This window comes from Schistocerca serialis, chromosome 4, assembly GCF_023864345.2.
Source record: "Schistocerca serialis cubense isolate TAMUIC-IGC-003099 chromosome 4, iqSchSeri2.2, whole genome shotgun sequence".
Lineage (NCBI taxonomy): Eukaryota > Metazoa > Arthropoda > Insecta > Orthoptera > Acrididae > Schistocerca > Schistocerca serialis.
The window spans coordinates 88,520,567-88,808,924 of NC_064641.1; the positions used below are offsets into that span (position 1 = coordinate 88,520,567).

The 288,358-nt window shown below is 43.0% G+C and overlaps 1 protein-coding gene across 1 annotated transcript; it reads left to right on the top strand.

Annotated features, from left to right (window-relative positions):
* Nucleotides 1-60,237: 60,237 nt before the first annotated feature.
* On the top strand, nt 60,238-183,793 carry LOC126474264 (mucin-17-like). The gene is made up of 9 exons (XM_050101729.1): nt 60,238-60,249; nt 63,564-65,666; nt 70,750-71,154; nt 92,525-93,338; nt 94,062-94,261; nt 148,994-151,099; nt 156,434-156,844; nt 179,044-180,957; nt 183,374-183,793. Exons 1-9 carry the CDS (start codon nt 60,238-60,240, stop codon nt 183,791-183,793), a joined length of 8,385 nt encoding a protein of 2,794 aa, XP_049957686.1.
* Nucleotides 183,794-288,358: the final 104,565 nt, after the last annotated feature.

The window sequence follows — 288,358 nt, forward strand, 5'->3', positions numbered from 1 at the left end:
ACATTTAATATGAAATCTGGGAAAACTGATGAAGGTATAACTGAAAGTAATAGAAACGAAGAGCAGCAGTAGTCATCCCAGTTTAATTAAGTTCTTGAGACATACCCTGAGACAGAAATAAAGCAGTTGCCGTATCAACTGGAAAAGTTATAGTCAACATATAAGACAATGTAAGGCAGACTATTGACGGCACTGAGTGAGATATGCATACAGATACGGAGAGATTTGCAGAAGACAAAAGTGAAGAAGGCATTAGAAAAAAAGTAGGAGCTCCAAGAAGGAAGGAAGTGAAATTGAGAATTCATAGAGAAAAAAATCTAGATTTTCCTTTAGGGAGAAGTGTACCCAATCGTCAAGTTACAAGTATGAAACTTCCTGGCAGATTAAAACTGTGTGCCCGACCGAGACTCGAACTCGGGACCTTTGCCTTTCGCGGGCAAGTGCTCTACCATCTGAGCTACCGAAGCACGACTCACGCCCGGTACTCACAGCTTTACTTCTGCCAGTATCCGTCTCCTACCTTCCAAACTTTACAGAAGCTCTCCTGCGAACCTTGCAGAACTAGCACTCCTGAAAGAAAGGATACTGCGGAGACATGGCTTAGCCACAGCCTGGGGGATGTTTCCAGAATGAGATTTTCACTCTGCAGCGGAGTGTGCGCTGATATGAAACTTCCTGGCAGATTAAAACTGTGTGCCCGACCGAGACTCGAACTCGGGACCTTTGCCTTTCGCGGGCAAGTGCTCTACCATCTGAGCTACCGAAGCACGACTCACGCCCGGTACTCACAGCTTTACTTCTGCCAGTATCCGTCTCCTACCTTCCAAACTTTACAGAAGCTCTCCTGCGAACCTTGCAGAACTAGCACTCCTGAAAGAAAGGATACTGCGGAGACATGGCTTAGCCACAGCCTGGGGGATGTTTCCAGAATGAGATTTTCACTCTGCAGCGGAGTGTGCGCTGATATGAAACTTCCTGGCAGATTAAAACTGTGTGCCCGACCGAGACTCGAACTCGGGACCTTTGCCTTTCGCGGGCAAGTGCTCTACCATCTGAGCTACCGAAGCACGACTCACGCCCGGTACTCACAGCTTTACTTCTGCCAGTATCCGTCTCCTACCTTCCAAACTTTACAGAAGCTCTCCTGCGAACCTTGCAGAACTAGCACTCCTGAAAGAAAGGATACTGCGGAGACATGGCTTAGCCACAGCCTGGGGGATGTTTCCAGAATGAGATTTTCACTCTGCAGCGGAGTGTGCGCTGATATGAAACTTCCTGGCAGATTAAAACTGTGTGCCCGACCGAGACTCGAACTCGGGACCTTTGCCTTTCGCGGGCAAGTGCTCTACCATCTGAGCTACCGAAGCACGACTCACGCCCGGTACTCACAGCTTTACTTCTGCCAGTATCCGTCTCCTACCTTCCAAACTTTACAGAAGCTCTCCTGCGAACCTTGCAGAACTAGCACTCCTGAAAGAAAGGATACTGCGGAGACATGGCTTAGCCACAGCCTGGGGGATGTTTCCAGAATGAGATTTTCACTCTGCAGCGGAGTGTGCGCTGATATGAAACTTCCTGGCAGATTAAAACTGTGTGCCCGACCGAGACTCGAACTCGGGACCTTTGCCTTTCGCGGGCAAGTGCTCTACCATCTGAGCTACCGAAGCACGACTCACGCCCGGTACTCACAGCTTTACTTCTGCCAGTATCCGTCTCCTACCTTCCAAACTTTACAGAAGCTCTCCTGCGAACCTTGCAGAACTAGCACTCCTGAAAGAAAGGATACTGCGGAGACATGGCTTAGCCACAGCCTGGGGGATGTTTCCAGAATGAGATTTTCACTCTGCAGCGGAGTGTGCGCTGATATGAAACTTCCTGGCAGATTAAAACTGTGTGCCCGACCGAGACTCGAACTCGGGACCTTTGCCTTTCGCGGGCAAGTGCTCTACCATCTGAGCTACCGAAGCACGACTCACGCCCGGTACTCACAGCTTTACTTCTGCCAGTATCCGTCTCCTACCTTCCAAACTTTACAGAAGCTCTCCTGCGAACCTTGCAGAACTAGCACTCCTGAAAGAAAGGATACTGCGGAGACATGGCTTAGCCACAGCCTGGGGGATGTTTCCAGAATGAGATTTTCACTCTGCAGCGGAGTGTGCGCTGATATGAAACTTCCTGGCAGATTAAAACTGTGTGCCCGACCGAGACTCGAACTCGGGACCTTTGCCTTTCGCGGGCAAGTGCTCTACCATCTGAGCTACCGAAGCACGACTCACGCCCGGTACTCACAGCTTTACTTCTGCCAGTATCCGTCTCCTACCTTCCAAACTTTACAGAAGCTCTCCTGCGAACCTTGCAGAACTAGCACTCCTGAAAGAAAGGATACTGCGGAGACATGGCTTAGCCACAGCCTGGGGGATGTTTCCAGAATGAGATTTTCACTCTGCAGCGGAGTGTGCGCTGATATGAAACTTCCTGGCAGATTAAAACTGTGTGCCCGACCGAGACTCGAACTCGGGACCTTTGCCTTTCGCGGGCAAGTGCTCTACCATCTGAGCTACCGAAGCACGACTCACGCCCGGTACTCACAGCTTTACTTCTGCCAGTATCCGTCTCCTACCTTCCAAACTTTACAGAAGCTCTCCTGCGAACCTTGCAGAACTAGCACTCCTGAAAGAAAGGATACTGCGGAGACATGGCTTAGCCACAGCCTGGGGGATGTTTCCAGAATGAGATTTTCACTCTGCAGCGGAGTGTGCGCTGATATGAAACTTCCTGGCAGATTAAAACTGTGTGCCCGACCGAGACTCGAACTCGGGACCTTTGCCTTTCGCGGGCAAGTGCTCTACCATCTGAGCTACCGAAGCACGACTCACGCCCGGTACTCACAGCTTTACTTCTGCCAGTATCCGTCTCCTACCTTCCAAACTTTACAGAAGCTCTCCTGCGAACCTTGCAGAACTAGCACTCCTGAAAGAAAGGATACTGCGGAGACATGGCTTAGCCACAGCCTGGGGGATGTTTCCAGAATGAGATTTTCACTCTGCAGCGGAGTGTGCGCTGATATGAAACTTCCTGGCAGATTAAAACTGTGTGCCCGACCGAGACTCGAACTCGGGACCTTTGCCTTTCGCGGGCAAGTGCTCTACCATCTGAGCTACCGAAGCACGACTCACGCCCGGTACTCACAGCTTTACTTCTGCCAGTATCCGTCTCCTACCTTCCAAACTTTACAGAAGCTCTCCTGCGAACCTTGCAGAACTAGCACTCCTGAAAGAAAGGATACTGCGGAGACATGGCTTAGCCACAGCCTGGGGGATGTTTCCAGAATGAGATTTTCACTCTGCAGCGGAGTGTGCGCTGATATGAAACTTCCTGGCAGATTAAAACTGTGTGCCCGACCGAGACTCGAACTCGGGACCTTTGCCTTTCGCGGGCAAGTGCTCTACCATCTGAGCTACCGAAGCACGACTCACGCCCGGTACTCACAGCTTTACTTCTGCCAGTATCCGTCTCCTACCTTCCAAACTTTACAGAAGCTCTCCTGCGAACCTTGCAGAACTAGCACTCCTGAAAGAAAGGATACTGCGGAGACATGGCTTAGCCACAGCCTGGGGGATGTTTCCAGAATGAGATTTTCACTCTGCAGCGGAGTGTGCGCTGATATGAAACTTCCTGGCAGATTAAAACTGTGTGCCCGACCGAGACTCGAACTCGGGACCTTTGCCTTTCGCGGGCAAGTGCTCTACCATCTGAGCTACCGAAGCACGACTCACGCCCGGTACTCACAGCTTTACTTCTGCCAGTATCCGTCTCCTACCTTCCAAACTTTACAGAAGCTCTCCTGCGAACCTTGCAGAACTAGCACTCCTGAAAGAAAGGATACTGCGGAGACATGGCTTAGCCACAGCCTGGGGGATGTTTCCAGAATGAGATTTTCACTCTGCAGCGGAGTGTGCGCTGATATGAAACTTCCTGGCAGCTGTGAGTACCGGGCGTGAGTCGTGCTTCGGTAGCTCAGATGGTAGAGCACTTGCCCGCGAAAGGCAAAGGTCCCGAGTTCGAGTCTCGGTCGGGCACACAGTTTTAATCTGCCAGGAAGTTTCATATCAGCGCACACTCCGCTGCAGAGTGAAAATCTCATTCTGGAAACATCCCCCAGGCTGTGGCTAAGCCATGTCTCCGCAGTATCCTTTCTTTCAGGAGTGCTAGTTCTGCAAGGTTCGCAGGAGAGCTTCTGTAAAGTTTGGAAGGTAGGAGACGGATACTGGCAGAAGTAAAGCTGTGAGTACCGGGCGTGAGTCGTGCTTCGGTAGCTCAGATGGTAGAGCACTTGCCCGCGAAAGGCAAAGGTCCCGAGTTCGAGTCTCGGTCGGGCACACAGTTTTAATCTGCCAGGAAGTTTCATATCAGCGCACACTCCGCTGCAGAGTGAAAATCTCATTCTGGAAACATCCCCCAGGCTGTGGCTAAGCCATGTCTCCGCAGTATCCTTTCTTTCAGGAGTGCTAGTTCTGCAAGGTTCGCAGGAGAGCTTCTGTAAAGTTTGGAAGGTAGGAGACGGATACTGGCAGAAGTAAAGCTGTGAGTACCGGGCGTGAGTCGTGCTTCGGTAGCTCAGATGGTAGAGCACTTGCCCGCGAAAGGCAAAGGTCCCGAGTTCGAGTCTCGGTCGGGCACACAGTTTTAATCTGCCAGGAAGTTTCATATCAGCGCACACTCCGCTGCAGAGTGAAAATCTCATTCTGGAAACATCCCCCAGGCTGTGGCTAAGCCATGTCTCCGCAGTATCCTTTCTTTCAGGAGTGCTAGTTCTGCAAGGTTCGCAGGAGAGCTTCTGTAAAGTTTGGAAGGTAGGAGACGGATACTGGCAGAAGTAAAGCTGTGAGTACCGGGCGTGAGTCGTGCTTCGGTAGCTCAGATGGTAGAGCACTTGCCCGCGAAAGGCAAAGGTCCCGAGTTCGAGTCTCGGTCGGGCACACAGTTTTAATCTGCCAGGAAGTTTCATATCAGCGCACACTCCGCTGCAGAGTGAAAATCTCATTCTGGAAACATCCCCCAGGCTGTGGCTAAGCCATGTCTCCGCAGTATCCTTTCTTTCAGGAGTGCTAGTTCTGCAAGGTTCGCAGGAGAGCTTCTGTAAAGTTTGGAAGGTAGGAGACGGATACTGGCAGAAGTAAAGCTGTGAGTACCGGGCGTGAGTCGTGCTTCGGTAGCTCAGATGGTAGAGCACTTGCCCGCGAAAGGCAAAGGTCCCGAGTTCGAGTCTCGGTCGGGCACACAGTTTTAATCTGCCAGGAAGTTTCATATCAGCGCACACTCCGCTGCAGAGTGAAAATCTCATTCTGGAAACATCCCCCAGGCTGTGGCTAAGCCATGTCTCCGCAGTATCCTTTCTTTCAGGAGTGCTAGTTCTGCAAGGTTCGCAGGAGAGCTTCTGTAAAGTTTGGAAGGTAGGAGACGGATACTGGCAGAAGTAAAGCTGTGAGTACCGGGCGTGAGTCGTGCTTCGGTAGCTCAGATGGTAGAGCACTTGCCCGCGAAAGGCAAAGGTCCCGAGTTCGAGTCTCGGTCGGGCACACAGTTTTAATCTGCCAGGAAGTTTCATATCAGCGCACACTCCGCTGCAGAGTGAAAATCTCATTCTGGAAACATCCCCCAGGCTGTGGCTAAGCCATGTCTCCGCAGTATCCTTTCTTTCAGGAGTGCTAGTTCTGCAAGGTTCGCAGGAGAGCTTCTGTAAAGTTTGGAAGGTAGGAGACGGATACTGGCAGAAGTAAAGCTGTGAGTACCGGGCGTGAGTCGTGCTTCGGTAGCTCAGATGGTAGAGCACTTGCCCGCGAAAGGCAAAGGTCCCGAGTTCGAGTCTCGGTCGGGCACACAGTTTTAATCTGCCAGGAAGTTTCATATCAGCGCACACTCCGCTGCAGAGTGAAAATCTCATTCTGGAAACATCCCCCAGGCTGTGGCTAAGCCATGTCTCCGCAGTATCCTTTCTTTCAGGAGTGCTAGTTCTGCAAGGTTCGCAGGAGAGCTTCTGTAAAGTTTGGAAGGTAGGAGACGGATACTGGCAGAAGTAAAGCTGTGAGTACCGGGCGTGAGTCGTGCTTCGGTAGCTCAGATGGTAGAGCACTTGCCCGCGAAAGGCAAAGGTCCCGAGTTCGAGTCTCGGTCGGGCACACAGTTTTAATCTGCCAGGAAGTTTCATATCAGCGCACACTCCGCTGCAGAGTGAAAATCTCATTCTGGAAACATCCCCCAGGCTGTGGCTAAGCCATGTCTCCGCAGTATCCTTTCTTTCAGGAGTGCTAGTTCTGCAAGGTTCGCAGGAGAGCTTCTGTAAAGTTTGGAAGGTAGGAGACGGATACTGGCAGAAGTAAAGCTGTGAGTACCGGGCGTGAGTCGTGCTTCGGTAGCTCAGATGGTAGAGCACTTGCCCGCGAAAGGCAAAGGTCCCGAGTTCGAGTCTCGGTCGGGCACACAGTTTTAATCTGCCAGGAAGTTTCATATCAGCGCACACTCCGCTGCAGAGTGAAAATCTCATTCTGGAAACATCCCCCAGGCTGTGGCTAAGCCATGTCTCCGCAGTATCCTTTCTTTCAGGAGTGCTAGTTCTGCAAGGTTCGCAGGAGAGCTTCTGTAAAGTTTGGAAGGTAGGAGACGGATACTGGCAGAAGTAAAGCTGTGAGTACCGGGCGTGAGTCGTGCTTCGGTAGCTCAGATGGTAGAGCACTTGCCCGCGAAAGGCAAAGGTCCCGAGTTCGAGTCTCGGTCGGGCACACAGTTTTAATCTGCCAGGAAGTTTCATATCAGCGCACACTCCGCTGCAGAGTGAAAATCTCATTCTGGAAACATCCCCCAGGCTGTGGCTAAGCCATGTCTCCGCAGTATCCTTTCTTTCAGGAGTGCTAGTTCTGCAAGGTTCGCAGGAGAGCTTCTGTAAAGTTTGGAAGGTAGGAGACGGATACTGGCAGAAGTAAAGCTGTGAGTACCGGGCGTGAGTCGTGCTTCGGTAGCTCAGATGGTAGAGCACTTGCCCGCGAAAGGCAAAGGTCCCGAGTTCGAGTCTCGGTCGGGCACACAGTTTTAATCTGCCAGGACGTTTCATATCAGCGCACACTCCGCTGCAGAGTGAAAATCTCATTCTGGAAACATCCCCCAGGCTGTGGCTAAGCCATGTCTCCGCAGTATCCTTTCTTTCAGGAGTGCTAGTTCTGCAAGGTTCGCAGGAGAGCTTCTGTAAAGTTTGGAAGGTAGGAGACGGATACTGGCAGAAGTAAAGCTGTGAGTACCGGGCGTGAGTCGTGCTTCGGTAGCTCAGATGGTAGAGCACTTGCCCGCGAAAGGCAAAGGTCCCGAGTTCGAGTCTCGGTCGGGCACACAGTTTTAATCTGCCAGGAAGTTTCATATCAGCGCACACTCCGCTGCAGAGTGAAAATCTCATTCTGGAAACATCCCCCAGGCTGTGGCTAAGCCATGTCTCCGCAGTATCCTTTCTTTCAGGAGTGCTAGTTCTGCAAGGTTCGCAGGAGAGCTTCTGTAAAGTTTGGAAGGTAGGAGACGGATACTGGCAGAAGTAAAGCTGTGAGTACCGGGCGTGAGTCGTGCTTCGGTAGCTCAGATGGTAGAGCACTTGCCCGCGAAAGGCAAAGGTCCCGAGTTCGAGTCTCGGTCGGGCACACAGTTTTAATCTGCCAGGAAGTTTCATATCAGCGCACACTCCGCTGCAGAGTGAAAATCTCATTCTGGAAACATCCCCCAGGCTGTGGCTAAGCCATGTCTCCGCAGTATCCTTTCTTTCAGGAGTGCTAGTTCTGCAAGGTTCGCAGGAGAGCTTCTGTAAAGTTTGGAAGGTAGGAGACGGATACTGGCAGAAGTAAAGCTGTGAGTACCGGGCGTGAGTCGTGCTTCGGTAGCTCAGATGGTAGAGCACTTGCCCGCGAAAGGCAAAGGTCCCGAGTTCGAGTCTCGGTCGGGCACACAGTTTTAATCTGCCAGGAAGTTTCATATCAGCGCACACTCCGCTGCAGAGTGAAAATCTCATTCTGGAAACATCCCCCAGGCTGTGGCTAAGCCATGTCTCCGCAGTATCCTTTCTTTCAGGAGTGCTAGTTCTGCAAGGTTCGCAGGAGAGCTTCTGTAAAGTTTGGAAGGTAGGAGACGGATACTGGCAGAAGTAAAGCTGTGAGTACCGGGCGTGAGTCGTGCTTCGGTAGCTCAGATGGTAGAGCACTTGCCCGCGAAAGGCAAAGGTCTCGAGTTCGAGTCTCGGTCGGGCACACAGTTTTAATCTGCCAGGAAGTTTCATATCAGCGCACACTCCGCTGCAGAGTGAAAATCTCATTCTGGAAACATCCCCCAGGCTGTGGCTAAGCCATGTCTCCGCAGTATCCTTTCTTTCAGGAGTGCTAGTTCTGCAAGGTTCGCAGGAGAGCTTCTGTAAAGTTTGGAAGGTAGGAGACGGATACTGGCAGAAGTAAAGCTGTGAGTACCGGGCGTGAGTCGTGCTTCGGTAGCTCAGATGGTAGAGCACTTGCCCGCGAAAGGCAAAGGTCCCGAGTTCGAGTCTCGGTCGGGCACACAGTTTTAATCTGCCAGGAAGTTTCATATCAGCGCACACTCCGCTGCAGAGTGAAAATCTCATTCTGGAAACATCCCCCAGGCTGTGGCTAAGCCATGTCTCCGCAGTATCCTTTCTTTCAGGAGTGTTAGTTCTGCAAGGTTCGCAGGAGAGCTTCTGTAAAGTTTGGAAGGTAGGAGACGGATACTGGCAGAAGTAAAGCTGTGAGTACCGGGCGTGAGTCGTGCTTCGGTAGCTCAGATGGTAGAGCACTTGCCCGCGAAAGGCAAAGGTCCCGAGTTCGAGTCTCGGTCGGGCACACAGTTTTAATCTGCCAGGAAGTTTCATATCAGCGCACACTCCGCTGCAGAGTGAAAATCTCATTCTGGAAACATCCCCCAGGCTGTGGCTAAGCCATGTCTCCGCAGTATCCTTTCTTTCAGGAGTGCTAGTTCTGCAAGGTTCGCAGGAGAGCTTCTGTAAAGTTTGGAAGGTAGGAGACGGATACTGGCAGAAGTAAAGCTGTGAGTACCGGGCGTGAGTCGTGCTTCGGTAGCTCAGATGGTAGAGCACTTGCCCGCGAAAGGCAAAGGTCCCGAGTTCGAGTCTCGGTCGGGCACACAGTTTTAATCTGCCAGGAAGTTTCATATCAGCGCACACTCCGCTGCAGAGTGAAAATCTCATTCTGGAAACATCCCCCAGGCTGTGGCTAAGCCATGTCTCCGCAGTATCCTTTCTTTCAGGAGTGCTAGTTCTGCAAGGTTCGCAGGAGAGCTTCTGTAAAGTTTGGAAGGTAGGAGACGGATACTGGCAGAAGTAAAGCTGTGAGTACCGGGCGTGAGTCGTGCTTCGGTAGCTCAGATGGTAGAGCACTTGCCCGCGAAAGGCAAAGGTCCCGAGTTCGAGTCTCGGTCGGGCACACAGTTTTGATCTGCCAGGAAGTTTCATATCAGCGCACACTCCGCTGCAGAGTGAAAATCTCATTCTGGAAACATCCCCCAGGCTGTGGCTAAGCCATGTCTCCGCAGTATCCTTTCTTTCAGGAGTGCTAGTTCTGCAAGGTTCGCAGGAGAGCTTCTGTAAAGTTTGGAAGGTAGGAGACGGATACTGGCAGAAGTAAAGCTGTGAGTACCGGGCGTGAGTCGTGCTTCGGTAGCTCAGATGGTAGAGCACTTGCCCGCGAAAGGCAAAGGTCCCGAGTTCGAGTCTCGGTCGGGCACACAGTTTTAATCTGCCAGGAAGTTTCATATCAGCGCACACTCCGCTGCAGAGTGAAAATCTCATTCTGGAAACATCCCCCAGGCTGTGGCTAAGCCATGTCTCCGCAGTATCCTTTCTTTCAGGAGTGCTAGTTCTGCAAGGTTCGCAGGAGAGCTTCTGTAAAGTTTGGAAGGTAGGAGACGGATACTGGCAGAAGTAAAGCTGTGAGTACCGGGCGTGAGTCGTGCTTCGGTAGCTCAGATGGTAGAGCACTTGCCCGCGAAAGGCAAAGGTCCCGAGTTCGAGTCTCGGTCGGGCACACAGTTTTAATCTGCCAGGAAGTTTCATATCAGCGCACACTCCGCTGCAGAGTGAAAATCTCATTCTGGAAGTTACAAGTAGCTTATACACGAACTTCTGCATGCAAAAGGAATGTTGGAAAAAATTGTAAAATGAACTTTAGATATGCATTAAATTAGTCTAGGTGTATGTAGAGAAAAATTGAACGTGTTAGGTATAGCCGGCGTTAGTTGATTCGAAAATTATACCTGAAGGAGACTTTATAATGAATTACATTTATTTAAAAGGGGGACATTTTCGAGTTATCGCGTGTAGGTGACTTCACTGCCGAAGGCTGTGAAAATCTGCAGACGTAACACTTAACGAAACATCAATGAAGGAAAAGTCTACCTCGATGTTCCGAAGACTTGGCCGAGCTTAGCAAATCGAGATGACGCGATAGCCTGTAAAAAGATAACAGCTATTGCAAATCATGTTAATGAAAACATAGCGATGGAGTTCTCTATCACCAAATTATGTGCGAAAATTCTGGATCAATGTCCAAATCTCTTCGCAGTGTGTTACTAAGTGAAGGGATAGTCCAATATGACCTTGACGTTACGTCAAATGAGTGCATTAACTTTGTCGTCCCAATTGGATCTTTCTTGAGAGAAAAGAGTAATATGATCGTATCGAGTCGCACCGTTTTCACCCTCCAACCACAAATCTCCACTACACCCACAATAACATATTATATTTGTTTCCATTGCAAACTCATACTGTAGACAGTCAAAATTGAAATACACATTCAAACTTCGCAAGGTAGGGAATTAATGCGGGAAAATTTTGGAAACTATTCCAGTTAAACTGCACGACGTCAATGTACTTTTTTGCGTTACGTGTTTTCAGAATCTATAATGTTAAAAACAAAGAATTTTTTTACTACATCTACACTACTATAAACTTAATATTTTACACAAAACATTTCCAGATACTGTGAGCATTTAGCCTTCCGTGAGTTCATATTGCAAAGAATGCACGATTCACCTATCACATGCACACAAACATTAATAATGACAGAAGAACGTCAAGTACAAACTATCTTAACTTCCAGGAGTTCTCTGCTTAGTCAAGAGAACACGTTTCTTGACCTATTAACCAAATGTCTGAGGTACGTCCCAGTTCATTCAATGTTTTAAGCCATTGCAGTGAAGGGCACCTATACTTGTAATAGACAGTAGACCTCCAGAGACTGTTGAATGGATTCTGTCACGAGTGTTTGAAAACTGCCGCGGTTTTAACAAAGACTGTTCGTGCCCAGGAGCGAAACATAGTGTCCAGGGCGACATACCACAGGTCACTAACGTAAATATCCGTTTCCGGCTGTCGACCTGCAGTGTAGCGGTCCAACGCCTTTTCTCTCATCCAGATGACAGCATGTCCTCCGTATCATTTTCAATTTGCTTTGTGATTGGGCGTAATATACTCCTTCACCATTCAGTGACGTTGTGTTGGAGTACGCCGCTACTTCGAGAAGTAGTATAGAGCCGTATTTATCTTTTAAATATAGAGAGCGACTTGTACTAACAATGTTGTACTAGTTAAACTGGAATACCGTTCTCCTATTTCGGCTACGCAGCAACATTTCCCCCACTTCGAGTAATCAACGGAACGAAATCATCATGTGTCTTGCTTCGTATAATAGTTTGGAAATATTTAATTGTTGGCTAGTGTTCACCAAGATGAGGAAGTTTCCACGTAACACTAATTGGTTATATATGATGAAATAGACTACATATCATAGATATACATTAAGTAGTTTCAACAACTCGTTGTTTATAAACATGTACCGTAACTGTTTTTGAACTTTTGTACTGATGTGGTGAAGGTCCTCCACATAGCATGGTTTCTCAGTTACTTCCAGCAGCCTTCGCGCCACGTCTCACATTAACCTCTCGTCAGAATTGGGCTTAGCGTTTGTATCGATACATTTACTCCAGTCTACCCTTTTGTAACTGTAATTAGAAAGATGTTATAAGCATTGTCTGAACCAGAACGTTAATTTCGATCCGATCATTTCAAAAATACAGATTTAACTGTTCCTAAGATGATTTCCCTTATTCTTACCGGTGCGACAAGTAAAGATTATAATAATTTTTGCCATGCTGTCTGTGAAGCAGTTCATGGTCATAGCAACAATATATTGACATGTATACAAGGCTAATTATTTAATCAGATGACGGATATTTTGCATACCAACCGTCATCAGTAACAAATATATGCTTGCCTAAGTCATTAAGAACTACCTTAAAGTCCATTAATTTTTATATGTCAGCTATCATGACCCAAATAGAAAGTGATGTTATTTTATTCATAATGTCCAGACAAGACTTAAGAGAAAGTCTGTGTAAAAAACTCTGACTTTCATATTTAAAATAAATAGCCCTTTAAGACTATATACTTGGAAATTGATTGAACTTGACTGTTTTCTGAAAGCGGTATTTCATTACAAGTGTCTGAGTCCCAACTTCGTAACAAACTTTTCATTTATAGCAACTGATCATACATGATTTATGGAACTTGTAATTATTGTCTTTTATCTCCTTTTTAAGAAGTCTCGTGGCTGCTACAAAATGAGAAGCACATGGTGCATCAAAACTATCGTCAAGATACTTTTTCTCAGAAAACGTCTGTTTGCACTTTTTCAGTTAAAATGCGTTTTAGGCCAACTGAAAAGGGCGAATAGATTGGTGAACCTTACCGTAGCTGGAAGCTGTTGGAAAATGCAGGAAACATACTCCAGAAGTACAAATGGAAACAAGAGGAAAGTAACAGTACAGTCGACACGGCCTCTCAGAACTGAAGGTATTTTTGTTTCCAAAATATCTCAGCACTTTGTACCGTTACAGTGACATGGAAAATTTCTTCATGAAGCTAAATGATGTGAAGTATACTAAAGGAAAGAGAGGGAAACTTTGTAGGACAATGGACGTAATTTTTAAATGTTTATTTTACACTACAATAGTGAAGCCATAGTCGCAGCACATAAAATTTTTCTTTAAAAAAAAAAGTGGTTACGTTGAAACGTCCCCTTAGAAAAATTGTACACGACTGTGCTTAAACTGACACACAATATTTTTAGTGCAACGCAATCTGACTTTCAATAATCCCTACAAAAGAATGGCCCTGACTAACAATAACCTATACCTTTCACAAATCACTTACCTCACAAAAATCTTCGTTACTCGAACTACTGCAATACAGCGAGTGCCACTACTGCTAGCTAAGTAAAAGATTCAAACTACGGAAGGCACTAACTACTGATAGGCATAGTTAGCAAATGAAAGATTTTAATAGAGAACAAACAATGTATTTACCTTAATAGTGTTGAAAAATCATAATATATATAGCAGTTCATGACATCCAGTCTTACAAATTTCAAAACTCCGCCATCTCTCTCCCCACATCCACCACTGCTCCCGGCTCACCTCCAACTGCACAACGCTACGCGCTGTTAACAGCCAACTGCCCAACACTACAATGGCAGACAACAATGCAAACTAGCCACAGACTGCACACAGCACAGCCAGTGATTCTCATACAGAGCGCTACGTGGCGTTGCCAATAAGAAAACATAAACAGCCTACTTACAACGTTACCGGTTTCAACGAACTGCGTTGTGATTTTCAAATGAAAAACATCAGTTGAACATATAATATCCAACTGATGTTTTACATTTGAAAATGATGACGTAGTTCGTTGAAACCGGTGATGTAACCCCCTTTTTTTTTTAAAGAAAAATTTTATGTAGGTCTAATGTGACTTATGAGTTCACTATAGTAGTGTCAAATAAACATTTAACCTATATTATGGTCACACTCCTATTACAATTATGTCGGCATATAGGGATGTAATTTTTAATGATGCAGTGAGGATTTCTCAGACGTTAAACTTTGGATAAGCTCTTTTAGCAGTTGCAACGCTTACAACAAGTTATTAGAAAATATAACATTTTCGTGTTTCGAAAACTAAAATAACAGTTGGGTGCTATTGTTCCGTACACAACTGAGTATTTGAGTCTTACATTTATTTATCGGACTTGTCACAAGAGATTCTGTGCGCTTCAACGAATTCTAAATTTTTTTAAAAAAAGGCGAAGCCAGTTTACTGCTTCACCGAATCCTAAAACTGAACTGTCAAGCATATTTATTTGAAAACATCGATTTCCAAAATTATTCACATCTAAGTTCATCTCAAGGATATTATTCCAAGCCAACAACAGAGCTGAATCAATTATATTTTGCCACTTTGAGCCACAAAGATGATTTCTGTCACGTTTTTAGCTATTGTCAGCATTTATTTCATATACTAGGCCACTTTGAGCGACAAAGATGATTTGTATCACGGTTTTAGCTATTAAGGTCAGCATTTATTACATGTACTAGGCCACTTTGAGCGACAAAAAAGATTTCTGTCACATTTTAACTATTAAGATAAATATTTATTTATGTACTAGGCCACATGGAGCCTCAATCATTTCATAGCTATTAAGATGAGCATTTATGTATGTAGGGAGGCCACTTTGAGCCTCTGATCGAAATTTTCTATTCAGTTGGTTTAGATATTAAGATGTGCATGTATTCCATGTACAAGGCCACCTGGAGCCATTCAATTCTTGATTTTACTGTTAGGTTTTCTTGAGTAATTATGTCACAATATTGCATATAAAAGGCCACTGAGAGCCACAGTATAATATTACGAATCACTGATCTTATCTGTCATGTTAGGTTATTCAACATCTAATTGGTAGCCTATTGATCTTGTCTTATTCAGAGTTCACTTTCAGTTTTGACTATTCACTCTGATATAAAGCACTGTTGAGTCATCCAGTCTGTAATTTCATTAAAATACTGAACTTTTTCTGATCAGATAGATTATGACCCTCTCGTGCTAATCCCTCGAGGTACACCAACACTTCTTCTTCTAGTTCCTCTTCCCTGTATCCTACTGTGGGTTCCTCTTCATAACACAAACTTATCCTTTTAAATTCTTCCTCTTCTTTTATTGCACTACCCTCAGCAAACTTTAACCTCTTCTCTTCTCCCTTTCTTCCTTTGATCTTGATAGTACCTTCATCAACACTCACTGTCACTTCAACTTCATTCAACCAATCTATTCCTAAAATAATTGATGTGTTCAGTCCAGCCAACACCAAAAATGTTGCTTCGTGTTCTTCTCCCTCTATCTCGAAGGTAATCAACACTTGTTCTTTAATAGGTTTACTCCTTACATCCAATGCATTCACAATTCTCACTCCACTCACCGAGAAACTAGGCAAGCTAATGTTTGCTTTCAGTACCTGTTCATATAGCCTCTTGGATATTGCACATGCTTCACTTCCTGTGTCAACTAATGCCTCAATATTCAGTCCACATAGCTTGATCCCTATCATGGGCAGTATGGGTTCTTTGGGAATCCTACTTCTTTCCTCCAGTAGATCTCCTCTTAGATCTCCACCATTGTCATGTCTTAGTAGGTTTATTTAGGTCCTTGTAGCTCTCACTCCAGACCGGACCTCATCTGGAGTGTCATTCAGTTTTCCGGTCTCTCTGCCTCTTCTATATGCACTGTGTCATTCATTCGCCTATCCCTTCCTATCTCATGATCTCTCGGTTCTTCACTCCTTCTCCAATCATTCCTCCATTACCGTTCACCACTATGGTTCCTACACCTATGGCCACCACCTCTTCCTCTATGATTAGACGAATTATTAAAATGATTCCTTTGGTCACTACTTCCCTCTCGGTTTTGATCGTTAGCTTGGTTGTGTTCATGTGATCGAACACATTCCAACTGTTCCAGTGTCTCCATCAAGGCCTCCCTATCTTTAATTATGCTCCCAGATACAGTTTCTTGCATTCTCCGGCTCAATCTTCTTTTTATCGCTGATATCATTATGTCATCACTCAGGGGTTGTTCCAAGGTCTCGTTTAATTCCCACAAATGTTCGGTAAACACTCTCAACGTTCCTCTCCATGTATTAAGTGACATGCGGTGTAGTAGGTCCTCAAGTGCTGCACACTGATGGCTTTTGGACCAGTATTTCTTCAAGAATTCCCCTTCTAACTGATCGTAATTAGTAATCCCTTCCTTCTTCCTGACTCCCCAAGTTAAGGCCTCACCTTCCATCCTATCTATTGCAAATTGAATCTTGCCTGCGTCTTTGAAATGTGCTGGGATAACTCCTTTTAACCATTTCATAAATATAATTGAGTGCAACCCTCCTTTTGGTTTATACTTCTGCCCTGTATTGTTTTGGACGTACCGACTATCACCACTCATGAAGGTAAGGACTCTACCTTCCCCAATGGTTAAAGTTGCATTGCTAATTCGTTTATCAATTTCTTCTGTCTTGCTCTCCAATTGTTGCACTCCATGTCGTAATTGCCTGACCTCCATTGCGACCCTCTTGTTATCCTCTTCTCATTGCACAGCTATAGCATTTTTCAAATTAACAGCCAGTTGGTTTTGCCTATCTCCTATCCCCTTAACCACATCATTGCATTGTTTCTGCATATGTGTCACCTCGGCAATTTGATGATTGAAATTTGTTTCCACTTCAGTGATCCTTTCTTCCAATTCGGCTTTAGTTTCTTTAATATCGTCTTCTATTTTTTTTGTTAACTTTCCTTCCATCTTCTCCACGTCTCCCTGGACTTGGTCTATGCTCTTCTGTAGCTTACTCTCTCTCTCTCTCTCCTTGATGTCCATCTTCAGTCGTTCTTGTAACTCCTGCATTTCCTTCTTCAGATTATATTCTATCTTCCTTTGTGATGTTTTGATCTGTTGTGCTAGAGCTTCCTTAAATGATTTTTCTAAGCTTTCTTTGGTTTCTTGTAAATCTTCCTTTAATGATTTGAGGAACATTTCTTCCCTTTCTTTAGTTTCTTGTAAACCTTCCTTTAATGATTTGAGGAACATTTCTTCCCTTTCTTTTGTTGTCTTGCTTTCCTTTAACAAGTCTGCTAACATCGACCATATATCCTCACCCTCTGAAACTGGCTTATCTCTCGTCGTTTGTCCCAGTGTCTCAGGGTAACTAGTTGAATGTGCTAATGGGCTTTGTAATGACAATCCATAATCACTGATTCCTGAATCATCTCTGTCTTCCTGTCCTATCCCTTTCCTTTCAGCTACTGCCTCACAAACCTCCTGCTTATCTTCGGTAAACATGTTTGGTTTATTTTTAATGCACAGGCAAGTAATATAAAATAACCTCTTGTAACCCAAAAACTCCTAATTACCGCTAAACTAATCAAACAGTAACTGCTATATCTTCAGTTAATCCCAAAACTGATACAATACGTATAAGTACTGAACATAACGACTCTCAAAACTTAATAAACTGAAATATCAGTTTTCACATACCCAGTTTATGGAAAATGTTTTAAATAAGACAAATAACACCATTCATTAAATCTATAAATGTAAAATCTCCAAAAACAATGAGGATATCTGTATAATCACCATTTAGACAGCGCAGTATGCATAAATAAGCATGCTATATTTCAGAGTATGTTTCGTAAAATTCTCTGAAATTACTGTAATTGGGCACTTGTTCTAAGGCAAAACAGTTTGAAACTGTTTATTTATTGTGAAGATAGTATACTGCAATTTAATGTAATGCTAACCAGTCGTCTTCACTCACCAACTGACGTTACCACGAGTCGCGATGTTTTGACGTTTGAAGTGGGCGTGGCGCTTTTGTGATGCGCCGCTGTACTGCCGCTGGCGCCGTGTCACATCGCACTGAAGATCTGTGGTGAGTCGTTGTAGTTCTCAGTCGGCCGCTCCGTGGCGCTGCAGGCGGGCGTAATTTGTAGTTCGGCCGGTTAGATGCCAGGTTGGCGCTCGGTGTCTCGAAGTCACGCTGGTCGCTGTCCAGTGTAGTGCGTCTGCGTCTGACCTATTCCTTGCACAGGTAGTTGGGATGATGTGTGAATTCACCTCGCGGATCGAAGCTCTTTGGCGCAGCTGCTGCACGGGTCTGCGTGAAATCATTCAACAATTGCGTCGCCACATAAGTTGTCGCCTGCATAACAGTTTATGGGTCCACATGACGTTGCTCGATTTTCATCATTCAAAAAGCAATTTCGGTCATAACATTACTATTAAAGACTTCTTTAAAAGCCTTCGTGACGAATTCTTGGCTCGTTTCGTTGTGGTAATGTTCACACGTGTCTTTCTTTGGTGTTCACTTTTCACAGTTTTCGCGCGGATTTACGCATTTGCACATTATAACACAGTTTGTCAACACTACTACTCTTATCTACTATGGCGAAAAAACAGTTTATTAACAATCGTAACATGCTATTACTTCGTATTGTTCAAGATGCAGTTTTTCTCGTCGCGATTTTTAATTTTGCAAAATGTGGTGTAGACATTGTCCACCGTCCAACATTCGTTATGGTTCCGCAATTTTAGCTACGGTAACCATTTGTAAGGTCCTACACATCGAAACATTGTTATAAAGTTTCAATTTTGCATTTACCTAAGCATATGTAACCGAATGAATTTATATACTGTCTCCATCCGAAATTGGAAAATATTTTCTTGCGTTAAGCAAGATAAAATTAGACATTGTAGACATTGTCCACCGTCCCACGTTCGTTATGGTTCAGCAATTTTAGCTACGGTAACCATTTGTAAGGTCCTACACATCGAAACACTGTTATAAAGTTTCAATTTTGCATTTACCTATGCATATGTAACCGAATGAATTTATATACTGTCTTCATTCGAAATTGGAAAATATTTCCTCGCGTAAAGCAAGATAAAACTAGACATTGTAGACATTGTCCACCGCCCAACATTCGTTATGGTTCAGCAATTTTAGCTACGGTAACCATTTGTAAGGTCCTACACATCGAAACATTGTTATAAAGTTTCAATTTTGCATTTACCTATGCATATGTAACCGAATGAATTTATATACTGTCTTCATCCGAAATTGGAAAATATTTTCTTGCGTTAAGCAAGATAAAATTAGACATTGTAGACATTGTCCACCGTCCCACGTTCGTTATGGTTCAGCAATTTTAGCTACGGTAACCATTTGTAAGGTCCTACACATCGAAACACTGTTATAAAGTTTCAATTTTGCATTTACCTATGCATATGTAACCGAATGAATTTATATACTGTCTTCATCCGAAATTGGAAAATATTTTCTCGCGTTAAGCAAGATAAAATTAGACATTGTAGACATTGTCCACCGCCCAACATTCGTTATGGTTCAGCAATTTTAGCTACGGTAACCATTTGTAAGGTCCTACACATCGAAACATTGTTATAAAGTTTCAATTTTGCATTTACCTAAGCATATGTAACCGAATGAATTTATATACTGTCTTCATCCGAAATTGGAAAATATTTTCTTGCGTTAAGCAAGATAAAATTAGACATTGTAGACATTGTCCACCGCCCAACATTCGTTATGGTTCAGCAATTTTAGCTACGGTAACCATTTGTAAGGTCCTACACATCGAAACACTGCTATAAAGTTTCAATTTTGCATTTACCTAAGCATATGTAACCGAATGAATTTATATACTGTCTTCATCCGAAATTGGAAAATATTTTCTTGCGTTAAGCAAGATAAAATTAGACATTGTAGACATTGTCCACCGCCCAACATTCGTTATGGTTCAGCAATTTTAGCTACGGTAACCATTTGTAAGGTCCTACACATCGAAACACTGTTATAAAGTTTCAATTTTGCATTTACCTATGCATATGTAACCGAATGAATTAATATACTGTCTTCATCCGAAATTGGAAAATATTTTCTCGCGTTAAGCAAGATAAAATTAGACATTGTAGACATTGTCCACCGCCCAACATTCGTTATGGTTCAGCAATTTTAGCTACGGTAACCATTTGTAAGGTCCTACACATCGAAACATTGTTATAAAGTTTCAATTTTGCATTTACCTAAGCATATGTAACCGAATGAATTTATATACTGTCTTCATCCGAAATTGGAAAATATTTTCTCGTGTTAAGCAAGATAAAATTAGACATTGTAGACATTGTCCACCGCCCAACATTCGTTATGGTTCAGCAATTTTAGCTACGGTAACCATTTGTAAGGTCCTACACATCGAAACACTGTTATAAAGTTTCAATTTTGCATTTACCTATGCATATGTAACCGAATGAATTTATATACTGTCTTCATCCGAAATTGGAAAATATTTTCTCGCGTTAAGCAAGATAAAATTAGACATTGTAGACATTGTCCACCGCCCAACATTCGTTATGGTTCAGCAATTTTAGCTACGGCAACCATTTGTAAGGTCCTACACATCGAAACACTGTTATAAAGTTTCAATTTTGCATTTACCTATGCATATGTAACCGAATGAATTTATATACTGTCTTCATCCGAAATTGGAAAATATTTTCTTGCGTTAAGCAAGATAAAATTAGACATTGTAGACATTGTCCACCGCCCAACATTCGTTATGGTTCAGCAATTTTACCTACGGTAACCATTTGTAAGGTCCTACACATCGAAACATTGTTATAAAGTTTCAATTTTGCATTTACCTATGCATATGTAACCGAATGAATTTATATACTGTCTTCATCCGAAATTGGAAAATATTTTCTTGCGTTAAGCAAGATAAAATTAGACATTGTAGACATTGTCCACCGCCCAACATTCGTTATGGTTCAGCAATTTTAGCTACGGTAACCATTTGTAAGGTCCTACACATCGAAACACTGTTATAAAGTTCCAATTTTGCATTTACCTAAGCATATGTAACCGAATGAATTTATATACTGTCTTCATCCGAAATTGGAAAATATTTTCTTGCGTTAAGCAAGATAAAATTAGACATTGTAGACAGTGTCCACCGCCCAACATTCGTTATGGTTCAGCAATTTTAGCTACGGTAACCATTTGTAAGGTCCTACACATCGAAACACTGTTATAAAGTTTCAATTTTGCATTTACCTATGCATATGTAACCGAATGAATTTATATACTGTCTTCATCCGAAATTGGAAAATATTTTCTTGCGTTAAGCAAGATAAAATTAGACATTGTAGACATTGTCCACCGCCCAACATTCGTTATGGTTCAGCAATTTTAGCTACGGTAACCATTTGTAAGGTCCTACACATCGAAACACTGTTATAAAGTTTCAATTTTGCATTTACCTATGCATATGTAACCGAATGAATTTATATACTGTCTTCATCCGAAACTGGAAAATATTTTCTCGCGTTAAGCAAGATAAAATTAGACATTGTAGACATTGTCCACCGCCCAACATTCGTTATGGTTCAGCAATTTTGGCTACGGTAACCATTTGTAAGGTCCTACACATCGAAACACTGTTATAAAGTTTCAATTTTGCATTTACCTATGCATATGTAACCGAATGAATTTATATACTGTCTTCATCCGAAATTGGAAAATATTTTCTTGCGTTAAGCAAGATAAAATTAGACATTGTAGACATTGTCCACCGTCCCACGTTCGTTATGGTTCAGCAATTTTAGCTACGGTAACCATTTGTAAGGTCCTACACATCGAAACACTGTTATAAAGTTTCAATTTTGCATTTACCTATGCATATGTAACCGAATGAATTTATATACTGTCTTCATCCGAAATTGGAAAATATTTTCTCGCATTAAGCAAGATAAAATTAGACATTGTAGACATTGTCCACCGCCCAACATTCGTTATGGTTCAGCAATTTTAGCTACGGTAACCATTTGTAAGGTCCTACACATCGAAACATTGTTATAAAGTTTCAATTTTGCATTTACCTAAGCATATGTAACCGAATGAATTTATATACTGTCTTCATCCGAAATTGGAAAATATTTTCTCGCGTTAAGCAAGATAAAATTAGACATTGTAGTCATTGTCCACCGCACAACATTCGTTATGGTTCAGCAATTTTAGCTACGGTAACCATTTGTAAGGTCCTACACATCGAAACACTGTTATAAAGTTTCAATTTTGCATTTACCTATGCATATGTAACCGAATGAATTTATATACTGTCTTCATCCGAAATTGGAAAATATTTTCTCGCGTTAAGCAAGATAAAATTAGACATTGTAGACATTGTCCACCGCCCAACATTCGTTATGGTTCAGCAATTTTACCTACGGTAACCATTTGTAAGGTCCTACACATCGAAACACTGTTATAAAGTTTCAATTTTGCATTTACCTATGCATATGTAACCGAATGAATTTATATACTGTCTTCATCCGAAATTGGAAAATATTTTCTTGCGTTAAGCAAGATAAAATTAGACATTGTAGACATTGTCCACCGCCCCACGTTCGTTATGGTTCAGCAATTTTAGCTACGGTAACCATTTGTAAGGTCCTACACATCGAAACACTGTTATAAAGTTTCAATTTTGCATTTACCTATGCATATGTAACCGAATGAATTTATATACTGTCTTCATCCGAAATTGGAAAATATTTTCTCGCGTTAAGCAAGATAAAATTAGACATTGTAGACATTGTCCACCGCCCAACATTCGTTATGGTTCAGCAATTTTAGCTACGGTAACCATTTGTAAGGTCCTACACATCGAAACATTGTTATAAAGTTTCAATTTTGCATTTACCTAAGCATATGTAACCGACTGAATTTATATACTGTCTTCATCCGAAATTGGAAAATATTTTCTCGCGTTAAGCAATATAAAATTAGACATAGTAGACATTGTCTACCGCCCAACATTCGTTATGGTTCCGCAATTTTAGCTACGGTAACCATTTGTAATGTCCTACACATCGAAACATTGTTATAAAGTTTCAATTTTGCATTTACCTAAGCATATGTAACCGAATGAATTTATATACTGTCTTCATCCGAAATTGGAAAATATTTTCTTGCGTTAAGCAAGATAAAATTAGACATTGTAGACATTGTCCACCGCCCAACATTCGTTATGGTTCAGCAATTTTAGCTACGGTAACCATTTGTAAGGTCCTACTCATCGAAACACTGTTATAAAGTTTCAATTTTGCATTTACCTATGCATATGTAACCGAATGAATTTATATACTGTCTTCATCCGAAATTGGAAAATATTTTCTCGCGTTAAGCAAGATAAAATTAGACATTGTAGACATTGTCCACCGCCCAACATTCGTTATGGTTCCGCAATTTTAGCTACGGTAACCATTTGTAAGGTCCTACACATCGAAACATTGTTATAAAGTTTCAATTTTGCATTTACCTAAGCATATGTAACCGAATGAATTTATATACTGTCTTCATCCGAAATTGGAAAATATTTTCTTGCGTTAAGCAAGATAAAATTAGACATTGTAGACATTGTCCACCGCCCAACATTCGTTATGGTTCAGCAATTTTAGCTACGGTAACCATTTGTAAGGTCCTACACATCGAAACACTGTTATAAAGTTTCAATTTTGCATTTACCTATGCATATGTAACCGAATGAATTTATATACTGTCTTCATCCGAAATTGGAAAATATTTTCTCGCGTTAAGCAAGATAAAATTAGACATTGTAGACATTGTCCACCGCCCAACATTCGTCATGGTTCCGCAATTTTAGCTACGGTAACCATTTGTAAGGTCCTACACATCGAAACACTGTTATAAAGTTTCAATTTTGCATTTACCTAAGCATATGTAACCGAATGAATTTATATACTGTCTTCATCCGAAATTGGAAAATATTTTCTTGCGTTAAGCAAGATAAAATTAGACATTGTAGACATTGTCCACCGCCCAACATTCGTTATGGTTCAGCAATTTTAGCTACGGTAACCATTTGTAAGGTCCTACACATCGAAACACTGTTATAAAGTTTCAATTTTGCATTTACCTATGCATATGTAACCGAATGAATTTATATACTGTCTTCATCCGAAATTGGAAAATATTTTCTCGCGTTAAGCAAGATAAAATTAGACATTGTAGACATTGTCCACCGCCCAACATTCGTCATGGTTCCGCAATTTTAGCTACGGTAACCATTTGTAAGGTCCTACACATCGAAACATTGTTATAAAGTTTCAATTTTGCATTTACCTAAGCATATGTAACCGAATGAATTTATATACTGTCTTCATCCGAAATTGGAAAATATTTTCTCGCGTTAAGCAAGATAAAATTACCTAAATTCTTTACTATTCGTCCGAAGATTGCACTTGTCCTATCACGGTAGCCAAGGTGTAACACCTCCGTTTCATTATCCCGGCCTGATCTGATCGAATAGCAGCCCAATATTTATTATTAACATGACCGTGAACCTAATGGGGGTGGTAATCGGAATTGACTGCTATGGAAGTTGTTACTTTCCAGTTCGTTCTGTTCAATACTGTAATACTGAATGTCTGGTAATAAGGAACACCAACACAGTTTTACTAATTACGATCTTATATTCTTCTCAAAACACAAAAAAGGATATAGCTACTTCCTTCGTCATACATATCTAATTACGGCTAATCTCAGCACAGGCTTTCTTCATTGTCCATTATCGTCACACGCTATTCCATCACTGCATCCAACACTACAATCCAAGGTTAGGCTGGCGCGGTAGACGCGAAACTAAATATCGGCACTGGTAACGTCACTGATCACTTTCATAATGACACTTCTTCACTTTCCCGGTATTAATCTATTACATAGGGATCTAACCACGGCGATGGCGACACCCTTCTCGGTTAAACGAACCTGTATTTCAACAATGGCCTTCACACACACATATACCCGCCAACCACATTGGCGCATCTCAACACTCGCTCTCGCAACACGTCACAATCGACTGTTCGCCCTATCGACCTGTGCCACGTGCAAAGTTATAGTAAGGGCCTACGGACCCCTTACAAACTGAAGAACAATATTTAAAGAGAGTAAAGAAAGAAAGGTCGTTGAAGGCTGTAATCGTAGCCTTCTTTTATAAAAGACTAGCTGAACACTCAGCGTGTTCTGAGTAAGTATTTATTCTAATATCCTATTACTCCATCTCCTCAACCTCTGTCTGTCCATCCCCTCTGCCCGCACTTAGCACCGCTTCTCTCTGTCCTTCTCCTCCATCCCCCACTCGCTGTTCATATCCTCCTGCCCCTCTCTCTGTCCATTCCCCCTTTCCTTATCTGCTCTACCTCATACTCAATTTGCTTCTTCCGTCTCTAAACAACTCCTCCTCTCCCCTCTAGTTCCACCCCCTCTTTCCCCATTCTTCATCAGTCTCTTCCTCTATGTCTATCTCTTCGTCATTCTCTTTCCAGCCATCTCCGCCTCTTTCCTTTTCCTGTCCATATCCTTTCCTCTCAGCACCTGTATCCCAGTCGCCTGTCTCTTGCCTCTACAATCCCCCTGCCCCCTGCCCCTCTCTCTGTCCATCAACTACTACTCCCTTCTCTTTCAACGTCATTACACCCCTCCCATCAGAATTGTAGGATAGTGGGTCTTACCCATACAGTATTTCTTTCCATACTGTAATTAGTATGTGTACCAAGTGTGATTGATACTGTTCCAGGCCTAAGGATGAGCCTTTTATCCAGGGCCTTGCTCTTGCACGGACGTGTCAAGTATATTCTGCATATATTTAGCACATTTCACAGGTACTTGTACACATATTTTACGTGTACGTCTAGCGAAGCTGGCCCTGTAGTTTTATTTTCACACAGCTCAATGTTTATGATGAAGTGTCTCCTGAATTATGTGATGTACATTGACACAATTTCTCAGGTACATCCAGTGTTATATGTATTGTGAGTAGAGTTAGTAGTAAAAAAAGTAATGAATTGCGTGGTCATGCATTATATGATAGTTTTTCTCTCATATGTGTGTTTATGACGTCATATATCCTTAATTATGTGATGTACAATGGTACATTCCTCTAGGCACATTCAGTGCCATATGTGGATACTGTCTGCGAAATGAATTGCAGACAGAGTTAGTAGCAACGAAATAATAAATATCAACGCCTTACATGATACAGGAGTTTTTCACGCAGCTCTGTGTTGATGATGTCATACTTCCTGAAGTAAGTGTCTTACAGTGATGTTATTTTTCTGGTACTTTCGTTTGTATACGTGATTGCCTGCAAAATGTGTCACAAGTGCAGTTGGCAGTAAAGGCATAATAAATTAAAATGTCATGCTTCATACGGCTGTTTTACTGGATAAACAACGAGCGTCATCAGCGAGAAAAAGTTGCTTAAAGGTTTGAAATTATTTGCGAAGTTTGTTGCAAGTCTCAAGTTGCTCCAATTATCACATGCTGGAGGACTAAAATATAGGATTCCGGGCGTCGTGGACTGCACTCCTTTTTCACTCCTGCCCTTGCCCGTTTTATATGCAGGTGGTTCTTACCCCCATAGTGATTCTTGTCAGACGGTAAGTGATATGCGTATCTAGTTTGGTTGAAATCGGTATATTTGTTTGGGAGGAGGTGTGGAACATGTTGTTGTTGTTGTTGTGGTCTTCAGTCGAGAGACTGGTTTGATGCAGCTCTCCATGTTACTCTATCCTGTGCAAGCTTCTTCATCTCCGAGTGACTGCAGCTACTTACATCCTTCTGAATCTGCTAAGTCGATTCATTTCTTGACCCCCCTCTACAATTTTTACCCTCCACGCCTCCCTCCAATACTAAATTGGTGATTCCTTGATGCCTCAGAACGTCTCCTGCCAACCAATCCCTTCTTTTAGTCATCTTGTGCCACAGATTCCTCTTATCCCCAATTCTGTTCAGTACCTCGTCATTAGTTACTTACTCTATCCACCTAATCTTCAGCATTCTTTTGTAGCATTTCGAAAGATTCAATTCTCTTCTTGTCTAAACTATTTACCGACCATATTTCACTTCCATACTTGGCTACATTCCATACAAATACTTCCAGAAGAGGCTTGCTGACACTTAAGTCTCTACTCGACGTTAGCAAATTTCTCTTCTTCAGAAACGCTTTCCTTGCCAGAGCCGGTGTACATTTTATATCCTCTCTGCTTCGACCATCATCAGTTATTTTTCTCCCGAAGTAGCAGAACTCATCTACTACTTTAAGTGTCTCATTTCGCAATCTAATTCCCTCAGTATCACCTGATTTAATTCGACTACATTCCAATATACTCGTTCTGCTTTTGTTGATGTTCATCTTATATCCTCCTTTCAAGACACTGTCCATTCCGTTCAACAGCTCTTCCACGTCCTATGCTATTTCAGACACATTTACGATGTCATTGGCAAATCTCAATGTTCTTCTTTCTTCTCCGTGGATTTTAATTCCAATTCCAGATTTTCCTTTTGCTTCCTTTTCTGCTTGTTCAATATACAGATTGAATAACATCGGAGATAGGCTACAACTCTGTCTCACTCCCTTCTCAACCGCTGCTACGTTTTCATCTCACTTGACTAGTATAACTGCCATCTGGTTTCTGTAAAAAATTGTAAGTATCCTTTCGCTCCCTGTGTTTTACCCTTGCCACCTTCAGAATCTGAAAGAGAGTATTCTAGTCCACATTGTCGAAAGCTTTCTCTACGTCTGCAAATGCTAGAAACGTAGGTTTGCCTTTCCTTAAGGGGAGGTTTACTATCTTTGGCCCGACAAAAAACATGTTCTTTAAGAATTTTTTTCTCTAGATGTGTTATAGGTATCAATGTCAAATTTTGTCAAAATGTTTATTGGCATTTCCTCCACAAACTGGAATATTTTCGACCGGAAATGTCGGAGAGCAAAGGCGGAAATGCCGTCGGAACGAAACAAGATTTCGATGTAGCGCGGTATGTCACAGGTCAGCCGGCTCATCTGAAATCAAAATTGAGTTGACGTTAGCGAAGTATATAAGATTCTTTAGGAGTTGTACCTCGCTTAAGTTATTTGCACCATAGGAAACAAAATGGCGGCCATTTGAAAAAATAGGGTATTTTGATCGATTTTTCAACTTCGTCGGCCAAGCAAAAATATTTATAGTTGATTGATCAGAATAAAAGTTGTACAGCTCCTAGACAATTTAGTTAGCCTCGTCGGAAACAAAGAATCATGCCAAATGGTTCAGTAGATATGAAGTTAACATACCGCGAGATAAAAAAAAGTCATTTCGGGAAAAACGATTTTGAAGTTTTGACTACATATAAATACAATATTATGCAACTTGCGTCCAATCTGCTATTCCGGGTCCATAAACTAGTCCTTCCTCTTCCTCACAGAGGGCGTTCTGCTCGATCTGTGCCATCCTGCGCTGCTCCAGAGCCGCTCGTACGGCCGGTGACAAGCGGTTTCCGGCCGCTTGAATCCGCTGGTCGTCCGAATGCTTGGCGAACTGCGTCGAATAGAGTCCCAGGGTGACGTCCATCGTTGTCATGCTCATCAGAATTGCTACATACCCTTCGTTGAAGCTGCTCACTGCCAGGAAAGTCGCAATCTCAACAGTCTTCGCAACAGAATGCAAATGCTTGGGGGCTCACTTCCAAACACACGAGTTCAAACTTTTATTTGAATTTTGTGTGTTTCCTCCCAAGCACCGGTACAATAACTCTTCCTCCGAAAGAAACACACTGGTGCGTGAAAAAGGCCCATTTCAGATAGGTGAATTTTTTTGTTCAACCGCGAATAACAAACATTTCCGTTCCGTATTCGGAAAAACCGTTTCATCGGGGGATTCTAAACACTTTTATGGATCCAAAAATGCAATTAAAAAAATCGATTTTTTGAACCAAAAGATAGTAAACCTCCCCTTAATCTATCTTCGAAGATAAACTGTAGGGTCATTAATGCCTCACGTGTTCCAACATTTCTACGGAGTCCAAACGGATCTTCCCCGTGGTCGGCTTCTACCAGTTTTTCCATTCGTCTGTAAGGAATTCGTGTTAGTATTTTGCAGCCGTGAGTTATTATACCGATAGTTCGGTAATTTTTCACACCTGTCGACACCTGCTTTCTTTGGGATAGCTGAGTGGTCAGCGTGACGGATTGCCGTCCTAAGGGCCTGGGTTCGATTCTTGGCTGGGTCGGAGATTTTCTCCGCTCAGGGACTGGGTGCTGTGTTGCCTTCATCATCATTTCGTCCGCATCCGGCCCGCAGGTCGCCCAGTGTGGCGTCGAATGTAATAAGACCTGCACCAAGGCGGCTGGACCTGTCCCGTAAGGGGCCTTCCGGCTATAACGGCTATTCGTCTTGATGATTTGGTTTGATTTGTACTTGGCCTCGGCTAAAACTCGGCGACAGTCGGTAGAGGGTTGAGATCGTTATCAAGTTACGAAGACGACGTTACACAAAATAACAGTGCTGAACCGAAATGTCGACATGCGTCAGATATTTACTTCACCAAGAATCGTAATTAATCGTTCGTAATCGATGTTTAACTGATTAATGATAAAACCGATACAGTCACATCCACAACAAATTCCGTACAAGCTGGTCGTAATTTCAAGTATCTAAGAAATGGTAACAGTGGGCTTGTTTTTTGGGTCAAAGATTCTACACAAGCGCCGAGCACTACAGTCAAATAATATCGCTGGGTGTAATTATTACTCGGCAGTTTCATGTCAATAATTTGATAGAATTTTAAATCAACAAATGCACGACTTGGCACGAGAGGGTGTTTTATTGCACAATATCAGTCACTTCCTAACCGAGCCTTGAGAAGAAAGCTTTCCCAGGTGTTGGGGGGATTTAAATTATATGCTTCGGACCTATCACTGAAGTTCCATAAATCACTGGCTATTATGAATTAAAAATTGTCTAGCAGTGTTCGTAGCCTAAATCACTGTCTAAGTAATGTTTAGTTCAATTATCTAGTTAAAAGTTCACTTTATTCTAGTAGGTAAAAGTCCTCCGTTCGAATTCTTATGCCGTGATATTTGAAGTCAAAAGAACGTATTACTGCGTCATAATAGATCGCAATTATTCAACCTCAAAAACAATCTAAGCGCGCCTACATGTACGAGCATTCAAATATATGACCTGCTCCGGCTAACTCTCCTAACTTAGTGACAATGCATTGAATTATACTTAGTCATTACTCACGATTCCCAAAGAGTACTCACACGGAGTATTCTTTGGGATCGTTGGTTCTACTTTGCGAATGTTAATTTTGCAATTTATTATGATTTTGATTTTAATTTTACTAAAATTTAATCATTCTTTCGTAGACTGCTAAATTTTGATTTTAATTTTACTAAAATTTAATCTTTCTTTCGTAGACTGCTAAATTTTGATTTTAATTTTACTAAAATTTAATCTTCCTTTCGTAGACTGCTAAATTGTCACGTCTTAGATTCCTGATTTAATTACTTGTTATCGTCCTAATATTAGTGATAAATGGAACTTCGTTCACTTATTCACTTTTCGGGGAATTTGGGACTTGGGGGGAAATCTTTGGGGTATTGGGAGCTAATTTTTTGATTTTTATTTCTCGTCCGAGAAAGTGGCATTACACGGCCAATGACGCCAAACGCTCAGTTCCATATTTGGTTTTGAAACATATATACATAAATACATACACTTTTATAATTTGTATGGATTTAGGGACTGTGGGTGCTCACAGTAACAATATTTTACTAATTTGTGTAATCGTTTTTTACTGACTCGAGAGCACAACTTTGTCAGTTCTGGCAGCGAAATCTACCCTTACACTGCCAAGAAGTAAAATATTGTGAGGGTCATAGCTGTCCGTCCGGCGAGTTTCCTTTTGTAAGAGTTGTTCCTCGCTGGCACGCTGCAGCGCTTTGCGCAACCGCTCGTCTCGGCCCGCCACATGATGCGTGGCCAAGGAGTTCTGCCCGGCCGGCCCCGCCTCGGAAATCACGCGATTAACCGAGCGCCTCACGTAGGCTCAGCGACTCCCAAATGGCCCTCCACGGTCAGCCGTCCGGAGGTCGCTCTTGATTGACGTTAACGGCGTCGTATTGCTACCTCGAGACACCGTAAGCACCCCAGAGCCCATAATAATGACAATTATCTGCCTTTCTTGTTAGCCTCACAGCTACTGTGGTAAAATTGCTTTGACATTTGCTTAGTACAAAGGCATAGTAGCACAGAAATGAAAAATTCTGGAAGTAAAGCTCACAGCGATTATTATGACTACCGCATACTCGATCATTTACTCTCTATTGTGCAAATTGTTGGAAACGGTAACAATTATAATTACCGTAAACCAGGGTTACTTGGACGCTGTTTACCAATTTTTCTGATACAAGTTCTCGTGAAATCATATTTATAAAAAACTGGTACTAGTAACCATATTGTTCTCAGTCTACAACTTCTATACGTTCCCAACCCTGGTGAAGATATGGGGTTGTTGTTGTTGTTGTGGTCTTCAGTCCTGAGACTGGTTTGATGCAGCTCTCCATGCTACTCTATCCTGTGCAAGCTTCTTCATCTCCCAGTACCTACTGCAACCTACATCCTTCTGAATCTGCTTAGTGTATCGATCTCTTGGTCTCCCTCTACGATTTTTACCCTCCACGCTGCCCTCCAATGCTAAATTTGTGATTCCTTGCTGCCTCAAAACATGTCCTACCAACCGATCCCTTCTTCTAGTCAAGTTGTGCCACAAACTTCTCTTCTCCCCATTCCTGTTCAATACCTCCTCATTAGTTACGTGATCTACCAAGAGACTCATGGATTCATCAGTAGAGGGTAAGAGGAGTCGGGGCAGACCGAGGAGATGGTACCTGGATTCGGTTAAGAATGATTCTGAAGTAATAGGTTTAACATCAGAAGAGGCACCAATGTTAGCACTGAATAGGGGATCATGGAGGAACTGTATAAGGGGGCTATGCTCCAGACTGAACGCTGAAAGGCATAATCAGTCCTAAATGATGATGATGATGATGATCTACCCACCTTATCTTCAGCATTCTTCTGTAGCACCACATTTCGAAAGCTTCTATTCTCTTCTTGTCCAAACTAGTTACCGTCCATGTTTCACTTCCATACATGGCTACACTCCATACAAATACTTTCAGAAACGACTTCCTGACACTTAAATCTATACTCGATGTTAACAAATTTCTCTTCTTCAGAAACGATTTCCTTGACATTGCCAGTCTGCATTTTATATCCTCTCTACTTCGACCATCATCAGTTATTTTACTCCCTAAATAGCAAAACTCCTTTACTACTTTAAGTGTCTCATTTCCTAATCTAATCCCCTCAGCATCACCCGATTTAATTTCACTACATTCCATTATCCTCATTTTGCTTTTGTTGATGTTCATCTTATATCCTCCTTTCAGGACACTGTCCATTCCGTTCAACTGCTCTTCCAAGTCCTTTGCTGTCTCTGACAGAATTACAATGTCATCGACGAACCTCAAAGTTTTTATTTCTTCTCCATGGATTTTAATACCTACTCCGAATTTTTCTTTTGTTTCCTTTACTGCTTGCTCAATATACAGATTGAATAACATCGGGGAGAGGCTACAACCCTATCTCACTCCTTTCCCAACCACTGCTTCCCTTTCATGCCCCTCGACTCTTATAACTGCCATCTGGTTTCTGTACAAATTGTAAATAGCCTTTCGCTCCCTGTATTTTACCCTTGCCACCTTCAGAATTTGAAAGAGAGTATTCCAGTTAACGTTGTCAAAAGCTTTCTCTAAGTCTACAAATGCTAGAAACGTAGGTTTGCCTTTTCTTAATCTTTCTTCTAAGATAAGTCGTAAGGTTAGTATTGCCTCACGTGTTCCAACATTTCTACGGAATCCAAACTGATCTTCCCCGAGGTCCGCTTCTACCAGTTTTTCCATTCGTCTGTAAAGAATTTGCGTTAGTATTTTGCAGCTGTGACTTATTAAACTGACAGTTCGGTAATTTTCACATCTGTCAACACCTACTTTCTTTGGGATTGGAATTATTATATTCTTCTTGAAGTCTGTGGGTATTTCGCCTGTCTCATACATCTTGCTCACCAGATGGTAGAGTTTTGTCATGACTGGCTCTCCCAAGGCCATCAGTAGTTCTAATGGAATGTTGTCTACTCCCGGGGCCTTGTTTCGACTCAGGTCTTTCAGTGCTCTGTCAAACTCTTCACGCAGTATCTTATCTCCCATTTCATCTTCATCTACATCGTCTTCCATTTCCATAATATTGTCCTCAAGTACATCGCCCTTGTATAAACCCTCTATATACTCCTTCCACCTTTCTGCCTTCCCTTCTTTACTTAGAACTGGGTTGCCATCTGAGCTCTTGATATTCGTACAAGTGGTTCTCTTCTCTCCAAAGGTTGTAACCCCCCCCTCCCTTATCGACCTTAATGACAGTGAAAAATGAAACCGCGTGTACCTAATGGGAGTTTTGGAAAAGCAATCGTCACCGAAGTTAACCTGTCGGTAAGGAGGGAGGAAAGGGTTACATCTAAATGAAAGGAAAAATGCAAATGAAACTGGTGGAAATTAATTTTGAAAAGGGGTAAAGTTAATAAAGAAAGTAAATGTGCGGCCGTTACGTTAACAATTAACTAGCGGTAATTAGATATTTGAGATTTGGGGGAAATCACGGTCGCCAGTCCTAAGGACAATTACTATAGTAACTGAAAAAGAAAGGTTATTACACATATAATTATCACTAGAAGCGTGGCAACTGAAGGTTGACACGTGTAGTGTGAAAACTGAAAGTTTGTCAGAAGTAATAAATTTCGCTACACTCTGACTTAATTTAGCAAAAGAATTAATAAAACCGGAAAATCGAAAGTTAATTTAGTGACTGAAGTTAATAGTGAGCTTTCTTTCTGAAGCACATCGAAATCCAGTAAAATACGGTTAGTCTTGGACTACCTCAACATTCATTTCAAAAGCAACTTGACTCTACGCAATTTAGAAACGAGAGATTTAACTTTGATCTTGAATTAAATGATTCTGAACAATTAACAATAGTAAAATGTAGTACGTACCAAGCTGAGCTGCAGTCACAGGTAAGCTAAAATACGGTAACAAAGCTCGCACTCTTAATTCGTGCTTGTGTAATCTGAATATTGTAGCCAGCTCTGAGACTTTAACTGAACTTTGAAATTAAAGCAGTGAAATGGAATTATGCTGGCGTTTGAATTTCAACGACACTCGGGTTCATTTCGGAAAAGGAAGGGACCCTGCTTGGCAATGAAATTGGGACAATGAGCAACAAAGGTTCATGCTAAGTTGCTGTAATTTTGCGAGACAAATGGAACAATTTGAAAAGCTGAGGTCTGCCATACAGTTCTGAAACTTTACGTGCTTTTAGTCTTCCTTGTTGGTTGATTGAAGGTTTGAAGCCGTCGATCGAGGAGGTGGCGACAGTCACTCATTGTCGGCCGTCGCTGTTGCAGAAGCTGGATGTTGGCGCGCCTTCTTCTTGACACGGTCACCAGGCGAAAACGGGCTCTTGATGTGCGCCAGCTAATGCTTCCCGTCCGCGACACCATGTCAGAAACTATCATCGCGAGTCGAGCGCAATTACATGCTGCCAAACCCCGAAAGCGCGGCAACTCGCGGGAGCGTCACACAACACCTGCTCCACTCGCTACTCCCGCCAGACTCCCACTGTTCTGTCCGCGCTCCACGCGGCAGAGTTAACACTACCAAAGATCCTACACACTTTGATTCGTCACACGACCTATCGACGTAATCGTTCGATAGCAGTTTTTCCTAGGCAAGACCCAGCGCAAAAATACAAATAATATTTACGAAACAAACCAATTATACATCGACATGAGTGCATAAATATATATATACAAACAGTAAAACAATTACAATATATAAAGAGACAGAAATGTCATATCTTGAGGTAACAAAACAAGGAAAAAAAATAATAGTACAATAGATGGAAATAGGAGTATATGCATTTCCGGCGTTACACGTGCCCCACATTGTCTGAGGATGTTCGTGTAACGTAAACAGACTCAGAAAATGTCCCAAAAAAGAAACAGCGGAAATGCATATGCTCAAAACATCAACAAAATTTAGCATTCGTCTAATTAATCATAAATCAATTTTAGACCATAATAATTGAGTGGAGACACTCCTAATCTTATTCCACTCTGTCATCTTGCACAAAATAAAACAGGTTTACAACATATTAAAATTCATAGAAAACATAGAAAATGGTTTAGCTATTCTAAAATTGTCAAAATTCCCAACAGTATCAAGAAATGGAATACTATTTACAAAATTAATCAGAGTACATGGTCATAAAAACAGGTAGATCAAAATACGCAAATTAATAATTAATTACATAGAATACACATTTTTACATAACCCTTTCATAATTAATATTCTCGTCATGGGAGTCCATTAAACGCTAAACAAGAAAATAACACACATCAGATCGAAAAAAAACATAAATATTGACAGTAGAATTCTTTCAGCTGTCCAGGAAGAAAAACAATTCCGCCTTCCGTACTCGCAAGTACAAAGAATGCCGACAGCGGCACAAGAGCCGACAGCGGCACAAGAGCCGACAGCGGTTCCGCCCCGCCAGTATTGTTGCGCCCGCCTGTGCGGCAGGCTTGATCTCTCTCGCCCTTGTAATGGCATTTCCATAACGTCCGTTTCACTGAATTCTTTAGGAAAAACTCACTCCCGAGTAATCTCAAGGAGTCCCTTAATACTATCACAGTGGTTAACTCAACACTGTCCATCATCACACGCATGTACTAGCCTGAAACTTAAAACACCGTCTAAGTACATCGGCAATGACTAGTAAAACACATATTCGTGAAATCTTACAGTTAGTTACAAAATCATATTTACATTGCTTAATCTACTGTGACTCAGCTGAAAACTTAAACTAGCAGCTTGGATTTTTCAATTGATAAATAATCACTTTCTCTTAAATCATTTAGTCAAAATTAATTACTTGTTAATTACAACTTCTTTAATGTCCTCTTGGTCAGGCAAAAGCATGGCAATCTAGCAAACCTTAAATCTTACACTCTATATTTACATATTGTACCAATTACGCATTGTGTGGTATTAATCGATCCTAGGTTGGTACAATTTCAGGTCTACTCTAAGCAATAAGCATTTGTGTGAGGTATACCAATGACTTTATATAGTCCATTATAAACAAACTTAAATTTAGAGATTTCATTGTCTATCTCGCTCGATTTCTCATGAGCTTTTACAAGTACTACGTCTCCGATTGCAAACTTAGCAAAACGCGCTTTAGCGTCATGACGACATATGCGAGAATCAGTTTTAAGCTTCGTTACTTCTCGCAAACGATCTTTTTTCACACCAATACTAATGTCAATCCGTGGAGGGAATTTGATTATCTCTTCCACTAAACTTTTACTTCTGTCATCCAACAGGATTTCCTCTGGAGAAAATCCCGTCGATTCATGTCTCAAGGTGTTCATAATTCTCTTAAATTCTGCTTCATATTTGCCCCATACCCTGTGGTTGTGATGGCAGTAGGTACGGGAAAGCCGGCCTCGTCTTTGTTCGTGTGTTACGTTTGACACACCTTCTACAATACTTTCCAATTCACTTTCTACATTATTGTCAATGCCGAGATTCTTCACATTACAGTAGTTCAGATTCATACCTACGTCAATACCATTCGGCCAGTTAACAATGTGTATAGGCTGGTATTGCCTATGCACACCGTCTCCTGCCTCGTCAAAACTAACTACTATTGTTTTATCTTGGGACGTACATGTCAACGTTTTGCTTTCGCAGTTAATCACTGCACGGTACTTTAACAGCCAATCTAACCCGATAATTACTTCCGTAGTTAAGTCTGGCACGACGACAAACTCTTGTTCAAATCGTGCCCCACATATCTCGAAGTTGACAAAAATCTGTTTTGTGACCGGTTTACTGGCCTTCCCAGTAGCACCGATAATTTTCACTCCTGTTACTGGCATAACTACGATGCCAGGTCTGTCTTTCAGTAACTCAAATATTTTCCCAGATACAGCACTCAATTCTGCACCGGTGTCAATCAACACGTTTAGTTGTAGGTCGTGCGTATTAACGGACACTACTATCTGTCTACACTTGTCCTCGACTGTTCCTTTATTTTCCCACAGTAAATCCTCGTCTATATCCAGGTCATTCCAGAAAAAACCATCCGGCTTTGATCCTAAATCCGGTTTATCTGGCGGCTTTTTCAGCCTCTGTTCACATACAGTTTTAATTTCAACACGTTTGTCCTGAGGCTTAGTCTGTAGCGTCGCCTCCAATACCGAAACCTTTTCCTGTAACTCGTCAACTAGTGAGTGTTGCTTTGCTATCAATTCACTAATTGTCACCTTCGTTGATTCCTCTTTAATCAGACTGATCTTATCTGCCAATCTACCTGGAGACATGTGCCCAGTAGTATCTGCAATTACTTCCTCTAGATCTGCGCAACCCACACTGTTATCTTCTGACCGTATAATGTCAGCTCTAACCTCATACACGCTGTAATCTACGTGCTTTTCTACCAATCGTGTTCGGCTATCACTAAAATTTTCGTAATCTTTTTCCTTAATACTCTCGCAATGTTTAAACTGGATGTTCGCGTCGGATGGGTCGGCTACTTCTACCATTACAGCTTTCGGTAAAGTCTGCCGGTTAGGGCCAGAACTTTCCGTTACTACTTCAACATTCAACTCCTGCGGGACGAAACACGACGCATCTTGCTCGTGCTCCCCATTAACATCAACTATTTCTAGTAAAGTCTGCCGGTTAGGGCCAGAACTTTCTATCACTTCACAATCACTATCTTCCTGCGGGACGAGACGCGGCAAATCCTGCCCGCGATCCCCATTAACACTTCTCCCGTACAGGCCCCTATAATCTCTTAGTTCGTCGTATAAGCGACCGAACTGCCTTAACCAGACCTCATCCCTCTCTGCATCTCCTCGCTCGATGACGGACGTTTTATCCGACATCTGATCTTCTTTCAACACTTGCGAATCATTCTTAAACTCAATCTCCAGTTCCGCTGTGGGTATTACAGCTGCCACTTTATAATCGATTTCCGGAACACTACTTAAATTGTTCTCACTGACAGTGAATGTATTTTCTACTGCCGTGTCTACAGCTGATCTACTACTTGTGGGCGCGCTCCTTTCTCCTAACACTGGCACGCTCTCCCGCCGTTGATTATTCCATACGGAATTTTCATAACGACGACACCTGGGTTTTCTCCTGTTATTGGGCCGCCAAAATTTCTCCACGCCCGGTCGGCCCCTCACCGGCGCGGCTAATGGTTTCCCTGTCTCGTCCCAGCAGATACGCTCCCCGTATACTGCTGAGGCGGCTGGTCACACCCTCTGGCGTTATTACTATTCTGCGCAGCCCGTATCACGCTAGTATGATACTGGTTTCCGTCATTCCGGTTATTATTTGCATTGTACCGATTGTTATTACGGTCCGAACCATTATTGTTATTGCTGCCATGGTTGCGGTATGCATTATTCCCATGGTTATCGTTGGTGTGGTTGCTGTGGTACCCGTTGTTGTTACCACGGCCTCTACCACTGTCGCGATTATTGCGCCAATTGTCCTCGTCCTCCACTCTTTCCAGGAAATCATTTATTGTCCTGTAATTGCTTCCTACGTAGCGTTTTGTATCATCTGGAAGCTTTTTGTAGAGTTCCCAGACTATTTCGGATTCCGTGCGGCGATCACGCAAATATTCCAACTTGCGGATCCAGCCCTCACAAAACTCCTTCATCGAGCAGCGCGAATTCGCATCGAAAGGGCTCGATACGACAAATTCGCGCCAGACACTTTGCTGTTTTTGCTCTGACCAGTATTCAGCCAGAAACAAATTTTTAAACTCGTCAAAAGTCAGGTTCGTAATGTTGAGGTTTAGGCCCCAACGCTTGGCATCACCAGCCAACACATCAATAACCGCATTAATTTTTCTCTCATTAGTCCATGATCTGGGTAAAACTCTTTCACAATTTTTAATGAAACCCGTCGGGTGTATACCGCCTTTTTTCAAGGGGTCGAACCGCTCCTCTTTCGTCAACAACTCCGAACTATGAGCACAGATTGGCACATAGCTCTGTTTTTCGTCAAGTTTCCTTTCTATTTCCGACACCCTCGTAATCACTTGGCAAGTGGTTGTCGCAAGCGTTTCCACTTCCCTCTTTTTCTCTTCGCAGGTGTTAGCCTGCTTCGTCACTTTGGTATCTACTTCGGATACTAAAGCCTTTAAAGTTTCCACCTTCTGTTGATCCTCTTTTCTCACTAATTGAATTTGTTCCGTCACCTTATTCTCGATGATCGGAGCAACTGCGTCTCCTACACTTTTCTCGATTCTGCTAATTTCGGAATCAAAACGAGTATTTATGCTCGCAATTTCCGCCTGAACGCCTATCATTTCCTGTTTAAGGTTGCCGATTTCGGTATTAATCACGACAATATCGTCTTTGATTTTATCAACTTTTGTGTTAACAACTTCAACATTGTAGTTAACAACATTAATAGCTTTGTTCTGATTGTCTAGCATTCGTTCAATTTTTTCAGACTGAGCTACTTGCTTGGCAGCCTGAGCTGCTTGCTCGGCAGCCTGAGCTTCTTGCTTGGCAGCCTGATCTTTAATTTCTGCCGATTGACTCTTGATTTCGTTAATCAAAACATTCAATAAATCAGTTAAATTCCCGGAAACCACCGGTTTTACTTCCGTAGCGGCTTCCTCTTTCATTGTCCCCCCGTATACGTCATCAAGGGATTCAGATTTGATTTTCACTTCCGATTCCGAAACATTTTCTAAAGTCTGGAATTCCATTTCTGCTCTTTGTTGCGTTTCGGCGGTCGCATCTTTCATGCTAGCCGCCTGCCCCGGAACAATGGGTACCGCTGTGCGCGTTTCCCACTGTTCGACCGATTGTTCCGTATCCAAGTCTACCAAATTTTGGTAATTGTTGCCTTCACTCATTTTAATAATTTTCAATTTAAATGCAAAATCTCAACTCTAATTAGGATTCCGCACACGAATATTCTCGCTGACGTATCGACCATTTCGTAACCAGTACTTTGTTACGAGATTTGCACAATGCAAAATTCGTGTCCAGAACAACCTCAAATTTGAAGATTGTCCTGTCACCAGGTCGCCACGTGTAACCTCCCCCCTCCCTTATCGACCTTAATGACAGTGAAAAATGAAACCGCGTGTACCTAATGGGAGTTTTGGAAAAGCAATCGTCACCGAAGTTAACCTGTCGGTAAGGAGGGAGGAAAGGGTTACATCTAAATGAAAGGAAAAATGCAAATGAAACTGGTGGAAATTAATTTTGAAAAGGGGTAAAGTTAATAAAGAAAGTAAATGTGCGGCCGTTACGTTAACAATTAACTAGCGGTAATTAGATATTTGAGATTTGGGGGAAATCACGGTCGCCAGTCCTAAGGACAATTACTATAGTAACTGAAAAAGAAAGGTTATTACACATATAATTAACACTAGAAGCGTGGCAACTGAAGGTTGACACGTGTAGTGTGAAAACTGAAAGTTTGTCAGAAGTAATAAATTTCGCTACACTCTGACTTAATTTAGCAAAAGAATTAATAAAACCGGAAAATCGAAAGTTAATTTAGTGACTGAAGTTAATAGTGAGCTTTCTTTCTGAAGCACATCGAAATCCAGTAAAATACGGTTAGTCTTGGACTACCTCAACATTCATTTCAAAAGCAACTTGACTCTACGCAATTTAGAAACGAGAGATTTAACTTTGATCTTGAATTAAATGATTCTGAACAATTAACAATAGTAAAATGTAGTACGTACCAAGCTGAGCTGCAGTCACAGGTAAGCTAAAATACGGTAACAAAGCTCGCACTCTTAATTCGTGCTTGTGTAATCTGAATATTGTAGCCAGCTCTGAGACTTTAACTGAACTTTGAAATTAAAGCAGTGAAATGGAATTATGCTGGCGTTTGAATTTCAACGACACTCGGGTTCATTTCGGAAAAGGAAGGGACCCTGCTTGGCAATGAAATTGGGACAATGAGCAACAAAGGTTCATGCTAAGTTGCTGTAATTTTGCGAGACAAATGGAACAATTTGAAAAGCTGAGGTCTGCCATACAGTTCTGAAACTTTACGTGCTTTTAGTCTTCCTTGTTGGTTGATTGAAGGTTTGAAGCCGTCGATCGAGGAGGTGGCGACAGTCACTCATTGTCGGCCGTCGCTGTTGCAGAAGCTGGATGTTGGCGCGCCTTCTTCTTGACACGGTTACCAGGCGAAAACGGGCTCTTGATGTGCGCCAGCTAATGCTTCCCGTCCGCGACACCATGTCAGAAACTATCATCGCGAGTCGAGCGCAATTACATGCTGCCAAACCCCGAAAGCGCGGCAACTCGCGGGAGCGTCACACAACACCTGCTCCACTCGCTACTCCCGCCAGACTCCCACTGTTCTGTCCGCGCTCCACGCGGCAGAGTTAACACTACCAAAGATCCTACACACTTTGATTCGTCACACGACCTATCGACATAATCGTTCGATAGCAGTTTTCCCTAGGCAAGACCCAGCGTAAAAATACAAATAATATTTACGAAACAAACCAATTATACATCGACATGAGTGCATAAATATATATATACAAACAGTAAAACAATTACAATATATAAAGAGACAGAAATGTCATATCTTGAGGTAGCAAAACAAGGAAAAAAAATAATAGTACAATAGATGGAAATAGGAGTATATGCATTTCCGGCGTTACAAGGTCTCTTTAATTTTCCTGTAGGCAGTATCTATCTTACCCCTAATGAGACAAGCCTCTACATCCATACATTTGTCCTCTAGCCATCCCTGCTTAGCCATTTTGCACTTCCTGTCGATCTCATTTTTGAGACGTTTGTATTCCTTTTTGCCTACTTCATTTACTGCATTTTTATATTTCCTCCTCTCATCAATTAAATTCAATATTTCTTCTGTTACCGAAGGATTTCTATTAGCCCTCGTCTTTTTACCTACTTGATCCTCTGCTGCCTTCACTACTTCATCCCTCAGAGCTACCCATTCTTCTTCTACTGTATTTCCTTCCCCCATTCCTGTCAATTGTGCCCTTATGCTCTCCCTGAAACTCTGTACAACCTCTGGTTCTTTCAGTTTATCCAGGTCCCATCTCCTTAAATTCCCGCCATTTTGCAGTTTCTTCAGTTTCAATCTGCAGTTCATAACCAATGAATCATGATATGGGGTAATGGCCACGAAAAAGAAAAAAGAAGGAGTAGAGAGGCTATCTCCCTGTGTTACACCGGTCTTCATTTCAAAGGTTCTTCAAAGTGTTCCTCTGAACTCTGCTTCTGATGCACGATTTTTAAAATCCGCAGGACAAGATTATGGGTCTAGACCTAGTTGCTGCAGGCTCTTGATGCAGTCTGGAACCTCGCGACCGTTACGGTCGCAGGTTCGAATCCTGCCTCGGGCATGGATGTGTGTGATGTCGTTAGGTTAGTTAGGTTTAAGTAGTTCTAGGTTCTAGGGGACTGATGAGCACAGATGTTAAGTCCCACAGTGCTCAGAGCCATTTGAACCAAAGCTCCCGCCAATTGCAGACTCCTGCTCGCGAAGCGCAAGTGGTGTGACTTATGCGTAACTGTTTAGGGTAAAAATATGTAGTATGGTTGCACACAGCCCGTAAGTGACTTCGGAGAAGAAGTGGAGAAGAGACTATGGCGTATAGATTACGATCGCCAGACTATACGTAATAGCCATTTTGCAATGTCTGTACTTTTACAGTGTCTGTGTAGTGCTATACAATATCCTTCAGACTCACATGCGTTTACTATATGGACCTGTAACGGAACGTGCTGCGCTTCTTTCGATCTTCTCTATTTCCTCTATTTATTCTATGGGATAGGATCCCAGATTGACAAAAGATATTCTAATACTGGTCGAATGAGTGTTTTGCAAGCCACTTCCTTTGTTGACGGTCTGCGTTTCATAAGGATTATTTCAGTGAATCTCAGTTTGCCATCACCCTTACACAAGATTAATTTTATGTCGTAGCTGCACTTCAAACATCTTCCTATGCGTGCTCCTCGATATTTTATTTGAAGTACCTGTACCGCGCGATTTTTATCCAATCGTGTAGTAACGCAATAAATGATCTTTCTGTTTATTTACCCTCTAAGCATTATGTTTGCTTATGCTGGTGATCGGTTTCCATTCCCTCCACCAATAGTAGATCCTCTGGTGGTTTTCCATCATTTTGCTACTGTTATGTAGTGTTGATACTCCTTTGTATACATCTCTGTATACATCCACGGAGAATTACATGGAACTTCCGACGTTATATACTAGGTCATCTGCACTTTACGATAAACAGACAAGTCGATGTTTACCGTTGTTGACTAAAGTCTCGCAAGGTTCTTGACCGATTTCATTCCTATTTCCCAATGATATGTATATAATCTATATAAAACATTGTTAGCAAAAATCTCGACAAGATCTAGAGCGTTTTACTTGTAATTTTTACACAATACTCTAATAAACTTTACGACGGACATAGGCCATTTATTTTATTAATCTGTACAATATATTGCTATCTATGTAATACACAAAGAAACAACGTTGTTACCAAAAATCTCGAAAAGTTGTTGACTGATTCATATTTTTACATGATATTCTTGATGATGTTTAGGCTGATTGCGACAGTGAAAATTCTATGCTGTGTTGTGTAAGTGAGCGGTTTCTCCAATACACTCGTATTCTCTTTCTGCTTATGTACATTTTCAAATAAAAAATGTATGGACAGCAACACCTGTTTTGAAACTTCCTGACAGATCGAAACTGTGTGCCGGACCGAGACTGGAACTCGGGACTTTTGCTTTTAGCGGGCAAGTGCTCTACCATATGAGCTACCCAAGCTGGGAACACCTTTTTTGTTTTCTTCCTCGCTGTCGGGTTTACAGAAAGGTTGTGTTTATGGGTTATTAGCTTAAGATTAGAATTGTGCCACGGAATCTGAAATATCAGAAACTTTGTAATCCTTCCCATTCACAGAAGAGAAGTACGTGAAATACTGTCAGTGGAGCTATTATCCTCCTTATCCAGCAGCTATAGAAGCCTCTCTGATAGACGATACACGAATGATTCCAATCTATTTATCCATTCATTTTAAGCTACTTCAGTATCCAAGGGAAGTTTCGTTTGTAATAACAATAAATAAGGCTCCCGCTCAGAGAGAGGGCAAAAAGACAGGGAGGATACGGGGATCGAATGGTCAATGAGAGGGGGGGGGGGGGGAAGAAGAGATAGGCAGAGTATGAGGCAGTGATGCGCACGGGGAGGGGGAGAGGAGAGGGAAGTGGTGGACAAGGAGAGCGGAAAGGAGTTTAGGACGTATGTGCAATTCCATACATATTGAGGAATGGCAAAGCATTGCCGGGTTCGATAGCAATATATACACTGACAGTTGGACAGACATAAACCATGTACTGCTTTATACGTAAGATAATTAAACGCTTATACGTTGCAAAAGTCTCAAAAATTTGGTGACAGACATAAACCATGTACTGCTTTATACGTAAGATAATTAAGCGCTTATATGTTGCAAAAATCTCAAATATTTGGTGATCGACTAGTTCTCTCTGTTACAGCAATTTCTGTGAACAATGATGTATAGGTTTGCGGTTAAAACCGACTGCGAGAAAGGAAATAATATGTTCCATTTTGCTGTCATAATATGTGGTTTCGTTTTCTCTCTTGCAGCCAGTTTGAACCATTATAGCAGGACCTTCAAGCTATTAGACAAATTGTTTCTCCCAGTTACATTCTTTTTCCATAAGTATGAGTGAAAAGAATTATTTACACAACTATGTGCTGTCTTGTTTCTTTCTCTCAGTTGGTTATAACAGACAAGAGGAACGTTGCATTTATAGCTTATTGGCCTATGATTAGAATATCACTACGGAATCTGAAGTGTCCATTTTGTAATGCTATCCGTTACAGATTAAGACTATGTGCAACACTGTCATTGCATCCTCACATGTCCAGCAGCATGAGAGGTCTCTCACATCCTGTGTGCCAAGTATTCCAACAAATTTATTCATTCATTTTCAGCGACTTCAATTTCCAGTCAAGGTTGACTATGTCGCTGAATTACGCTCAAGATCGGAGACAGGGGGAAGAGGAGATGGACAGAGAAAAAATGAAGAAGGGCTTTCAGTTTTTTTACAGAATGGTGGCCCTGTGCTGCAGAAGCTGAGCAAACAAAACGTTTTTATTTAATTTTCTTACCGAATTAGGTAATGAAACGAAAAAAAATTACCGAATCAGGTCATCCAAAATGAATTTTCACTTTGCAGGAGAGCTTGCGCTGATGTGAAACCTCGTGGCAGATCAAAAAACTGTGTGCCGGCCACTGTGTGGAGGACAGAGACTCGGGGACTTGGGTTTTCGCCGGGAAAGTGCTCCACCGACTGAATTACCCGTCCTCAAATCTTTTTTTCCTCAAGTCGTGCCAAGGTTGCTCAGTTCGGCTGGAGCACTTTTGCGAAAGGTAAAGGTCCAGAGCGCGAGATTCGTTCCGGCACACAGTTTTAACGTGGCAGGAAGTTTCAGATTAGTGTACACACAGCTGAAGAGTGAAAATTTCGCTTTGGAGACTTGTTTGAAGTTTGGAAGCTAGGCGATGTGGAACTGGCGGAAGTAAATTCGTGAGGGCGGATTGTTGAGGTTTGGCTTTCACCCGTCTTATAAGATAAATCGTTGGATTAGTGTCGTAGGGTCTCGACTATTTCTACATTTTTGCGGAACCCAAAATAATATTCCGCAAACACATCTACTACGTTTTTCCATTCTTCTGTCAATAATTCGTGTCAGAAATTTGCTGCCACAGCTTATTATACCAATGGTTCGCAATTATTAGATTGTTCCTTATGTCTGAGGGTAATTCACCTGTCTTACATATCTTGTATACAACGTGGAAAATTTTTGTCATGGCTAGCTCTCCCAAGGAGCCTAATACTTCTGAACGAATGTCGTTTACTCCAGGGGATTTCTTTCGAAGTACTTCTTTCAGAACTCTGACAGTCTCTTCTCGCAGTACTATATCTCCCATCTCATATTGGTCTATTCATTCCTTTCTACGTTATTGCCTTCAAACTAAATATTCCTTCCACCTTTTAGCCTCCGCTACCTTGCTTAGTAAAGGGTTGCACTGTAAGATCTTAATAATCACACAGGTGCATTGCGTTCCTCCAAAAGTCTCTTTCAGTTTCCCTGCTTTAACTTGTCATTCGCGCTCCTACAGCCTTGTGTTTCTGTCCAGCTATTCCCGGTTTGCTTTTTTCCAACGCCCTCCTCAGGTAGAGTGGTACGTAGGTAAATTAATTTTTTCTAGGTGATCATAAAACTTTATTACAATCGAACGATTCTGAAATCTTCTGAGTCGTTCCTCCGCGTCGTATTCCTCTTAAAATTTCTTGCTTGATGTTTCGATACCTCTTCGTTCTCGTCCACAACTGCACATATGTTCCGGATAGCTCAATACTGTCGAAAGGCAGTGTCGCGTTTCACTTACGAAAGGATATTTTCCATTGCTTTTTCGGGAAATTAGAGTTACTGGGTAAAAATCTTCAGGCAGCTTTTGATGCACTGTCGTTAGTGGGTAAAACCTCAAAGGAAATACTGAAAAAGAGTAATAATCCAAAAGATTGTTGTGTGGTTTCCTGGTAACTGTTTACGTTTGTTGTTCGCTTGACTGTATGTTTACTTCTGTGATGATAGCCGCCAAGACGGAAACTTGTGCCCGTCATTGAAATTATACTCATTCTTCGATCTATCGACTGCTTCACAGACTCACCTCTTGTAGTTATTACCTTCTATACTTAACACGTTTATGCTCTTAAAATCAATAACTTGCTCGGATTCTTCTCGGTTCTCTGCTATTGCTCATTTTATATTTTGTCTTCATCGGGCGTTTGTGCTCATTAACACGTTCTGTCACGGTTCTTCCACTTTTATTGATACATTCCTCGCCAGAACCACTCGGCACTTCTTGTGCTCCCGCAGTGTGGAGGCAGTCAGGCATGTCCATTGTAAGTTGGAAGAAGTATTTTATCTTGTGGTGATTGAAGAATCTAGTCCTTACACTGTGCTTCCGAAGGATCATGCCTACGCGGTCGGTTACTCTTGTCACAAACTATAGCCCCTCAGTATGTATGGGAGTTTCCTCGTTCTTCTTTATTGCATTGTTACTATTATTATCGCTTTTCTTGGAAGCCCTCCTTATGAAAAGTTTACCATAACTGTCAATTTTTAAATGTTTTCTTAAGGAAATGTAGTCCGATTGCAACCTGATGTGGAGTACACATCAAGAAGCCGACCTGACCCTCGTCCTTCAAAGGCTCAAATGGCTCTAAGCACTATGGGACTTAATATCTGAGGTCATCAGTTCCCTAGACTTAGAACTACTTAAAGTTAACTAACCTAAGAACATCATACACATCCATGCCCGAGGCAGGACTCGAACCTGAGACCGCAGCAGCAGCGCAGATCCTGACCGAAGCGCCTAGAACCGCTTGGCCACAGCGGCCGGCTTCAGTTGATTATGGACAGAAAGTAGAGAAATCTACACAGCTGTCTAGTTTGTTCACGCAACAAACGTATCATGCACATAGCGGACCAAACAGCATGGTAAGACTGTTACAGTTCCACGTTGTTTAATGTGTATTGTTAAAACTGATCATCATCTAACATCTCCTCAGTTTTGTTTTCCATTCTTCTATAAATTATTCTTGTCAGCAGCTTGGCTGCGTGAGGTGTTAAGCTGGTGGCGCGATGGTTCTCGCACTAGTCAGCTCATACAGACTTCGGAATTGAGTGAATGATATTTTTCAGAAAGTCAGATGGAATGTCGCCAGACTCGCTGTACACACCAACGTGAACAGTTGTTTTGCTGTTACTTCGCACAATGATTTTAGAAATTCTGATGGGATGTTATTCACACCTTCTGCCTTATTTGATGTTAGGTCCGCCAAAGCTCTTTTAAATTCTTGTACTGAAACTGGACAACCTATCTCTTCTAATATGAAGCTGGTATCTGTACAGGTATCATTGGTAACCTTGATCGGAAGCCCTATATTTCATTACAACTTCATATCTCTTCTAAGTCGACTACTGTTTCTTCTTTTATCACGTCAGACAGATCTTCCCTCTTATAGACGCATTCGGTGTACTCTTTCCACCTATCCGCTCTCTCCTCTGCATTTAACAGTGGCATTCAAGCTGTACTCTTACGTTACCTTTGCGTATTGGCCCTTCCTGTCTAAATTTTAAACTTCAGCCTACTCTTCATCACTACTACATTGCGAACTGAGTCAATATCAGCTCCTGAGTACGACTTACAACCCAGTACCTGATTTCGGAATTTCTGCCAGACCATTTAGTAATCTCACTGAAATCTTCTCATATCCTCCGGCCTTTTCCAAGTGTACCTCCTCCTCTCGTGATTCTTGAACAGAGTATTTACTACTACAAGCTAAAATTTATTACAGAACTGAATTAGTCTTTCTCATCTCTTATTCCTTGTCCTAAGCCCATATTCTCCGGCAACAGTTTCTTCTACTCTTTCCCCTATTACTGCATTCCCGTCTCCCATGATTATTAGATTTTCATCTCCCTTCATGTACTGCGTTACCCTTTCAGTATCCCCATATACTTTCTCTATCTCTTCATCTTCTGTTTGCGACGTCGGCATGTACACCTGAACTATCGTGGGCGGTGATGATTTGCTGTCGATTCTGATAAGAGCAACCGTATCGCTGGACTATTCATAGTAACACACTCTCTGCCTTGCCTTTCTATCCATAACTAATCCCACTCCCGTTATACCATTTCCTGCTGCTGTTGATATTATCCTACACTCAAGTGACGAGAAATACTTGTGTTCTTTGCACTTTACTTCTCTGACCCCTACTATATCTAGGTTGAGCCTTTGCTCTTCCATTTTCAGATTTTCTAGCTTTCCTAACCATGTTAGTGACATTCGACGGCCAGACACATAGAACGTTATACTTTCGTTGATTATTCAACCTTTTCCTCAAGGCCAACTTCCCCTTGGGAGACCCCTCCCGGAGATCCGAATGGGGGACTATACCGGAATCTTTTGCCAATGGAGACATCATCACGACAACCCACGCGTGCTTTGGATATACGTTATGTGCCTTAAATGCAGTGGTTTCCATTGCCTTCTGCATCCCCATGCCGTTGATCATTGCTAATTCTTCCGCCTTTAGGGGCAGTTTTCCACCCAGGGACTAGATAGTTAGCTGAACCTTTGTCCGCTCCTTTGCCCTGTTTGACAAGCCCGTTGGCAGAATGAGGGTAGCTTCTCACGGTGGAAGTCTTCGGCCGCCAGTGTTGATTATTAGTCAGAATTTAAGCGTTGGCGGGTTTCGAGCCCAGGACCAGGGACGTGCCTATTACAATCAGAGACGCTAGCACTGGACCGAGCAGTCCTCGGAGCGATGTTCTAAACGGTTCTTGCACGTTGAACACCCCAAGACTCTAAGAATAACACAGATATTTCTGCCTCAGTGGGAAAGAAAAGCTCTTTCAAATATCTTTTTACCTGGTGAGGCGTCTGTTTACCACATTTAGACGCTATCACATGGAAATCGGGGGCTTCAAAAAGACTCACCGTTAGTTTTCTTTAAAACTATGAGAAGGCCGGTGGTCACTGTAAGAAAAAAGCGTTTTGAGAGTCGCAGCTGAGCCCAAGAAAGATCTGGTGAACCCAAAGCGTTCAATGGCACAGGTACAGCTGTGGAACGCATACGGCTTTCGATGCTGGAAGAACTTTGTGAGAAGATTTTTAACTCCAGTTTTTTTCTTTGAATGATTATGTTATCAGTCCCCACTTGAGAAGCAATGAAATCAAGCTGCGGCCACCAAGCGAGGTGGCGCAGTTGTTAGCACACTGGACTCGCATTCGGGAGGACGACGGTTCAATTCCGCGTCCGGCCATTCTGATTTAGGTTTTCCGTGATTTCTCTAAATCGCTCCAGGGAAATGCCGGGATGGTTCGTTTAAAAGGGCACGGCCGACTTCCTTCCCCATCCTTCCCTAATCCGATGAGACCGATGACTTCGCAGTTAGGTCTCTTCCCCCAAACAACCCAACCCAAGCTGCAGTTACTAGTACATAATCAATTCACTTCGCAAGGCTTACCAATGTACTGAAATATGCCTGATACAAATTTGAAATCCTACTGAAAACTGTTTTATATTGTCTTACCCGTTGTGTATACTACGTGAAGAAATTTCATGTGCATGGTGTTGAAAATCTTTATATTTTAATCATTTCCTTATAGACTGTCATTGTCATAATTATTTTCTGTCGTAATAACGAGTTACTTATTATTTCAATTAACATGAGACAACAAACCAAAAGATAACAAAAACCCCATGAATATAAAATATATAATAACATAATATTCAAGCAGTGGGCGAACAAGTGTACTGCAACCTACTTCCTTTGTTTTCGGATTGCATCTCCTTAGGATTCTTCCAATGAATCTCAGTCTGGCATCTGCTTTACCGACGATCAAATTTATATGATCATTCCATTTTATATCACTCCTAATGCGTACTCCCAGATAATTTACGGAATTAACTGCTTCCAGTTGCTGACCTGCTATACTGTAGCTAAATGATAAGGGATCTTTCTTTCTATGTATTCGCAGCACGTTACACCTGTCTACATTGAGATTCAGTTGCCATTCCCTGCACCATGCGTCAATTCGCTGCAGGTCCTCCTGCATTTCAGTACAATTTTTCATTGTTACGAACTCCCGATACACCACAGTATCATTCGAAAAAAGCCTCAGTGAACTTCTGATGTCATCCACAAGGTCATTTATGTATATTGCGAATAGCAACGCCCCTACAACACTCCCCTGCGGCACACCTGGAATCACTCTTACTTCGGAAGACTTCTCTCCATTGACAATGACATGCTGTGTTCTGTTATCTAGAAACTCTTCAATCCAATCACACAATTGGTCTGATAGTCCATACGCTCTTACTTTGTTCATTAAACGACAGTGGGGAACTGTATCGATCGCCTTGCGGTAGTCAATAAACACGGCATCTACCTGGGAACCCGTGTCTATGGCCCCCTGAGTCTCGTGGACGAAAAGCGCGAGCTGGGTTTCACACGACCGTCTTTTTCGAGACCCATGCTGATTCCTACAGAGTAGATTTCTAGTCTCCAGAAAAGTCATTATACTCGAACATAATACGTGTTCCAAAATTCTACAACTGATAGACGTTAGAGATATAGGTCTATAGCTCCGCACATCTGTTCGACGCCCCTTCTTGAAAACGGGGATGACCTGTGCCCTTTTCCAATCTTTGGAACGCTATGCTCTTCTAGAGACCTACAGTACAGCGCTGCAAGAAGGGGGGCAAGTTCCTTCGCGTACTCTGTGTAAAATTAATACAGTTATGTATGCATTTTTTTGAGTAATTATTATGTAATTTCCAATGATGACATTTGGAATCATTATTTTATTTATTAACCAATAGCTTCAAAAGAACTTCTGCAATGGATATGGCATATGTGCAACATATACAGTAAATATTGATCACAAAAAATTATCCCCTTTCCTTTTTTTCTAAATGTGACGCACAAAGGGTTAATGTGAAATGGCAATTGACTTTTCAGATTGTGTTTTACCCCTTAAAAGTGTAATTGGGCTAAAAAAATTAATTTAATTAAAAAATTCGTATTGCATTATTTTGCCCCCTTTACAGACCCGCCAAGTTCAGATCGTTCATTGATGCTTGGGAATGCTCCCTTGTTAGTCGACAGCAGTTGGCAGCGCCAGAGCCTGAAAGAGGACGGCGCGCACTGTTGTGTTTCGGCTCTCGCGTCGCGTCTGCTGTATCAGCGCGAGGGCCGGTGCCGAGATAGGCGCCTAGGCGGGCGCAGGAGCTGCAGGAATCTCAAGGTCATGCGTGGCGTGCTGCGGGATGCGGCGTGGCGGGGCCGCTACGCAGGCAGTGCGTGTGGCGTGGCCTGGTCTCCTATCCGATGCTGCGCCAGCGTCCCCCACTAGCCGCGTGCTAAGAGCCCAGCCCAGTCCGACGTAGCTGCGCCGCTGCCTCGTCCGGCAGGCGTTGCCCGCTACAGCCGACCTACGCTCGACGACCTCGGCCCCTGACCTCCGCCTCCCAGCTGTACGTCGCTCTTCCGACAACTCTGGTGCTGGCAAAGCCAGAAGAAGTAACGCTAATACACACCCTCCGGAACTGCACTATGACTAGGAAAACGGAAACAATATCTATCACTATAGCTGATACTTTCTTTCAAAAAAAAAAAAAAAAAAAAAAGTTTCAAATGGCTCTGAACACTATGGGACTTAATATCTGAGGTCATCAGTCCTCTAGAACTTAGAACTACTTAAACCTAACTAACCTAAGGACATCACACACATACATGCCAGAGTCAGGATTCGAACCTGCGACCGTAGCGGTCGCACGGTTCCAGACTGAAGCGCCTAGAACCGGTCGGTCACGCCGGTCAGCGACGCATTCGTCTTGACAGACTTAAACAACTGTGTTGATATGATGTTTACAATTCTTCTGGGTATTGTACTGCGCCATTGCCTAAAATATTTTAGTTAAAAACTTTAAACTAACGCTTTGATCGTATTACAGTGGCCTTCCTCAGGGAAAGAATGGGTTTGCGGGATGACTGACAGCCTAAAAAAACTGATCCAGGAGAACCGTTAATGAATTTCCGCGCAATTCAGGACAAAAAATGCGCCCACAAGATTTGCAGGCTGTCGCGAATCACATATTTACTCGTTAATGAAATTTCTCATTAAAAATATATCACTTTTTCAGACCAACAGCTCAGTTCATGGAATCAGTACTAGAAATAAGAACAATCTTCACAAGGATGTAATGTCACTCTTGTACAAAAAGGTGTGCATTTTAAATAACTTCCCAGCAGCCATAAAAAGCTTAACGACCAATGAAATTCAGTTCATGAGAAGCCTAAAAGATTTATTGGTAGCCAACTCTTACTCCATTGCGAGTTTCTCAGCACAACCAGCTGATATATATTAAAGAATGACGAACGTTGCAATTGGGACCTGTGGAAGGTACATTGCCTTATATTTTAGTTGTAAATACTTCGCATCTGTTATTGTTTCTCTGACATTTTCTATATCCTGGAGGATCTCCTCACTACGGATCAATTGGAATGAAATTAAATCCAATCTAATGTAATCTAAAATGACAATACGGATAGCCCACCAATAGCTTCCTTCCTGCCCTCACCTTCCTCCATGACTAACCTATTATATCCTAGGGCCAATAAAGTTTAGTAAATATCAAACAGTGACACCGATCGTCTGCAATAAATAGAACCACCTTTTCTTCACCATAGTCAGTCTCGCCCTGAGGAACTAACAGGAAGGAAAATGATTGGCAATGCACATTTTCCTTCCTGTTAGTTAAACTGTGCACACAAATAAGGGTTTAGAATATTATTATTCGCTTGTAACACAATTTTAGTACTGTTTCATGCCTATATTATCTCTAAGAGTAACGGTTTGCACCTATATATATATATATATATATATATATATATATATATATATATATATATATATACCCCCATTTTATTCAAGTGTCTGATATTGATCTGTGAGGCGGAACAGGTTTATAGTATTTCGTGACTTTAATTACTTATAAATGATATTTCCGGTAGATCAAAAAAATAAAATACCAGTTACCTACTGGCAGTGTAACAATTCGTTTGATCTCGAAAATGATTATCCCGGCCAATATTTGTCACTCCGCTAAACAAATCTCCACTTGACGTTGTGTAGAAATGTCTGTAAAGTCGTGTGAGTGGGACTAAATTGCATATCATTTATCAGATTTTACACAACGGTTACTTAAGATGGAAGCCCCTTTCTCTACCAAAAGGAACATTTAGTCACAAAATACTACCCGCGCACAACACTGACGTATGTCTCCTATTAAAATATTTCATGTAAATCGTCCGAAACAATTATTCTTCATACATCAGGATATAAGAAATTGATATTACATAGCGTGCTGTGAACTCTATTTTTAAAGATTCAATCTGAGTTGAATTCTGTCCTTTAAAGTAGATTCGCGACGACCATTGCACATTTAGTTCCATTCATTTATATCTAACAACATTTATGTTTGTTAAAATTCTCGATTCAAAACTGGCGCCGAGAGTTTTGCTAAGATGGCGGCAGACCGACGGTAGTCAATTTGACTATTGTTATTGTCGATTTCTTTTGTATCTAGTTAATATATTTAGATAAAATTCTTTAAGTCTTTGCTTTCTATTCTTTACCATTCAAAATTATTCAGTAATAATTTGATACCTTTTAAAATTATTCACTAATAAATTTAAATGAAATTACTTCATATTTTTTTATACCAGCTACTAGTAAACTAGTTATTAGCGCTAATGGCTGCGCTCCTAATTGCGGAGCTGAAAATTAACGCTTAAAAACATTAATTAGATTGGATTACAATTGTAATAAATACAAATACAAGTCTAGACAATAGCGACTTTATTTTTCAAATAATAATTAACAATATAGTTACAAGTTCTCTCTTTACACACCTCACACGTCTCACGTCCGAACACTTCATCCGTTAGCGCAGGAAGAAAAACTGAAACACAATTATCACAGATAAAAAAAAAAGATTGTAATTGTCGTTGCCTATGAATGCTATTTTCTGATAATGGTTTTAATTCACACAGAATTTAAATTATTACAGAAATAATGAAATAATTATCGTCATTTTTACACGATACTCTCTTTTTATACGTAGTATCGATAATATTTGTTGAAGTTTCTACGCTTAGTTCGTTTTACATCTTGTGGCTAGAACATAGTGTCGTGGATATTTCATCTGTAGTGGAAATAACCGGGTATTCATAACCTCATTTGCACTTTTTTGTACCATATTAATTGCTAATGTCGAGGCAAATTGCATCTTACTGAAAATGAACGTAATGTAACTTTAAATATAGTGGTTACTTTATGCAATAGTTCGCAGTCTACTGATATCTCACATTGTTTGATTTATGTATGGTGTGTTATATAGGGCCTGAAGATGGCGTTCACGCAACGTCGAAACTAGTGTCCAAATAAATATGAAATCATAAGTACAGCTGGAGGAGTTTCATTTTTAATAGGAATTATACGTTAAGCCTCGAGCTAACTAGGTACACGGCCAGCCGCCACGGGCGGGCGAAGGGGGAGGCAAATACACAACAGCACAAGCGGGACACAACCCTGGAGCCCGCACAGGCTACCAGGACAGACAGCAGAAGATCCGATAAAACGAAATCAACATGCAAAGTAACTAGCGTGCAGGCTAACGGCATATCGAGTCCCGCCCCCCCCCCCCCCCCCCCCCCCGCTCTCACGACGCAAAACACCAAGCGACTAACGGCAAATAGCCACACTTAAATTTGTGGTTAAATCAGAATTAATTACAATATCCACATACTGTCATTGAAGGTATTCTTGTCCTTCCATTAATAGAATCAGTTTCGAACTATTTAAACACACAGTAACAAATGGCCTCTCAGTAACTCGTAAGAATCCATGTGATCTGCCACGACAAGCTCGAATAGCCGGAAAAGAACTCTTACAGATTTTGGAGTTATGAGCTATTTTTTGAGATCGGTTTGCAGCGTTCTACCAAAAACGGGCACATTTTGTACTACTTTCTACAAAATTCATCACCAAGTGGGAAAAATGTAAATGTGTGTGTGTGTGTGTGTGTTTCCCTTCTCGTTCATTGAAATAACTTTCTAATATCCGGCTGAATACGCGGCTGAAATTTTGTGTACTGATAGATACATTTCAAAAACGAAGATGGAAAAATTGCAGCCGATGGAGAATATATAATCTTTCGTACGATACTAAATATGAATGGGCTGCATTCGATACCGTATCCCTAGTCACAAGCCCTACCCCAGTTAGTGTCATGTAACGTCAAATACACGAATAACACTACATATAAGGATATCATCACCTACGACTGCAACATACGGTGTGAGGCACATTAGACTTACCTCTGTCATTTCTCACATTTCGAGTAGCACTCGTGAGTGGGGTCTCCGTACTGCTTTCAGCTTCACTCTGTTTCCCGCTAGGGTCGTTTAGTTAAACATATAGCTGCTAAACTGAATGCATAGTTCTGAAATGAATACCAAAACGCAGAGATGAATTCGAGAGGTAGAACATAGCCAGCAGCTCATGCCAAATTACTGCTGCTGCTCAGCACGATGATATTGACAATCATGTGTAACAAGTGATATTGTGCTCGAATCTTCTTGATGCCTACGCTGTCGGATTGTAACACAAAATCTCTCCGAGATGCAAGGCGCCTATCTTACAGCATCAAGCATTCCCGTTTCTCCCAAGCTGGGAGAAATTATCCCCTGAGAGGTGAAATGAAATTTTCTAAGGGGTAAAAACTTAAACCATTCTATTCTGTTTCAGTCAATAAATTAAATTATTTTCAAAAGATCATTACTATTATCACAGTTTTCTAAGACTCTAATATTGACCATATAAGTTATCAATAAGTAGCATTAACGTGAGGGAGGTAACACGTTCCTCACATAGTCCACACACTACACATATATGTTGTGCTTTGTCCCGTACATCGCTGCTGATGAAAGTCATACATATATGTAACAAATACTAAATATCTCAAAAAAATGTATCCTCCAAATTATAGATAGTACCCGCAGTAGTGCAGAAATCGCTTCATTACTCTCTTCGAAATATATAAATAAATTAATTGACAGCACCACACAGCTGTAACTACATGATGGTTACTATAGTGCTGTACACAGTATTATTATTGTTATTATTACTATTACTATTAGTGGCTGTACTCAGACACAAAACGTTAACAGCGCGAAGGCTTCCAATTTCTGCTACTTCAGAAGTAAGGAGTGCAGGAATCAACTAATTTACGAGCAGTAAGTACAGTGGACACATTTTAACTTGGTTGATTTTTAAATGGTGTTTGCCGTGTGGAGGTGAAGCAAGTGCCGCAATGGAGAGGTAATGCAGGGAATGTACGTCTTGGAAGGAGTATAGTCAGCTTTCTTATCTGAGAAGAAGTTGTGAGTAGCACTTGCTGCACCACCAATCCTCCGATATTCATTGTAAAGTAACACACACACACACACACACACACACACACACACACACACATACATACACACAAGAACACGCACAAAAACTAAATATCATTCGTCTTTCATCATTTTAACAATAAAAGTGTTCCAAGAAAAGTCTTTTATTCTACAATTTAGTTAGGCACTAAGGTTGGTGATAATGTGGGGGAAGGGGAGGGCAGCGGTGGGGGTAGGGGAGGGCAGCGGTGGGGGAAGGGTGGGGGGGGGGGGAGTAGGGCGGAGATACTACCTAATGACTAATTGCACTTTGGGGTAATTGTTCAAGAAAGGTTATGTTGGGATCCACTGTCCTTAACATCCACCCGCTAAGCAAATGAATCCCAGACTTGTGTATCTTCTGCACTCCTTTATTAATCCTGCCTGATAGTGGCCCCCGATTGGCGAGCAGTTCTGAAGAAGGGGGATAACAAACGTTTTGTGTACGGCAATTTTTGTAGGAGAATTACATTTCCTTAGAATTCTCCCAATGAATCTCTGTCTCGTTTGTCTTTTAGTACGCCTAGTTCCTTTTTTTTCTTTTTTTGGTCCCCCATTTGATGTCTACAGAAGCATACTCTTCGTTATTTTACAGTTGTTACACTTTTCAGTGATTTGTACCCCATCATCTAATTCAACAGTAACCAGCCTTTCCAGCCATTTATGAGTAAAACAATACACAGGCTGCTCAGAAACGACCTGAAAAGAGTTCAATGGAGTTGCAGGGTGGATTGTGCTTAGAAATAGTTGTTAAAAAAATTAATACGTTGCGCCATTTTCGAATTAATTTGTATTGGAGTTAGCCATTCAGGACGTCCTATGCAAATTCAAACGGCAATGACTGTCAATTGTTGCCATAGCGTAGCTGATAACGCACAACACCGCTCGGCCATTTGTTCGGGTTATCCTTATTACCGTCACATGTTCAATTTTTGTATCGGCCTCGTGTTCGGTTTTGGGAAACAAGACATTTGGCGACGCCATCTTTGGCGGGCCGATTAAGCGAACACGTACGGCACTGATGCACTCTGTTGGCCGTTTACCTGCCACGTGACACTCTGACATCCGACAATGTCTTCCGGTGCTCCAGTTTTTTCGTCATGCATTTCCAGATTTTGTGGGACATACTGTGGCAGCATCTATGATTATAACTATACTCAGTGTGTTCAACCAGGGCCGTGCGGTTCTAGGCGCTTCAGTCTGGAACCGCGTGACCGCTACGGTCGCAAGTTCGAATCCTTTCTCGGACTTGGGTGTGTGTGATGTCCTTATGTTAGTTAGGTTCAAATAGTTCTACGTTCTAGGGGACTGATGACCACAGATGTTAAGTCCCATAGTGCTCAGAGCCATTTGAACCATATTTTTTGTTCAACCAGTCTAGTAAAGAGTAATACCTAGTTAACGTGGGACAATTGGTTCTAGCTATAAATTCTTCATTTTACGATAGTGTATAACCTGATCATTTCGACGTCAATTTGCAAAATGTAGTTCATGTCGTTCTGAAAGTATAACGCTACGATTCTAGCGTCCTACAACTGTTTAGATTTATTGTGTTCACTTCCAGCACAAGGTCTTATTACTGCACTCTTTTGATCCACAATTATATTTATTCAAGAGTTTGTCAGTGTCTCTTCCATGAAAACACCTGAATGAAGGGGTAGTTAAGCTGGGACATTTTTCCTCTGTTTCCTGTACAAGTTGCCTCAAAGAGTGCAGCACACACTGGAGACGGGAATTATTCACATAGAGTCGACAACTTTGATCTACATAGTATCAAGTTACTTTATCGGTATCAGGACTTAAGTTTTTCGAGCTATGATAGCAATTACATAATTCAGTTTCAGTTAATTACATCACGAATTTGAATGTGTTTCTTCGCTGCTCGTCCTTTCTGAGATGATAACTTCAAAAATTATTTTGCAGAAACCTTTTCTCTTAGTTGAATGTAACGAGATTTGCCCCTACTAACCAGCTGCATGACTTTATTTATAAATGCTGTTAGGAAGACGACCTTGCGTCAAGTAAAACACTGTGCCCGATTTAGCTACTCTATATATGGTTCACAAGTGTAATTCACGCAGCGCGAGTAATTTATATTCATCGGACAGCAAAATAAGTTATTTCGTCTGGTATACGTCACGTAACGAAGATTAAAATGCAAATATGACGTTGTATGCTGCCAACCTACATGAATATTCTTACGTTATTCTTAAATGTTGATCTTCAGATCACCGGGTACACACTTACGGACTGCGGTTTTTGTCCTTGAAACTTTCCCTTGTGCGTAAACAAGGACGCCTTCTTATACATGTTTCAAAGTTTTACAATTGCAGAAACTTGAAGATTCAATCTGTCAGGCGAGTGCTTGCTACGGCAACTGGTATGTAGTAATCCTTTTTTGAAATAGTTTCATTAACTTTTCTCTAGAAGGCAATACTCTGTACCTTAATGTACCGTATCCTAGTGGACGTAAATATTTTCTTATCCAGTATGGGTTAAGAAACAGGACAGTGGCTGATATTTTTAGAACTGCTATGCGTAATCCCTTTTGATGCTGAAGGAACGGAAACAGAGAGGTAACTACCTGTTATTTCGAATGTTATTGTCACCAGTGGCTCCTACCAATTTTTTCATTGACACCAATAGGCAGGATGATGAACGGAAGCTAAAACAATTAAAAATACGTGGCTGAAGCGTTTGTTAGATAATAAGAGTAACAAAGAAGAAAGGACTACCCTCCCGAACATCGAGAAAGCCAGTCAATCCCTTACATACTCTTTATAAAAGAGTGGGTGTTTGAGAGAACTGACGGGAGACGCTTATCGAATTACGTCTAGATTCTTAGCGATTCGATACGAGAGTAGGATAACGTTGCTTATCAACTGATGTTTGACATTCCTGCACTCCACGTCGCAGAGCACGCTTGAGGCGTTGGAAATAATAAAACGAGAAGTGATATGGTGCTGGCTGGCGCTATTTAAGTCCCTTGAACGGGCTGAGACAGCACAGCGTCGGCATTACATGTCAGCAGACATGAAGACTCTGGTGAGTACCCGACACATTCACGCAACAAGCAGTATTTGGTTAATTTCACTGTATCCTTATGGTACAGTGTTTCTAGGTCACAGTTCTCTTTTGTCTTAAAGGGAACTTATATTTTACAAGGAATAGAAATTTAAGCAATTTTTGAAGGAGTTATATCTCTAATTCATGCATTAATGCTACATAACACATAAAAATGTCCAACCAGAAAAGCACTAAGACACTTTCATTTATTACCCATTTCATGATATATGATAGCTCAGAACTGCCTATCATCTTTACACGAACTGAGAACGTGCTGACTAGAAAAAGTTGTGCTATAGTATCGGAAACGTGATAGTTGGCAGCTGTGATGTCCTCTACAGATGTTTCCTGCCCTTGTACATTAGACAGCTTGTTTCGCACTGTTAACGATGGAAATATACGTGTAAAATTGATTGATATCATAATGTAAAAAGATACTTGATACTGTAGCTAATGAAGGACCTTGTCACATTAGAATATACTCGGAGAGCAAATATATGAGGTATCTCGAATAGAATTACCTCCGTGCTAACCAGTATAGATTACAAAAATACTGATCACGTGAAGCTGAACTGGTGCTTTTGTTGTGTGACATTCTGAGAGCCATAGGTCAAAGGGACAAGTAGATGCAGCATTTCTTGTCTTCCGAAAAACACTTGACTTCTAGTACACATTCGCTTGTTTCCGAAATTACGAACGTATGTCAAATCAAACGATGTTCGTGACTGAATTGAGGATTTCTTGTATGAATGATAAAGCATGTTATCTTGGATAAAGAATCATCGAGAGGGCAGTAATTTCAGATGTATCTCGGTAAAGTGTATTAGTACACTTGCTTTTTCCTGTTGAGTATCATTAAAAAATGGTTCAAACGGCTCTGAGCACTATGGGACTTAACATCTGAGGTCATCAGTGCCGTAGAACTTAGAACTACTTAAACCTAACCAACCTAGGAACATCACACACATCTATGCCCAGGGCAGGATTCGAACCTGCGACCGTAGCGGTCGCGCGGTTCCAGACTGACGCGTCTACAACCGCTCGGCCACACCGGCCGGCTTGAGTATTAATAACCAGAAAATATTGTTGGTAACCTCAGACATTACGCAGAGTTATATTAACGAAGTAATGTGTAGGAAGTGCCGAAGAAATATTCACTCGATCTTCTACGATTCGAAAATGGTGCTAATATTGCTTTAAATGGTCAGATATGTAAACTTCTTCTCGTAAAAAAGAAGAAGAAAAAGAAAGAAAAACACCCAATTGTCTCTGAACACTACAATATTAGGTCACACTTAGAATCAGTGAGCTCATACAGACATCTGGATCCAACCGCTTGTAGGCTTACGAAATGGTGCCTTCATATACACTCAGCCGTATGTGGAAGATTACTCATCATTGGTAGAATACTTGGAAAGTGCCATCGACGTAATTACTTACAAAACACTCGTGCGACCAAGCTCAGAACACTGCAGCAGTTCGAATCACAACTTTTGTTTTTGTTTCGGCCGTTCGGTTTGGAAGAATGTGGCCTAGTGTTATTTTGCTGCAGGAAGACACCTTTCCGCATTTTTCCGCGAAATTTGGATCTGCCCGCAGGTTTCAATTTAGTTCGCGTCCCGCCACAATAGTTCTCATTGTTCAGAGTTTCGCCTCTTAGGGTGAAGTGAATGGCTAACACGCCTTCCACGTCCCAGAATAGCGTTATCGTAATTTTACCAGGTGATCGAGGACGTTTAATTTTTTAACTCGTGGTGATGATGGGTATTTCCAAACCATGCTCGCAGCCTTACTTTCCGCTTCGTGATGATACACCCACGTTTTGTCTATAGTAATGATTTTGGTCCGCAGCTCGTGGTCGTGCGGTAGCGTTCTCGCTTCCCGCGCCCGCGTTCCCGGGTTCGATTCCCGGCGGGGTCAGGGATTTTCTCTGCCTCGTGATGACTGGGTGTTGTGTGCTGTCCTTAGGTTAGTTAGGTTTAAGTAGTTCTAAGTTCTAGGGGACTGATGACCATAGATGTTAAGTCCCATAGCGCTCAGAGCCATTTGAACCATTTAAGTAACGATTTTCTGTAAGAATCCATCTCCCTCGCCATTATAACGGGCCAAATGTTTACGAGAGACATACTTCCTTTGTGCCTTATGCTGCACTGACAATTATTTCCGTACCGACATTACACATACTTCCCGAAAATTTTGCCAGCCGTGTAAGACCGAATACGCTGAACCATGACTGATAAGTAAAGTATTAGCGCTTTCATCCACTGTGATTCGTCTGTTTTCCATCACAATACTCTCGACAACTTCCAAATTGTCACCAGTTGTTGACGTCGATGGCCTGCCCGACCTATCCTTGTCACATAGAGAAGTTCTTCCCGTTTGAAGCGCTCCATCCGCTTCGTGATAATCAGGTGTCACAATAGGTCGCTTGTGTTCAACGAATAATTTCCGCAGATTTAACACCTTCCGGAAACAAGAAACACTGCTCTCATTTGCATTTTGGTGCAGATCGACAATGGAGCTGCCATGTTTCACGAACTGCCAGAATAGAACAACTAACGCGAGTGACAGAAAGTGACACGGTGAACAGAATTGTTGGAGACGACAATATTTCAGTTCTGGTTACTAGCAGTTTTACCAAGCCCTACGTCGAGAAATCGGGGAAGTTCCTTTATTTTTGACTTTCCCTCGTACATATGACAAGTACTGCCACTCGTATTCCTTCTTCAGAAAAACATCAATGGCAGCTTAAGTCACAGCAGATCATGCTCTTCAAGAAACTACTTAAAAATATCCACTTATAAAGAAAGGGTTATCGTTTTTGGTGTTTGACAATTGCAGTAAAAAAGCCACAGGATTATTTATTTGAGACATCATTGAAGTGATAGAGAAGGTGTTTCCTATGCAAGGAAAATTAAAAACAGAAATCAGACTTCCATGCGGTTTAGAAACCGCTTGCAAGGTAAAGAAATGTTTCATTGCCTTAATACAAACCACTAAGTTCACAATAACTGTATATTTGTACCACTATACAAACAAACAATGTCTTCAGATTTTCAGATTGGTGTGTGTGTCAGTGTGTGTGTCTGTGTGTGTGTGTGTGTGTGTGTGTGTGTGTGTGTGTGTTGGATTCGTACACGCATTAGGTGTGTCCGTGGGTTGTATTTCGTATCATTACTCACGTAATAAATGGTTTGTCATATACGGATAGCTTCTGTTCATAACGGAAGTATCACAGTCTCATTTCGCTAACCAACTGTGTGAAACACCACTGTGACTCGTTTTTGTTACAGGTTCTTCTAGGTGCAGTGCTTGCAGCTGCCTTCGCCAGGCCTGGTGGCATGGCTAAAGATGCACGCTCACCATGTTCACCAAAACGAGGGACATCCGGCGCTGTCATCCTAAAAGACAGAATTGGAGCTGTCGTACAAAAAGTAGATGCCGCATTAGTTAATACTGAATCGGTCCGATCTGAAACGGCCGGCACCGAAATGTCAAATTTGTCTCCTTATCATGAAAAACTTGACAGTTCCTCAGAGAGTAAACTGAACGCCAACCATAAGACAGGTTTCGCTTCTGGAGGCAGAGTGCCCTCACCTAGATTCCCTGCAACGCCGTCAGCACTTAAGGATGCTGCTAGTCTCGAGGAAACTTACAGCTCCGAAACTTCCAACCCGTCTCTTCACCCTGAAAAACCTGACAGTTCCTCAGAGACCACACTGAACGCCAACCGTAAGATAGGCGTCGCTTCTGGTGGCAGGTTACCCTCAGCTAGCTCCAACAGTCCGTCTCTAATGTCGTCAACTCCTAAGACCGCCGCTAGTCTCGAAGGTACTGATAGTTCCGAAACGTCCAACACGTCTCCTTCCGCCGAAAAATCTGATAGTTCCTCAGAGAGCTCGTTAAATGCCAACCGAAAGGTATATCTCGCTTCTGGTGAGAAATTGCCCTCAGCAAGCTCCAGAGCCCCGTCTGAAACGTCATCAACTCCTAAGACTGCTGCTAGTGTCGAGGATATTGACAGCTCCAAAAAGGCCAACTCGTCTCCTTCCACCGGAAAGCCTGACAGTTCCTCAGAGAGCAAGCTGAGCCCCAGCCACAAAATTGATCTCGCTACAGGTGGTAAATTGCCTTCAGCTGGCTACAATAGCCCGTCTGAAATGTCGTCAACTTCTAAGAATGCTGCTAGCCTCCGGAATACTGATAGTTCCGAAACGTCCGATCTGTCTCCTTACCCTGAAAAACCTGACGGTTCCTCAGAGAGCAATCTGAACACCAGTCATAAGACAGGTCTCGCTGTTGGTGGCAAATTACCCTCAGCTAGATCCAACAGTCCCTCTGTAATGTCGTCAACACCTAAGACCGCCGCTAGTCTCGAAGTTACTGATAGTTCCGAAACGTCCAACTCGTCTCCTTCTGATGAAAAATCTGGTAGTTCCTCAGAGAGCACGTTGAATGCCAACCGAAAGGTAGACCTCGCTTCTGGTGACAAATTGCCCTCAGCAAGCTCCAGAACCCCGTCTGAAACGTCGTCAACCCCTAAGACTGCTGCTAGTCTTCAGGATGCTGATAGCTCCGAAACTTCTAACTCGGCTCCTTCCTTCGAAAGACCTTGCAGCCCCTCTGAGAGCATGGTGGACGACAACAGTTCATCGGATCTCTCTTCTGGTGGTAAACTGCCCTTACCTGGCGCTGTGTGTCCCCCTCCAAAATCGCCATCTGTTTCGAATACAAATAATCTCTCGAAATTTCAAGCCTCCGATGTTTCTCAGTCCGACTACAAGGCCAAAGATGACTTACCTGCCAGCAATGACTTTCAGAATTATCCTTTAAGTAACTTGCTAGCTACTTCTTCGGTTAAGACTCAAGAAAGCGTTTTCAAAAGTCTGGATAATATTGCCAGTATAGAGAGCTCTACTGCATCACTCAACAATCCCAGAGCCGATTCGCCTGACAGCACCTCCTTTGGGGATCTCCCTGTCGGCAACGTTCCACAAAGTCCATCTGCTCACCCGCACGCAGATTCTTCTCCTGCTGTCTCCCCTCGCTATCCCACCAGTCATTTTGTTCCTGCTGCACCTGCCACTACTGTTCTCAACCTGAAGGATGCCTACAATTTCTGGCCTTACAGCAGGCTTCTCTACAACCATCCAGCCAACACGTTCATCGTCAGCGTACCTCTGACAGCGATGTGCTCACTTCCCAGCTCTAACAGCGCCATGTCTGGTCTTCCCATAAGCAGTCCGTTTGCTGATCTTCCAGGCCATAGATTCTCACCTGACGTTACTGCTGTCTCCAGCAATATTATGGACGCGGTACAGGGTGCGGTTCTGGCAAACTGGCCGTCCAACAATGCTGTGATTCCACAACAGCTGTCACTAGATGGATTTAGTAAGGTGAGAAATTAGCCTTAAGATTAAACATATAGATTTGTTCTCCTGTGTAAGGAACTTTTACAGCACTCGTTCCTATGAAGAGCTCAACGTTTAAATGCTTACAAAATTTTTTCTGTGCCACAGCCAAGTGGACTGCACATTAGCATGCTTGTGTTTGAAGTACATCTTGAAGTATTACTTACATTGCCATAAAGCAAATCAGAAAAAAATATCCTACTTTATTTGGCTGTGATTAGACAGTTCTACAGTAACTATTATCAATATAATATTAATGTTTACAGCTTAGAGTTAGGTAAGCCTACTTTACATAAACAAATCGAAAAGTAAGGTCCGAACGGGTGCAAAATGGAAACCACAGTAAAAATACTGTTCAAACTCTGCACATACGTGTGGGCAGTGTCTCCACTACGCATGCCGATCACGTCACGTCGCTCTTTTCGGATCTGAGCGCTCAGTGAGCACGTAGAGATGCCTGAATAAAAAGTATGACGGCCCAGTGAGAGATTTCGCCTGACTTCATGCAGCCCACGTAACATAACTGTCATGCATTTCCTTCTTCATGAAAATTCACGTCCACGCTCTGCAGGGTCAATAAAGATGCTCCTGCAGCGTTTCTGATGGGATGTCTTAGATCACTCATAATAAAGCGCGTAATTCGCTCCTTCTGAGTTTCATCTCTGCTGACATGAACCGCTGGCTATGAAGAGAACATTTTGGCACAGACAACGAGCTCTATACCAGCGTAGAGAATTGGCGGAAAGCGCAGGCGGCTGCCTTCTATGACGAGGGTATTGGAAAGTTGTACAACATTACGACAGATGTCTACATCGGAGTGGCAACTACATAGAAAAGTAGGTACAAGGTGTAGCTAACTATTACAAATGAAACATTTTTGATTTTCACAGTGGTTTCCATTTCGGAAACGATCAGACCTTTCTGAAGAGCTCTTTTAGTTATAACAATATTCACAGCATTAGCTTCAGGAAGCAGTCTTGTCTTACATTACATTCTAATCATCTGCCCTCCGAAAGACGTTGATGCATCCAAAACCAACCAAGAAACGCTTTTCTCTGAGTATCATCACCAACGCATTTGGTATACACATTACCTTTGATATACACTACTAATAACTTCTCTAGATTTATTTAAGCATTCCAGTGTTAGCTTGTGGTTGTTGTACGATTCAGACGAAACTGCATAAAACCTAGTCAAACTGTCGACTTTATGTTCTCCTCGATGCTGGTATCCAGTGTTTGTCAAATGACAATCTCACATACACTAAGTCACCAAAATCTCTTTAAAGAAATGGATTGATAGGATAAAACAATATCGCTCCCTTGCTGGCGATAATCGTTTCAGTGGATGTGCAGAAATCCTAGCTTTGGCATACTGATGCTGATTATTTAATAAATCATTTACAGTTGTTTGTGCATTTATTGTAACAATAACAGAAATATAGTCGTTCTCGGCACCAAGAGCTGCATAACTGTTTGTCACATGTTATTTTGAGTATCTGTATCATTTGTTATTGATTTCATAAGAAATTTTTAATTAATATGTCAATAATAATTTTATACACATAGCAATAATTTTAGTGAGTCCGCTTAGGTATCAAGAAATCTACACTGAATGAAGATATTTTGTGGCAAGTCTAGAGGCAGTTTTCATGATTTCAGTGAATCTGTTAAGTTTTACTTTTAATATAGTTCCTGGACCCTCTTGCCTTGCTTTATTAAGCACACGGCAGCACACTCGTCCACTTACCATATCGTAATTTACAAATCGCTGAGCCGCCATAATTTTCCTAGCTACCCCCACGTCCGCTTAAAGATCACTGCAGTAGCCTTGTGCTGTGCCTCTGACTCATCTGGTGCTGCCATATAACAGTAACAGGTCAACCACACACCACTCAACCAAAGATTCTACATTCAAATACAATTGTTAGTTGACATTTCCCTCGTAATATGACAAAGTACTCTCCTCGACCTAGTGAGGAGATAGTAGGCTCTAATTAACGCATCAAAGGAAAACTACTACAAAAATATATCTAGGCTAAAAGCACGAGAAATGCAATTGCTTGTAGCCAATTTTTAACACTCGAAACTCTTACGAACTTCTTTACCGCAATGACTTCATACCATAAGTTACATTATTTCAAATCGTGTTTTAAAAAACTTCCAAAGCATACGCAGGACTCTACGGCAAGAAAAATAAGAATAAAAGTGAGATAGTGTTAATACTTTCATCCTTCTTTACCTCCTGTGCATTACTGCAGATGACTTGTCACTGAGCACATTTATTCTGTGCATGCAGAACACGTGAGGTGCCTAGTTGTTTCCACTGCCCTGTGTGGAATACGTAAGTTCTCGTACACTTCAGTAACCTGCTGTCTTCATGATGATGATGTCCCCAGCGCAGAAAACAGCACGCAGGTCGTGGATTCTTTTTATTGAGGCTGAAATTAACTTGGCAAGGAACTGCTGCTACGAATAAACTGCAACTCATTTGGGATGCCAGTCGCGTTTTTATTGATATAGACGCGAGAAACTATTCTTGATCACAACGTATTAAACATATCTTTCCACAGTCATTATATCTGGCTGAAATAACATGAAATACGTCCTGCCACAGACAACATGTCTGTGTACTGGAACCGTCAGAACTGGAGAATAAAATTACATGAATCAAATACTACTATTACAGACAACATGTCTTACCTAGTGACGGTCGGAACTGTAGTAAATAAAATGCCATGAAACAAATACTGCTATAACAGACAACGTGCCTGTCTAATGGAACGGTCAGAACTGGGGAACCGGACTGCCCGAGACACTTCGCGCGCCCAGCCAGCAAGGCATGACCCGAACGCCATCGAAGTGCATCGTCAGTAATATCGTCTGTCTTTTGTTTTAGTAATACTTTGATTTTAATAATTTTGAAATGGTTGATTGATAGCTGGCTGTTGAGAGACGTTTATTTAAAAAAATGAAGTAATTTGGATGACACGTTTAATTAATAATAGCAACTAAAGTTTAACGTTTTGGCGCCCTACCGCCGAACACAGCAGCCAGTCACAGAGCAGCAGCATCATGCAGGCGGCCTTTCTCATAGGAATGGTACCGAATCTAACATCTGTCACCGGTACCTCATCCCACATTGCGTCATCTCTATGCTTCTTGCATCTCCACTGCCCTGGGAATAGCTTCCTGGAGCCTAATACGATGGCTGAATCAGCCAGAAATATTTCAACTCACGTGGAGGCTTCAGCGCATCTATGTTTCTTTTCGAATGCGGAATGATGGACGTATCAATGTTAATGGACGGTACTTTGAACAACTGAGTCAGGGAAGTGGATTGCCTGGGCTACGCCATGTGTTGATTTGGTGTGTGCTCCCACGGTTAATATACTATGAGGAGTTGCAGTAAATTGACAGGGACAAATGGCGTAATCAGATCCACGTCCACACTACATATTTTCTTCTCCCCGGTTTGAGGAACGTGTCCTGTAAGTCTGGTCGTAACGTTTACTTACGTCCAGTAAAGTTTCCGGGTGCTTTGTGCCCAGATGTGGGGTCTCCACTCGGCAAAAACTTTGGAAAGAGAAAGCTCAGGATCATAAGCAATATGGAACATAGTTATTTCCTGTAATTACGTACACGGTGGTGTCATGAGTGCGCTCCCAGCGCTGTGGAAACTGCCCGGTGTGTGACTTAAGCTGTAACTGAAGTGTGACAAGTAATTCATTCGAAATAGAGCATCTGCATCTGAATATTATGCCCTCAGTCATCATAACCAGCTTCATTTTTTTTTAAATAATTTTGTTTCTGCCTTGTTTCTGATATTATTTCACAACTACATTTTGCTTATTTGCTTAGTTTAGAGGCCGAAGAGCATTATCAGGTGCTCATACACGCTGAAGCATGACTGACATAGTATTACCTGGCACAGTCAAGACTCAGGACACGATCAACATGTACGACCTCACTGTCAAATGATCTTAGTTCAAAGACAGTTCGTGTCCGACACGCATGAGTGCTCGATAATTGGCCTTTGGGTTTGATTCTCTGTATCAGTCTTCTTTCTTATAGGATATGGTCTAAAGCGACTTCCCCTCAAGTTCGAAACTCTTGATCTCACTGTAGAACATACACCCAACGTTCTCGGTTATTTGTTGGATGTATTCCAAATCTCTGTCGTCCTCTGCCATTTCTAATCTCTAAGACTCACTCTTGTGTCATGAAAGTTATCCAGTGCTGCCTTAACACATGTTCTGTCTTTCTGTATCTTCTTTCCGTCGGTCTTTTTCACCCCTCCTCTCGGATCGTACAGAGCACCTCACCATTTTCCATCTTTGCACTTAATTTGAAGCATACTTCTGTAACAACACATCTCAAACGCTTCGTTTCTGTTGTTTCCTGGGATTCCTATAGTACAAACACATGATCCACTTCGATACACCCCCCTATCGCAAACGTACATTTCAGTAATTTCTTCTCCAAATTACGGCTATTTTTTTTGCTATCTAGCACTATCCCTCTACTCGGTTTATTATGTCTTTCTTGCTTCGCCCGTCATGCGGTATTTTGGTTCCGTGGTAACACCAATGCTTTAGTCAGACTACTACGAGGTCCTCAAAATTGGTGGTAAGTTCAGCATTTCTGTTGCACCTCATTTCTTCACTGTAGTTGACGTAACCGTCTTTAGAGATTCAGCAACAGTTTAGATATTTACGATATTTCTCACTTATCGTTCCGACTCAGATGCACATTTTTAATTACATTACATGTTTCGATCACTCTGGATCATCTTCAGTTCTAGGTAGTTGTGTCAGCAACCTGTTTTGTCTACTGAGAACCACATCTCAGAGTACTACATGTAGTTCTGAGTAGACAAGACGGTTGCTGACGCAAATATACGTAGATACAAATGTGCAACGGTGTCGGAACAATAAATGAGAACTATCGTAAATCTTATTACTTTCCTTGAACTAACTGGTTTATGAGTAAAGAATAATGGAATACATTGTGGATGTATAACAATTTTTTGTGAGATACTAGCAGGACTCACGTCGTTATCGGCACAGGTCGGGGGAGTCTACAACGCCGAGGATCCAGAAGACGCTGTCGACGCCGATGTCGACGCTCTACCTTGTGCCGCTATCGGTCCAGTGGCTGAACCGCTGAGACTACCTGCAGACACCATCAGTTCCTCTGCACCGTCGAGCTCGGCACCAAACACTTTCACGTTCGGTGGCGTTCCTGTCCGCATATGGGCGCCACCAGCTGGTCCATCTACTAGCCAGATTGCAGGCATCATCAACTTTGGTAGCTTTCCTCTTCCTACCGCAGTCAAACAGGCAGCAGCACCAGTGAACGCTGTTCAGAACACGATCAACTTTGGTGGCATGTCTGTTCGCTCACTGGACCAACCCGTAACTGTACCACTGAGTGTGACTTCAAACATCATCTCCGTCGGTGGTTGGCCTGTGGTCAGAAGGCTGCTGCACTAATGAACAGTTAACTTGGCGCCATCAGCTTCGCGTGTGTCCCCGTCCATGCATCAGGTGCTGAATGCTGTTAGCTAGTGACTGCGGATGTTTACCTAATTGATTAACAGATCTATCTGTTATGCCATTTCCACAACATCTGCAGTTGTTTTAGAAACAGCAAATGTAAAAAAAATACCTGATTAAATTACAAAATACATCGGCCTCTCAAAGTATCAGAAAAAATTAAGACTGTCCTGTACCATATGTCCTTGCTAGCTGAATAAAAATGCAGTTGTGAGCGGAGTTTAATTTGCGTATTCTCACATGTTCCTTACCTTTTTGACTAATTTTTTTCCACATACGTTTTGAATCTTTTATTGATCAAGACATGAACAGCAAAACGAACAATGCCAACTGAGACTAATCAACCAATACAGAAGAGAAAACATCAAGGCGGACCTGAAGAACATAACCACTCCGTCTACAGGCCACAAGTGGCCCATCGGGACCGTCCGACCGCCGTGTCATCCTCAGAGGAGGATGTGGATAGGAGGGGCGTGGGATCAGCACACCACTCTCCCGGCCGTAATGATGGTATTCTTGACCGAAGCCGCTACTATTCGGTCGAGTAGCTCCTCAATTAGCATCACGAGGCTGTGTGCAGCCCGAAAAATGGCAACAGCGCATTGCGGCCTAGATGGTCACCATCCAAGTGCCGACCACGCCCGGCAGCGCTTAACTTCGGTGAGCTCACGGGAACCGGTGTATACACTGCGGCAAGGCCGTTGTCCACCTTAAGAACATGGAAAGAGGAAATATAAAAAACGTAGTTATGAATCTACGTTGCCAAAGACAACAGAAACAAGGTGATCCACACCATCTCTCTAAAATGTCTTCTAGACCAAAACAGCACACAAAGGAAATATCGAAATAAAAACAACACTGAAGCAGTATACGAGTGATAACTGAAAATAAGTCGGTTATGCTTCATCAAACATCTACATCTACATGGATACTGTGCAAATCACATTTAAGTGCCTGGCAGAGGGTTCATCGAACCACCTTCACAATTATCTATTATTCCAATCTCGTACAGAGCACGGAAAAAGTGAAAACCTTTCCTTTCCCTGCGGGCTTTGATTTCCGTTATTTTATCATGGTGATCGTTCTACTTATGTAGGTGGACGTCAACAAAATATTTTCACATTCGGAGGAGAAAGGTGGTGATTGGAATTTGGTGAGATGTCCATCCAAAATCCTGGGTCAGTTCAGTGAGACTCTCTCCCCTATTTCGCAATAATAAAAAAAACGTGCTGCCCTTCTTTGAACTTTTTCGATGCACTCCGTCAATCCACTCCTATCTGGTAAGGACCCCACACCGTGCAGCAGTATTCTAAAAGAGGACGGACAAGCGTAGTGCAGGCAGTATCTATAGTACATCTGTTACATTTTCTAAGTGTCCTGCCGATAAAACGCAGTCTTTTGTTAGCCTTCCCTACAACATTTTCTATGTATTCCTTCCAAATTAAGTCGTTCGTAATTGTAATTCCTAGGTATTCTGTTGAATATGCGGCCTTTATATTTGACTGATTTATCGTGTAACCGAAGTTTAAAGGATACCTTTTAGCACTATTGTGCATAATCTCACACTTTTCATTATTTAGGGTCAGTTGCAAATTTTGGCACCATACAGATATCTTTGCTAAATTGTATACCAATTTGTTTTGATCTTCTGATGACTTTGCTAAACGATAAAATGACAACCTCATCTGAAAACAACGTAAGACGGCTGCTCAAATTGTCTTCCAAATCGTTTATATAGATAATGAATAACAAAGGGCCCATAATACTACCTTGGGGAACGCCCCAAAGCTCTTCTGATTTACGCGATGACTTTCCGTCAGTTACTAAGAACTGTGACCTCTCTGACAGCGGCTTGTATGGTACAGTGTCAAAGGTATTCAAGAAATCAAAAAATACGGAATCCATTTGAAATCCCTTGTCAACAGCACTGCGGTACGGTGCTCTGGGGTACGGAGATGATGAACAGCACAAAGAACAAACTACAGGAAAGGAAGGGAACGGTGTATGGTGACCAGGAGCACCATCAGGAAACTCTCACGCCAATTAGAATGCGCGATTCAAAGTAGGCGACGCTCGTGCATTCCGTACAACCATGCGGAGAACATCAAGTATAACCCAGACCGCCAGGAGGCGCACCGAGAACTACAGACCACGGAATACCTCGCCAGCCATCAGCAAGGTGTTGCTGGCTGTACCTCAAAATCACGCCTGCTTTTGGTCACGTGTGACGATGGGACAACACATCTCTTGCTGAAATGTAAGTACTTCAGTCAGTCTAGGGACCACTGCAGTCAGTTTCCGTCGGCGAGAGCTGGCCGAATCATGTTCTGCCTGCTTGCAGTCCATCGCTTAAGCTCTCGCCTACATGCTGTTGGAGAAGACTGGGTCACGCCTTTAGAATTGCTGAAAAAGTTGAGTTAATTTTTCCTCTGTTCTATTGTAACCACCAGTTATGTGCAAGCTAATAAAGAAGCTGTTTGCAACATATACTGGGGCTCTCCTCAGTTCATGGATACATGAGAATACATGAATAAAGCAAAGGGAAACAAATGTGGAGGAACTAAAATATGGCCCCATTGACTGATTTTAAATGAAGCTGAAAAATACATTTAAGGATGGCAAAAAATACAAAATCATAGAAACTAAGCCTAGCAGAAACATTTGAGCAGTACCAATGGTCAGAAACCAGTCCAAATGCATTTAATGTGGAAGTAGAAACAGAAAAAAACAATGCACTACCTCAACCTCCAAATCACTAAATTTGACAGTTTATAAATTAGCAAAAAGGAAACATCTACAGATACGATAATACACAAGACATCGAAAGATCCACATTCTCAAAAAATTTTAGCCATTAGATTTATTGCAAACAAGAGTATCAAGAAAGACTAAAGATGATTGTCAATACAGGACAAAATAGTGAATACAACAGGAAGATAGGATATAAACTACACAACACCATCGAAAAGGTAATACAAACAGAAGACAGTAAAATTAAAGCAATGCAGGTACACCAAAGAATATCAGTGACACATATTGCAAAAACACACCAGAAAACTGTTCCCGCAACACTAACACAAAATGGCACAGCAAAATGTATCACAAACAGTTTACACACAAAATTAGTAGCAGCTTCAAAAAACATGAAATTAATATATCCGTCAAGACAAACAGCACAATAGAAAGGACATTAAAAACTGTGACAGAATAGAAAGATAAATACAACAGTTGATGAACATCTGGGTTAATGTGTAATAGCTTCAGACTCTAAATATATATGGACAAATGCAAGAAATTTTAATGTCGGTAGCAAAGAACATGTAGGGGCATTTAAGACTGAACGTACCTACTTCATATTAGTAGCCATCTAACAAAATAAAATCATTAGTTCACAGGGTTAAAACACAATGCGAAGGCATAAATGAAAATGGAAATGCGCTCAATGACCAAAACAGCAATATCAAAACAACAATATTCAAACCCGTTCACTGTTCACCAAAAGGAAAACAAACACACACACACACACACACACACACACACACACACACACACACACACAAACACTCAGTGTCCCACCATCCTATTCCAGCACTGCAATCGACTCTCACCCTCTGCAACACCTATGATTCCGCAGTCAACCTTAAGGTATGTGAGCAACAACATGTGCAATGTGCTACAGTTCATGTTTTATGCATTGAAATGTTTAAATGTGAGCTATTATCTGGAAGAAAACTGTACCATATGCATCTCTTATATACAGATATCGCATGGGTTCATGTGAAAGATATAAAACAGCAATTGAGTTTATAAAACGAAGCTATAGCTGTAAATAGTGAGATTATTAAATGAGCTGCCAGGAATTAGTACAGGTCTCTTATCAAAATGTGCATGACTAAATAGTTTTTTTGTGCATTATAGGCCAATGAAGATACGAAAAGTGAATACACGAAATGCGTCTGGTACACAAAAATAAAGCTTCCACTTGCAGAAACGGAATTTTTGTTTTCTCTAAGGTACAACATAACTGAAACAGAAACTGACAAGCGAATGAGACAAACATCATGGGACATGTGACCAGTATACACCCAACAGGTTTTAAATGAGTTGGCTGATCTGTTGTACATTCCGTTAACACTCTCGGAAAAATCACAACACCAAAAAATAATTAATGCAGAGTAATGAAATTTCGGGAATATATTTGTCTAGGTAACATGTTTAAGTGACTAACATTTCAAGATTGCATGTTAATTAAGCACGCGATACGCCATTGCAAATGTGAATTGCAGGTACATTTATAACCGGTGTAAACGCCAGAATGTTGAGTGCAAGCACGGAAACGTGAATGCATTATGTTGAACAGTTGCGGGATGTCACTTTGTGGAGTGGAGTTCCATGTCTGTTGCACACGATCAGTCAATATAAGTTCGGTTAAAGCTATTTGTGGACGACACTGGAATTGTCGTCCGATGGTGTCTCTCATGTGCTCGATTGGAGACAGGACTGGTGATCGAGCAGGCAAAGGCAACATGTAGACACTCTGAACAACATCTCGGAATACGACAGCAGTAATTGGGCGAGCGCTATCCTGGTAGAAAACACGTCCTGAGATGCTCTTCAAGCATAGCAGCACAACAGGTCGAATCACTAAACTGACGTACAAATTTGCAGTAAGGGTGCGTGGGATTCATCGTCTTAGGGTGGGCGTTCCCCTATGCAAGGCCAACATGCGAAAACGGGGCATTCTTCCAGCCGATGGAGATACATCCTGCGAGTGCGGATAACACAATACTCGGCCCACCTGTTAATATGTCCTCAACTTGAAAACCCTGCAGAACACAAGACCTGATCGAGGGAACCAACAAGGCCATCGGAGTTGCTACCTTCTGGAAATGCTCCTATTATCATACGAAATCGCACGTCAGAACATATTTCCATGTGTAGGACCAGTGTGTCTAGCAGGCAGACAAATCGGTTGCAGGTATTTCAACTGGCCTCCTTCTAAGCAACATACGGACATCACTTCCACCATGGCAGAACTGGATTTCATTAGACAACAGACGTCCATCCAAACCTCCAATGAGCTCTCAATTGTCACCAGTGATGTCTCAAATGCAGGCTACAGGACGTCTGTCTCGAAGCTGTCCTTGAAGTAGCCGATTTTGTGACAGTTCTAGCAGTGTGGTGCCATGTGCTGCTCAGACTGCTGCTGCAGGTGCAGCACGAGACACCAGAGCCACACGCCAGACACGATGGTCTTCCATGTCGGTAGTGACAAGTGGCAGTCCAGAGCCCGGCCTCCTTGCGACCGTACATCCTCGCGACTCACGCTGCCGGCAGCCATGTACAGTGGCTACATTCCTGCCTAGCCTTTCTGCAGTAACGCAGAACGAACTTCCAGCTTCTCGTAGCCCTATACACGACCTCGTGCAAACACAATAAGGTGTTGGTAATAGTGTCCTAGTTGCCTTAAAGGCATTTTTGGCTAACATCATTTCACCACGATCAGTCTCAAAGGTAACTAATGCTCACGACTGTTACAACGTGTATTTAAAAAATCTAATTTGTGTTCTCACAGTCTCGCTTCTTGCCGACTCTTATGCGACTGTCACGAAATTTGAATGGACTTCACCTTTCAGTTGTAGAAACACGCTTACTAACTTTTTTCTATGTCGAAAAACACCTTCTTTGTGTTACCTTTTCTTGCGTTAGTGTATTTTTATTTTGTATTTAACTTTTACACAAGCCACGGTTTGGATGCCATTGTTCCATTTCTCAAGGAATGATTCATCAAGATACAATACTTTTCTCAATCTTTGTGCTTAGCACTTAACAAAAATTACAATAATGAGGTCAAAATAAGTCAAGACCGGACATTACTTGCTTACAAAAAAAATACTGTAATATTTTAAGGAAAGTCATTAAAACGTCCAGAAGTATGCATGTCCTGACAGAAATTAGTAATACAGATAATAAAATTATAACAATACGGAATACTGTGTGTGTAGTGAGTGAAGTGCTATGAAACAATGTGTGTAGAATGTGTGCAGTGATTGATAGTGAGATATGAGTGAACAATGTGGCATTACATTATTTAATAAATTATTTGTAAAAAACGTATTGTACACCAGAAGTAAATATAATGATTGTATCTAACTAGAAGTCCGTAAATATATGTGTACAGGGTGTTACAAAAAGGTACGGCCAAACTTTCAGGAAACATTCCTCACACACAAAGAAAGAAAATATGTTATGTGGACATGTGCCCGGAAACGCTTACTTTCCATGTTACAGCTCATTTTATTACTTCTCTTCAGATCACATTAATCATGGAATGGAAACACACAGCAACAGAACTTACCAGCGTGACTTCAAACACTTTGTTACAGGAAATGTTCAAAATGTCCTTCGTTAGTGAGGATACATGCGTCCACCCTCCGTCGCATGGAATCCCTGATGCGCTGATGCAGCCCTGGAGAATGGCGTATTGTATCACAGCCGTCCACAATACGAGCACGAAGAGTCTCTACATTTGGTACTGGGGTTGTGTAGACAAAAGCTTTCAAATGCCCCCATAAATGAAAGTCAAGAGGGTTGAGGTCAGGAGAGCGTGGAGGCCATGGAATTGGTCCTCCTCTACCAATCCATCGGTCACCGAATCTGCTGTTGAGAAGCGTACGAACACTTCGACTGAAATGTGCAGGAGCTCCATCGTGCATGAACCACATGTTGTGTCGTACTTGTAAAGGCACATGTTCTAGCAGCACAGGTAGAGTATCCCATATGAAATCATAACGTGCTCCATTGAGCGTAGGTGGACGAAACTAGAACGAGCTCTAACATGGAAATTAAACGTTTCCGGACACATGTCCACATAACATCGTTTCTTTATTTGTGTGTGAGGAATGTTTCCTGAAAGTTTGGCCGTACCTTTTTGTAACACCCTGTATACGAATTACCTTATTTTAAATTGATCTAAATTTATAAATACTTCGACATGTCCTATATCCTTGTAAAAAGAGATCTACAGATGAATATAGCTACTACTACTACTACTACTACTACTACTACTGTCAAATGGGGAGAGAGCAGTCAGCCAGCGTAGAATATATCCCAGCGTTCAGACTAAATGATAATATTGTGATTAATAATTTAGAAGTTACAAGCACTTTTAACAATCACTTTCCATGTGTAGCAGAAAAATCTGGATTAAATAATTCCATCGAAGATGGAAGAGAATATAATAAGTATATCATTTAATAAAACTTTAAGAAGCTAGAAGTAGCATCAACAGACATCTGTGAAATTAACAGATTTATAAAAAGTCTAAAAAACGAAAGATTACATGGTGTTGATATTATTTCAAACAGAATTCTGAAAAGTTGTTTTAACTTAATAAGTAACGTCCTTAGTAATATATATATAACGCATCAATGGCACAGGGAATTCTTTTAGACAGATTAAAATATGCGGTTGTTAAACCTCTTTATTAAAAAGGTGGGAAGAACCACTTTCATAATTAACATCCAACTTCCTTAGTGACATATTTTCCCCAAAGTACCGAAAAATTAATTTACTCAAGGGTAGCTTCATATTTAAGTAGAAACAAGTTGCTTTGCATGTTACAGATTAGGTTTCAGAAGAATTGCTGGACTCAGAATGCTATTCATAGATTCACCCACTAAATATTACAGCTCTTAAGCAATACAATTGTACCAGATATTATTTCTTGTGGTCGTTCCAAAGAATTTCGTTGTGTAGATCATCTTACACTCTCAGAAAAACTTAAATTTTATGCAGCTAATGACGTTAAACACAACTCGTTTGAATCATACTTAATTATCAGAATTCAAAAAGGTTTACTGAATGATTCAAACAAGGCTAGCAAGTCAGGCGATATCACAGATGGCGTCCCATAGTATTCAACTTTCAGTCCTCTTCTGTTCCTTACCTATGTGAACAACTGTCCACTTTGCATTCAGCTAGCAGAATTAGCACTTCTTGCATATGATATTGTTGTAGTTGTGGTCTTCGGTCTGAAGACTGGTTTGATGCAGCTCTATATGCTACTCTATCCTGTGCAAAGTTCTTCATCCCTGAATAGCTACTGCAACCTACATCTTTCTGAATCTGCTTGGTATACTCATCTCTTGGTCTACCTCTATGATTGTTATCTCAAATACTAAATTGGTGATCCCCTGATGTCTCAGAATGTGTCCTGTCAAACGATCCTTTCTCTTGGTGAAGTTGTGCCGCAAATTTCCTGTTTCCCCAATCCTATTTAGTACGCCTCCATTAGTTACGTGAACGACCCATCTAATCTTCATCATTCTTCTGCTTTTATTCTCTTTTTTTCTAAACTGTTTATTGTCCATGTTTCACATCCATACATGGCTACGCTCTAGACAAATATCTTCAGAAAAGACTTCCTAACTCTTATATCTATATTCGAGAGTGACAGATTTTTCTTCTTTGGAAATGTTTTTCTTGACATTGGTAGTCTACATTTGATATCGTCTCTACTTTGTCTGTTATCTGTTATTTTGCTGCCCAAAGAGCAAAACTGATTTACTACTTTAGGTGCCTCGTTTCCTGATCTGATTCCCATAGCATCACCTGATTTAACTCTATTACATTCCATTATCCTTGTTTTGCTTTTGTTGATATTCATTGCATATCCTCCTTTCGAAACACTGTCTACTCCATTCAACAGCTCTTCCAAGTCCTTTGCTTGAAAGAATTACAATGTGATCAGCAGACCTCAAAGTTTTTATTTCCTCTTCCTGAACTTTAATACCTACTCCAAATTTGCCTTTGGTTACCTTTAGTGTTTGTTGAATATAGAGATTGAATAACATTAGGGTTAGGCTACAACCCTGTCTCACTATCTTTTCAACTACTGCTTCCCATTCATGCCCCTGGATTCTTATCACTGCCATCTGGTTTCTGTACAATTTGTAAATAGTCACTTTACTCCTGCTACCTTCAAAATTTCAAAGAGTATATTCCAGTCGAGAATGTCAAAAGCTGTCTCTACCTCTAGAAGCGCTATAAATGTAGGTTTGTCTTTCCTTATCTTATCTCCTAAGATATCTCGTAGGGTCAGTATTGCCACATGTGTTCCTACATTTCTCCAGAATCCAAACTGATTTTCTCCTACGTCTGCTTTACCAGTTTTTACATTCATCTGTAAAGAATACTAGTTATTATCTCGCAACCATGGTTTATTAAACTGGTTATTTTCATACCTGTCAGAAACTTCTTCTTGAAGTATGAGGGTATTCCGCCTATCTCATACATTTTGGACATCAGATTGGAGAGTTTTGTCATGGCTGTCTCTCTCTCGAGGCTATCAGTAGTACTGAAGGAATGTCATCTACTCCCGGGGTCTTCTTTTGACTTAGATCTTTCAGATATTTTCGTCAAATTCTTCTCACAGTATCATATTTTCCATCTCGTCTTTATCTACATCCACTTCCGATTCTATAATATTGCTTTCATGTTCATATTCCTTGTATAGACCCTCTTATTCTCCTTCCACCTTTCATATTCCTCTTCTTTGCTTAGGACTAGTTCACTATCTGAGCTCTATCCCGAAAGTCCTATTTAATTTTCCTGTAGGCAGTATCTATCTTTACCCTTACATTTATCCTCTAACTACTTCTGCTTAGCAGTTTTCACTTCATGTCAATCTCACTTTTTAGACGTTTGTATTTCCTTTCCCCTGCTTCATTTGCTGCATTTTTTAATTTTCTCCTTTTATCAGTTAAATTCTGTATCACTTATGTTATCCAAGGATTCCTACTAGGCCTTGTCTTTTTACTTATAATCTGTTGTCATTACTACTTTATCTTTTAAAGCTAGCTATTCGTCTTCAATTGTATTCCTTTCCTGTAATCTACTCAAATATTGGCTATGCTTCCTCCATAGCTCTCAGCAACATCTGTCTCCATAATTTCTTACTTCCTTCCGATTTCTTCAGTTTTAATCTACAGCCCGTAACCAATAAATTGTGGTCAGAGTCCACGTGTGCCCCTCTAAAGGTCTTACAGTTTAAAATCTGATTGCTATATCTCTGTCTAACCATTACATAATCAGTCTGAAACCTTCTGGTGTCTCCAGGTCTCTTCCATGTATACAACCTACTTTTATGATTAAATTATACCCTGTGCAACTTTCTACCAGGTGGTTTCCTCTTTTATTACTTTCCTCCAGTCCATGTTCACCGACTATCTTTCCTTCGGCTGCTTTTCCTACTATCAAATTCCACTCACCCATCACAATTAAATATTTGTCTCCTTTAACTATCTGAATAATTACATTTATCTCATAACACATTTCTTCAATCTCTTCATTATCTGCGGAGCTAGTTGTCACATAAACTTATACTACTGTGGTCTTTATGTCTGTGTTTGGCATCATAGCACGTTCACTACCCTGTTCACAGTACCTTACCCAAATTCCTATTTTCTTATTCATTATTAAACCCACTCGTGCGTTACCACTATTTCACTTTGTATTTATAACCCTGCATTCACCTGACCAGAAGTCCTGTTGTTCCTGCCATCATACATCACTAATTCTCACTATATCTAACCTACCTGCCCAATTAAGGGATCTAACATTCCACTCTTTGATCCAAAGAACGGAAGTTTTGTTTCTTCTGATGATGACATCCTTTCGGTAGTCCCCTCCTAGAGATCTGAGTGGGGGGGGGGGGGGATATTTTACCTCCGGAATATTTTACCTAAGAGGATGCCATCATCATTAAGCCATACAGTAAAGCCGCATGCCCTCGGGAAACAATATGTCTATTTCCTCTTGCTTTCAGCTTTCCAAAGTACCAGCACAGCAAGGCCATTTTGGTTGATCTCACAAGGCCAGATCAGTCAATAATCAAGGCTGTTACCCCTACAACATCTGAAAGGACTGCTGCCCCTCTTCAGGAACCACAAGTTTGTCTTGTCTCTCAACAGATACCCCTCTGTTGTGGTTATATTTACAATACAGCTATCTGTATTACTGAGGTTCACTAGCCACCCTACCAAAGGCATGGTCAATGGTTCCTGGAAAGGGGGGGGGAGGAAGCATATGATATTAGTGTTATAAAAATCCTATTAGAGATATGGGTTGGGGGGGGGGGGTGATGAGATAGTGGGGGAGTGGAAATTCCAAATGACACCAGACACCACACTTGCTAGGTGGTAGCTTAAATCGGCCGCGGTCCATTTAGTACATGTCGGACCTGCGTGTCGCCACTGTGTGATCGCAGACCGAGCGCCACCACAAGGCAGGTCTCGAGATACGGGATAGCACTCGCCCCAGTTGTACGACGACTTTGCTAGCGACTACACTGACGAAGCCTTTCTCTCATTTGCCGAGAGACAGTTAGAATAGCCTTCAGCTAAGTCCATCGCTACGACCTAGCAAGGCGCCATTAGCCTTACATAGTTTGATAGTGATCGTATGAAATGTCTCAACAAGAAGAACGATGTACCACAAGGATCGAATAAAGTTAAGTATTCGAGGAGCTGCATACTTTTCTTATTAGAATTCACTACTTATCCTGTTTCAGAATTCACGCCCGTCTGCGTTAGATAGCTTCCATTTCGGCCTCCTCTATCTACAAGGTGTTGGCACATTTACCAACACATCACCAAACATTCGAGCAGTACTCAAGAATGGGTTGCACTGTTGTTCTATGCACTGTGTGTCTTACGAATGAATCACACTTTCCAAAACCTCTTCCAATGAACCTAAGTTGGCTGTTCCATACTACAGTCCTTATGGGATTGTTCCATTTCATATCGTTTTGCAGCGCTACGTATTGCTATTTAATCGACATGACTGGGTAAACCAGCACAATACTGTTAGTGTATTCGAACATGTTAGCACCAAATATTTAATATGGCTCTGAGCACTATGGGACAAATATTTAATATCTTGACGAACGAGTCAATACACTACCTCAGTGAACAACACTGAATGTGCTCCTCCTAAAGTACACTCGGTCTGCTGTATACTTTGTTCCACACAAAAGGCGTTCACAAAACTGAAACGAATCGGCACACCTGTGAACTATCTCGACATTGTCAACTGCGACATCCTACTGCGCATTTTCTGTCGTAGAGAAACCTTTCCCGAGATGGAACAATAAATATAAAAGCTCATTCGTCCTCAGTTCTAATCATTTCCTAGTTTTTTTTTGCAAAATACTGATTTTTTCGTAATAACAAGATATAAAACTCATAGGAAGAGCTCAGACTTTATAAATATCAAATGGTTCAAATGGCTCGGAGCACTATGGGGCTCAACTTCTGAGGTCATCAGTCCGCTAGAACTTAGAACTAATTAAACCTATCTAACCTAAGGATTTCACACACATCCATGCCCGAGGCAGGATTCGAACTTGCGACCGTAGCGGTCGCGCGGTTCCAGACTGTAGCGCTTAGAACCGCTTGGCCACCCCGGCCAGCTAAATATTATTGTTTAAAATCTTTATATCTCAAACCAAAAAAATCAATTTGCAGTTACTGCTCACAATTTAACAATTTATTTTTACAATCGTTTGATAAAGTTTTTCTCCATAACCCATACAAATTATAAAAATATGTGTATATATGTTCCGCATCTCCACCTAAACCACTGCACCGATTTCAGCCAAACTTCGTTCACATATTATTTACTGTCAGAGAAACACTAAGGGGGTAAGAACCCACCTGTCAGGCTGGGGGTGAGGGTGAAAAAGTTGTGTAGCCCACGACGCGAGAATACAGTGTATGAGAATGAGCCTTGCAGCTAACTTTACACATAATTTCAAACCATTACGAAACTTTTCTCGCTGACGACCATCACAAATTAATGGAAAGAAAAAAGTTTATCGCCAACTACATTTTAGCTGTTCATGCAATAAAACTTCCACATGAAGCATGACATTCTAATTTATTATTTATTCACTACTAATTGTATTCGTGAAACATTTTGCTAATAGTATCCTCTTGTATCACTAAATGTACCATAAAAATTATCTCGTTGGACGACGCTTAGTTAAGGAGATATGACTTCATAAACATTGCAAGACGTTTAAATATATTATGCAGGCAGTTTCCACATCTGCCACTGAACGTATCTAGAAAAATGTCTAATTGTACGACACATGACTCACGAGATGCGATGTCATAAACAATGAGCTGCGCGAAAGCGAAACGGCAGGGCGAAATTTCCTACACAATAAGCTGAAATATATGTACCAACATGCGTGAAATAGGTTTAAAATGTGTGAAATGTATTTGACACGTTTGTATGTGGGAAAACCAATAGATTTACTCACATCAAACCCCTGCAACTATTTCAACCAAAGCTGACACACTCTTTAATTACAGTCTGTAAAGAAATACTGTAGGTGTGAGATCCATTAGCCTCCTACTGGGGTGAGAGTGATATCGTGGGGAGAGAAGGGAGGACAAGGAGATGGACAGACAGAGAGGGTGAAAGAGACAGGAGGAGGAGGAGATGGGCAGAGACAGTAGAGGGTGAACTGCACAGATAGAAGAGGAGATGGACAGAGAAAGGTAAAAGAAGATGAACAGAGACAGGACGAGGAAGAGATAGGTAGAGAGATGGGGGAGATGAGCAGACAGAGGGGCAAAAGGATAAGGACAGAGGAAGGTGGACAGAGAGAGGGGAGAGGAGGGGATCGGCACAGAAAGGAATGGGGAGGAGGTAATCAGGAAGGGGGGGGTGGGAAGATATGGACAAAGAGAGTGGGAGAAGGAGATTGGCAAAGAGAGGGGGAGGAGGTGATTGAAGTAGAGGGGGGAAGAGGAGATGGACAGGGAGAAGAGGGTGGAGCAGATGGACTAATAGACGAATGGAATAAATAAATGCCCCGGTAACGCCGGCTTTCTCAATTTATCATTAAATAAGCATTACTAAATCATTTCAAATGTCGACGACACACTACGTGAACGTAAAAGTAAAGCTGTTCCGTTACAAAGTGTAATTCCCGTGGAAAGAGTAATTAGTATTTATCGGGTTGCAAAATAGGTTATTTCATCTGGCAAAAGCCGTGTAAGGAAGATTAAAATACGAATATTAATATGAGCAACCTATCTGAAATTTGCTGTGTGACTCTTAAATTCTGATTTGAAAGGCACTGAGAAGACATTTTAGGTGTTAGCTTCTGTCCCTGGTATTTTTTTCTTAAGCTTCGACACGGAAACCTGCTTATACGTGTTAAATGATTTTACAGTTGCGGAAGACAGATTCTTGCACCTGGCAGGTAAGTGGGTGTTACGGTGACAGACAGCAAGCCTTTAGAAACACTATTCCATAAGCACTTTCCTCCAGACGACACTGCCCTGTACCTTATCACTGTGGATGTTGAGAGTTTCTAATTCAAACTGTGTCAAGACAGTGGGATGGTGTCGCAAGTCTTAGAATACTTTTCGGAATCCGTTTCCGGCGTTGAAGCAATGGGAGAAGATTGAAAACTGCTTCTCACCTAGCGTACCACCGTCTCTAGTGCTCCCCAACAGTTCCTACAAAAGAAGTATACCTAGTGTTCTCCACAACGGCTACGTAAATGGGTTTGTGCTATGAATATAAGTGATCAACTCTCCATGTGTTGTACTAAATTTGTAGCTTACTATACGAGAATGAAATTATGAGAGATGAACAGAAATCAGACAGTGCTGTAATCCGTACATTGCGATTTAAGCATTCAACATCAGTGCCGCAGCATCACTGACAGAAACTAAACCAGCTGCAAACATGCTACTTAAGGGTTTGGTAGATAATCAGAAAGGCAAACAAGAAAAGGGTACCGTTGAGAACAGGGGAAAGGTTCGCCAACCCCTTAATGCACCGTGAATGAGAGAGTGCGTGTTTGGGAGAAGTGACGGCAGACGCTTATCGATGGCAGGTCTACATCGCTAGCGATGCGATACGAGAGGGGGATAACGTCGCTTATCAACCCGTGACGACATTCCTGCACCCTCCAGCGCTAACCACGCGCGAGACGTTCGAAACTATAACCGAGAAGCGATATGGTGCTGGGTGGAGCTGTTTAAGCCCACAGAGCGGGCAGAAACAGCACAGTGCCGGGTTTCTCCTCCAGCAGACATGAGGACTCTGGTGAGTACCGGACACAGCCATGCAACAAGTGGTGACTTGGCAGTTCCACTGTTCTCTTCTCACTTTGCAGTATTCCGAATCCATTGAGTTCCTTTTTGTATTATAGGAAACACTCACTTTATACCGAATAAGTCATTCAAGTACCGTTTTTCGAGATTATGTATCTTAAGTGATTCCTAAGCACTATACAAAAGAACAAAATCAAAGAAGAAAGCAGTAAGATCTTCATTCATTACTCTGCAACACTTCATTATAAATGGTGATGTACGATTGATAATTTTATTTCCACGATCGGTTTAGAATTTTATACGTATCGATTGAAAAGAAAGTTGTTTGTTAGTGATCGAAACGAAATAATGTGATGGTGGGTTGTCCTCCACTAATCTTTCCTTTATTGGGAATTACACAGGTTTGCAAAATACAATCTACATAAATAAGCAATTAAGCCGGCTCACGATGATCCGATTAGTTGCAGGTTGCCTATCCAATGGCTTCCAGGCGCAACAATAGTTTGATTTTCAGTGTTTCGTACAGTCATTGACCGAATTTTAAAATTTTTAACACTGCCACAATCTACTCATTAAGAGGTATAATATTGTGCTACAGGTTTCACACAGTAAGACAAGCGCCACAGATAGATCTGTATATACAGTATATACAGTATACTGTATATATAAACAGTATATATACTGTATATACAGTATACTGTATATACAGTATATATACTGTATATACAGAGTGATCAAAAAGTCAGTATAAACTTGAAAACTGAATAAATCACGGAATAATGTAGATAGAGAGGTACAAACTGACACACATGCTTGGAATAACATAGGGTTTTATTAGAACCAAAAAAAAATACAAAAGTTCAAAAAATGTCCGACAGATGGCTCTTCATCTGATCAGAATAGCAGTAATTAGCATAACAAAGTAAGACAAAGCAAAGATGATGTTCTTTACAGGAACAAAACCAGAATCACGCATTTCCTCGAAGAAAAACGGCTCGATAACGGTAGATGTGGTAAATCCAATCCATACCGTGACTTTCTCGTCGTGCAATGGAGTTTCCACGACAGCTCTAGGATTTTCTGTAGCCCAAATTCTGCAGTTGTGGGCGTTGACAGACCCTCGGGGCTTGAAATGAGCTTCGTCGGTCCACAACACGTTACTCAACAAATCGTCATCTTCCGCCATCTTTTGAAACGCCCACACCGCAAATGCCCTCCGCTTCACTAAATCGCGAGGTAACAGTTCATGATGCCGATGGATTTTGTACGGATAGCATCGGAGGGTACGCCTAAGTGTCAACCAAACAGCAGTGTATGGAATGCCGGTGCGACGTGCGACTGCACGAGCGCCGACTTCCCCGTGCATAGACGAACCCGCTACAGTCTCCATCCCTTCCTGAACTGTCTCAGCAGCATACGCCTTGTGCTCGGTCGGCCACTACGGGGTCTATCGTCTAAACAACCTGTGACTTCGAACTTCGAAATCATTCTCGCCACAGCCGCATTTGCCAACGGACCTTCACCCGTTCGAATCCCCTTCCTATGGCGATAGGATCGTAACGCTGAACTAGCGCATTCCCCATTCTGATAATACAGCTTCACTAAAAGCGCCTTTTCAGGTAACGCCAACATGCTGCGACTGCTGGCGCATCTGATTCTCTCTCTCATTACAGCTCCTTTTATACACGATTATCATGCGCAGTCACTGGCGTTTTGCTATCCAGCGCCATCTGAACCTTTTTTTGTTCTAGTAAAACCTCATGTCAGTCCAAGCATGGGTGTCAATTTTTACCTCCCTATCTACATTATTCCTTGGTTTATTAAGTTTTCAAATTTATACTGACTTTTTGATCACCCGGTATGTCTTGAGGTAGTGTGAGGCGGACTTTATTCATTCAGTATTTATTAATTGAAGCACTTCGTGACTTCCAACCTACTTAACATATAATTTCAAACCATTACGAAACTGCTTCTCGCTGACACCCCCACAGAATGATGACAGGAAACAAGTTAACCGTTTACTAAATTTTAGTTGTTCATGCAGTCAAAATTCAGCACAAGTAATGACGCTTTAACTTTCTACTTCTTCACCACTGAGTCTATTCGCAACACATTTTGCTGACATTATCCATATATACCACAAAATGTACCTACAAAATTATATCACCATTCGACTTATAGTTCAAGAGATTTGACAACGTAACGATTCGCAAATTAGCCCCACTCTACTCATCCATTGTGTGATAATAAGATAGCCACTCAACAAACATTAAACACCTGTACGCTTCGATAGCAGCGTGGTCAGCACAGCAAATTTTTAACGAAAGGAGCCCGGGTTTGAGTCCCGGCCGAGCCGGAGGTTTTTTTCCGCTCGGGGACAGGGTGTTGTGTTATCCTTAACTTCCTGTCGTGAAAACTGACACAAACGTGACCTCAAAACATGCTGTTGTAGCGTCTTTATACTTTTGAGATGGCTATATTGGTTCGAACAGGAAGGCATTCATAACGATTCTAGACTTTTTCTCACTTGCATGCATATCGTGAAATATTTAACACATTAACTCATTTGCGAGGTTATCAGAAGTTTGAAGATGTTTAATAAGTGGGAGTTTAAGTCATTATAAAATAGGGGGTTTACTAATGATATCCCAATACGGAAATATACAGTACATTGAGATTGTAACTAATAATGGAAAGAAGATTAGCTTTCAGCGCCATGTTCTCGACGTAATAATTTGAGATGGACGTTGTTAACACTCCAACTCGCCCAGTTGCAGCTTGTCTCTTGTCGAAAACCGCGGCTAGCGTAATTGTCATTATCAAATCCCGTGTTAATATTGATCAGTAATGAATGAAGGTTAAAGATCTGCATGATGACGAAAGCAGCTACATGAATAACGAAGCAGCTGTAGCTTCGACATAGATATTAACTAGGCGACGGAATTCAATACAAAGCATTCTTTGAACAAATCAACATAAAAGAAAGTACTGTGTGCCACACTAGAAGTAAGTTCCGTAATTACTTGCTACGAAATGTAAATATTTTATCTTCATTATTAATTTCATGAAGGAGAGGGTGATTCTAGACGTGTACCGGCGCTTATAAATTTTGCCCATCTGCTTTACAACGTTATACCTGCACAAGATTTACAGGTTTATAGTAGCGAAAGCGTAGATCTGAAAAGTAGGTGGAGGATATACTAAGTGAAAATCAATTTGGATTCAGAAGAGGCGATTCTGGTACTGATGCTTCTTACCGAAAAGCAATTACAGAAAAATAAACTCACTTATGTTGCCTTAATAGATCTGTAAAAGGTATTAATTAATATTGTCTTTCAAGAAATGTTCAGAGGACTGGAGAAAGCAGGCAAAGATAAGCGGTTGACACTCAGTCTCAATTAGAATTATGTGACTGGGATTAGATTTTCATAGGTACAAGAAGGAAAATTGAAACAGGCGAGAGACAATGATGTGCTCTGTCTCCTCTTATATTTAATGCTTACATCTAGGATGCTGTAGACAAAATTTGCTAAATGACTTAGCTGGGAATCGAAATTAACGGCCGAAGATAAAAATGCAGCGATATGCATATATTATTGCTGTGACCATGGAGACGAAAGAATATCTAGATAAGGCTCTCAGCTGATTGGAAACGATTTTCTGTAATCACTATGAGACGAGAATAAACAAGAGGAAGAGAAAAGTATTGCAGTGATGAAGGCGAATATGAACCTTTACGAATGAGAAGAACAGCAGTTAGAAGTGATAAAGGAATTTGCGTATTTGGGAAGCAGGATCAAAAGGGATGGAAGAAGCCGAACAGAAGAATTAGAGACTGTAACAGGCCAAAATTTCATTTAATTTCAGAAATAACTCGCTCATCAACATAACCATCACTCGCTAAATAAGGGAACGGATCATGGAAGTGTCTGAATGGGGTATGGCCAATTAAGGAAAGACGACTCGAAGCCCTGGAGAGTTAGCGCTAATAAAGGTTGTTGAAGATCGAAGGAGAGATAGATTTACCAGTGAAAAGATGCTCAGAGAAAGAAAGCAAACTATATCTCTCTGGTAGAAGTAACGAACTCTTAGGATTGATTTTAAGACAATGACGTCATGGGATCAACTTGATAAGGAGCTAACGATGGAAGAATCACTGTGAACGACCCAATATGTCATACATGCACACATTACGAGTCATGGTGGGTGCGCTAGGTATGCACAAATTAAGAGGAAGGCAGATATAAGCATAACTGCGGCAACAAATCTCAGGGGTGAGCACTAGAGAAGAGGAGGAAACAGTAGCAAAAAAATAAAAAAAATAGCTAAATGATGAGCACTGTAGACTCACAACCTCAATTCCGGAAGAGGTATGAAGGTGTCAAAATATCTTCCGTGTCCTTATCAGACTGATTATCTCGGTACTTGCCTTAACAGCGTGAAATTTGGATATGAATGGGGAAAGTCACCATATGTAGATAACAGGCTACAACGAGTCACAACGCCCAATTTAATCACAAATTGAAATGAAGGCGCGTTAAATAAATTGGTAGTATTTAATATCCTTGTCAATTAAAGTGATTTTTGTCGATCATTATTGTTTTTAGAAGCTCACAAGCAAGATTACGATGTCTTTTACTCTCCGTCTTCCACGTTCAAGGCTTTCAGCCTGTAATGATTTGGAACCGCGTTATTACACTGAACCATAACAACAGTTACTCGTATTGCACAGTTTTTATCGATAGGACATCTTTCAGTCACTACTCTACTGCATCCGCAGTACTTTATCCTAGCCAGAAATATTGCAGGGTTCCACTCATTTCCATAAGCCTTCTTTTGCACACGAACTCTTTGTACGTCGCATGAATGAACGAGATCATGAACATAGATTCGGGATTCTCCGCTTCATTCAGCTATTGCATTGTTTCGGATCATTGTTTGCTTTTTGTTTAATACCTACGTGTGTACACCGGAACTGAGAAGTCGGAGAATACAGTATATGATTTCTTTAATGTTATGAATGCATTAAGTCGCAAGAAGACTGTGCGTGGATAAAATTTATTCGTTTATTTGTTATTTCGCCTGTTAGGGGAAGATCCCGGTTAAGGTAAATGGGGTGAAAGTATGTCATCACTAAGTTTTACACTAGAGACTTGTCGAATACCTATGTAGTTGATATACTCCTCAGTTCAGTCTCTCAGGACATAGCTTCAAGTGGGCAGCCGATATGATCAGAGAAAGAGCGATACAGACCGATCAGTAAATACCAGTACATTCCAACGAGGATTGCACAGTGACATATAAAATTATAGCAGAAGTGTATCGTGAATTTAATATCAGATCGATGACTTGCAATGTGATCTCACCACTGCGAAAGCGTAGGACTTATGATAAAGCAAAGCATTTAAGCGAGTATATTTATGATATATTCGTCAATGATAACAATGATACCGAAACGCTTGATACTTGAAGTACAAAATTATTCTTGTACACACGAAAAATAATGTCACAGATATTGCTTTTTCAGAGACACAACTATGTAGTAATAATGAAAACACAGAGCCTAAAATATGATTTAAAAGGAACTATCAGCCCACTTTGTAATGAATTTAATCGTTTCTTTTTGTCAGTCACAGTCTCTAAACAAAAGGATTACTTGCATCAGTTGTCACTGCGCAGACAGAAAGAGAAGCTAAAATAAGGGTCGCGTGTCATTTAAAAACCTCTTACAAAATTAAAAACAAACATGTCTTACTGTGTAAATTTTAGTGGCCAAATTCGCAAGAAAACTTCTGAAGGAACCAAACATTGTCAGTAAATAAAAAAAATTGAGTAAGACGGCGATAGAGCCATTGAGAGTATGAAAATTGTTGGTACCAGTATAATCACGATTACACGATATTTTATTACATGTATATGTATGTGGGTGTGTGTGTGTGGGCGGGGGGGGGGCGTTCCATGTGTGTTTGTGTGTACGTGGGTGCGTGTCCGTAATTGGGCCCAGCAACGAGTTACGAGTATCCATTAGTAATATTCTGTTATCATTACTGACGTATCAAATATCGTCTCTTCATAACGGAAAAGGATCACAATGACATTTTGTTCGCGTACTGAGAGATACAACACTGCGATTTGTTTTCTTGCAGGTTGTCCTGTGTGCACTGCTTGCAGCTGCCTTGGCAAGGCCTGGTGTCTTGTTGGAAGCCGCACCGTCACCATGCTCGACAAAGGCAGGAGCAGCCGGTGCTGTCACCCTGAGAGACAGAGTTGGAGCCATCATGGAAAAAGAAGACGCCTTATCAGTTAGCAACGAATCGACCCACTCTGAAGCGGCCAGTTCTGAAACATCCAGTCTGCCTCCATCTCCCAAAAAACCTAATAGTTCCCCAGGCAGCAACTTGAACACCTACCGTAATATAGGTCTTACTTTCGGTAGCAAAATGCCCTCACTTGGCTCCATGAGTCCGTCTCAAACGTTGCCAGATTCTAAAGATGCTGTTAGTATTCAGGATACCGATAGCTCCGAAACATCTAAGCTGTCTCCTATCGCCAAAAAACCCGACAGTTCACCAGAGAGCAAGTTGAACCCCAACCGTAAGACAGGTCTCGCTTCCGGTAGCAAACTGCCCTCATCTGGCTCCCTTAGTCTATCTCAAAAGTCGTCAGAATCTGTGGATGCTGTTAGCCTTCAGGATACTGATAGCTCCGAAAAGTCCAACCTGTCTCCTTTTGCCAAAAAACCCGACAGTTCCTCAGAGAGCAAGTTGAACGCCAGCCGTAAAATAGGTCTCGCTTCTGGTAGCAAAGTGCCCATAGCCTACTCCATTAGACCGTCTCAGACGTTGTCACAATCTAAGAATACTGCTAGCCTTCAGGATACTGATAGCTCTGAAAGATCCAATCAGTCTCCTTCCCAAGAAGAACCTGATAGTTCATCAGAGAGCAAATTGAACCCCAACCGTAAGATAGGTCTCTCTTCTGGCGGAAAAATGCCCTTGCCTGGCTCCATTAGTTCTTCTCAAACATCGCCACAGGTTAAGAATGCTGCTCGTCTTCAGAATATTGATAGCTCCGAAAAGCCCAACTCGTCTCCTTCCGCCGAAAGAGCCGACAGTTCCTCAGAAAGCGTGTTGGTGGATAACAGTTTTGTGAATCTGTCTTCCGGTAGTAAAGTGTCCTCATTTGGCTCAGTTAGTACCTCTGGTAAATCACCATCGCTTAAGACTGCAGACAGTTTCTCAGATTTTGAAACGTCCAGTGTCTCTGAATCTGCCGAAAGATCCAAAGATAACTTACCTGTCAGCAACACATTTCAAAATATTCCTGTAAGTAATCTGCGAGCCCCTTCCTCTGTTAACTCCCAAGAAAGCATTTCCAAAACTATGAGCAATATTGTCAGGGTAGACACTACAGATGCATTTCAGCCTGTCAACAAGCCTAGTACCTCATTTGTCGATCTTTCTGCCAGCAACTTCCCAGCGAGTCTCTCTTCTGAAACCGAAGCAAATTATTCTCTTGCCAGTTCCCATTGTTATCCCATCAGTAGCTTCGCTCCTGCTGTACCTGCCACTGCTATTCCTTATTTGAACACTGCCAATAATTACTGGCTTTCCTGCAGGCCTTTCTGCAGCCATTCAGATAACAGTGTCAAAGTGAACCTACCCCTGACAATGATGTGCACAGCTTCCAGTCCTAACAAGGCCATTTTTGATATTCCCATTAGCAACCCGTTTCCTGTTCTTTGCACGGAGGACAGATTCTTATCTGACATCATTGTCGTCTGCAGAAAAGATGTGGACACTACCCAGGGTGAACTTCTCGCCGACTCGCCGTCCAACTGTGCGATGACTCCGCAACAACTGTCATTGGATCAACTTAGTAAGGTGAGAAATTGAATACATAAACTTGTTTTCTGTCTAATGAACGTTTATAGCTCCCGGCCCTTGGAATAACGCAGGTTTTAAATACTTACAAAAATTCTTTCGTACCATAACCGAGCGAACTATACATTGCTTAATGTGTTTCAAGTTATAGTGTATGTTGTGTGTTGACAGACGACTAAAGGAAGTACAAGGGCAGTCTGTGTATGTATGTAAATAAATCGTACGCTCATAACAGTATTCATACTATTCTCATTAACGAACAGTCACATCTTGCGGTACATTCTAAGCTGCGTAATATGTAACCAATCTCAACGAAGAAAGGATCTGAGATGGCATAGCAATACACATTTTCCTCTGTGTACCACTACTAATGCATTTGCTCTAACTGTATTTTTAATAACCTAAAACTAATAGATGTCCCAGAATTTAGTAGAAAGTTTCTAGTGTTTCATTCTACGCTAAAGAATTCTTTAATCACTCAGAGATAACTCACATGGTTTGACATTAGAAACACTAGAATCTTCATTAACTCTCAGACTGCCTAGGGATTCCTAATTTTACAGATTTGTGTTTCCCTTGAGCTTTCCATTCAGCTGTGTCTTTGGTCAACAGTACTGTCGATAAAATTACTTTTCCGCGATCTAAATGTCTACTAGGCGCAAATTCAGGTTTCAGAAGCAGGTAGCGAAAGTAATTTTCGTTTCTAACGTTTTCACCTTAGGAAGTATAAGTGTATAGAGCCTTCTCACGTGGTAGTAGAGCAAAGTTGTGAACCCAAGCTAACATTAAACTGAAGTAAGATCTAAAAAAATACGCTGTTGAAAATTTACTGGCCATGACTGCAGGAAGCCAAGCTAGTTACCTTCCACCTAGAAGTTAAGCAGCAGAAAACACTTACGAGCTTTCACGGCTTCGCCCTTGTCCAAAAAGTCAAACATTTTAAGTAGAGCAGCCACACGCATCAGGCTGAGAGAGCACAGAAGTTAAGAGGCTGTCTAGCAGACACAGACAGTGACTTTGCTGTTGGAATTACTCGCTCATTCAGCAGCTGATCATTTGCCGTTGTATAAGACAGTTGACAACAATATGCCTCAAGGTAACACGGATGTGAAGTACTTTTGCCTAAAGAGATATATGAAACGTACGGAAACCTAAATCATATTTGACTCACCAGAAACAACTAATTATTTGTGAACAAGACAAATTTAAAAGAAGCTGCTGCTAGTTCACTCCTTACGCCAATGAGTAGAAAGTCATCTTCTCTAATTAACGCTTTAAAGAAAAAGTATTAAGGACAATGCATCTAGGCTAAACACCGGAAATTCAGTTGTTCACAGTCGATTTTTAACGCTCGAAATGTTTTATAATTTTTCTGCAGCAACGGCTTCATAGAATACACTATATCCTCCCTGACCGAATTAATGAAGACTTGGAAATCGTGTGAATAGTGCCTGGGAAACTTTAGCACTTTCGCGATACTTTGTGATTGCGGGGTGATGCGTGCATTAGAGTTAAAAAAGGCCATTTTCGATCATTGATTAAGGAAATAGGTTTTAGTGGGTTCGATTATAGAGGATATTCGGAAATTCCGTTACAAACTTCTAGAAGGGATTGAGTACATAATATTTTGACGAGGAACCCATGTCCGGAGACATGCCATTTCCATTCTACGACGGTTTCCATTCAGATGTTTAACTCTTGCACTCCTGTTTGAAGAATTGAATTGGGCGTGACACTGTACAAATAATAGGTAACAGTTGTAAAGCAGTACAATTATTAGGTAACAAATATTAAGGAAACATAACGAAACATCAATTTATCACTTCCACTGTCCTGTCAGGTGCCTATTCTCATACCCGTCAAAGAACATTCGTTTCTGTTAGCACTTAAACTTGAGGTTTTTACGTTATTCCAAAACACAAAAGAACCCAGCATACTGTAGGTACAAGACAGTAGTGATACGTTACAATTGCGGCTTGATGTAGCGACCACCAAAGTTGTTACAGACATTGTATCTACGAAGCGTGTCCTGGTATACACCCCCTATCTCACATGGTTTCTCTTCAGCTTCTAGCGGAGGTGGCAGAATTCTTGCTAGTAGAGCTTCCTCTATCCCTAAAAAGAGTATTGTAAATTAAACTTGGATACGACCTCACAAAAAGTAGTTCTTAGAACGCAGTACACGTCATCGTGTCTACCCTATGCATACCAGGACTAGCAACTCAGAGACTTATTTCCCTCAGCAGATGTGGTAGCGTTACACGTCTGAACTGAAACAGTCGTGGGACGGAAACAGTACGTTTCAGGACATGGGTCCGATTCGAAATATTACGTACTCACTGCTCTCTAAAAGTCCTAGAAGTTTGTAACGGGAATTTCTGTACAGTCTGTATGTTCTGTTGCTGTGTGTTTCCCATCATTAATATGCTATTAGGAGTTTTAGAAAACAGGTTCTAACAGGAAGTACTGCGTTTTGAGGTATATCTACTCAAGTACGAGGAACGTTTACTCAGAGGTCGATGGTGCTCTCTATTTGTACTCCACAATATCTTCAGTGGGTTCGTATACAGCTCTGTGGACTCCGCTCTAATGCTACTTTGAAAGGGAAAGCACTGCATCATCGATAATCAGAACACAGTTATCTCCTACAGTCTCCTCCACGGTCCTCTCATGTGCCTAACCTCATACCCATGGAAGCTGACTGCTGCTAGAATTATAATTGAAATGCAAAAATGAATCACCCAGTCTTCATAAACTGCATAATTTCTTTTCCGAGAGAGAATTTGGTTTCTGGCTCTTTTCTGAAACTATTCCACAAAAAAAAACTTTTCTACAACTACACTTCTTTGTTTAGTTTCTATGACCTTGATCAAGTGCTCATGCTCCCTGAAGTCGTCGTCGTACTACTCGGGTACACACTTGAGTCAGATGTCATTGAACATGCACTTCCTCGCATACTACATGATCGTAGTACAATGATAGGTCGTGTCTGGCAAGTATGAACGCTCAATAATTGCCATTTGGGTCTGAATTCTTTCTCACGATCTCTTGTCTGGTATGAAGGGACCCGCCACGACTCTCACGCAGCAAACTCGTAATGTCAGAGAAGTGTGTAACCAAGTGCCATCGACTATTTGTTGGATGAAATCCATTCTCTGTAATTCTCCACAATCTTTGGATGTTTCACTCTCTAGTGCCATGGAAATTATTCTATAATGCCTTAACACATGTTCTGTCTTTCTGTCCTTTCTTCTAGACAATCTTTTCCATCAGTTCCTCTCCCCGTGGACCATGTGGACAACCTCATCATTTCCTATTAGTCCGCTTAATTTTCAGCATCCTTCTGTAAAACCACATCTCAAACTTCTAGTTTCTAATCTTTACTGGTATTCCTACACTACCTGCTCATGACTCGCTTCCATACACCACTCAGCACCAAACGTACATATTAAGAAATTTCTTTCAGAAATGAAGTCTTGCTTTGGGGCTACAGAGGACTGCTTGCTTATATCCTTCTTGTTCAGTCCGTCAACCGGTATTTTGTTTCCTTGGTAAGACTTGGGAGGACAATTGTATTATTTTGTTTATCATACGGTTCAGAAGATTGGTGTTAATTTTATAGCTAGCCTCGCTTCTGCTATACCTCATTGCTTTCCTTAAACTGATAGAACCACACTACTGGACATTAAAATTGCTACACGACGGAGATGACATGCTACAGACATAAAATTTAACCGACAGGAAGAAGATGCTGTGATATACAAATGATTAGCTTTTCAGATCATTCACACAAGGTTGGCGCCGGTGGCGACACCTACGACGTGTACAACCGACTCCTCACACACAAACAGCAGTTGATCGGCGTTGCCTGGTGAAACGTTGTTGTGATGCCTCGTGTAAGGAGGAGAATTGCGTACCATCACGTTTCCGACTTTGATAAAGATCGGATTGTAGCCTGTCACGACTGCGGTTTCTCGTATCGCGACATTGCTGCTCGCGTTGGTCGAAATCCAATGACTGTTAGCAGAATATGGAATCGGTGGGTTCAGGAGGGTAATACGGAACGCCGTGCTGGATCCCAACGGCCCCGTATCACTAGCAGTCGAGCTGGCAGGTATCTTATCCGCATGACTGTAACGGATCGTGCAGCCACTTCTCGATCCCTAAGTCAACAGATGGGGACGTTTGCAAGACAACAACCATCTACACGAACAGTTCGTCGACGTTTGGCGCGCCGGCCGCTGGTGGCCGAGCGGTTCTGGCGCTACAGTCTGGAACCGCGCGACCGCTACGGTCGCGGGTTCGAATCCTGCCTCGGGCATGGATGTGTGTGTTGTCCTTAGGTTAGTTAGGTTTAAGTTGTTCTAAGTTCTAGGGGACTTATGACCTCAGCAGTTGAGTCCCATAATGCTCAGAGCCATTTTTGACGGTTGGCGCAGCTTGGACTATCAGCTCGAAGACTGTGGCTGCGGTTACCCTTGACGCTGCATCACAGACAGGACCGCCTGCGAAGGTGTACTCAACGACGAAATTGGGTGCACGAATGGCAAAACGTCATTTTTTCGGATGAACCCAAGTTCTGTTTACAGCATCATGATGGTCGCATCCGTGTTTGGCGACATGGCGGGGAACGCACACTGGAAGCGTGTATTCGTCATCGCCATACTGGCGTATCACCCGGCGTGATGGTATGGAGTGCCATTGGTTACAAGTCTCGGTGACCTCTTGTTCGCATTGACGGCAGTTTTAACAGTGGACGTTACATTTCAGACGTGTTACGACTCGTGGCTCTACCCTTCATTCGATCCCTGCAAAAGCCTACATTTCAGCAGGGTAACGCAAGACCGCATGTTGCAGGTACTGTACGGTCCTTTCTGGATACAGAAGATATTCGACTGCGGCCCCGGCCAGCACATTCTCCAGATCTCTCACCAATTGAAAACGTCTGGTCAATGGTGGCCGAGCAACTGGCTCGTCACAATATGCCAGTCACTACTCTTGATGAACTGTGGTATCGTGCTGAAGCTGCACACGCCATCCAAGCTCTGTTTGACTCAATGCCCAGGCGTGAGGTGGTTGTTCTGGGTACTGATTTCTCACGATCTATGCACCCAAATTGCGTGAAAATGTAATCGCATGTCAGTTCTAGTAGAATATATTTGTCCGATGAATAGCCGTTTATCATCTGCATTTCGTCTTGGTGTAGCAATTTCAATGGCCACTAGTGTACTTATGACTAAATAGATAACGTAATAAATTGTGGCTGTGTAGCTGTTATTTGCTGAGATACCATCAGTATTTACCGCGTCACTGGTTGCAGGTCGGGGCAATCTACACTGCTGGGGATCCGGCAGCCGCTGCCTTTTCTCCAGCGTGTGCCATCGTCGGTCCGGCGGCCGCAGCTCCGAGCGGTCTGTCTGCAGACACCATCACTTACGCTGCTCCGTGGAGCGTGTCACCAAACACCGTCACCTTCGCTGGCTTTCCTGTTCGTGCAGTGGGACATCCCACAAGTGTTCCACACCGTGTGCCTTCGAACACCATCACATTCGGTGGTTCGCCTGCTACTACTGTGCAGTACAACAGGCTGCTGTTTTAATGAACAGTCATCGAGGAGCCATCAGTGCCGCTGGTGTCCCTGCTCGTGCACCGACTGCTGCGAGCTGTTAAGTCGTGACTGTGTTTATTTGCCTCACTGGCTAACAAACCTATTCACGAGAGAGCATCGAGAAACAGTGAATCTGTTTGCACGGAATGTACACTGTTTTGTAAGCAGCAGGTCTGGAAAAAGGCGCCACAAAAAAGACGAAAGAAGACCATATCTAGAAAATCGTATACGCTATGTTGTTAGTGATGTGAATAAAAATGCAGTTGCCGCTTAATTTTCATTTGCTTATTCTTACATGTTCCTTAACTTACTAAGTAATATGGTTCAACACATTTTTTGAGTCATTTAATGACTGAGGCATGAACAGCAAAAAGAAAAAGAGGAGCAGCTATAACCATCAAAAACAAAGAAGAGTGCGCAAGAAAATAGACAACAAGAAGAGGGAAATGAGAAGTATGAGAAACGTAGTTATGAATTTACATTATCGAGGACAATAAGAGAAGTGGTGTTTCATATCAAATTTTTGAAATGTCTTCACGACCAGCACAACAAAAGAAAGAAAAAATCTTCAAGAAAACAACCGTGAACTAGTCTGTGAAATATATTTTGGCAAAAAAGAGAACTGTTGCGACGTTATCCTCAGCAACGAAGCGATTAACCATAATATTTATCGATATGTACCAATATGTGAGGCAATACTAACCTTACGACTTATCATAGAAGAAAGATTAAGAAAAGGCAAACCTACGTTTCTAGCATTTGTAGACTTAGAGAAAGCTTTTGACAATGTTAACTGGAATACTCTCTTTCAAATTCTGAAGGTGGCAAGGGTAAAATACAGGGAGCGAAAGGCTATTTACAATTTGTACAGAAACCAGATGGCAGTTATAAGAGTCGAGGGGCATGAAAGGGAAGCAGTGGTTGGGAAAGGAGTGAGACAGGGTTGTAGCCTCTCCCCGATGTTATTCAATCTGTATATTGAGCAAGCAGTAAAGGAAACAAAAGAAAAATTCGGAGTAGGTATTAAAATTCATGGACAAAAAGTAGAAACTTTGAGGTTCGCCGATGACATTGTAATTCTGTCAGAGACAGCAAAGGACTTGGAAGAGCAGTTGAACGGAATGGACAGTGTCTTGAAAGGAGGATATAAGATGAACATCAACAAAAGCAAAACGAGGATAATGGAATGTAGTCAAATTAAGTCGGGTGATGCTGAGGGAATTAGATTAGGAAATGAGACACTTAAAGTAGTAAAGGAGTTTTGCTATTTGGGGAACAAAATAACTGATGATGGTCGAAGTAGAGAGGATATAAAATGTAGACTGGCAATGGCAAGGAAAGCATTTCTGAAGAAGAGAAATTTGTTAACATCGAGTATAGATTTAAGTGTCAGGAAGTCGTTTCTGAAAGTATTTGTATGGAGTGTAGCCATGTATGGAAGTGAAACACGGACGATAACCAGTTTGGACAAGAAGAGAATAGAAGCTTTCGAAATGTGGTGCTACAGAAGAATGCTGAAGATAAGGTGGGTAGATCACGTAACTAATGAGGAGGTATTGAATAGGATTGGGGAGAAGAGAAGTTTGTGGCACAACTTGACTAGAAGAAGGGATCGGTTGGTAGGACATGTTTTGAGGCATCAAGGGATCACAAATTTAGTATTGGAAGGCAGCGTGGAGGGTAAAAATCGTAGAGGGAGACCAAGAGATGAATACACGAAGCAGATTCAGAAGGATGTAGGTTGCAGTAGGTACTGGGAGATGAAGAAGCTTGCACAGGATAGAGTAGCATGGAGAGCTGCATCAAACCAGTCTCAGGACTGAAGACGACAACAACAACAAATGTACCAAGATAACGGGAATGAAGTTTTAAACTAATTTCTGCAGTTGAGAAGGCCAGACGGTTGGAAAATAAATATAGTACTTGTAACAAGAGTAAAATATATAAATGAAACTTATAAAACATTTCCCACTCCATCTGGGCGACTGGTACAGTAACTTCATAAAGATAATGTCTTGGTTCGAAAGTATGTTCGCACCCATGTCTGTTTTATTCAGGAATATCTGAAGTTTCTACTATTCCACTTGCATATACAAGGCTGTAACCACAACCAAAGAAAGACTTACTTCTATATATAATATTATCCATGTAGGGGGACTGGGGCCGAATCCACTACCGGGGCAGAGCAGTCTCGGTGGTATAATTTCGTCTAAAGGTGCTAGAGTGCGCTCAGACAGATAAGTGTTTGCCAACAAATATCTGTTATGGTTTAATAAGATTGCTACTTTTGCCGCGCTCCAATTACATAGTCGCTATTCAGCTGTTACAATTAACTCGACTAACTATCCGGAGCGTTTCCAAGCAACGTACGTCACGTCTGTAGTTTTTTCTTCACAATCAACTTTTTTTTTGCCTAAATCAGTATGTTCTTAGCTATGTTTGTGGAAAAATATGCTTTTGGTGGTCACTGAACATTTTCTCGACAGATATGCGATAGGGTTACAGTGGCCTACTGGTACAGTCCGTTCCGTCCCGTTCTGGTCGCCTTTTATGCTTCGTTTAACAGATTCTGCTACATGTTTTGTTTTTCTCGCCTGCAGATGGCACTTAAAACCGATAGACAAAACTAGTTCACGAAAAACATGCATCGATCAATAACTACCTTGGGTCAGGCTTCCCTACTTTTAGACGGGCAAATGTTACAACAATACCCAGAGCTATACCAGGGCAGAAACAAGTGACAAGAAAGAGAGGTAAAACCGCTATTCTCACATCATCTCCCCATACGAGTTCATTACATTTTATTTAGCGTATGGCATTTAGACAAAATTGTTATTACAATCAATATGCAAAATTGTAATAATTTGGCATTAGATATTCTTACAGTTATTGCAATAGTTATACAGAATTATACAAAATTATACAAAATTACACATAATACACATGTTACAGTAGTTATACAAAGTTATAGTAGTTTGGAAGTAATTACAAACAAACATCTAATGAGTTAATATATGCAATTCACTACAAGAAGCGGTCAATAAATGCCTGGGAACTAAGGAAGCTAAAGAGAACAGTGAGAAGGTCAGGCTGCTATCTCAAGAAGAGAAGAAGAAAAGTATGGCAGATTAAAATCTGTCCCGGACCGAGACTCGAATAAGACGGAGCGAAAATTTCATTCTGAAAATATCCCCCAGTCAGTGGCTAAGCCATGCCTCTGCAATATCCTTTCTCCCAGCAGTGCTGGTCCCGCAAGTTTCGCAAGGGAACGTCTGTGAAGTCTGGATGAGAGGAGGTGAAGTACTAGCGGAAGTAAAGCTGTGAGGACGAAGTGTGAGTTGTGATGGCTACCTCAGTTGGTACTGCAGCACTGGTATCGATCGATGATCGGAGGCCTCCTAGCGCGACTTACGGTACTCACCCTATGCAGCCACACGTTCATTGCCGGGCATATGATGATGACCTCCTGCTCGTACACTTAGAGAAACATATAATGCCATCGTATGGATCCGACAGTATGGTCAAACCTAGGAAGCATACTGAATGTGGCCAAATCAGCGATTATGAGCATCGATTATGGTCTCCAAGATGAAGGGGCATACTCATCGTACAGTGTCGAATGCCTACCGCCATTTGCTTCTGACGATACGAGCTCACATCGAACACAACCTCCACCACTGAATGTATTGAAGCGAGCGGTCTATGTCAGCACCTACGTCTCGCCCAAGCTGGTACAAAATGGCTCTGAGCACTATGGGACTTAACATCTGAGGTCATCAGTCCCCTAGAACTTAGAACTAATTAAACCTAAGGACATCACAAACATCCATGCCCGAGGCAGGATTCGAACCTGCGACCGTAGCGGTCGTACGGTTCCAGACTGAAGCGCCTAGAACCGCTCGGCCACATCGGCCGGCCAAGCCGGTACTCATAGCCCAAAACTTCCCTCTGCCAAAGGTTCTAGGACGAGAATTCTAGGCGGCCTTTGGGTGCCTTGTATGAGCAGGAACCAACTTTAAGATCCTCTACGACACCCTCGCTCTTCCCGCTTCAACAGGACTCGGTGTCGCCTATGTTAGAAATAGAACATCCACTTTACACTTAATTATCATGACAAAGCGTTGGTGTGAGCGTGCCTTGTCGCTTACCCACGGCCTCTAGGAGGTCCACATTGCCCAAACACTTTCCCACATATGGACCTACTTTGTCGAACTTAGTTATGTGCATGATGTCCTTCCGACTACGCATGTAACACGAGCAAAAGACTATTGCATGTTGTTATCGCAACAAATCCCATACCATAGGTTGGAGAACCTGCGTCCAGGTATCAGTTAGACAACATTGTGGAAGAACGTTCATAAGCCCTTCCTTATAACCAATGAACGAGCGCTATAATACCATGTCGTTGACGGTAAACACTAGACAAACCAGCCGCTTCACCGTGGTGTTAGAATGGCCATATCACCATTATGTACTTGCTGCCACAGTGAGGATTCTGATGGGCATAGTCACATATCCGTCGGCTTATGATGTATAGCAACTTGTGCAAACAATACTGGCATGCTAACCCTGTGACCAATGACTGTCAGCTTGCAATTCCTTCTACTTCTCGTAACATCCATGAGATAAATTTTAGCTAAAGTGCGACGAGAGAAAATTATGCCAGTAACGGTTATAAACATTATGTATTCGACATACGAAAAAATAGTGAAAACGATGATAAATGTTAATTATTTATATAATATTTTATGATGTAATTGGACATATCGATGTGTATCATACAAAGACAATGATAATTGTAAATTCCTTTTATGATCTGCTTTTGTCTTCTTTTGTTTTTACCTTTTGTTGGTTGGCTTTTGTAGGTTCAGGACGCAAGACGCATATCAAACTGAGGTCTGTTAAGAAATTGTAATTATTTGTTAATTATTACTTGAGAATTGAGTTCATTATCATTTTAAATATGAGTGAATAATTATTTGTAACTTTAATTCCTCTCTCAGTAAGCATTATCTGTGTTAATTATTTCTTTCCTCTGCAAAGAGCGCAGCCATTGATGATAGCGATTTGTATCGCGTTTATCGTCTATGTTTTCCTTAGAAAGAAATCAAATGTTTGCTTGATGAAGTCTAAATAGTGCACAATACGAAAGTAAAGTTTAATAAGCATTTCCAATACTTATCCTATTTCCTCTAACAACAGAAAGTCTCTATCAATTGTCTGCCGCCATCTTAACAATTGTCTTAGCGGCAAATTCAAATTACGCAACTCTGCAGACATAAATGCCGAAGGCAATACAAATTTGTAAAACTAAATGTGCACCGGCGGTCCCGAACTCATTTTAATGAAAATAATTCGAATCAGATTGGTTCTTTAAAAACAGTGCTCATAGCACGATCCTTATAAGAAACTTTTCTAGCTGATGTATGGAGCCGAAATTAATTAAGCACGAGTTCCGAAGAATATAGTTTCAAGTAACATACGCCAGTGTTGTGTGTGGCTGATATTCGTTGGTTTTAATGATCATTTTGCTAAAGATAACTGTTTCCATCATAATCAATAGTTGTATAGAATCTGTTGTATGAAGTGTGATTTAGTGACACTTACACAACTTACAGACAACGCTTTAACACGACGTTAACTTGGAGTTATTTAGCATCTTGACCAAATCTTTAGCCGGGACAAAAATTATTTAGTAATTACTCAATGTAATAAAATAAGATTATCATTTTCATTTACAAATTAATAAAATGCCAAACCACTGAATAACACAGCGAGCGCCACATTCTAGAGGACTCAAATTTTCCGCTTAACGAGCACCACGCTATAACATGATTCAAGGGCCTGACGACTGCATATCTCTTCAGCGAGAAGGCGCTCTCCCAGCGCAATGTTTGGTATCACGTTCTGGATGCTCAAATCACACTTAACCGAACGCCGTACTACCACCGCCAATTTGCTAATTAATTACACGGTGTAATTTATGACACCCATCTCAGTTGGAGTGTACCCCACATTGGACATGCCTAACACTTCATGACAATCTTTTTCGGAATAGTATGGTGTAACAGCCTAGTCCTCACCAGTGAGCAGGACATGTGCTTCAACAAGTGTGCACTACATCTTCCAAATTATCCTTTGTTCCCTCCACTATTCCTACCTCTTTTCTGTTTCTTGTCATGTCCCCATATTCCTTGTCATGAGGGTATGCTTATTGAGCACAACGGGGCCAAAAATTTTTGTATAATATAAAAAATAATAAATAAGTAAAACAACAAAAAATAGAATTCTATACACTTGCTGTCTTGACACAGCACCCACTACAGGTGATTGTGACATTGTGAGCAGGCCTTGCATCACGACTCATACCTACATGCTTCCCCCCCCCCCCCCCCCCCTGCACCATCATCAAACAATCATTGTGCCTCCTCCTCCCCCCAGACCAACAAGAAAGTTGATAGAACACTTTCCCACAAAAGGCAAAGGTCCCAATATTGCTCTCAGTCTGGCATACAGTTTTAATCTGCCAGGTAGTTTTACCCTCTTACATATATATACAAATCAAAAAAAAGTTTTGCATCATCCTGGTTTCCAAACTGCTTGTGATAGATATTGACTGTGGATATTGTACCACAGACACAGTCCCTTTGAGTGTTCAGAGATGTCACTAAACCCGCCCAAAGATGTAAACAACCACGCATGAGCAGCGCCTATTAGACGGAGGGGGTCCGACAGACGCTCAGTTACCGTCATTCCACCGGGAAGGAGGTACGCAGCTCGTGTTGTCTGTGGTTCAACCATGCCTAGACAGTCAATACCGCGGTTTCATAACGTCCGCATTGTTACTTAGTGTCAAGAAAGGCTCTCAACAAGGGAAGTGTCCAGGCATCTCAGAGTGAACAAAAGTGATGGTATTCTGACATGCAGGAGATACAGAGGGACAGGAACTGTCGATGTCATGCCTCGCTCAGGCCGCCCAAGGGCTACTACTGCAGTGGATGACCGCTACCTAGAGGATCTTGGCTCTGAGGAACCCTGACACGAACGCCACCGTGTTGAATAAAGCTTTTTGTGCAGCCACAAGTCGTCGCACACACGTGCGCGGGCATACACACACACACACACACACACACACACACACACACACACACACACACACGAAACATAGACCTAAGTTAGACAATAAAAGTAGCATAGAAATAATAAGTTAGACATAAAAAGTAGCATACACATCAAAATTATTGTATTATCATCGTATACTGCAAACTCTTTGTATTTTAAAGTATTCAAAGAGAATTTATGGAATAATCATAACGGAACATATCGTATAATTTACAAAATGTACACTATATTTCAATATGACTTAAAATCTTTAATCTTTAAACTTCAATTTCTAACTTAATCTATTTTTAATATACTTTATTTTATATAATATTTTGGTATTTATTTTATGTTATTGTATACTCTACGCTGTAAATATGACCAAATGCACTTTTGCAAGAAATATTGAAATAATAAATAAATAAATGTACTTGTACAGAGAAAGGCTGAAAAGGGTAATGCAAGCCCTTAAGCAGCCCGCCCACCCCCCTCAGGGGTGTGAATGAAAACTTCACTCTCGACGTCAATGACGAGGTCCATCTTTGCAACCACGACACCATGCAGCGCAATACAGATGGGCCCAGCGACATGCCGAATGGACCGTTCAGGATTGGCATCACGTTCTCTTCACCGATGAGTATCGCATGTGCCTTCAACCAGACAATCGTAGGTGACGTGTTTGGAGGCAACACGGTGAGGCTGAACGCCTTAGACACACTGTCCAGCGAGTGCAGCGAGGTGGAGGTTCCCTGCTATTTTGGGGTTGCATTATGTGGGGCCGTCGTACGACGCTGGTAGTCATGGAAGGCGCTGTAATGACTGTACGAAATGTGAACGCTATCCTCTGACAGCGCAACCATATCGTCAGCGTATTGGCGAGGCATTCGTCTTCATGGACGACAATTCGCTCCCCAATCGTGCACAGCTTGTGAATGACTTCCTTCAGGATAACGACATCGACCGACTAGAGTGGCCAGCACGTTCTCCAGACATGAACCCTATCGAACATGCATGGGATGGATTGAAAAGGGCTATTTATGGACGACGTGACCCTCAGACCATTCTGAGGGATGTACGCCGAATCGCCGTTGAGTAGTGAGACAACGTGAACCAACAGTGCCTTGATGAACTTGTGGATAGTATGCACGACGAATGCAAGCACGCATCATTGCAAGAGGACCTGCTACTGGGTATTAGAGGTACCGGTGTGAACAGCAATCGGGACCACCATCTCTGAAGGTCTCGTTGTATAGTGATACAACATGTAATGTGTGGTTTTCATGAGCAATAAAAAGGGCGGAAGTGATGTTTATGTTGATCTCTACTTCAGTTTTCTGTACAGGTTCCGGAACTCTCGAAACCGAGGTGATGGGTGCAAGTGGCTCTGTCCACTATGAGACTTAACATCTGAGGTCATCAGTCCCCGAGAACTTAGAACTACTTGTTGTTGTTGTTGTTGTTGTGGTCTTCAGTCCTGAGACTGGTTTGATGCAGCTCTCCATGCTACTCTATCCTGTGCAAGCTTCTTCATCTCCAAATACCTACTGCAGCCTACATCCTTCTGAATCTGCTTCGTGTATTCATCTCTTGGTCTCCCTCTACGATTTTTACGCTCCACGCTGCCCTCCAGTACTAAATTGGTGATCCCTTGATGCCTCAGAACATGTCCTACCAACCGATCACTTCTTCTAGTCACGTTGTGCCACAAACTCCTCTTCTCCCGAGTTCTATTCAATACCTCATCATTAGTTATGTGATCTACCCATCTTCAGCATTCTGCTGTAGCACCACATTTCGAAAGCTTCTATTGTCTTCTTGTCTTAACTATTCATCGTCCACGTTTCACTTCCATACATGGCTACACTCCATACAAATACTTTCAGAAACGACTTCCTGACACTTAAATCAATACTCGATGTTAACGAATTTCTCTTCTTCAGAAACGCTTTCCTTGCCCTTACCAGTGTACATTTTATATCCTCTCTACTTCGACCATCATCAGTTTTTTGCTCCCCAAGTAGCAAAACTCCTTTACTACTTTAAGTGTCGCATTTCCTAATCTAATTCCGTCAGCATCACCCGACTTAATTCGACTACATTCCATTATCCTCGTTTTGCTTTTGTTGATGTTCATCTTATACCCTCCTTTCAACACACTGTCCATTCCGTTCAACAGCTCTTCCAAGTCCTCTGCTGTCTCTGACAGAATTACAATGTCATCGGCGAACCGCAAAGTTTTTATTTCTTCTCCATGGATTTTAATACCTACTCCGAACTTTTCTTCTGTTTTCTTTACCGCTTGCTGAATATACAGATTGAATAACGTCGGGGAGACGCTACAACCCTGTCTCACTCCCTTCCCAACCATGCTTCCCCTTCATGCCCCTCGACTCTTACAACTGCTATCTGCTTTCTGTACAAATTGTAAATAGCCTTTCGCTCCCTGTATTACCCCTGCCAGCTTTAGAATTTGAAAGAGAGTATTCCAGTCAATATTGTCAAAAGCTTTCTCTAAATCTACAAATGCTAGAAACGTAGGTTTGCCTCTCCTTAATCTTTCTTCTAATATAGGTCGTAATGTCAGTATTGCCTCACGTGTTCCAACATTTCTGCGCAATCCAAATTGATCTTCGCCGATGTCGGCTTCTATCAGTTTTTCCATTCGTCGGTAAAGAATTCGCGTTAGTATTTTGCAGCTGTGACTTATTGAACTGATAGTTCGGTAATTTTCACATCTGTCAACACCTGCTTTCTTTGGGATTGGAATTAGCCGGCGAATCGAGGTGATTCAAAACATTATTTGATGTGTGGCCGGTGAATCGAGGTGATTCAAAACATTATTTGATGTGTGAATTATTTTATGTTATCCTCATTCGCAAACAGTATTACAAAAATGTTTGAGTGAACGGCTCCCAGTTACTCCAAAAACTTTTTTCATTGTTGAGACCTGAAAAATTTACTCAAAACGTTAGGCAGGCTGCTACACTCCAATCTGCCCTATCTGAAATGAAGAAGAGTATCAAAATGTGGACCGGATAGTTTAGCTTCAAAAAAGAACTGAAATTAGAGCTATACATCCAATATGCACCTGCCTGTCTCAAAGTGCACTACGGCCAGCGACACGAGTGGGCACAAGGCTTCGGTCGACCAGGGGGCGCCGTTCAGCTTGGCCTTTGATGTGTAGTTAGTTACAAAGAATGCTCCGACCTCTCAACTCTGGCCAGCAACTGCGGAGAGAAGTCCTGGTGGCAGCGCTCTTTGCATGACTGACTAGCCGGCCTTAGTGGCAGAGCGGTTCTAGGCGCTACTATCTGGAGCTGAGCGACCGCTACGGTCGCAGGTTCGAATCGGCCATGCCTCGGGCATGGATGTGTGTGATGTCCTTAGGTTAGTTAGGTTTAATTAGTTGTAAGTTCTAGGCGGCTGATGACCTCAGAAGTTAAGTCGCATAGTGCTCAGAGCCATTTGAACCCATCTCCTCGGTTCCGAGAGTTCCGGAACCTGTACAGAAAATTGGAGTAGTGATCAACATAAACATCACTTCCGCCCTTTTTATTGCTCATGAAAACCACACATTACATGTTGCACCACTATAGAGCGAGACCTTCAGAGGTGGTGGCCCAATTGCTGTTCACACCGGTACCTGACTAGAGAAGTGACGAGTTATCAGCCGCGTGATTGCGTCGTCTTGTCGCAACGTTTCAATGAGTTACGTACCCATCATCTTCTGGCGAAGTGTAGCGATGCTAAGTTCTGCATATCTATATAGCTGCTTGGCCATCGTCCGCTACTACAGGCCGGCCAATCACGCTCCTCCGGAAAGGGGTACCGCGTCGGTAGTGGCGCTGCCTTCAGATCGGAGCGTTCCTTTGTCAATTGTGGGATTCCACGCTGCACTGAGCTGAAAACCGCTATCCCTGTATACTAAATAATTGTTGTGCAGACGTATCGGCACTGCCTCTTTGAAGATCGAGTCCCAGAAACCGTTGGCGCTGCACAGCTTCTTCGTGTTTTCGAATTCGAAGGTGTGTCCCTCGATAATGCTATGTTCTGCTATCGCGGACTTGTTTGTCTGTCCTAGTCGTACGTTCCTGGTATGTTCAGTACAGCGCTGGGAGATACGAGGGGCGTTTGAAAAAACCGTGCAAAGTCCGAGAGATGGCACCACCGGCGCATATCGAGGTCATGTTTAGTTCGTAGCATCTTTGGAAAGAACGCACACCAAGTTTCAGTCATACTGGTCTATTTCTTTGTGTTTGGCATTCGTGTGAATCAATGAAGTCGAATGATTGTCAAAAAATGAACGAAAAAGTTAGTGTTGTGATTAAACATTACCTTATGAAAAGCAAAACGCCTCAGGAGACTAAAGAGAAGCTTGATAAACATTACGGTGACTCTGCACCTTCGTTTAGAGCAGTTTATAAATGGTTTCAAAATTTTCGGAGTGGCCGTATGGGCACAAGTGATGCTGAACGTTCTGTACGCCCTGTGGAGGTTACGACTCCATAAATCATTGACAAAATCCATGATATGGTGATCAATGACAGAAGAGTTAAGGTGCGTGAGATTCCTAGTGCTGTGGGCATCTCGAATGAACAGGTACCTAATATTTTGCATAAGCATTTGGACTTGAGAAATCTATCCGCAAGATGGGTTCCGCGATTTCTCACGCATGACCAAAAAGGGAATCGTGTGAAGTGTTGCAACGATGGTTTGCAGCTGTTTGGGAAGAATCCACAGGACTTTAAGCGTCATTTCGTCACTGTTAATGAAACATGGATACATTACTATACTCCTGAGACCTAACAACAATCTAAACAATGGGTCACCAAGGGGGAATCTGCAACAAAAAAGGTGAAGACCATTCCTTCTGCCGTAAAGGCTATGACGACTGTCTTTTGGGATTCGCAAGGGATAATCCTCATCGACTATCTGAAAAAGGGTAAAACTGTTACAGGTGAACAATATTCATAGTTAATGGACCGTATGAAAACCGAGCTGCAAGAAAAACGCCGGCGATTGGACCGCAAAAGTCCTTTTCCATCAAGACAATGCACCAGCACACACCTCAGCAGTTGTGGTCGCAAAATTAATGGAAACAGGACTCCAACTCGTTTCACATCCCCCCTATTCTCCAGACTTGACTCCCTCGGACTCATATTTGTTCCCCAATTCAAAGAAATGGCAGGCGGGACAAACATTTTATTCAAACGAGGTGGTGGTTGAAGCAACTAATAGCTATTTTGCAGACTTGGACAATTCCTATTATTCGGAAGGGATCAACAAATTAGTACAGCATTGGATGAAATGTATAGGTCTAAGAGGAGACTATGTCGAAAAATAAAAAATGTTCACCCCAAACACGTAAGTAGTTTTTATTTCTACAAGACTTTTCAAACGCCCCTCGTATATCGTTGTGTCTGCCCGATATATTCCATCACACATTCGCACTCAATACTGTCTGCAACCCCAGTTGGACTTTGGTTGAGCCAAGTATATCTTTGACTTTTTTCGGTGCGCGAAAGATATACACATGCGTCATCCACTTCTCCTCCTACCTTCACCGAATGTTCAAAAACGTGCTACACGCAACGGTGTGTCACTGCTGACAGGAATGGCATCATGAGTGTTTTCGGACGAATCCAGGTTCTGTTTGTTTGAAAACGATGGGCGCGTTCTGGATCGTTGCAGAGAGGGGAAACGACATCACAGTGATTGCATTCACAAAAGACATACAGCGCCGACTCAAGACCTTATGGTACACCGAAGATGCATATACTACACACAACTTTTATTCCAGTTCACATACAAAATCACCGATGAATTAATGCTAGCAGTGGTTACGTTAAACTTAACATTCAGTGTTACTGTAACCATCTATAATGATAAAAATGAATGTTTCTGCATATGTTTGCACGATTTCGGTGAAATGCTGGTGAGTTATTTTACGTGCATGTTCCTAGGAGAAAAAGAGACAGACAGACAGACAGAGAGAGAGAGAATGAGAGACATAGTTGTCTGAAATATGATGTAATAAGCAATGAGATGCCACCGCCAGGAAAGAGCACTTAGCGACTGGCAACAAACGTTAAACTTTACGTAATTTATAATTTCTTTGAACTTTACGTAATTTATAATTTCAAACACTTACAATAAGTTTTCTAGCTGACCAACCCCCCTCCCCTCCACAAAATTATGAAAGGAAAAGAGGTTATCACTTAACACATGTTCGCTGTACGTTTCGTAAAACTGCCGCGTCAGACATGGCGTTTAGTTTTATTATTTCTTTACTGCTAAAGCTATTCACAACACATTTTGCAAAACACAGTAAAAAAACCACGGGCGTATTCCATTACGACGTTGTCTCAGAATTCCTAATCAGTCGGCCAAGACGCACCAGAGATAAAATCCGAAGATGTTGTGTACCCAAAAGCACTTCAATGAACATGTGGAACGAAACAGCTTTATTCTTTCTGTGACGTTGCAACGCACACCAGGTACAACTAATGAAACATAAAAAAATTTAAATCCTCCCTTTCGTGGGGGTCCAAAATTACACATTATAAGTGAGTGTTTAAGCCAGAAGCACTGTATGCAGCAGAAACACTAAACATGAATTTCACAGGCCAAATGAAGAAACTTGTGATAAAGGAATGAAAAATTTGAAGGAAAATCATAGGACCAAAATTCCATGATAATAAGCCAGTATACATAAAAAATGAAACTCTCTACAAGAAAATCGAGAAACTTTCAGTTACAATGCTGAAAGGAGGATAAATTTTTATGGGCATCTTGTCAGAATGAACTCAAACAGATTACCGAGACAAATCTTTCACTTTTTCCTTAACAACAAAGCAAAACCCAAGTGATTTGAAGAAACTGAGAAAGACCTACTAGAACTAAGGATTTCAGAAATGTCACTAATCGATCGAACAGCTAAACTAATCACTATAGATGAAAATATAACGTTTCAAGACACATCTACACAGAGACCCAAACACATCACCTCGGAAGAAGAAAGGAAAAGAAGAACGGAAAGAATGAAGAAATATTGGACCCTCAGGAAAGAACGACACACAAAATACTGATTGATCCAACGTACCGAAAAGAGAGTAAAACGAAAGATGAAGCTCTTGGCGTTTTACATAGACATATTGCCCTTCATTCCCACTAGAGTAATATTTTAATCCTAAAACTTCATCATGATTCCATCTCTTGTCAGTTAAGTTATTAGTTTCCCGGAATCGTCACATATTCTATCTGTTCCTTCATCTTCAGTTTGGGAGGCAAGAATGTTAATCGATAATGTGATGGCTGCCGATAGGCTCGTCTCACTTCTAAGTGGGATACATCCCTTAGTGTATCGCACACTGGAAATCTCCCTGTTACCAGTCTTTATATGCACAAAAATGTCAACACCCAATACAGCAGTAGCGCGTTGATACTGTTGTTATTACTTTACAATTTCCTGATCAGGAGTCCTTGCCCTCTTCTCATATTCCTTCTCACGGATCTCTTCTATTAATTTTAAATTCGTCCTGTCACTAAACATCAAAGAGCTTCTTGTTTCCCAGTAACTTTTGACTTGTAACTTTGTATGGTACAAATAACGGAACACATTATTTGTTGTATTTACGACAGAGTTTTTGTACTGGATAAAGGTCCGGACTTCTATTCGTTATGGTGGCTGTTGAGATTACTGACACGACAACCAGATTTGTGTTTTCCATGGTTTCCCTAAATCTCGCAATAGCGGATTGTTTCTTTTAAAATAACTCACTGACTTCCATTGCTTTCCTTCACCAATTCATTCTTATGCTCCGCCTCTTTTTATTTCAACGTCGGCGAGACGTTAAAACCTAGACTTTCCTTCTCTTTCGTGTGTGGTCATGCCTACAACCGCTCTTGAGCAACCGTTACTCGTAGAGCCGTTCCACCGAAATATTTTGCAGACAAATAGATCTCTTGGGAGAACCGAAATGAAACAAAACAGGAAACACCCTCGGAAAAGCGCACACCATGTCCATCGTTTACCTGAGCACAATTTGGCGCGAAGAAGAATCTAGGGGTGACAATAAGAAATTCGTATTTAGGCACTTGTTACACTGTAGCTGTTGAGAAGTGCATGAGATCATGTACAAGTTTTTTGGAGTTACCAGTTTCTCAAGTTTTATCGAAAACCATTCGAAACCATTGTTAATATTGTTTTATTTCTACCCTTTGGCACGAATTCAAATGGACTTCTAAGTAGGCTCTGAACTAGGACCTATCAACACAACTTGTCTCACTTTTCCAGAATGAAGTCTGCATCTTTAGAATTTTATAGTTTCTCATCACTTGTTCCGATATTATTAGGGCTCTCAGAAGCAATTCTGGAGGTTCAGCAAAAGGAAGAGGGTTTCCAGAGTGTGCAGAGCATATTTTAAGATATGCGACTCTTAGTTTTTTCTTTATGTTGTCTCCTTTCTCTACAGGCAGAACTAGACACAAACAGCAGTCACCAGTGTGAATAGCGGTCACACTCCAAATCTTGAGGAGTCCAAATGGCATACGATGTCCTTTTCTAATCTCAATTTGAAAGACATTTGAAGGAATCTTACTTACTGCGAGTCAAGAAATAGAATTGAGTGAGAAATTTACCGATATACTACAATTTGATAGGCACCTTTCCCTGAAAGGGTCACGAATCCTTTCTCATACACTATGTAGGCAAATGGAGTGGCGGAACGAAACTAAATATGTGGCGCGTTTGGAGGTAGCCTCAGTCATGCGCTTTCACAATGGTTTATTGAGTGTGGATGTAGAAATATTGTAGATGACGTAATGGAGAGCATGAAGTGCTGTCCGCTTGTGACACCCAGTTGGCTTCCTCGTCCCTTCAATTACCAGTTTCGAGAAACATTCCTCCTTTCACTGTATGCGTAACAGAACACTTCCTCGAAACGAACGTCATTTCACCACAAATACAACGGCAATTACCTGAATTGACACACAATTACCATACACTTACGTACGAGACCACGAATCATTTTTCTCACGCTATTATGCGATTCGAGAAAACCTTAATATGTTATGCAGTTGGAAGCAAATTCTTCGATACACTCGACAGTAGTTTACTGAATACGGACGTACATGTAGATGTAGAGCCCACCTTTTGTCCTGGTACTTTTATTACAACCAAATCTTCAAGCTTTATATCTGCTTTACCAGAAGGCGTCATCGAACAGTTCCTCAAGGAAATGCCATTTCATCGCGATTGTAACAGAAGTTATCGGTATTATTACATAGTTGCCATACACTGATATACGTGCCTGTTAATAGCAAAATGATAGCTTATCACACTCCATAAGAAAGCATCGTGAGAAGCAATAAAGATGGCCAGTTTACTGGAACAATTGTTAAGAACTGAACACCCTCGTCTACCCACTACGCTATAGATGACTTGACAAATGCATACATCACATTTGCTTTATGACTGTTGGTAACATGCTGGTACAATTATTGCATGCTCCTTCTGTGGAGCCATCTGCTTATACATGGGTCCTGCAATCTAGTGAAAAGTGTGGAATTTGAGGTAATAACTGCAGTTAAAAAGACTGGAACTTAACCACGTAGCCCCACTGCGTGTGGATGTTCTTTACGATAGAACTGGTGCTCCAACAGTATTCTCCACATTATATTATTCCGGGAGAGCATTTTGCAGGCAGAGTGCAGAATTTTTTCTCATGCGATCGAACCAGCCCACTCAAATTCTACGGCGCGGAAAATTCTTCGCCGAGAACCTTGGACAACACTCTTTGCCTTGAACGAGTTGGTTTCTCGTGAGATTCTAGACTAATCAGTATACCTACGGGTGACAGTTATTGAACTATATGAAATAAAATCGTCATAATTTCTGAACGATTTGTTTAAAGACGTTCAAACTGCACGGTTGGCAGCTGGGCATATTGGGAATTAGTATGGTTTTGTTTAGCGACAAGCCCACGTTCATTTAGAGGCGTTCGTCAATAAGCAAAAATGGCGAATTTGGGGGAGTGAGAATCCGCATTTCGCATTCGAGAAGTGTCTTAACCCCCAAATGGTGACTGTTTGGTGTGCAATGTCCAGTGACGGAATAATCGGTGTGATATTCCTTGATGGCATAGTGACTACCGAAAGATACGTGAAGATTTTGGAAGATGATTTCATTCTCATTACCCAAAGCGACACAGAGTTCGAAAATATGTGGTGCATGCAAGACGGAGTTCGACCCCATCGAAGCAGGAGAGTTTTTGATACTCTGGAGGAGCATTTTGGGGCCCGCATTCTGATTCTGGTGTACCCAGAGGTCACTGTCATGGGCCTCGCTTGGACGTCATGTTCTCCGTATCTGAACATATGCGACTCCTTTTTGTGGGGCTATATTGAAGACAAGATGTACAGCAGTAACACCAAAACCATTGCTGAGCTGAAAACAGCCATTCAATACGTCATCGACAGCATCGATGATTCAAAACTTCAGCTGGTCATGCAGAATTTCGTTATTCGTCTGCGTCACATAATCGCCATTGATGGCAGGCCTATCGCACAAGTCGTAACGTAAATCCGAATATCTGTAGTGACGTTTACATGTTGAATAACGTGAGTGCACGCCGTAGTTTGTAACTAATTTACCATTTTTTTCATATAGTTCTGTAATAGTCACTGTGTATTTCAATTAGGATAACGCCTGTAGCGGAACATCTTTCAGTACAATCTGTCGAATTACTCTACCTATTACATGTATGGCTGCAAGTAATTGTAACAATTAAATTTCCATGGTGACCACTAGTTATTAAGTTTAAGCAATGGTAAACTTCAAAGGGGTCATATCATTAACGGTCGTGTATTGTTTTCAGTGTCACGCCACCAAAGCCGATATGATAGGCGGTTGTTCGTTTTGAGAAATATATACCTTACAATGAAATGAATACCCCTAGTTGCATACAGGCGTTGATATAAGTCAGAGGGGATAGTTGAAAATGTATGCCCCAACTCAGACTCGAACCCGGGATCTCCTGCTTACATGGCAGACGCTCTATCCACCTGAAACACCACGGACACATGGACCTACATTCCTAACTTATTTTCCTGCAATATATTCATAGTGCCCCAGCCCATTATAATCATTACTCGCGGCTTTTTGCCGATTCCCGTAAGATTTCGGGCACTGTTTGTGTACCCGCACAGAAGAAGATGGTCAAATGGCCGGTGAGCCTTAACTGTATATGTATATGATGATGGTATCTTTCCTCCATAAGCATATATATAGTTAAGGTTCACCGGCCATTTGACCGTCTTCTTCTGTGCGGATGCACAAACAGTGCCCGAACTCTTAGGAGAATCGGCAAAAAGCCGCGAGAAATGACTATAATGGGCAGGGGCACTATGAATATAGTGCGGGACAATAAGTTGGGAATGTGGGTCTCACGGGAGGCGTTCCTGAGATAAGTCTCTGCAGTCGCCGGCACGGTAACTCAGCGTGTTCGGCCAGAGGGTTACCTACCCTCTGTAATAAAAAGCTGAGTTAATGGATCAACGACGAAATAAAACGGGTGTCTTGCGACATGCGTCCCGAGCAGATAAAACGAACAAAATGAGATAAAAAAATGTGAGCAGGAGATCCGGGCTTTGAGTCCCGGTCGGGGCCCACATTTTAAACTGTCCCCGTTGACTTATATCAACGCCTGTATGCAGTTAGCGGTATTTCGAACATGTCCGAAAGAACAGATACCATCTTCACATATCTAAATATGTACCTTACAGACTCGTGCTTCATACTCGTCTCTCATACATGTCCCTGAATCGCCTTCTTTGTTCATTTACGGACGTTGCTTCCATGACCTCAAATACTCAGTTTAGCATGTTCTACCGCGTGTACCAACAGTACTCAAGGTTTGGGCCATCCTGTAATCAGGGGCGGGCACGTGTCCTGTTACGAGTGCCATAGCGCCCAACCTGGCTGCCACATTTCCCCCATCGCCACGCTACCCTGTCTGTCCGTGAGGAGGGGGATGAGAGTGAAATTGCGAACGGTCCGCATCAGAATGACACCGTAGACGCCCTACATACGACTTGGTTTTACATTTCACATTTCTCAACAGCACAGGTCAGAAACAAAACAGTATTGACACCCTGAAGATGTAACACAATTTTTTCTGATATAAATTGTCGTCATACGGACTGACGCAGATTATTTCAGATTTGAGCACTCAGGTTGGCACGTAATGGTGACTTGTTAAGTTTCACATTCGAAAAAAAACCTGTTCCAAATACTGATCGAAATACTGGCATTTTTGCTACCTTATTGTGTATACATGCAAACTCTACTTGAGGAAAGCAATGTAGACGATGTAGACATTTATCTTTAAAACAAGAATTACCTTGCAGATCAAACAGTTACGTCTGTACATGTGCAGGGGCACTTTCAACTGGAAACGGCAAACGGTACCAAAAATAGCTTTAAAGCAGATGTAAGATAGGCAATCTCCTGAAAACGTTTAGGAAACTATTCTTGTAATTCTTTCAAGGTCACAATGTATTTTTCAAACCTCTTGTTTTCTTTAACGCCAATGAGCTAAGGGAACTGGACTGTTTTTGTCAGAATGTGTCCCTTCTACAACGATATTTTCTTTTTAAGTGCATCACCATCAAATCGGAGCGAGCTTACCTTGCAGTATCTTACGGTGGGCATTCTGAAGACAAGTCCACTTTAAATTCGAAGTGTACAACACTTTCCGTACGTTCTAGTTCTCGTACCTGCACTCATTTTTCCTTCGCAAATTCGACAATTCCGAGTTCCAAATCGAAAAATCGTTCCTGCCATGCCCCTTGACTTAACAGACGTACTTTGCAGTAATACATGATGTCTCCCTCCAAATTCCTCTTTCAGTTTCAATGAAAATGTTGCAGCTGACAATGGAATAATGCGTGCGACTTCAGAAATTTTACTATTTTTACCATCGATTTCGTCATGTATTCCATGAAACCAAATTAAGCACAAAGTGCTTCTTGATGTACAGAACGATGAATACCGTCTGTCGATCGTTGTAATTTTTTGCTCATTCGCTGTCAACTAAATCTTTAACTTGGAGATCAGCGCCTTCTGTGTCTCGTGTGTGTGACGTCGTTTAGTGTTTTTTGGTGTCCGCCGTCCCACTACTATGTTCACTTGTGCCGTCGGATTCATCAGTGTTCTGTGCGCTGTGCCACCGTGTTTTCAGTGTTGTTATCGTCACGTGTGAACGACTCCGTGTTTTTTGTGTCTCTGTGACCTCTCTCTTTTGCCCGTCACTTTATTCACTATCATTCTCCGTTCTTATACTATTGTAAACGCTATGGCTGAAGAGTGGCGTAGTGTGCCGCTGCCAGCCTACCTGATTTGTACAGGTTGTAAAATAACAATAAAGTAAAAAAAAGAAAATGGCGCAGTTGTTAGATTGGTTACTGCTGCTAGAATGGCACGTTATCAAGATTTAAGTGAGTTTGAACGTGGTGTTATTGTCGGCGCACGAGCGATGGCACACTTCATCTCCGAAGTAGCGATGAAGTAGGGATTTTCCCGTAGGAACATTTCACGAGTGTACAGTAAATATCAGGGATCCGGTAAAACAACAAACCTCCGATATCGCCGTGGCCGGAAAAAGATCCTCGAAGAACGGGACAAACGACGACTGAAGAGAATTGACAGAATGTGCAACCCTTCCGCAAATTGCTACAGATTTCAGTGCTGGGCCATTGACAAGTGTTAGTATGCGAAACATTCAACGAAACATCACCGATATAGGCTTTCGGAGCAGAAGACCCACTCATGTACCGTTGATAACTGCACGACACAAAACTCAACGCCTCACCTGGGCCCGTGAACACTAACACTGCACTGTTGTTGCTTGATCGGACGAGTCTAGTTTCAAATTGTATCGATCCGATGGATGTGTGCGAGTATGGAGACAACATCATGAACACATGGACCCCCCATGTCAGTAGCGGACTGTTTAAGCAATTGGAGGTTCAGCAGTGTGCAGTTGGAGTGAATGGGACCCCTGATACGTCTAGATACAGTCTGACAGGTGACACATACGTAAAAATCCTGTCCATTGTGCATTCGGACAGACGTGGAAATTTCCAGCAGGACACAATGCGACACCACAAGCATCCAGCATTGCTAAAGGATGGCTCTAGGAACACTTTTCTCAGTTTAAACACTTCCGCTTGTAAGATGTCGTGGCCTCCTGACCTTCATTGCTTACACATTCTGCCATTACAATCATATTCCGCACATCAAGACGCTTCATTCGAACCCAAACTCGATAAGATAAAGTCAATGTTGTACGAATTCATGTAAATGATATGCAAATAACTAGTAAATCGCAAGTGCGTACCGAGATTAAAATACTCGAGGCTGGCGTACACACACACATTCAAGACACGACGGTTGCAGGGGCTTTTAGTTCGGGAGAGGCAAACCACACTGCACGCCAGGAGGCCGGTCCCTTCAGAGGACGAGTTAACCTATCTATGTCGGCCGGTGACCGCCCGTAGCGCAGACAACGTTTGCCCGAGTGAAAGGAAGAACGACCCCGTGTTTGGCTTAAATGCAAATTCCGCTACATTGTGTGGGAGCGCCAAGCCTCCGCATTCTTTGCAAACATAGCACACAGTTTCAGAGGTTTTCACAGGAAGATAGCAAACGCCAAACGCTGATGCTACAGATTTCCGCATTGGTCTCCTTAAACGAAACATCATTCTCCCGGTTTAGAAGAGCAATGCTGATTGTCAGATGATATTCCTGACGCCTTGAGTTGAAGGAGTAATGGAAGAGACCGAAAGATATACATACCCCTTCATGTCTGGTGTGGAGAGGGGCCGTTACGTTGTCGCTCTTGGAGCGAGAACACGTAACGAGAGCGTGTGCGCTCGTACGTATTCTCAAAGAGCAAGGAACAAGTCTCTCCTCAGTACTTCACTGGTAGAGCACCTCTGTCAAGAGCGAATCGGAGTGCGACTCTATATTGAGTCCTTGCGATTAAGCGTTGTTCACTGTGTTGGCCGCCACACTCATTGTGCGATGTGAACGGACAGAGTTGTAGTTAAACGCCTGCGAGCGAATTTTTGAGTGGGATCGCGGTGGACTGGTTATCTGACCAGTGTACCACGCCAATAGTTAGACTAGGGCCGAATAGGAGTCCTTGACTTCATCAAGGCGTAGGGAGAGTTTGATTGGCGAAGGTCAGTCCAGATAGAACGAGAGTTACTTGTCAGCAGCGAGCAGCGCAGACAGCAGCCATCGCAGCTTACGGTACTGTGCGCTACAGCTCTTGCGAGCCCCGTATTTCCTCCACAACAGTACACTTCACTTTATTTCATATGCGACAGCCTCGACCATACCTAGCAACATTCTAAAGGATAATTATTCAAGTTGAGTAGGCACGGCTCTAATCCATTCTGCCAAGTCAATAACAGTCTTAAACTTTGAATAGAAATTTCATTAGCGAATCCTATCCTTAAGAGGTAACTTCACATTCCAAAAAGAACCTGGAAATAACTTGTTCAGTTCATAACTAAAAGTGCCATTGTGATTTCTCAGAATTTTTGCAAAATAAATAATAATTTTCGTTAGTTTCATGTTTTTCTTACACTAACTAGCACTACTCTAGTACCCAAGTATCCCACTAGTTATGTAAGAAATTTTGTGAATTTTTGTGTCATTTCCTTACAGCGAACGACTCCAGGAGATATTTATTGTTGAAAGTTTTTCAGGCATTTCTCTGTAGAACGTTAGCAGCGTCTGTCTGACTTCTGTAGTAGTGTGGGGGCGGAAATTGCATCTTGCAGGAGCCGCAGGGTAAAGGGTACCTCTCAGATTAATCCGTTGCGCAGAATGACAAAATAGCACCCACACGCTCACACGCTGGCCAACAAACATAAACATTATTGAGCATATGAGATGCCTTGCAACGTGGTGTTCAGAAGAGATCTCCACCACCTCGTACTGTTACGGATTCATGGTGTCAATTCCCTCCAGCACTACTTCAGATATTATTCGGTTCCTTGCCACGTCATGCTGCGGCACTCCTGCGTGCTCGTGGGGGCCCTACAGTCACATGTACCAGTTTATTTGTGTCTTGAGTGTACATCACGGCTATTAAGGCCTGAAACTACCCTCTTAAAAATTTTTTTTGTCAAATACGTACTGCTGGGACAAAGAAAGTAGTGTAGGGTTAAAAAGAACTGCCGAAAAATGTTGGAGACCGTCGTATCCTGTAATAGAAAGGAATGAAAAACAAAGGTATATTCCCAGTTCCTCCTGCTACTAGTGAAAGCAATCGATGCACGTGATACTGGAAGGAAGTAACACAGGGAGAAGTAAGTGGCTATGTAAACGGGAAGATAGAAAACCAAATCAGGCACGTTTCTACGTGCAGATGTCGGTGATAGTAGTGTGGGGCAACGTAGCTTATCTCTTCACGAACGGTACGGCAGACTACTTAGATACGAGAGTGAGCGTGCTAAAATGACACCAGGACGTGAGAAATAACCGAGTGGGGCGTCACTGTCACCAATGATTATTCAAGCCCCCAGATCAGCGGCACAGAACACGACCGGTTTTCAGTGCCAGCAGATATGAGTGCTCTGCTAATTACTTTCCGGTGCATTTGCGCCTCGGCTATATAACCAAATCCCTTTGATTTCGGCTACTCCTTTCAGTCACAACATAACCAGTTTTAAGTTGAACAGCAAGATACTTCTATTTTGTCACAAATTATAATTATTTCCCTCCTTCGTAATTCATCTAATGACACATTCATGTAAGCAATATCATCGTCGTGGGACCAACGGCAGAAGACTATGTGAAGGAGAACATGTTACCTAGGTACTCCTGCTGCTGAAGGCACTATTCGATAAACTGTTACACCTCTAACGATGGACATTTTCGCTAAAATATCTCTTTCCATACTGTAAACGTGTCAATAGCCTGAATAGATAGTAGCGTACGTAAGGTAATAATGGGAAAGGGTACTGCCCAAAGTAAGATTGCGATTCTCATGATTTATAAAGCAAAAAGATATATTTTCGTTTCACTTAAATCGTAATCCAGCTATAGTTATAGTAGTTTAAAGAAACAAGTGATTTCGTGATTCTAATATTAATTAATGCAACTGATGGCCGTTAAACAGAAAAAAATGTAGAACAATTTACTTTCTAACGTGGTAAAGTGGACAGAAGCTACGTTTTGGCACATTTTTAAAATACCTATTTCGTTTCATCAGAGGTGTGTACTTAATAGAGTACATGTTGGTGGCCGTGCGCACATGTATGTTTCTAAGATTTCAGTACTCACTATTACATCGTTGTAAACTCAATTTATGAGAGAACTAGTGGTATTCTTTCCACAGATGACCCTGCTCGCATTGTGTGCAGTCGCCGCCGCCAGGCCTGACACACTTCATGTGCCATCATCGACGCCTTGCGTGGCAAAGGCAAAGACGTCCGGAGGTGCAGTTATAGGGGAGAAGTCTTCTTCAAGCGGTCTAAGCGACCGCAGCTTTTTGGTCCATCCAAAAGCGCTTCCACAAGAAAAACACAGAGTATCAGACTTGGCTGACTCCGCAGCAGTGCAGGTTCCTCCCTTCCATTTTAGCCATGAGAGTTCTTCCCCAGTTATTGTCTCTCAAACGCCACCCGCTACTGGGAAGACAGACGTAACCACTACCGCTGTCACAGTTAACAGCCCCACAACTGTTTTACCTGGCTCTGTGCCCCAATTCGGTCTTCCATCGAATAACCTACCCGTCTTTCCGAGCTCTTATTACCCCTCCCATTCCCGTTCTATAGTGTACCTACCAGTGATCCCATGAGCACTTGGAACATGTGCTTTCTTTTTGGTACAAATGTAATTTGTTCTGTCGCTAATGTTGCCGTTCAATATGGCACCCACCACTTAGTCCTTCCACGAACCTTGGTTTTCCGTTAATAAGGCCAGTTACTAGTGTGCCCGCTGTTGATATCTCACCTGAGAACCATTCTTCCCAACCTGGTGCAGCACCAATTAGTTCATCATCAAATACAGTCGACTTACCTGGTGTTCCTGTTCATGTTCCTGAAGCTCTTGCTGCTACTCTGAAGCCCAGTAGACTTCCTCATTCACCAAGAAGTCGAAATAACTGAAAGGAACACTGAATAAATTTTGTCTACGTTTTGTTCATATTGTTCTGAATCTCTTTTTATTTGACTCTGGACTTCAAATTACTTATTCTTGCATACGCATTTACATTTCTAAACATATTTTCGACATACTTGATTTGCTAGAGAATCATGACTAACAAACGGTTATGTGAATTGCAAACGTGATAAAATTGTTTACGAAAAAGTTAGTTGTAGGCTACAGTGGAAGATCAAGAAAATAGTACTAATTATAATGTAGCTGTGAAAGCGTATAATGACTAAGAATAAACCAAATCCCCTATGCGTGATGGGCTTTCGTTTGCAACCTTTATTTTCTAATTTCTAATTTACGTCCCTAGATCAGGTTCATCATATTTAATACACAGCAAAACATATTTGACCATACAGCAATCAACAGATACTGGAAATAAATTATGGGGCAGGTGGGAAGCCGGAAGAAAAACTAAAAGTCATAATACACAGTTCCAAAGCATCAGTGATACAAACGTGAAATAACTGGTGGAATAAGCATCTCACATTAAAAACGAAAAGATTTCCATCCATAGTATCGAACGGTGTGGTTTAGTGGGGGAATATTTGACCAGTATTCGGGAGGATAATGGTTGCAATATACTGGGTGGTCAAAAAGTCAGTATAAATTTGAAAACTGAATAAATCGCGGAATAGTGTAGATAGAGACGTACAAATTGACACACATGCTTGGAATGACGTGGGGTTTTATTAGAACCAAAAAATACAAAAGTTCAAACAATGTCCGACAGATGGCGCTTCATCTGATCAGAATAGCAATAATTAGCATAACAGAGTAAGACAAAGCAAAGATGATGTTCTTTACAGGAAATGCTCAATATGTCCACCATAATTCCTCAACAATAGCTGTAGTCGAGGAATAATGTTGTGAACAGCACTGTAAAGCATGTCCGGAGCTATGATGAGGCACTGGCGTCGGATGTTGTCTTTCAGCATCCCTGGAGATGTCGGTCGATCACGATACACTTGCGACTTCAGGTAACCCCAAAGCCAATAATCGCACGGTCTGAGGTCTGGGGACCTGGGATGCCAAGCATGACGAAAGTGGCGGCTAAGCACACGATCATCACCAAACGACGCGTTTTTTGGTTCTAATAAAACCACGTGTACCTTCCAAGCGTGTGTGTCAATTTTTACCTTTCTATCTACATTATTCTGTAGTTTATTAAGTTTTCAATTTATACTGACTTTTTGATCACCCGTTACATCCGGCGGTCATGATTTAAGTTTTCGTTTTCTATAAGTCGCTTAAGGCGAATGACCGAATTATTCCTTTTAAAGGAAAAGGCCAGTTATCTTTCCCCTTTTCTTTCCCAAAATGTGTGAGTGCTCGGTCACCATTGATCTAGGTGTGCACAGGATGTTACTTTATGATCTTCATTCCTCTCTTTGCGACGTCACCCAATGTTGCGTAACTCCTACATACATGCATCACACTAGATTAAACGCGTTTTAAATTATGAGAGACAGTGTCACATATGTGTTTTGTCATTGAAGGTGTTCTTTCCTATAACATATAAAACTAGGATTATGTAACTTTTATTATTACTCTCAACTTGTTGCTTCATGTGAATGTAATTTGTAAGACAGTAGTTTAAATACACTGAAGATCCAAAAAAACCGGTACACCTGCCTAATATCATGTAGGGCCCCGCTAACACACAGAAGTGCCGCAACACGACGTGACATGAACTCGACTAATGTGTGACGTAGTGTTGGAGGGAATTAACACCATGAATCCTGCAGAGCTGTCCATAAATCCGTAAGAATACGAGGGGCTGCAGATCTCTTCTGAACAGCTCCTAGCAAGGCGTCCCATGTATGTTCAGTAATGCTCATATCTGTGGAGTCTGGTGACCAGAGAAAGTGTTTAAACTCAGAAGAGTGTTCCTCGAACCACTCTGTAGCAACTCTGGACGTGTGATGTGTCTGGAATTGCCCGAGTCTGTCGCAATGCACAATGGACATGAATACACTACTGGCCATTAAAATTGCTACACCAAGAAGAAATGCAGATGATAAACGGGTATTCATTGGACAAATATATTATACTAGATCTGACATGTGATTACATTTTCACGCAATTTGGGTGTATACATCCTGAGAAATCAGTACTCAGAACGAACACCTCTGGCCGTAGTAACGGCCTTGATACGCCTGGGCATTGAGTCAAACAGAGCTTGGCTCGCGTGTACAGATACAGCTGCCCATGCAGCTTCAACACGATACCACAGTTCATCAAGAGTAGTGACTGGCGTATTGTGACGAGCCAGTTGCTCGGCCACCATTGACCAGACGTTTTCAGTTGGTGAGAGATTTGGAGAATGTACTGGCCAGGGTAGCAGTCGAACATTTACTGTATTCAGAAAGGCCTGCACAGGACCTGCAACACGCGGTCGTGCATTATCCTGCTGAAATGTAGGGTTTCGCAGGGATCGAATGACGGGTAGAGCCACGGGTCGTAACACATCTGAAACGTAACGTCCACTGTTCAAAGTTCCGTCAGTGCGAACAAGAAGTGACGAAGATGGGTAACCAACGGCACCCCATACCATCACCTCAGTATGGCGATGACGAATACACGCTTCCAATGTGCGTGCACCGCGATGTCGCCAAACACGGATGCGATCATCAAGATACTGTAAACAGAACCTGGATTCATCCGAAAAAATGAGGTTTAGCCATTCGTGCACCCAGGTTCGTCTTTGAGTACATCATCGCAGGCGCTCCTGTCTACGATGCAGCGTCAAGGGTAACCGCAGCCATGGTCTCCGAGCTGATAGTCCATTCTGCTGCAAGCGTCGTGGAACTGTTCGTGCAGTTGTTCGTTATCTTGCAAATGTCCCCATCTGTTGACTCGGGGATCGAGACGTGGCTGCACGATCCGTTACAGCCATGTGGATAAGATGTCTGTCATCTCGACTGCTAGTGATACCAGGCTGTTGGGATCCAGCACGGCGTTCTGCACTACCCTCCTGAACCCACCGATTCCATATTCTGCTAACAGTCATTGGATCTCGACCAACGCGAGCAGCAATGTCGCGATACGATAAACCGCAATCACGATGGGCTACAATCCGACCTTTACCAAAGTCGGAAACGTGATGGTACGCATTTCTCCTCCTTACACGTGGCGTCACAACAACGTTTCATCAGGCTACGCCGGTCAACTGCTGTTTGTGTATGAGAAATCGGTTGGAAACTTTCCTCATGTCAGCACGCTGTAGGTGTCGCCACCGGCACCAGCCTTGTGTGAATGCTCTGAAAAGCTAATCATTTGCACATCACAGCGTCTTCTTCCTGTCGGTTAAATTTCGCGTCTATAGCACGTCATCTTCGTGGTGTAGGAATTCTATTGGCCAGTAGAGTAAATGCAGGTGATCAGACAGGATGCTTTCGTATGTGTCATCAGTCAGAGTGGTATCTCTATGTATCAGGGGTTCCTATCACTCCAACTGCACATGCTTCACACCATCAGAGTGCCTCCACCAGCTTGAACAATCCTCTACTAAAATGCAGGGTCCATCGACTCATGAGGTTGTCACCACACCCGTGCACATCCATCCGCTCGATACAATTTGAAACGAGACTCGTCCGACCATGCCACATATTTCCAGTCAACTGTCCAATGTCGGTATTAACGGGCCCATATCGATTATATTTCGTTGAATGGTTCGCACTCTGACACTTGATGATGGCCGGCACTGAAATCTACAGCAATTTGCGGAAGGGTTGCATTTATGTCACGTTGAACGATTCTCTTCAGTCGTCATTGGCCCCTTTCATGCAGGATCTTTTTTCGGCCGCAGCGACGTCGGACATTTGATGTTTTCGGGATTCCTGACATTCACGGTACACTCGTGAAATAGTCGTACGGAAAAATCTCCACTTCATCGCTACCTCGGAGACACTGTTCGCATCGCTCGTGCGCCGACTATAAGACCAGGTTCAAACTCACTTGGATCTTGATAACCTGCCATTGTAGCAGCAGTAACCAATCTAACAACTGTCTTATATGGGTGTCGCCGATCTCAACGCCGTATTCTGCCTGGTAACGTATCTCTGTATTTGAATATGCATGTCTATACCAGTTTCTTTGGTGGTCAGTATATAAGCTATTTTGATGTGGCTGGCAGTCAACAGCTCCCAGAAACCATCTTGAGGTATTCACTCCCGTCGCAATCGGTGATGGCACTAACAAATCTTCCCTCTCTCCTATTATCTGTAAGTATTATTCTTCGTCAAATGTTGCAGATAAAAAGAAAAGAAAACGACTACAAAAAAGATGACAAATGAAAACTATAAAACGTATCATGTGTTCTAAAATATAAGGTGACAGGTCTTTAAGTTTACAGCAAATAAGTATTAATAAATAATAAGTAATTATAATGCTGTGCCTGTACCCCAGGTCTACCGTCTTTGATATCAACCTTGGATTTTTGGATGTCATACCAATAATACCAGACTCTAATGACAGAGAGGGTATCCCCAGATCAGTCATATTGTATTTCATACTTCGTGTATTGTACTAGGTCTCCTATCTTGGATTTTTAAACTTTCCACCAGTTTACACTTATCAGAATGAGATTATTTTGAATCTCCCACCATTTTTGAATTATCTCCCATTTCATACATAAGGCTTTGGGCTATGGCATTAGCGGGGGGGAGGAAAGGAAAATTGACATTGTTGCACGACGTCAAGGATGAAATCATATGTGGAAGAGCAGGAATAAAATATAGCAACAATGCCAGCTCACATGGCTACATTTCTAGCTCCACGCCGAGCTGACGTTGCTCTCCTCCAAACAGGGAACGTCTCCAGAAAGGGAGTACTACGATAACACTGAGGCAGACGGGAAGCCTGTGGTGTTGCTGGCGATCGACTTAGAGTGTGACTGAACTGAGGGCGGCAGGGCAATGTTGATGAAAGGGTCTGCGCTTGGAGGCGTTGTAATTGGAGTGGAAGATCCATTTTCATTAAGGAGAGTGTCTGCTGGTAGGTGTTATTTGGGCGGCTGATGAATGGTGCTGTGGCACCAACTTGTATGGGGACATTGGCGTGACTTGTCTGAAAGCATGTGGTAGGCTGAAGGCGTTGCAGTGGCGGTAACTATAGGTGCTGTTAGACACGCAACACGGTCACTCAGTGGACAGCCATTCAGCACAGAGCCTCCTGCAGAACCGATGTGCCGAGAAACCAGACTGGGTCTGCCCTAACGTTCGACGTGGGTGAGACATGGCCGAACTGTCCGGACACAAACGGCCCAGCAAGGTGGATGGTATGTCGTGTGGGCAAGAAGTCGGCGATTCGATAGTGGATGCAGGCGGCGACTTCTGTATTAAACGAGAAATACTAGCAATGTGAGTCAGGGCCTGATAGCCGAATATGGTCTCCGAGTAGCGTATTTAATTCATAATCAAAACGTTTTCTGTCCCGGGTTCGAATCCCGCCACTGCTTAAATTTTGATAAATAGTCAGCATTGGCCGTCGAAAACTTCTGGCATAAGAAGTCGCCCTCATGCTGCCAACGGCCTTGTCAAAGAAAGCGGAAGAGCGGACAGAGGTTTAGGGCACTCTTGTCCTAAGGGTGGGAAACGGCTCCTAAATGCGGAAGAATCAGGAATGATCAACGGCATGAGGAGGCAGAAGGCAATGGAAATCACTGAATTAATGACACGTAAAGTGTATCCACAGGACATGTGGCTTGTAATTTAAGAAGAGTCATGATGACCCCTCCATTGGCAAAATATTTTGGAATAGTCCCCAATTCTGATCTCTGCGATGGGACTGCCACGGGGAAGGCTACCATTAGAAAAAGATTGAGTAATCAACGGAAGGATAACGTTCTACGAGTCTGGGAGTGGAATGTCACAAGCTTGAACTTGGTAGGGAAACTAGAGCATCTGAAAAGGGAAATGCAAAATCTCAATCTAGATATAGTTGGGGTAAGTGAAGTGAAGCGGAAAGAAGACAAGGATTTCTGGTCAGACGAGTAAAGGGTAGCATCAACAGCAGCAGAAAATGGTATAACGGGAGTAGGATTAGTTATGAATAGGAAGGTAGGGCAGAGAGTGTGTTACTGTGAACAGTTCAGTGACAGGCTATGAGGAAAAACAGCAAACCAACACCGACAACGATAGTTTAGATATACATGCCGACGTCGCAAGCTGAAGATGAAGAGATAGAGAAAGGGTAATATAGTATGTAAAGGGGGATGAAAATCTAATAGTCATGGGGGACTGGAATGTAGTTGTAGGGGAAGGAGTAGAAGAAAAGGTTACAGGAGAATATGGGCTTGGGACAAGGAATGATAGAGGTGAAAGACTAATTGAGTTCAGTAACACGTTTCAGCTAGGAATAGCGAATACCCTGTTAAAGAATCACAAGAGGAGGAGGTATACTTGGAGAAGGCCGGGAGATGCGGGAAGATTTCAGTTAGATTACATCATGGTCAGTCAGAGATTCCGAAATCAGATACTGGATTGTAAGGCATACCCAGGAGCAGACATAGACTCAGATCACAATACAGTAATGATGAAGAGTAGGTTGAAGCGTAAGACATTAGTCAGGAAGAATCAATACGCAATGAATTGGGATAAGGAAGTAAAAAGGAGTGACGAGATACGATTGAAGTTCTGTAAGGCTATAGATTGAGCAATATGGAATAGCTCAGTAGCCCATACAGTTGAAGAGGAATGGACATCTCTAAAAAGGAAAATCACACAAGTTGGGAAGGAAAACATAGGTACAAATACGGTAAATGAGAAGAAACAATGGGTAAGAGAAGAAGTACTTCTGTTGATTGTTGAAAGGAGGAAGTACAAAAATGTTCCGGGAAACTCAGGAATACAGAAATACAAGTCGCTGAGGAATGAAATAAATAGGAAGTGCAGGAAAGCTAATATGAAATGGTTCCAGGAAAATTGTGAAGACATCGAAAAACAAATGATTGTCGGAAGGACAGACTCAGCATACAGGAAAGTCAAAACAACCTTCGGTGACATTAAAAGCAAGGGTGGTAACATCAAGAGTGCAACGGGAATTCCACTGTTAAATGCAGAGGAGAGAGCGGGTAGGTGGAAAGAATACATTGAAAGCCTCTATGAGGGGGAAGATTAGTCTGATGTGATAGAAGAAGAAACAGGAGTCGACTTAGAAGAGATACGGGATCCATTATTAGAACTAGAATGGAAAAGAATTAGGATTTAAATTGCTTACAAGAATAATATACAGAAGAATGGAAAAAAATTGAGGATGCGCTAGATGTCGATCAGTTTGGCTTTAGGAAAAGTAAAGGCACGAGAGGGGCAATTCTGACTGCGGTTATTAATGGAAGCAAGACTAAACAAAAATCAAGACACGTTCATAGCATTTGCCGACAATATAAAATGGTGCAAGATGTTCGAAATTCTGAGAAAAGTAGGAGTAAGCTATAGGGAGAGACGGGTCATATACAATGTACAACAACCAAGAGGGAATAATTAGAGTGGACGACCAAGAACGAAGTGTTCGTATTAAAATGGGTGTAAGACAAGGATGTAGCCTTTCGCCCTACGGTTCAATCTGTATATCGAGGAAACATTGATGGAAATAAAATAAAAGTTCAGGAGGGGAATTAAAATTCAAGGTGAAAGGATATCAGTGACACGATTCGCTGATGACATTGCTATCCTGAGTATAAGTGAAGAAGAACTACATGATCTGCTGAACGGAATGAACACTCTAATGAGTACACAGTGTGGACTGAGAGTAAATCAAAGAAAGAATAAGGTAATGAGAAAAAATGGTTCAAATGGCTCTGAGCACAGTGGGACTTAACATATGTGGTCATCAGTCCCCTAGAACTTAAAACTACTTAAACCTAACTAGCCTACGGACATCACACACATCCATGCCCCAGGGCAGGATTCGAACCTGCGACCGTAGCCGTCACGCGGTTCCAGAATGAAGCGCCTAGAACCGCACGGCCACACCGGCCGGCGAGGTAATGAGAAGTACTAGGAATGAGAACAGCGAGAAACTTAACATCAGGATTGATGGTCACGAAGTCGATGAAGTTAAGGATTTCTGCTACCTAGGCAGTAAAATAACCAATGACGGACGGAGCAAGGAGGACATCAAAACGAGACTAGCTATGGCAAGAGAAGTTTACTAGTATCAAATATCAGCCTCAATTTGAGGAAGAAGTTTCTGAGAATGAACGTTTGGATTACAACATTGTATGGTAGTGAAACAAGGACTGTGGGAAAACCGGAACAGAAGAGAAGCGAAGCATCTGAGATGTGGTGCTACAAACTAATGTTAAAAATTAAGTGGTATGATAAGGTAAGGAATGAGAAGGTTCTACGCCGAATCGGAAAGGAATATGTGGAAAACACGGATAAAGGGAAGGGACAGGATGATAGGACATCTGTTAAGACATGAGGGAAAGACTTCCATGGTACTAGAGGGAGCTGTAGAGGGCAAAACTTGTAGAGAAAGACACAGATTGGAATACATCCAGCAAATAATTGAAGGCGTAAGTTGGAAGTGCTAGTCTTAGATGAAGAGATTAGCACAGGAGAGGAAAACGTGTAACAATATGTTAGACATGTTCCACATGGAAGAACCATGCGCTCAGTATGGTGTTATGACGGCTGTTGTTACCGATCGGTTCTAGTCGCTTCAGTCCGGAACCTCGCTGCTGTTACCGTCGCAGGTTCGAATCCTGCCTCGGGCATGGATGTGTGTGATGTCCTTAGGTTAGTTAGGTTTAAGTAGCTCTAAGTCTACGGGATTGATGACCTCAGATGTTAAGTCCCATAGTGGTTAGAGCCATTTGAACCATTTTTTGTGGTGTTGTGCCGTTTCTGTGTTTGCTTTCATGCTGAACATAAGTTTGGTTTCATTATGTGATTATTACACTTATTGGCCAAGAAGTCGAATATTGTGAATTGTTTGTATTCTTATTGTTACTCTCAATTCTTAATTCATTTATTGTGTTGGTCTTATTCACTTACTTCAGACACAATAATTGGACCACCTATTTACATTCAGTTTCTAAAATTACTGCTTAGGTAATTGTCAAGAACCATATTTTTCTCTTAACAAAAATTGTTTGTGAAAGTAGACCTAAGCCAGCGCAGACAGCCTGAACACCACACCACCAAAATCCTATTGTATATGCTTCATCAATCCACGTTATTGCTGTGAAATGAATTAATGCAGTTCTTCAATGATAATTAGCCCTAGGGAATCTGTTTCTAGACCTTCTTTGCAAATTGTAGACTCGGCCAGCGGCAGACCTGTATTATAGGCTGAAAAACGAGATATTGATTAAATTCCGGATAGTTTTCTGCAAAAATAGGTAATTTTCGCGTCAGGGTCAGGTTGCTACAATGGGCAAATTTCTTCAAGCCCGCAGCTCCATTTCTCTGGGCCTACTGACAACAGGTAGCCCGTAAGTGTACCCTTTGTTGCGAAAGATTTGCCAGTGTAGTAGTCACTTCTTCCACAAAGACAGAAAGCAGCAGAGGAAGAAGGTAAGAATCTCATCATGTTCTTGCAATAGACTAGTCTTAATGACTGAAATGTAGTATTCATATGACAATAATGATTAAACTCAGCATGAAAGTACGAGGGATTCGCGCAATTTTTTCATATTCACAATGAAGTTTTGTGTTGTTGATGGAACTAGATGTTCTTAAGTAATGCAATGCAAGCTGCCTTGAATGACTCATTTCGAGTTTCTGTGAATGAAAAGGTGGCGCAAAGATAGGAACAATATCCACATGTATTGTTGTAACAAGTATTTGAGTTACATATCAGAAGTATGAGAAGATTGAATACCACAAGGTACAATTTTTGCCTGCAATCAAGAAAGTGAATATACCAATAAGGTTATAGTTGTGAGATGGTAAGGCAGTTTATCAACACAGTCCATACGTCAAAGGAAAGGCAAGTAATGCTTCCACCTGATGACCTTTCAGTCCACAGAGAGAATCTCAATGCCCTTGGTATCACTCAAGAAAACGGTGTCATCCTATCGTCTCTGCCAGGCCTACTACCCATGGGTTACAGCCACTTGAGGTATGGTTTTTTAAGCCTTTGAAGTGGTACTAAACTGCAGAGTGGAGAGGCTCCTAAGGCAAAATCACAGTGAAGTCAAACCTGAAGCTGTTATTCGATTTTGTTCTGTACGTCTCTTTGAAAAGGCGTGTGGATGGATCACAGTAAATGGCTTTGGAAAAACAGGAGTTTTATCAGTAGACAGGAATGTTTCTTAATATTACCATTTCGTACCAGCGACGCAGTTTGAAACAAATGATGTTCCTGTAAGAGAAGCACTTGCTAGCGGACTAATTCTGGAACCACATACGCCTGGGCCCAGCATTGTCATCTCAACATCTGGAAGTCAACAAAGGCCACAATGTATTCAGGCTGGTGCAGCGACACTGACATCGAAAGTTTCTTTGGATGAAATCTCTAGGGGACTGATGACCTCAGATGTTAAGTCCCATAGTGCTCGGAGCTATTTGAACCATTTGAAATCTCTCCCATACTGGATAGACGCTGTCCAGGAAGAAGCGTAAATACTTCTCAAAAAACCATAGTTATCATACAAACAGCGAATGAAAGAAGTGCAAAATTCAAAAAAGGGTAAAAAATGAAACAACTATGTTTAAAAATCCTCTACAGATTCAAGCACCTAAAAAGTTAGTTGGGAGCTCAACTTTGGTTTCCATTATAAATTTAAAAAAGTCTAAACCAAGATACCAGAAGTTTTTTGGCGTCTGTGGCAATGCCATAAGGAAGACATGATTCATTATTTGTTGTGTAAAGAGCGGGTTCATGAAAAATGAACTTGCATTAGGAAAGGAACCAAAGTTTTCAGTTGTGAAAACTGTAACTAAAGTCCGTGCTACAAAAGTAAAAATATTTAGGACTTTCAAATTTTTGTTTTGTCTAATACGAAACCTAAATAAGTTAATACAAACAAAACATAAGTAATGCCGTTCATTACATGTTTTCTAGTAGTTCGTAAGAGTTTCAGCCATCAGCTTTTACTATTATTATTATTATTGTTATTATTTTAGATGCTTCCAAAGATGAAATTTTTACTTTCATCCTCCATGGGTTCGAATACATGTTATTTGGTGTCAGATGCCAACAAAAAGTTCTAAAAGTAAAATAACAATCAATTCTTGAATACAGGTAGTCTCGGTTGCAAAATTGTTTTTATCGGTACCAATTATTCGTTTCGTCCTTCTGCGGCATCATCAGATTATCTGAAGAGAACAGAAGAAAAAATTTTAGATGTAACAAACAGTAATATAATGAAACGTGATTCTAAACTGTTCACCCACGCATACAGGTATATTAATTTATGTCTATACTCAAATGAAAATTGCCTCAACAGGGCATCAATAAGAATAAAAATCATTTGGAGGAGGCGTCAATTCGTCAAAGGTCTTACCAGAACTAAAAAAAAAAAAAAAAAAAAAAAAAAAAGAGGAATGAATACAAAAATTTAAAATTAACGGGAGGCAACAACAACGTAAAATGAAACAATATGTGAACATTTAGGTGCCTTACATGGGTTAAGACTAGATCAGCATGGTAGCACAGAAATATGCTTAAAACATGTTAGTTGCAAGACAGAGAGCGTTGCGGTGAAGCAGGTCTGCTAAGGTATGTGACAGGAGGTACGGTTTAGCGCCATCAGTGTGGGATAGAGAGCGCAAGTGTTAACCAGAACTAAGTACCCCGAATTCATTACTTAATGATAAGCTAAATAAAAACTAATTAAAATGTATATAATAACATTTTCAAGTGGAAGAGTCCACTTACACCATTGCAATAACGAAAGGTTATAAATATTAACTAACAACGCTTGGGAACAACCAAATGGCGCGCACGATAAGATATTGCCATTTACAAAACTTCTGAGAAGGAAAAATTGAGAGATGCGTAAATGGGTCTTAAATCGTAGCTAAGCCCATCACAACCTAAGTGAAATGAGCAATAGTGCTCTCAGAGGATTTTGAAGTTAAAAAAGCTAAACGCTGCCTGAACAGGCCATGAATGCCCAACGGGACCGAAAGGCCACCGTGTCATCCTCAGCACACAGGTGTCACTGGACGCGAAATTGGAGGGGCATGTGGTCAGCACACCACTCTCTGGCCGTATGTCATTTTACGAGACCAGAGCAGCTACTTCTCAATCAAGTAGATTCTCAGTTTGCCTCACAAGGGGTGAGTGAATCCCGTTTGCCAACAACGCTTGGCAGACCAGATGTCACCCATCCAATTGCTAGCCCAACCCAACAGCGCTTAACTTTGGTTATATGACGTGAAATGGGGTTACTGCTGCGGAAAGGCCGTCGGCTATTATGAAGTTACCACAATAAAATATATGAAAGCATCTATAAATAACCAAGACTAAACATAAAGTCAACGGCCTTACCAGACTGGTAACACAAGTTCCCGTAAGATCACCGACGTTTGGCCTTTCGAACGTGGCATTACTTTGGTGGGCCACCATCCGGGTCTGCTGAGCACTGTTGACAAGCAGGCTGCACTCATCCCTTGTGAAGGTAATGGGCGGGAGAGAGCAGTGTGTTGACCACATGCTCCTCCATACCCACATCCAATGTCACCTATTAGTTGAGGATGATACGGCGGTCGGTGGGTACCGTTGCTCCTTCTGGAAGCTATTCAGACGGAGAGAGAGAGAAAGAGACATCACGCACAGAAAGTAACAGCAGCTTGCTCACTTGCACGGAGTGAGTCACCTTCCATTATTAAAATAGTACGAGGTTAAAAAGTTATGAAGATCACAATTAAAAAGATATGCAGGAAAAGCTCTAGCATTCACAAAAGTGCTGTAGATGAAGGGTTTGCAATTACGTAATAGGATTTATAAGGTGGCTGAATATGTGGCAAGCTACATAGTGTGAGTAATGCAGCTGACAAGGTTTTACGATATCAACATAAAAAATGCATAAATGAATCTTTAAGTGACCAAAAGTACTTTTAATCAAGTAAAGAAATATTACAATATTAAAAGTATCGACAAGTATTTCTATATGTATTGTATTTAACAGTTATTACACCATAGCCCATTCATGGAAACTACCAGAACAATGAAGAAAACCAGTCCCCTTGATTATGCCGATAAGACATTTTATGTTTTAAACATTCCATTAACAGGGAATATGTATGACTTACGTCTCTCCTATAGTGGAATGCAAAAGATAATGTTCAAGTTACACCGAAAATAAAATATTTATTATAATATCACAGGATTTTATTATCTACTTCCTTAAGGTGGGCCATCGATGAGCGCCTTACTCTAGTTGTGGTGGAGCACGTGAGGAATATTATACTTTGCGACGTACCAAGTCGCTCTCAACTACTACGATTCCTTACACACAGTGGAATCACGTCACACTCAGTGGTAGAATGATTTAAGTAGCAGTAGAATATCAATAACAATGTATTAACATTTGTAACACATAACAGACAAGGGCACATAAATCGTACAGGTCACAAATCAAACCATTATTCCTCTCCCTATTTTTCTTTGAATTTTCATCTTCGTTAGCTTATTTTGTTGTTATCTGGTGCAACATTCGACTTTTCATTCTGACTAACCCGACCGTACCAGCCTCATACTTATAGTTTGACAGTGAATCCCCTCTATTATTATAACAATAAGTCTTAAGTCCTATACAGTCTCTTATTATAGCTTCTTCATTTTTCCTTCTGCAGTCGTACACCTGTAGAAGGGCTTATAATTACCTAACACAGTCGATTTTAAAGCAATAAATCTTTTATAAATAAAATATATTTAACGGAACCAGATAGTGTACAACCAAAGACAATCAATATTCTTATAACAGGGTGCCCGCATCTCGTGGTCGTGCGGTAGCGTTCTCGCTTCCCGTTCCCGGGTTCGATTCCCGGCGGGGTCAGGGATTTTCTCTGCCTCGTGATGGCTGGGTGTTGTGTGATGTCCTTAGGTTAGTTAGGTTTAAGTAGTTCTAAGTTCTAGGGGACTGATGACCATAGATGTTAAGTCCCATAGAGCTCAGAGCCATTTGAACCATATAACAGGGTGTTTATAAAGGCACATTTGCATGCCGTGCGTGAGTTTCCACGGAAACGCGAAATTTTAATTAAATAATTAATCTCTGACAAATAAATAAAGCCTATGGCACAGAACTGCAGCGCTATGCCGCTGATAAAACAAAATACAATTATCACACTCTTATGTTTGATTAAGAAGAAGGAGGTCATGTACAACAACTGGTGCGGAAAGCACGTATATTTTATTAACTGGCACACCGCCATAATTGATGTTATATAAGAACACTGCGAGTTGCAATCTTACTAGGCACTCGATTCTGTAAAGAATTTATATTTATGAAAGTAGAATTATTTAACTGTAGGCTTATTCGTTGAATATATCTGATCTAACTAACTGTGTAAACTGTTTATTTTAGCAGACAGTCACCTCTGTACGAAGTATTGACATGGCTGGCAAATTATTCTAATATTGAGATTTAGATTTGAGTCCGCACCTACCGCAGCAGTCTTTGGAAACGATTTAAATACGAAGTCCGATTATTTGAATCACATTTCACGGTCAACTACGAATAACATTGCACTTACGAAAAAGCCATTGTCAAGCGTCTGATACCAAATAATTAAACGTCCACGTTCCAGATAAGCAAATATTAATTACATCAAATCACTATCATATATATACAATAATTAATATTTTATTTTATTTATTTATTTATTTTATATGTTCCAAAATGATTTTTGCAATTTTTTCGACTTGTATTTTAGAAATGAAGTTACCTAGAAAGGTGTAATACCAGTTAACAGAGTTCAGTGCTTGCGCCTCTATATCGCACAGGATATCGAAGCGATATTCCAGTTCCTCCAATTTCCTGCCTGGCATGACCTCACTAACATGCGCTATTGCTGTTCTGATGCGAACTCGCAATTCCTGCAGCTCCCGCCTCATGGTCAGGTAGGCAGCGCCCTTCACACAGCCCCGAAGAAAAAAAATTGGTTGTGCTTGGACGTCTTCGAGCCCAGAAAATGGGTCTTTTTCTGCCAATCCAGTGACCTAGAAATGTGTCGTCCAGAGCTTTCTGAACGATCATAGCCCTGTCAGGAGGGGCATCACCCAGCTGCAATGTGATATCAGGGGTAGTTCTTCGACTTGTGCAAGTGCAAAGTGTTGCAACATGTCCTTACAAACAGTCGAGGTTAGCAACACCTCGAGAAAGAGAAAAAACGGTACAATCACACGATTATGAAGCAGAACAAACCACACGTTCACAGTTTGACTGAGTTGCAGAACTTCCATGCTAACATGGGAGTTCTCAGAGTCCCAGATGTTCATATTGTGTCTATTTCCTTCCCCAGAAAAAATAAAAGTAAGCGTCGTCTTTTAACATCACCCTTTTCACATAACCTGAGTCATCTTCGATGCGACTGAGAATCTCAGCTGCAAATGCTTCACGCTTGGGCCTGTCATCAGGCTGAAATGCATGAAGCAGCTGCATCATGTAAGCGTGAATCTTCACTCTGTTGTGTAGCATCCGGTGCGCAGTGGTTGATGGTTAATGCAGCTGTCGAGACACTTGATGCATTGGTTGTTGGGCTCCAAATAAATACCTGTTGGACCCGTTCCCAATCGACGTCACTCCTCTCGGACGCCCGGAGCTTGTCCTCTACATGAGACTTCTGAATTCCTTGAAGCTCGTGTACCATTGTCTACAGTATTAGAAGTGTCCTGATGGTGATGTGATTCTGTAACGTGTTCAGGAGTTCTACTGGACTTATACGCCAGTTTAGTCTGTATCACCCGTTCCACACACTGTACCATTTTCATCAATGGAAAAAGACTTTAGGTACGTGTGATCGTTATACCGGAAAATCCACCTCTCTACCTATCCCTGGTTTTGAAATAGACACCATTAATCTTATAAAGATCGTTTTGGAACACGACCTATATGTTATCAACAGCTGAATACGTACTACCAGATAGTAGTTACTTAACGTTAAATGAAAACAGCACGTCAGAATAACAAATTGTTTAAACTATAACTGCACGAAAATAGCAGCTTAAAACAAACTTCAAATAGTCTGGAAAAGAAGGCAGAGGCTAATATGGATCCTTGGACCTTCTTACAACATGAACTGTCAGTTGGTAGCTACTTAAATTTCATTGTAGGTGCCTGGCAAATGGTCGATATCTCGTCACGAAATCAACACCGGTAAGCTGACCAGCAAACAGGTTATCCCACGTACGAAACATACAGTCCCTGCAAAAATATCAGAATGACTTTGCAACGTTTTCCAAGTTCTTGCCTAGAAAAGGTGTGAACAAGGATTTCTTGACTACAATTAGTTAGAATGGCCTCGTTGGCAAAGAGGCGTTAAACCATACTCTTCTTTTTTTAGAAACTTTATGGCAGACACCTTTTCTTCTAGGTGGATGCTCAGAACTTGGTCCTTGCTGAACGACTGCATATCTGTATTTATAAATGTTGTTGGCCTGACGACATTAACGACAAGAAAAGTGCACTGCACGATTTAAGTGGTCTGCAATGTATATGGTTAACAAATGCAATTCACACAGCACGAGCAACTTTTGTATTTATCAGACTGCTAGGAAAGTTATTTCGTCTGTTATAAAACTCAGAAGGAAGATTAAAATTACGACGTGGTATGCTACCAACGTATCTGATTTTTGCTATTATTCTTCAGTCCCGATTTTCAGAAAACAGAGTACCTTAACAGTGAAGGTCTGCATTTTTCATCACTCTGTTAAGCTTAGACAGGAAGGCCACCTTTAATCTGTTTGAAGGTTTTAAGTTTGTAGTCGTTTCATCAGACAGGTAAACGGGTGCTAAGACGATAGGTAGCAACGCTTATGTAATGTTGTCCCATTAATATTCTCCTCAGAACTGCGTTTTGTGACCTCTTTTCGATGATGAAGAAACGCGAAAACTTGAAAATTTCTTGTCAGATTGAATCTGTCGCTAGTGGTTACTAACAGTTCTAACGGAATATGTGGACCGGAATAAGTGGAGTTATGGCATGAAACTAAGTTACAAACCCTCTATAGGCTGTAATAGATTCGTAGCATAGTACACTAGTAACGGTTTATGGCAGACGAACAGAGGCTGTAAAGTAACTCATAACGTACAATGTATAGATCCAGTGTCAGTGAGGGAAGATGAGAAACATAAAGTAAACCAGCTCAAAATAAATATGCTTGCGGTACATAATGAGAAAGACAATGAAGACTGGTTCACCTTCAAGAACAGAGGAAAATATGTGCTACCCCTTAATGTTCCGCAATGAAAGAGTGGGAGATTGTGAGAAATGACGGGAGACGCTTATCAGGGTTTAGGTCTACATCCTTAGCGATATGATACGAGAGTGGGATAGCGTTGCTTATCAACCGGTGTTTGACATTCCTGCACTCTACAGCACGGACCACGCATGAGTCGTTGGAAATAAAAACAGAGAAGCGATATAGTGCTGGGTGCGGCTATTTAAGCCCTCAGAACATCAGAAGCGGCACTGCGCCAGATTTATCCTCCAGCAGACATGAGGACTCTGGTGAGTACCTGACAGAACTATGTGGCAAGTCTGGTACCTCGACAGTGTCACTGTTCCCTTCTAGAGTTGCAGTATTTCGAAGCCAGAACGTTTACTTTTTTTCTTTTTTTGTCGAGGATCTATGTCTTTAATCAATGCCTAAGCAATATTTCAAGAATCTTTCCAAGAACTGTGTACGTCTCGGTTGAAAACAAAAAGTGGTGCAACATTTTCGTAAAAGTAGTAACCGGGAGATAGTACATCCTCCAGTAATCTTTCCGTTTACGAGGCGCTGCACTGTTTCTTCTACAACTTTAACGGCGAAAATTTATATTTTTAAATATAGTATGGTATTATAATATTGAAGTATACATTGAGACTGTAGCTGACGAAACACAGGGAATTAGGTTTCAGCGTTATCATTTTGTCGAGGTCATTCGAGATGGACCTTCTAACACTTCCACTCGCCCAGCTGCAACTTTTCTCGTGTCCAAAATCTTTGGTAACGTCGTTGTTACAACCAAATTTCGTGTCCCGTACAGTTAATTGCAAATAAAGCTACAACATCTGTATGGCGACTATTTTAGGTTCCTATGTGCATCGTTACAACAGCTGCTTTCTAGACGTAGACATCCATTACGCAAAGATCTTCAAAACAAATCATTCTTTCACAATACAGCATACTCTCTCTCTCTCTGTCTCTCTCTCTCTCTCTATCTCTCTCTGCGTTCTCCGGCAGCATTATTACTCTAAAAACGGGAGCTGTGATATCATCTATTACGGGTTTTCCTGGTGTGTCACTGCGTGTCAGGTGTAGAGTAGCAAAGAGTAGAGTCGTAAAGTTGAACATAGGTGGAGAATACTCGGAGCTAAGATCAGTTTGGATTTAGGTGGGGATTAGGAACGAGAGAGGCCATTCTGGCTCTGAGACTTCTTATCGAAAAGCAATAATAGGAAATTACAAGAACTTATATTGTCTTTGTAGACCCGGAAAAGGCATTTGATAATGTTGTCTGACAAGAAATGTTTAGAGTACTGAACAAAACACGTCTAAAACAAAGGCATGGTGGTGGCACTCAGGTTCTTTAAGAACGAAGTGACTGTTTAGCAACTTCCATAAGATGCAAGAAGCATACATTAAAATAGGCGTAAGATAAGGCTGTGCTATATCTCCTCTTGTATTCGGTGCTTACATCCAGGAAGCTAGAGACACAGTGACTGAGGTTGGGTCAGAATTATTGGACAGAAGAAATGCAGCGATAGATAATACTGCTGCGGCAACGCAGACGAAAGGTGATCTAGAGAAGGATTTCAGCACATTGGAAACGATTTTCTGGAATGCTACAGTATGAGAATAAACAAGAAGAAGAATAAAGTGACGGTAGGCAGTATTGAAAAAGAGTATGTTCCTCTAATGATGTGAATAGGACAAGAGAAGTGAGAAGTGATAGCGGTATTTACCTATTTGGGAAGCAGGCTCGCGAGGAATGGTAGAAGCCAGAAATGAATTATGAGCAGAATACAGCAGGCGAAAATTGCATTTAATTTGAGAGTTATCAAACTCACTAGCGCGAATATGTCTGGAAACAAGTAAAGGGATCATAAAAGCACTTGTTTGGAGTGTGGTCAAATATGGGTAAGAGATCCGGAGAGCGGAAACAAGAGAGAAGATAGATAGACTTTTTGAGATTTAGTATTACAGAAGGATGTCCAGATTAATGTAAATAATTATTATTTGTCACCATAGTTGTTTCCATGAAATCAAAATTCCCACCTTTAAGAAAGAGTCTCTCTCCTCCTGCGTTCAAGTTCCTGAACTCGCATCATGATACTGAACCACGACAGTGATATACTTACTCATATTATACACTTTTAATTGATTGCGCATTTTTTTTGTCACTACTCCTGTGTATTCACAATACTTCTTACCAACCAGACATCCACTCCCTGCCATAGAAATACCGTTGGACTTGAGTTCTTTGCAGGATTCCAGGATGAATGAGATCTGAAACAGAGGTAGGGAGTACTCCAATACATTGTTCTGTAGTAATCTTTCGGATGTTTCTTTGCTTGTTGATTAATGCTTACAAGTGAGCATCGTAAACAGGAAATCGGAAAACGCAGTATCGGATGCTTTTACGTTTAAGAAGGCCTTAAGTGATGAAACAGTTTCAGTTGACAGTATTTATTCCAAGCATTTACAGTCGTTTACGTGACTTATGTCGCTTATTTGGGGAAGATACTGGTTAAGTTAAATAGCGTTAATTCTTTACTTAGTCACATGAAGTGGCGCTAGAGAGTTGTCGAACGTATATGGTGTTGATGTACACTGATCAGCAAGAGCATTATGACCACCGAGCTACTACCGATATAAACCAATCCAGGCGACAGCAGTGTCAACTGATAGGGAATGACCACTATACAGACAAGCGCACAGTGCCCGTAGTATCACTGAACATGCTGTCCGCGTGTAGAATGAAGAAGGCGCGCGATATATCTGAGTTTGATCGAGGGCACATTCTGATGGCCCAGAAGCTCGACATGAGTATTCCGGAAACTGCATGATTTATAGGGTGTTAAAGGAGTGCTGTGGTACGTGGCTTCAACAAGTGGCGATACCAAGGTGAAACCACGTCCAGACGTTGTGGGGTTGGACAGCCACCCCGCATTATACACTCCTGGAAATTGAAATAAGAACACCGTGAATTCCTTGTCCCAGGAAGGGGAAACTTTATTGACACATTCCTGGGGTCAGATACATCACATGATCACACTGACAGAACCACAGGCACATAGACACAGGCAACAGAGCATGCACAATGTCGGCACTAGTACAGTGTATATCCACCTTTCGCAGCAATGCAGGCTGCTATTCTCCCATGGAGACGATCGTAGAGATGCTGGATGTAGTCCTGTGGAACGGCTTGCCATGCCATTTCCACCTGGCGCCTCAGTTGGACCAGCGTTCGTGCTGGACGTGCAGACCGCGTGAGACGACGCTTCATCCAGTCCCAAACATGCTCAATGGGGGACAGATCCGGAGATCTTGCTGGCCAGGGTGGTTGACTTACACCTTCTAGAGCACGTTGGGTGGCACGGGATACATGCGGACGTGCATTGTCCTGTTGGAACAGCAAGTTCCCTTGCCGGTCTAGGAATGGTAGAACGATGGGTTCGATGACGGTTTGGATGTACCGTGCACTATTCAGTGTCCCCTCGACGATCACCAGTGGTGTACGGCCAGTGTAGGAGATCGCTCCCCACACCATGATGCCAGGTGTTGGCCCTGTGTGCCTCGGTCGTATGCAGTCCTGATTGTGGCGCTCACCTGCACGGCCCCAAACACGCATACGACCATCATTGGCACCAAGGCAGAAGCGACTCTCATCGCTGAAGACGACACGTCTCCATTCGTCCCTCCATTCACGCCTGTCGCGACACCACTGGAGGCGGGCTGCACGATGTTGGGGCGTGAGCGGAAGACGGCCTAACGGTGTGCGGGACCGTAGCCCAGCTTCATGGAGACGGTAGCGAATGGTCCTCGCCGATACCCCAGGAGCAACAGTGTCCCAAATTTGCTGGGAAGTGGCGGTGCGGTCCCCTACGGCACTGCGTAGATCCTACGGTCTTGGCGTGCATCCGTGCGTCGCTGCGGTCCGGTCCCAGGTCGACGGGCACGTGCACCTTCCGCCGACCACTGGCGACAACATCGATGTACTGTGGAGACCTCACGCCCCACGTGTTGAGCAATTCGGCGGTACGTCCACCCGGCCTCCCGCATGGCCACTATACGCCCTCGCTCAAAGTCCGTCAACTGCACATACGGTTCACGTCCGCGCTGTCGCGGCATGCTACCAGTGTTAAAGATTGCGATGGAGCTCCGTATGCCACGGCAAACTGGCTGACAATGACGGCGGCGGTGCACAAATGCTGCGCAGCTAGCGCCATTCGACGGCCAACACCGCGGTTCCTGGTGTGTCCGCTGTGCCGTGCGTGTGATCATTGCTTGTACAGCCCTCTCGCAGTGTCCGGAGCAAGTATGGTGGGTCTGACACACCGGTGTCAATGTGTTCTTTTTTCCATTTCCAGGAGTGTAGATGTCGGATGTCGTAGGCTAGGAAGACTGCTAAAACAGGACAGGCGGCGTACTGTGGTGGAACTAACATCAGACCCTAATGTTCCAGCACAAATATGTGTGAACACACAGTGCACTGAACCCACTCCTAACGATGGGCCTCCGCTGCCGACGACCTATGCACGTGCCAATGACAACACCACGACATCGGCAACGAGACTGAAATGGCTACGTGACTGTCGGCATTGGACGTGGGCGCACTGGCAGACCGTTGCATGGTCTGACGAATCCCGATATCTACTTCATCGCGTCAATGAGAGGGCGCGAATCTGTAGTATCCATGGTAACAGCTCCTTGACACCTGTTCTACAGGGCGGAGATAAGAAGGCGGCTGCCCGATTATGTTCTGACGAGGGCATCCATGGGTCCAGTGAAGGTAGTGCAAGGCACCATGATGACCAAGGACTATCGGACACTGGTTGCAGACCACGTACTCCCCTTCAAGACCATCATGTTTCCCGATGGCAGTGGTATTTTTCAACAAGGTAATCCGTCACGTCACAAGGCCAGGAACGTGATGGAGTGGTTTGAGGAATACAGCAGCAAGATCTAAATGATCTGCTACCGCTCTCTCCCCCTCCCCCCCCCCCCCCGACCCAACTCACCAGATATGAACCCGTTCGAATACATCTGAGATGTGACTGAACATGGAGTCAGAGCTTATCGCCCCCCTCCTTGGAATTTACGGGAATTAGGTGAATTGTGTGTGCAGGTGTTATACCATCTCCCTCCAGCGAGCAAAGCCTCATTACTTTCATGGCAGGACCCATCGCCGCTGTTAGCCGTGCCAAAGGTGGACATACTGGCTATTGGATAGGTAGTCATAATGTTCTGTCCGATCAGTGTAGTTCTTATTTCAGTCTGTGTACTTTAGACAAGTAGGTGAAATGGTTAGAGAAAGATGTATCATACGAACAATGTAGTAACAGAACATCAAACAGGCTAAACAATTACCTCTAAAAAGGTAGATGAGCTAGTACGGAGAAATTGAAACCTTATGGACGATGCGAAATGTGATCTTGCGTCCGTAGTAACATTGTGTCTACGGTGAAGCAAAGATCTTAAACGAGCATGTAATGCTGTATTCGTCGGGGACAACAGTGACACCGAAACACTTGATACCTAAAGTACTACTATATAAATCCCGCATATACTAAAAGTACTGTCACATATATTCTTTATTCATTTCGCACCTATGCCACAGAAATGAAATGAAATGTCGTGTGGCTTGGGCCTGCCGTTGCGTAGACCGGTCGCCTGGTGCAACTCTTTTGAGTTGACGCCATTTGGGAACTTGCGTGTCGATGTGGACGAGATGGTGATAATGACAACGCAACACCGAGTCCCTGAGCGGAGAAAATCTCCGACCCTGCCAGGAATAGAAACCGGGCCCCTTAGCATGGCGTTCTGTCGTGCTGACCACTCAGCTATAGAGGCAGACTGATAATTATAAATATACAGTTTAACGTATGACTTGACAATAACTGTCATTTCACTCTAAGAAGAATATTAACTTCTTAGCTATTTGTCAAATAGAGTTATCAAAAGAAAGAGGAATATCGATGTCAGGCTTCGTTGAATTAAGAGTACAAGTTACCTACGCAGATGAAATGAAAATTTAAAATGAGACTTTTAAGCAACTGAAAGCACTGACGGGAAAAAAGATACCTGCTTCAGAGGCTAAATAAAAATAGCTAAAATTACAAGAAATATGAGCCAAACACTGTAAGTAAATTAAAGAAGTGAATAACTCTTCGACAGAGGTACTATCAGAAAAAATATATTTATATCAACGTGTTTTAAAGTTTTCAGATTAAGTCTGTCTCTCTCTCTCTCTCTTTCTCTGTGTGTGTGTGTGTGTGTGTGTGTGTGTGTGTTTTGGATATACGCAAGCCAGATAATTGACCTTGGTTGTATTGTGATGCATTACTAATGTATCACATTACATGAGATTTACGAATAGCTTCTTTATATGGTGGAAGCATCACAGTCTCATTTTGTTCAGCAGCTGTGTGAAATAACACTATAACCTCTTTTGTTACAGATGGTCCTGAGTGCAGTGCTAGCAGCTGCCATCGCCAGGCCAGGTGGCATGTCTGAAGTTGAGCCCTTACCATGCTCGACAAAGACAAGAGAATCCGGTGCGGTCATCTTGAAAGACAGAATTGGAACCAACATGCAAGCTGAAGACGCCACACTAGTTAGTAGTGAATCGGCCGAGGCTGAAACGGCCAGTTACGAAAGGACCAGCCTGTCTCCTTCCACTGAAACACCTGACACTCCCACAGTAACCAGCTTGAATATAAATCGCAAGATAGATCTTGCTTCCAGTAGCAAAATGCCGTCGACTGGTTCCATTATTTCGTCTCAAGTGTCGTCAGCTCCCACGAATGTTGCTAGTCTTCATCATACTGATAGCTCCGAGATTTCCGGTTCGGCTCCATCTGCCGAAAGACTTGACAGTTCCACAGAAATCAAGTTGAAAGCGAGTACTAAGATAGCTCTCACAACTGGTGGCCAAGTGCCCTCAGATAGCTCTATTAGTCAGTCTCAAACGTCGCCAGCTCCTGAGAATGCCGCTAGTCTTCAGCACACTGATAGCTCCGAAACGTTTAACCCATCTCCTTCCGCCGAAAAAGCTGACTGTTCACCGGAGAGCATGTTGAAGACCGACTCTAAAGTAGGTCTCGCTTCAGGTAGCAAAGTGCTTTCACCTGGCTCCATTAGTCTGTCTCAAACGACTTCAGCTCCTAAGAATGCTGCTAGTGTTCAGGATATTGACAGCTCAGAGATGTCCAACTCTCCTTCTGCCAAAAGACCTAGCAGTTCCACAGAAAGCAACTTGAATGCCAACAGTAAGATAGCTCTCGCTGCTGCTGGCCAAGTACCCTCAGGTGGCTCAATTAGTCGGTCTCAAACGTCGTCAGTTCCAAAGAATCCCGCTAGTCTTCAGGATACTGACAGCTCCGAAGTTTCCATCTCGTCTCCTTCCGCCGAAAAAGCTGACTGTTCCCCAGAGAGCATGTCGAACACCAGCCACAAAGTAGACCTCGCTTCTGGTGGCAAAGCGCCCTCAACTGGCTCCATTAGTCACACTCAAACGTCGTCAGCTCCAAAGAGTGCTCCTGGTCTTCAGGATATTGACAGCTCCGAGACATCCAACTCGTCTCCTTCGGCCGAAAGACCTAACAGCTCCTCAGAAAGCAAGTTGAATGCCATTAGTACGTTAGCTCTGGCTTCTGGTGGCCAAGCGCCATCAACTGGCTCCATTAGTCAGTATGAAATGGCGTCACCTCCTAAGAATGCTGCTAGTCTTCAGGATATTGACAGCTCCGAGACGTCCAACTTGCCTCCGTCTGCCGAAGGACCTTGCAGTTCCTCTGAAAGCGTGTTAGACGACAACAGTCCGGTAAATCTCTCTTCTGCTCGTAAAATTCACTCACCTGACTCTGTTAGTCCCTCTGTGAGATCTCCGTCCCTTAATAATGTAGAGAGAGTCCCAGATTTGGAAACCTCCGGTGTCTCTGAACCTGTTCAAAGGCTGAGCGATGACTTACCTGCCAGCAATACATTTCAGAATCTTCCTGTCAGTAACTTGCGTGCCACTTCTTCTGTTAACTCCCAAGCAAGCGTTTCTGAAAGTCTTGACAATATTGCTAGTGTAGATATGCCTGAGGCATTTCAACCTGTCAAGACGCCCAAAACTGATTCACTTGCTAGCTCCTCCTTTGGGGATCTTCCTACCAGCAATATTCCAGCGAGTCCCTCTGCTGACTCCCAAGAAGAGATTTCTCCCGCCAGTGATCCTCGCTATCCCATCAGTAGCCTTGCCCCTACCTCTACTGGGCTTGGATTGTACAATGCCGTCAACCATTGGCTTTGTACCAGGCCTTTCTACAGCCCTCCAGCCAACAGTGACAGTGTGAGCCTTCCGTTTACAATGACATACCCAACTCCCAATTCTAACAAGGGCAAGTTTGGTCTTTCCATGAGCTGGCCGTTTACTGGTCTTTCTGTAGAGAGTTTCTCACCTGACATTTTCGCTCACTCCAGCAATGTTATAGACACTGCTCACTGTGCATCTCTCGCCGACGGGCTAGCCAACTTCACTCCGACTCTGCGACAGCTGTCACTCGATGAATGTAATAAGGTGAGATATTAGTTTTAGGTTTGAACAAATCAAAGGTTTTCCTGTTGAATGAGCTTTTACAGTTGTCTGTCTGTGGAAAAACTCAAGGTTTACCCCAATGGAAGTATCATCGTGTACCATAGCCAAGAGGACTGCACATTACTAGAAGACATTCAAGATACTGTGCGTAGGAAAGGCTCACTGAGAGAGGTCTAAATCTGTAAAGAAATTTAAGGCCTCAGCAGCCCGTTGTATATAAGTAAATCATTGTTTCACAATAGCGTTCATACCTTTCTCATGAACAAGCAATCACGTTTTGCAATGCCGGCCGGGGTGGCCAAGCGGTTTTAGGCGCTACAGTCTGGAACCGCGCGACCGCTACGGTCGCAGGTTCGAATCCTGCCTCGGGCATGGATGTTGCTGATGTCCTTAGATTAGTTAGGTTTAAGTAGTTCTAAGTTCTAGGGGACTGATGACTTCAGCAGTTAAGTCCCATGGTGCTCACAAGGGAACCTCCCCATCGCACCCCCCTCAGATTTAGTTATAAGTTGGCACAGTGGATAGACCTTGAAAAACTGAACACAGATCAATCCAGAAAACAGGAAGAAGTTGTGTGGAACTATGAAAAAAATTAGTCAAATACACAAACTTAGTAGTCCATGCGAAGATAGGCAACATCAAGGACGGTAGGAGTTTAGGTGCGCCGTGGTCCCGTGGTTAGCGAGAGCAGCTACGAAACGAGAGGTCCTAGGTTCAAGTCTTCCTTCGAGTGAAAAGTTAATTTTTTTATTTTCAGTTTATGTGACAAACTCTTATGTTTCATCACTATTTTGGGAGTGATTATCACATCTACAAGAAAACCTAAATCGGGCAAGGTAGAAGAATCTTTTTACCCATTCGCTAAGTGTACAAGTTAGGTGGGTCGACAACATATTCCTGTCATCTGACGCACATGCCGTCACCAGTGTCGTATAGAATATATCAGACGTGTTTTCCCGTGGAGGAATCGGTTGACCTATGATCTTGCGATCAAATGTTTTCGGTTCCCATTGGAGACGCACGTCCTTTCGTCTACTAATCGCACGGTTTTGCGGTGCGGTCCCAAAACACAGACACTAAACTTATTGCAGTGAACAGAAACGTCAATGAACGAACGGACAGATCATAACTTTGCGAAAATAAAGAAGGTAAAATTTTTAGTCGAGGGAAGACTTGAACCAAGAACCTCTCGTTCTGCAGCTACTCACGCTAACCACGGGACCACGGCGTTGCTGAGTTCGCATTGTCCATGATGTTGCCTATCTTGCATATGGACTACTCAGTTTGTAAATTTTACTAATTTTTTTCACGGTTCCACAGAACTTCTTCCTGTTTTCTCGATTGATCTGTGTTCAGTTTTTCAAGGCCTATCCACTGTGCCAACTTATAACTAAATCTGAGGGGGGTGCGATGGGGAGGTTCCCTTGTCAGAGCCATTTGAACGATTTGAACGTTTTGCAATACTTTCTAGGAATCGTCTTAGTAGTGTAAGATGTTGATGCAATCAAAAGCAACGAAGAAAACTTTGGAATAGGTATAGTAGGTAACATTTCTTTTCCTGGGTATCATCGCCAACGTATTTGTTATATCTTCCTATGGATTTATTTAAACTTTCAGCTGTTAAATGAGAGTTCCAGAGCCGTATTCCTCGGTGCTAGATAAAGCACTCTGTAACCACTGAGACAAATAACTCACGTAGTTTGACATTAGAAACAGTAAAATCTTTACTAACTTTAAAATTTACAACTAATTATTGGAGATGGAGGTAGCAGGAAGAAGACCAATTGGTCTGCGTAAAAAGAGATGGACAGGCCAGGTTAAGGAAGATCTCATTAGGAAAGGAGTAACATGGTATGTAGTGGAGGGGAAAAAGCTATACCAGAACAGAAACTAATGGCAGCATATCGCTCACCAAGTTCCTACCCGGGTCGCTGGAAGGAAATCCTGATGATGATGATGAGGTGCTTATTAATTTTAGGGAATCGCCTTCCTCAGCTGCACAACGCGACTCGGATTGTCTCAAAACTGATCGGTCCAAACTGTGCTCTTTCTTTCGTCAACAATACTGTTTCAGATTTTACATGTACATATTCTAAATGTCAGACGAAAATTCTTCACACGTGCGTTAGTACTTTAGCATTAGGTAGTGAACTTGATTTTCATCTTTAAGGTTTTACTCTCAGGAAATGTAGGTGGATGCTATAGAGCATTTCACGTAGTAGAAGTGGAGCTAAGCTCTGAGTCCGAGGAAACATCATACTGAAGAAAGGTTTAAAAGGTAAAATACACTCCGGAAACGTTACTGCCCATGACTGGAGAAATATGAGGCAACAGGCCCCTATAAAGACATTCAGCGCCAGAAAACGCTCTTTTAAACGTCAAAATGCCAAACACGTCTATTAGAGGAACCACTTGTAGGCAACTGAGAGCGTCCAGGGGTTAATATGCTGCCCTGTTGTCGGTTGACAGTGGCTCTGCTCAAGGAACCAGCCCCTGATTCACTTGGTGAGATTTTTTTTGTTAATATCAGGCAGTCAAACACAACGGCTGGATGAGGAGCAGGAGAAATAAACTGTCGAGTAAAACGGACCTGGCAACTTTTTGTCTTATGAAAAACACGTCACACTAAATCAGGATTATCGGATGGTAATGTACGAACGCTCATCTAGAATGTAAGGGTCTTAAGTTGACTTAACTGCGACCATAACTATGGTTGAAATAAAATATTACGGCTGAAAAAATCAGAGGATGGCAGGACGTCTAGAACCTTCTTAGTTAGATTCCTTGAGATAAGAGGAGAAGAAGGTGTTGTTTAAGGAAGGTAAGTAGGTGACATTAGCTAACATGCGGGAAAGTTAGAGAAACGTGTAGTTGACGAGCATGGGGCGTGGAGGTCTGGAGGAGACAGTGTGTAACAGTGGATGTTGAGTGCCTGACTAAATCCCTCTGGACAGGTTTCCAGATAGTTTGATTCAGAACAGTAGCTTCTCTCATTAAGCTATTGCGTTAAATACTTAGATGCGTAATTGACAGTAGCCGATCTCAGGGACGACCAGTTCCGTTGCCATGCTAATATAGGTAAAAGCGGAGACAAACTGGCCTGACGACCTGTCTTAGAATGGAGATTAAAGAAAAGAACATCTACGTCAGTAGCGTTTGTATACTAAGAAACAGCTTTGGACAATGTCGACTGGAAAAGAATCTTTGAAATTCTGAAGGTAGTGGAGTAAAAAATATAGGGAACAAAGAGTTACTAGGCGCTACAGTCTGGAACGGCGCGACCGCTATGGTCACAGGTTCGAATCCTGCCCCGGGCATGGATGTGTGTGATGTCCTTAGGTTAGTTAGGTTTAAGTAGTTCTGCGTTCTAGGCGACTGATGACCTCAGAAGTTAAGTCGCATAGTGCTCAGAGCCATTTGAACCATTTTTGAAAGTGCACAGGACCTGCAACATGCGACCGTGCATTATCCTGCTGAAATGTAGGGTTTCGCAGGGATCGAATGACGGGTAGAGCCACGGGTCGTAACACATCTGAAATGTAAGGTCCACTGTTCAAAGTGCCGTCAATGCGAACAAGAGGTGACCGAGACGTGTAACCAATGACACCCCATACCATCACGCCAGGTGATACGCCAGTATGGCGATGACGAATACACGCTTCCAACGTGCGTTCACCGCGATATCGCCAAACACGGATGCGACCATCATGATGCTGTAAACAGAACCTGGATTCATGCGAAAAAATGACGTTTTGCCATTCGTGCACCCAGGTTCGTCGTTGAGTACACCATCGCAAGCGGTCCTGTCTGTGATGCAGCGTCAAGGGTATCCGCAGCCATGGTCTCCGAGCGGATAGTCCATGCTGCTGCAAACGCCGTCGAACTGTTCGTGGTTGTTGTCTTGCAAACGTCCCCATCGGTTGACTCAGGGATCGAGACGTGCCTGCAGGATCCGTTACAGCCATGCGGATAAGATGCCGGTCATCTCGACTGCTAGTGATACGAGGCCTTTGGGATCCAGCTCGGCGTTCTGTATCACCCTCCTGAACCCACCGATTCCATATTCTGCTAACAGTGATTAGATCTCGACCAACGCGAGCAGCAATGTCACGATACGATAAACCGCAAACGCTATAGGCTACAATTCGACCTTTATCGAAGTCGGAAACGTGATGGTACGCATTTCTCCTCCTTACACGAGGTATCACAAGAACGTTTCACCAGGCAACACCGGTCAACTGCTGTTTGTGCATGAGAAAGCGATTGGAAACTTTCCTAATGTCAGCACGTTGTAGGTGTCGCCACCGGCGCCAACCTTGTGTGAATGCTCTGAAAAGCTAATCATTTGCGTATCACAGCATCTTCTTCCTGTCGGTTAAATTTCGCGTCTGCAGGACGTCATCTTCGTGGTGCAGCAATTTTAATGGCCAGTATTGAGGAAGTTGGAAATGGAGTGAGACCGAATTGTAGTGTCCCCTCGATGTTATTCGTTCTGTGCAATGAGCAACCAGCAGGGGAAATCAAGGATGAATTTCGAAGGGAAATTCACGGACCAAAAATAAGAGCCATAGCCGATGATACTGTAATTCTCTCATAGGCGGTAGAAGCCTTGCAAGAGCAGCGAACGCAGTGTGCGTAACGACTTGAAATGTTATCAGATGAACATAAACGAAAGTGAAACAAGAGTAGTTAAGCTTGGTGTTTAATACTAGCGAATAATGTCCCATATCTCTGCGCTAGTCTGCTTATTATATCTTTATTTCTTCGTATGTCATGTGATGCTTTGCTTTCAGTGTAGTACGATTGCTGTAATTTGTCTACTACGTGGTCCTACAGATGAAGGTTAAGTTCATCGCTAACTTCATCCCTGTTAAACCTCTTTGCTTCCTTTGATTTAAGTGAACAGTTTATGACCAAATAAATAGTGAAATTAAGAGTGGCTGTGATATAGTTATTTTTCTGAGACACCAGCAGCTCTCACGGTCAATTATTCAAAAACATTCTTAATCGCATTGATTATTATTATACCACCAACCGGTTTCAACCCGACGTAGAGGTCATCTTCTGTCGACTGCTGGTGGTGTCACTCCTGTTGATAGTTTCCTGCCGTTATGTAGACAGGAGTGACACCAGCAGCAGTCGACCAATGGCGTAAAAGTCCAGAAGATGACCCCTACGTCGGGTTGAAACCGGTTGGCGGTATAATAATAATAAATGGGATTAAGACTGTTTTTGAATAATTGATTAATCTTCTAATCGCTGCTTCATCTCCACAACTATGTTGTCCACAAAGCTCTCACAGTATTATCGGTGCAGGTCGGAGCATTCTTGACAACCTCGGATCGGGCAGACGCTGGCTACATCCCCGGCGCTCCAGTGTATACCGTTGTCGGTCCATCTGCGGCAGCGGTGAGGCTATCTGCAGGCACCGGCACTTCCGCCGCCCCACGCAGCCAGTCATCAAACACCGTCGTCTTCGGTGGCGTTCCTATCCGCGTATGGGCGCCGCCAGCTGCACCACCCAAGAGCCAGTATCCAAGCTCCATCAACTTTGATGGAATTCCTGTATCTACCGCTGTCCAGCAGGCAGCAGTACCAGTGAATCCTGCTTACAACATCTTCAACTTCGGTGGCGTCCCTGTTCGTACCGTAGGCCGATCGGCAGCTGGGCCACTGAGTGTGACATCAAACACCGTCAACTTCTATGGTCGGACTGCTCGCCCTGTGGTATGATCAGTCAACCAGGCGCCATCACGTTCTCTGACGTCCCCGCTCGCGCACCAGGTGCTGCGTGCTGTTAGCTAGTGATTGCGATCAATTATTGACAGATCCATTCACGAGGGACCATAGAGAAGCTGTTAAGCAGTTTCCACATCTGCAATTGTTTCTGAAATAGCGGGTGTAGAAATATTCTTCGTTAAACGACGAAAGACTACGATCTATAAATTGAGTTTGTGAAGAAATTAACCCAATCCTGTACTCGATTTTGTTACTGACTTGAATAAAAATACATTTGTCAGTGGAGTTCGATTTGCTTTTTCTTACTTGTTCCTTATCTTATAGCCTAATTTGGTTCCATGTACTTTACGGACTACTTACAGATCAAGGCATGAATACTAAAACAAAAACAATAGCAAATACAGCCAGTCAACATACACAGAAGAATAGACAAGAAGATAGATATTAAGAACAGGGAGTCAGAAAGAATTATGCACAAGGTTGTCGTTTACATTGCCGAAGACAACACAAGCAGAGGCGATTCTTACATACCATTTGTCTGAAATCCCTTGAAGGCCAAAACATGACACAGAAGAAATAGATCTGATTCAAAAATGGCAGAAATAGCGCTAGACCAGTCTAGTAAAGAAAAACATTTTGAAAAATAGGTATCTTTGTGTTTTTGGTAAGATAACAGGAATGAAATTCGGAAAATAAGTTATTCATTGTAGGAAGGCATACAGTTGGAAAATAAGTCCGTTTAATATAAATGAAACAAATAAATAAATAAAGCTAATCAACTTTTACTATTCGACTTGCGTTTAGAAGTTGGTAACTCCGACAGAAAAACACTGTAGAAAGGTTATGGGAACTCAACCAGATGACCACAGCGGTATCGATTTCCTTATCATTTAGAAATCGATGGAAACAAATTCATTTTTTCATGTGCAAGAAAGGGTAATACTTGCCAGGTTAGCGATTGTAGAATGCAAGAATTTCATACTTCCTGTCTATGGAATTATAGCGAGTGTAATGTTTTTGTTACAAAAGTAAATCTCAGTCACGTTTTAAGGCAAATGTTGTTGGCGCGTTCTGTCAGGAGGGCACAGTCTTCAACCTTAAAACAGTTGTCAGCGTTTCACCTCTAGCCAGCTTTATAATAGAAGTTTAATATATTTCCTTGTTCCTCTGTCGCACACGCCAACGGTCACTGGGATGCTGAGATGGAGACATTCATTGCAGAACTGGCTACCACAGCAGGAATTCCGAACGTCTTTGTGTGCCACGTGTTGTGTTTGTGGCACAACTCACGCGACGAGGTAGGTGCCACACACACTGAGCGAAGCCGGGCGCGAGCTTGCAGTCAAACGGATGGACGCTGGTTGTCGTCTCTCCGGTCACCTGGCTCTCCCCACCTGGACTTGGCGTGATCTCTACCCAGCTCAGACGTAAAACAACTGTATAAATAAAGTAAAGTGTTATGTTGACAGCCGAGCCTCCCTGGGCCATCATCGGTCTGCTAACCAGTCCCAGCTCTCCGCCCTCTCCCACCCCGCATCGTAACAACCCCTCCAAAACCTCCCCCCCCCCCCGCCCCCTTTGGGACATTAACATTAAAATGCGATTAATTCGTTTCTTCATAACAACGACTGTAGAGTTGGTCAGCGAAGTGTTCGGATCAACAGGGTGTAAGGCAGGGATGTAGTCTCTCGCCCCTACTGTTGGATCTATACATCGAACAGGCAACGACGGAAATAAAGGAAAATTTCAAGTGTGGAATGCAAACTCAAGGTGAGAGGCTATCAGTGACGAGATTCGTTGAAGACACTGCCATCCTCAGTGAAAGTAAAGAAAAATTGCAGGATCTGTTGTGGTGCTACAAAAGAATGTTGAAAATTAGGTGGATCGAAGAGGGAAGGTATGAGGAGGTTCTCCACAGAATCGGTGAGGAAAGGAACGTATGATAAACAGAGACTACAAGAAGGGACAGGTCGATAGGACATCTGTCAGGACATCCGGGAATAACTATTGCAGTACTAGAGGGTGATGTGGAGGGCAGATATTGTAGAGGGAAACAGAGATTAGAATACGAGTACATCCAGAAAATAACTGAGGACGTAGGTTGCAACTGCTACTGTACAAAAAAAAAAACAATGCATCTGCGTTGTCGAGTGTGGTTGGTAGTCATGCAAAATGTGCTGTGCGCTTCGCAGCACCTACTGATGGCGGTCTAAACCACCCATTCGCTTGACATTATTTGATCTTGAAGATGGTTGGTAAGCGCTTTTGGAGTACATCCTCCACACAGCTGTGATATCCAAGGTTTTGTCTGGAAAATCATTCGTGCTATCCAAGTTTTTGTCGGGAAAATCATGTAAATTATGGAAAAAACATTTCAGTTGTAGATCCTTTAACTTCACACTCCAATTGTAGATCCTTTTGAGCACAAAGATCGAATGACAGAACGCGCTTTGCAACTGAAGGAAGCAGTGACTTACGAAGCTATTTTGTTTTATTTTACTTACAGTGTGTAACAACTTTTGAAACAAAAATGGTTCAAATGGCTCTAAGCACTATGCGACTTAACGTCTGAGGTCATCAGTCCTCTAGACTTAGAACTACTTAAACCAAACTAACCTAAGGACATAACACACTTCTATGACGAGGCAGGATGCGAACCTGCGACCGTAGCAGCAGCGTGGTTCCGGACTGAAGCGCAAAGAACCGCTCGGTCACAGCGGCCGGTCTTCTGAAACAAATCAGTTATTTGTGAGACACCATAATCAGGAGATGTTCCATTTGTGAAATTGAATTTTAATCTTCGAACATTGAAATGTAATGGAACAATCGTTAAATTTAGAACAAACCACTTCTGCGCCGTATAGTATATTTGTAGCCTTTTTCCTTCTTGTTTTTCAGGTGTTGCCTAATTTTTACTGTTATAATTTGAAACATTTTTAATTGGTGTCTCATTACGCGCGAAGGAAATTGAAAATTTTATATTCCTATCATCGTTTATGAGAAAGAAAGAATTAAGCGGCATACATGTGTGGTACTTCCTTTTTATTAGATAGGGCGATCAAAAAGTCTCCGTTCGGTGGCCATACAGTCCAGAATCGGTATGCCAATCATGCTAAATAGCTGCGAGTTTTGAGACAGTCATCCCACCGATATACCAGGTTGAATATCACAACTTGGTAAAACACCTTGTCGTGCTAAATGAGGAGGTCCGTAATTTCCTGCTGCACATCCTCGTCCGGCGGGAATAGTCGACCTTTCGAGGCGTTTTCTAAGGGACCGAAGCCGTAACACTCCTTTGGGGAGAGACCAGCCCTATACGGCGGGTACTTGAGTGTCTCCGATTTGAGGTGGTACAACGTCTGCTTTACGACATTTGTGATACGGGGATGTGACGTATTATGAAGCAGCAGCATCGCTTGGGCACCATTCCACAACTGTGGTTTTCGACGGACATGCTGTCCCATACACATCCCCCATTCTCCAATGGATGTCTATTGGCGTTTGTGCTTCGGCAGGTAAGTTAAGCGTAACAGCACGTTGGTCCTGTTTGAATGCATTCGAAAATATCCCTGCTATGGTTCAAGTTTCCGCATTTAGTAAATTCACGTCGGAAAGGCACGAATGTCACCGTATCAGTGATTGTACACTACTGGCCATTAAAATTGCTACACCGTGAAGATGAAGTGCTACAGACGCGAAATTGAACCGACAGCAAGAACATGCTGTGATATGAAACGATTAGCTTTTCAAAGCATTCACACAACGTGATGACATGAGGAAAGTTTCCAACCGATCTGTCATACACAAACAGCAGTTGACCGACGTTGCCTGGTGAAACGTTGTTGTGATGCCTCGTGTAAGGAGGAGAAATGCGTACCATCACGTTTCCGACTTTGATAAAGGTCGCATTTTAGCCTATCGCGATTCCGGTTTATCGTATCGCGACATTGCTGCTCGCCTTGGTCGAGATCCAATGACTGTTAGCAGAATATGGAATCGTTGGGTTCAGGAGGGTAATACAGAACGCCGTGCTGGATCCCAAAGGCCTCGTATCACTAGCAGTCGAGATGACAGGCATCTTATCCGCATGGCTGTAACGGATCGTGCGGCCACGTCTCGATCCCTGAGTCAACAGATGGGGACGTTTGCAAGACAACAACCATCTGCACGAACAGTTCGACGACGTTTGCAGCAGCATGGACTATCAGCTCGGAGACCATGGCTGCGGTTACCCTTGACGCTGCATCACAGACAGGAGCGCCTGCGATGGTGTACTGAACGACGAACCTGGGTGCACGAATGGCAAAACGTCATTTTTTCGGATGAACCCAGGTTCTGCTTACAGCATCATGATGGTGGCATCCGTGTTGGCGACATTGTACTGAACGCACATTGGAGGCGTGTATTCGTCATCGCCATACTGGCGTATCACCCTGCGTGATGGTATTGGGTGCCATTGGTTACACCTCTCGGTCACCTATTGTTCGTATTGACGCACTTTGAACAGTGGACGTTACATTTCAGATGTGTTACGACCCGTGGCTCTCCCCTTCATTCCATCCCTGCAAAACCCTACATTTCAGCAGGATAATTCACGTCCGCATGTTGTAGGTCCTGTACGGGCCTTTCTGGATACAGAAAATGTTCGACTGCTGCCCTGGACAGCACATTTTTCAGATCTCTCACCAATTGAAAACGTCTGGTCAATGGTGGCCGAGCAACTGGCTCGTCACAATACGCCAGTCATTACTCTTGATGAACTGTGGTATCGTGTCGAAGCTGCATGGGCAGCTGTAGCTGTACACGCCATCTAAGCTCTGTTTGACTCAATGCCCAGGCGTATCATGGCCGTTATTGCGGCCAGATGTGGTTGTTCTGGGTACTGATTTCTCATGATCTATGCACCCAAATTCCGTGAAAATTTAATGACATGTCAGTTCTAGTATAATATATTTGTCCAATTAATACCCGTTCATCATCTGAATTTCTTCTTGGTGTAGCAATTTTAATGGCCAGTAGTGTATATGATCATGTGTCCAGAAATGCGTCGTTGCCACGGTAGATGGCGCTGACGAATGACAGTTCATCTGACCACGTGCTGTGTGTTACGGGATGTGCGATTCACGCAGCGTAATGTAAGCAGCAGAATGGTTCGGAATTCATGTTGGGAACAAGGCGAGATGGTGTTTGTGTACGGTTAAGCAGATGGAAACGGTCGGGAGTGGCACAGCTATACCAAAACATGTAACCTCATAGACTCCAATCACGTCGCACCACATGTCAAGCCCTTTTAGGACGTTTGTGTGATCATCGGCCTTCCAGACAAACGAACGTGTAGGGAGGCGGCGAACTGCTCGTACGCTAGATTTAGAGGACAGGCCTCTACAGGATGCGGAGACAAACCCTAGTACAAGCTCCAGGCAAGTGGCCCGCCAATACGGTGGAAGCCAAAGTACAATTACGTCTATCCAGCATGACAGTCGTACTATCTAAGGTTCTGGCGCCAAACCATCGCAATTATGGAATTTCTGTCATTAAAAAATGGTTCAAATGGCTCTGAGCACTATGGGACTTAACAACTGAGGTCAGCAGTCCCCTAGAACTTAGAACTACTTAAACCTAACTAACCCAAGGACATCATACACATCCATGCCCGAGGCAGGATTCGAACCTGCGACCGTAGCCGTTACGCGGTTCCAGACTGAAGCGCCTAGAACCGCTCGGCTACACCGGCCGGCCTTTCTGTCATCAGTTCTCTTTACCGACAAAGTAACCCTATGCCATAACTGCCATCACCAGTCGGAATAATCGTCAACTTTGGGCTACAGACAGTCCTCGGGGAATGGTTGAGATGTCTCTTCAGCATCGGTTCAGCATCAATGTGTGGGCAGAGATTATTGTCTATCACATACTTTGACCAGTTCTTATTCCACAACGCCGCGACTGAGGAAAAATCTGCGGAATAGTCTGCCTGGACTGCTTGAGAATGTGTCTTTGGCAGTACGACATGTTATGTGGTTTCTGCATGACGGAGCACCACCCCACTTGCGCATTACTGTTCACCGACATCTCAGCAATATCTATGCAAGACGTTGGATAAGATGCGGAGGCTGGCCTGCTGGATCGCCGGACTTAAAACCCTCTGAATTTTTACCTCTGGGGCATCTGAAAAGCGCTGTGTATGGTGAACCACTTCCTGATCTGCAGGCCCTTCAACAGCGTGTTATCGAGGCCTGTGACGCTATTCGGAGAGAGAACGAAACGTGCGAAACAGTGTAGCAATTGAACGCGTACATTGCATACCATGGAGGCCACTTTGAACATCCGTTGAGATGTGGATTCGATATAGCTCTGTTCCTCGTTCCTGGACTTTGTTGTCGTTGCACGCACACCGTTCATTTCTGGACACGTGTTCATAGGATCTTTTTCCTCCGTTCTCAGTCAGGAATCCGTTCCTGCAGTTTGTCGCTTTTATACATGTTAACGCTGTATATGTTGCAGCAACATCCTCAAATGAAAATTTTTGACCGCTACTTAAACTTTTTTTTCAGATTTGTGCCTAAATGGCAGACTCATCTGGTTTAATTAGTTACATAAAGTTTTTAACTACATCTACATACATACTCCGCAATCCACCATACGGTGCGTGGCGGAGGGTACCTCGTACCACAACTAGCATCTTCTCCTCTGTTCCACTCCCAAACAGAACGAGGGAAAAATGACTGCCTGTATGCGTCTGTACGAGCCCTAATCTCTCTTATCTTATCTTTGTGGTATTTCCGCGAAATGTAAGTTGGCGGCAGTAAAATTGTACTGCAGTCAGCCTCAAATGCTGGTTCTCTAAATTTCCTCAGTAGCGATTCGCGAAAAGAACGCCTCCTTTCCTCCAGAGACTTCCACCCGAGTTCCTGAAGCATTTCCGTAAAACTCGCGTGATGACCAAACCAGTAACAAACCTAGCAGCCCGCCTCTGAATTGTTTCTATGTGCTCCCTCAATCCGACCTGATAGGGATCCCAAATGCTGGATCAGTACTCAAGAATAGGTTGTATTAGTGTTTTATAAGCGGTCTCCTTTACAGATGAACCACACCTTCCCAAAATTCTACCAATGAACCGAAGACGACTATCCGCCTTCCCCACAACTGCCATTACATGCTTGTCCCACTTCATACCGCTCTGCAATGTTACGCCCAAATATTTAATCGACGTGACTGTGTCAAGCGCTACACTATTAGTGGATTATTCAAACATTGCTGGATTCTTTTTCCTATTCATCCGCATTAATTTACATTTATCTATATTTAGAGTTAGCTGCCTTTCTTTATACCAATCACAAATCCTGTCCAAGTCATTTTGTATCCTCCTACAGTCACTCAACGACGACACTTTACCGTACACCACAGCATCATCAGCAAACAGCCGCACATTGCTATCCACCCTATCCAAAAGATCATTTATGTACATAGAAAACAACAGCGGACCTACCACACTTCCCTGAGGCACTATACAATAACAATCAGATACCGGAAATAAAATGAGTAAGCGTCAAATGAGAAGTCAGAAGAACTGACTTTACCATATCAAGAACGTTGATCTGTGAAATTAACGATAGTTCTTAATAAATACTTACAAAGAAAAACAGCAACTCTGTCGTAGCTTACCTCAAGCCTGGCTGAAAGAGAAGAGGGGTAGGAGTAACATCTCATTACAAACCATGGTTCATCTGGCCTGGGTGATAGTACCCGACGAGCATCCCTGGCTTCTACGGCACTGGAGGCTGAGATGCAGACCATTGTAACGGTGGAGCTGGTGGATGATTCAGTCCTGCTCGTAGGGCTAGTATAGGAGCGATGGAAAGAGGGCTCTCACAGTTGCAGTGAAATGGTTCAAATGGCTCTGAGCACTATGGGACATAACATCTGAGGTTATCGGAACTTAGAACTACGTAAACCTAACTAACCTAAGGACATCACACACATCCTTGCCCGAGGCAGGATTCGAATCTGTGACCGTAGCGGTCGCGCGGTTCCAGTCTGAAGCGCCTAGAACCGCTCGGTCACAAAGGCCCGCGCTGCAATGAAGGCAGTCTCTCTAGCAATAATGTTTACCAGAAGAAAAAGCTCCATGGTTCTCGAGGTTGGAGTTCTGCTACAGACTGGTTCTGTATACAGGCAAAGGAATTATTTCTACGTATCCCAGAACGCCTACCCCCATGAACCGTGGACCTTGCCGTTGGTGGGGAGGCTTGCGTGCCTCAGGGATACAAATGGCCGTACCGTAGGTGCTACCACAACGGAGGGGTATCTGTTGAGAGGCCAGACAAACATATGGTTCCTGAAGAGGGGCAGCAGCCTTTTCAGTAGTTGCAGGGGCAACAGTCTGGATGATTGACTGATCTGGCCTTGTAATACTAACCAAACCGGCCTTGCTGTTTTGGTACTGCGAATGGCTGAAAACAAGGGGAAACTACAGCCGTAATTTTTCCCGATGGCATGCAGCTTTATTGTATGGCATGGAGAGCTGCATCAAACCAGTCTCAGGACTGAAGACAACAACAACAATCCCAGAACGAAGGAAACCGTTGAATCTCGCAGAGAACGAAAATTGCTGTAAAAAGACTTATAGAATTGGAAGTGAAACATTCAGGGGTAAATCAATACATTCTGAGAGGTGGTAGCAGAAATTCAGAAATAGCAAGTAGATATTTCAGTTTTTTCGGAGACGAAGACGAAAGTCAGAGGCAGTGGAAATGTTAAAAAATACGGGTAACAGTATTTTACTTGCAGTGGTGCTGACAAACGGGCAAAGGGATGTCTATTTTGGTAAAGAACACATGGAGATTGAGAATAAGAATTAGGAAGAGGTAGATGAGAAGCTGTTGAAGTTGCTGATTGAATTGTTTTGTAGTTATGTGGGTATAATAGCAACATACGCTCCCTGCGACGATTCCGCCGTTGCTAGAAAAGAGGAATATTTTCACTGCCCGAATGAAGCATGTTCTCCACATCAGGAACTATTTGTTCTGGAGGACTGAAACAGTAGAGTTGGGTCTCGGGTAAATAATGGTGTGGTTGGGATGGTAATTACCAAGCAGGAAAGAAGATCGGTAATTCACGATATTGAGAGCGATTCGACGGGAAAAAGTGGAACAGATCGCTAAATTGTATCGGTAACAGACACAAGCTCTGTTAGAGCAAAATACATAGGGAGGGAACAGGCAGAAGTCAAGACATGCCTAAAAAGTTCAGTAGTCTTCTCGTCAAACTTCTGACTAATCAATTCTAGTGACTCTCGCAGGGATACCCTCGTGAACAAGGAAACAACGTCAAAACCCACCATGATATCTGACTCACCCAACGTGAAGCTATCAAGGCGTTTGGTACAGACGTCGAGATACTGGGACAGCTTTGTTAGAGAGGCCATCGAAATTCGCACCAATGACGACCTCATAAACCGTGACTGTGGCTATAATCTTAGCAAGGCTTGGGAACCGGCGATCGGGTTAATCAAGAGTAAATCGAGCAAATGTATAGTTGTGACGACCACAGCGGACAGAGCCATCACACCGACGTCATCTCAGACGTCGTCGCAATCTGTTCCACCGCGCGACCGTGGCGCGGGGCGCAGACGGCTGGGTGAGCGCGCTGCGGGCGGAGGGTATTTAAATCGGCCGCCGCCGCGACCGAACCCAGTTGCCCCTGAGCAGCCATAGTGTACGGATCTCCGTGCCGGCACGTTCACAGGAGCTCAGTCCGTCAGTTCACCTGATGATGGCGACATGTATGATCGCCGAAATATTGTGCCCGTTGGACACTGTAGACCGGCAGTACACCCGTGCATATTTTGATTATCAAATACGCCGGGAGAAACTCAAGAATCACAGTTCAGGACATATTTTATGCTGTGAAATTTTTATAAGTTCTAATAAATAAGTTGCTTAGCACGGGCAGATGAATGGAATTCCCTGTCGGAGTACATTCGTCCAGTTGTGATAATTTGTTTGTTAGAATGTAATAATCAGTTTCCATCACCAACTAACGATTAAGCCTCGACGTGGGACGTGCAAGTATGGATGTGTTTAGCGTACTACTGCTGTAGTTTCCCCTTAACCTTACACTGACTTCTGACATTATGAATCAGCTCCACTAAACAAGAAGTTGAAATGTCTTTAATTCTCACATTCAGCTTTTATGAACCCAAAATTACATCGTGATGACACTGGATACTGATCGACGGCGTCGCAATTTGGTGAAACGTCTTTACGGCAGGGCAAGTAAAACACAGTAAGGTAGTTGTAGAAACGATCGCTATTCTAGTAGTAAATTGTCGTAAATGTGTTGGGAAAGAACCAGAGCTCCAAGCCCTAATAGAAATCACTGAAGCTCAAATAGTTATATGTATAGGAAGCTCGCTAAAGCCAGAAATAACTTCAGCCGAAACTTTTTCAAACGATCAAACAGTGTCCAGAAAGGATAGACTAGATACAATGGTGGAGCATTATTGCTGTCAGGAATAGTTTGCCTTGTAGTGAAATTGAAGTACATAGTTCCTGCGAAATAGTGTGGGTAGAGGTTATATTTGACAATCGCACTAAACTATTAATTGGATGTTTTACTGACCCCCGACTCAGAAGATATAGCTGCTGAACAGTTCAAAGAAAACTAGAGTCTCATTTCAAATGGGTACCCACTCATACAATTATAGTCGATGGCGACTTCAATATACCCTCGATATGCTGGAAAAAATATACGTTTAAAGCCGGAGGCAGGCATAAAACGTCTTTCGAAATTCTACTGAAATCTTTCTCAGGAAAATGTTTTGAACAATTAGTTCATGAGCCTACTTGAAGCGTAAATGGTTGCGAAAGCATACCTTACCTCTTAGCAAGAAATAATTCTGGACAAATAGAGACTATCATGAAGAATACAGTGATTAGCGACCACAAGGCAGTTGCTGCTAGGCTGAATACCGTAACAACCAAAACCATCAAAACGAAACTCTAAGTACATCTATTTAAAATAGCTGATAAAAATGCTCTTAACGCCTTTTTATGAGGCAGTCTCCACTCCTTCAGATCTGATCACGTAAGCTTAGAAAAGATGTGGAATTATTTCAGAGAGACAGTATCGACGGCAATTGGGACATACCTACCACACAAATTAATAAGTGATGGTAATGATCCTCCATGGTACACAAAACGGGTAAGATCTCTGTTGCGGGAGCAGCGAAAAAAGCATGCCAAACTTAAAAGAACGCAAAATCTCGAAGATTGGCAAAGTTTTGCAGAAGTTCGAAATATAAAGCGTGCTTCAATCCGAGATGCTTTTAACAATTTCCACAACGGAATGTTGTAATAAAAATTAGTTCTCAGGGGGCCTGATGGCAACTCGTTTAATTATGTATCAATTTTAAAACGACTATTAATACCTGAGATATTTCTGTTTACATGAAAGGTAATCAACTGTTTTAATTCTTTTTCGTTAGCAAGGCAAAGGTAAGGAGATTCTCCCCATCTGCCGTTAAGCGGCAAATCGAAAATTTACCAGACTCAGTGCAACAAAAACATTAATGATTGAAGCTTTAATTTAATTTTACTGACTTTAGAATATTGAATGAGAAAAACAGAGAACTCTCCTGCATTCACATTTACATTTAATAAATGATTTAATAATTGTTTCTCCGGCGTAATGGCCGACCTATGCTGCAAGATAAATGGTGCACCATCCAGAGCATACGCTAAAACAACAAATTTGCACAAAATATTGATTCAGTCATATGAGAGATGCGAGCTGTACTAAAAGCAAATGTTATTACATGTAAATATTATTTATATTCTGAATAGTTTTACAGAACTTACACACAATTATATCGAGCGTACAATGGCGTTTATCATCCAGACAAGTATCGAAGACAAGAGAGTGAGTAACATGATGCAATGTCTTTCGTCTTTTTCGTTGACCAACACAAATAAAATAAAGAAGGTTCTATATCATTATCTTTATTTCTGAAAAAATAATTTCTATTTGTTCCAAATGTTAATGTTCCTAGCACAAAACACTTTAGCGTGACATGAGAATTATTCATCAGAATATTTTTTTTTAGTGAATATATGTGGAGATCCGCCACAGCACGCAGAATTTATGTGCACATGGTTTTACACTAAACAATACTGCTGGGAAGTAGAAAGAGTGACAGTACAATAATCAAATTCAAAAGGCGACTTTTTGTACGGCCGGTCGCTGTGACCGAACGGTTCTAGGCACTTCAGTCCGGAACCGCGCTGCTGCTATGGTAGCAGGTTCGGATCCTGCCTCGGGCATGGATGTGTGTGATGTCCTTTGGTTAGTTAGGTTTAAGTAGTTCTAAGTCTAGGGGACTGATGACCTCAGATGTTAAGTCCCGTAGTGGTTGTAGCCATTTGAACCTTTGAACCTTTTTGTACGTCGTAGATTCTTTGGCAACAAACATTCTCCTTGGTGATGACAGTTTGGTTCTTATGTCATCATTCCTAATGATGTCTAGTATGACTAATTCAGACATGTTTGGTTGGAAACTACATAAACATTCATTTGCAAAATGGGCCGTTTTTCTTATCTACATCATAAACATAAAATTATTTCTTCCTTATCTGGGATGACGCACTTCATTTCTTTCTGAAACTCTTACACCACAAATCTAGACATCTCGAAATGATCATATTTATTGTGTTCGCTTCCTGCTCTAGGTGAAATTACTTTTTGAATCCACAGTCTCAACTATTTAGTCCAGTCAAATAGCGGATAAACCTTGCAAAAGGCGGGTTAAAAGAGTTTATTTTATCAACTCGTTCATATGGTTGGAAAGATTAGAAAACCGAGTTTTGTCAACAAAATTTCGCTTGGGAAAACTTTCTGCAGTCAAAAAACTTGGAAAATTTCGGGCTTTTTTCAGTTTTTTCAAAATATCTCAGTTTCATTTGCTCCTATCGCTTTGACGTCTATTTTCTTTTTTTAAGAGTACAAAATTTTCTAGAAATTTGATTGTTGCAATTTTTTTCTACTCCCATGTCTATGGCGCTACAGCGCCTCGAAAAATACCATTTTTTTCAAATTTTGAGCATAGTTGCAAGATACCTTATTTTTGAACACTATTTTTTCAGTTTCTGTTTGTGTAGTATAAATACATTATACATCATATTATATGTTGGAATTTACCACCTCACTTTCAGGTATTCTATTTCTCTGTATGCAACATAAGGATTGCTGGGCACCCAACTATTGTGATTCTTACATCACTACCTGAAGTTCACTATGGGCCACCTCGTAAAACTATAAATATAAAAATACATCATTAAGAGACATAGACACACACACACAAAAGAAATTGCCTCAGGAAACTGAACTATTATTAGCTGCAATAGGCAACCTAATTAGGTAGGTAATTATTCTTGTGTATAAAAGCCACCCAGTTGACATTAAAAATAAGTAGTTTTATAACAATTAAAATGCATTGTCAGTTACTAAAACATGTTGACAGGTCTGGGTGTGTAACACTTGTAATACCGCACTTTAGCGCACTTGTGACAGATGTGAGCATCACTTCCAACGTTTTGATGGGCCGGGTTCCTCAGTGTCACCAGAAATACCTTGAGTTATGGATTCAGGAGCTGCGATAGTAACCCGTTCTCCTGCTGGTGTTATTTCTTCACGGGTAGTATGTGGTTTATTGAACGTGCAAAGCGCTGAGGTTAGGTGTTCATTTTTCGCAACAATACTGCAGCACTTAATTTTTCCTTGACCACAAATGCGGATGTTGTATCACATCCGCTAAATGCGTGAGTGAAGAGAATATATTCACTGTCAAACTTCTAAGATGTGGAAAACCACTTGTCTTCTGCATTTCCTCTTCCTGGCTTTAAGAAAAATAAGTTTTCAATGCCTTGCCCCAAACCGGTCATGAGCACAAGCAGGTCAACATCTTCTCCTATAATGACAACACTTCCAAAATCTTTGGTTCTTGAAATGGCAGACGTTACAATCATAACGTCAGCACCTTCTTGTACCTGGTGCATTTCAATGTTACACTCCAGAAATTCCCTTTTAAGAAGTGTGATCAAACGCATATTGTTTCGTTCGTTGTAGAAGAACTTGTCCTGAGGGACTTGGTTCACCATCTCTGATTCAACCACAACGTCAACCGAAGAATGCTTCTTGGACCTACGAATCCTCTCAGCACTCTTTGTGCTACATTTGTCTCCCTCACATGGGTACCCATCAAATACAGTAGCAAATTGAGATCCACAATGACGTTGCAGGTAAGAAACATAGCTTTGGGCTATTGACTTCAAGCAAACGTTTCAAGTCACTTTGTGGATAAGGTACCCTCCATCAATGACAAAAAATCTACTCGGTCCACCTGACTTCACATCTTCCCTTGGAACGAAGGCATTGTAGAATGAAGATTTTGTTCCTTTTCGCATGCCTTTTTCTGAGAATAGGGACATTGGGTAAGGAGCAAGTTCATATTTCAGAAAGGCTTTTAACTCTTCTTCACTTTGTTTCATTAAACAAATCCTTTGGAAAACAGTTAAAGGATCAACAGGAGTTATTTTACTGCTCCCAGCTTTTACAGAATTGAGCGCAGAAAGGAGAGTCACAACTTTATCTTTTCTACGGAACTTTACATAGTGGAAATTGTCACCAACTATTCTTTTCATGCCTTTTCCCCCTCTTCGTGACACATATGACAATTAACATCCTCCGTTCCGACAACACCACTGCTGATAGCCATTATAAAATCACTTTCAGGGAAGGGAGGGCGCACTGAAAACCAATCACGCAGCTTACGCAAGTCTATGCCATCTCGTTCGATGCGACAACTTCTTGCATCTACATGCTGTTCTGATGTTACTGCGCTCACTTCGCAAGACGACTCAATTTCTTCACAAATTCCAATGAATAACATGATGAGTAATATGTTTATACTACAAAAATAGAAACTGAAATAACAGTGTTCAAAAATTAGATAATTTGCCACTTTGCTCGAAATTTGAAAAATTGGTATTTTTTGACGCGCTGTAGCGCCTTTGATACTGGGAGTAGAAAAAAATGGTAAGAATCAAATTTGTAGAGAATTTTGTGCTCTTTAAAAAATAAAATAGATGTCAAAGCGATAGGAGCAAATGAAACTGAGATTTTGAAAAAAAACTGAAAAAGTCCGAAATTTTCGAAGTTTTTTGACTGCAGAAAGTTTCCCAAGAGAAATTTCGTTGGTAAAACTTGGTTTTCTACCCTTTCCAACAATATGAACGAGTTAAAAAAATAAAATCTTCTACCCCACCTTTTGCAAGGTACAGGCTTTTTTTCTGACAGTTTCACTGGACTAATTCAAAAGTTTTGCAATATGTCCTTTACGTAGGAGACATGAATAAAAGGACAGTTAAGGTGCGACTATTAGCTCTCTTTCTTGCTAAGGCATTGTTAAAGAAAGGTGGGAAATAAATCAGGTAAAGTCTACAATTTAGACCCAAATATGGTCATGTTATATTAATTTGTATTTTAATCGGCCTCGTGACTCTAGTACTTCGCTCTATGGTGGTAAGTTACAATGGGACCAAACTGCTGAGGTCATCTGTCCTGACTTAAACTAACAACACATACACCAATGCCCGAGGCAGGACTCGAACCTCCGACGGGGGGAGCCGCGCGAACCCTGGCAATGCGCTACCTCGCGCGGCTTCTTTCTATGATAGAAATTAATATGCTCTGTTTGGGTGTGTTAAACTGTGAATACGAGCCCCTTCCTCGCAGCCCGTACTTCCATATACAATATTTGAGGAAATAAATTGCAGGAACCTTTTCTTCTAGTTGAATGTTTAGAGCTGGGTTCTTGCTGAACTACTGCAATCTTCATTCATAAATGTTGTTACAGTTACGACCTTAATATGAGCCAATATATTCCGCACGATTTACGTACTCTGTATAGCTTGCATATATGGTTCAGAAATGTAATTCACACAGAACGAGTAATTTGTTAAATCAGTTACTTCGTTACTATGTGTGACGGAAGGAAAATTAAATTCACAAGTACGTACATCTAAATCAACATCTACATCCATACTCCGCAAGCCACCTGACGGTGTGTGGCGGATGGTACCCTGAGTACCTCTATCGGTTCGCCCTTCTATTCCAGTCTCGTATTGTCCGTGGAAAGAAGGATTGTCGGTATGCTTCTGTGTGGGCTCTAATCTCTCTGATTTTATCCTCATGGTCTCTTCGCGAGATATACGTAGGAGTGAACAATATACTGCTTGACTCTTCGGTGAAGATATGTTCTCGAAAGTTTAACAAAAGCCCGTACCGATCTACTGAGCGTCTCCCCTTCATAGTCTTCCACTGGAGTTTATCTATCATCTCCGTAACGCTTTCACGATTACTAAATGATCCTGTAACGAAGCGCGCTGTTCTCCGTTGGATCTTCTCTATCTCTTCTATCAACTCTATCTGGTACGGATCCCACACTGCTGAGCAGTATTCAAGCAGTGGGCGAATAAACGTTTTCTACCCTACTTCCTTTGTTTTCGGATTGCATTTCCTTAGGATTCTTCCAATGAATCTCAGTCTGGCATCTGCTTTACCGACGATCAACTTTATATGATCATTCCATTTTAAATCACTCCTAATGCGTACTCCCAGATAATCCATGGAATTAACTGCTTCCAGTTGCTGACCTGCTATTTTGTAGCTAAATGATAAGGGATCTATCTTTCTATGTATTCGCAGCACATTACACTTGTCTACATTGAGATTCAATTGCCATTCCCTGCACCATGTGTCAATTCGCTGCAGATCCTCCTGCATTTCAGTACAATTTTCCATTGTTACAACCTCTCGATACACCACAGCATCATCTGCAGAAAGCCTCAGTGAACTTCCGATGTCATCCACCAGGTCATTTATGTATATTGTGAATAGCAACGGTCCTATGACACTCCCCTGCGGCACCCCTGAAATCACTCTTACTTCGGAAGACTTCTCTCCATTGAGAATGACATGCTGCGTTTTGTTATCTAGAAACTCCTCAATCGAATCACACAATTGGTCCGATAGTCCATATGCTCTTACTTTGTTCATTAAACGACTGTGGGGAACTGTATCGAACGCCTTGCGGAAGTCAAGAAACACGGCATCTACCTGTCTATGGCCCTCTGAGTCTCGTGGACGAATAGCGCGAGCTGGGTTTCACATGACCGTCTTTTTCGAAACCTATTACGACGTTGTATGTTGCCAACCTACCCGAACTTTCCCATGTTATTCTTAAATCCTACTCTTCAGAACACGGAGTGAACACCTGAGGTGTGCGTTTCCCGTTCCTGGATTATTCTCTTAATCTGAGAAAAGGAGACCTTCTTATATGTGTTTAAAAGTTTTACAGTTGCGGTTAGTACATTGTTTCATCTAACTGTCTGCTGAGCTGAAGCAATGCTTTTGTAACGATCTTCCCTAAACATTTTTCTCAGAACTGCTGTTTTTAATCTCCTTCGGTAATGAAGAAATGAGAGGAGTTGGAATCTGTTCGTTAGTTTGAATATTATTATCGTTCATGTTTTGTGGCAGTGCTAATGGAAGAAGTGGACCTTGTGCTCTTCACACTCTTACATCTCAGTCTATGTAAGTGGAGTTGTGGTACGAAATTGTCAAATACTCTACAAGCTGTGAGGGATTTGTAGTTTAGTGCAATGGAAAGGAGTTATGACAAATAAATAGAGATAAGACGATGCAGTAATTCATAATTTATCACGTAGAGATTCAATGTCAGTGAGGGGCAATGTAGAATGGAAAATGCACCAGCTCCAGATATGATACCTTCGCGTACGGTAGATAATCGAAAGGACAAAGAAGAAGGGTTCAGTTTCAAGAATAGAGGAAATATGCGCCCTCTCTCAATGTACCCGAATGAAAGAGTGGGTGCTCGCGTGAACTGGCGGTAGACGCTTATCAGTGTTAGGTCTACATCCTCAGCGATGTGATACGAGGGTTGGATAGCGTTGCTTATCAACTGGTGTTTGACATTCCTGCACCCCACAGCGCGGATCACGCATGAGACGTTGGAAATCGACAAGCGATATGGTGCTGGGTCCGGCTACTTAAGCCCTCAGACTGGGCAGAATGAGCACAGTGCCTGGTTCAGTCTCGAGCAGACATGAGGACTCTGGTGAGTACCTGAGAGAGCTTGCAGCACATGGTCTCTTACACGTTTAACACTGAAAACACATACTTGTAAAATCTGACGATCTCATAGTACGGAACATTCATTGGGCTTTCAGTTAATGGAGGTAAGAAGATTAGGTTTCAGCGTAATGTTTTCGACGAGATTATTCGAAGTATCCCATATAATACTCCCGTTCGCCTAGATGGAACTTCTTTCATGTCCAAAACCGCGGCTAGCGTCATTTACGAAATCTTTTGTACATTCTACGTAACAATAAATGAAGCCAGATGATCTGGATGACGACTGTTTAAGGTTGCTATGTCAATGGTGAAATCAACTTATAGACACAGGCATATCTTAGGCGACAATTTTCAATACAAATCTTTCTTTGACAATACTACATGAAAGAGAATACTATGTCCGTAAGGGAATAATTTCTCTGATTAAAGCACAGCGCGAAAAGAAGTAGTTTAATATGAGTACTATTTTCATAAGGACGAGAGTGATCCTGTCCGCAGCTTGTGGTCTAGGGGCTAGCGTTGCTGCCTCTGGATCACGGGGTCTCGGGTTCGATTCCCGGCCGGGTTAGGGATTTTCTCTGCCCCTGGACAGGGTGTTTGTGTTGTCCTCATCATTTCCTCATCATGATCATACAACCTCATGATTGAAGAATATTTGTGCACCTACAATAGCGACATTCGGCGAGTTATGACTCATAGTAAATACGTTATTTCATTTATGTATGACGATGCTGAGCTGAATATGTGTTTATCTTTTGATGATGCCACTATGGCTCCATTATAGTAGGAAGTGTTTTCAAAACAGGTATGCCTCGTCACATTTAAAGCTCAAATTTTCGCATATGTCTCAGCAATACTTTTCATAATGATCTATTTTGTTGTTTTAAACTGTAGACAATCCATTAGTTGTATTTGCGTTTTTCTCATGTTTTGCTGCAGACCTGAAGATGGTCATTGCTAAGCGAAACCGATAATCTGAGAACTTAACATTATGCGATCATAGACAGAAATAAAGAAATTTATACTAGTTACGTTATATTTCCCAACGTCGTCAGCAGAAGACGAAGAGATAGAGTATATTAGGATACTGAGCACGTAATTCATTACATACAGGGAGATGAAAATCTAATAATCATGAGGGACCGGAATGCGATTGTAGTGCAAGGAGTAAAAGAAAGGATTACTGGAGAATATGGGTTTGGTAGTTGGTAGTAGGAATGAGACAAGAGGAAGACTAATTGAGTCCTGCATTAAATTTTAGGTATAATAACGAGTACCTTATTCAAGAATCAGAAGAGGAGGAGGTTTACATGGAAAAGGCACGGAGACACTGGAAGATTTCAGATGGAGGACATCATGATGAGACAGAAATTCCGAACTCAGATATTGGGTTGTAAGACGTAACCAGGAGCAGACGTAGACTCATATCAAAAATTACTAACGATGAAGAGTAGAAGTTTAAGAGAACCGTACAGAATTATCGGCTTGGTAGGATGAGATACAGAAATACCGAGGAAGGAACAGATGTGTTTGAATTTGGTAAGGATGTGGATAATTTGATATGGAATATTATAGCAGGCAGTTCAGTTAAAAAGGAAGAAATGTCTCTAAAAATAGCTTTCAAAGAAGTTGCAAAGAGAAACACAGGTATTAAAAAGTAACAGAAGGAATACTTCATTTGATAGGCGAAATAAGGAAGTATTAAAATGTTCAGGAGAAGTCAGGAATAAAGCAATATTAATCACTCAGAAATGAAATAAACAGGAAACGCAGGGAAACTGAGGCGAAATGGGTGTAGGAGAAACGTGAAAAAATCGAACAAGAGCTGATCGCTGGATGTCCTGACCCAGCACAAACTTCGGTGGAATTAGAAGCAAGAGCGGTAACTCTAAGAGTGTACCGTGAATTATAATGTTAAACGTAGAGGGTGGATAGGGGGAAAGTGTACATTGAAGGCATATGTGAGGGACAGGAATTGTCTGATGACGTGATAGAATAAGAAACTTGAATGTATACATGTAGAGCAAGGAGAGAACAATAAGTCTGAAAGACGAAGACCCAAGTGCTCGCATTAAGATGGGGATAAGACAGAAATGCATTATATCACCCCCCCCCCCCCCCCCCCCCCCCCCAGCGTTCAGTTGTACATGGAAGAAGCAATGACTGAAACAAAGGAGAGGTTCAAGACTGGGATTAAATCCACCGTGAAAATGATTAGATTGGGTGATGACATTGTTATACTATGTGAAAGTGAAGAGTAATTGCAGTATCTGTTGAATAGAATGAACTGCCCAATGACTACAGAATATGGAGTGAGGGTAAACCGTAAAAACTCAAAACTAATGAGTAGCAGCAGAATTGGAAATAAGGAGTAATTTGTCATCAAAGGTGCTGGTCACGAAGTTCAGGAATTCTGCTACCTTGGAAGCGAAATAGCCCATGACAGACGAAACACGAATGACGTAAAAACTGGTTAGCATAGACAAAAACGACATTTCTGGTCAAGAGACGTCTAGTAATAAAAAAGATACGCTTCAATTTGAGAAATTATTGAGAATGTGCTTTTGGATCACATCATTGTACGGTAGTGAAACATGGATTGTGGGAGAGCCGGAACAGAAGAGAATCGAAGCATTTGAGATAAGGTGCTACAGAATAAAGTTGAAAATCAGGTGGGCTAATAAAGTAATGAATGAGGTTACCCACAGTATCGGCGAAGAAAGTAACATTCGGAAACCACCGACAAGAAGACGGGACACAATGGTAGGACGTGTGTTACGACGTAAGGGAATAATATCCATGGTGCGAAAGGGGGTTGTAGCAGGTAAAAACTGTAGAGGACAAAAATTATATAAGGTAAAATATGTAGATGAAAATAGAGGTCATAGTGCATATAACAAATAACTAGGGCATACGTTATAAGTGCTACTCTGAGATGAAAAGGTTTGCACTGCAGAGGAATTCCTAGCAGGCATAATCATACCAGTCTGAAGACTGGTGAGTCAAAAGAATAAAGGCACGTGAAGTGCTTAGAGAAAGATGTATGGCATTAGCAGAATAGTAAGTAACAGTACATTAAGCAGCATTAAGCATTTACCTCTAAACCTGTCGTACTACCAGCGCTGAGAAATTAATGCATGATGGATGACGTGAACTATGACCTCACAACCTTGGAAACATTATGTCTAAGATAAGGCCAAGTACTGAAGCTAGCAGGTAATGTTGTAGTTGTCGGGGTTAACAGTGACGCCGCAATACGTGATACCAGAAGCCCTATATCGATCTTGCACATACTAAAAATACTTCTTCAGAAACGCACCTACACCATTTATAATAATGAAGTCGTACTGCTTGAGGTATGAATTAAATATGTTGGCCTACTGTAAAAAGAGCGTTATGTTTTCAGCCATTTATCGAATAGAGTTAATATAGAAATAGGATTATCGATATCAGTCTTTGTTGAAATAAGAGCTGGCGTTGGCTGCGGAGCTAAAATGAAAACTTAAAATTAGACTTCCACGCTGTTTAAATCAGATATGAAATAACTGTTTCGTTACCATAATACAAGCAGCTAAATTCAAAAGAAAAATACTTAATGAGTCGAACACTGTAAGCAAATAAAGATATCAATGACTTATCGATAGAGGTACTGCCACCAAAAAATTAGAAAATATTGGTACCACAATACACACAAAGCTTCGATGGTTTCAGGTTCAGTGCGTGTGTGCGTACATGCGTGCGATCATGTACTAGTGGGTATGTGTGTGTGTGTGTGTGTGTGTGTGTGTGTGTGTGTGTGTGTGTGTGTTGCGTTAAGTCGACACGCATTAGAAGTGTCCGTGGGTTGTATTTTACTTCATTACTGATGTGTCAAGTGACTTGTGATTTACGACTAGCTTCTGTTCGTGATAAAATCATTGCAGTCTCATTTTGTTCACCAGATGCTTGACACAATACCATGACACGTTTTGTTACAGTTTCTCCTGAGTGCAGTACTTGCAGCTGCGTACGCCAGGCCTGCTGTCTTGTCGGAAGCTGCGCCATCACCATGCTCGACAAAGACAGGGGCAACCAGTGCTGCCATCCTGAATGATAGAATTGGAGCAGTGATGCAAAAAGGAGACGCCGCACCAGTTAGCAGTGAATCGGCCCAGTCTAGAACGGCCAGTTCCGAAACACCAAGTTTGTCTTCTTCTGCTAAGAAACCCAACAGTTCTCCAGAGAGCAAGCTGAACCCTAACAGTAACATAGGTCCCAATTTAGATAGAAAAACGCCCTCATCTGACTCTATCAGTCCGTCTCAAATGTCACCACAATCTAAGAAAGCTGCTAGTCATCAGGACATTGACAGCTCCGAAACGTCCAACCTGTTTCCTTCCCGTGAAACACATGACAGTTCATTAGAGATCAAGTTGAACGGCAACAGTAAGGTGGAGCCTATCTCTGCTAGCAAAATGCTCCCACCTGACTCCATTAGTCCGTCTCGAACGTCGCCAAAATCTAAGAATGTTATTCGTCTTCAGAATACTGATAGCTACGAAACGTCCAACCTGTCTCCTTATCCCGAAAAACCTGCCAGTTCCCCAGAGAGCAAGTTGAACCCCAACCGTAAACTAGGTCTCATTTCTGGTAGCAAGATGCCCTCACCTGCCTCCGTTAGTCAGTCTCAAACGTCGTCAGCTTCTAAGGATATTGACAGCTCCGAGACGCCTAACTCGTCTCCTTCTGCCGTAACACCTGAGAGTTCCACAGAAAGCAAACTAAACGCCAATCGTAAGACAGCGCTAGCTTCTGGTGGCCAAGTGCCCTCAGGTGGCTCCATCAGTCAGTCTCAGACATCTTTAGTTCCTAAGAATGGTGCTACTCTCCAGGATATTGACAGCTCCGAAACCTCCATCTCGTCTCCTTCTGCCGAAAAAGCTGACTGTTCCCCAGAGAGCATGTCGAACACCAACTATATGGTAGGTCTCACTTCTGGTAGCAAAGTGCTCTCAACTGGCTCCATTAGTCCATCTGAAACATCTGCAGCTCCTAAGAATGCTGCTAGTTTTCAGGATATTGACAGCTCCGAGACGTCTAAGCCGTTTCCTTCCACCGAAAGACCTTGCAGTTCCTCGGAAAGCATGTTGGATGACAGTTCGGAGAATCTCTCTTCTGCTGGTAAAATGCCCTCACCTAATTCTTTTACTCCTTCTGAAAGATCTCCATCCCTTACTAACGCAAACAGTGATCAAGAATTTGAAACATCTGGTGTATCCGATTCTGCTCAAAAGCCCAACGATGACTTACCGGACAGCAACATATTCCAGAATTCCCCTGTAAGTAACTTGCGAGACACTTCTTCCGTTAACCCTCAAGAAAGCGTTTCTAAAAGTCTAGGCAATATTGCCCGTGTAGATACCTCTGCTACTTTACAACCTACCAACAAGGCCAAAGCTGATTCGCCTGACAGCACCTCATTTGGTGATCTTGCTGGCAGCAACTTTCCATCGAGTCACTCCGCTGACTCGCAAGACGACCTCTCCCCTGCCAGTGATCCTCGCTATCTCATTAATAGCCTTGTTCCTTCTGCATCTGCCACTCCTGGTCTTGGTTTGCACCATGCTGCCGGTTACTGGCTTTGTTCCGGGCCTTTCAACCGCCACCAAGACGACAGTGACAGTGTGAACCTTCCCGTTACAATGACGTACCCACCACCTAGTTCTAACAAGGCCATGTTTGGTCTTTCCACAAGCACCCCGCTTGCTGATCTTTCTGGTGATATATTCTCCCCCGACGGCATTGCTCACTCTAGCAATGTTATGGACAATGCTGGTGGGGCAGTTCTCACAGACAGGCCAGCTAGCTTCACTCCGACTCTGCAACAGCTGTCACTCGATGAATTAAGTAAGGTAAGGTATTAGCTGTAAGTCTGAAAAAAAAATTACTGGCTAATGATCTTTTATAATTGTCTGTATGTGGTAGAACTGAACGTTTGCACACTTGTAAATATTCTCTTGTACCGTAGCCACTAGGATTTCATACTACCAAAACAGTTTCAAGTTATTTTTAATAGTAAAGGCTCGCTGGCAGATAATAAGTTGAAGGGCCTCGGCACAATACTGTATATAAGTAAGTGGTACACTCATAACAGTAATCGTAGTATTCTTATCAACAAGAAATTAGATCTTCCATTACTTTCTGACGATCGTCTTAGTTGCATAAGATGCTGATGCAGCCGAAACCCACACAGAAAACTTTCGTAATGGTATGGTAGTAGAGTTTTTCTGTCATATCCTGGAATTTGACATAAGTGTATTTTTAATATATAAGAACTAATAACATTTTTCTGGATTCATTTCAAACCTCCTCTATTTAGTAGCAAATGTAGTACAATAGCAAAAATTTCACCTGCAGTACTAGAATAATGCATTCCATAATCACTGACATATATTTCACACAATTTGACATTAGGAACAGTAAAATTTTCATTAACTTTCAGACACCAAAGTCGTTATTAATTTTTGGGAATCTTTTTCCCGAACTACACTGCACAATTCCGATTCTCTCAAAACCTACTGATTTGAATAGTTCCACTTTCGGAGCCAAATTCAGCTCTGTCTTTCGTCACCAGTAGTGTTTCAAATGGTTACGTTTTCTAGATGTCTATCAGGCTTAGGTTGTTGACGTGCGTGCTAGTGTTTCAGTAGTGAATATCAATTTCGTCTTTAAGATTTTTCACGTAGAAGTACAGTTCCCGGTAAAAGCAAACATCGCACTGAAGAGGGGTTTAAAAAGTACAATACATTACGGGAAGTTTACTGCGCCTAAGAGGCTGGAAAAAGACAAAGTAAGAGGCATCTTTGAAGATACTCAGCGGCATAAAACATTCATTCAGACGTGTCGTAAAAGACAGACTTTTGGAATAGAGTAGCCATTTGTAGCCGGCTTAGCGCGTACAGGACTTAAGAGGCTTCCTCTTTGTCGGTTGACAGTGACTCTGGTCAAGGAACCAGGCTCCGATGCACTCGGTTTTTTGTTAATATAAGGCAGTCGAAACAATGCGGAGCAGGAGAAATAAACTGAAGAGTAAAAGGATCTAGAGTCCTTTTGTCATAATTGATTTTTGAAAACCGCTACGAGGATCTACGAACGCTCTTTCGAGTTAACTGCGACTCCAAATTATGAATGAAATAAAAAAACCTAATGAAAAAATCAGAGGTGGCCACGACGTCTAAAACGTTCTTTATAGGATTCGAAGAGGTGTTAATCGATAGTAGAAAGTGGGTACAAGACATTAGGTAAGAAGCGTGTATACTAGTTATGTATGTAGATGAGGACTGCGAGTCGTGGTGGTCGGTCTACCCATGTCCGTTGAATGCCTGACAAAATCACTCTGGACAGGCTCGCAGATGGTTAAAATCACAAAAGCAACTTTTCTCTTACAGGTTGGGATGAGGTCCTTGTCTTTAGTAAATGTGTTAAATACTGACACGAATAACAGAGTAGCTGATCTCGGGGACGATCAGTTCAGTTGTAGTACAGATATAGGTAAACGTAAAGACAAGTTGGCCTTACGACTTACCTTGGAATATAGGTAAAAGAAAGGTATACTTTTCGTCTGAAGTGCTTGTAGATTTAGACTTTTGACAGTGTTGAACAATAATCTTTGAAATTTTGAAAGTAACAGGGGTAAAATACAGAGAGTAAGAAGTTATTAACATCCTCTACAAAAAGTAGACTGTAGTATATGTGGGTGAAAGGGAAGTACCAGTTAAGACGGGAGTGAGAGAGAATGGAAGTGTCTCCCAGATGTTATTCATTCTGTGTACTGAGCAACCAGTGAAGGAAATCAAAGAACAAATTTCGAAGGAAAGTTCAGAGAGAAGAAATACTCGTAAAAACTTTGCGGACTGGCGATGACATTGTAATATTGCTGGAGGAGGCGGAGAGTAGTTAAACGGAACGGACACTTTTTTGGAAAGAGGTTATCAGAAGCACATAAACAAGAGCAAAACAAGAGTAATTAGGACTGATGTTCGATGTTGGCGAATTAAGATCTCTATCACTGCACTAGTGCGCTTCTTATATCCTTACTGCTTCACCTGTCTTGTGGTATTTTGCTTCCAAAGCAGAACAATGGCTTTATTTCCTCTGCTGATGGTCCTCAAGATAGATATTAAGTTCACCATTAATATTTCTTTGATACCCCACTGCTTCCCTTAAATTAATGGAATTCTTTATAGCTAAGTAAATAGCGAAATTAAGAGTGACTGTGAAACAGTTATTTATTGAGGTACCACAATACTCACTGTGTTATCGGCGCAGGTCGGGGCAGTCTTGGCGGCTGAGGATCCAGCAGCAGTTGCCCACGCTGCTGACACTCCAGCGTTTGCCGTTGTCGGTCCATCGGCTGCATCGGTGGAGCAGTGTGCAGGCACCGCCTATTCTTCTGCTCCACAGATCCAGACACCAAACACTGTCACCTTCGGTGGTGTTCCAGTCCGCGTGTGGGTGCCACCAGCTGCACCATCAACGACCCAGTATCCACGGATCATCAACTTTGGTGGCGTTCCCGTCCCCGCCAACGTCCAAGAGGCGGGAGCTGCTCATAACACCATCAACTTCGGTGGCGTCCCAGTTCGTACACTAAGCCATCCCGTAACTGTGCCACTGAGTGTGATTTCAAACATCAACTTCAGTGGTTGGCCCGTTCTTCCTGTGGTCAACAGCCTGCTGCACCAATGAACAGCCGACCAGTCGCCATCGCCTTCGCTGGCGTTCCTGTACGTGCACCGGCTGCTGCGTGCTGCTAGGTCGTAACTGCGGTCACTGTTTAACAAGTGTGTCTACCAGGGCACGTTGAGAAGTTGTTAACCTGTTTCCAAGAAATCTGCATGTTTGTTTAAATAGCATATCTTTCACTAAACCACTGAAGACAACGATGAGTAACTGTCAGCAGAGATTAACTCTATCCTGTACTCTATGTTATTACTGACCTGAATAAATATGTAGTTTTCAGTGGAATTTGATTTGCTTATTGTTACATGTTCCTCACCTTATGGACTAATTTTGGCCCATGTAAGTTTGCAATCATTTATTGATTAAGGCATGTGAACAGTAAAACGAAAATCATTATCAACTACAACCAATCAACAATATTGAAAAGCGGACAAGAACGTAGATAGTAAGAACATGGAAACAGAAAGCATGAAAAACTTTGTTCTGGATTTACGTTGTCGAAGCCAAAAGAAACGGAGGTGCTTCATATTTGTTTGAAATAGCCTTAAGGCCGGGACAGCACAGAGAAGTAATATATTATAAATCAAAACCGACGCTCAACAAGTCTGCAAAAGCAGATATTTAAAAAAATTAACGCATTGTTAACGGTAGCAACAAAGCAATTAATTTGAAAAACTGAAGAAGTACATATACATCCATTGGTGTGTAGCAATATAATGTGAATGGAGTTTGTAAGTAAATCCAGATAACTTAAAATCTAAACGTTTGAAATACCAATATAAAAAATAGGACGAAATAAATAAATGATGATAATCAACTTTCAATATTCCACTTGCATTTTGAAGGCCGTAACCGTCACCAATCCCAAAGAATGATGGTGTTGAGAGATGTGAAAATTACCGAACAATCAGTTTAATAAGCCACAGCTGCAAAATACTAACACGAATTCCTTACAGACGAATGGAAAAACTGGTAGAAGCCGACCTCGGGGAAGATCATTTTGGATTCTGTAGAAATACTGGAACACGTGAGGCAATACTGACCTTACGACTTATCTTAGAAGAAAGATTAAGGAAAGGCAAACCTACGTTTCTAGCATTTGTAGACTTAGAGAAAGCTTTTGACAATGTTGACTGGAAAACTCTCTTTCAAATTCTAAAGGCGGCAGGGGTAAAATACAGGGAGCGAAAGGCTATTTACAATTTGTACAGAAACCAGATGGCAGTTATAAGAGTCGAGGGACATGAAAGGGAAGCAGTTGTTGGGAAGGGAGTAAGACGGGGTTGTAGCCTCTCCCCGATGTTATTCAATCTGTATATTGAGCAAGCAGTAAAGAAAACAAAAGAAAAATTCGGAGTAGGTATTAAAATCCATGAAGAAGAAATAAAAACTTTGAGGTTCACCGATGACATTGTAATTCAGTCAGAGACAGCAAAGGACTTGGAAGAACAGTTGAATGGAATGGACAGCGTCTTGAAAGGAGGATATAAGATGAACATCAACAAAAGCAAAACGAGGATAATGGAACGTAGTCGAATTAAGTCGGGTGATGCTGAGGGAATTAGATTAGGAAATGAAACACTTAAAGTAGTAAAGGAGTTTTGCTATTTGGGGAGCAAAATAACTGACGATGGTCGAAGTAGAGAGGATATAAAATGTAGAATGCCAATGGCAAGGAAAGCGTTTCTGAAGAAGAGAAATTTGTTAACTTCGAGTATAGATTTAAGTGTCAGGAAGTCGTTTCTGAAAGTATTTGTTTGGAGTGTAGCCATGTATGGAAGTGAAACATGGACGATAACTAGTTTGGACAAGAAGAGAATAGAAGCTTTCGAAATGTGGTGCTACAGAAGAATGCTGAAGATTAGATGGGTAGGTCACATAACTAATGAGGAGGTACTGAATAGAATTTGGGAGGAGAGGAGTTTGTGGTACAGCTTGACCAGAAGAAGTGATCGGTTGGTAGGACATGTTCTGAGGAATCAAGGGATAACCAATTTAGTATTGGAGGACAGTGTGGATGGTAAAAATCGTAGAGGGAGACCAAGAGATGAATACACTAAGCAGATTCAGAAGGATGTAGGTTGCAGTAGGTACTGGGAGATGAAGAAGCTTGCACAGGATAGAGTAGCATGGAGAGCTGCATCAAACCAGTCTCAGGACTGAAGGCCACAAGAACAGCAACAACCGTCAGCAGAGAAAAACGCTGAACCATCGTTAAAAGCAAGGATAAATCAGAATAAAGTCTTGCGTTTACGGACTATATTGTCCATGTAACTGAAATGAGAAAGATTACGAAAACGCGCATTCGATATTCTGCTTACAATAATTAAATAAATTATAATCACAATATTGGGCAGCTGAAATGGGCCAGACGCGAATGAGCGAAGTTCCGTAGTAGGAAAATTCCATAGACAGAATCAGACACATAGTAACACCACGTCTGTATTTCGTCGACATTTCGAACCGAGTGTATGACTGTGTGTGCATTTGCGGTTTGCGGACGCTCAATAAGGAAGTTTCAGCTCCAGTAAGAAAATTAGGAGGAGCGAAGGAAACGAAACATAGGTGATGTGGAAAGATGAAACTTCCTGGCAGATTAAAACCTAGTGCCGCACCGAGATTCCAACTATGGACCTTTGCCTTTCGCGGGCAAGTGCTCTAACATCTGAGCTACCCAAGCACGACTCACGCCCCGTTCTCACAGCTTCACTTCTGCCAGTACTTTGTCTCCTATCTTCCAAACTTTACAGAAGCTCTCCTGGGAATGTTGCAGAAGTAGCACTCCTGAAGGAAAAGATATTGCGGAGACATGGCTTAGCCACAGCCTGGAGGATGACTCCAGTAAGATGCTTGATGGTACACAGATGAGGAATGGAACCAGCGTCTACGCGCTTTTAGATGTGGGCATGGTCAGCACCCTACGTCATCGAGATTAATGGACTGGTTTCCGTAGATAATGTCAGCGTCTCCGATCAGGAATCAATAACTCTCTGAGAGAGCCACTAAAAGGTTAATTTTGTCCAATAGAAATCATTGATTCATCATAAAAATATTCCAAACAATTATTGGTAACAACTTTTTGTAAACAATATTGCGTGGATTTTACTCGCTATTTCGTCCTTTATCCGGTGTATTACCAATGGCTAAATTGTCAGCATGATATGAAGTGAACTCTAAAAGTGAGAGAAATTCACTCAGTGGCAGTTTCAGTTCCTATAAACTTCCTTCACTTTCTCAAGTGATCTTCATTTCCAAGCACTTCTCGTAGCTCTGTAATAGGGTCTAAACCTCTCTGCAAATCTGTTATAGCAAATAAGCTACTTGACAATGGCGGTATTGAGTTCCTTGTTATCTTCAAATCGATGTACAGGAAGTAATTTTTTTCAAGTGGAAGAAGAGATAATAGTCGCTGTGTGCAGGTTAGGGACTGCTGTCGCATTCAGTAATTTTACGCATCATATCTGTAGAACTACGGCAATACATATGTCTTTATTTTAAAACATAACGGTCACTGATCTTTTAAAGCAGATGTTGTTAGCGCTTTAGGCCAGTAGACCATCATCAGAATATTATTAAAAAGGGTCACACGACACAAAATAACATCTTAACAACGGAGTAATACGAAAAAGAGTGGAAAAATACTTGAAAATATTTTACAGTCAAGGCAGAGGCGACGTGTGTTTCAAGGGCACATACTGAACAGATGTCCAGTAAGTTAACAGCAGACGTCTGGCTGTTAAGAGCCTAAACTTGGTCCCTTGTGCCTCTCGTGGAATGTGATTTAATATGGTGAGACCCAGCTGTCACAAACAAGAGAATAAAGCAGCATACGGAATTGATTTACGATCCTTTAACATATTAATCTACATTGGTAATCCGCAGGTCACCACCTCGCAAAGTATCACTCCCCTCCCCCCCCTCCCCCCTCCCCCCGCCCTCACACACACACACACACACACACACACACACACACACACACATTTTTATTCCAGTGGCGAATGTTTCACGCTTATAGATGTTGCTGGTTGTTTTCACGCTTAGAGATGTTGCTGTTTGTAAGCTTCCTCGTGAGCTAGAGTCTCTCGAATCGTACATTCACGGTCTATTTGTGAGTTACAGCTTACTTAGGACGGAGCAACGCAGTATATTGGTTGACTCTCTAGGAACGTACGCTCTCGAAACTTTAACAGTAAAGCACACTGTGATGCAGAACGCCTCTCTTGCAGCGTCTGCCACTCTGATTGGCTGAGCATCACTGTGATGTTTTCGCCTGTAGTAAATGAACCTATAACGAAACGTGCTGCTCTTCTTTGTATCTTCTCTGTTACTTCTATCAGTCCTCACGGAGTAAAATTATAACCGTTGCAAATAGACATTTTCGATTTCCCTTGAAAACAATCGCAGCATACCACCAATCTGTATTAACATCAGTCGTAGGGAACTGTGGGAACTTTTGAGCTCATTGATTTCAGATACTGAAGCCAGCATCATTAGTGAGACGAGTTTGACGAAGAGTGCTGCTAAGGTTAACCGGAACCAATTGCACTAACCCGAATGATGCTATGTTAGTAATCATAGGAATATGCCCACAAGACTTGGAAATTAGAAAAAAACGGATCCTATAAGTGGTTAAAGCAAGGCAATCAAACGCAAATAGAAAGAATGCTTGGATCTGAGAGCAATAGGAAAAGTTAATAAACAATCGCGTTTTACAACTGAGGCAAAATGAATGGGAGACTTGAGGTACAAGCAAGAGAACATACGTATTTGTCCCTAACATCAGTAAGAGACTAAAACTGAGATTTATTAACCCCTCAAGTGGACTGATACATTAACTGAATGGTGATATCCATCATGCTACGTAACTATACAAAATCAAAAGACTAGTGAATAACAGCTGTGCCTGTGGCAGTGTGGAGACACCAGAACACACATTGTGGGACTGCGCACTCTAGGAAGATGTGGCGGTAATGATCGTCAGGCATTAAGGTAGCTGGACTCCAAGGCAGCACTAAGGAGCTAGTCGAACTGGCGCATGTTGGACGATATTGCAGACATTCAACGACACGTCACCATATTGCCATCCCGGCTAGACAACATACACTGTGATGGGAAGAGGTCAGTTGAGATCAAAGAGCACCGAATGAATTGAGAATTTAAACTGATATAATTACAAGGAGAAACAGCATTGGGCGTATTTTATGTTTTACTATCCGCAAAATCGATTTTCGGTCACTTAGTGACCATCCTCAGTGCTGTAATATACACCAGGCACTGGTAGGTACTGATATCAACAAGCTTAGAGCGATCATATAAACTCCATGGAATCGCCAATCAATTTAAACTGAGTTGGCAGAAGTGACCATGAAAATATGAATTTTTAGACGTAACAGTGGTTAGTGGAATTGCTTGTTTTAGTGGAAACGCTGCTGACGTGCCGCCCGACCCTCAAGGAACCCAACAGACTATGGCTGTTGACTAGGGTAGTATGAGGGAGGATCCAGTAGTGGGAAGAATCATCTACACTTTAAATGCACCACAGTGAATGAACAACCACAGATCAGATTCAATAATGCTTTAATAGTATTACTAGCTAGGTAACTGGTTAAGAGTTGTACTGTAGTTTTGTAGTAATAGATATACTTGTACTATTTAAAAAAAACGGCAGTACCAGGAATGAATAGTTAACATATAAATTAATTGTTATAGAAGAAAATGTGATTTGTATAGACCAATATATATTTTCAAATAATACCCTGGAATTGTGAAGAATAAATAAATGAATAAATGTCGACCTTATCTAGTACAGATCACAAACTAATGAGCAACAATCAAGTGTTGGACAAAAGAGACTTTTTGTAAGAAGCTTTATTTGTGGGTGGACGAAATTTCCAGAGAGTTCTCCCAACGATTTTCAGTTTGGAATTTACCTCACCTGCGGTTGGTTTCATCTGATCGTTCCATTTCGCTGCGTACGGAGGCTCCTAGACATTCTATGGATGTCACTATATCCAGCGATTGTTTTGCAGCCGCGTAATCTTACGGTAACATGACTTTCCGCAGATTTATCGGCGATACGTTACATTTCTTGTCATGACCGTCAGATTCCAAACCCAGCATGTCTTCTCGTATTTCGCTACAATTTTACACCGTTGCGACTTATCTGTATAAAGCAGCACCATCCTCGAATAACCCAATGGAAGTCCCGAAGCTATCCACGAGGCCATTAACACCGAAGCGCCAAAGAAAATGGTACAGGCATGAGTATTCAAATACAGAGATACGTAAACAGGCAGAATACGGAGCTGCGGTCGGCAAAGCCCTATATAAGACAGCAAGAGTCTAGACCAATTGTTGGATCGGTTACTGCTGCTACAATGGCAGGTTATCAAGACTGAAGTAGGCTTGAACGTGGTGTTATAGTCGGCGGACGAGCGTTGGGACACAGCATCTCCAAGGTAACGATGAAGTGAGGATTTTCTCGTACGAACATTTCACGAGTGTACCGTGAATATCAGGAATCCTGTAAAACATCAAATCTTCGACATCGCTGCGGCCGGAAAAAGATCCTGCAAGAACGGGACCAACGATGACTGCAGAGAATCGTTCAACGTGACAGAAGTGCAACCCTTCCGAAAATTGCTGCAGTTTAGATGCTGGGCCATCAACAAATGTGCGAACCATTCAACGAAACATCATCGAGATGGGGTTTCGGAGCCGAAAATACACTCGTCTACCATTGATGACTGTACAATACAAAGCTTTACGTCTCGATTGGGCCCGCCAACACTGACATTGGACTGTTGTTGACTGGAAACATGTTGCCTGGTCGGGCAAGTCTCCTTTCAAATTGTATCGAGCGGATGAACGCGTATGGGTATGGAGACAACCTCATGCATCCATGGATCGGCATGTCAGCAGGGGACTGTTCAAGTTGGTGGAGGCTCTGTAATAGTGTGGGGCGTGTACAGTTGGAGTCGGAGGGACCCCTGATGTGTCTAGATACGACTCTGACAGATCACAAGTACGTAAGCGTCCTGTCTGATGACCTGCATTCATTCATGCCCATTGTGCATTCCGACAGAGTACGGCAATTCCATCTGGACAATGCGACAATGCGACCCAACCATACGTTCAGAATTGCTATAAAGAGGCTCCAGTAACACCCTTAGAAGTTCAAGCACTTCCACTGGCCACCAAAATCCCTAGACATGAGCATTATTGAGCATATCTGGGATGCCTTGGCCGTCCGGAGTGGCCGAGCGGTTCTAGGCGCTACAGTCTGGAACCGCGCAACCGCTACGGTCGCAGGTTCTAATCCTGCCTCGGGCATGGATGTCTGTGATGTCCTTTGGTTAGTTAGGTTTAAGTAATTCTAAGTTCTAGGGGACTGATGACCCCAGAAGTTAAGTCCCATAGTGCTCCGAGCCATCTGAACCATTTTTTGGGATGCCTTGCAATGTGCTGTTCAGAAGAGATCTCCACCTCATCGTACTCTTACGGATTTATGGGCAGTTGTGCAGGATTCATGGTGTCGATTCCCTCCAGCACTACTTCAGACATTAGTCGAGTCCATGCCACGTCGGGTTGCGGCAATTCGGCGTGCTCGCGGGGGCCATACAAGGTATATTAGACAGGTGTACCAGTTTCTTTGGCTCTTTTGTGTATATATACAGATCGGTCAGAAACAGTCAGAAAAGCTTGTAAGGATGTAGTAGCATACGCTGATGTGAAGTAATTATGAAGAATAAAATTGGAAACGTACGCGGTTTTCGAGTTAATTGCCGCTGAAGTGAGCCAATCAGATCGTTCTGCCCGCAAATTCAAGTGGCCCGGCAGATACAGTTAATGTCAGTTGTTCTCACAGCCTAGGTGATAGCGCTCGTGTTCAAGCCTTTCTACCGTCCCATGATCAATTTTTCTGTCTTGTTTTGATTTAGGAAGCGAAACGAAGAAAACGTTTGGCAACATCGTTCTTGGGAGGCAGCTTGAATTTACACTCGCAGAGGCCTGGTGGGCTAACGACAGTGCTAATTAACTCGGGAACGGTACAGAATATCTATTTTTTTTTATTAGCCATTATTTCTCAGCACAATCTACCCTGCTACACTCTAACAAGCTTTCAGACTGTTTCTGATCAACCAGTATGTCGCGAAAAGTAATGATTCTATATCACTCCTTTACTTTTATGACTGATGATTCCTCTCCGTTAAGAACGATCTCCAAGTTCAGTTTGCTAGAAATGCTTGAGTCAAGTCACACACCTAGTCTGCTATTCCGTACGCTCGTATTTTGTTCAAAAATGGTTCAAATGGCTCTGAGCACTATGGGACTTAACGTCTGAGGTCATCAGTCTGCTAGAACTTATAACTACTTAAACCTAACTAACCTAAGGACATCACACATATCCATGTCCGAGGCAGGATTCGGACCTGCGACCGTAGTGGTCGCTCGGTTCCAGACTGTAACGCCTAGATCCGCACGCCCACTCCGACCGGCTCGTATTTTGTTCATTAGGTAGAATAGCTCTCCGGAAACGAAGGAACACGACACTAACCTTGATACCACTATCGACTGCTTTCTGGGTGTTTTTGTTCAACGGGCGAGCAAGGCTTTACGCTGTCGTCGTTTTCGTAGTGCATTTGGATTCCTACAGAGATGTTTTAGCGTTTCCAGAAACGAAATAGCTCATAATGTCTTTACTCTCAACACAACCATTTCTTCAGAGAAGTCTTGGTTTTGGTATAAAATACTGAATATGGCTCTCAGAAGGTGTGCGGCGGCGCGGTTCCTTCCGTCCATTTACGACGAACCTGCACCTACCTGTGAAAATTGTCTCAGCAGATCATCAGTAGGGAAGCCGAGCGAAACCTACTGTGCTTCTACGTGAACCAGGCTGCAATTAAAGTCACTAATCTACATTTCGGGAGAAAGTTTTCACACGAAATGAAATGTGGGAAATTTTGTCCTTCATTAATATACTCTGAAACTTGGGTGAACAAGTATCACTGCCAAGCCCGTGCTAGTCTTAACACAGTCACTTTTCACTCAAGTTAGCAAGTTTATGATGTTGCATTTCCCGAAAACGTAATAGCTACAAAAATAAGGATTGTTTTTAATTGAGAATGCTCGCCAAATATTAAATCCGTCGGTACCTAATGCAGTCACAGTTTTTAGCCACCGACCTGCTCAATACGCCACGCGGAATTTATGTCTTTTCTCTTGACAAAATTCACTTAAAAATTCCGAAATTTCTACACACCCATCGGAATAATTATGCCGTCACTTTACCACACTTTTGATGTATGAAACAGTGCTAGATCCGTCAACTTATCATTTCCATCGGAACTACTGCTACACACGTCAGAACTGTTTCATGGCTAGGCTCCGACTCCTCTCTAGAATACTCTAAGTCTTCTCTCGCAGCAGAGAAAGACGCGCGAAGAATATTGCTTTACCATTGGTCAGTTTACTCAACAGCCAATAGCAAAACAACATTCTCCCGCGTCAGTCCGCGCTTTTCGTCAATAACCAATCGCAAAATAGTAACCCTAACGACGACACTTTTTACCGACGTAATTATCTAATATGCTGAAGTTTTGTTTATGTGTGAAGTTATTTATTATTGTTATTTATACCTGAATTAACTTTCCCTTTACCATAAACTTACCTTACAAATCCATTCTACAAAAATCCCCTTTGTCCACATCCATACTCCTTCGAAATGTTCCCACACTAAATCCCACTACATAACTCGTTAAACAATTATCTTCATATTAACCTTAAACCACACTCACGCATTATTCATACTGCTAAAACACATTTACAACATTTCACGTACACAAAAAGACATAATAACGCTTTATGAAAATACAAGAACAGTTTATGAAAAACATTCTATTACTTTAGTGCACTCTAGTGGGCACAATCGAAACTAAATCACAGTCCCCTACACAAACTGACCTCTATCGGCTGATACATAAACTACGTGTGCGTCCAGTCTCGCGCCACCATCTGTCACCATCCAGCTCTGAGACACATCTCCCACTTAACCGCCTCCAAGGCAGGATCGTTTTACGACGCTACGCCTCATATGGTGAAACATGTTTAGATGTCTATGAAAAAAGAGTGTTTTGCATGAAAGTCGGGCCATATATCCAGTAATTCAAGCACACAAAAATACAAATCAGTTACGAATGAAGTAAGTAGAAAGTGCAGTGAAGCTAAGACGAAATGGCTGCATTAAAAATGTCAAGATATCGAAAAAGAACTGATTGTCAGAAGGACAGACTTAGCATATTACGACCTTTGATGAAATTGAAAGCAAGGGCGACAACATTAAAACGCAGAGGGAGAGCAGATATGTGGAAAGAGTTCACTGAGGGCGTCGATGAAGGGGAGGACTGGTGCGATGACGTGGTGGAAGAACAAACAGGATTCGATAGAGGTGAGATACGTGATATACACTCCTGGAAATGGAAAAAAGAACACATTGACACCGGTGTGTCAGACCCACCATACTTGCTCCTGACACTGCGAGAGGGCTGTACAAGCAATGATCACACGCACGGCACAGCGGACACACCAGGAACCGCGGTGTTGGCCGTCGAATGGCGCTAGCTGCGCAGCATTTGTGCACCGCCGCCGTCAGTGTCAGCCACTTTGCCGTGGCATACGGAGCTCCATCGCAGTCTTTAACACTGGTAGCATGCCGCGACAGCGTGGACGTGAACCGTATGTGCAGTTGACGGACTTTGAGCGAGGGCGTATAGTGGGCATGCGGGAGGCCGGGTGGACGTACCGCCGAATTGCTCAACACGTGGGGCGTGAGGTCTCCACAGTACATCGATGTTGTCGCCAGTGGTCGGCGGAAGGTGCACGTGCCCGTCGACCTGGGACCGGACCGCAGCGACGCACGAATGCACGCCAAGACCGTAGGATCCTACGCAGTGCCGTAGGGGACCGCACCGCCACTTCCCAGCAAATTAGGGACACTGTTGCTCCTGGGGTATCGGCGAGGACCATTCGCAACCGTCTCCATGAAGCTGGGCTACGGTCCCGCACACCGTTAGGCCGTCTTCCGCTCACGCCCCAACATCGTGCAGCCCGCCTCCAGTGGTGTCGCGACAGGCGTGAATGGAGGGACGAATGGAGACGTGTCGTCTTCAGCGATGCGAGTCGCTTCTGCCTTGGTGCCAATGATGGTCGTATGCGTGTTTGGCGCCGTGCAGGTGAGCGCCACAATCAGGACTGCATACGACCGAGGCACACAGGGCCAACACCCGGCATCATGGTGTGGGGAGCGATCTCCTACACTGGCCGTACACCACTGGTGATCGTCGAGGGGACACTGAATAGTGCACGGTACATCCAAACCATCATCGAACCCATCGTTCTACCATTCCTAGACCGGCAAGGGAACTTGCTGTTCCAACAGGACAATGCACGTCCGCATGTATCCCGTGCCACCCAACGTGCTCTAGAAGGTGTAAGTCAACTACCCTGGCCAGCAAGATCTCCGGATCTGTCCCCCATTGAGCATGTTTGGGACTGGATGAAGCGTCGTCTCACGCGGTCTGCACGTCCAGCACGAACGCTGGTCCAACTGAGGCGCCAGGTGGAAATGGCATGGCAAGCCGTTCCACAGGACTACATCCAGCATCTCTACGATCGTCTCCATGGGAGAATAGCAGCCTGCATTGCTGCGAAAGGTGGATATACACTGTACTAGTGCCGACATTGTGCATGCTCTGTTGCCTGTGTCTATGTGCCTGTGGTTCTGTCAGTGTGATCATGTGATGTATCTGACCCCAGGAATGTGTCAATAAAGTTTCCCCTTCCTGGGACAATGAATTCACGGTGTTCTTATTTCAATTTCCAGGAGTGTAGTATTAGAATCAGAATTGAAACGAGCACTGGAGGGCTTAAAATGAAATAAGGCAGAAAAGACAGATAAAATTCCATCGAAATTCCTAAAATTATGGGGGAAGTGACAACAAAACGATTATTCAAAGATAGTGTGCAGGAACTATGAGACTGGACATGTACCAACAGACTTTCGGTAAAACATCAGCCATACAGAATGAAATTTTCACTCTGCAGCGGAGTTTGCGCTGATTAAATCTGCCAGAAAGTTTCAAAATCAGCGCACACTCCGCTGCAGAGTGGAAATTTCATTCTGGAAACATCCCCCAGGCTGTGGCTAAGCCATGTCTTCGCAAGATCCTTTCTTCCAGTAGTGCTAGTCCTGCAAGTTTCGCAGGAGAACTTCTGTGAAGTTTGGAAGGTAGGAGACGAGGTACTGGTGGAAGTAAAATTGTGAGGACGGGTCGTGAGTCGTGCTTGGGTAGCTCAGTTTGTAGAGCACTTGCCCGCCAAAGGCAAAGGTCCCGAGTTAGAGTCTCGGTCCGGCACACAGTTTAGATCTGCTAGGAAGTTTCATCTTCCATACAAATTATCACACAATCAGTTTAACAGCTTATGTATCGAAGTTCTACCAACGTTTGCTAGTCGTCATTAGTAAGTTCTGTTTTGAACCGAGAGTCTAACAGCCTCTATTTCCTCAGGATCTTCCGAATTTCGTTATTAAACCACGGTGTACCTTTTCAATCCTTTGTCTACTTACTACGTACGAACTCTCCAGACCACGACTTGCAATCTATTTGAACTTTCCCCATAATCCCTCTACGTCCATCGTACTAGAACAAAGTGATGTCAGTAAGTGAGATGCTAACAACTGCTTATCTGATTTATCTAGCAGAAACGCTGTCCTTGCCTTCTTTACTATTTATCAACTTTCGTAACCATAATAGCTATAATTACATCATGATCGCTAATCCCCATTTCTATACTAACATTGTCGATCCAGCCTGTAGTAGCTACTAGGTCTAAAATATTTCCATTGCCTATGGGATGCCGAACTAGCTGCTCAAGACAGTTTTTAGAAACCGTGTTCAAACGTATTTGGCACAAAACTAGTATAGCATGATCTGGGTATATACGCGCTTCTGAGAGTGGATTTTCTTTGAATGGCTCTAGAACTGTCACAGAGGAATCGGTTAACTTGGTTTCACCTCTACCTGTTATACGCGACCTGATAACTTCACTGTCGCACCCCAGTTCGAGCTCAATTGAGAAAATATTTTTGTCAACTGCAATGAACACTGCCGGCTGCTGTGGGCGAGCGGTTCCAGGCGCTTCAGTCTGGAACCTCACTGCTGCTAGGGTCGCAGGTTCGAATCCTGCCTCGTGCATGGATGTGTGTGATGTCCTTAGGTTAGGTAGGTTTAAGTAGGGGACTGATGCTGATGACCTGAGATGCTAAGTAGTCCCATAGTGCTTAGAACCTTTTTTTTTTTTTTTTTTTTTTTTTTTTTTTTTTTTTTTTTTTTTTTTTTTTCAATGAACGCTCCCTCTCCTACGGCCTCCATGACCCACTAAATATAAAATCCCATTTCGGTTTTAATCCAGTTCTCGGTCCCAAGAATAATTTGTGCACGAGAGCTTCCTGAAGCGGAGTAGATTCGGGAACTTCATTACGAATATTTCGACAGTTTACTGAAAAAATTACAGCAGTCGAAGTATCTATTCTGAACGCGGTCAGACTTTTCTCGCTGCATATCGACTGGCGAGTATTCATCAGAGTACCTCAAACTAGCGCCTAGCGTAAAAAAAAAGAAACCTCATGTGCACTCTACAAGCAAGTACTCTGTTACTGCTTCCTTCTTGTAGTGCACACCTTACCTATCAAGGACAATCCTGTAAATCCCCACCCGATAAATGTATAAATCAGCAACTATCACAGAGTCGACGAAGCCATTGGCTGAGACGCTCCACTCGGTTCCAAGCCAAAGGACCCTGATCAACTCGGGCAAGAATGCTACAAGTTGCGAGATCTGCTTGTACCCCACGCGTGAGGCCGACAGCCTTCACTATCTCCGCCAGCCGCCTGTGCGAACTGTGGACGGCCTCAGAACCCATGCGACAGACGTCATTGCCTCGTGATGACTGGGTGTTATGTGATGTCCTTAGGTTAGTTAGGTTTAAGTAGTTCTAAGTTCTAGGGGACTGATGACCATAGATGTTAAGTCCCATAGTGCTCAGAGCCATTTGAACCATTTTTTGAACAGACGTCATTGGTCCGAAGTGAGATATAGTTCGCAGACGACTGCATCCTGCAGTCTCGATAGCCGCATCTTGAATGAAGCCCCCCGGGCAGACATGTCAAGCACACATTGGCTTTCTCTCCAGCCCTGAACTCTATCTGTCTAAGAAACTCCATAAGACGCCTAACACTGGAGCTCCCAATAACTAGGAAACCCCTCCCCCCCTGCTCGGAACCCGCTGAAGCAACCGCCATATTTCCACTCACAGTGTGAATTGGCGAGGTCAAACGGCTAGTCCCCACATTGGCCCTCAGCCTCAAGCGAACCGAACGCTTTAGCACCCGCCACTTGCCCTGCTGTGAGGGCAGATCCATCGCTTCGGCAGCAGAGTCCGTGAGCAAAACAAGCAACAACTGACACGTCTTACGCGACGCGCCGGGTTCTCCGCCACCGATACACACCGAGGCAACAGCCTGAGAGTGACTTGTAGTCAGAAGAGCATTCAGCTGTTCGCGAAATGTGCCCAGCTCCTCCTGGTTCCGCACACAGTGTGCACACATCCTAACGACCCTAGCAAAGCTAACTGGGAAAGAGCAGAGAGAGAATCCCAGATATGCAACTTGATACCCTCCTAATGTGTCACCAACGGACGCTGACGAGATTGCAGTTCCCGATTTGGCCCCTTACTTGACATGCATTTATCGTGAATATGTCGGCCGGTGCGAAGTTCCAAATGATTGGATAAAAGTGCTGGGGGCTTTGTATACAGGATGTCCCACCCGAACTCTTCACCGTCAATTTCTCTAGACCCACAACAGATAAGGAAAAACGGCATTCACGGGTATGAATGTACCGCATCGGCTCGCGAAAGTAAATACTAGGAGACATTGCAAACCGAGTTCAAACATTGGTTTCAACATAAACTTTTTTTTAATGGACAGCCAGTATTATTCCATAAGCAGTCAATAACATGAGAAATCGCAATAACAAATGGCATTGCTTGCGTCGCAATACATTAGTTATATCCAGATTCTGAGCTATGGTGTGTCTTAAACGTTTTCCTTTCGACATGCATAAGGAAACCGCTTGATTTCAACGCTAGACGTCGCGTTTCAGATCTCCATTGCAGAGGCCCAGGCGAAGGGTGAAATGTGGGTAAGAGATGCTGTGAGCACTTCCTAAGGTGTGATACGTCCGCGGTAGAACTGGGTAGAATTGTAATGAAATTTGCTACCAATGTTACTTCATTAACGCACTTTACAGGTCACATTAACTTCCGAGCTCTGGCCTTTTCCTCCACATGTGTCGACATTTCGCTGTTGGAGCGTTCTCGAACCCAATGGTGATGTCCAGGGTATCACTCTTCTGCACTATTACAAAGGGCGGTTGAGCTAAATTTCAGACTTACACGTCGGAATCAGACACTGTATTTTGGAAAAGTGATCCTTTAATTCTGTTGCACAATGTAGTGGGATTGATAAAGAGCATTGATTAATGGTACAGAAGAAGTGAGTATTTCAATCCTGACTTGCTGGTCAATGTGAGGCTGGCGATCCTTATTTAACATGGTACAGCACAGAAATTACCTTCAGTGACACACATTTACCATACGTTGAGTTATTTGGCTGTTTATAGTAATTTGCGTGTTGTAACTACATATTTGAATCCAAATCTTAGGAAAGCATCAATAGAAGCAATGAAACACATCCAGTTTGTTGGAACTGTCTTTAAGAAATGAAAACCCTCGTTTATGCTAAAATTGATGACTGTTGGTACCTCGTTGCTCAATCCGTGGAGCCACTTACTTACACGTGGGACGCAGTATTTAGTGAAAAAAATTTAATTTCAGGTTTTTTTTGTTGTTGTCTGCAGTCCTGAATGTAGTTTTCTGCAGTTCTCCGCGCTAATACGTCTGGCGAAGGTCTCTTCATCCCTTAATAAATACGGCAAACTGCACCCAAGTTTTCATGCCCGCGGCTGCATTTACAACATTTTTTTTTTACAAGATATGGCGCAGATTCTTGAGTTTAACTCGTGCTGCGGCAGTATTCTTCGCATTACATCTTCAAATAGTGCATTTTATGGGTAAGTGGCCGGGTACTTGTTTTAGGGTCTTCTTCCACATGATCGAACACTACACACGGAAATTATGCAGTTAGAATAACTCTGCGTCGAAAACCTTGGCCAAAGTTCTGTGCCTTGAACGAGTGAATTTCTCGTCAGATTCTAGTTTAATCAGTACGTTTACGTCAGTTAGGTTAACGTCTGTAGCGAACCATTTTTCTTACAATCGGTCACTTTGGAGGCACGTCATTAGCTTGCTGTACACATTAACTACAAGACTGCAAGATCCTGTAACCAATAACACGATATCCTGGACAACCAGTTGTTAATTTAAACACCGTGAACACATTGCAAAAGAGTATGTATTGCTTTCAAAGTCATGCCAACAACATCGCTACTACACGCCCGTAGCTTGTTATCAAACACAGGTACTTTAAGAAAATCATGCCTCGCACGCATTGCTCATTCAGGACCCTATGACGTCAGCATGTATTTTTCAGAAGGTTGATTCCTTAACCTCCGATAAACCGTTTAGTAATTGTACTGAATTTTTTAGGCTTCCGGTATACAGTCCTCCACCACCATTTTAAGGAACCGTTAGTAGAAAGTGAGTGATGCCTTACAACGCACGTATTAAGCCGTCAGCGCTCATCATCATTATTATTTTTAAGTCTTAATAATGAGGGTGACTGAAACCATTTCTTTTGAGTGAATTATCAGAGATTCAAAAATGGCTCTGAGCACTATGGGTCGCCGTGCGGTTATAGGCGCTGCAGTCTGGAACCGCAAGACCGCTACGGTCGCAGGTTCGAATCCTGCCTCGGGCATGGATGTTTGTGATGTCCTTAGGTTAGTTAGGTTTAACTAGTTCTAAGTTCTAGGGGACTAATGACTTCAGCAGTTGAGTCCCATAGTGCTCAGAGCCAGCCACTATGGGTCTTAACTTCTGCGGACATCAGTCCCCTAGAACTTAGAACTACTTAAACCATCACAAACATCCATGGCCGAGGCAGGATTCGAACCTGTGACCGTAGCGGTCGCGCGGTTCCAGACCGTAGCGCCTAGAACCGCTCGGCCACTCCGGCCAGCGAATTATCAGAGGCAGTTGGTCCTAGGACACTGATGTCTGAAAAACATTTAACCATCTCGTAAATGGGACTACGATTTGTTTACCACAGCCAAAGTACAGAATGAGATAGAAGATAGAAGGGCGTGCTTTTGAAACGGACTACTTCACCGTTTGCACCTAGTCGATTTAGGCAAACATGGGAACGTGGCTTAGGGTGGATGGACCCGGATTTGAAATCAATTTCTCCTGGCAATGTGTCCTGTAGCGAATGCTACCCCGTACTCTTTGTTAGAAAACAGGCTGTTAAGGCATGAACCAATCTGCTTACAAAATTTGGATCTCACGTATGTAAAGCTGGGGTGATGACAGTAAAGCAGGGTTAAGAAAAACTGCAAAAGAAGAATGCTTGGAGGCAGGGGTTGCTTTTTTTACATAGGAAGAAAAAAACAAAGGGATATTCCTGGTTACTCCTGTTTGTAAAACCATTCGGCGTTCATGAAACTGGGAGAATGTGAGACAATGACAATTGAGTGATTATGTGACTGGAAGAATGGAAAACAAAATCAGACAAGTATCAACGTGCAGACAACGGCGATCTGAGGGTGGGGAAACGTAGCTTATCTCTTCATGAGCGGAACTGCAGACTACTTAGATGTGATTGCGAGCGTGATAAAGAGACACCAGAACGTGCGACATAATCAAACGAGCTGCGCGCCACTCTCACCCATGGCTATTTAAACCCTCAGATCAGAGGCACAGAACACGACCCATATTTCCTGAGAGCAGACATGAGGACTCTGGTTAGTATCTTCCGATGTATTTACGTCTTTGCTATATAACCCTTTCTCTATTTCGACTACAACATTCACTCACATCACCAGTTTTGCACAGAGCAGTGGCTTGGTTCTAAATATGTCACATGCTTATATTTGTTTTCTTGATTGCCACTTTCCTGTGCACATTTCTGCAAGCATTGTAATCGATGTCGCACAAACATGAGAAGGCTAGGTGAAAGCGTTTATTTTGCTGCGCCTTCTGCTGAAAACACTAACGGGTACGTTTCAACATTTTGAATTATGGACATTTTCCCTAAGATATTGCTTTCTGAACCGACATCATTAACATGAGTAGATTGTCACACAGACGAACAGACAAAATAACACTAAGTAGGGACTCCATTCAAATTAACGGTTACGGTTATCGTGATTTATAAATCAGGAAAGTACATTTTCGTTACCATTAAGCTAGAATCCGATTATGACGAACACTATAATCAGTTCAAAATGGTTCAAATGGCTCTGAGCACTATGGAACAACATCTGAGGTCATCAGTCCTCTAGAACTTAGAACTACTTACACCTAACCAACCTAAGGACATCACAAACATCCATCCCCGAGGCAGGATTCGAACCTGCGACCATAGCAGTCGTGCGGTTCCGGACTCAAGTGCCTAGAACCGCTCGGCCACAGCGGCCGGCAATTAGTTACAGTACTCTAAGAAAATATGTGATTTCATAGTTCTATGATTAATTCATTTAGGCAGTGGTGGAAAGACAGAACAATATTGTAGTCGAAAAATGAACAGGAGGAAAACTTAGGTATAACAAAAAAAAGACTCTGAGCACAATGGGACTCAGCTTCTGAGGTCATCAGTCCCCTAGAACTTAGAACTACTAAAACCTAACTAACCTAAGGACATCACACACATCCATGCCCGAGGCAGGATTCGAATCTGCGACCGCAGCGGTCTCGCGGTCCCAGACTGTAGCGCCTAGAACTGCACGGCCACTCCGGCCGGCAAACTTTGGTATCTTTTTACAGTGTCTGTCTCTAGCTTCAACAGACGTTTAAATTTAATATTGGATCTCTATTTGTCTGTGTGCGCAAGTGTGTGCTTAAAAGATTTGCATACTTGGAACGAATTCAATACTGTTATTAAGTCTTTATTTAACTCACATTTTTCTTGCACAGACGATCCTGTTCGCCGTGTACGTAGTCGTTGCCGCCAGACCTGACGTTCTCGATGTCGTCCCCACATCGACGCTGAGCGTGACAAAGGCAAAGACTTCCATAGGTTCAGACGTGGACGAGTATCCTGCTGCAAGCGGACTAAATGATCGCAGCTTTCTGGTCGGTACGGAAGTGCCTCCGCAAGTGAAACCCAAAGTGTCAGACCCAGCTGACTCCATTGCTTCACCTAGCTCAATCGCACAGTTTAACCTTCAGTCCAGTAATCAACCTGTCCTCCTACTTCCGAGCTCTTATTACCAGTCCAGTCTTGCCATGAGTTCCCACTTGCCGTTTTATACTGTGCCTAGCACTCTTCTCTCCAGCACTGGGTACAACTGTTTCCCATTTGGCACTCCCATCCTCATTTTCGCTGCCAATGACGGTCACGTGCCCAGGTACGCTCTCCTTAGCACCATCATGAAGAGACCCCACCTCGGTTTCCCAATAATAAACCCAGTTACTAGTGTGCCCACTGTCGAAACCTCAACTGAGAACCTGGTCTCTTAACCAGTCGCAGCACCAAATAGCTCATCAACAACCACGATCGACTTCGCTGCTGTCCCGATTCGTGTTCTTGGTGCTGCTTGCTGCTAACCTGCGATGTCCGTCAGTTCTCTCACTTACCAAGAAGCTGGAATTAGTGAATAAACCTTGAATAATTTGTTTATAGCCTTTGTTCATATTGTTCTGAATAAAAGAGTTTTCTTATTTGACTATGCAGTTAAAATCATTTAGTCTTGCATATGCATTAATACCCCAAGCATTTTTAATCATTAAGACAAATAATAATTTAAAACGCATCTGTGTCCAAACTACTTACAAAAGAATTTCTTAGATGCTGTAGTGATCAATAAAGGAAAATGGAACTAATTGTCATATTACTGCCACTGATTAGTCAGAAGGAATGATCTTATAATGCAAAAGGAAGCTGAAAATTTGGTGTGTCTACAAGAAATTAATACAATGAAGAATTTAAATCTCAGACACGAAATAAACTGAGTAAGCTTCGAATGAGAAGTCAGAAGGATCTCTTAATTTTACCATACGAAGGTAGTTACTCTGCAAAACCGATGGGAGCTCTCAGTGCATAGTTGCAAAGCAGAATGGAGCCATCACTAATAGAACGGAACGATACTGGTGGTAGAAGCACCACACACTAAAAACAAAATTATATTCTGTATCGTGCGAAACGATACAGTGTAAAACAGCAGACTAGTATCTGGGAGGATGTGGGTTATAATACACATACGGTCATCATAATTTATGCATTCTGGGAATCTCCTTAAGCCGCTTAACACTACACCCTGAATGATATTCCATTGAAGGTACGGCCAGTTATCTTCACCTTCTTTTGCCAAAGCGTGTGAGTATTCGGTAACTAATGATCAACGAGTGTTTTGTGATGCTATACTGTAATCTCCCTTTCCTTCTTCTGTAAAATGACCAGCATCACATAATACTTACATACATGCGTCACACTGGGTTAAAACGCCTCATTATTATTATTTGGGAGAAGTAATATCACAACTATGTATTGTCATTAAAGCTGGTCAGCCACAATACGCCTAACTTATACTATGTAATTTATAATATTAACCGTCAGCTACTTGCTTAGCGTGAATATATCAGTTTAAGTATATTCTAGCATATTCATCTTGTACAAATAATCAGTTTCTTGTCGCTGACAAAGTGTTGAACCTCCACGGGGGACTTACAAGCATGCATATATTTTACGTAACACTCTTTTCTCTTAATATTACAAACACTGATGACAGTAAGCATCAATTACTTTATATAACAAAATCGAAGAAGCGACTTTAAGTCATGTAACTGACATCTTTGAATGTAGTAATACCTTATGGGGACTATGACCGTTGGAGGGGCAACATGGAAACGCATGCACGAGAGCGCTTATATGCCTGTAAAAGTTCGAGCGGTATACTCCTTGAACATAGCCGCTCTAAATACGTGTCGTGTGTGAGTTTGGCATAAAAGTTACAAACCATATGCAACCAGCATTGTACAGTGAACTCAACTCGCCAATATCACAGTCGGTGGGACCATTTCGGTTTAGAGCACGAGGCAGGCTGCCGTCTGACATACTGGCTAGTTCCGTGGTATATCCTAACGTAACCTTCATAGGCGTTATCTTCCACTTATCGACAATTACCAGCAAATAATACTGAAGATAGACATAGGAACACTCTAACTGAATCGCTTTATCTGAATTAAAATAGTTACTACCTCTACCAGTAACGTGCTTTAGCGATCCATCTTTTGAATATAGGCATGAAATGAATCAGTATGGTTAGCGAAACATTTTACGCTGGGGAATGTCTGTGCTCACCTGCTCTGCAGCCTACCTTTGACGCCCGAAAAACGTAATATGGAGTACATTCCGCACAATTTGCTACGAGAGACGACTAACTGCTGTGTTAGTAGCAGGGGCAGAAGGACTGTAGAATATTATACAATATTGTAATCGGGTCGTGATGATCAACATCAGTTTTCTAGAACACGTAGACAGTTGTTGAAGCCGCCTGGTCAAATAAGTGTTCATGTTTTCCTTTTAAGGTAGAATCGTAACAGCTTATTAGACTGATAAATTGTTTGAGCTACTATAACTGCATGAAAATAACGGTACAAAACAAACATCGAAATGTATAGAAAACAAGTCTGAAGCTGCAGTACCTGTACGGACCTGAATACTGCTTGAAGTATATATGCGTGATAAGTAGTTGCTATCGAACCACAAGACATACACCGATAATTCGGCCAGCTTCTTGAATGTAATTCCTCCCGGTAATGTGCAATAGATAATCGCGTATGCGAATCATACCAACACCGAAAAACATCGGAATAACTTCGTAACGCATTACACGACCTCGCCGATTGGGATTTAATAGTTGCAAGACGAGGCGAAACCTGACCGTGGGATTTATAAAATGGTTCAAATGGCTCTGAGCACTATGCGACTTAACTTCTGAGGTCATCAGTCGCCTAGAACTTAGAACTAATTAAACCTAACTAACCTAAGGACATCACACACATCCATGCCCGAGGCAGGATTCGAACCTGTGACCGTAGCTGTCCCGCGGTTCCGGACTGAGCGCCTAGAACCGCTAGACCACCGCGGCCGGCGGGGATTTATATCCTCGCCCCCTCAAACGAGAAATACCATGCTCGTAATACCAGGTATGTCCACAAAGTAAGTTCCGTTTGGTTATATACAACAAACGTCTAGTTACAGAAAAAATATTTATTGCACAAAAATCTACAACTGTTAAAATACTTTTCTACACAACTTCAGAAATTTTGTAGGCACGTGACATAGCGTGGCACAAGTTTTTGTATGCCTTCTTCACAGAAGGTTGCCGCCTGTGTATACAACCATGTGGTAACATGTTCTTTCAGCTCGTCATCTTCGTTGACGTGTTGACCACTAAGGACAGATTTTAGGCGTAAGAAGAGATGAAAGTCGCTAGGAGCGAGGTCCGGCCTGTACGGAGGATGATCAAAGGCGTCCCAGTGAAATTCCCGTAAGAGTTGTTTGGTCACATTCGACGTATGAGGTCGAGAATTATCGTGGAAAAAAAACAACACCTCTTGGCAGTAATCCTCGGCACCTGTTCTGTACTGCGCGGCGCAGTTTCTTAATGGTCTCGCAGTAACCATGTGCATTGATTGTTTGGCCTCGTGGTAGGAAATCAACCATCAAAATGCCTTACGGTTGAGCTTGATCTTCTCTTCAATCGTGTGAATCAGTTCATCAGTAATCACAGACGGGCGTCCACTTCGTTCTTCATCGTGCACTTGATCCCGTCCTTCATTTAACAGTCTGACCCATCTTCTAACCACTGAGTCACTCATAGTAATTTGTCCGTACACCTCGCAGACTTGCCGATGAATTTCCTTTTGTTTAACTTTCTTTGCATTTAGAAAACGGATCACAGATCTGATTCCACACGCGGCGGCATTTTCAGTTACGGCTGACGTTATAAAGAAGCACTACAAAGCACACGTCGGCAGCAGCTATCTGAAAATGGCACACATGCCGTCTGCTTGAGGCAGAGTAACTGCCGCGCATGCTCGGAACTGCGCTGCCGCGGATAGAAATAGAAACGGAACTTACATTGTGGAGGACCCTCGTATGGCTGATGTTTTTATTATCAAACTCCAACACAGCGGCGCAGTCTGTAGCACGTTGCCCAGATCTTTCGATTTCAAATGTGAGTCAAAACACTGACCAAACTTAACGACCAAAAGGCATAGAGTGCTCTCGTGTTTTGCACGCTGTTATTTCGTCCTAATCATACAGCTACAGGTATATAGGTTTTCTTCCTGGTGTTGGATTAATCCGAGTATCCTGTTTTACAGACTTATGAAGTGCCAAGTTAATATAAAGAGGCACCATTTAAATTGTTTTCCTGCAAATAATGAGAGTGATAGCTTTCGATAGTAAATTCCAGTAAGAAAGAGGTTTTCTTCAAGTGAAATCTTCAGTATAAAAAGTGTGTGCTTTAGCATCTAAGTACTCGTATTTTAGTATTTAAGTTGACTGGTTATAGAAAGTGCTTTTCTAAGGTCCCCCCTGGCCAATTTTTTTAGCTTCCTTGGAGTTATCTACTGGTCTTTTTCTCTTTTAAAAACGTAATGTATAAGGGTTTAGTAGTCAAATAATTCCAGTGTCTGCAGCAACATTGTTTACGTGGAGTAACATTCAACTGAAGAAGCAGCTTGAACAGTAGCAAGAAAGTAGGCAAAATTCACACTTCTGCTTTTCCAATACTTCACTGTTTCATTGCCTACATAGGCGCGTGACCGTTAGTGCATATTTTAAACCACTAAATGATCTTGGAACTGAGTTGTCCTAGCTTCAACATAATACGATTCATACTGTGTTTCTTTCTAACAACTGGGTAAGATCTTAGGTAAAGGATTGAATAGTCCAATTTACTTATCCATTAGACACAACACACGGTAAACTCCTATAAAAATGGTAACTCTATTGATTAGCTTTTCCTATTAACAGGACTATCCCCCCCATAATGTACTTTATTTAGAAACTAAACTAAATTTATTTAAGAAAGAAGTATATTCAGAGGAGGAAGACTGGGGGGGTGGGGGGGGGGGGTGGTAGACAAAAATCAACAAAATGAACAACAACCGATTGATTTGTATGCATTACTACACAGTAAGCATACACAGCTGATAGCACAAAATAAGAACACTTCAGTTTTAATGCGAATAAATGCAGGCTTCAAATGAAAAACTTACGGAAACGCAGTCTAGAAACACTGCCAGTATAAATGAAAAACTTAAGAAGCAGAGTGAACAAATGGAAAGGAATAACCAAAAGTTAGTAATAAGATAGGTTTTCTTACTGAGGAACTTATTAACATGAAGAGAGATGTGAAAGACTTAGGTGAAACTGTTAGTAATATCCAGAGAGAAATTGTGGACATGACAGTTTTGAAACTGAAGTAGAGAAAATACAGGAACAAGTCAAACCCACGGGAAAGTCAAAGAACGTTGAAAAGTTTTCCCATGTTAAGAAAGCAATAATGAAAGTGGACAAAGAACAGATTCCACAACTGAGAATGACTATTCAAGAGACTGAGAAAAACCTTGAAAGGAAAGCAGAGCATTGCGAATAGAAGTGTTGCAATAATTCTTCCAGTATACAAGAGTAACGTTAAAGACATAGAAAGAAAGATTACGTGTAATGGTCCTTATGTCGTAGACAGAACAACCATTATGAGGTACTAGGGGGCGAAGAAAAATTCGACCCATACCGAAAACACAGTGGATTATCCCCTGTGGATATTATTAAGAACAGTGAAAGGCTATTTCCTGAAATACCACAGATCAGGAAAAAGTGAATATCGTAATTAGTGGTTTAGCAGGAGATGCTGAACGATGGGGAATTAACTTAAGCACTGAGGCATTGACCTTCAGTGAATTTAGAAAGAAGTTGTTGGACGGGTATTGGTACACAATAGCCTCTGGTATGAATTTATAATTGTGAGAATGTTCTAACGTAAAGACCGAATGAACATGAAAGAATTTTGTGACTTATGGTATAGGAGATGAGCTCACTTAAGGAATCTAAGGAGTGACTCCGAGATCATATGGGAACTCTGGAAGAAATTACCAGAAGATTCCAAAAGATATCTAGGTTGTAACTGTCGTACTTTTTCTGCATTTTTAGAAAAAGTGATTGACGAGGACTACTGGCGGGAAAACAACTTCTGTCAGAATAATAACTGCCGGAATGTAAGAAACGATCGGAATAACAGCAATGATTAGCAGGATGATAACCAGTATCAGGTTAATACTGTTCAAAGAGATAGAGGAAGATTTTCCTCTAACCATCACACAAGAGGACATAGGCTGCGAAATAACTCCCACAGAGTTCAACAAAATTACGCGAACGTTGAGGGTTGCAAGGACGCGGAAACAGGATACTGGAGGCCCAAACGCAAGAAATATTCTCGACATAGACAGAGAAGCTTCGACATCTGCAGTACGGTGCAGATGAGATGCCAGGAAGGGCTTTCATGTTAGAGGCCGACAGTGATAGCGAAGATGCCGACTTAAATTAATGTCCAAATGGGTGTGAATTCCTAAGGGACCAATGCTGAGGTCATCGGTCCCTGGACTTACACACTACTTAAACTAACCTATGCTAAGAACAACACATACACCCATGCCTGAGGGAGGACTCGAACTTCCGACGGGAGTGGCTGCGCGGTCAGTAACATGGCGCTTCTTACCGCACGGTCACTCCGCGCGGCACTTAAATGAAAATGAAGAAATCAGTATAGTGATTCAGAATCAGAGGAAACGAAGCTTACTGAAAAACTCTGTCTGACAGAAATGAGAATAACAGAGAATTAGAATATTTCTCGTGAAAATGTGCCGAAACTGGTCAATAAGCAGGAAAAAGAAGTTAGGCAGGAGGAAATAAAATCTGTAAATGACGAGACCTGTGAAGAAGCAGTAATGTCAGTACAGGATCCGAAAGACATAGCAGATCCTAAGGAAAAGGAACCACCGGACGAAATTATTAGTAAACGGCAACAAGTGGAGATCGTGAAGGATTTTGTGATCGGACAGAAGAAAGAACCACTTGACTTAGAATGTAAAAACATGAATGACATTTCGTGGGAAGATGTAATGGCAGACCAAAACTTATTGTATGTGAAAGGAACAGAAAACCAAATTGCTGTAGGCAATGCGCAAACTAATTTAGAACACAACGAACATGGAAATTTTAAAATGTTATACTTAAAAGAGGTAGCTGTTAGTAAAAGATAACCCAATGTATCTAAAAATATTAGGAGATTCCAAAATGAAGACGAAGTGTGGAAATCAGTGAAGGTCAAATTGAAAAGTAATGATTGTCCACAGATACTAAAATTTTACAAAATATTTAAAGGGGCAAAATAGTGAAGAATGGCAGGTCTGTTGGCCATTACAGTTTGAAATTGAATTAATTAATTACTTTCATTTGGCATGTGGACATTTTGGGGTGGAAAAGTGCCTTGAGAAAATAGCAAGTGTTGTCAAAATTTGGAGTAATGTTTTGAAAAATGTTACAGAATGTTTAAAGTCATGTGATGTTTGTCAGATGGCTAAAGTCTCGAAATCTGGTAGAAAACCCGAAGAGATTCTGTTCATACAGAAAACACACCAGTGGCAAGACGCAATCAAAACCTTCATTGAGCGATAACAACGGTGAAGCCACTGATGACAGTGCCACTAAAGTAGAGTTATTAAACACGATTTTCCGAAACTCCTTTACCAAAGAAGGCGAAGTAAATATTCCTGAATTCCAGTCAAGAACAACTGCCACGATGAGAAACACAGAAGTACACTTATGCTCATGAATTAAGGATAATTGCAGAATGTGGTGCCACATAACGTGGCACAACACAAAACTTGCGCTAATAGTATAGGCACACAGGGAATACACACAACACAGATCTGTAAGTCCACGGCATTGGTGATAAGTTGAGAAAACCGACCCGAAACACATGTGCTGCCAAACACTACTGTTTCCTGCGCCTGTACCCTGACATCAGTATGGGATATGATCAGCATGCACACGTACACAGGCCGCACAACGGGTTGGCGTACTCTGGATCAGGTGGTCGACCTGCTGCTGGGATATAGCCGCCCATTCTTGCACCAGTGCCTGTCGGAGCTCCTGAAATGTCCTAGTGTTTGAAGACATGCAGCGCTACGTCGACCGAGAGCATCCGAGACGTGCTCGATGGGATTTAGGTCTGGGGAGAACAGGCAGGCCACGCCATTCGCCTGATATCTTCTGTTTCAAGGTACTCCTTAACGCTGGCAGCTCGATGGAGCCGTGCTTTATCATCCATCAGGAGGAAGGTGGGACCCACTGCAGCCCTGAATAGGCGGACATACTGGTGCAAAATGACGTCCCGATAGACCTGACTTATTACAGTTCCTCTGTCAGACATGCAGGAGTGTACGTGCACCAATCATAATCCCACCCCACACCATCAAACCACGACCTCCATACGGGTCCCTTTCAAGAACATTAAGGGGTTGGTATCTGGTTCCTGGTTCACGCCAGATGAAAACACGGCGAGAATCACTGTTCAGACTGTACGTGGACTCGTCCGTGAACATAACCTGGGACCACTGTTCCAATGACCACGTACTGTGTTCTCCTGTGACAAGGGGTCAGTGGAATGCACCTTGCAGTTCTCCGGGCGAATAAACCATGTCTGTTCAGTCGTCTGTAAATTGTGTGTCTGGAGACCACTGTTCCAGTGGCTGCGGTAAGGTCCCGAGCAAGGCTGCCTGCAATACTCCGTGGCCGTCTGCGGGCACTGACGGTGAGATATCGTTCTTCTTGTGGTGTTGTACACTGTGGATGTCCCGTACACTAGCGCCTGGACAGGTTTCCTGTCTGCTGGAATCGTTGCCATAATCTTGAGATCACACTTTGTGGCACACGGAGGGCCCGTGCTACGACCTGCTGTGTGTCACCAGTCTCCAGTCACCCTACTATTCTACCCTTCACAACGTCGTCAAGATGTGTTCTTTGAACCATTTTCAACACACAGTCACCATTGGCACGCCTGAAAATGTCTGCACACTTACTCGCTGCACCGTACTCAAATATGCACCAACACACCTCTACGTATGTGGACTGATGCCAGCGCCACCGTGCGACCGCAAGTCAAATGCAGCGCATGGCCTTACCCCGAGGTGATTTAAACCCGCTAACCGCAAACTAGAGCGTAGTTTCACTATGTATCAGCATTATCCTTAATTTATGAGCATGAGTGTAGATATCCTCGGTGTCGCAAAGCAGCTTAAATCACTTAAAAAACGCAAGATTTCCGGTCCAGATTGTATACCAGTCAGGTTCCTCTCAGAGTATGCTGATACAATAGCTCCATATTTAGCAATAATATACAACCGCTCGCTCCGCATCAGAGGGTTGGATCCCCTCATTCGAAGGCGTCCGATTGCAAAGCCTGGGCTACTCTCAGGTTGGAATCTCCGTCTTCGAAGTTTGTGTCTGTCTGTCTGTCTGCCCGTCTGCCCGCCGCTTACTGCTGTAGCGGTTCGTTCGTTCGTTCGTCCGTCCGTCCGTCCGCCTGCCTGCCTGCCTGCCTGCCTGCTCGCTGTCCGTCGCCGCTGCTGCCTGCAGTCCGCCCGTCCGTCCGTCTGTTCGCCGCCGCCGCCGCCGCCGTCGCCGCCGCCGCCGCCGCCGCCGCCAGCCGGTGCTCGCCGCCGCCGCCGCCAGCCGGTTCTCGCCGCCGCCGCCGCCGCCAGCCGGATCTCGCCGCCGTCGCCGCCAGCCGGTTCTCGCCGCCGCCGCCGCCGTCTTCGTCTTCCTCCGTCCTCGTCTTCCTCCGTCTTTGTCTTCGTCTTCGTCTGTCCCCTGTTTGTGTCCTTTCCTTCTGTGCGTTATTGTTTCTCCCTGACGTCATGTCCACCCCCACCACCACCGCCACCGCTACCACCACCGCCATACTTTACACTTCCCCTTCCGCCGCCTCCACCACTATAACGTGGTGTGCCCAGTCCCACCCGCCTCCTTCCATCCCACTTCTTCTCACTCTCCCTTCGCCCTCGCTCTTTGTCGCCCCCTCTCCAGCTTCTTCCTCCCGCTCCTCTCGATCAGATCCCTTCCCCCCACTCCCCCAGCCTGTCACTGCAGCTCCGGCTAGGGTGGTGGCCCGTCAGGCCACTGTCCATGCCCAGCTCTCCCCGTCGCCTTCGCCATCACCGCCGCCACCGCCACCGTCATCTTCACCGTCACCGTCACCGTCACCATCTCCGGCGCCGACTCCAGCCCCGGGACCTGCCACTCCCCGCCACATTCCCGTTGTTCCCATCCCCCACACCTCCGCCGCCGTCAAGCGCCCCAGTGGCACCCCTGCGTTGTCTGCTCCAAAAAAGGCTCCGCCTCGTCCCCCTTCCCCCACCCCTGTTGCCATGGATGTCTACCCGCCCATCCCTGCCCCCTCCTCCTCCTCCTCTACCCCCTCCTCCTACCGCTACCTCCTCTCCCGTCCGGATCCCTCCCTCCTTGATGCCCGGAACGTCACCCTCTTCCTCCGCCAGCATTGTCCTGGTGCCCCCATCTCCCTCCTCACTCCTCGCCGTGATTTGGTACTCATCTCCTCCCCCAGCCCTACCCTCCATACAGACCTCCTTTCCCGCATCCCTGTCACCCGCTTTGGCCCTCATGCCTCTCTCACCCCTGCTCCCTCGCCACCTCCCTCCCACCAACCCCAACCTCCACGTCGCCCGCCGACCCTCACCGCCATGATCACTCGGCTCAGTCCAGTGATCACGGAGGAGGAGGTGTTGGCGGAGCTTCAGGCCCATCCCCATCTGGAGGTGCGTGCGGTTCGCCGGATCCATAATGCTGCCGGCCCCACCCGCCTTATGCGGGTTTTTTCTGAGCATGCCCCCTCCATAGACCGTCTCCTGAAGGAGAGTGCCCTCCTTTTTAACCAGCATTATAAGGTTGACCCCTCCCGTTCCCCTCCTCAATCCCTCCGCTGCCAAAGGTGCTTGCGGTATAATGCGCACCCAGCATCTGAGTGCCACGAGGCCCCCACCTGCCCGCACTGTAGGCAAGCCCACTTTTTACGGCAGTGCCACAATCTCCAGTCCCCCACCTCCTGTAATACCTGTAACCTGTCTCATCCCACCTACTCCCAGAAGTGTAAGGCCCGACCCCCTCCTACCACTCCTGAACTCACCATTCCTGTCCGCCCTCTGGACGCCCCCACCCCCCCTGCCAACTCCCTTCGCCCACCCCCTACCGCTGAGGACATCATCAGATTCCTCACCATTGTCCTGCAGAATGTTCATCCTTTTCAGCGCCCACACACCCTCCAACAGATCTCCCTCACCACCCGTTCCATTTGCCACCTCAAAATGTACGCCACCTACTCGAACAACCACGCCCATTTCACCTTCTCCCGTCTTGACATCCTCGTTTAAATCCCTGTCATGGCACAGCAGCACCGTATCCTTTTCAACAACATCTGCTCCCTTCCCGCCAACAAGAACCTCTTCCTACACACCCTAGCCACCCACCGCGTGGACGCCTTCCTCCTTAATGAAACCTTCCTCCAACCCCACCACACCGTCCACACTTCGCCCTACCTCTTCCACCGCTCCGATAATCCCCTCCCAATTGCGCGTGGCGGAGTTGCCATTGGGCACCATCGCCAGATCCCCGTTCGGCTCCAACCTCTCCTTCCCGACCCCACCGAACACCTGATCCTTACTCTCTTCTTTCCCGGCCTTACCATTACCTGCGCCACCATCTATGTCCGCCCTAACGCCCCTATTCCCTTCGAATTCCTCTCCCACATTGACCGTACCTTCTCCTCCTACGTGATCGCCGCCGACCTCAACATCTATAGTCGTTCCGCCGCCCAGTTACGGCGGTGGCATCGGTTCCTCTCCTCCCTTCAAGGCGACCTTGTCCCCATCCCCCAGCACACCCGTCCCGAATCCAACTCCACTCCTGATGTTATCCTCTCCTCTCCCAACCTCCTTGGCCGCATAACGGTGGATGTCCTGGAGCCTATTGGTAGCGACCATCTCCCTGTCCTCCTCACCATTTCAGACGGTCGTCGCCGCCGCCCCGACCCTCGTAATGACCCTCCCCCTAAGTATGTCCATGACTATTCCCGTGCCGACTGGAATGCCTACCGGGATACCCTTTCCACCCAGGTCGACAGCCACCCCTTCCCCTACCACCACCCTGATGATGTCACCCATGCCGCCTCCTTTCTCCAGCAGACCTTGTCTGAGACTGTGGAGACCCACGTCCCTACTGTCGCCATCCACCCCCACCGTCCTACCTTACCCCCACAGGCCATCCTCCTCCTCTGTGAATCCCGTCGTCTCTACCGTGCCTTCCTCCAAACGCGTGACCCGGACACACTAAGACGCCACCGGCAACTCCAGCGACACATTCGTAATTTGCTCACGGCTAAGAAACGCCGGGACTGGCGACAGACATGCACCCGTTTAAATGCTACCCTACCAATCAACTCGTCCAAGTACTGGTCGGCCTTCCGTCGCCTTACCGGAACTAAACCCTTCCCCTATTATCCTTTTCTCCATGATGATCACCCTTTCCCTGACACCCTTAGTAAGGCGAATCACTTTCCCTCCTACCTCTCCGATGTATTTTCCATCCCTGATGATCCCCGGTTAGATTACTCCCTCTTCCCAGGTATCTGCGATCGAACTGACGCCTCTGTCCCTCCCCTCGCTCCTGGTTTCCAGTACTTGGACAACATTGCACGCACGGAACTCAATGCCCCTATCACTACACAGGATCTCATTGCTGCACTCCGCACAAAACGCAACACTGCTCCTGGTCACGATCGTGTTACCCACCGCCACTTTCCTGAAGCTCCTGTCTCTTTCCTCTCCACCCTGGCCAGGCTCTACAATGTAGTCCTGTCCACCGGTTACTACCCCGACCTGTGGAGAACCTCTCGTATCCTCATGTTCCTTAAACCTGGCAAACCGCTGTCCGCCGTCTCCTCCTACCGTCCCATCAGCCTTACCTCGGTCTTCAGCTAAGTCCTGGAATCTATCCTCACCTGACGCATCCACCAGCATCTCCGCCAGCGCCGCCTCCTTCCCATTACCCAGTGTGGCTTTCGGCCGTCCTTCTCTTCCGACGACCTTCTCCTTCACCTCACTCATCTCCTTTCTGAACAGCTTAATTCCCGTCGCTCCGCAATCTTCCTCCCCCTGGACCTCAAACGTGCATATGACCGTGAATGGCATTCCGGTCTCCTCTTCAAGCTCCAAACCTTCGCCCTTCCCATTAACTACGTCCGTCTGATCGGCTCCTTTCTCTCCCGCCGTCCTTCCTATGTCACCATCCATAACACTGATTCCTACACCTTTTTCCCCTCTGCCGGTGTGCCCCAAGGCTCCGTCCTCTCCCCCCTTCTGTACCTTTTGTACGCGGCGGACATGCCGCCGCCGTCACCCCCCGTCCACCTTCTCCAGTTTGCCGATGACACCGCCTTCCTTGCCCTTGCCCCCACCCTGCAGCGCTCCCAACACCTTCTCCAATCCCATCTTGACCGGTTCACCGCTTGGTGCAACCAATGGTTGCTCAAGGTCAATCCTTCCAAAACCCAGGCGATCACTGTAGGCAAAACCACTCCTTCCTTCCCCCTCCTTGATTTCTACATCACCATCTATGGCCGTCCTATCGCCCTCACTCCCACCCTTAAGTACCTTGGCGTCACCCTTGACTGTCGCCTCTCCTGGACTCCCCACCTCCGGACAATCCAAGCCAAGGCACGCTCCCGACTCAGTCTCCTCAAGCTCCTCTCTGGCCGTATGTGGGGTCTGGACCCCTCCACCATCCTCCACACCTATAAATCCCTCATCCGCCCTATCCTTTGTTATGCCCATCCGGCTTGGATCTCCGCCTCCCCTACCTTTTATAAATCCCTCCAAATCCTTGAACGCCATGCTCTCCGCCTCACCTATCGCATACGTCTCCCCTCCCCTACGCGGATCCTGTATGATCTCATCCCCTTCCCCCACCTCCTCCTTTTCCTTGAAAGGATACGGATCCTATACACCTCCCATAAACTCGATCCTCCTCACCCGCTCGTCTCCCCGATCCTCTCCCACCCCTGCCCGCTGCCGCGCCTGTATTCCCACGTCCCACCCGGTCTCCATCTCTCCACCCTCCTTACCCTCTCCCAAGGTGGCTTCCGCCAGCTCCCCCTCCCTGATAATGTCCTCCTCCCCTGCATCTACCCCTCCTATCAACTTTGATCCTCCCCCCCCCACCTCCTGTTGTAAGTAGGCTGTTTAGGTTTTTTTATGGTAATGCCACCTCTGTATGAAAATCACTGGCTGTGCTGTGTGCAGTCTGTGGCTGCTTTGCATTGTTGTAATACTCGCCATTGTAGTGTTAGGCAGCTGGCTGTGAACAGCGCGTAGCGTTGCGCAGTTGGAGGTGAGCCGCCAGCAGTGGTGGATGTGGGGAGAGAGATGGCGGAGTTTTGAAATTTGTCATGAACTGCTATATTTATATATGATGATATCAAGGTAAATACATTGTTTGTTCTCTATTAATATCTTTGATTTGCTAACTATCCCTATCAGTAGTTAGTGCCTTCCATAGTTTGAATCTTTTATTTAGCTGGCAGTAGTGGCGCTCGTTGTATTGCAGTAGCTTGAGCAGCGAAGATTTTTGTGAGGTAAGTGATTTGTGAAAGGTATAGTTTAATGTTAGTCAGGGCCATTCTTTTGTAGGGAATTTTGAAAGTCAGATTGCGTTGCGCTAACAAAATATTGTGTGTCAGTTTAAGCACAGTCGTGTATAATTGTTCAAAAGGGGACGTTTCATATCTGATCATGTAACTGAGAGATAAACTTTTTTTATTACATCAGTGACAGATGTTTACGCAATTACACAGTTGGATAACTTCACACTTATGAAATTGTATTTTGTCTGTACTTTGTGAAATGCTCATATTTTTTCGGAACCATTGTGATACTATGAGAGCTTTGAATGATGTATTTGGTATGGATTCATGATTTTTAAAGTACGTTTGAGGCAGATGACACTTTTGACATGAGCAGAGAATTTTTTTAATTATTGGAGGATGCTACGACGGTTTTGAGATTTGACTGAGGTGTTATGATGTTATTTTTACGACGACGATGTGTATTATGCTGCTGAGGTATGTTTACGATTAATAGGCTGAGACTATATGAGTTATTTGATTATGCTTCATATTTATAATGACGAAATATTGACGAGTGTCGATGGATACGTATATGTGTAATAAGGTATGGAGTAATGAATAGTGGGTAGGGACTCTTGACTTGTGAAAAAGGATGTTGGAAACCAAGAATCGTACTTTAAGAGTTATGAAATGTGTGTAAATGCGTGAATGTATCACAATGCTGGCGAAAAGTTTTTGGACAACGTTATATTCATAGGATTTTCTTTCTACAGATTTGCAACGCTAATTCTTGACCTGTGAAATATTTTTATGTGAGACTGTCACTGTAGCGGAAACTGGTGTCGTAAATATTTCCGTAAGAAAGTTAAGTGACCACCTGCACGTAATGCGTCGTGGGCACGCAGCTGTGTCAAACACCTGGAGAACAAGCCATTAGGGTGTGCCTTTCCGGAAGCACAGGTAGAAAAAAAAAGAAAAAAGGCAGGCCTTTATCCTCGCCATTGACATTCCTTTAGGGAAAATATTGCAAATGCGACACCCTCATTACTTCCATTATACTCGCTATTGACATTTCCTTGTTGAAAGCATACTGTGGAGCTCGTAATTTATGATATTTACTGAAATGCCTAATGAAATGACGAGAAATATTTTTACATCTGCACACCTGATTACGACAAGCGTCTTTCTACGAGAGTTGAGAGAATTTCTACTAACTTATGAAATGTCACATGACTATTGAATGATATTTTATGCTTTGGTTTGCGTAATTGCTTATTTCATTTGATACCTGTTTCCAGCTGTGTTACAGCATTAGTTTTATAAAATAAACTTAGATGCGTTTGCTAATGTGAACACTTTCTGTCAACAGATCTATTAAATAATAATTTTGTAATCCACATTCTTTAAAAAAGGAGCACTTGGAAAGGAAAGAACAATAAGAAGGGACTAGTAACAGTAACTGGACACATAATTTTCTTTTCAAGTTCATGGTAATATTTTTTTTATAATAAGTTGTTGTGGTGCACCACTTTAATTTACATAGACATTAAGATGTGAATATACACTTCCCTTATCTGCATTGTTGTTTTTACTGTAATATCTTTTCTGCTTGAGCTTTGTCATGTATAGATATAAGTTTTATATTTTTTATATTTTTTATATGTGCTGCTGCTGTTTGCCAGGCATAGTGCTACTGAATTTTAAATTGTGTTACTCTGTTAAGCTAGTTTTACTACTGACTTATTTTTCTTGCTACTGTACATTGGCTCATATTAGTTGTAATGTTGCATTGCTTGGTAATTTATATTTACTGTAGCTTGCTTTGCAATTTTCCATTTTTTTTGCATTGCTGTTTGTGTTAATTTGTTATGTGCTGCTGCATTGCCTCGTCCCTTAGTTTAGCATCTGAGCTCAGTAGATTTAAGTTAGCTTAAGAGGGGGTAGCCTATAAGAGAATGAGTTGCGATGAATTTGAAGAAATGCACTGAGAGGCTATACGAGAAAAGTACAGAAAGCAGGTATAGATAGGACTTTTTGGGAATAATGATGAATGAAGGGAGATCTCCAAGAAGTAAAGAAAGTTTTGTTTGCAAAATACTGCAGTACAACAAACCCTGTCCTTTCCTTTTGTATTATTCCGCTATATGTATATGTACCCTTGTGTATTTGTCTTTTTCCTGTCTTTATGTGTTTAGCTAATAAGATTTATGTTGTAGAATTTTTCAAATAATATGTTATTTACTTTGTAAAGATGTTAGACATTATTAATTCTGTTTTGTTTTAATGCTCATGTGTAAAGTTGATTTTTCAAAAAAGTTATTCTGATCTTTTATGTATTTACTTATGTCATAATTCCTGTAACACTGATGTATATGTTTATTTCTATTCTTTTGTAGAGCCCCTATTACTACAAATGTTATCTGTATTATTATGTTTTTAATGATGTGTTTTGTACCTTTGTTATTGTATTCTTATGTTATAAAATTGTAATTGTCACCAGTTCATGATATTATTAACTTGTTAGTTACATTTCACTGCACACGTTTCTGTTGGTCATAGTATATGGACAATATGTGAGAAGTAGGGACTGATAGTGTTTGCACGTGTATTAATGATTCAGCAAGGGACTGGATAACAGCATTGCTGGTTCTAAGGACAATTTCAAAAACTTTGTGAGTACACAAGTGGTGGTTTATGGACTTGCTATATTGTCCACAAGACTCTTCAGTGGTGATTGTGCACCTGCACAGTCACAACAGATGGCTGCTGGCCATCTCTTCAAGGACTACAGTGGGTCTACACCTCTGGTGGCTCACCAATACCACAATCTCTACCAGGACTACAGTGGGTCTGCACCTCTGGTAGCCCACCAATACCATAATCTCTACCAGGACTACAGTGGGTCTGCTCTGTGATGACCTACCTACCAATATTCTTCAAAACTTCGAATGACTCTGCTTGGGTTTGCTCTGTTGTGACCCATTACTTGTTTGCATGTCGAGAGTCAGCACTGTCTTTCCGTTGGAAGGACAACACTACTTCATCAAGACTGCATGGAAATCCACTACTTCCGTGTGCATTTTCTTCTACTGCTCAGACTTTGAGAAAAACACTACTATTTTACCGTGATGACCGATCAGGACTGTCTTTATGGACTGTGAGAAAATTTGAGCGTTTGACCAACATTGTATCAATAAGTGTGTGCATTTGATTTCTTTGTTATTGTAATTATAAATTTTTTTTTCAAATCTGTATTGGCCACTGCCCAAACCAATTTGTAAAATTTTTTGTGGGGAGCATGGGGGCTATGTAAGTAGGCTGTTTAGGTTTTTTTATGGTAACGCCACCTCTGTATGAAAATCACTGGCTGTGCTGTGTGCAGTCTGTGGCTGCTTTGCATTGTCGAAATACTCGCCATTGTAGTGTTAGGCAGCTGGCTGTGAACAGCGCGTAGCGTTGCGCAGTTGGAGGTGAGCCGCCAGCAGTGGTGGATGTGGGGAGAGAGATGGCGGAGTTTTGAAATTTGTCATGAACTGCTATATTTATATATGATGATATCAAGGTAAATACATTGTTTCTTCTCTATTAATATCTTTGATTTGCTAACTATCCCTATCAGTAGTTAGTGCCTTCCATAGTTTGAATCTTTTATTTAGCTGGCAGTAGTGGCGCTCGTTGTATTGCAGTAGCTTGAGCAGCGAAGATTTTTGTGAGGTAAGTGATTTGTGAAAGGTATAGTTTAATGTTAGTCAGGGCCATTCTTTTGTAGGGAATTTTGAAAGTCAGATTGCGTTGCGCTAACAAAATATTGTGTGTCAGTTTAAGCACAGTCGTGTATAATTGTTCAAAAGGGGACGTTTCACTGTGTCCTTTCCTTTAGGCACCCTCCCTCCCTCCCTTCACTTCCCTTCTCTTTCCTTTCCCCCCTCCCTCCTCCTCTCTCCCCCGGGCTTCCCCTCCCCCTTCCTCCCTCCCCCTCACTCCTTTGCTCATGGAATCTCTGCTCTCCCCTCTCCCATTCCCCTTCCCCTTCCTCCTCCTCCACCTTCTCTATTGGCAGGTCCCCGGACTCGTACACGCTCAGTGAACATTCGCGCGCCGAGATCATCGCCGTCAGTGTTTCGTGTGTGTGTCTTCGTTTGTGTGTAGTGTTGTTCACCGTCACGCCACCACCGTTCACGTGCCGTCGCCATCATCCATGTTATGTGCAACGTGTCGCCTCGTGTTAGTGATGTTTCTCGTCCAGCGTGAACGGCTCCATGTTTTTTCGATTTTTAGTGTCTACATTTTTTGCCCACCGTTTTTACTGTCTACTCTGTGCCACCTTTATGTACTACTTGTTGTCAAACTCAAGGCTGAAGAGCGGCGTATTGTGCTTCTGACAGCCCGCCTTTGTATAAGGTGTTTAAAATCACAATAAAGAAAAAAAAAAAACCGCTCGCTCATAGAAAGATCCATACTTATAGACTGGAAAATTGCTCAAGTCACGCCAATACCCAAAAAGGGAAGTAGGAGTAATCCGTTGAATTACAGGCCCATGTCACTAACATCGTTTAGCAGTATTCGAAAATTATGAAGTACCTCGAAGAAAACGATTTATTGGCACATAGTCAGCACGGATTCAAAAAATATCGTTCTTGCGAAACACAACTAGCTCTTTATCCTCGCGAAGTAATGAGTGCTACCGACAGGGGATGTCAAATTGAATCCATGTTTTTAGATTTCCATAAGGCTTTCTATGCCGTTCCTCACAAGCGTCTTCTAACCAAACTGTGTGCCCATGGAATATCCCCTCAGTTGTGCGACTGGATTCGTGATTTCCTGTCATAAAGGTCACAGTTCGTAGTAATAGGCGGAAAGACATCGAGTAAAATAGATGTAATATCCGGCGTTCCCCAAGGAAGTATTATGGGGTATTTATTGCTCCTGCTCTGTATTAACGTCATAGGATACAATCTGAGTAGCCCTGATAGATTGCTTGCAGACGTTGCTATCATTTACCGTCTTGTAAAGTCATCAGATGACCAAAACAAATTTCAAAATTATTTAGATAAGATATCTGTATGGTGCGAAAAGTGGGAACTGATCCTCAATAAAGAAAAGTGTGAAGCTATTCACATGAGTACGAAAAGAAATCCACTAAATTTCGATTACGCGATTAGTCACACAAATCTGAGGGCTGTAAATTCAACTAAATACTTAGGGATTACAATTACAAATAACCTAAATTGGAACGATCACATAGATAATATTGTGGGTAGAGCAAACCAAGACTGCGATTCATTGTCAGAACACTTAGAAGGTTAAACAGGTCTACGAAAGAGACTGCTTACACCATGCTTCTCCGCCCTGTTCTGGAGTTTTGCTGTGCGGTGTGGGATCCGCATCAGGTGGGACTGACGGATGACATTGAAAAAGTACAAAGAAGGGCAGCTTGTTTTGTATTCTCGCGAAATAGGGGAGATAGTGGCGCATAACATGATACGTTGGTTGGAGTGACAATCATTAAAACAAAGGCGTTTTTCGTTGCGATGGTATCTTCTCATGAAATTTCAATCACCAGTTTTCGCCTCCGATTGCGAGAACATTCTGATGGCATCCACCTACATAGGGAGAAATGATCATCACGATAAAATAAGAGAAATCAGGGCTTGCACAGGAAAATTTAAGTGTTCGTTTTTCCTGTGCACGGCGAGAGTGGAACGGTAGAGAGACAGCTTGAAGGTGGTTCATTGAACTCTCTGCCAGGCACTTAATTGTGAATACCAGAGTAATCACATAGATGTAGATGTAGATCTAGATCCAGAAGTAGAAAGTGGCCAACAATACCAACAGAGATGGTATGTAGAGTCTCAAACTATTAGATAACTTGGAGCTACAGTCCGTGGATCTATATGGGCCCCTACCTAATCCTGCTAGAAATTTCACCTACATTCTAGTTGCTTCAGATTTCAAAACTTATTAAACTGTATTCGACAAGGAAATGCAAAGTCTTCCATAAAATGTTCGAATATTTTAATGGGATAGGAATGCCAAAGGGAGTATTATCTGACAACGGTCCGCAATTTACTGCAAAATAATGGTTAAAAGTAATGGAGCAAAATGGAATACAAGAACACACATTACAGCCTACCATCTTTCTAGTAATCCCCTAGGACGATATATGCGAGAATTGGGAAGACCTGCAGGACATACTGTCGTCAAAACCATACATCTCGGGGCAAATTTACTCCAAAATTTGAAGTAATCATGAGCTCATGACAACATGAAACCACTGGTTTCACACGTGACGAAATTATGTTGGACGATAAAACTAAAAGTTTCATAGTGGAAGTGCTAGAATACTCACCCAGTAAAGAAACGGATTTGGTAAAGGAAAAGGAAGTGGTGAGAGAACAAAAGACGAAAAGCAAAAGAAAAAGCAAAAAAAAAAAAAAATGGTTCAAATGATTCTGAGCACTATGGGACTTAACATCTGAGGTCATCAGTCCCCTAGAACTTAGAACTACTTAAACCTAACTAAACCTAAGGACATCACACACATCCATGCCCGAGGCAGGATTTGAACCTGCGACCGTAGCGGTCGCGCGGTTCCAGACTGAAGCGCCTAGAACCGCTTGGCCACTATGGAGGGCGCAAAAGCCAAAAGGCACGATGTAAAGGTAGCATTTTCAAAATTTAACATTGTTGAACTGGTACTTGTTAAAGCTCACGAAAAATATAGTGAAGTAACTCATGAGATTTTAAAATTTAAATAAGTTTACTATGTTTTTGTTGTTGTTGTGGTCTTCAGTCCTGAGACCGGTTTGATGCAGCTCTCCATGCTACTCTATCCTGTGCAAGCCTCTTCATCTCCCAGTACCTACTGCAGCCTACATCCTTCTGAATCTGCTTAGTTTATTCATCTCTTGGTCTCCCTCTACGATTTTTACCCTCCACACTGCCCTCCAGTACTAAATTGGTGATCCATTGATGCCTCAGAAAATGTCCTACCAACCGATCTCTTCTTCTAGTCAAGTTGTGCCACAAACTCCTCTTCTCCCCAATTCTATTCAATACCTCCTCATTAGTTATGTGACCCACCCATCTAATCTTCAGCATTCTTCTGTAGCACCACATTTCGAAAGCTTCTATTCTCCTCTTGTCTAAACTATTTATCGTCCATGTTTCACTTCCATACATGGCTACACTCCATACTAATACCTTCAGAAACGACTTCCTGACACTTAAATCAATACTCGATGTTAACTAATTTCTCTTCTTCAGAAACGCTTTCCTTGCCATTGACAGTCTACATTTTATATCCTCTCTACTTCGACCATCATCAGTTATCTCGCTCCCCAAGTTGCAAAGCTCCCTTCCTACATTAAGTGTCTCATTTCGTAATCTAATTCCCGCATCATTACCCGACTTAATTCGACTACATTCCATTATCCTCGTTTTGCTTTTGTTGATGTTCATCTTATATCCTCCTTTCAAGACACTGTCCATTCCGTTCAATCTTCCAAGTCCTTTGCTGTCTCTGACAGAATTACAATGTCATCGGCGAACCTCAAAGTTTTTATTTCTTCTCCATGGATTTTAATACCTACTCCGAACTTTTCTTTCGTTTCCTTTACTGCTTGCTCAATATACACATTGAATAACATCGGGGAGAGGCTACAACCCTGTCTCACTCCCTTCCCAACCACTGCTCCCCTTTCATGTCACTCGACTCTTATAACTTCCATCTGCTTTCTGTACAAATTGTAAATAGCCTTTCGCTCCCTGTATTTTACTCCTGCCACCCTGAGAATTTGAAAGACAGTATTCCAGTCAACATTGTCAAAAGCTTTGTCTAAGTCTGCAAATGCTAGAAATGTAGATTTGCCTTTCCTTAATCTTTCTTCTAAGTTAAGTCGTAAGGTCACTATTGCCTCACGTGTTCCAATATTTCTACGGAATCCAAACCGATCTTCCCCGAGGTCGGCTTCTACCAGTTTTTCCATTCGCGTTGGTATTTTGCAGCTGTGTCTTATTAAACTGATAGTTCGGTAATCTTCATACCTGTGAACTCCTGCTTTCCTTGGGATTGGAATTATTATATTCTTCTTGAAGTCTGAGGGTATTTCGTCTGTCTCATACATCTTGCTCACCAGGTGGTAGAGTTTTGTCAGGACTGGCTCTCCCAAGGCTGTCAGTAGTTCTAATGGAATGTTGTCTACTCCCGGGGCCCTGTTCAGACTTAGGTCTTTCAGTGCTCTGTCAAACTCTTCACGCAGTATCATATCTCCCATTTCATCTTCATCTACATTCTCTTCCATTTCCATAATATTGTCCTCAAGAACATCGCTCCTGTGTAGACCTTCTATATACTCGTTCAACCTTTTTGCTTTGCATTCTTTGCTTAGAACTGGGTTTCCATCTGAGCTCTTGATATTCATGCAAGTGGTTCTCTTTTCTCCAAAGGTCTTTTTAATTTTCCTGTAGGCAGTATCTATCTTACCCCTCATGAGATAAGCCTGTACATCCTTACATTTGTACTCCAGCCATCCCCGTTTAGCCATTTTGCACTTCTTGTCGATCTCGTTTTTGAGACGTTTGTATTCCTTTTTGCCCGCTTCACTTTCTGCATTTTTGTATTTTCTCCTTTCATCAACTAAATTCAGTATCTCTTCTGTTACTCAAGGATTTCTACTAGCCCTTGTCTTTTTACCTCTGCTGCCTTCACTATTTCGTTCCACGAAGCTACCCATTCTTCTTCTACTGTATTTCTATCCCCCATTCCTGTCAATTGTTCCCTTATGCTCTCCCTGAAACTCTGTACAACCGCTGGTTCTTTCAGTTTATCCAGGTCGCATCTCCTTAAATTCCCGCCTTTTTACTATGCTCTTTTTGAAATTCAAAGAATACTGCTCCCTAATGCATACTTTCTGGTTTATCCTAAATCCAGAAAACCACTATAAACTAGAAACATTATTGACGTAAAGAAGTATATAGCCAGAAATGTGTAAAAACTGTTAACTGTTATTATTATCCAATGTCTGTATTATGTTTAAATTTTATTGGAACTATATTAAGAGCTCTCAAGTTTCAGGTTCTGAGCTACTTTTGTATAAATATGCAATGATGGAAAATTGAAACAAATGTATCACTTAGAGCACTGTTAAGTGAAATAATGCAGCCTAAGGGGCATAACAAACCCTAATTCCTACAACCAAGGCCACATTCTCCCGCAGCCCTTTCACTCCTTCCGCTACAACCGCATTCGTATCCCCCATGACTATTAAATTTTCATCTCGCTTAATGTAGTGAATTACACGTTCAATATCCTCATATATTTCTGTATCACTTTTTTTCTGCTAAGACGCGGATTTCTGTACCTGAACTACTGTCGTCGGTGTACGTTTTCTGTCAATTCTGACGAGAACAACCCAATCATTGAAATTTAACAGTAACTCTCTGCCCTACCTTGTTGTTCACAACGAATCCCACTCCCTCTGATGTTACCGTACACTCATCTGACCAGAAATCCTTGTCTTCTTTCGATTTCACTTCAAATACGTCCGCTACATCTAGATTGAGCCTTAGTATTTCCGTTTTCAGATGTTCTCACTTGCATACCACGTTCAAACTTCTGACGTTCATTCCCCGCCTCATAGAATGTTATCCTTTCGTTGCGTATTCGATCTCTTTTTCATGGTCACTTCCACCTCGGCAGTCCCCTCCCGGAGGTCCGAATGGGCGTCTAGTCCGGAGTCTTTGGCCATTGGAGATATCATCATGACACTTTTTTAGACCCATGTCCTCTGAACATATATTAGGCGTGTTTTCAGTGCAGTGCTTTCCATTGCCTTTTGCATCCTCATGCCGTTGAACATTGCTGACTCTTGCGCCTTTTAAGGGCAGTTTCTCGTCGCAAGGCAAAGAGAGTACGCTGATCCTCTGTCCTCTTCTGTGCCCTCTTTGAGCAGGACGTTGGCAGAATGGGGCTGACGTTGTATGCCGGAAGTCTTCGACAGCCATTCCTGATAACTTTCACTAATAGTTTAAGCACTGGCGGGGTTAGAACACAGGACCGATGACGTTTTGGTTATGAATCGAAGACGATACCCCTAGACTGCAGGTGCATAGTGAGGTAAAATCAGAAGGTGTGCAACATCAATAGCATTTTTGGAGGTTGTGGAACATTAACATTTCTTCTTCTTTTTGGTATGAAAATACGGTAACAGTTCTGTGTTCTCTGGGAGAGAGAGAAGACAAAGGGTAATGGGTGTGTAGACTTCATTTTCATGGAATAGCATTTTGATGTAATTTTTTGGGTGTTAAAGTAAAGTGTACATTCTTGTATGAATTAATAATATTGTTTGGAAAGTGATTTTTGGCAGTGGTTATTTTTTGTTCTTGATGTTTGTGTAAGTGTACAGTTTATGTTTCAAAACAATTGTTAATTGTCTAGTAGAGTAGGCGGCATTGCAAGCAGGTGATTGATTCAGAGATATAGATTTGAGACCAACGTCCAACAGCCCCCCCCTCCCCCCCCCCCCCCGCCTCCCATCACACATCACAACCCACCTTCATGGTTTACATTGAGGTTGGCTGGCGTGACGTGGGGAGGTGTGCCGACATGTTCGTCAAGCGCTCCGCTTGTTTTCGCGTGGTGGGAAGAAGTGGCGGAAGCACAGCGCAAGTTTCTACACGGGTAGTTAATGGTTCAAATGGCTCTGAGCACTATGGGACTTAACATCTATGGTCATCAGTCCCCTAGAACTTAGAACTACTTAAACCTAACTAACCTAAGGACAGCACACAACACCCAGTCATCACGAGGCAGAGAAAATCCCTGACCCGGTAGTTAATGGTGTAATCTGTTACGATACGCAATGAAGACTATTACGGGGACTGTAGTTTGACCGTGAGAGGCTTTTTCCTGTGATAGTGAATGTATTCTGGGGTGCTGTGTGGCAAGTTTCGTCGGCGGAGTGGCAGGCCATTGTCCTCTCTGTGGGCTGCGATGTGTGGCGCGTTCTGCTGACGGCGCGGCGTGCAGCGGGCTGCGCTGACGCCGGACGCGTACGGTGCTGTCAGCGCGGCTTTCGGCGGGCTGACTGCGCGAGCCACAGCTGTTGGTTGCGTCAGGCGTCGCAGACAGCAGCGGCCTTTTCAGCGGACGCCGTCGGCAGAAAGCTGGCTGCAGGTACTGTCAACTGGCGTGTGCGCTCTTATTTCCTCGCGTTACCGAGTAACAGTGCGGCAAACTGTGGAACAAATCACAGAGCGTACTACGCTTAACGGAAATGGTAGCACTCGGTTTGGAGACGAGCTACACGCGCAATGGATCCAGAAACTGGGAATTGACCGTCGTTCAGCATATTTAGTCCGGTGTGCGCTCGCTTTGCCTCATTTTGTGGAGCATTTTGGACGTGAGCATCGGATTTTGACTAACTTGAGCTCCACGTCCGCGAGTATACGCGGATACTAGTGCATACAACCTGCTCCACACTGGTGGCAGCCGCTGCTACTTTCGAAAATGTCGAATGTGCTCCCGAAATCAGTGTAAGTTACTCATCAGTCGGAGGATGTCGAAACAGTGACGCAACTCCGGCGGGCAGGACTACGTGGGCAATAAGACGAGTGGTACCCAGCAAAGTGTTAATTTCCAAAAGAAAAAAATTGGAAACCAAAATCATAAACGCTGTGGTGTAACCTCCCCACAAAAATTTAAAAGATATTATTTTAAATGCAAATGGACATTGAGCTAAGTGTAAGCTCCCCAGAGAAATTTTGAAACACAATAATTGAATGTTAACAAGAATACAACCTAATGCAACCTCCCAGCAAATAAATTTAATGACAATGACAATTAAATATAAATTAGCAATCTGACCCTAATGTAAGTTGCCCACAAAAAAATATAACACAATTCAATGATAATGAAATCTCAGTCACAATGAAAATGCAAATAGACCGAAATGTCGATCTTAGGCCCTGTTCACTAATTAAACTGTAATTCTTACCTTAGTAAAACTGCATCTGCTCTTATTTTTCGCCATAGCTTGGAGGAAATTCATTGCAAAAATTTCGAATTTAAGGGAAACTTTTCTTTAAGGAATAGCAAGGGAAATATTTCTATCATAAAAGGATTCTTTGTTAAAAAATTGCTTTGAAAACAAAATTATGATTGGGGCGATTCTTGGACAAATTACTTACAGTTAATTTACATCATTAGCTGAGCGCAATGCCGCTTCATTACCTTATTTAAAAATAATATACCTCGTCCTGAATCTTGACCAGAGTGCCATGTCGACGCCCGCCGACTCCTCACACACAACTGCACTCAACTCTCTCGTAACTCGACTGCAACTGCACTGAACTCTCGCGCGGTCAAGCGCAGACTAGGAACGACAAATAGCTCTCTGGTCAGAGACTCTGCAATGCCTCGCCATCGCCGCCACACAACATACAAGTTTTACTATCCGCAAAATCGATTTTCGGTCACTTAGTGACCATCCTCAGTGCTGTAATATACAGCAGGCACTGGTAGGCACTGGTATCAACAAGCTTAGAGCGATCATATAAACTCCATGGAATCGCCAATCAATTTAAACTGAGTTGGCAGAAGTGACCACGAAAATATGAATTTTTAGACGTAACAGTGATTAGTGGAATTGATTGTTTTAGTGGAAACGGTCCTGACGTGCCGTTCGACCCTCCAGGGATCCAACAGACTATGGATGTTGACTAGGATGGTATGAGGGAGGATCCAGTAGTGGAAAGAACCATCTATACTTTAAATGCACCACAGTGAATGAACAACCACAGATCAGATTCAGTAATGCTTATAATAGTATTAGTAGTTGGGTAACTGGTTAAGAGTTGTACTGTAATTTTGTAGTAATAGAGATACCTGTACTATTCTTAAAAAAATGGCAGTACCAGAAATAAATAGTTAACATATAAATTAATTGTTATACAAGAAAATGTGATTTGCATAGACCAATTTATATTTTCAAATAATAGGCTGGAATTGTGATGAATAAATAAATAAATAAATGTCAACCTTATCTAGTACAGACCCCAAACTAATGAGTAATAATCAAGTGTTGGTCGAAAGAGGCCTTTTGTAAGATGCTTTATTTGTGGGTGGACGAAATTTCCAGAGGGTTCTCCCAACGATTTTCAGTTTGGAATTTACCTCAGCTGCGGTTGGTTTTATCTGGTCGTTCCATTTGGATGCGTACGGAGGCTCCTAGACATTCTATGGATGTCACTATATCCAGCGATTGTTTTGCAACCGCGTAATCATGACTTTCCGCAGATTTATCGGCGATACGTTACATTTCTTGTCATGACCGTCAGATTCCAAACCCAGCATGTCTTCTCGTATTTCGCTACAATTTTATACCGTTGCGACTTATCTGTATAAAGCAGCACCATCCTCGAATAAACCAATGGAACTTCCGAAGTTATCCACGAGGCCATTAACACCGAAGCGCCAAAGAAACTGGTACAGGCATGCGTATTCAGATACAGAGATACGTAAACAGGCAGAATACGCAGCTGCGGTCGGCAAAGACAGCAAGAGTCTAGCGCAATTGTTAGATCGGTTACTGCTGCTACAATGGCAGGTTATCAAGACTGAAGTAGGCTTGAATGTGGTATTATAGTCGGCGGACGAGCGTTGGGACACAGCATCTCCAAGGTAAGGATGAAGTGAGGATTTTCCCGTACGAACATTTCACGAGTGTACCGTGAATATCAGGAATCCTGTAAAACATCAAATCTTCGACATCGCTGCGGCCGGAAAAAGATCCTGCAAGAACGGGACCAACGATGACTGCAGAGAATCGTTCAACGTGACAGAAGTGCAACCCTTCCGAAAATTGCTGCAGTTTAGATGCTGGGCCATCAACAAATGTGCGAACCATTCAACGAAACATCATCGACATGGGGTTTCGGAGCCGAAAATACACTCGTCTACCATTGATGACTGTACAATACAAAACCTTACGTCTCGGTTGGGCCCGCCAACACTGACATTGGACTGTTGTTGACTGGAAACATGTTGCCTGGTCGGGCAAGTCTCCTTTCAAATTGTATCGAGCGGATGAACGCGTACGGGTATGGAGACAACCTCATGCATCCATGGATCGGCATGTCAGCAGGGGACTGTTCAAGTTGGTGGAGGCTCTGTAATAGTGTGGGGCGTGTACAGTTGGAGTCGGAGGGACCCCTGATGCGTCTAGATACGACTCTGACAGGTCACAAGTACGTAAGCGTCCTATCTGATAACCTGCATTCATTCATGCCCATTGTGCATTCCGACGGAGTACGGCATCTGGACAATGAGACAATGCGACCCCACCAGACATCCAGAATTGCTATAGAGTGGCTCCAGTAACACCCTTCGGAGTTTAAGCACTTCCACTGGCCACCAAAATCCCCAGACATGAACATTATTGAGCATATCTGGGAAGCCTTGGCCGACCAGAGTGACCGAGCGGTTCTAGGCGCTATAGTCTGGAACCGCGCGACCGCTACGGTCGCAAGTTCTAATCCTGCCTCGGACATGGATGTCTGTGATGTCCTTTGGTTAGTTAGGTTTAAGTAATTCTAAGTTCAAGGGGACTGATGACCTCAGAAGTAAAGTCCCATAGTGCTCCGAGCCATTTGAACCATTTTTTGGGATGCCTTGCAATGTGCTGTTCAGAAGAGACCTCCACCTCATCGTACTCATACGGATTTTTGGGAAATTGTGCAGGATTCATGGTGTCGATTCCCTCCAGCACTACTTCTGACATTAGTCGAGTCCATGCCACGTCGGGTTGCGGCAATTCGGCGTGCTCGCGGGGGCCATACAAGGTATATTAGACAGGTGTACCAGTTTCTTCGGCTCTTTTGTGTATACACTCCAGGAAATGGAAAAAAGAACACATTGACACCGGTGTGTCAGACCCACCATACTTGCTCCGGACACTGCGAGAGGGCTGTACAAGCAATGATCACACGCACGGCACAGCGGACACACCAGGAACCGCGGTGTTGGCCGTCGAATGGCGCTAGCTGCGCAGCATTTGTGCACCGCCGCCGTCAGTGTCAGCCAGTTTGCCATGGCATACGGAGCTCCATCGCAGTCTTTAACACTGGTAGCATGCCGCGACAGCGTGGACGTGAACCGTATGTGCAGTTGACGGACTTTGAGCGAGGGCGTATAGTGGGCATGCGGGAGGCCGGGTGGACGTACCGCCGAATTGCTCAACACGTGGGGCGTGAGGTCTCCACAGTACATCGATGTTGTCGCCAGTGGTCGGCGGAAGGTGCACGTGCACGTCGACCTGGGACCGGAACGCAGCGACGCACGGATGCACGCCAAGACCGTAGGATCCTACGCAGTGCCGTAGGGGACCGCACCGCCACTTCCCAGCAAATTAGGGACACTGTTGCTCCTGGGGTATCGGCGAGGACCATTCGCAACCGTCTCCATGAAGCTGGGCTACGGTCCCGCACACCGTTAGGCCGTCTTCCGCTCACGCCCCAACATCGTGCAGCCCGCCTCCAGTGGTGTCGCGACAGGCGTGAATGGAGCGACGAATGGAGACGTGTCGTCTTCAGCGATGAGAGTCGCTTCTGCCTTGGTGCCAATGATGGTCGTATGCGTGTTTGGCGCCGTGCAGGTGAGCGCCACAATCAGGACTGCATACGACCGAGGCACACAGGGCCAACACCCGGCATCATGGTGTGGGGAGCGATCTCCTACACTGGCCGTACACCACTGGTGATCGTCGAGGGGACACTGAATAGTGCACGGTACATCCAAACCGTCATCGAACCCATGGTTCTACCATTCCTAGACCGGCTAGGGAACTTGCTGTTCCAACAGGACAATGCACGTCCGCATGTATCCCGTGCCACCCAACGTGCTCTAGAAGGTGTAAGTCAACTACCCTGGCCAGCAAGATCTCCGGATCTGTCCCCCATTGAGCATGTTTGGGACTGGATGAAGCGTCGTCTCACGCGGTCTGCACGTCCAGCACGAACGCTGGTCCAACTGAGGCGCCAGGTGGAAATGGCATGGCTAGCCGTTCCACAGGACTACATCCAGCATCTCTACGATCGTCTCCATGGGAGAATAGCAGCCTGCATTGCTGCGAAAGGTGGATATACACTGTACTAGTGCCGACATTGTGCATGCTCTGTTGCCTGTGTCTATGTGCCTGTGGTTCTGTCAGTGTGATCATGTGATGTATCTGACCCCAGGAATGTGTCAATAAAGTTTCCCCTTCCTGGGACAATGAATTCACGGTGTTCTTATTTCAATTTCTAGGAGTGTATATACAGATGGGTCAGAAACAGTCAGAAAAGTTTGTACGGATGTAGCAGAATACGTTGATGTGAGGTAATTATGAAGAATAAAATTGGAAACGTTACGCGGTTTTCGAGTTAATAGCGCTGAAGTTAGCCAATCAGATCGTTGTGCCCGCAAATTCAAGTGGCCCGGCAGATACAGTTAATGTCAGTTGTTCTCACAGCCTAGGTGATAGCGCTCGTGTTCAAGCGTTTCTACCGTCCCATGATCAATTTTTCTGTCTTGTTTTGATTTAGGAAGCCAAACGAAGAAAACGTTTGGCAACATCGTTCTTGGGAGGCAACTTGAATTTACACTCGCAGCGGCCTGGTCGGCTAACGACAGTGCTAATCAACTCGGGAACGGTGCAGAATATCGATTTTTTTATTAGCCATAATTTCTCAGCACAATCTACCCTGCTACACTCTAACAAGCTTTCAGACTATTTCTAATCAACCAGTATGTCGCGAAAAGTAATGATTCTATATCACTCCTTTACTTTTATGACTGAAGATTCCTCTCCGTTAAGAACTATCTCCAAGTTCCGTTTGCTAGAAATGCTTGAGTCAAGTCACACACCTGGTCTGCTATTCCGTACGCTCGCATTTTGTTCAAAAATGGTTCAAATGGCTCTGAGCACTATGGGACCTAACGTCTGAGGCTATCAGTCTGCTAGAACTTAGAACTACTTAAACCTAACTAACCTAAGGACATCACACATATCAATGTTCGAGACAGGATTCGGACCTGCGACCGTAGTGGTCGCTCGGTTCCAGACTGTAACGCCTAGAACCGCACGCCCACTCCGACCGGCTCGTATTTTGTTCATTAGGTAGAATAGCCCTCCCGAAACCTAGGAACACGACACTAACCTTGATACCACTATCGACTGCTTTCTGGGTGTTGTTGATCAACGGGCAGCAAGGCTTTACGCTGTCGTCGTTTCCGTAATGCATTTGGATTCCTACAGAGATGTTTTAGCGTTTCCAGAAACGAAATAGCTCATAATGACTTTCAACACAACCATTTCTTCAGAGAAGTCTTGGTTTTGGTATAAAATATTGAATATGGCTCTCAGAAGGTGTGCGGCGGCGCGGTTCCTTCCGTCCCTTTACGACGAACCTGCACCCACCTGTGAACATTGTCCCAGTAGATCATCAGTAGGGAAGCCGAGCGAAACCTACTGTACTTCTACGTGAACCAGGCTGCAATTAAAGTCACTAATCTACGTTTCCGGAGAAAGGTTTCACACGAAATGAAAAGTTGGAAATTTTGTCCTTAAGTAATATACTCTGAAACTTAGGTGAACAAGTATCATTGCCAAGCCCGGGCTAGTCTTAACACAGTCACTCACAATCCCATTCACTCAAGTTAGCAAGTTTATGGTGTTGCATTTCCCGAAAACGTAATAGCTACAAAAATAAGGATTGTTTTTCATTGAGAATGCTCGCCAAGTATTAAGTCTGTCGGTACCTAATGCAGTCACAGTTTTTAGCCACCGACCTGCTCAGTACGCCCTGCGGAATTTATGTCTTTTCTCTTCACAAAATTCACTTAAAAATTCTGAAATTTCTACACACCCATCGGAATAATTATGCCGTCACTTTACAACACTTTTGATGTGTGAAACACTGCTAGATCCGGCAACTTATCATTTACATCGGAACTACTACTACACACGTCCGAACTGTTTCATGGCTAGGCTCCGAATCCTCTCTAGAATACTCTAAGTCTTCTCTCCCAGCATAGAAAGACGCGCGAAGAATATTGCTTTACCATTGGTCAGTTTACTCAACAGCCAATAGCAAAACAACATTCTCCCGCGTCGGTCCGCGCTTTTCATCAATAACCAATCGCAAAATAGTAAACCTAACGACTGCACTTTTTACCGACGTAATTATCTAATATACTGAAATTTTGTTTATGTGTGAAGTTATTTATTATTATTATTTATACCTGAATTAAGTTTCCCTTTATCATAAACTTACCTTACAAATCCATTCTACAAAAATCCCATTTGTCCACATCCATACTTCTTCGAAATGTTCTCACACTAAATCCCACTTCATAACTCGTTAAACAATTATCTCCATATTACCCTTAAACCACACTCACGCATTATTCATACTGCTAAAACACATTTACAACATTTCACGTACACAAAAAGACATAATAACACTTTATGAAATTACTAGAACAGTTTATGAAAAACATTCTATTACTTTAGAGCACTCTAGTGTGCACAATCGAAACTAAATCACAGTCCCCTACACAAACTGTCCTCTATCGGCTGATACATAAACTACGTGTGCGTCCAGTCTCGCGTCACCATCTGTCACCATCCAGCTCTGAGACACATCTCCCACTTAACCGCCTCCAAGGCAGGATCGTTTTACGGCGCGATGCCTCAGGTGGTGAAACATGTTTAGGTCTCTATGAAAAAAGAGTGTTTTGCATGAAAGTCGGGCCATATATCCAGTAATTCAAGCACACAAAAATACAAGTCAGTTACGAATGAAATAAGTAGAAAGTGCAGTGAAGCTAAGGCGAAATGGCTGCATTAAAAATGTCAAGATATCGAAAAAGAACTGATTGTCAGAAGGACAGACTTAGCATATAGGAAAGTCAAAAAAAAGCAAGGGCGACAACATTAAAAGGCAGAGGTAGAGCAGATGGGTGGAAAGAGTTCACTGAGGGCGTCGGTGAGGGGAGAACTAGTGCGATGACGTGGTGAAAGAAGAAACAGGATTCGATAGAGGTGAGATAAGTGATATAGTATTAGAATAAGAATTGAAACGAACACTGGAGGGCTTAAAATCAAATAAGGCAGAAAAGACAGATAAAGTTCCATCGAAATTCCTAAAATCATGGGGGAAGTGACAACAAAAAGATTATTCAAAGATATTGTACAGGAACTACACTCCTGGAAATTGAAATAAGAACACCGTGAATTCATTGTCCCAGGAAGGGGAAACTTTATTGACACATTCCTGGGGTCAGATACATCACATGATCACACTGACAGAACCACAGGCACATAGACACAGGCAACAGAGCATGCACAATGTCGGCACTAGTACAGTGTATATCCACCTTTCGCAGCAATGCAGGCTGCTATTCTCCCATGGAGACGATCGTAGAGATGCTGGATGTAGTCCTGTGGAACGGCTTGCCATGCCATTTCCACCTGGCGCCTCAGTTGGACCAGCGTTCGTGCTGGACGTGCAGACCGCGTGAGACGACGCTTCATCCAGTCCCAAACATGCTCAATGGGGGACAGATCCGGAGATCTTGCTGGCCAGGGTAGTTGACTTACACCTTCTAGAGCACGTTGGGTGGCACGGGATACATGCGGACGTGCATTGTCCTGTTGGAACACCAAGTTCCCTTGCCGGTCTAGGAATGGTAGAACCATGGGTTCGATGACGGTTTGGATGTACCGTGCACTATTCAGTGTCCCCTCGACGATCACCAGTGGTGTACGGCCAGTGTAGGAGATCGCTACCCACACCATGATGCCGGGTGTTGGCCCTGTGTGCCTCGGTCGTATGCAGTCCTGATTGTGGCGCTCACCTGCACGGCGCCAAACACGCATATGACCATCATTGGCACCAAGGCAGAAGCGACTCTCATCGCTGAAGACGACACGTCTCCATTCGTCCCTCCATTCACGCCTGTCGCGACACCACTGGAGGCGGGCTGCACGATGCTGGGGCGTGAGCGGAAGACGGCCTAACGGTGTGCGGGACCGTAGCCCAGCTTCATGGAGACGGTTGCAAATGGTCCTCGCCGATACCCCAGGAACAACAGTGTCCCTAATTTGCTGGGAAGTGGCGGTGCGGTCCTCTACGGCACTGCGTAGGATCCTACGGTCTTGGCGTGCATCCGTGCGTCGCTGCGTTCCGGTCCCAGGTCGACGGGCACGTGCACCTTCCGCCGACCACTGGCGACAACATCGATGTACTGTGGAGACCTCACGCCCCACATTTTGAGCAATTCGGCGGTACGTCCACCCGGCCTCCCGCATGCCCACTATACGCCCTCGCTCAAAGTCCGTCAACTGCACATACGGTTCACGTCCACGCTGTCGCGGCATGCTACCAGTGTTAAAGACTGCGATGGAGCTCCGTATGCCACGGCAATCTGGCTGACACTGACGGCGGCGGTGCACAAATGCTGCGCAGCTAGCGCCATTCGACGGCCAACACCGCGGTTCCTGGTGTGTCCGCTGTGCCGTGCGTGTGATCATTGCTTGTACAGCCCTCTCGAAATGTCCGGAGCAAGTATGGTGTGTCTGACACACCGGTGTCAATGTGTTCTTTGTTCCATTTCCAGGAGTGTGTGAAACTGGACATGTACGAACAGACTTTCGGTAAAACATCATCCATGCAGAATGGAATTTTCACTCTGCAGCGGAGTTTGCGCTGATTAAATCTGCCAGAAAGTTTCAAAATCAGCGCACACTCCGCTGCAGAGTGGAAATTACATTCTGGAAACATCCCCCTGGCTGTGGCTAAGCCATGTTATCGCAAGATCCTTTCTTCCAGTAGTGCTAGTCCTGCAAGTTTCGCAGGAGAACTTCTGTGAGGTTTTGAAGGTAGGAGACGAGGTACTGGTGGAAGTAAAATTGTGAGGACGGGTCGTGAGTCGTGCTTGGGTAGCTCAGTTTGTAGAGCACTTGCCCGCGAAAGGCAAAGGTCCCGAGTTAGAGTCTCGGTCGGGCACACAGTTTTAATCTGCCAGAAAGTTTCAAAATCATCGCACACTCCGCTGCAGAGTGGAAATTACATTCTGGAAACATCCCCCTGGCTGTGGCTAAGCCATGTCTTCGCAAGATCCTTTCTTCCAGTAGTGCTAGTCCTGCAAGTTTCGCAGGAGAACTTCTGTGAGGTTTTGAAGGTAGGAGACGAGGTACTGGTGGAAGTAAAATTGTGAGGACGGGTCGTGAGTCGCGCTTGGGTAGCGCAGTTTGTAGAGCACTTGCCCGCGAAAGGCAAAGGTCCCGAGTTAGAGTCTCGGTCGGGCACACAGTTTTAATCTGCCAGAAAGTTTCAAAATCATCGCACACTCTGCTGCAGAGTGGAAATTACATTCTGGAAACATCCCCCTGGCTGTGGCTAAGCCATGTCTTCGCAAGATCCTTTCTTCCAGTAGTGCTAGTCCTGCAAGTTTCGCAGGAGAACTTCTGTGAGGTTTTGAAGGTAGGAGACGAGGTACTGGTGGAAGTAAAATTGTGAGGACGGGTCGTGAGTCGTGCTTGGGTAGCTCAGTTTGTAGAGCACTTGCCCGCGAAAGGCAAAGGTCCCGAGTTAGAGTCTCGGTCGGGCACACAGTTTTAATCTGCCAGAAAGTTTCAAAATCATTGCACACTCCGCTGCAGAGTGGAAATTACATTCTGGAAACATCCCCCTGGCTGTGGCTAAGCCATGTCTTCGCAAGATCCTTTCTTCCAGTAGTGCTAGTCCTGCAAGTTTCGCAGGAGAACTTCTGTGAGGTTTTGAAGGTAGGAGACGAGGTACTGGTGGAAGTAAAATTGTGAGGACGGGTCGTGAGTCGTGCTTGGGTAGCTCAGTTTGTAGAGCACTTGCCCGCGAAAGGCAAAGGTCCCGAGTTAGAGTCTCGGTCGGGCACACAGTTTTAATCTGCCAGAAAGTTTCAAAATCAGCGCACACTCCGCTGCAGAGTGGAAATTACATTCTGGAAACATCCCCCTGGCTGTGGCTAAGCCATGTCTTCGCAAGATCCTTTCTTCCAGTAGTGCTAGTCCTGCAAGTTTCGCAGGAGAACTTCTGTGAGGTTTTGAAGGTAGGAGACGAGGTACTGGTGGAAGTAAAATTGTGAGGACGGGTCGTGAGTCGTGCTTGGGTAGGTCAGTTTGTAGAGCACTTGCCCGCGAAAGGCAAAGGTCCCGAGTTAGAGTCTCGGTCGGGCACACAGTTTTAATCTGCCAGAAAGTTTCAAAATCATCGCACACTCCGCTGCAGAGTGGAAATTACATTCTGGAAACATCCCCCTGGCTGTGGCTAAGCCATGTCTTCGCAAGATCCTTTCTTCCAGTAGTGCTAGTCCTGCAAGTTTCGCAGGAGAACTTCTGTGAGGTTTTGAAGGTAGGAGACGAGGTACTGGTGGAAGTAAAATTGTGAGGACGGGTCGTGAGTCGCGCTTGGGTAGCTCAGTTTGTAGAGCACTTGCCCGCGAAAGGCAAAGGTCCCGAGTTAGAGTCTCGGTCGGGCACACAGTTTTAACCTGCCAGAAAGTTTCAAAATCAGCGCACACTCCGCTGCAGAGTGGAAATTACATTCTGGAAACATCCCTCTGGCTGTGGCTAAGCCATGTCTTCGCAAGATCCTTTCTTCCAGTAGTGCTAGTCCTGCAAGTTTCGCAGGAGAACTTCTGTGAGGTTTTGATGGTAGGAGACGAGGTACTGGTGGAAGTAAAATTGTGAGGACGGGTCGTGAGTCGTGCTTGGGTAGCGCAGTTTGTAGAGCACTTGCCCGCGAAAGGCAAAGGTCCCGAGTTAGAGTCTCGGTCGGGCACACAGTTTTAATCTGCCAGAAAGTTTCAAAATCAGCGCACACTCCGCTGCAGAGTGGAAATTACATTCTGGAAACATCCCCCTGGCTGTGGCTAAGCCATGTCTTCGCAAGATCCTTTCTTCCAGTAGTGCTAGTCCTGCAAGTTTCGCAGGAGAACTTCTGTGAGGTTTTGAAGGTAGGAGACGAGGTACTGGTGGAAGTAAAATTGTGAGGACGGGTCGTGAGTCGTGCTTGGGTAGCTCAGTTTGTAGAGCACTTGCCCGCGAAAGGCAAAGGTCCCGAGTTAGAGTCTCGGTCGGGCACACAGTTTTAATCTGCCAGAAAGTTTCAAAATCATCGCACACTCCGCTGCAGAGTGGAAATTACATTCTGGAAACATCCCCCTGGCTGTGGCTAAGCCATGTCTTCGCAAGATCCTTTCTTCCAGTAGTGCTAGTCCTGCAAGTTTCGCAGGAGAACTTCTGTGAGGTTTTGAAGGTAGGAGACGAGGTACTGGTGGAAGTAAAATTGTGAGGACGGGTCGTGAGTCGTGCTTGGGTAGCTCAGTTTGTAGAGCTCTTGTCCGCGAAAGGCAAAGGTCCCGAGTTAGAGTCTCGGTCGGGCACACAGTTTTAATCTGCTAGAAAGTTTCAAAATCATCGCACACTCCGCTGCAGAGTGGAAATTACATTCTGGAAACATCCCCCTGGCTGTGGCTAAGCCATGTCTTCGCAAGATCCTTTCTTCCAGTAGTGCTAGTCCTGCAAGTTTCGCAGGAGAACTTCTGTGAGGTTTTGAAGGTAGGAGACGAGGTACTGGTGGAAGTAAAATTGTGAGGACGGGTCGTGAGTCGTGCTTGGGTAGCTCAGTTTGTGGAGCACTTGCCCGCGAAAGGGAAAGGTCCCGAGTTAGAGTTTCGGTCCGGCACACAGTTTTGATCTGCTAGGAAGTTTCATCTTTCATACAAATTATCGCACAATCAGTTTTACAGCTTATGTATCGAAGTTCTACCAACCTTTGCTAGTCGTCTATTGTAAGTTCTGTTTTGAACCGAGAGTCTAACAGTCTCTATTTCCTCAGGATCTTCCGAATTTCATTATTAAATCACGGTGGACCTTTTCAATCCTTTGTCCACTTACTACGTACGAACTCTCCAGACCACGACTCGCAATCTATTTGAACTTTCCCCATAATCGCTCTACGTCCATCGTACTAGAACAAAGTGATGTCAGTAAGTGAGATGCTAACAACTGCTTTTCTGATTTATCTAGCAGAAACGCTTTCCTTGTCTTCCTTACTATTTATCAACTTTCGTAACCATAATAGCTTAAATGACATCATGATCGCTAATCCCCATTTCTATACTAACATTGTCGATCCAGCCTGTAGTAGCTACAAGGTCTAAAATATTTCCATTGCCTATGAGATGCCGAACTAGCTGCTCAAGACAGTTTTTAGAACCCGTGTTCAAAAGTATTTGGCACAAAACTAGTATAGCAAGATCTGGGTATATAGGCGCTTCTGAGGATGGATTTTCTTTGAATGGCTCTAGAACTGTCACAGAGGAATCGGTCAACTTGGATTCACCTCTACCTGTTATACGCGACCTGATAACTTCGACCTCAATTGAGGCAATATTTTTGTCAACTGCAATGAACACTGCCGGCCGCTGTGACAGAGCGGTTCCAGGCGCTTCAGTCTGGAACCTCACTGCTGCTACGGTCGCAGGTTCGAATGCTGCCTCGCGCATGGATGTGTGTGATGTCCTTAGGTTAGTTAGGTTTAAGTTCATAGTCTAGGGGACTGATGACCTCAGATGTTAAGTCCCATAGTGCTTAGAACCATATGATTTTTTTTTTTTTTTTTGCAATGACGCTCCCTCTCCTATTGGCTCCATGACCCACTAAATATTAAATACCATTTCGGGTTTCATCCAGTTCTCGGTCCCAAGAATAATTTGAGCACGAGAGCTTCCTGAAGCGGAGTAGATTCGGGAACTTCATTACGAATATTTCGACAGTGTACTGAAAAAATTACAGCAGTCGAAGTATCTATTCTGAACGCGGTCAGACTTTTCTCGTTGCATATCGACTGGCGAGTATTCATCAGAGCACCTCAAACTAGCGCCTAGCGTAAAAAAAAAAGAAACCTCATGTGCAATCTACAAGCAAGTACTCTGTTACCGCTTCCTTCTTGTAGTGCACACCTTACCTATCAAGGACAATCCTGTAAATCCCCACCCGATAAATGTATAAATCAGCAACTATCACAGAGTCGACGAAGCCATTGGCTGAGACGCTCCACTCGCTTCCGAGCCAAAGGACCCTGATAAACTCAGGCAACAGTGCTACAAATTACGAGATCTGCTTGTACCCGCCTGTGCGAACTGTGGATGGCCTCAGAACCCATGCGACAGACGTAATTGCTTCTTGATGACTGGGTGTTGTGTGATGTCCTTAGGTTAGTTAGGTTTAAGTAGTTCTAAGTTCTAGGGCACTGATGACCATATATGTTAAGTCCCATAGTGCTCAGAGCCATTTGAACCATTTTTTGAACAGACGTCATTGGTCCGAAGTGAGCTACAGTTAGCAGACGACTGCATCCTGAAGGCTCGATAGCCGCATCTTGAATGAGGCCCCCCCGGCAGACATGTCGAGTACACATTGGCTTTCTCTCCAGCCATGAACGCTATCTGTCTAAGAAAAACCATAAGACGCCTAACACTGGAGCTCCCAATGACTACGAAACCCCCCCCCCCCCCCTGCTCGGAACATGCTGAAGCAACCGCCATATTTCCACTCACAGTGTGAATTGGCGAGGTCAAACGGCTAGTCCCCACATTGGCCCTCAGCCTCAAGCGAACCGAACGCTTTGGCACCCGCCACTTGCCCTGCTGTGAGGGCAGATCCATCGCTTCGGCAGCAGAGCCCGTGAGCAAAACAAGCAACAACTGGCATGTCTTACGCGACGCGCCAGGTTCTCCGCCACCGATACACACCGAGGCAACAGCCTGAGAGTGACTTGTAGTCAGAAGAGCATTCAGCTGTTCGCGAAATGTGCCCAGCTCCTCCTGGTTCCGCACACAGTGTGCACACATCCTAACGACCCTAGCAAAGCTAACTGGGAAAGAGCAGAGAGAGAATCCCAGATATGCAACTTGATACCCTCCTAATGTGTCACCAACGGACGCTGACGAGATTGCAGTTCCCGATTTGGCCCCTTACTTGACATGCATTTATCGTGAATATGTCGGCCGGTGCGAAGTTCCAAATGATTGGATAAAAGTGCTGGGGGCTTTGTATACAGGATGTCCCACCCGAACTCTTCACCGTCAATTTCTCTAGACCCACAACAGATAAGGAAAAACGGCATTCACGGGTATGAATGTACCGCATCGGCTCGCGAAAGTAAATACTAGGAGACATTGCAAACCGAGTTCAAACATTGGTTTCAACATAAACTTTTTTTTAATGGACAGCCAGTATTATTCCATAAGCAGTCAATAACATGAGAAATCGCAATAACAAATGGCATTGCTTGCGTCGCAATACATTAGTTATATCCAGATTCTGAGCTATGGTGTGTCTTAAACGTTTTCCTTTCGACATGCATAAGGAAACCGCTTGATTTCAACGCTAGACGTCGCGTTTCAGATCTCCATTGCAGAGTCCCAGGCGAAGGGTGAAATGTGGGTAAGAGATGCTGTGAGCACTTCCTAAGGTGTGATACGACCGCGGTAGAACTGGGTAGAACTGTAATGAAATTTGCTACCAATGTTACTTCATTAACGCACTTTACAGGTCACATTAACTTCCGAGCTCTGGCCTTTTCTTCCACGTGTGTCGACATCTCGCTGTTGAAGCGCCCTCGAACCAAATGGTGATGTCCAGGGTATCACTCTTCTGCACTATTACAAAGGGCGGTTGAGCTAAATTTCAGACTTACACGTCGGAATCAGACACTGTATTTTGGAAAAGTGATCCTTTAATTCTGTTGCACAATGTAGTGGGATTGATAAAGAGCATTGATTAATGGTACAGAAGAAGTGAGTATTTCAATCCTGACTTGCTGGTCAATGTGAGGCTGGCGATCCTTATTTAACATGGTACAGCACAGAAATTACCTTCAGTGACACACATTTACCATACGTTGAGTTATTTGGCTGTTTATAGTAATTTGCGTGTTGTAACTACATATTTGAATCCAAATCTTAGGAAAGCATCAATAGAAGCAATGAAACACATCCAGTTTGTTGGAACTGTCTTTAAGAAATGAAAACCCTCGTTTATGCTAAAATTGATGACTGTTGGTACCACGTTGCTCAATCCGTGGAGCCATCTACTTACATGTGGGACGCAGTATTTAGTGAAAAAAATTTAATTTCAGGTTTTTTTGTTGTTTTTTGCAGTTCTTAATGTAGTTTTCTGCAATTCTCCGCGCTAATACGTCTGGCGAAGGCCTCTTCATCCCTGAATAAATACCGCAAACTGCACCCAAGTTTTCATGCCCGCGGCTGCATCTACAACATTTTTTTTTACAAGATATGGCTCAGATTCTTGAGTTTAACTCGTGCTGCGCAGGATTCTTCGCATTACATCTTCAAAGTGTGCATTTTATGGGCAAGTGGCCTGGTACTTGTTTTACGGTCTTCTTCCACATGATCGAACACCACACACGGAAATTATGCAGTTAGAATAACTCTGCGTCGAAAACCTTGGCCAAAGTTATGTGCCTTGAACGAGTGAATTTCTCGTCAGATTCTAGTTTAATCAGTACATTTACGTCAGTTAGGTTAACGTCTGTAGCGAACCATTTTTCTTACAATCGGTCACTTTGGAGGCACGTCATTAGCTTGCTGTACACATTAACTACAAGACTGCAAGATCCTGTAACCAATAAAACGATATCCTGGACAACTAGTTGTTAATTTAAACACCGTGAACACATTGCAAAAGAGTATGTATTGCTTTCAAAGTCATGCCAACAACATCGCTACTACACGCCCGTTGTTTGTTATCAAACACAGGTACTTTAAGAAAATCATGCCTCGCACGCATTGCTCATTCAGGACCCTGTGACGTCAGCATGTATTTTTCAGAAGGTTGATTCTTTAATCTCCGATAAACCGTTTAGTAATTGTACTGAATTTTTTAGGCTTCCGGTATACAGTGCTCCACCACCATTTTAAGGAACCGTTAGTAGAAAGTGAGTGATGCCTTACAACGCACGTATTAAGCCGTCAGCGCTCATCATATTATTTTTAAGTCTTAATAATGACGGTGACTGAAACCATTTCTTTTGAATGAATTATCAGAGATTCAAAAATGGCTCTGAGCACTATGGGACTTAACTTCTGAGGACATCAGTCCCCTAGAACTTAGAACTACTTAAACCTAACTAAGAACATCACAAACATCCGTTCCCGAGGCAGGATTGTCGCACGGTTCCAGACTGTAGCGCCTAGAACCGCTCGGCCACTCAGGCCTGCAAATTATCAGAGGCAGTTAGTCCTAGGACACTGATGTCTGAAAAACATTTAACCATCTCGTAAATAGGACTACGATTTGTTTACCACAGCCAAAGTACGGAATGAAATAGAAGATAGAAGGGTGTGCTTTTGAAAGGGATTACTCCACTTTTTGCACCTACCTGATCTAGGCAAACATGGGAACGTGACTGAGGGTGGATGGACCCTGATTTGAAATCAATTTCTCGTGGCAATGTGTCCTGTAGCGAATGCTAGCCCGTACTCTTTGTTAGAAAACAGGCTGTTAAGGCAAGGAAACAATCTGCTTACAAAATTTGTATCTCACGTATGTAATGCTGGGATGATGACAGTAAGGCAGGGTTAAGAAAAACTGCAAAAGAATGGTTGGAGGCAGGAGTTGCTTTTTTTACATAGGAAGAAATAACAAAGGGATATTCCTGGTTACTCCTGTTTGTAAAACCATTCGGCGTTCATGAAACTGGGAGAATGTGAGACAAAGACAATTGAGTGAGTATGTGAATGGAAGAATGGAGAACAAAATCAGACATTTATCAATGTGCAGACAACGGCGATCTGAGCGTGGGGCAACGTAGCTTATCTCTTCATGAGTGGAACTACAGACTGCTTAGATGTGATTGCGAGCGTGATAAAGAGACACCAGAACGTGCGACATAATCAAACGAGCTGCGCGTCACTCTCACCCATGACTATTTAAACCCTCAGATCAGAGGCACAGAACACGACCCATATTTCCTGACAGCAGACATGAGGACTGTGGTTAGTATCTTCCGATGTATTTACGTCTCTGCTATATAACTATATCTCTATTTTGGCTACAACATTCAGTCACATCACCAGTTTTGCACAGAGCAGTGGCTTGGTTCTAAATACGTCACATGGTTATATTTATTTTCTTGATCCATATCTTTCTATTGCCTCTTTCCCGTGCACATTTCTGTAAGCATTATCATCGATATCACACACACAGGACAAGGCTAGGTGAAAGCTAACGTGTTATCCTGGTACACCTTCTGCTGAAAACACTAACCGGTACGTTTCAACATTTTGAATTATGGACATTTTCCTTAAGACATTGCTTTCTGCGCCGTCATCAATAACCTGAATATATTGAAACAGAGACCAAATAACAAAAGGTAGTGACTGCATTCAAACTAACTGTTACGGTTGTCGTGATTTACAGATGAGAAAAGTACGTTTCTTTACCATTAAGTTCTAATCCGATAACGATGAACACTATAATAAGTTAGAATACTCTAATAAAATATATGATTTCATAGTTCTATGATTCATTCGTGTAGGAAGTGGTGGAAAGACAGAGCAATTGCAGTCGAAAAGTGGACAGGAAGAAAACTTTGGTATCTTTATATAGTGTCTGTATCTAGTTTCAACAGACGTTTAAATTTAATACTGGGTCTCTACTTGTCTGTGTGATCAAGTAAGTGTTTAAAAGATGTGCATATTTTAAATGAATTCAGTACTCTTATTAAAAGTACTTTCTTCCACAGACGCTCCTGTTCGCTGTGTGTGGGGTCGTTGCCGCCAGACCTGACGTTCTCCATGTCGTCCCCACATCGACGCTGAGCGTGACAAAGGCAAGGACTTCCATAGGCGCAGATGTGGACGAGTATCCTACTGCAAGTGGACTAAGTGATCGCAGCTTTCTGGTCGGTCCAGAAGTGCTTCCACAAGTGAAACCCAAAGTGTCAGATACAGTCGAGTCCATCGTTTCCATCGCACAGTTTAACCTTCTGTCCAGTAATCAACCTCTCCTCCTACTTCCGAGCTCTTATTGCCAGTCCAGTCTCGCCAAGAGTTCCCACTTGCCGTTTTATTCTGTACCTAGCACTCTTCCCATCAGCACTGGGTATATCTGTTTCCCATTGGGCACCCTCGTCCTCACTTGCGCTTCCAGTGAGGGTCACATACCCATGTACCCTCTCCTTAGCACCATCATGAATAGACCCCACCTCGGGTTCCCAATAATAAACCCAGTTACTAGTGTCCCACTGTCGGAATCTCAACTGAGAACCTGGTCTCTCAACCAGTCACAGTACTAAATAGCGCACCGACAACCACTATCGACTTCGCTGGTGTCCCGATTCGTGTTCCTGGTGCTGCTTGCTGCTAACTTGGAACGTCCGTCGGTTCCCTCAGTTACCAAGAAGCTGGAATTAGTGAATAAACCCTGAATAATTTGTTTATAGCCTTTGTTCATATTGTTCTGAATAAAATAGTTTCCTTATTTGACTATGGAATTAAAATTATTTAGTCTTGCATATTCATTAATACGCCAAGCATTTTTAACCATCAAGACAAATAATAATGTAAAATGCATCTGTGTCAAAATTATTTACAAGAGATTTTCTTAGATGCTGTAGTGATCAATAAAGCAAAATAGAACTAATCGTCATATTGCTGCAACTGATTAGTCAGAAGGAATCATCTTGTAATGCAAAAGGAAGCTGAAAATTTTATGTGGCTACAATAAATTAATACAATGAAGAATTTAAGTCTCAGACACGATATTAACTGAGTAAGCTTGAAATGGGAAGCCAGAAAAAAACCCTTAATTTTACCATACGACGGTAGTCGCTCTGAAAAATCGATGATAGTTTTAATGCACAGTTGCAAAGCAGAATGGTGTCATCACTAATAGAACGGGACGATACTGGTGGTAGAAGCAACACACCCTAAAAATAGAAAAAGTTTTCTTGTGTATCGAGCGAAACGATACAGTGTCAAACAGGAGGACGAGGATTATAATACACATACGATCATCATAATTTCCGTATTCTGGGAATCCTCCTAAGCCGCTTAACACTATACCCCGAATGATATTCCATGGAAGGTACGACCAGTCATCTTCACCTACTGTTCCCATAGCGCGTTAGTATTCGGTCACTAATGGTCAAGGTGTGTTTGTGATATTAAACTGTAATCTCCCTTCCCTTCTTCTGTAAGATGACCAGCATGAAATAATACTTACTTACATGCGTCACACTGTGTTAAAAGGCCTAATTATTATTAGGGAGAAGGAGTATCACAACTATGTATGTAACCTCCCCGCAAAAATTTTAATGTCAATATTAGTGAAATTATAACCACCCCGCAAAAATATGAAAGTCAATGTTATGTGAAAAGTTGTCTTCCCACGAAACTGCATAATAAAAATGAGCTAAGCGTAACCTCCTTGCAAAATTAAAGAATAATAATGGCGCAAATGTAAACTCCCTACAGTAATAAAACTCAATGATAATAAAAATGTGCAAAAATGTTAAGTCCCCACAAAATTAACGTTAACATGAACGTGATAAATTTTATAAGGCCAGCTGCGCTGACCTTCGGCCCTGTGCAATAATTAAACCTGAACACAAAACCAAAATTCTTACCTCAGTAAATTGCATCTATATCTGCTCTTATTTTACGGCACAGCTTCGTGCAATGCTGGCCCATGTTTAATTTTGATTCTTGGAGGGAATGCATGGGAAATATTATTTAACTTGAAATGAATCATTTTTCTTTTAAAAAGGTTACTTTGTAGAAAAATTATTATTGGGGCAATTCTTGAACAAATTAATTACAATTAACATATGTTATTAGCTGAGCGCAATGCTGCTTCATTACCTTCGATAACAATATACCTGTGACCAGAACCGTGACCAGAGACCCATGTCGACGCCCGCCGACTCCTCACACACAACAACTGTTCCTGCCGACTCGCTACACGCAACTGAACTCAGTCCAACTCACAACTGCAACTGAACTCTCGCGCAGTCAAGCGCAGACTAGCCACGATAAATAACTCTCTGGTCAGAGATTCTGTCATGCCTCGGCATCGCTGCTACTGAATACACTGAATACATACGTGTTTCATGTATTGTCATTAAAGCTGGTCAGCCGCAATACGCCTAACTTATACTATGTAATCTATAATATTAACCGTCAGCTACTTGCTTAGCGTGAATATATCAGTTTAAGTATATTGTAGTATATTCACCACGTACTAATAATCAGTTTCTTGTCGCTGACAAAGTGTTGAACCTCCACGGGGGACTTACAAGCATGCATATATTTTACATAACACTCTTTTCTCTTAATATTACAAACACTGATGACAGTAAGCATCAATTCCGCTATATAACAAAATCGAAGAAGCGACTTTGAATCATGTGTCTGACACCTCTGTGGGCAATAATACCTTATGGCGACTATGATCGTTGGAGGGGCAACATGGAAACGCATGTACGAGCGTTTAGATGCCTGTAAAAGTTCGAGCGGTATACTCCTTGAACATGACCGCTCTAAATACGTGTCGTGTGTGTGTTTTGCATAAAAGTTACAAGCCATATGCAACCAGTGGGATTTAATGGTTGCAAGAGGAGGCAAAACGTGACGGCGGGATTTGTATCCTCGCCCTCACAAACGAGAAATACGCATGAGGCCAATTCACCAAGCTCGTAAGAAAACTGATGTTTTAATTACCAAACTCCAACACAGCGCCGCAGTCCGTAGCACGTTGCCCATACCATTCTACACTCCTGGAAATGGAAAAAAGAACACATTGACACCGGTGTGTCAGACCCACCATACTTGCTCCGGACACTGCGAGAGGGCTGTACAAGCAATGATCACACGCACGGCACAGCGGACACACCAGGAACCGCGGTGTTGGCCGTCGAATGGCGCTAGCTGCGCAGCATTTGTGCACCGCCGCCGTCAGTGTAAGCCAGTTTGCCGTGGCATACGGAGCTCCATCGCAGTCTTTAACACTGGTAGCATGCCGCGACAGCGTGGACGTGAACCGTATGTGCAGTTGACGGACTTTAAGCGAGGGCGTATAGTGGGCATGCGGGAGGCCGGGTGGACGTACCGCCGAATTGCTCAACACGTGGGGCGTGAGGTCTCCACAGTACATCGATGTTGTCGCCAGTGGTCGGCGGAAGGTGCACGCGCCCGTCGACCTGGGACCGGACCGCAGCGACGCACGGATGCACGCCAAGACCGTAGGATCCTACGCAGTGCCGTAGGGGACCGCACCGCCACTTCCCAGCAAATTAGGGACACTGTTGCTCCTGGGGTATCGGCGAGGACCATTCGCAACCGTCTCCATGAAGCTGGGCTACGGTCCCGCACACCGTTAGGCCGTCTTCCGCTCACGCCCCAATATCGTGCAGCCCGCCTCCAGTGGTGTCGCGACAGGCGTGAATGGAGGGACGAATGGAGACGTGTCGTCTTCAGCGATGAGAGTCGCTTCTGCCTTGGTGCCAATGATGGTCGTATGTGTGTTTGGCGCCGTACAGGTGAGCGCCACAATCAGGACTGCATACGACCGAGGCACACAGGGCCAACACCCGGCACCATGGTGTGGGGAGCCATCTCCTACACTGGCCGTACACCACTGGTGATCGTCGAGGGGACACTGAATAGTGCATGGTACATCCAAACCGTCATCGAACCCATCGTTCTACCATTCCTAGACCGGCAAGGGAACTTGCTGTTCCAACAGGACAATGCACGTTCACATGTATCCCGTGCCACCCAACGTGCTCTAGAAGGTGGAAGTCAACTACCCTGGCCAGCAAGATCTCCGGAACTGTCCCCCATTGAGCATGTTTGGGACTGGATGAAGCATCGTCTCACGCGGTCTGCACGTCCAGCACGAACGCTGGTCCAACTGAGGCGCCAGGTGGAAATGGCATGGCAAGCCGTTCCACAGGACTACATCCAGCATCTCTACGATCGTCTCCATGGGAGAATAGCAGCCTGCATTGCTGCGAAAGGTGGATATACACTGTACTAGTGCCGACATTGTGCATGCTCTGTTGCCTGTGTCTATGTGCCTGTGGTTCTGTCAGTGTGATCATGTGATGTATATGACCCCAGGAATGTGTCAATAAAGTTTCCCCTTCCTGGGACAATGAATTCACGGTGTTCTTATTTCCATTTCCAGGAGTGTATTTCAAATGTGACGTCAAAACACCGACCAACCATAACGACCAAAAGACAGAGAATGTGCCCATGTTTTGCATTCCTTACCTCCTGCTCCCTCCCTCCCTCCCCCTCCCCCCCCTCCGCCCCCCCCCCCCCCGTCTTGCAAAGCAGTAGATTCCTCCACGATTAATTGTTTTTTCATTTACTTTTCCATAGGATATGAGCTCTTCAGTTTGCTCACAATCACTTTCCATCTATTTATCTTTGGCTTGCGACGTCTATCGTGTATCTCAGCAATAACTAGATGCACTGACTTCAGTTCAGATGAGGCTAACTCTTATCAATTAACTGTTCATAGTAATTCATTTTCCTATTTCGTTATTTGTAACGAATCTTATTTACATTGTAATATTTTACTGATGCTGTTGATATTACCTAACATTTGCCTGACCATCTATCTTCACCTGTCTGCATTTCACTTAACTACATGTGAAAGGTATGTGCTAAGGTCTGATCAGGGTAGCTCCAGAAAATAGTCGGTAGTTGCCAACCGCAAGGTGTAACGAGGATAATATCTTTGACTAGGAGGATCTTTGGTGGTTAAAGAGCCGGGTGCGCACAGTAAAAAACCGAAGAGTCGCAGGTAGGTGCCCGGAGGAAGCAGACGTGTGCAGACAGCGTTAAGGTAGGTCGCTGCCCCTGGCCAAACTTTAGCACGTAAATGAGAGAAGATATATAATCATTTCAAATTGGATTTTGATAGATAATGTTCAGAGTTAGGATTTGTATGTCCAAGGTTTAACGCAATAAGCGTTTTGTAAAATTTTTTGTAAGAGTGATTCGTGCTACGAAAATGTTTCAAGTAGTAGGTTTTGTGTATGACTTAAGAACTTAACAATATATATGTTGAGATCAACATTGTGTTTAAATCTAACAGCCTGAATCATAATCCACATTCTTTGCTTGAGTTGAATAGGAAAATGAGTAGTAAACTAAAGTTACCCACCAATGAAAGAACCAAGTAAACATCAGGGCCAAAAGTTAATTTTCCAGTACCATCTTAATGCCAGTGCACAAACGGCATTATTCTCTTAGACTTGATTGCTGAGTCAAATACATGTTGTACTTCTGGCAAAATGGAGGAGTGCAAGAAACAAGTTCACAGACGCAGTCAGATGCAGGTTTGCTGAATAATTAATTTAGAACAATCTTATCACTGATACTTTCACAGAATAAAAGGATATAATTTTGGTTGGATACTTTCACATGTAAATTCACCTTTGCGTTTCTCTAATCAGATTTTCTAGCATCTCTGTTTCCTTCAGAATTCTGATATTCCACGCTGTTACCTACGTTTCTGCTATTTCCTCCAAGAGTACCGAGTGAGGTGGTAATCCGTTTTGACGTGCTGCACACAGGTGAAAGTATGTCTGTTTAGTCATGCACTTTAAACTGTCACTGCTCTGCTAAAGGAATGGGCCATTGCAAAGTGACCCTTAATCGTATATGAAGGTTATAGGAGGGGCGTTCAATAAGTAATGCAACACATTTTTCTTCTCGCTAAGTTTCGGTTGAAAAAATGCGGAATTCGTTGTGGAACATCATGGATGTTCCAGCTTCAGTTCCTATAGTTTCATGAAGCTCCGATAGGTCGCAGCTCTATACGGCGCCTTCAAAATGGTGTTTGTCACAGAAGTGCGTTCCAAGCAGAGAGCTCGACTTCCTTTTTTGCTGAAAACGAGAGCATCGCATATATTCATATGCGCTTGTAGAATGTCTATGGACACCTGGCAGTGAACAAAAGCACGGCGAGTCGTTGAGTGAAGCGTCTGTCATCATCGCACGCAAATCTGTCCGATCTCCTGCGTTCCGGCCGGCAGCTGACAACTGAGACTCCTGCACTGTTGGAATGTGTGGATACTCTCATTAAAGATGACTGAGGGATCAAAAAGAAACACCTTTCTCCACAACTACACGTATCTGTTGGTAGTGCTGACACCTCGTCCACCAGTTAGGGTGTCAAAGGCGTGCGTCCACTGGTTTCCCGCCACCTATTACAAAACCATAAATAGCAAGCAAGGTTTCAGAAAACGCTGCCCACTCGAGAAGACTTTTCTTCGGCATCCACCGTACTGCCAGATATCACACCTTCCGACTTTGATCTGTTTCGTCCAATGAAGGATGCACTCCACAAGAAGCAATAATGGGGAGCTTATTGATGCAGGAGGACCTTGGCTCCGACATCGTCCGGTGGAATGGTACCATGCGGGAATACGTGCCCTCCCAGTAAGGTGGCGAAAGGCCATTGCTTGAAGAGAGCCAAAAGTGTGGGGAATACTATGGTGTGTTGCAATCTTGAATAAAAGCAACCCACTTTTTTTAAAAAAAAAAAAAAAGAGTTGGATTACTTATTGAACGCCCCACATATTTGCGTATTTGCCAGCATTCAATGATTCAGTTTTTCCGTGTGGATTATTCACAATCAATTTTTTCTCCGATTGGCTTTCGCTATGGCGCCTGCCACTGTGCGGTATATGCCGAGGTTCTTTGGCACGGGAGTGGCCCGCGTGACAATGTGAGTAGGCGCGCTGTTGCTGGCCATGCGTTTGTGAATTTTCGAAGGGAACAGTAATATGCTTCTCCCCAAGCCGTTTGTGACTCTGATAACGATAAGATTTACTTTCTGATTGTGTGAAAAGGTGACGTAACCAAAAGGCTGCATTTCTACACGGTGAGGAAGAGAGAGAGCAGTAAATATATACAGTCTCCCAGGAGAAATGGTCAGTGGTACAGAGATGACAGTAATGATCACTCGAAGCAAGGAAGTTCAGTAAACATCGGCTCTAAAATGCATATCTTACGAGCTAAGCCAATTTCTTCGTCTTTGATAATTTGAAACAAATATCCTTTGCTGCTAGCTCTTTGCATTCCATACTTTGAGGGGTGGTAGAGAAGGTCGAAACAAGAAAAAAGTTTATTAATGACCATTGGTTAATTTTCCTTCAACTTAAACAAAAAAAATATTGTTCGATGTTAGTGCATTGATGTATAACTTTCACCGTGGCGAGATTTTAATGCCATCGTGACACAAAACGTGTCATCACAATGTGATATTTCCAGAATGAAATTTTCACTTTGCAGGGGAGTGTGCGCCGATGTGAAACTACCTGGCATATCAAAACTGGACCAGGACCTCTGACTTTCACTGGCAAGTGCTCCTCCGTCTGAGCTACACATGCACGGTTCACGCCCCGTCATCACAGTTTTACCTCCACCTCGTACCTTCCAAACTTCACAGAATGCGATGCTGCAGAGCTAGCACTTATGGAAGAAAGGATATTGCGGAGACATAGCTTGCCAAGGCCTGGGGGATGTTCCGATAATGAAATTTTCACTCTGCAGCGGAGTGTGCGCTGTCTCCCCAATGACCTTTCTTCCAGGAGTGCAAGTTCTGCAGGTTATCAGGAGAGCTTCTGTGAAGTTTGGAAGGTAGGAGACGATGTATTGCCGGCCGAAGTGGCCGTGCGGTTAAAGGCGCTGCAGTCTGGAACCGCAAGACCGCTACGGTCGCAGGTTCGACTCCTGCCTCGGGCATGGATGTTTGTGATGTCCTTAGGTTAGTTAGGTTTAACTAGTTCTAAGTTCTAGGGGACTAATGACCTCAGCAGTTGAGTCCCATAGTGCTCAGAGCCATTCAGACGATGTATTGGGTATGAGGAGAGGGCGTAAGTCGTGATTGTGTAGCTCCGGTGGTAGAGCACTTCCCCACGAGAGGCCGAGGTCTCGAGTTCGAGTCTCTGTGCGGCAGACAGTTGATCTGCCTGGAAGTTTCATATCAGCACACACTCAGCTGCATAGTGAAAATTTCATTCTGGAAATATCACAGTGTGATGACACTATTGTGTCACAATGGCCTTACCATCATGTTACGCTAAAAGTTATACATTAATGCACAAACATTGCAGAATATTTTACTAACTAGAGAAAGGCTAAATGTTTTTATGAAGATTTTTTTTGGTTAAAGTTAAAGGAAAGTTAACCAATGGTCAATAATAAAGTTTTTAAGTATCAAATGTAATTTCTGTTAACACTGCTTGAACATCAGCGTTTGAGAGCTTTGACGGTTACTAGTCACACTGTGTCACATTAATCGGGGGGGTCATTCATCTTAGCCAGTAGGGCAGCTTCTATGTGCGACAGGTAGTGAGAAAAGCCAAGATATAGTGAAATATAAAGTTTCATTTGGTCATAGTATGCTGCATGTCCTGTTCAGCAGGAATATCATGATGCAGCATTCCTTTTTGGTTTTGTTTTGAGTGAGGTTCAGTGTATAAATGATTACACAAGGCAGGCTGTTTTTTGAGCCACCAGTCTCTGACTGGTTTGATACCGCCTGCCACGAATCTCTCTCCTGGGCGTACACTTCATCTCAGAGTAGCACTTGCAACGTACGTCCTCAGTTATTTGCTATCTTCCTCTAAAGTTTTTACCCTTTACTGCTCCCTCTACTACCATTGAAGTTATTTCCTCATGTCCCTCTTGTCCTTTCGTAGCCGATTCTACGGTGAACCGCCTAATTACTTACCTTACCAGTTCACCTTATTTTCAACATCTCAAATTCTTCTGTTCTCTTCAGTTCAGATTTTGTAACAGTCCGTGTCTCTCCAACATACTATGCTTTGCTCCAAATGTACATTCTCAGAATTTTCTTCCTCAAATTAAGAATTTTGATGCTAGCAGTCTTCTCTTGTCCAGGAATTACCTTCTTGCCAGTGCTAGTCTGCTCTTCATTTCCTCCTTGTTCAGTCCATCATTGGTTACGTTGCTGCCTAGGTAGCAGATATTCCTTAACTTTATCTGCTTTGTGACCATCAGCACTTATGTAAAGTTTTCCAGTATTCTCATTTCTGATACTTTTCATTGCTTTCGTCTTTTTTCGATTTACTCTCAATCCATATTCTGTACTCAGCAGACTGTTCATTACATTCAACTGATCATGCAGTTCTTCTTCAATATCACTTAGGGTAGCAATATCATCAGCGAATCGTATCATTGATATACTTTCACCTTGAATTTAGCTACACTTCTGAACCTTTCTTTCATTTCCAAAAAAAAGGTTCAAATGGCTCTGAGCGCTATGGGACTTGACATCTGAAGTCATCAGTCCCCTAGAACTTAGAACTACTTAAACATAACTAACCTAAGGACATCACACACATCCATGCCCGAAGCAGGATTCGAACCTGCGACCGTTGCGGTCGCGCGGTTCCAGACTGAAACGCCTAGACCGCTCGCCCACACATGCCGGCTTCATTTCCAACACTGCTTCTTCGATGTGCAGATTGAACAGTAGGGCGAATCACTACATCCTGGTCTTACAAGCTTTTTAATTCTAGCACCACGTTCTTGGTCGTTCACGCTTATTATTCCCTCTTGGCTATTGTACATATACGTCTCTCCCTATAGCTTACCCTCCTTTTTCTTAGAAGTTCGAACGCCTTGCAACATTTTACATGGTCGAACGCTTTCTCCAGATCCTCACATCCTCTGAACGTGTCTTGAGTTTCCTTCAGTCTTGCTTCCATTATCAACTGCAACATGAGAACTGCCTTGCTGTTGCTTTTACTTTTCCTAAAGCCAAGCTGGTCGTTATCTAACAGATCCCCAATTTTGTTTTCCATTCTTGTGTATGCTAATCCGGTCAGCACCTCAGATGCAATAGTTGTTACTCTGTTTCTGTGATTATTCTCGCACTTCTTGGCTCTTGCAATCTTGAGAACTGTGTGGAAAATGTTTTTCCGAAACTTGAAACATCCCCTTAGAAAGATTTATGAATGACTGGGCTGATAAACCTCTTACATTATTTGCTTTTCAAACAGCTGAGCAAAACTGAACGTACTCAGACATTACTCTCTTTACTTATTCTGATCAACACTATAGTGACACACAATATTTTTAGCGCAATGCAATCTTTTAATAATCCCTACAAAAGTATGGCCCTGACTAACAATAACCTATACCTTTCACGAATCACTTACCTCACAAAAATCTTCGTTATTAGAACTACTGCAATACAGCGAGCGCCAATACTGCCAGCTACTGAAGGCACTAACTACTGATAGGCATAGTCAGCAAATGAAAGACTTTGGTAAAGAACAAACAACGTATATACCTTAATAGTGTTCCAAAGTCATTATATATATATATATATATATATATATATATATATATATATATATATATATATATATATCAGTTCATGACATACAGTCTTACAAATTTACTCTCTCTAATGGACACACGTCCAGATCATCTGCTCTCAAAACTCCGCCATCTCACTCCCCACATCCACCACTGCTGGCGGCTCACCTCCAACTGCGCAACGCTACACGCTGTTAACATCCAGCTGCCCAACACTACAATAGCAAAATCCAACAATGCAAACCAGCCACAGACTGCACACAGCACAGTCAGTGATTTTCATTTAGAGCGCTACATGGCGTTACCAATATAAAAACCTAAACAGCCTACTTACACAGCCCCTATGCTCCCCACAAAAAATTTTACAAATTGTTTTGGGCAGTGCCCAATACATGTTTGAAAAAAAATTTATAATTACAATAACAAAGAAATCAAATGCACACACTTATTGATACACTGTTCGTCAAAAGCAAAAATTGTTCTCATAAAGACAGTCCTGATCATTCATCACAGTATAATTTCATTGCACAAATGCTGATCAGTAAAAGAAAAAGCACACAGAAGTAGTGGGTTTCCACACTGCCTTGAAGAAGTAGTGTTGTCCTTCCAACGGAAAGAGAGTGCTGACTCTTGACATGCAGACATGTAAAGGGCCACAACAGAGCAAACCTACCGCAGAGTCAGTCGACGTTTTGAAAAATATTGGTATGTAGGTCATCACAGAGCAGGCCCACTGTAGTCCTGGTAGAGATTACGGTATTGGTGGGCCACCAGAGGTGCAGACCCACTGCAGTCCTTGTAGAAATAATGGTATTGGTGGGTCATCAAAGGTGCAGACCCACTTCAGTCCTTGTAGAGATGAGCAGCAGCCATCTGTTGCGACTGTGCAGGCGCCCAATCACCATCGAAGAGTCTTGCGGACAATATAGCAAGTCAATAACCACCACTTGTGCACTCACGAAATTTTTGGAATTGTTCTTATGACCAGCAATGCAGTTAACCAGTCCCTTGCTGAATTATTAACACACGAGCAAACACTAACAGTCCCAACGTCTCACATATTGTGCATATACTATGACCAACAGAAATGTGTGCAGTGAAATGAATGCTTACAAGTTACTTAATTTGATGAACTGGTGTCAATTACAATTTTATAACATGAGAATACAATAACACAGGTACAAAATACATCATTAAAGAACATAACAATATAGATAACATTTGTGGTAATATGGGCTTTACAAAAGAATCGAAATAACATATACATCAATGTTACAGGAATAATGACATAAGTAAATACATAAAAGGTCAGAATCACTTTCGAAACATCAAATTCACACGTGAGCGTTAAAACAAAACAGAATAAATAATGTCTAAACTTCTTTACAAAGTAAATAACATATTATAAATGCAAATTATATTTGAGGATAACAGTTTTCCTCAACGTAGTGAATGTAGCTGAATATTAGAAAAATTCTACAACATAAGTCTTATCAGATAAACATATAAAGACAGGAAGAACACAAATACACAAGGTACACAGACACATAGTGGAATGACACAAAAGGACAGGACAGGGTTTGTTATCAGTGTGATATTTGGTACTGTAGTCCTACCCAAAACTTCATTTCATAGATGTTTCCTCTTATTTCACTTGTTTTAATACCTTGTCAATGCATTACTTCCAATTCATCACAACTCATTCTTTTGTATAGCCTACCCCCTCTTAAGCTAACTTAAATCTACTGAGCTCAGATGCTAAACTTAGGGACGAGGCAATGCAGCAGCACAAAACAATTAACACAAACAGCAATGACAAAAAATGCAAATTGCCAAAGCAAGCAACAATATATATAAATTAGCAAAGCAAATTCAACATTATCACCAATATGAGCCAATGTGCAGAAAAAAGAAAAATAAATCAGTAGTAAAACTGGTTTAAGAGAGTAATACAAAGTGAAATTTAATAGCACTATGCCCGGCAAGCAGCAGCATCAAATGCAATAACTTATACCTAAACATGACAAAGCTCAAGTACAAAAAATATTACAGTAAAAATGGCCATGTTTAATACCTATGTCACATCTCAACACTAGAGTGATGCATCATGAGAACTTACTCTACCAGACAAGCTACCAAATGTGCACAAAAATTATTTATGCAATTCCTGTGAAGGGAAATGTCTATTTGTGTTCCCTTTTTTTTTTTAAGAAAGTAGATCATAACGTTATTGTTTAAGGGATCTGTAGACAGAAAATATTTACATTAGTACATCTATTAAATATTATTGTAACCAATGCTGCACTGCAACTAGAAACTAGATATTAAACGAAATGACGAAATATATACAAAGCAATGTGTGAAACGTCATTCACTAGGCAAATGGCGTCTCCAAAGGCAGTAAAAAAATCTCTCAACTAGAAAGTCAGTAGATGTAAAAATGTTTCTCATCATTTCATTAGATATTTTAGTAAATATCATAAATTAAGAGCTGCACAGTGTAATCACATATTTTCAAGTTTGAGCGTGTCGTATTTACGATGCTTTCTACAAAGGAAAGTCAAAAGTGAGGTTAATGGCCTCTTTTTTCTCCTCCTAATGGCTTACTTTTTTCAGACGACTATCTCTCAGCTGGGCGCCCAAAACGTATTACGGCAAGGTCACTTACGTTTCTTACCGAAATATTTACGACAGCAGTTTCCACTACGGTGACAGTCTCATATAAAAATTATCACAGGTCGAAAATTTGCGTTACAAATGTGTAGAAACATAATCCTATAAATATAACAATGTCCAAAAATTTTCGCCAGCATTGTGATACATTCACGAATTTACACACATTTCATAACTCTTAAAGAACGATTCTTGGTTTCCAAGATCCTTTTTCACAAATCAGAGTCCTTATCCACTACTCATTATTCCTTACCTTATTACACGTATACATATTCGTCGACACGTGAATCTTGCATCTACACTTCAATATTTCATCATAATAAATACGTAGCATAATCAGATTCCTCATATAGCATCAGCTTATTGATCATAAACATACCTCAACAGCATAATACACATTGTCATCGTAATAATAACATCATAAAAACTCAGCCAAATGTCAAAAACGTTGTAGCTTTCTGCAAAAATTTCAAAACCTAAAAAAAATTCTCTGCTCATTTCAATAGTGTCATCTACCTCAAATGTACTTTAAAAATCATAATCCCATACCAAATACATCATTAAAGCTCTCATAGTATCACAATGGTTCTGAAAAAATATGAAGAGTTCACAAAATACAGACAAAATACAATTTCATAAGTGTGAAGTTATCCAACTGTCTAATTGCGTAAACATGTGTAAGTGACGCAGTAAAAAAAATTTTTGTCTCTCTCAGTTAAATGATCAGATAGCTGTGTAATTCTTTTTACAGAAATATGGTATCGATGTTTAAAGTTGTATAAGCAAATACCATATTAGCTAGGGCTCCTTGTGCTTGCCAAACACATGGTACATAAAGTAAGCGTGTACCCCCCTGAGGGTTAATGTAATTATACCCTCAGGTGTTACAGATTACATAAATGGAATGAAATGTATCATGGAAAACCTTAGTATCATTGTAATTCAAAAATCTTTAAACATAAATGTTTTAAGTACAAAATCAAATACTCTAACACGTCTACTGTAGCGCTAAACTGTGCGTCTTGTTGTAAGACAATCTCTGTCGTTACATAAGGGTAAAAAATGTGCTAAGTGTCATAATTATCGTCGTCCGTAAGCAAAGTTCTGTAGAAGTCAATGTACTTACCTTGTAATAAACAAAAGTGAATTGCTTTGCGTATAGATATCGTTGTTGTTACGCTTATTGCCGTGATGAAGTAAGTACGGTACTATAACATATTGTTGTGCTACAGAAAAGGCTGTCTCATTGTAGCTATACTACAAAAGTTACTACCAAAACATGTTTTCCTTTCCAGAAGAATTCAGAAAAACTGTGCAGATATAAAACAGATACACCACAAAAGCAACAATGTAAATTGTGTCACATATTAGTAGTGTCGTGATATAATCGTGTAGCTATCAAAGAAACCAAATACTAAGTCGTCTTTAATCTCACAGAAAGTACTTCAAATAAGGAATGTCTTTTGAAGTAAACCAAAATGTTGCATTAAAATCTCCTTAGCAATACCGGTATATGTTCTAAGTATATTAGCCTTATAGTCATTACGCAATCGCGCAACTAACAAGCAATAATGTACACACACAATAACACTGTGTCGTCGGTTCACTATAACAATGCATTCGTAATTACTGTCTAAATATGTTCCCTAGGTTGTAGACTGGATAGTTAATTTCAAAACATAGTTGCATGTTAACAGTTACTAAGTGTGACAAAGAGTACTAGTAACATGAAGTGAAAATTTTTATAGCAAAGACTAAGTTAAAAAAACAGATTATCTCTCAATAAACGGTTTTACATGTGATATATGGTGCAATCTTTTACCCTTTCTAGTGTGTAGAGTTTCAACTTCAAAGTAATTATCATGTTGTATACGTCGGTAAAGAATGCTAAAATTTTTCTCAAGGTTAGCGTCTATGTTATTTATCTCTGAGCCAGCCGGTGCACGTGGCTGCCTGCGGTGCGAGTCATTGTCTGTCTCACTGTTGGCGCGCATCGTTATTGGGATTTGGAGATCTAACTTCTACAAATTCACCTTGTCGAGAAGGCCCTGCCCTGTTTTAATCTCGCCAGTTCTAATGAAATTCAGGTCTGTGGTTATGACTATATCGTCTGTCGTCATGTCGGTAATTTCTGTAATTAATTTCTTGTCGTCCACGTGGTGGAGAACTTCTCCCTGAGTCGTAACTGCGCAGAGGACTGTTGCATCTGAAGTTATTCTGTCTTTCTTGATAATAATTGTTTTGGTTCCCATATTGTCTGTTTATCTGATTGTCTCTGTGATAGTCATTACCGAGGAGAGGTGATCTTTCCCTGTAATTCTTACTACTGTGCCAACGGTTCTCATATGGGTGGTGTCTGTTTTGGTCACGATTTACGTTGTAAGAACAGCCTTGTCATGTCCAGTTATTATTTCTGTCATCGCGGAATTGTGACGGATGCGACCTGTAATCGTGGTGTTCCTGTTTTTGCGTCCCGCGATTCTCAGTGTCAATTTCCAATTCTTGTAAGAGTCCCTGAAAAGCTTCAATGTCGTCTTTGCAACGTCCTGCCAAAATAATATGTCGTAAATGTTCAGGCAATTTGATTAAGCAAATGCGGAAGAGTTCCGAGGGGCTGTATGGGTTTGACAGGTACTGATTCTGGTGCAACATGTCTTGACAATATTTCACAAGACTGGAAAATTCAGATTGTTCGAAATGTTTCATCATTTTGATGCTATGTTTTACTCGGTCTTGTGTAGCTTGAGACCAATATGCTGAGAGGAAGGCATGATAAAATTCTCCCTCACTGTGACAATCGTGAATGACCAATCACATTCTTACAGCTGGTTCATTCTCTAAATAGCCACACATAAATTCTAATCTGTGCTCAAATTGTAAGTAGGTTGTTCAGGTTTTTTTTATTGGTAACGCCACCTCTGTATAAAAATCACTGGCTGTGCAGTCTGTGTCTAGTTTGCATTGTTGTCTGCCATTGTAGTGTTGGGCAGCGGCAGCAGGATATGAACAGCGCATAGCGTTGCGCAGTTGGAGGTGAGCCGCCAGCAGTGGTGGATGTGGGGAGAGAGATGGCGGAGTTTTGTAATTTGTCATGAACTGCCTTATATATTATGACTTTTGATGATATTAAGGTAAATACATTGTTTGTTCTCTATTAATATCTTTCATTTGCTAACTATCCCTATCAGTAGTTAGTGCCTTCCACAGTTTGAATCTTTTATTTAGCAGGCAGTAGTGGCGCTCGCTGTATTGCAGTAGTTCGAGTAACCAAGATTTTTGTGAGGTAAGCGATTTGTGAAATGCACAGGTTAATGTTAGTCAGGGCCATTCTTTTGTAGGGATTTCTGAAAGTCAGGTTGTGTTGCGCTAAATATATTGTGTGTCAGGTTAAGCACAGTCTTGTACAATTGTTCAAAGGGGACGTTTCAAAATGCTTTTCGGTAGTCACATTCACATTTTGACAAGCAGAAAATGTGTCTTGACTTATTTGAGAGAACAGTGAGGACCCAAAAACTGAATCTACAGTATTTGCAAGATTATGTCCTGTCATTCCCGATTCCAGATGCGAGCTGTTGCCGACCGATCGATCGATAATGCTTCCCTGTTCACTAACTGTTTCACTGTCTACACCATTATTTGCCGCCCACTCCATTTCCCTAATAACAATTACCAAATTACTATGTTGAACATTAGTTAATTCATTACACAGTGGCGCTAACACACTGCTTTCATCTTCACTGTCATTTCTCTATTTACTTTGTAGGCTAGTATTACATTTTTCACACGCCATAATTGTCACAATATTTCACACGATAACACAGAAAAACACAATTTGAAGAGCAAAAATAACATTAACATAGCACTGAAAATAATATCTAGTTAATCACAAGTGCAGCTGCGAAACAGTTGGTGCAAATCTACATGCATGCCACAACCGTTTTACTGTACAACAATGCAAGAATGCAACTAAAAAGGAGATTCTATCTACAATTACATGGTAGCAATAAACAAAAGCTACACTAATTACACAAACTACAAGAAAAAATCAGATTCCAGTGAGGTATCCTGGCAGGGTCGCCATATGAAACATCCCCTTACAAAGACTTATGAATGACTGTGCTGATAAACCTCTTACATTACTTGCTTTTCAAACAGCTGAGCAAAATTGAGCATAGTCAGACATTACTCTCTTTACTTATTGTGATCAACACTGAAGTGACACACAATATTTTTAGTGAAACGCAATCTGGCTTTTAATAATCCCTACAAAAGAATGGTCCTGACTAGCAATAACCTATACCTTTCATGAATCACTTATCTCACAAAAATCTTCATAATTAGAACTACTGCAATACAGCGAGCACCAATACTGCCAGCTAAATAAAAGATTCTAACTACTGAAGGCACTAACTACTGATAGGCATAGTTAGCAAATGAAAGATTTTGACAAAGAACAAACAATGTATTTACCTTAATAGTGTTCAAAAGTCATCATATATATATATATATATATATATATATATATATATATATCAGTTCATGACATCCAGTCTTAAAAATTTACTCTCTCTAATGGACACACATCCAGATCATCTGCTCTCAAAACTCCGCCATCTCACTCCCCACATCCACCACTGCTGGCGGCTCACCTCCAACTGCGCAACGCTACATGCTGTTGACATCCAGCTGCCCAACACTACACTAGCAAATTACAACAATGCAAACCAGCCACAGACTGCACACAGCACAGTCAGTAATTTTTATATAGAGCGCTACATGGCGTTACCAACATAAAAACCTAAAAAGCCTACTTACAAAGTCTGATGGTATATCTCTAGTCTCATATATTCTACACATCAAAGCGCATAATCATTCTGTTGCCCTTCCACCATTAATTTTAGAAAGTCTGATGGAATGTTATCTATCACTTCTGTCTTATTTTATTTTAAGTCTAAGTTCTAATACTAGATATGTTTTTGATTGATTCCGTTTCTTCTTCTATCACGTCATCAGATAAGTCTTCTACTCAATGAGTCCATCAGTGAACTCTTTCAACCTCTCCGCCATCTCCCATCCATATAACAGTGGAATTCCCATTAGACCTTAATGTCACCGCCTTTGCTTTTACATCTACATCTATGTGGCTTCTCTCCAGATCTCATTTCATCTTGGCAGAGGGTTCATCGAGCCACTTTCACAATAATTCTCTATTATTCAAATCTGAAACAGCGCTCTGATTTCCATTATTTTATTTTGATGACCGTTTTTTCGTGTGTAGATCGACGTCAGCAAAATATTTTCGGAGCAAGTTGGTGATTGAAATTTTGTGAGAAGATTCCGCCCAAACAAAAAAACGCCTTTGTTATAATTATGTCCACCACAAATCCTGCAACATTTCCGTGACACTGTGTGCCCTATTTCTCGATAATACAAAACGTGCGGTTCTTCTTTGAACTTTCTCCACTAATCCTTTCTGGTAAGGATCCAACACTGCGCAGTTGTGTTTCAAAAGACGAAGGACAAGTGTAGTGTAGACAGTCTCTTTAGCGGATCTGTTGTATGTTCTAACTGTTTTGTCAATAAAACGCAATCTTTGAATCGCTTTCCCCACAGCGTTTTCTATGTGTTGCTTCAAAATTAAGTCGTTCGTAATTATGGTTCCTAGGTGCTAAGTTGAATTTATGGCTTTTAGATTTAACTGATTTACCGAGTGGCCGAAGTTTAGCGGATTCCTTTTTAGCACTCGTGTGGATGACATCATAATTTTCATTATTTGCCGGCCGGTGTGGCCGTGCGGTTCTAAGCGCTTCAGTTTGGAACCGCGTGACCGCTACGGTCGCAGATTCGAATCCAGCCTCGGGCATGGATGTGTGTGATGTCCTTAGGTTAGTTCGGTTTAAGTAGTTCTAAGTTCTAGGGGACTGATGACCTCAGTAGTTATGTCCCATAGTGCTCAGAGCCATTTGAACCATTTTTCATTATTTAGAATCAACTGCCAGTTTTAGAACCACACAGATATCTTTTCTAAGTCGTTTTGCAGTCTGTTTTGAATTCGTAATGACTTTAGACGGCAATAAAGGATAGTATCATCTGCAAACAACCTAAGACGGCTGCTCAGATTGTCTTCAAAGTCGTGCAACAAGAGAGAGCGTATAACACTACCATGTGGAATGGCACAAATTACTTAGTATTTAACTCGGTGACTTTCCATCAGTTACTACGAACTGTGACCTTTCCGACAAGAAATCAAGAATTCAATCACATAACTGAGAGGATATTCCATAAGCACGCAACTTTACTGCAAGGCGATTGAGTGATAAGGTGTTAAAAGGCTTGTGGATATCTAGAAACACGGAATCAATTTGAGGTCCCTTGTCAATAGCAATCATCGGTTCGTGTGAGTGAAGAGAGAGTTGTATTCCACAATAACAATGTTTTCTAAGTCCATGTTGACTGTGTGTCAAAACACCGTTCTCTTTGAAGTAATTCATGATGTTCCTAAATCCTGCTGAATACATACGTCAATTATAGGGGCCTGTCATTTAGTGGATTACTCCTACTGCCCGTCTTGATTATTGGTGTGACCTGTGCAACAATCCAGTTTTTGGATGCGAATCTTTCGTCCAGCGAGCGGTTGTATATGATTGGTACGTATGGAGCTATTGCATCAGCATACTCTGAAAGGAACCTAATTGGTGTATAGTCTGGACCGGAAGACTTTCTTGTATTAAGTGATTTAAATTGTTTCACTACTCGAATGATATCTGGTTCAAGTTACTCAGGTTGGCAGCTGTTCTTGATTCGAATTTCACTCAAGGTTGTTTCAGCTTTTCTATATACTGACTCAGTCCTTTCGATAATCATTTCTCTCTCGATTTCTTCACATCTTTTATGTAGCCATTTTGCCTTATATTCCGTGCATTTCGTATTTATTTCATTCCTGAGAGACTTGTATTTCTGTATATCTGAATTTCTCTGAACCTCAATCTTGGAGTTTTTGCGGCGTACTTAATATTCTGTGAGGTTTCGGGATTGCATCCGGATCATGTTGACTTCTTGCCACAATATTTCGACTGGCAACCGTTCAGCCATCTTCAGATGAGTGTCCGCCACTCACCTGAAAATGGCTATAAGATTGTCAGCCGAAATTTTGTGGCAAGAAGTCAACATGATCTACCTGCATTCCCAAAACGTCCTAGAATTTCCTTGAAAATATTTGTACTTATTTCTTTCATTAGCTAACTCAAATGTTTTTCCTATCGGCTATGTCTTCAGTGACCTCCCTTTACCTACGTTATTATCTCCAACTTTTGCGATTGCCCATTTCAGAGATGTCCACGCCTCTACAAGCTATCTGCTTACTGAGTTATTCATTATCGCAGTATGTACAGCCTCTGAATACTTAAAGCGTATCTATTCATGCCTTAGTACTTCTGTGTCCCACTTCTACAACTACATTTACGTCGGTAGTCAGAAATACACCCTACGGAGCATGGCGGAAGGTACGCCGTACAACTAATACTCATTTCTTTTCCTGTTCCATTTCCAACTAGAAGGGGGAAAACGACTGTCTATATGACTCCGTATGATCCGTAATTTCTAGTATATTATCTTCGTGGTCTTCGCGCACATTGTATGTTGGAGGCAACAGAATCCTTGTACAGTCAGCTCCATGTGACTGTTCTCTAAATTTTCAATACAGTGTTCCTTGAAAATAACGTCGCCTTTCCTCCAGGGATTCTAATTTGAATTCCTGAAGCAACTCCGTAACACTTGCGCCGTGTTCGAAACTACCAGTAACGAATCTACCTGCCCGCCTCTGAACTGCTTCGAAGTCTTCCTTTCATCCGAACAGGTACGGAACTCAAACACTCGAACAGTACTCCAGCATGGGTCGCACTAGGGTCCTATATGTGATCTCCTTCGCAGATTAACCTCGTTTTACTAGAATTCTCCCAATAAACTGAAGTCGACCATTCGCCTTCCCTACCACAATCCTCGCATGCTCGTTCCATTTCATATAGCTATGCAACGTTACGCCCAGATATTTAAACGACAGGGCTGTGTCAAGCAGAACACTACTAATGCTGTATTCGGACATTACTGGTCTGTCTTTCTTACTCATCCGCATTAACTACATTTTTCGTTATTTTAAACTAGCTGCCATTCATCACACCAACCGAAACTTTATCTAAAACCCAAACCTCCAGATGTCAGACACTCAGATCGGTACCAAACTTTGTATGTCGATAGAGTACCAACAAAAACACCGATATAGTTCGTGCTATGTGCTGTCGTCCAGCTGAACGTACTGTACGTAAACGGTAATTAAAAGTAACGCCAGAACTACGGAGCTCAGGAAAAGTTTATCTGTGAGTGTCAGTTCTGTAGAACCCGCGGTGAGTTGGTAGAGTGTGTGGTCGTCATACCAAAGGTCCCGCGATCAGACACCAGCGATGACGATTTGTTTTAACTGTTTATGCGTGAAGCTGATGTATGGAAGAATATTTTCCTGAAAGCATGAAATTTTAACTCTACAGCGGAGTGTGCGTTGATATGAAACTTCCTGGCAGATTTAAACTGTGTGCCGGCCCGAGATTCGAACTCGGGACCTTCGCCTTTCGTGAGCAAGTGCTCTACTGTCTGAGCTACCCAAGCACGATTCGCGACCCGTCCTCATACCTTTAATTTTGCCACTACCTCACCTTCTGTGAAGTTTGGAAGGTAGGAGACGAAGTAGTGGCATAATTAAAGCTGCGAGGAGGGGTCGTGAGTCGTGCTTGGGTAGCTCAGACAGTAGAGCACTTGCCCACGAAAGGCAAACGTCCCGAGTTCGAGTCTCGGTCCGGCGCACAGTTTTAATCTGCCAGGAAGTTTCATTTTCCTGACTTCTAAGAGGACTTCTCCGAGTTTCTACCAATGTTCTTTAGTCACTCTGCTTTCGTTCCGATAGTTGAAAGTAGCAAATCTATAGAGTACTCTCTGCATAGACAGATGTCACGTTCTATCGGGCATGTGTGGCAGAACAGGCACCACTCGTGATGAGTGCGTTTGTGGTTTCACAGAATAAACAATCGGAACCGTCTAATAAACAAACAATTGCATCACACGTGTGGAAGTATTAATAGCCTCATGTAACACGTGTTCACGCTTAATTCAGTAATAAACAGTGAAAAAATGGGATCATTGGGGTTTGAATTCATGACTTTTTTTAACTAAGCACTTTCATTTATTATTATACAAAAATGGTAACAATGAAATTGTAGCTAATTGCAGTCATCAGTTCCAGCATCCATAGAGTGAGCACAAATTTAGCAATCTCATCCCTCCGAGAGACATCCTCACTGTCATTTTCAGCTGGTGGCGCTTCAGCATCCACATTTTCTTCTTCTGCAGCCTGAGGTTCCTCTTCATTAATTGCCACACCCAACGTAACCATTCAGTAAATCCTTGATGGATGCTCGTAAGTCTCCTCCAGGGTAAATTACGTAGACAGAAGAGCCGTTCCGAACAGCAACATCGCAAAATTCTTCACTGCCTTGTCAGCTTTGTCAGTTTCAGCCTTTTATGGGCACCTTAGGGAGTTCAAGGTCTTCCTTTGTAACAGACACCAAACGTTTGACTTCATGTTCATGTATCTGATGTACTGCTGATTAATTTCTCGTGTGTGTCTTGTGAGGGAGTTAGGGTCGGAAATGCGCCGCCAAAGTTGTGGGGCTTCTCTGTGGGACTGCTAGTACTTCGTCGCCTAATCCATTCTCTCTCCATGAGGAATCCATGTGTCCGTAACGTATACCTATTTTGTTGAACCTTTCATACGATGATCCGACATTGTACCAACTACCTCACGAAAACTCTGGCTGTGAGTAACTCACAGTTACGCTTTTCCTGTGCTCTGTAGTTCTGGCGGTTTGGGTTTAAGTCATCATGTATCCTCCTACAGTCACTAAACCTCGACACCTTACTGTGCACGACAGCATCATTGGCAAACAAACACAGATTGCTGCCCAAACCTTCCGCCAAATCATTTATGAATGTATAGGATAAAAGCGGTCCTCACACTTCCCTGGGACACTCCTGACGACACCTTTGCCTCTGATGAACACCCGACATCGAGGACAGCATAATGGATTCTATTACTTAAGAAGTCTTTGAGCCATTCACTTATCTGAGAAACTATTTCATATTCTCGTACCTTCATTAACAGCCTGCAATGGGGCATCGTGTCAAACGCTTTCTGGGATTCTAGAAATATGGAAGCGGTGTGTCAGCCTCCACCAATAGTTTGCAGGATATCATGTGAGAAAAGAGCAAGTTGAGTTTCATACGAGCGATACTTTCTAAAAACATTCTGATTCGAGAACATAAGATTCTCGGTTTCAAGAAAATTTATTACATTCAAACTGAGAAAATGTTCAAGGATTCTGCAACAACCGGAGGTTAAGGACACTGGTATATTACTTTGCGGGTCTGTTCTTTTATCATTCTAATACACAGTGAGGCATAGAAGCTAGGGCGCGATCGCCAATTTGTCTATTAAAGCTTTCTTGTATGAATGTATGTTGTCTCCAGTGTAAGCAGTCAGAATCTTATACGATCTGCAACGGGCGACCAGTGTCCCGCAGACGTGCGTCATGACCATATGGCGTGACTGCAGTGTGTGAAGGTAGCGGAGAGGCGCTTACGGTGTAGTTACATTCTCTGGAACTATAAAAATTAATATCTGATCTAGAAATAGCCTGAGCAATTTCATATTAGGTACATAACCTTCTGTTGTGTAAAGGAACAATCTGTCAAAACCTGAAGTCAATAACTGTCATAATTTGGAAGTTACAAACACAATTAAAGTCTCTTAAGTAGCTGCAGTCAGGAGCTACGTGTGCAGATCTGCAGCAGTATCGAGGTAGGCGGACAATTTATGTTCCAGAACCGCCGTCGATGTGCGAAAGAGCGCGTTATGTCGCAACAGGAGTCCCTTGCGCTTTTTTGCAGTCGCTTGGGACTTGCCGCTGGGTGAGAGAATCGTGATAAATGCAATATAAGTTACGGTGGATACCTTAGACAACTCGTAGTAAAACTGAATTGGAATTCCGACCAGACCTGGTGGTTTATTTGTTGCCAACTTGTAACCTCCCACTCACTTATCGACCTTAATGACAGTGAAAAATTAAACCGTGTGTACCTAATGGAGATTTGGGAAAAGCAATCTTAACCGACGTCAATCTGTCGGTAAAGAGGGAGGAAAGGGTTACATCTAAATGAAAGGAAAAGTGCAAATGAAAGTGGTGGAAATTAATTTTGAAAAGGGGTAAAGTTAATAAAGAAAGTAAATGTACGGCCGTTACGTTAACAATTAACTAGTGGTAATTAGATATTTGAGATTTGGGGAAAATTACGGTCGCCAGTCCTAAGGACAATTACTATAGTACTGAAAAAGAAAGGTTATTTCACATATAAATAGCACTAGAAGCGTGGCAACTGAAGGTTGACACGTGTAGTGTGAAAACTGAAAGTTTGTCAGAAGTAATAAATTTCGCTACACTCTGACTTAATTTAGCAAAAAAATTAATAAAACTGGAAAATTGAAAGTTAATTTAGTAACTGAAATTAATAGTGAGCTTTGTTTCTGAAGCACATCGAAATTCAGTAAAATACGGGTACTCTTGGGCTACCTCAACAATCACTTCAAAAGCTACTTGGACCTACGCAATTTAGAAATAAGAGATTTAACTTTGAACTTGAATTAAATGATTCTGAAAAATTAACGATGGTAAAATTTAGTACGTACCTAGCTGAGCTGCAGTCACAGGTGAGCTAAAATACGGTAACAGAACTCGCACTCTTAATTTGTGCTTGTGTAATCTAAATATTGTAGCCAGCTATGAATACCTTAACTGAACTTTGAAATTAAAGCAGTGATATCGAATGATACTGGCGTTTGAATTTCAACGACACTCGGGTTCATTCCGGAAAAGGAAAGGACCCTGCTTGGTAATGCAATTGGGTTCATGCTAAATTGCTGTAATTTTGTCATGCAACAATTTTAAAAGTTTGAAAACCTGAGGTCTGCCATACAGTTCTAAAACTTTACGTGCTTCCAGTCTTCCTTGTTGGTTGATTGAAGGTTTGAAGCCGTCGATCGAGGAGGTGGCGACAGTCACTCATTGTCGGCCGTCGCTGTTGCAGAAGCTGGATGTTGCCGCGCCTTCTTCTCGACACGGTCACCAGACGAAACGGGCTCTTGATGTGCGCCAGCTAATGCTTCCCGTCCGCGACACCATGTCAGAAACTATCACCGCAAGTCGAGCGCAATTACATGCTGCCAAACCCCGAAAGCGCTGCAACTCGCGGGAGCTTCACACAACACACCTGCTCCATTGCACCACCCCAGCCAGACTCTCCTCTGCTCTGCCCGCGCTCCACGCGGCAGAGTTAACACTACCAAAGATCCTTAACACTCTGGTTTCTCCACACGAACTATCGACGTATTCGTTCGATAGCATAGTTTTCCCTAGGCAAGACCCAGCGTAAAAATACAAATAATATTTACAAAACAACCAATTATACATCGACATATATATATATATATATATATATATATATATATATATATACAAATATTAAAACAATTACAATATATAAAGACACAGAAATGTCATATCTTGAGGTAACAAAACAAGGAAAAAGAATTATAGTACAATGGATGGAAATAGGTGGATATGCATTTGCGGCGTTACAAACTATTTCAGTTGTTTCTCTACGCCAGGGACGTTTTCTACTATTACGTTCATACGAGAGTCTGTGCAATGGTCAAACGACGGTATGTTTTTACGATTTTCCTCCGTGAACGATTTCTTGAACGTGAGATTTAAAGTTCAGCTTTCATTTTGCTATCATCACCTGCCACACAAGACTGGTCAACAAGTGTCTGGATGCAAGGAGTCTTGTACCCCCTTAGCGATTATACGTAGGACCAGAATTTTCTCGTGTTTTCTGTCAGATCTTTTGGTACGGTATGATGGTGTTAGCAGCTGTACGCTCCGCTCATACATCTTTTCACAGATGCTTGAATCCCTACTAACCGCTGCTTATCGTCATTTGCACGTTCTCTTTTGAACCGTGAGTGCAACAGCCACTGATTCCTCAGCATTTTCCGAATCTCGTTATTAAACTTTTGTGTGTCTTTTCCGTCCTTAATCCACTTTCTAGGCACATAGGTCGCCAGACAACAATTAATAATATGGTAAAACTTCGCCCATAAGTGCTCTGCGTCCATCTTATTGGAATTAAGTAATGTCAGTTCAATGTCTAAGTGAGATTCTAACATCTGCTTACCTACTCTATCTAGCAAGAACATTCTCCTAGCCTTCCTAACTGATTTAACTTTCGTAACCATAGTTGCTATAGTGACGTCATGAATTTCCGTTTCTGTACTGACGTTGCCGATAAGGTACGGCGTGTTTAGATATTTCCATTACATGTGGACTGCCCAACTAGCTGCCCAAGACAGTTTTCAGAAAACATGAATTCATTCTCCCTGACTAGTCACTTAAACCTCAGCCTACATACCCTTCATCATTAACAGATTGTGATCTGCGCCTATATCTCAACGCGGGGTACGCCCCTTACAAGCCAGTATCTGATTTCGGAATCTCTGTCTAACCATGATGTAGCAAAACTGAAATCTTCTTGTATCTCCCGACCTTTTCCAATTATATCTTCTGCTCTTGTGATTCTTAAACAGAATATTCGACATTGCTATCTGAAATATATTGCAGTACTTAGTCTTTCTGGTCCCTCATTCCTACAACCAAGCTCGCATTATCCGGTGACCCTTTCTTTTACTCGTTCCGGTACAATCGCATTCCTATCCCCCATGACTATTAAACTTTCATCTCGCTGATGTACTGAATTACACGTTCAGTATCCTCATATAGTTCTGTATCTCTTTATTTTCTGCTAGGACGTGGACTTCTATACCTGAACTGCTCTTATGGGTACAAGTTTTCTGTCGATTCTGATGAGAAGTGTTAACAGTAACTCTCTGTCCTACTTTCCTGTTCATAACGAATCCCACTCCCTCTGATGTTACGGTACACTCATCTGGCCAGAAATCCCTGACTTCTTTCCTTTCACTTCACATACTTTCGCTATATCTAGATTGAGCCTTAGCATTTCCATTTTCAGATTTTCTCACTTCCATACCACGTTCAAGCTTCTGACATTCACGCCCCGCCTCGTAGAATGTTATCCTTTCGTTGCTTATTCGATGTATTTCTCTTGGTCACTTCCACCTCGACAGTCCCTTCGCGGAGGTCTGAATGGGGGTCTAGTCAGGAGTCTTTTGACAATGGAGATATCATCATGACACTTTTTCAGACCCATGTAACCTGAACACGCGTTACGTGTCTTCAGTGCAGTGCTTTCCCATACAAATGAATACTGCAGACTCTTCCCCCTTTTAATGGCAGTTTCTCACCGCAAGGGAAAGAGTGTCATGATCCTCAGGCTTCTCAAAAAACAAATGTTCAAATGTGTGTGAAATCTTTTGGGACTTAACTGCTAAGGTCATTAGTCCCTAAGCTTACACACTACTTAACGTAAATTATCCTAAGGACAAACGCACCTACCCATGCCCGAGGGAGGACTGCGAACTCCGCCGGGACCAGCCACACAGTCCATGACTGCAGCGTCTGGCCTCTCCTCCACCCTCTTTGACAAGGTCGTTGTCACAATGAGGCTGACGTCTTATGTCGGAAGTCTTCGCAGCCATTCCTGATAATTTTGGCTAAGAATTCAAGTACTGACGGGGTTAGAACACAGGACTGATGACGTTTTGGTTACTAATCGAAGACGCTACCCCTAGATTACAGGTGCATTGTGAAGTAAAATCAGAAGGTGTGAAATATCAATAGGATTTTTTAAAGCTGTGGAACATCAACTTTTCTTGTTTTGATATGAAAATACGGTAACAGTTCTGTGTTCTTCATGAAATACATATGGGAGGGAAAGAAGATAAAGACTGGTGGGTGGGGAAACTTCCTTTTCATGGAACAGCATTTTGATGAAATTTTTTTGTGTGTTAAACTAAAGTGTACGTTCTTGTAGGATTCAGTAATATTGATTGGAAAGTGATTTTTGGTGGTGCTAATTTGTGTTCTTAGTGTTTGTGTGTGCGTGTGTGGCTTATGTTTCAAAACTATTCTTAATTGTCTATTAGAGTAGGAGCCATTGCAAGCAGGTGATTGAGTCAGAGACGTAAATTTGAGGAAAACCTTCTAGAGCTCTTCTAGAGCTCCTCTTCTCACCCCCGCCCCCCCTTGATCCCCCCTGACCCCCCCCCCCCCCCCCCCCCCCGCCCCCGAGGCTCCTTAACGTTCGCTCACCGATAGAACTGTACCTACAGATTGGAAAACTGCGCAGCTCGCACCAGTGTTTAAGAAGGGTAGTAAGAGTAATCCATCGAACTACAGATCTATATCATTGACGTCGGTTTGCAGTAGGGTTTTGGAGCATATACTGTATTCAAACATTATGAATCACCTCGAAGGGAACGATCTATTGATACATAATCAGCATGGTTTCAGATGTTGTGTCGGTATCTGGGCCGACACCGTGAAGTTGAGATGGCTGAAAAGGCAAGCTAGACTAACGCAGACGGGCGTGAAGTACTGGAACAGGATACGTAATTAATGTTAGGAAGAAAAGTACGGAGCAGGTTTAATACTTAACTTTACTCAATCATAGTGGTACATCGATCTTGACGATACACAGGAGACTTTAAGTACAATCACTGTATGGCTAATGGCGCCTTGCTAGTTCGTAGCCATTAACTTAGCTGATGGCTATTCTGTCTCTCGGCTAATGAGAGAGAAAGGCTTCGTACATCTGGTCGGTAGCTAGGTTCTCGTACAACTGGGGCGAGTGCTCTCTCGTATCACGAGACCTGCCTTGGTGGTGGCGCTAGGTCGGCGATTACACAGTGGCGACACGCGGGTCCGACATGTACTAAATGGACCGCGGCCGATTTAAGCTACCACCTAGCAAGTGTGGTGTCTGGCGGTGACACCACATTCCTCCCCCGCAAATCGGCGAACGGTCGTGTGATAAGGCTTCCGCCCGCCGTGGGGAGGACCACATGTTGACGTATGCGATGAGGTGGGGAGCCTAACAACAGGCGAGGCTGTGCCACCCGCACCCGGCCATTCGGTCCGAGGGGAGCTAGGAAACGCCTGAAAAACTAGTCCAGGGTGCACGTCAACATGCGGTGTATGCGCCCGTAAAGAGACAGGAGGGACCGAAGGATCAACCTCCATTGCGTCGGGGTAGCCGACGCGCGATGACGTCATGTGGTCCGGAGCGGGCGGGAGTTCCATGGCGGAGGACAGCTGGTCACGGGAAGCGATCGGCGGCGCGTGACCCTGGGAGGCGCTTGGCGGCTGCAACGAAGCGGCGAATGCGGGCGGCGCCGGCGGGAGAACAAGCGGCGGCGGCGGCGGCTGCTGCTGCTGCTGCGGCGGCGGCGGCGCGTCGCCATGGGGCAAAATGGAAGGCATCGTCGGTAACACCTGGGGATGAGGCGAGCCAGTAGATGGGTCCCCAGGGCGCTGACCGGACGGCACCGTCGCTGAAAGCAGACGGGGAGCGGCAGAACCCGAGCGACGACAGAGGCGCAGCTGATTGAGATGCCGACGCACCTCACCAGAGGCCCCCAAAACCAAATACATCGCGCGGCCGAGGCAGCGAAGAATGCGCCCTGCGAGCCAACGCCGTGAACCTCGATAGTTGCGATAAAATACAACGTCGCCTGGAGCAAAAGCAGGAGTCTGCCGCTGCACAGGAACCTGATGCGGCGGATGCAGCAAAGACATCAAGGTGCGATGAGGACGACCGTGGAGCAACTCAGCCGGCGAGCGACCATCTCGGGGCTGAGAGCGATACGAAGACAAAAAGAGCAACAATGCGTCCACCCGAGAATGCGACTCTTTCAACTTCAACATCTGTGACTTGAAAGTCCGGACCAATCGTTCAGCGGCACCGTTGAACTGAGGCGAAAACGGCGCGGATGTCAGATGTTGAATACCATTGGCCTGGCAGAATGACTGAAATTCTGCGGACATGAATTGTGGGCCATTGTCGGAAACAATAGTCTGCGGAAGACCTTCAATGCAAAAGATAGCAGACAACGCGTGGATGGTGGCGGAGGACGTCGTGGAAGACATCCGGACAACAAAAGGAAAATTACTGAAGGCATCGACCAGAACCAACCATCGAGCATTCCAGAATGGACCAGCAAAATCAATGTGCAAGCGTTGCCAAGGGGAAGTGGCGTTTGGCCATGCAAAGACTTTCCGCGGCGGTGCGGATTGTTGTTCGGCACACGCCGGGCACGAAGAACACATATTCGTAATCGCAGCATCGATTCCGAACCAAGTACAGTGCTGACGAGCAAGTTGTTTCGTTCGCACTATACCCCAATGTCCTTGGTGAAGAAGCCGTAAAACAGAGGACTGTAACGAACGTGGGACCACGACTCTGGACTGATCATTATCAGAACGCAACAACAAAACACCACGTCGAACAAAAAGTCTCTCCTTGTGAGCAAAAAATCGGCGAACCAACGGATCCTCGATCCGAGACTTTGACAAAGGCCATTGCGTAGCAACAAAACGTAAAACAGTAGCAAGGACAGGGTCAGCAGCTGTGGCTGTAGCGACACGACGAAAATCAATCGGAAACGATTCGACCACTTCATCGGTTTCCGAATCAATGAACATGCAAGCAAGTTCGGAAGAATCGAATGCTCTATCCTCAGCAACAGGCAAACGGGACAACGCATCGGTGTTTCCGTGCTTAGCAGTGGACCGATACAAGATATCGTAGCGGTACTGCGAGAGGAAAATAGACCAGCGAATGAATTTCTGCGCTGTACGTGGAGGTACAGGCTTGGTCGGATGAAAAAGCGATGTCAAAGGTTTGTGGTCTGTGATGATGGTAAAGTGACGACCATACAAGAAATCATGGAACTTAGTAACACCAAACACGAGAGCCAAAGCTTCTTTCTCTATCTGTGAATAATTTCTTTGCGCAGACGAGAGCAATTTGGACGCAAAGGCAATAGGGCGATCATGGGAGCCAACTTTGTGCGCAAGCACAGCACCGATCCCGAAATCCGATGCATCTACCATCAACAAAAGGGTTTCTGGGGATCGAATGGCGTAAGGCAAGTATTAGAAAGCAACGCCGATTTCAACTGGCGAAAGGCGCGTTCACAGTCCGTCGTCCAGACGAACGGAACACCTGTACGGCGTAAGCGATGAAGCGGAGCTGAAATGAAAGAGGCATAGCGCACAGTCACTTACACCTTGTGATGCTATATCCTTTAACGGTCGTGCGACCGCATCACGCAATGCGTGGGGAACATTGCGCGCTCTGAAAAATTTCGGTTGCGCGTTTACCTTCAGTTCTAAATGTGCTTCATAGTTTTTAGCGCAACCTAAGCCCGGTGCAAAAATATCTGCAAATTCTTCACATACACTAGAAACACTGTCTGAAGGCACAGTTTGGTTCACTGATAGCACCTGATTTACAATAGACATGTTAAACAACTGAAACAAATCTAGACCAAACAAGTTCACTGCAGAAGAAGAACGAAGAACGTAAAATGACACAAGTTTTGTTTGTCCCTTGTATGTTGCAAGAAGGCTGCACTGTCCTAACACAGGAATTTTCTGTCCGGAATATGTAGTTAGCTTAACATTTGCGGAAGGCAACGGAGGTTTGCCCAGTTGTTTGTACGTGTCATGATTGAGCAATGAAACTGCAGCTCCGGTATCGAGCTGGAATGGTATCACTTTGCCTTCAAAGTCTAAGTCCACAAAAAGTTTATTGTTCTGCTGATGACAAGAGCGACTGTTTTGTGCAATTGGAACAGACACTGGTACAGAATCACTTGCTAATTGACGTGATTTCCGGCGACGGCGACGCACTGTGTTTGTGGGACGAACACAGTTACTGTTAGAGAAAGTGTCACTGGACGAAGTGGAATTAACGACATGAATGTCCATAGGCGAAGGTCCACGAGCCTGAGTGTCCTTGGTTCGATTCCGGCGCGAAGCAAAGGGCCTGGAATGATTGTGATTGTCTGATCTGAGCTTTTTCTGGCAAACACTTTGAACATGTCCTTTCTTATTGCAGAAAAAGCAAATAGCTTGGCGTGACGGGCAATGTTCACGCGAATGTCTAGTAGCACACCGCGGGCACGATTTCACTACATTTGTGGGCTGGCGCGGCACACGTGGCTTAGCGCGCGGCGGCAGCTGTGCGGACGTGCGCGAGGCCCGGTTACCGGGCCGCGCAGCGCGTCCAGCGGGCCGGTTAATGTTACACACGGCTGGCGAAGTTTCAAAAGATTCCTGAGCACAGTCAAGTGTGTCCTGTCTATCCAATATGTCTATCACTTGTTGAAGGGAGGGATTAACTAGTTTCAAAATTTGCTCCCGTATGCGAACATCAGAAACGTTCTGTGCAATTGCATCACGCACCATTGTATCTGAATAAGAAAGACCACAGTCACATTCAAAGGCACAGTCCCTAGTAAGTCCTTGCAATGTTGCTATCCACTCCCTATTAGTTTGACCGGCCGTACGTTTTGTACGAAAGAACGTATACCGTTTTGCAACCACATTAACTGTTTCTTTGAAATAGGCATCTAATGCAGACAAAATTTCCTCGTAGGACAGAGTTGCTACGTCGCGCCGGGGAAACAATTTCACTATCACACGGTATGTGGACACACCGACACAAGAAAGCAAAAACGGCTGCCGCTCTTTACCTTGAATTCTGTAGGCTGCTAGATGAAAGTTGAACTGGCGAGACCACTCGTGCCAGGTCTCATCGGCTGCCACGTATGGTCGAAAGGGAGGTGCAACAGCGTTTAGTGGCAGCGGTAGCGAAGAAGCGGCGGCGGCCGCATCGGTTTGAATGGTACGTTGACCCTGGACGAGCTGTCCAAGGGCATCCAGTAACGCCTGCGTCTGCTGATTCTGCAAGCGATAAAATTCGGACAGTACATCTGGAGAATGTGGCGAAGCCATGACAATTAAAGGTAAGCAATCAGAAAGAACTCTTTTCCCTCGTCGCCAATGTTGTGTCGGTATCTGGGCCGACACCGTGAAGTTGAGATGGCTGAAAAGGCAAGCTAGACTAACGCAGACGGGCGTGAAGTACTGGAACAGGATACGTAATTAATGTTAGGAAGAAAAGTACGGAGCAGGTTTCATACTTAACTTTACTCAATCATAGTGGTACATCGATCTTGACGATACACAGGAGACTTTAAGTACAATCACTGTATGGCTAATGGCGCCTTGCTAGTTCGTAGCCATTAACTTATCTGATGGCTATTCTGTCTCTCGGCTAATGAGAGAGAAAGGCTTCGTACATCTGGTCGGTAGCTAGGTTCTCGTACAACTGGGGCGAGTGCTCTCTCGTATCACGAGACCTGCCTTGGTGGTGGCGCTAGGTCTGCGATTACACAGTGGCGACACGCGGGTCCGACATGTACTAAATGGACCGCGGCCGATTTAAGCTACCACCTAGCAAGTGTGGTGTCTGGCGGTGACACCACATCAGAAAACATCGTTCTTGTGCAACGCAGCTAGCTCTTTATTCGCACCAAGTAATGGCCGCTATCGACAGGGGATCTCAAGTTGATTCCATATTTCTAGATTTCCGGAAAGCTTTTGACACCGTTCCTCACAAGCGACTTCTAATAAAGCTGCGGGCCTGTGGTGTATCGTCTCAGTTGTGCGACTGGATTCGTGATTTCCTGTCAGGAAGGTCGCAGTTCGTAGTAATAGACGGCAAATCATCGAATAAAACTGAAGTGATATCAGGTGCTCCCCAGGGAAGCGTCCTGGGACCTCTGCTGTTCCTGATCTATATAAATGACCTGGGTGACAATCTGAGCAGTTCTCTTAGGTTGTTTGCAGATGATGCTGTAATTTACCGTCTAGTAAGGTCATCCGAAGACCACTATCAGTTGCAAAGCGATTTATAAAAGCTTGCTGTATGGTGTGGCAGGTGGCAGTTGACGTTAAATAACGAAAACTGTGAGACGATCCATATGAGTTCCAAAAGAAATCCGTTGGAATTCGATTACTTGATAAATAGTACAATTCTCAAGGCTGTCAATTCAACTAAGTACCTGGGTGTTAAAATTACCAACAACTTCAGCTGGAAAGACCACATACGAGGTGTGGCTAGAAAAAAACCGGACTAGTACTGGTGAAACAATAAAACGAATGCAATAAGGCTGAAAGTCGCGTGGCCTGTCACGTGACTCTCGCTCCGCCTACTGCTCGAGTTTCATCTGCATCCTGCACTCAGTCTGCCCGTGGCGTCTGTTTTAAGTAGTTGACGTTTTGTCTGTGCGTCGGAAAATGTTGAGTGTACAGAAAGAACAGCGTGTTAACATCAAATTTTGTTTCAAACTAGGAAAATCTGCAAGTGAAACGTTTGTAATGTTACAACAAGTGTACGGCGATGATTGTTTATCGCGAACACAAGTGTTTGAGTGGTTTAAACGATTTAAAGATGGCCGCGAAGACACCAGTGATGACACTCGCACTGGCAGACCATTGTCAGCAAAAACTGATGCAAACATTGAAAAAATCGGTAAACTTGTTCGACAAGATCGCCGTTTCACAATCAGAGCAGTGTCTGAGTTAACAGGAGTAGACAAGGAAAGTGTTAGGCAGATTCTTCATGAAAGTTTCAACATGAACAAAGTGTGTTCAAAAATGGTTCCAAAGTGTCTCACAATTGAACAGAAGGAACGCCGAAGAATGATTTGTTCTGATATCCTGGAAAACATTGAAAGTGATCCCACCTTCTTACAAAATGTTATTACTTGCGATGAATCGTGGTTTTTTACTTACGATCCCGAAACTAAACGCCAATCGATGCATTGGAAAACTCCTGGTTCTCCACGACAAAAAAAAGCACGAATGTCAAAATCGAAATTCAAGGCAATGATGATTGTTTTTTTTTTTGACATCAAAGGGATTGTGCATATTGATTGGGTACCAGAGGGACAAGCAGTGAATCAGCATTACTACATTAGCGTCCTGGCTACCCTACGTGAGCGAGTACGGAGAAAACGGAACGATTTGTGGAGAAAAAAGTCATGGATCCTTCACCAAGACAATGCCCCAGCTCACAGTGCGTTGTCAGTGAAGACGTTTTTGGCAAAACACAACATTCCCATCTAAGATCATCCACCCTACACACCTGATTTGGCCCCTGTGACTTTCTTCTTTTCCCTAAAGTCAAGTCAGCTTTGAAAGGAACTAGATTTGAGACTGTTGAAGCAGTAAAAGAAAAAGCGACGGAAGTAATGTATGGACTTACCGAAAATGATCTGCAGCATTGCTATGAACAGTGGAAAATTCGTATGGAGCGGTGTAGAGACCGAGGAGGAGAGTACATTGAAGGAGATAACATGAAATTGTAAATAATTGTAAATAAACGTTTTTTCCAGCATCAGTCCGGTTTTTTTCTAACCGCACCTCGTAGATAATATTGTGGGGAAGGCGAGCCAAAGGTTCCGCTTTATTGGCAGGACACTTAGAAGATGCAGCAAGTCCACTAAAGAGACAGCTTACACTACACTCGTACGTCGTCTGTTAGAACATTGCTGCGCGGTGTGGAATCTTTACGAGGTGGGATTGACGGTGGACATCGAGAGGGTGCAAAAAAGGGCAGCTCGTTTTGTATTATCACATTATAGGGGAGAGAGTGTGGCAGATATGATACGCGAGTTGGGATGGAAGTCATTAAAGCAAAGACGTTTTTCGTCGTGGCGAGGTCTATTTACGAAATTTCAGTCACCAACTTTCTCTTCCGAATGCGAAAATATTTTGTTGAGCCCAACCTACATATGTAGGAATGATCATCAAAATAAAATAAGAGAAATCAGAGCTCGAACTGAAAGGTTTAGGTGTTCGTTTTTCCCGCGCGCTGTTCGGGAGTGGGCCCGCATCTCGTGGTCGTGCGGTAGCGTTCTCGCTTCCCACGCCCGGGTTCCCGGGTTCGATTCCCGGCGGGGTCAGGGATTTTCTCTGCCTCGTGATGGCTGGGTGTTGCGTGCTATCCTTCGGTTAGTTAGGTTTAAGTTGTTCTAAGTTCTAGAGGACTTATGACCACAGCAGTTGAGTCCCATAGTGCTCAGAGCCATTTGAACCATTTTTGTTCGGGAGTGGAATGGTAGAGAGATAGTATGATTTTGGTTCGATGAACCCTCTGCCAAGCACTTAACTGTGAATTGCAGAGTAATCATGTAGACGTAGATGTAGACGGTTTACATTGAGGTTGTTGCTGACGTGGTTTGGGGTGGCGAGCGGAGGTGTTTGTCGAGCACTCCACTTGTTTTCGTGTTTGTGGTAGGAAGAAGTCTCCGGAGTGCAGTGCAATTTTCTGCACGGACAGTTAAAGGTGTAATGTGTCACGTTACGGAATAAAGACCAATACGGGCACTAGTCTGCCCTTGAGAAGTTTTTACGTGATAGTGAGTGTATTCTTACGTGCTAAGTGGAAAGATTCGTCGGTGAAGCGGGGATGTCACTGTCTTTTCTGTCGGCTACGACGCGTGGATCCTTCTGCTGACGGCGCGGAGTGCAGCGGTCTGCGGTGACGTCGGAAGCGGACGCTGCTGACAGCGCGGATTGCGCAGGGCTGACTTCGTGAGCCACAGCTGTGGTTGCCCTCAGGCTTCCTAGACAGCAGCGGCCGACTCAGCAGGCGGCGTCTATGGAAAGCTGCTGCAGGTATTTTCAGCCGACGTGTGACTCTTATTGCCTGGTGCTATCCAGTAAGAGCGCGGCACACTGTGGAACGAATCAAAGAGCGTACTGTGCCTATCGGAACTGGTTGCACTCTGTTTAGAGACGAACTACACGCGCAACGCTTCCATAATTTGGGAATTGGCTGCCGTACAGCAAATTTTGTCCGGTGCGCGCTCGCTTTGCCTCACTTTGTGAAAGGATTAGGGACGTGTGCTTCGACTGTTCAGTAAGTTAAGCTCCACGTCCGCGAATATACCGGGACACTGGAGAATACAATCTGGTCCACAATTTCGGCAACCGCTGCTACTTTCGAAAGCAGCGAACTTGCTCCCGGGGGCAGGAGTTCGGGGGGCAATAAGACGAGTGGTATGCAGCGAAGTGTTAATTTCCGAAAAAAAGAAAATGGAAAGTGAAATGATAAACGCTACAGATAAGGTCTTAGAGGAGATCCACAATGAACTAAACCAAAAACGGGCGTCAACCACAATTACATCGCAGGTTAGAGATAAAATTTGGGCTTTCGCAATAGGTCAAGCAAGGCTTCATGGACAAAATAAAGAGCTCAGAACTCAGAACGCCTGACTCAGAAAAGAACCAGCCGTTGCAAATCCACCAGATGTCTAGAAACGCATTCAGCGTCTGGAGCAAGAAATAGCGGAACTCAAATACGAACATGAAGGACTAAAGTCAGAGATAAACACCTCTTTCTTTCATTTGAAGCGGTTGCGGCTGCCGGTCCGATTGCAAAATCTAAAAGCGTAGCACAAAAACCCATTCAAAAAACAAAAGCTAAGCAGTCCAGCGCACTTTCCTTTAATTCAAAAACCTAGCAAAGTGCCAGAACCATTAGAGAAACCATCATTAAAACAATTAACCCCACGGATGATAAATTAAAAATAAAATCAATCAGATCAAGAGTAAACAAAGGGGGGGGGGGGGGGGTTGGCTCTGAGCACTATGGGACTTAACATCTGAGGTCATCAGTCCCCTAGAACTTAGAACTACTTAAACCTAACTAACCTAAGGACATCACACATATCCATGCCCAAAGAAGGATTCGGACCTGCGACCGTAGCGTTCGCGCTGTTTCAGACTGAAGCGCCTAGAACCGCTCGGCCACAGCGGCCAGCAAAGATGTTTGATGTATGAATGAGTGTAACAATGTGTTTGTCTACACTATTTAAGGGCAGCGTATTGAAGAAGTAATGTGTTATGAGCCTAACAGCTTATTAAAGAGAAGACAGCGAAAAGTTTCAGTGACAGCAGCGAAGACTAGCAATTTTTAGCAAGATGTAGTAGAAGGTGGAGCTATTATTGTAATTGTAACATAAAGTCACAAAGGAAATAGCATTTTCCACGTTTCATCATCTCTGAAAATGTGTGGTATGGTATGATACATAGTCAGCTGATTTGACCTACTGTGTAACGATATCGTCTTAAGGGACGAGTTGTCTCTGTAGTAACTGAAACAGAATCACAAGTAGACAAGAAAAATATAACAGAAAAAACAGCACAGTTTAAGGGCATTAGTTGTGAAGAACCCAAGAAGTTTAGACCCCTGCTGGTGGTGCACCGTGTCTCAACATATTTAACTGACCATGAATTCTTAGAAGAGCTATACGAAATATATCTGAATTAACACATTACTAAAGACGAGTTCAATAGGGAGGCTAAAATAAAATTTAAAACAGGACCGAAGGGCAAAATGACAATAAACAACGTTTTAGAACTCTTGCCAAGAGTGTGATCACTGCTGCTTCAAAAGTAAAGAATTTTTATTCAGTTTGAATCTTTGTATATCAACGACTTTGTTGCTGCCCAAAAATGTCTTAGGTATTGGGGCTTCAGTCACCCATCGAAGAGTTGCGACAAAGACTCAGTACGCGGGAGATGTGCAAAACCGGGACACAGAAAGTTGCATTGCCGGTAGGAGAATCCTGTAGGTTGCACACCGTGCAAACACAGAAATAGAACGTACGATAAGCAGCGGGCCAGACTGTCCCACTTATAAAAAGCTATAAGAAAGACAAATATAGCGCATCGAGTATGTTGTAGTGGGCAACGTCCATTAATAAGGAGTGCTACCATAACTGTCCGAAACCCACCTCCCTAACACATACAGGATCAGATGTAACTAATATGGAAACAAGCAAAGGTAAAAATCGCCGTCGACTAAGATGTGAAGCTGCGATCGAACCGTTGCGGCAACACATTGGGTTGCTACAACCCCCAAACGCAGATATTAATACTAACGTAACGCCTCAAGTCTGGGAGAGAATACAGTTTAGATACTTTAGCATTACCAACTATATAGACGATATCTGCATGCTGGTGCAATTGAGCATGAAGTGGCCAGGAACCCAAAACATCGCATGTTTGACTGGGTCAACTTCCGGTCTGATCTCCCTTTTACGAGTTGACGAACTGGAAGACGGAAATCTACGACATAGTACATCCTTGAACATCCTGTGAATGAAGATGTCAGAATAGACAAGAAATGCAGTACCACAGGCAAACACAAAAAAAGACTGATGCATACTACCTGCACAAGTAGAATATGATACAACCAAATGTATACCCTATATTCTGCCAGTTTGTTTTGTCTACGGGAGTAGCACACACAGTCACTATGAAAAGCAAAACAGTAAGGTAACTGAAAAAAAAGCAATATCGTACACCGGCACAACACCAGACACAACCACCCCAGAAACGGACATGTAGCAGCTACCTTTCATGAACAAGTCCCCGGTGGAGACCAAAAACAACAAGTCACTGCCAGGGGAAATGCTCAGCGAAAACGCATCAGACTCCACCCTAACAAAACCCATATAGCAGGGAAAATATGCTACACTACAGAATTACTCGAAATCGGAGCAATAAAGGAGCAGTCAAGAACACAAACCAGACACATCCAAGGACCCCAACCTGAATACCACTAAAAACGTAAACTATGAAAACTTAGGGCTTAGCAGATTAGAAAACAAGGATATATTTCAAACAGCTCTTCGCTACCTAATATGAAATAACATCAAAATGGGGACGAAATCTGTTTCCCAGCTACAGAACAAACTGACAGGTTGATACTGAGGGTTAAGCGACCCCAAAGAACTATGTGAGCTTTTAGGAGAGGCATATGCGCGAAGGGGAAAGGACGTAAATCCAGGGAAAGTGAAGAGCGACTTCGTGACGCTACATGTAAGAGTGTTTCTGAATTTTAAAGAAACCACACCCGTGGATTTCCTTCACCAGATACCCCTTCTGAAGGTAATATAACTAAACTGACAGGATAGTGCGCTAGTCAACATGGAAGTAGGTAAGCTCTTAGATGGAACAAAAGCAGACGTCACCTGCGTTCAGGAACCATTTCTGCGAAGGTGAAGATTCCAAGGCTCCCCTTACATCGCATCACAATAGAAGGAACACCAAATGCGAAAGCCGCGGTGATAGTAGTTAGTAAAAACATCATAGTAACGAAGATCTCGCAGTTTCGCTCTGAACACATCGCCACAGCAGAAATAACAGACGGACAGGATATATAGCTCATGTCGTCTATATACGCTCAGTACTC

Coding starts and splice junctions, on each gene's coding strand:
- LOC126474264 (XM_050101729.1), top strand. Junction 93,339..94,061: donor GAGCAAATTGAACCCCAACC/GTAAGATAGGTC, acceptor TGATGTGCACAG/CTTCCAGTCCTAACAAGGCC. Junction 180,958..183,373: donor CACTCGATGAATTAAGTAAG/GTAAGGTATTAG, acceptor TTATCGGCGCAG/GTCGGGGCAGTCTTGGCGGC.